Source organism: Typopeltis vanoorti, chromosome 20 (assembly GCF_054136105.1).
Source record: "Typopeltis vanoorti isolate ZY-2024b chromosome 20, IOZ_Tvanoo_1.0, whole genome shotgun sequence".
In the NCBI taxonomy this organism is placed as follows: Eukaryota; Metazoa; Arthropoda; class Arachnida; order Uropygi; family Thelyphonidae; genus Typopeltis; species Typopeltis vanoorti.
The window spans coordinates 41,985,901-42,274,258 of NC_143568.1; the positions used below are offsets into that span (position 1 = coordinate 41,985,901).

Below are 288,358 nucleotides of genomic sequence, written 5' to 3' on the forward strand. Positions count from 1 at the left end.
GGAACCAAATGCTATTGCCCTTGATTTCCCCTAAAGGGGTTTCACAAGATACTGAATGACAAGATGGTTGAACTGTGTCTGGCAAAGAGTGTGAAATTTGTGAATGCATGGAGTGAATATGAAGCGAATTAGAAATGATTTAATGTTAATGTAAAGCATCAGGAGGAGTTTGGTGTTGGATATTTTAAAGAGAGAACACTCAGACTAGATAAAATTAGAACAATCAAGGCTCAAAGTTAGAAAGATAGGTAATTATTATTATTATTATTAGGCGGACATCTTATGGAATAAGACGATTCATCTTGTCTTCGGACTCATCACTGGAGATCGAATCTATCCACACAGTCTATCATACCTCTCCTTGAACCCAGAAACAGACAAAACACTTACAACGGACTCTATCAACCCATTCCACTCATAGACAACTCTCCAAGCAAAATTTCAGTCCTAACTCCCCTAATAACCACATATTTATTCGCCTTCCAGCGAGGAATCCTTGTTATGATCCCACCAGCCAAGTGCTGAAACATTTTTCCTGCATCTATCCTATCATTTAAGCCACTTAAATGTTTCAATCATATTCCTCTTTTTCATATATATTTTAATTCTCTTCCAGATATATATTTTTGGGAAATACTGTTTAGTATCTCGTTCTTTATCCAGGGATTTGGGACTCTTTCTTTTCATTTCTTTTCTGTCCTCCCGGACAGAAAAGAAATGAAAAGTGGCTATGTGCCTCGTGAAGGAGTGTCCTAGGATCGATTCCCGTCAGCGACGCGAGGAGCTTAAATATCTTCCTCAGCCATAGCCACGTTAGCCAGTCTTGGTCGTGGACAGCAGGGTTTTTTCCACCAGTTTATCTGGGGATTTTCATCTCGCAAGCAGGCAAACCGGTCTCCTGAACACACACTGATTACAGTGAGGAATTCTGACCCACCCATAGATCTGATTCGTCAGCTATGCCGGTTCCGGAGCCCGGATAATATTTGGATGGACTTAGATGGTGCCGTCCCTACCCGCAAATGGGATTCACGCATGCGCATCATCTCACGGAAAGGAAAGGAATTTCTTTTCTTTTCTATCCTTTTTTTTTTAAAAAAAAAAAAAACATTTTGTTTACTTTGTGTATATTTCTTTCAAAACGAAAGGTGATCCAATCTAAGTAAATTGTTACAATCTCTGTTTTTTTTTATTTTTATGGTGATTGTCTATGATATTTTTACTAATAGGTACTCAAGTTTGTTTTGCTATGTTTCTTTGCCTGTGTTTGTGGAACAATTGGCACATGTGCTTTTGAAAGTGATAGCTATGTAACGATCCTCTATTTTCATTTTAATTCAAAATAGATGCACATAATCAATATGTGCATGTGGTTGTTTGCTTTTATGTTGATGCCATCGATATATAGACTTCTCATCAATATATAGACAACTGACTTCTCACACTAGTGTTTTGGCGTGTTCAAACTTATTTGATATTTCGGCAATATTGCAACCCTAACGAAGGCCATAATGACGCATCCCCTTCTGTGTTTTATACACTATTTTTTACCGCTGCACCAGGTGTAGCGGAGAAAATTAGTAATATCGTTTGCATGCATGCGGCTTTGTATCGTTTAAAGAAATTTCTGTTATTTCTTTAAACGATAAGTATTCAGGCTGTTAATCAATGATATGATGATGAACCAACGTTACTTGATACTGTTTATCTTGTCATGTAAACAGTGGCGGTTCGTAGCTTGAAATCGTGGGAATGCTGCAACTTTCGAAATATACATACATGTAAGTACAGAATATAGTGTTTGGATAAAATATCAAAATTATGGTAAAAATTAAAACAAAAAATCAAACAAGAAAAAATATTGTTTATTATGGATAAAATTACGCAGTTTGGTATAATTCAAAATTACTTAAAAATAAAATCTATTATCATAACCCCAATAATGTTCTAAGAAAAAAAACTATAACGAATACGGACATTACAATTATGCCTTTAATTATAATATCCAAATATTTAAAGAGACGAAGTAAACACGATAAGCACTACGAACACTGGCTCAAACTGCATATAAACACCAGTGGAACTGTGCGACGGACAGTCGCATTACGCTAATAGCTCGCATCTCACTATGACGTGCATATGTTGCGCGTGTAGCAATATGACACTGTGGTAAACACAGTGCTGGTAGCGTCTTTCGCCCTCCTAAGTGCTACAAGATGGATTTTTATTATTTTTTATACAAAATAAGAAGAGCATTGTATAGGATTGTTGATGATAAAATTAAATATTACAAGCAAATATAAATAAATTAATAAATATATTTATATATCGAGAAAAATTAGGGGTGCTGCAGTGCCTATGCACCAGTCGTCCCTGCTTGTGAATTAGTGGTTTAAAATAGTGATAACAAGTTAATTTAATAAGACACACTACGTGTTAGAAGAGACCAAGATAATTTCTTTGGCCTGCATGGTTGGCCGAGTGGTTAGCGTATCCGATCTCCAGCCAAAAGGTTGCGGGTTCGAATCCTGCCGTGGGCATGGGTGTTTTTGATTGTCTACGCACTAGTGGTGGTAGGTGGCGATAGATGGTGGAGTAGTGAGACGAGGAGTTGTAGAGTAGCTGCCCTCCCTAGATGAGTCTTTGGACTTTCTGAAGTTATGATGTAATAATAATAATAATGATAATAATTTCAGGGCTTCGTTGTAGATTGTGTTTCCCAGTTCAGTATTTCATAAACATTGGTTTAACAATTTCAGATAAAACCTGCTGACCTGGGTTCGTATTGGCCATAACTGTACGTGGGGTACATTACATTAATTTACCTTATTATAAATCTTATCAGCCTGCCAAATTATCCTAGTAGGCTGATTAGATCAAAAGCAGATGAAGTTAAATTCAAGCAACTCCATTCTTCTTTTCGCATAAATATCTGCATCTATATTCCAGAGAATTTGCAGTTTTTTCCCCTGCTTTCTTTTCCTGGCTTGGATCATTAGGCTTTTATAGTAAGGTGTCCAATGTTCTATTATATATAGGCGACTAGAGGAAATTTTTCTAAGCCTTTTTTCGACCGGTTCCCGAGTTAGTCGATCTCTGCTCTGGCACGGGCAAGCGGGTTTTTCCTCCCGGAAACTCGGGTTTTTCGTCCCGTAAACTCAAGAAAATCGACCCTAGAACCCACATTACTTCAGACATTAAACATATTGTGTTAGGGTTAGGGACCACGAGATGGCGGCACATTTGAGCCGTCTCACTTCACTGCGTACCGCTTAATTAGTGATAGCCTTGGGCCATCTATCTCTGATTGGTACCAGTGGAGATTGAACTGCCCACTCAGTCTCCAAAAGTTAGATAGGGCTAAATGGCCTCGCCTACTCCCCGTATACTGGAATAAAAAGGCGTGAGATGATTTTTTTTTGATATATGTATATATATATATATATATATCGATGATAGAAGTTACTGCTAGTTTAGCATTGCTGTTAATGACTTAAGTTTTTTGCATGCTGTAAGAATGCAATCCCTGAGATTTTTGCTACTTGCCGATGTGATTATTGGTACTAGATTATCTTTGTTACGTTGAAGTCCTCAGCTGACTCATGTTATGCCTGTTTCTGTTACTGGAATTCCTACATCAGCAGCTAACTGGAGTGTAAATGATGAATAAAACAGATCATGTTTTATTCATCAGAATCAGGGTCCCCTGGACCATATACACGATTTTCAATGTGCTGACCTTTCTTGTGTACAACAAATTGAATCCGGTTTGCGACATGCTCTACAGGCTGAGCGTAAGGAGTCGGATTGGATGTTCATAACAGCCCGTTTTATGTTCTTTTTCCAGACTGGCAAGTTGAGAAAGCCACCAACATACACAACGGATTTCAAATACCCCCCATAGCCAAAGGTCACATGGAGTGATGTTTGGGGATCGAGAAGGCCATGCCGTCGGAAAGAACTGACTGATAACCTGACCGTCATTCGAATAGGTGCTTGAAATTTCCAAATCCCTTTTTAAGTGGAATTGGTGGCGCTGATCTCATGTAAGCACAGTAAAATTTGTATAATCCTTACCTGCGTTTACTGCAAATATTTGATTGCTTTCGGCTCCGCCAGCGCCAAAATTGCCCCTATCGACGACTTTTAGTACTAAACATTTTTTTAGCGGAATCATTTCCGCAATATATATATATATATATATATATATATATATATATATATATATATATATATATATAATTTTTTTTTTTTTGAAATCTGATGCTAGGCATCAGATTAAAAGATAAGAAGCGAAAAACCTGGATAAGAAGCCAAACTTGCATCGCTGACATCATTCTTCACCCACAAGCGACTAAAATAGAAATGTGCTGGACATCTATCCAGAAGAGAAGATTAGCGGTGGACCACCATACTAACGAACTGGATTCCTAAAGAAGGGAAATGAGGCTGAGGACGTTCTAAAAGAATGTGGACTGATGAATTGTCAAATTTTTTTTGGGAAAATTGGTCAACCATCGCCAAGAAGAGAGAACGGTGGAAAGAACTGGAGGAGGCCTTCGTTCAGCATTGGACAGAAAATGGCTCAAAAGAAGAAGAAGAAATATATACACATGCTAGTTGGGCGCCGTGGGATATACCTACTACGGCGCCCAACCCTTCGAGTTCCGGGTCGGTAAGCCGGTAAGCTTGTCAGACAAAAAAAACGTGACATAAAAACGTTTCAAATTTCGGTTTATCTTTATATATATATATATATATATATATATATATATATACTGTATATTGTTGAAATTAGGATTTACTCGGGATGTATACATTTATAAAAATAAATTTAACTGACTAGAACCCGAGAAAACTTTAATACATCACAACTAGTTTCATCGGTGCTCCGACTTCTTCAGGTGAGAAATAAAAACATAAGATATAAAATAACACGGTAAAAAATGAACTTTACAGGTTAATAAAAAGCAGAATAGTAACAGTCATATTTGAATAGGTGACCGCGTTTAGAGGAACTGCAAAACTTCATAAACCATTTAAATAACCAACATCAAAACATTAAATTCACATCTGAACTAGAGATTAAAGGCGTTCTCCCCTAATACGTATTCTATGCTAGAAAGTGATCCCACAAGAGAACTTCATAACCGTACAAACAATCTTCTGAAATCAACTTCTGAACTTCCTAGACATACAAGACTATCTCTCCGCTCTCTCTATCCCCTCATTCCTCGGTTGTATGGCTTGCTTAAGATCCATAAGGTTGACACCCCTTTAAGACCTATTGTGGAAGGGATTGACTCGCCTATGTACAATCTGTCTAAATATCTTGCAGCTTCTTTAAAACATTTAGTTGGCAATTCTTCTTCCTTCATCAAAAACTCTGAAGATTTCATCTCAAAAATAAAAAATTTGAATCTTTTAGACTCGGACAGAATGGTGAGTTTTGACATCGTATCTCTGTTTACGAATGTTCCTACAGATGAAGTTCTGAGTCTTCTTAAGGACAAGGTTTCTAAAAAAGTGTTCGCTCTTCTAACTCACTGCATCAATTCCGGCTATTTCTGCTACGAAGATAAAATATACAAACAAACTAGCGGTTTAGCTATGGGCATCCCTCTATCTCCAGTCTTAGCTAACTTTTTTCTAGAAGATTTTGAAGAGAAAGCTATTTCCTCAGCTAGTTTGAAACATAAACTGTGGTTACGTTACATTGATGACGTCTTCCTTATTTGGGGACATAGTTTAGAGGAACTGCAAAACTTCCTAAACCATTTAAATAACCAACATCAGAACATTAAATTCACATCTGAACTAGAGATTAACGGCGTTCTCCCCTTCTTGGATCTAAAGATCAGTAGATTTCCTGACTGTCTTAAATTTTCAATTTTTCAAAAAACGACCCACACTGATAAATATTTACATGGTTCTTCTCATCACTTCCCACCTCAGAAACTGGACATCATCTCCACCCTCGCCCATCGAGCAAGATGTCTCATTTCCACAGAAGAAGACCTTCAAACAGAGCTTAACTTCCTGAAAAACACCTTCTTAAATAATGGATATTCGTCTCGTAACATCACTAAACGTTTGAGACCAGGCCAACATCCTCGACAAGAAGATGACTCCAACCCTTTCACTCATATACAGTTACCTTTTATCAGCACTCTTACCCCAAAACTAGCTAAGATTCTGAAAAAATTCAACATAAAGACCGACTATACTACGCTGCCAAAACTTTGTTCTTTTCTGAGTCGACCAAAACCAAAACACAACCATCTGCATTTTCCTGGTGTTTATAAAGTTGTGTGCAACTGTGGTCGACCTTATTTTGGCCAGACAGACAAATCTGTTTCACTTCGTCTTGAGGAACATAGACGTGACATCTCCTACAGTAGAGCACGAGCGAGCGCCCTTTCCACTCATGTCCTTTTCTCGGCAAACTCTAACCTTGAAGAACAGCCACATCAAGTTGATTGGGAACGCATTACTAATTTATATATTTGCAAGGATGAATTCGAAAGAAGAATTATCGAATCAAAAGAAATAGTTCTGGACCCTTCACATTTAAACAATAATCTTAGCTACAATTTGCCTGATTCCCATAGCGCAGTAATCCTGCACTGGCGCTCAAAATTTAACTGGCGCACACATTCTACTCATGCCAACGGTAGCACGCGGTCACCTATTCAAATATGACTGTTACTATTCTGCTTTTTATTAAGCTCTAAAGTTCATTTTTTACCGTGTTATTTTATATCTTATGTTTTTATTTCTCACCTGAAGAATTCGGAGCACCGATGAAACTAGTTGTGATGTATTAAAGGTTTTTGTTATACTTTCTCGGGTTCTAGTCAGTTAAATTTATTTATATATATATATATATATATATATATGTTAAAGATACCAAGAAATTTTATATACTTGGTTTTAATCCTTTTATCCAAGTAAGCAAAACAAAGTTTTGCACGTGAAATATATTCACTTCTGAGCTGCTAGCTTTATTTAGAGGCTAATGGCTTCATTACACTTGCCTTAGTATGTATCTTATATCCCATAATGCAAGCCACACCCGCTTTTCAGGCGTGTATGATGCAATGCATAATGGGAAGGTCCACTATTCAGACAGGTGTCGACCTTTACTTCAGTGAGAGGCAGACCCGGGAGAGATAGCAAGCTTGAAGTAATGCAGAAGTCATATGCCACTCTTATACTTCTTTATCTCATCCAGAGAATTTTATTAAGAAGGTATAGCACCTTTTGTCTACTTGCATAGGAGTTATATATGACTTCTGCAAACCTTCAAACTGCGTAACTCTCCCGGGTCTGGCTCCCACTGAAGAGACATCAATAAAGGTCGAAACCGGTCTGGGTAGTGGCCCTTCCCATTCTGCATTGCATCATACACACCTGAAAAGCGGGTGTGGCTTGCATTATGGGATATGTGATACATATTAAGGCAGGTGATATGAAGTCATTAGGCCCTATATACAAGTAGCTCAGACATGAATATATTAATAAAAAGGATAAGCCGAAATTTGAAACGTTTTTATGACTTTTTGTCTTACCGGCTTACCAGCCCCGAACTCGGGGGCGGAGCCCCTAGTGTGTGTATATATATATATATATATATATATATATATATATACACTTGTTTGCTGATGATGCAAAATTGGGAAGGGCGATAATCAATTCAAATGATGTGGATATTTTACAGGATGACTTAAATAGGCTGACGCTATGGACTGAGGTAAATGGCTGTCAGTTCAACGTGGCTAAGTGTAAGATGATGCACTTCGGGAGGATGACATCGCATGCTGTTTACTATATTAACGGAACTGAACTGCAGGAAGTTGATGAGACAAGAGACTTGGGAGTTATTGTGGACAGAGAACTTAAGTTTAAAGGGCATATTGCTAAGATTGCCAAAACATCACATCAAATTACATGGTTGTTGAGGAACACACTAACAAGCAAGGATAGGGAAGTTATTATTCCACTCTATAAGGCATTAATAAGGCCGCATTTGGACTATTGTGCACAGATCTGGTCGTCAGGATTTCTTGGTGATGCGGAAGTGGTAGAGAGGATTCAGAGGCGGGTTACAAAGATTGTTGCAGGTCTGTGGGATGTTCCCTATGAGGATAGATTGATGATCTGTGGGCTCCAAAAAACTAGCTGATACACGTAGGAGAGGAGATATGATAGAGATATAAAAAAAAAAAAAATCAGCTAACGCCTTTTTATTCCCGTATATACGGGAGTAGGTGAGGCCATTTAGCCCTATCTAACTTTTGGAGACGGAGTGGGCAGTTCAATCTCCACTGGTACCCAATCAGAGACAGATGGCCCAAGGCTATCACTAATTAAGCGGTACGCAGTGAAGAGAGACGGCTCAAATGTGCCGCCATCTCGTGGTCTCTAACCCTAACACAATATATTTAATGTCTGAAATAATGTGGGTTCTACGGTCGATTTTTCTTGAGTTTACAGGACGAAAAACCCGAGTTTCCGGGAGGAAAAACCTGCTTGCCCGTGCCAGAGATCGACTAACTCGGGAACCGGTCGAAAAAAGGCTTAGAAAAATTTCCTCTAGTCGCCGACTAGACTCGAAACCAAGACTTCCTTCGTGCGGCCTAGCGCGGTGGTGTGCAAACGCCACATCCACTGAGCTACACAGGCTCTTTTTAAAAAATCAGCTAACGCCTTTTTATTCCCGTATATACGGGAGTATTTAAATTGTTAAAGGGATTTTACAGGATTGATACTGATGATATTCTTAAGACCAATGCAGGATGTGAGAGAATGAGGGGCCATCCCTGGAGATTGTGTAAGAGTGTGGTTAACAAGGGTGTTAGGACTAGATTTTTTGCTTGGAGGGTTGTGAATGGGTGGAATGCTTTGCCAGAACTGGTTGTGAATGCTTCAACTGTGAATGAATTTAAGGAGAGATATGACAGTTATTGTGTAAATAATGGTTAGTGTGTCAATGTCGGGTCTCCCGCGATGAGTCTTTTGACTCCATGGAGACACCGTTAAAATAATAATAATAATAATAATAATATATATATATATATATATATATATATATATATACTGTATATATATATAAAGTTCGCGCATCGTGTGCGTGTGTATATACACTCCCAGAAGAGTTCAGCCATGCTCTTCTTCAAAAAGAAGGTCCAGACCAAGGAGGACACACAACTGCTACGAGTCAAGATTCCATGGCAGACTGTGGTAAAATATCTCGGCGTGAAGCTTGACAAATAACTCCAATTCGTCAGTCATATAAAACACATAATCTCGAAGACATCCAAAGTAATCCCGCAACTCTACTCCATGATCAACAGAAGAAGCAAACTGGATACTGGGAACAAATTACTCATATACAGGATGATAATACGCCCAGTCATCACTTACGCACCTTGGATACAAATATTCAGAAGCTGCAGAGGATACAGAATCTAAACCTGAGAATGATTCTTCATGCTACATGGTTCATTCGAAACTCCCAGATTCACCGAGAAGTCAACACTCCCTATATCATACCCTTCCTGCATGATCTAGCAGAAAAGTTCTTCACCGCGACTAGCAATCTTCCAAACCCGCTGGTCAGGCAAGCTTCAGATTACAATGAAGCAGAATTCTACAAATACAAACGACCAGAGTCAATTCTATGCTCAGCTGAATACAGCTAATCTCACTGCGCTTCCAGGGTGACCTTAAAGCTCAACAACTCTCCACTGATCAAAGCACTTCCCTCCCAGACAAAGAGGAGTATGAAAAGCATTTATTCTTCACCCATCAAACCAGTAACGTTCTGCGTGAGTGTGTATATACGTTATGCATAGATGCGCAGAGACGTTAAATTTTGGGCGGGGTATGGGCTATCCATTCTGCACCGTTTTACGTTGTACTTGGTTTGTTAACTGATGGCTGTAGAGTGTTTGTGTAATGAAAGTTGAATCAGTTATTCATTGATGGTTTTCGAGGAACCAAATTATTTATTTTATATGTAACATTAAATTGGGTGGCTTCTGTGGCTGTCGTGAGTATGTGACTTTGTAGTGCGAGTTATTATTATTTTTCTTTTTATTTAGCTTTTGTTATGACTAGAATAGAATGAATATTATAGAAGTTATCGAATGTTTAAGCAATATTGTCTGCTAGTAGCTATTTTCTCTTAATTAATGTACAGTATATTTAAATGTCCAGCGCCCCCCCCCCCCGCGATAGAATTATCAAAACAAATGTTAGCTTACATGGAAATAATTGAGTTTTGAATTATAATGACTTTATTTAAATCGTGACATGGCGTATCTTTTCATATTATTGACAAGAGGTGCATATATATAGCAGTGAAAACCAACGTACCGCTCTGTACGTTGATATTAAGTACTTGAAAAACGAGTGTACTTACTTGCATTGTCTGAAGTTAGTCGACATATTTGATACTAGTGTAATTGATATTTATGCAAACTGCATTGTTGATAGCTCACATAAAAATTCTTTCTTACGACCTTACGTGAAAAATTTTGTATTATCATCAATTTTTTGGCCATATTCCATAGGCACTTATGAAACGAATCGAATAGAATTACACGCATGAATAATAAAGGAATTCGACAGTGCGAATCGGAAGTTTTAACATTAAAAAAAAAAAAAAAAAAAAAAACGTCCACTCATTGCATAGTCGGAACGTAATATCGAAGTGCTCTGTTTCCCATTAGGAGATAAAACATAGGCCATGGGACTAGTTCGCAAGTTTCCTTCCAGGTGAACCTGTGGTTATGTAAGGTGACAATTCATTCCTGAACTAACTACTGGTCCCAATTTTTTATTTGTCACCTTCTGGGTTGTATAGTACGCCCACAGATTTAAGATCCTTCGACACTTCTGCGCATGTCAACAGGAAAATCCATTCCGATAATAGGGTAATCAATCCGTATTGTGGGATGAGTTGTTTATTATTACACGTAGGAAAATTAACTTCTCTTTTATGATCATTGTAGATTTTAAAGTGTTAACTATGTTGCTTGTATAACAGTTGGAAAATTTTACTTATACGTGATTTCGCGTGTTGGTGACCAATTCGTACGTCCTTCATTTCTTTCTCCCCTTCAGCATGAATCGACTATTCTTGGCAAGTCTCCAAGCGAAGCTCTCTAAGTGTGGGGTACTATATTGCTTATTACAAGCTCTTATAGCAGTTAAAACAAATACTTATTTTCTTACGAAGATTACCTTAAACAAATTTGCTTAAGTGTCTCTATACCATATTTGGAAGAACAACGAGACTTCGATTGTAGTCGTGGAAAGAGGAACCTTTATGTGGACTTTTTTAGTTGAAGGTGAGTTAGCCGATTTCATACAAAGTTATCATGGTTTTCCTTATCAGAAACTACATTTTTTTTTTTTAATATATATCCTGCATACAGACAAAATTAACAAGAGAACACATGCAATCTAAACACAAAAAACAGTAGTAATGGTGGATAGTAGATGGTGTTGTGTAGTAGTTGATAAATTAAGTGCTGAAGGTGGAGACTTGTACAGCATCCTTCTTCAGTGAATTCTTGGAGATGTCATGTAATAATTAAGATGAATTCCTTGGAAAAATTTTTCTGCTGATGTTAATGCATTTGGTAAGTTTGGGAAATTTGCATTTATGTGCAAATAAAATATTTTAAAAATTGTATAATTTAAAAATGATGACCCCATCTTGATATCGCCAAGAGGAGAAGAATCACTTTATTATGTTCAGCAAGGTGAAACAGATTATGCTCTTGATGCTTAATGTATACTTTTATATGCAAGATTTGCAGATGCCTAAAAAATAAAGCTGAATTTAGACACTAAAATTGATATTTATTCTTAATGACTTTTTTGCAATGGAAGAATGTAAATCCTTAACATCTCTTGTGCATGTGTGAGTGAAGATCTAGAAGAGTGTTGACAATTATTTTTTTATAATTCGCTAAACATGAATATATCAGTATTCTCTTTTTGGTCATTTGAACAATTAGCAGTGCCTAAGTAGGTGGGGAAGCATTAATAAATCAGTATTATTATTATTATATAGGCACCTCCATGAAGTCCGAAGGCTCATCGCGGGAGACCCAATCTATCATATCTTTCATACGTGCGTTTCAAACTTCCCAAAATTTGGGAAACTTTAATTATCAGAGATCCCTCTTTACATCTCAGGCCACCTGCAAATGCCCATAGGGGACGCACCACCTAGATAGGACTTTAGTTTCACTTTGTATTGTATTTGTGTGTGTGTTGTTACAAAAAGTTTTGTAATCCCCGAAGATGTCTCTGTGATGGAGACGAAATATTGGAAGTATTAAAATTAGTGTTTTAATCCTTTCTCAGTGCTGTTAATATTCCATTAAACCTCTAACATGAATGAATCATATCTTTCCTTGAACTCATTAACACACAAAGCATTCACAACTGACTCTGGCAACCCATTCCACTCATTCACAACTCTCTAAGCAAAAAAATCTAGTCCTCACACCTTTACTAACTGCACCTTTATACAACTTCCAAGGATAACCCCCTCCCCCTTATTCTGGTCCCTCTAGCCAAGTGCTGAAACAGCTCCCCTGTGTCTATCCTATAAAACCCTTTAAGAAACTTAAATGTTTCTATCATATTCCCTTTTTTCTCCCATCAACCAATTTGTGGAATCCACACACCTCTGATCTATCCTCACAGGGAACATTCCACAGGCCACTCACCATCTTGGTCACTCGCCTCTGAATTCTCTCCACCGCTTCATCCCGAAGAAACCCAGGGGACCACACTTGAGCACAGTAATCCAGATGTGGGCGTATCAAGGCCTTATAAAGAGGAATTACAACTTCTTATCTCTACTCGTTAATGTGTTATTCACTAGCCAAGTATTGTTATGGGCTACCTTAGCAATATGTCCTTTAAACTTTAACTTTCTGTCTACGACCACCCTTAAATCTCTAGCTTCATCTATTTCCTAGAGTACGGTGCCATCAGTGTGATACACAGCTTATAATCTATTTATCCCAAAATGCATAAATTTACATTTCTCAACATTAAACTGACACCTTTTGTCCATGCTGTGACAGCCTATTTACATTGTCTTGCAAGCTCTCTTGCCTCGATTAACTATTACTCTATCTAATTTTGCATCATCAGCAAACAACTGAATATTTCATTTAAAGTTATTTCCCATATCATTTATGTGCAAATTAAACAGCAATGGTCTAGCACTGAACCTTGTGCACACCATTAGTCACTTGTTTTTGCCTTGATTCTGCCCCACCATATACCACTTTTTGATATTTGTCCAGCAGCCATCCTATTATCCACTTAACTAGTGTCATATCCATTCCTATTTTTTCTAATTTGCATAACAGTGTTCCATGTGGTATTCTGTCAAATCCTTTGCAAAATCCAGCAAAATCATCGTGTAGCCATTTCCTTTAATCAGTCGGCTGTTACTCTATTATCAAAAGTTAGTAAATTACTAAGGCATAACTGACCCTTCACAAATCCGTGTTGTCCCTCATAGTATCATATTTTTATCTACCTGACTATTAAATTATTTATGGAATTTACAACGTATACTGGAATATTAATTAAAAGAAACTTTAATAAATACCTCCTACATTTCTTCAATGTCACATTGCGATCTTCATGGGAACATACAACCATGACATATGCATGCAGGCACTACAAAAAGCAAATGAAGCAGAAGAGAGAAAACTACTGTTGTTCCTAGAGTCCTAAAGGTGCTCCCCTAGCGGGCTATATTGGGTTGTCTTGGCTGTTGGGTTGAAGTTCTCGAAATGCAAGCTTCCCAAATTTGGGGCAGTCTCATGCACCCAAATTTGTTGAGTTTTGGAAAGTTTTTTAGAGCTGAGGCCGATTCCATTAACAGTCTGTCCTAACGTGGCTTTCTTTTTTAGGATTTTTGTAATTTTTTCCAAGGTGCCTCGGATATAAGGAACGGTGCGGATTTAGTGTAATCTTTGTTATGAAGGGGGGGGGTTGTGGTTAACTGGTTTTAATATTTTTTGGGTTTTTTTGTAGCCATTGGCTAAGAAAATGTTAAGGATGTGGTTTAGTTCAGTGGTTAGGTCATTATCGTCTTAACAGATTAATTTTGCCCTGGTATATAGTGATTTTATAACCCCATATTGTTGTGTGTGTGTGGGGGGGGGATTGCTGGTGAATGTATCGGCCTGTATGGTTGTGTGTTTTCTGTAAACAGAGAAAATCAAGGATCCATCAGGCTGATGAGTAAGTAGGGTGTCTAGGAAAGGGAGACTGTTGTTTTCCTCATTTTCCAAGGTGAACTGGATTCTGGGGTGTTGATTGTTTAATTGTGTTAAGGAGTGGAGTGTATCTGAGCCATATGGCAAATTGCAAACACATCATCAATGTAGTGAAGCCAAACAGTGGGTTTTTGTGGGGCTGTGTTTAAGGCTTTCTCTTCAAAAGTCTCCATAACGAAGTTGGCCTGGAGTGGGGAGAGTGGTGAACCCATGGTTGTCTCCTTTATCTGTTTGTAGAATTTTCCTTGCCAAACAAAATAGCCTGAGTTCATTGTGAACTGAAATAGGGCTGAGATATCAGGAGGAAATTTGGCTTGGATGAGCTCTAAGGTTTCCTTGAGCGGAACATTTGTGAATAGGAAGGCGATGTCAAAACTGACCATCATGTCAGTATGTTGGAGTGAGAGGTTTTCTATACTGACTTTGAAGTGTGCCAAGTTTTTTATGTGTGATGGTGTATTGCAGTATAATGTGTGAGCACTTTGGCTAATTTGTATGTGGGGGGAATCAATGCCATCTACTATGGGATGTAATGGTACATTTTGTTTATGTATTTATGGAAGTCCATATATTCGGGGGGGGGGGGTCTAGAGTTAAAAGATTTTAGTTTGTAAGTAACTTCCACAGGCCAAGAAGTGACCTTCTTAAGTAGCCTTTTTAGTGTTTTAATTTGGGAGCTGGTGCAATTATACTCAATAGGGAGGTAGGTAGTCCGATCTAACAATAAAGCATTAAGATTACCTGTGTAGTCGGTTTGGTTGAGAACCACAGTGGCATTTCTCTTATCTGCTTTGGTGATTACTATTTCTTTGTATTCTCACCAAAGCAAGACCACCAAAAACCAACCTATCCAAAGGAGAATATAAATCTCTAATAAAAATGAAGAAAAAACAAAGAAATAGTAATCACCAAAGTGGATAAAAGAAATGCCAATGTGGTTCTCAACCAAACCGACTACACAGGTAATCTTATTGCTTTATTGTTAGATCGGGCTACCTACCTCCCTATTCAGTTTAATCCCACCAACTCTCAAATTAGAACACTCCAAAGGCTCCTTAAGAAGGCCTGTGGAAGTTACCAACAAACTAAAACCTTTTAACTCTAAACCTCCCCTCGAATATATGGACTTCCAAAAATACATAAACAAAATGTGCTATTACGTCCCATAGTGGATGGCATTGATTTCTCCCACATACAAATTACCCAGAGCACTCGCACACTATACTGGCAACACACCATCACACACATAAAAAAAAAAAACGCAGCTTACTTGAAAGCCAGTATAGAAAACTTCTTGGCCTATGGAAATCACTAACAAAACCATATAACTCCATACCCCCCCCCCCATGTATTTATGGACTCCCAAAAATTCACAAGAAAAATGTGCCGTTACGTCCCATAGTGGATGGCATTGATTCCCCCACATACAAACTAGCTAAACATTTGGCCAAAGCTCTCTCACACTATACTGGCAACACACCTTCAATACATAAAAAAAACTCAGCCCACTTCAAAGCCAGCATAGAAAACCTTACACTCAAACACACTGACATAATGGTCAGTTTTGACGTCTCCTCCCTATTCACAAATGTTCCACTCAAGGAAACCTGCTCATCCAAGCCAAATTTCCTCCCTTTATCTCAGCCCTATTTCAATTCAGAAAGAACTCACGCTATTTCGTTTGGCAAAGAAAATTCTACAGAGGGGACAGCCATGGGTTCACCACTCTCCCCACCCCTGGCCAACTTCTTTACAGAGACTTTTGAAGAGAAAGCCTTAAACTCAAAACCACAAAAAAACTCACTGTTTGGCTTTGCTACTTTGATGATGTGTTCGATATCTGGCCACATGGCTCAGATACACTCCAACAACCGACATCCCAGAATCCAGTTCTCCTTGGATAAAGAGGAAAACAATAGTCTCTCTTTCCTAGACACTCTAATCCAGTGGTTCTCAAAGGGTATGCTGGTGCGCCCTAGAAGATTTCCGGGTGCGCCCTGTGGTATTCCAGAGAAATATGTGTCCAGATATAAAAATAAATATAGTTCTTTATATTATACCTTTTCATTATGGATATACTGCTCTTTTTGTCAACACATCATTATTATGTTAATTAACAGTGGTTTTTCTTGCAAAGAGAATAAGAATGTTTTATTCTTGTTGTGTATATTACTTATTTTAAAAGTTTTGGAAACAGATGTTATGTGCATATGACTTATTTTCAGATAAATACACCCAAATAGAATGGATACATTTCTCAAAAAAAAGCGTGATATTGAAGAATCAGATTCTGGAAGTGAGCAAAAGTTAAGTGCAAGTAAGAAAGCAAAATCGCGGCCTACTCACAAATATAATGAAAGTTATTTAAGCTTTGGTTTCACTTGGACCGGAAGTGAAGATCATCCTTTGCCGCTACGTTTAGTATGTGGATGTAAAATGGCAAATGAATCATTGCTTCCTAGTAAATTGAGTAAACATTTTAACTATACACTCTAATTTACAAGATAAATCTGTAAGCTTTTTCAAGAGATTATCTGAACAGCAAACAAAAGCGGCAAATTCTTTTATAAGTATCACTGTTTCTGATAAAGCTCAAATCGCTTATCAAGTCTCAGAACTGATAGTAAAAAATATGAAAGATCATATTTTAGGTGCGTCACTTTTTTTGCCTGCATGCAAAAAAATGGTCATGACAATGCTAGGAAATGAAGCAACAATGAAAATAAGCAAGATTCCTCTGTCCAACGATACAGTTCACAGGCGTATTATAGAAATGTCTTCTGATATCGAGAAAAATGTATGCAGTAATAAACTTCAGTATTCAAATTTTGCATTGCAAGTTGATGAGTCAACAGACATTACCAACAATGCGCAACTCTTAGCATTCGTCTGTTTTATTAATGAAGATCAAATAGTAAATCAGTTTCTTTTTTGCAAAGAATTGTGTCTACAAAAGGCGAGGACGTTTTTAAGATTTTGAATAGCTATCTTGATAAATGGCAGTTAACATGGAAGTCGTGTGTAGGCATTTGTACAGATGGAGCCCCTTCCATGGTAGGCAGTGTTGCCTTACATCTTTTGTAAAAAAGCAAAATGAGAATGTTATCGTAACTCGCTGCTTTCTTCATAGAGAGGCCTTGATCGCAAAAACATTGGGAGAAAAATTAAGAGAAGTTTTAGATCAAGTTGTTCAGATGGTAAAAACTTTATTAAAACAAGACCTGTCAAATCGCGTTTATTCGAAAAGCTTTGTATCGATATGGATTCACAACACAGATGGCTGCTTTTACACACCAAGGTGGCTGTCAAGGGGGAAAGTACTTACCCGTGTACACGAGCTACGACAAGAACTTGTGTTTTTTGAAGAGATGAAACAATTACATTTTTGTAACCTCCTTCGGTGCGAATTTTGGATTGCCAGGTTACAGTATTTGGCCGATATATTTCAGCAGCTCAATATTTTGAATACTAGTATGCAAGGTAAAGAAGAAAATATTCTCACATCCACTGACATAATGAAAGCGTTTCAGAGAAAACTACAGATTTGGAAAAGAAAAGCTGTTGAAAGTAATTTGGAAATGTTTCCATTGGTAAGTAACACTTGCATAAATGAAACACTTCCAATAATAGTTAAACATTTAAAAGTTTAGAAGAAAAATCGAGTTCTTATTTTCCATCACTTAACACTGAACAATACGATTGGATTAGAAACCCATTTATGGAAACTTCAAGAGTGATTTTGGTTTAACATTAACAGAAGAAGAAGAACTGACAGCTATTATATCCACTGATCGTGGATTGATGATTAAACATAAAGAATTGTCTCTTGAAGCCTTTTGGATTTCTATAAAAGAAGAATATGTGTCAATATCTAAAAAAAAAAGCTTTGAACATTTTACTACAATTTTCAACATCATATTTATGTGAATTAGGATTTTCTACCCTCACCACAATTAAGTGTAAAAAGAGACAAACTCTTCAATGTATTGATGAGGAAATGAGAGTTTGCCTTTCAAATATATGCCCAAACATTGAAGCAATTGCTAGGACACATCAGGCTCATGTTTCTCATAAACACAAGAATGAATAAACTTAAAGTATGTTTCATTTTATTTTTTTTTTTATCGCATTATTTTTTTCTGTAATATTTGACTTAATTATTATAACATATTTCTCAGAAATTTGTATATAGTGCGCCTACAATTATTTGTAGGATTTTAAATTTGCCCCGACTTCAAAAAGTTTGAGAGCCACTGCTCTAATCACTCGCCAGCCTGATGGATCCTTGGTTTTCTCTGTTTACAAACCCACCCATATAGACAGATACATTCACCAGCAATTCCCCCCCCCCCCCCCACCACCAATATGGGGTTATAAAAACACTATATAACAGGGCAAAATTAATCTGTTCAGATGACAATGCCCTAACCACTGAATTAAACCACATCCTTAACATTTTCTTAGCCAATGGCTACAACTCCCAAAAAATATTAAAACCAGTTAACCACAACCCCCCCCCCTTCACTAAATCCATCATCATTCACTATATCTGGGACACCTGAAAAGTTAACCAAAATCTTCAAAAAAAAATGACCTGACTTCTTGTTACAAACCATATAAAAAATTGGCATCCCTTATCTGTTCCACCAAAGACCACTTGCCCTAGACCTACCTGGGGTATACCATGTCTCTTGCAGCTGTAAACTGTCCTCCTTTGGTCAAACAGGCAGGACAGGAAATTTCAGGATTTCTGAACACAAAGACTAAATCTGGTTTCACCAGTACAGCCACTCTGGGCTTGCAGACCATGCTCTGGACAACTGCCACAGAATATGTTGGAAGAAAGACACGTTCATACATCTCAGCAAATTTAAATATGAAAGATTGTTCATGGAAGCAGTCTTAGCTCTAAATAACTTTCCAAAACTCAACAAATTTGGGTGCATGAGAATGCCCCAAATTTGGGAAGCTTGCATCTCGAGAACTTCAACCCAACAGCCAAGACAACCCAATATAGCCTGCTAGGGGGCACCTTTAGGACTCTAGGAACAACAGTAGTTGTCTCTCTTCTGTTTCATTTGCTTTTTGTAGTGCCTATGTGCATGTGTCATGGTTGTATGTTCCCATGAAGATGGCAATGTGACATTACTGAAATATCATCATTATCAAATCCCTGCCATGTACCCTAAAGAGGTGTATAGGATATGATAGTACTACATGAAAATTTTACATCATTACTAACTTTCTATCTACAATTTTCCTCCAAATCAGCCTGTTACTTGTCAAGACTGCAAAATTATCAGATCTTATATTTCTATCATCTAAGACACTTTGTACCTTATCAATCCACCTATATCTTGGTCTACCTTTGGGTCATTTTCCTGCCAGCTTGGCAGAGAAAACTTGTTTCGCTAATCTTTCCTCGTCCATTCTGCTAATGCATTCCTGGATGCTGACAATGTCAAGTTCTTTCCTAATATCCTCATTTTTAATATGATATTGCCATTGATGCCATCTGTTCACGCCTCTAATCTTTCTCAAGACACTCATATCTGGGTCTCTAGTCTTTGGTCAAGTGTTTTACTTCTGACCCAGCTCTCAGATCCATAAGTTAAAACTGGCTTGAACACTGTCTTGTATACAGCTAATTTAGTGTTCCGATTAATTTCTCTCTTATTCCATATGACTTTATTCAATTGACTTCCTACCATACCAGCTTTGTTGATTCTGTGGTCTTGTCTATTTCCATATTTCCATATTTCCAGTTGGTGAAAGCGATCATGTGGTATTGACTTGGGAGGTTGCAAAATCTGTGGATTTTTCTATTAAGAAGGGGTATGTATGAAACTACAGGTTAGGCAATTATAACAAGCTTCGGAGTGAGCTTGCAGCCATCCCATGGCAGAACATATTGCAAGGGAAAGATGTTAGCAGTGCTTGGGATAAAATCAGCGGGTATCTGAGGAAAGCAATATCAGATTGTGTCCCCATGGTCAGGAGGTCAAACAAGGCAGGCATTAGATGGATGAGCAGTAGTATCAAGCTTGAACTACAAAAAAAGAAAATGTTATGGAGAATTTACAAGGAGAAGGGTGATCAGGACACCCATGAGCAGTACAAGGCTCAAGCTAGGAAGGTTACCAGCATAGTAAGAAAAGCTAAATCAGATTATGAGAAGACCTTAGCCAAAGAGATCAAGGGTAATCCCAAAGAGTTCTTCCGCTATGTGGCAAGTAAGAGGAAGAATGACTTCGGAAGGATAACCTTAGTGGGTGCTGATGGTATTGAGGTGACAAAATCAGATGTAATAGTCGAGTTACTGAGTGATCACTTCTCAAAAGTCTATCACCCAAGTGAGGATATCTCTATACCTATAGCAATACCTAATGTGAGAATTGAAGCTAAAGAATCAGAGGTATTAAATATATTGCGAAACTTAAATGCAAACACTGCGGTAGGCTTAGATGGAATATCAGCTCGGGTGTTGCGTGAATGTGCAAATGAATTGTCAACCCCTCTTACCTGGATATTTAATTTAAGTTTGAACTCGGGTATGGTCCCTAGGGAGTGGAAGTTAGGCAAAGTGGTTCCTTTGCATAAGGGTGGCTCTAAAACTGCAGTATTGAATTACAGACCAATCACCATCTCAGGAGTAGTGGTAAAAGTATTGGAAAAGTTGGTTAAAGACAAAATTCAAGAATGGGTGGATCAGGATATGATACTCTATAGAGGCCAACATTGTTTTGTTAAAGGTAGATCCTGCCTTAGCAATCTATTAACTATCCATAATAGAATAACATCAGAGTTGGACAAAGGAACTGGCTACACAGTGGTACTTCTGGATTTTGCTAAGGCTTTTGACAGGATACCCCATAGAACACTGTTACGCAAATTGGAGCAGATGGGAATGGATATTAAATTGGTGATATGGATAGGAGAATGGCTCAGGGAGAGATACCATAAGGTGGTGTATGGAGGAGCCGAGTCCAGAATAAGGCAGGTGACCAGTGGTGTGCCTCAGGGCTCTGTGCTTGGGCCAATGTTGTTTAATTTGTATATAAATGATATAGGAAACGGCTTAAAGGGAGATATTCAGTTGTTTGCTGATGATGCAAAGTTGTGTAGTGCAATAAAAAATCAAGCTGATGTTGAAAGTTTGCAGGAGGATTTAAATAAGCTGGTAAAATGGGCAAAAGAAAATGGATGTCAGTTCAATGTGGAAAAGTGTAAAGTCTTGCATTTTGGGATTAAAAGATTACCAGCTGTGTACTACATCGATGGAAAGGTACTCCAAGAGATTGATGAGGCTAGGGACTTAGGGGTATTGGTAGATAAGGAGATGAAGTTCAGAGGACACATTGCTAAGGTGTCCAAGATTGCACATAGGATTACTTGGTTGTTGAGGAACACACTGACATCCAGAGATAAAGAGGTTATTATTCCCCTTTATAAAGCATTGATACTTCCACATTTGGATTACTGTGCTCAGGTCTGGTCACCTGGATTCCTTGGAGATGAGGAGGCTGTGGAGAGGGTTCAGAGAAGAGTGACCAAGTTGGTGAGTGATATAAAAAATGCTCCCTACATTGATAGATTGAGAGCTTGTGGATTGCAGAGATTGGTTGATAGGCGAAGAAGAGGGGATATGATAGAAACATTCAAATTACTAAAAGGTTTTTATAGGATTGATGCAGGGGAAATGTTTCAGCTGTGTGATAGTGATGGAAGAACAAGAGGTCATCTCTGGAAATTAAAGAAGAGTGTGGTTAACAAAGGTGTCAGAACAAGGTTTTTTGCCTGGAGGGTGGTGAATGAGTGGAATTCATTGCCTGACTTTGTTGTGAGCTCTTCATCTGTAAATGAATTCAAGAAGAGATATGACAGATATTGTTTTGCTAGCTTGGGTCTCCCGCGATGAGTCTACTGACTCCATGGAGATACCCGTAATAATAATAATAATAATATTTAACTTACCATCTTCACTAAAAATCATGCCTAAGTAGATGAAATGTTTTACTTGTTCTATAAGTTTTCCATTTTCAACGATTCTGCCTATTATCATTGTCTTTTTATTGCTGAACTTCATACCATATCTATTACAACGGTTATTCAATTTAGTCAGGGAATCTTGCAGAATTGTAGCGCATTTATTTAGACGTATAACATCATCCACATAAAGCAAGAAGCTGACATTAACATCTCTGAATTTGATATCAGGTTTAATACCACTTTCCTTCATAATGTGATCCATATAGATAATGAATAACAGGGGGGAGGGATAATGTACATCCTTGTCTGACACCAGATTTAGCATTAAACCATCTTCCTATACTTCTTTCAATTCTAACTGCTGACTTACTACTCAAATAAAGACAGAGTATTGCTTGATGTAATGCCTCATTGACACCATATAACTCTAGCATATTGAATAGCTTCTCTCTTGGCACTTTGTCATATGCCTTTTCCATATCTACAAAACTTAAATGCAGAGCTTTGTTATATTCCTATGATTTTTCAACTATTTGTCATAAAGTGAAGATCTGATCCTGACTTGCATAAATCTTACCAGGCACACTCAGTAGGGAAATACCTCTCTAATTCTCACATTCAGTTTTATTTCCCTTTTTATATGGTACTACTAGAGCTCTACTCCAATCATCGGGAATTCGTTCCTCTATCCCGGACTTCTGAAGTATGCAGTGCAGCCACCGTAAGACTTATACCACCATACTTCAGCATTTCTGGTCGAATATCATCTACTCCTGCTGCCTTTCCACATTTCAAGCCTTTGATGGCTTTTTCCACTTCAAGTATGGATATGTATTCCTGACTGTATGCCTGTTCAGTGTTTTTTAGCACTATGCTATCACTTCTTGTTTTATTTAGCAATTTTTCGAAGTAATTACTCCATACTTCAAGGATATCTTTTTCTTCCATTTTCATGTCACCTTTGTCATCTCTAAGTCCTTTTACAGCACTCTCTCCTTCATTTCTAAGCTTCTTCAACAACCTTCAGAATATCTTCCCACCTTGATATTTATTTTTTATGTTCTTGCCAAAGTCCTCCCATGACTTTTGTTTAGCTACTTTTACACAGTGTTTAGCTTTCTTACTTTTTTTATTTGTGTCTGTATTCTCTAGCACAAGCAGAGTTATTTGCCAGGAACTTTTGATATGCTTTCTTCTTTTCTCTCACTGGCTCTTTAACTTCCTGTGTTCACCATGGAGTTCTGATTTATCTATCCTTGCAGACAACCTCACCACATGCCTTTCTAGCTGAATCTGTCAGGGTTTTCTTCAAGACTTGCACTGAATCTCAGAGGTTTGGTTCCTGTTCTCAAACTCTTTCATTTTTTCTTCAATAATCTTTGTGTATTTTAGTCTACAGTTCACATCTGAGAGCTGCTGAACTTTTATTAGCTTTAAAACTTTCTTATATGTTATTCTCTTCAATATGAAATTCACTTTTATCCTGCTCAAGACTAAATAGTGATCACTTCCAATTTCAAATCCTCTGTACACTCTGGTGTCCTGCACCAGGAAGAAACCATCACTATCAACAATAACATAGTCATTGAGACTTTTTTTTTTATTCTTTGCCTCTTCTCTCCATGTGAATTTGTGCACATTTTTATGTTGAACATAGTGTTTAGTAATAACCAGTCCATGTCCTGAGCAGAAATCCAACAGATATTTGCCATTATTTTTAACTCTGCTCTTTTCTCCAAATTTTTCCCAAATATTTTTGTATGTCTCACAATAATTTCCTACTCTGCTATTTAGATCCTTAACAAGGACCAACTTTTCCTTTTTCATTGTGTTAGTTGCTTTTTCTAAAGCCTCAAAAAATTCCTCCACTTCTACCTTTGTAGAACCTTCTGTGGGACCATAGGCACAAATAAGTCTTATTGTCTAGTTCCCCATTGTGATATTTGCCCACATCACTCTACTTAAGACTGCCTGCTATTCAAGAAGATTAGCCTCATATTTAGTGTTGAATACTATGGCTACTCCTTTTTCTTGATTGTCATTGCCTGAATATAACATTTTGTATTTATTGCTCAGTAAGATCTCACCAGTTTTGTCTTTTTTGTTTCAGTCACCGCTATTATGTCGATCTGGTACTTATCTAATTCCTCAGCTAGCTCCATTTCTTTGCCATTCAGGCTTCTTATGTTGATAGTACCGATCTTTAAATCTGGTGATGTTGAGTTGGCGTGTGTTTTCAGATTTGTTCCAGTAGCTGACTTTTCGCTGTTTGCCCTGGTTCCCTGGCAAAAACAATGGGGGTCTTGTTTAACTGGCAACGCCCCAGTTGGCATGAAATTTTGTCATGTTGTACCATCATTTTGTATTTTGGTTTAAGCCAATAAGAATGCAATTTGGCCAGTCAGCTCATCCTTGTCTGTTCAGTATCCAGGTAGGTACCCAACAGAGTGCATTGCAAGAAGGTGAGGATTGGACATTCGGTCAGCATCCCTGGTCGGTTGTCCGCATTCCTTTAATGGCTATGTGGAGGTCTCCTCTCAGTTATACACAGTGGTGAGCTCTGGAAATTTTAACAAAGGGCTTGCATCATCAAAGAAACAAACAATAAAAAAACTACACCAATGCCATCTACTGCTGACCGCCACCACAAATATTTCCACAGACAATCACAACCATCCAGGCCCACGCCAGAACGTTTGTGAACGTGAATGGATGTTTGCAGGGTGTTTATAAACAAAATAAATTTGTTTTGTTCATGATAGAAGTTTTTATGACAAACAATCTATTAAAAATACATAAATATTATCTAAAACACAATATGTTGAAATATTTTATATTTCTCTTGTTTTTATACTTCAAGTGATAATTGTTATTATTATGGGCAACTCCAAGGAGTCCTTAGACTCATCGAGTGAGGCCCCAAATCATAATCATTACAACTATTCGACATTCGTACGGTATCTATCATACCTCGCCTTAAACTCATTCACTCTCACAGCATCCACCACATACTCTGGCAGCCCATTTCACTCATTCACCACTCTAAAAGTAAAGAACCAAGCTCTAACACTCTTACTAACCACACTTTTGCCCAGTTTCCATGGATGTCCCCCAGTCCTCTCACAACCAGCCCTGTTCTCAAAAATATCTTCTGAATTAATTTTATAGAAACCCTTTAGTAATTTGAATGTCTCAATCATATCTCCCCTCCTCTGCCTATTAACCAATTTTTGCAACCCACAAATCCTCAATCTGTTCTCATAAGGTTCATTCCACAGACCTGCTATCATCTTGGTCACTCGCCTCTGGATTCTCTCAACCTCCTCCCCATCAAGAAGAAACCTAGGTGACCAAATCTGGGCACAGTAGTCAAGATGGGGTCTTATCAAGGCTCGATACAGAGGAACAATAACCTGCTTTTCTCTGCTTGTCAACGTATTCTTCAGCAACCAAGTGATTTGATGAGCTGATTTGGCCACTTTTGCAAATTGCCCCCTAAACTTCAACTCCTTATCCACCAACACTCCTAAATCTCGTGCCTCATCAATTTCCTGGAGTACAGTTCCACCAATCTAATAAACTGCTGCTAATCTTTTCACCCCAAAATGTATAACCTTACATTTTGCCACATTAAATTGACATCCATTCTCCTTAGCCCAGACCTCCAATCTATCCAAATCATCTTGCAAAATTTTGACATCATGTGTATTCACTATTGCACTACCCAAGTTTGCATCATCAGCAAATAAATGAACAGTTCCTCTCAGATCCTTTCGTATATCGTTAATGAACAAATTAAATATCACTTAAGTATAATTTCTGGGAAATTCCCATGCTACTCCTCTAAAACACTATTAATATAATTAACGGCTATTTTAGCCTGTTTTTGTTTAGGAGTGTCCCTTATATTTAATACATTGGCTAACATAACTCAAAAGGGGTATATATATATAATTTAGGACATTACGGGCGAGTGTAGAAGGCAATTATGGCAGAATAAAAAATGTTGAAAAATTATGTACATACCTTGATTTTGGTTAAAAGATGCCTTCTAAATCCAAGCTCTTGTGGAAGGGGGGGGGGAGGAAAGAGAGGGAAAGAACATGGGGATGTACTTGGGACACGGGAAATAAGTTTGGGAACCCGGGTTACTATTAATAATATATATATAAATATATATATATATTATTTTGTTGTGGGGAGAGGGGAGGGAAGGAAGGGGAAGGGTATCCTTATGTGGAAACTGGGGCAAGGGTTTATGGGGTGTGGACCGTTTCGGTCATCGTCTGACCATCATCGGAACTTTGCAGTCATTCGTGGGAATGACGTCAGCAGTCATTCCCACAAAGTTCCGACGATGGTCAGACGATGACCGAAATGTACATATCCGCACAGACCACACCCCGTACATATCCAAGTGTACATATGTGCTCTCTATTGGACAGCACATATGTACACTTGGCCAACCAGGTCAGTTGTTATTAGACATTGTTGTCTAATAATGACTGGCCCAAATGCAGTGACTTACCCAGTCAAACACAAAGTTGACAGCACTCTGAACTCGTCTCATCTTTATATTATTCAAAATGACATGCATTGTCAAAGAACAGTGATTTTTCATTAAGGGAAGAGGTCTACTGCAAAATAGGCAAAACTAATCTTATAGTGGTTTGTGGGATTTCTTTAAAATCTAAAACTTAAAGATGCCATGAAGTTATATTCTTGGTTTAATCTTTTATCCAAATGTAAGCTAACAAAGTTTCTAAGTTAAGTATCTTCATAACTGGGCTACTTTTATGTAGAGGCTAATGACTTCATATCAGTTGCCTTAGCATCTTAATGCAAAACACACCCCCTTTCAGATATGTACAAGGGTTGTTTGAAAAGTTTGGTAAATTTCCAATAGATGGCAACACAATTCGTTCATTCATGCCAGTGTCGGCACGTATCATCTTTTTCATCACCCCTGGAAAAAATTTAGCCACATGCTACATGTAGTTCTCCTTTGGCAAACATTTAAAATGGCCGTGTTTGCATTTTTCATAAAAATGGAGAAAAATGAGTTTTTTGCAGTGATATTTGAGGACGTGGATGGCCGCACAGACCAAAGCCAAGTTAGATGCAGTTCATGGGGACTCTGACCATTAAAGACTTTATTTTTGGATAAATGAGTTTAAACATGATCGTAGGTCCATTGAAGATGAAGAGAACCCCCCCGGACGCTTGACTGAACTCACTACGAAGAAAGTGATTGACAAAATACATGATATTGTTGTGGAAGACTGCCAAGTGAAAGTGCATGAGATTGCTGAGATTGTAGTTTGAGATCCCAACTGAATGGGTGTATATTATCCTGCACAAAAAATTGCACATGAAATATCCTGCATGAAAAATTGCACATGGGAAAACTGTGTGCGCGCGATGGATGTCACAATTGTTGACTTTTGATCAAAAACTCATTCGAAAAGACATTTCGAGTGTTTGGCGATGTTTAATCGCAATTTGCAGTAATTTTTGTGTCATTTCCTGACTGTAGACGAAACTTGGATCCACCACTACCTGAGTCCAAGCAGCAGTCAAAACAGTGGACAGTACCCAGCGAAAGAGCACCGGAAAAAAAAGACGAAGATCGTTTCGTCAGCTGGGAAGTTGATGGCCACTGTTTTTTGGGATTCCCAAGGAATTATCATGATAGACCATTTGGAAAAGGGTAAGATAGTAACAGGAGTCTATTATGCATCATTGTTGGATCATTTAAAAGAACTGAAGAAAAAAAAAACAGCCAAGATTAGCTCACAAAAAAAGTGCTCTTTCATCAAGACAATGCACCATCCGACACATCAGCCTTCACAATGGCAAAATTGCACGAATTGAGGTTCGAATTGGTTCCACATCTACCGTATTCTCCAGACTTTTCCCATGTGACTTCTTGTTCCCAAACTTAAAAGTTTGGATTGGCGGAAAAGAATTTTCTTTGAACGAGGATGTCATCAAGACTATCAGTGACTAAGTCATTAGCCTCTATATATACAAGTAGCCCAGTTGTGAAGGTGCTTTACGCACAAACTTTGTTTGCTTACACTTGGATAGACGATTAAACCAAGAATATAATTTCTTGGCATCTTTAAATTAAAGATGTCAAGAAATTATATTATTGGTTTAATCCTTTATCCAAGTGTAAGCAAACAAAGTTTGCATGTGGAGTAACTTCACGATTAGGTAACTCATATAGAGGCTAATGACTTCACACCACTTGCCTTAGTATCCCATAATACCAAGTACATATCCTTATGGACAATTGGTTACACTTGGATAAAGGATTAAACCAAGAATATACTTTCTTGGTGTCTTTAATTTATGGTATGAACAAGTAGAAAGACTTTCAACATCTATCTCTAATCCAGAGTATTTTATTAATAGGGGTGACACCTTTTGGCTACTTGTATATGGAAATATGACTTCTGCATTACTTCAACCTTTGTATCACTTCTGGATCTGCCTCCCACTGATGAAACCTGAATAAAGGTTAAAACCGGTCTTGGTAGTGACCTTCTCCATAATGCATAGCATGATACATGTCTGTAGTGATATGTGCTTCGCATTATGAGATACTAAGGCAAGTGATGTGAAGTCATTAGCCTCTATATACAAGTTGTTCAGTTGTGAAGTTACTTCACGTGCAAACTTTGTTTGCTCTCACTTGGATAATGGAATAAACCAAGTGAAAAAATTTTCAACTTCTTTAAGATCTTTTACGTGTATTGGAAAAAAGGTTGTGTACATATCAAGTTGAAATCCTGGAAGCATTTCCTTGTCATTATGGATAATGAGAAATGTTTATTAAAAAAAAATAAAGAACTTTTTGGTGCTTCCTTGTGTATTCAGCATTTTTCTTTAGTCACTGTTCATGGACTTAAGTTTAGAATATTAAGTGGTTCTATGGAATATTACTAATAAATACATGTACTTGAGAAAACCTTGTGCTTATTAATGGAGTCGGCAGAAGTGCTTTGGTTGCAGCATATTGGTATGCAGTTTCTCCACTCATAGTCATCAGCATATTTTCTTTCACCTTTGCTGATTTCTGGATACAGGGGTGGGGGGGGGCATTACCACAGTCTCATATTCTTAACCCTAAATTGGGATTACTTTCTGAAATTTGAAATGTAAGATTTTTGAATTGCAGAGTTAGAACTTTAATGGGAGGAAACCTGGGTTGCCAGCTAGATTGACTAACTTGAACTGACTGAAGAAAGGCCTAGAATAAATTCCAGTGACTAAAAATTACCCATTATTGTCTTTCTTCAGCATATCTAGCATTATGGAAGCTACCACAAAACTATTTGACTGTCTCATGACTAATAAAACCACATTAAAAAAAAGTAAAGAACTCTGAATTTATTATTTTCATTTCAAGTAGATGTTTATTTAGGTGATTGTCTCATTGTGAAGAGCATATAACCTATTTTTGTTTTAGAGGACAAGTTGAAATTGAAGATACTCTACTTTGGTATTTCATGCTGGAGTTTTAATATCTTCTGTTGTAGTTTAAACTCTGGAAGAGTAAAGTTGTGTATGCAGTGCAGTAGTGATTACTCTAGATTATCTGAGCTAATGGAGAGGATGCATGAATAATTGAATTACACAAATAATTTGATGTTATATTTAAAAACAAATGAAATTGTTGTGGCCATGTTTGTACGCATTATTTAATCAGATAATCTAATCTTTGCATGTGTTAAACATTATCCAAGGAATGTAAATTTTGAAAAATTCATGTAACAAGACATTGTTACTAAATTATCATACTAAGAAAACACCATCTGCTTCTTTAGCTAGACAAAAATGGAGAAGTGTCTTCTTACAGACTTTCCATTCTGTGTGCATACCCAACACCTATCATGAGTTGTCACAAAGGGTTTTATCGACTTTTATGAACCAAATCTGTGCATATACAGTGTGCCCATTAAGTAATAAGACAACAATTATTATATCAAAACAAAGAACTATATTTGGAATTGTCAAGTACAGATTCAGAATAATCTCCTTCCAACTCCACACAATGTTTACATCTGTTATACATGTTTTCGAAGGCACATTGGAAGTCCTGAACAGGAACCTCCTTCAGTGTCTCACTACATTGGATGCCCTCAATGTTGCTGAAGCACTCCCCTTTCAAGGTGGACTTCATCTTTGGGAAGAGGAAAAAGTTTGCAAGAACTCATTCTATCAATTGCAGGGGGGGGGATGTTTGATCACACATATCGATTTTGAAGCCAGAAACTACTTCAGAGGCAGCGCACAGTTTGAGGGCACATTCTCGTACAACAAAAACCACAATATGTTGTGGAACAGTTATTTCCTGACACTCGCATGTGGATGTACAGGCATTTCATTACTCCTAAATAATACTAACCATTCACTGTGATGCCTTCTGAAACAAATTCACAGTGGATAATTCCAGCGGTTCTGGAAAAAAAAACAGTTACCATTGTTTTGACACATTATTTTTGCAACCTGACTTTCTTCTGCCAGAGAGAATACTTTCCATGCTCTGGCATTTCATTTCTGGATCAAACTGAAAACACCAACTTTCATCACTGGTGACAATACTTTGCAACACATTGCAATCTTGGTTAATTGCATGGGTGAAATTTTGACAACATGCAATCTGGTGCTCCCTCTCTCTGTTCGTGTGTCACAGACCTCGAACAAATCTTCATTTCATGCAAATGGTTTTCTAAGATTAATCTGGCCGTTTCCTTACTGACACTAAGCTGTACCATGAGTAGCCTTTATTCACCTGTCATGGGCAACAATTCCCTAGTTTTCACCACATTTCATTTGCCTGTGCAGAAACTGGCTATACATAGAGTTGTTCATTCTCCAGGGACTCCATCCCCCTCTTTAAACCAGTGGAACATCTGTGCACAACTCAGTCATTGCTGTCAACTTTTTTTAGGTCTTGGTACACTTCTGTAGCAGATTTTCCTAATTTACAGTGAAATTTCATTACAGATCTTTGTTCCACTATTCAACTTATGACACTCCAATCACACACACTCACTTCAATCAAAACTATGAACATGTTTGTTGCTTTTATTCAAACAGCTGTCCTGTAAAAAATTAATCTCATTACTTAATGGGCACTGTGTGTGTTATTTAGTATTTAATGATGACTAGAACACCGAGAATTAAAAAATAAAAGCAGATTTTATTCACACGATTAGTTTCATCTTTCATAGACTTCTTCAGGTGCAAAAGACATAGAAATAACCAGCAAGATAACTGTATAGGAACTGGCTCTGAACCGTACAAAAAAGCGTTAGCAAATAACTGTTGAGGTTCAAGCCTTGATGAGTTTAAAAAAGAACTCTAACTGTATTATTAGGCATACGTGTGCATTTAAGATCTCGAGCACATCATTATTGGATAGCAGAACAGTGACAATCTGACGAGTTGTAACTAAGGTTACTGTTGCTATGTACAGCTTTAAGGATTATTTCTTTTGATTCTATTATTTTCCTTTCTATTTCATCGTAATAACGAGGAATGTATATATTTGCCCAGAATTTACATCTTTCCATCCGTTCTCTCCATCCAGTGATCCCTTGTCTATATGGATTATCTCAAATCCATAAGGAGAATATCCCATTACATCCTATAGTCGAAGGTATTGATTCTCCGAAGAAAAACCTTTCTAAATATCTTGCCACTTCTCTAAAATGTTTCTCCGGCAAATCATCATGCTTTATCATAAACTCGAAGGATTTTGTCTCCAACCTTAAGGATATTGCAATCAAAGACACAGAAATCATGTCCAGTTTCGACATAATTTCCTTATTTACAAATGTTCCTACAGAGGAAGTTCTCTCACTATTAAAAGACAAAGTATTTAAGAAGAACTTAGTCTTATTGACACACTATGTTAATTCCGGATACTTCAAATTTGAGAACACAATCTACAAACAAAATTTGGGGCTAGCTATGGGGAAACCCTTTATCTCCAGTACTCTCTAACATCTACCTGGAAGATTTTGAAGAAAAGACTATCTCATCCTTCCCTTTAAAATCAGAGGTTTGGAAATGTTACATTGACAACATCTTTTTAATTTGGGAACATGGCTTTGAATCCCTCCGGAACTTCCAAGACCACCTGAATAATATACATCCTAACATAAAGTTTACAGCTGAGTTGGAAGCCAACGGTTCTCCGTCTTTTCTGGATGTCAAACTGACCCGTTCAGCAGGCAGGTAAATTCAAGATTTCTCTTTGCAGAAAACCTGCCCATACAGACAGATATCTTCATGTTCACTCCCACCACTATCCTCCACAAAAATTCAGGATTATTTCTACACTCGGACATTGGGCTTGCTTGCTTCTTTCTGACGAAGAACTTAACTAGGAACTCAATCTCCTAACTACATTTCAACTAAATGGCTACTCAATGAAGACTCTCAACAAGCTCCTGTTCAGTCCTCTCTCTCTCTGCAGTGAAGATACTACAATATTTAAGGGGAACATTTCTATTCCTTACATCAGCTCTGTCACAAAATTGGCGAAGATTCAAAGAAAATATAACATACGGACTTTCTTCAAGACACTACCAAAGCTACGTTCCCTTTTAAGTTGGCCGAAGACTAGACATAACAACCTCAAATATCACGCTGTCTACCAGATTTTCTGCAGTTGTGGTAAACCATACTTTGGCCAGATGAAAAAATCAATTGAACTTCGCATCGAGGAGCATCAAAGAGACATAAATTACTAGAGGACACCAGCCAGTGCTTTATCTAGATATGTTTTGTTTTCCCCAAATTCCAACGAAGAAGGGTTCCCACATCCAGTTCTATGGGAAAAGTCGAGTAATATTCATTGTTGTTACGACAAAATAGAAAAGAAAATAATAGAATCAAAAGAAATAATCTTTAGCCCTGTACATATCAATGGTAACCTTAGTTACAACTTGTCAGATTGTCACTGTTCTGCTATCCAATATTGGTGTGCTCGAGATCTTAAATGCACTTGCATGCCTAATAATACAGTTAGTTCTTTTTTTAAACTCTAGGCTTGAACGTTAACAGTTATTTGCTAACATTTTTTGTACTGTTCAGAGCCAGTTTCTGTAACGGTTATCTTGCTGGTTATTTCTACATTTTTTTTGCACCTGAAGAAGTCTGTGAAAGATGAAACTAGTTGTGCGAATAAAATCTGTTTTTATTTTTTAATTATCAGTTTTCTAGTTATTAAATACTAAATAACATTTACTTAAACTGAGTAAATCAACTTATAAACGTGTGTGTGCGTGTATATTTATAGTGCATAATTATATCAATCATGTACTTGATAAATTAAAAAAGAAACATCAGGGGGGATAATCAAAAGCTGATGAAAAGCTGGAAAGTACAGTGAATTTCATAATTTTTTTAATAATTCTCGATTCATTTTTAATTCAAGTTACTATTTATAAATCTAAATTGTAATTTTGTCCCTAACCTCCTGACATTTGGGAGAAAATGCTTAACAGTTTAATTTATGAAATTTGGTTTATTACATTATCACAAATGATTTGTTTTGTGATCAGTGTTCATCATTCTATGTGAATAGCATGGTGCCATAATCATACTGAGTTTTCAAACTTTGAGGTCAACCTACTGTTCTTGACCTCTTTTGGGAGGAGAATAATGTATTAACCAAGTTGTAAAGATGGTTTAAGGACTAATGTGCACACATAGGGTTCACATCTGATTCAGAGTTTAAAAAGAAATGTCCAAACATGGAATCTTTAGTATACTAACTTGTAAATTTGAACATATTTCTAAACTTTTGCAAGATGTGGTTGTGTATTATAAGATGTTCTTTAATATACTAGGCATTTTAACTTCAAGAAGTTCAGGAAAAAGTCATATGATAAGGCATTTTAAATTTTAAGCCTGATAATTGTTTAGGGTTAAGCATTTGTTGTGTATGGCAAATTATCATCACAAGCAAAAATGAAAAGCGAGAAGCTGATGATCATAAGTCCTGCCGTGCTGTGATTGAGGGGAATAGTGTTAATAGCAAATGAATCAATCTGCAGGTCATGCAGAAGGAATGATGTAGGTTTTGTGAACCTATGGTCTGAGTTTGAGAGAAAGATTTATATAATGCTGATGGACTGCACCTAAAGGGTTCGGGTGTTAGGTGTCTAGAAAGAGAGCTTTGTTCACTGAGCTTGAAGTGCAAATTCAGGACAACTTAAGCAATACAGTGGATGCAGGTGAATGAGTGTGAAGGCACCCATTAGGCAAGTGTGTGAGATTGACAAAGAAGTGCAGAATCTAGTCTCATAAAGCTGGTTGGAGGCCTAAAGGGATGCTGCAGTTTGCCACTGAGATTATTATTATTACGGGCGACTCCAAGGAGTCCTTAGACTCATCGAGGGAGGCCCTAAACATAATGTCCATCACAACTATTCGATATTCACACAGTATCTATCATACTTTGCCTTGAACTCATTCACTGTCATAGCACCCACAACATACTCAGGCAGTTTATTCCACTCATTCACCACTCTAAAAGTTAAAAACCCAGCTTTAACACCCTTACTAACCACACTCTTGCCAAGCTTCCATGGATGTCCCTCTAGTCCTCCTACCACCAGTCCTGATCTCAAAAATATCCTCTGAATTAATCCCTTCAGCAATTTGAATGTCCCAATCATATCTCCCCTTTTCTGCCTATCAACCAATTTCTTCAACCCACAAATCTTCGGCCTGTTTTTATAAGGTTCATTCCATAAACATGCTATCATCTTGGTCACTCGCCTCTGGATTCTCTCAACCTCCTTCCCATCAAGAAGAAACCTAGGTGACTAGATCTAGGCACAGTAATCAAGATGGGGTCTTATCAACGTGCGATACACAGGAACAATAACTTGCTTATCTCTGCTCGTCAAAGTATTCTTCAGCATCCAAGTGATTTGATGAGCTGATTTAGCCACTTTTGCAATATGCCCCCTAAACTTCAACTCCCTATCCACCAACACTCCCAAGTCCCTGGCCTCATCAATCTCCTGGAGTACAATTCCACCAATGTGGTATACTGCTGCTAATCTTTTCACCCCAAAATGCATAACCTTACACTTTGCCACATTAAATTGACATCCATTCTCCTTAGCCCAGACCCCCAATCTCTCCAAATCATCCTGCAAAATTTTGACATCTTTTGCATTCACTATTGCCCTACCTAACTTAGCATCATCAGCGAACAAATGAACTGTTCCTCTCAGATCTTTCCTTATATCATTAATGAGCAAATTAAACAGCAATGGTCCAAGAACAGAACCCTGCGGCACACCAATAGTCACAGGTTGTCTTTTGGACTCTACTCCTGAGTAAACTACTCTGGTATCTCTCCATCAACCACCCTCCTATCCATCTCACCAACCCTATATCCATTCCCATATATTGCAGTTTATATATTAGACTTCCATGTGGTATCCTGGCAAAGCCCTTAGCCAGGTCCAGCAGTATAACTGTAAACCCATTACCCTTATCCACTTCAGCCTTCACTGTGTTATAAAACCTGAGCAAGTTACTGAGGCATGATCTACCCTTCACAAAACCATGCTATCTGTCCCCCATACAGTATCTCATTTTCATCAATCTATTCCTGTATTTTTCCCTTGACTACTTTCTCCTAGACCTTGACAATGACTCCTGATATGGTGATTGGTCGGTAATTTGCAACAGTAGTCTTGGATCCTCATTTATGCAGTGAAACTATTTTCCCCTCTTTCCACCCCTTCGGGACTAAACCAGACCCGAGACTCAGATTAAACAATAAGGTCAAGGGCATTGACAATTCTTTAGCTGTGTCATGTAAGACCCGTGCTGATATACCATCCAATCCCACAGATGTATTCACATTAAGGGTCTGTAATAGACTATTCACCTGCACTTCATTCACCACAATTCCCATATAAACTAATGGTTCCTTCATTCCTTCAACGTTATACGGTAAACAATTGACGTACATGCCTTCTAAAGGATATTTCCCCTAATATAAATTAGCTTCTTATAACAACATGAGCGATATCCGCAGATGCAAATTTAACAAAAATAAAAATTTGATTTTTAATTCGCGGGGAGAAAAAATATGAAAAGATAAAGGGTTACTACATTTGTAGTAACACTTTTTTATTATAACACCGCGTTGAACAAGGGTTACTACAATTTGTAGACTGCATTATATTGAAACTGGGTTGTACGAGGGTTACCTGTAGTTGAGATATTTAATGAGTGGTTCATAAAGGTTCATCTTTGTGAATGTAACATCATGGAGTGTTTGAGAGCAGTGGATGATGAGGAGAGACTGTGAGTGAGGAAGAGACATATGGTGAATTAAGTATTAGATGTGGGGGTATGATACACAGTAGTATAGTAGCAAACAGATTAATCCAAACAAGCTGAATTTTTGTGAAGGGTTTTGGTTTGGCTTTTGTTTCAGTTCATAATAGTTTTAATTTCAGTTTACTATTTTCAGTTTTGGTTTTAATTCAGTAGTTTGGTTGAGTGTATGACACTGTTTCTATGATGTTTATTAATAGTATTGCGAATTTTTAATAGTGTAAACAAGTGACATTCGTACTGTTTTTATTCCTTTAGTGTAGCTATATAAAATGGATACATCTCTAAGAAAGAGTTCAAAAATGTACTCTTTCTCAGCTCGCACACCCACGACTCAGAGTAATTGCCAGTAATTGTGGTATTGGTTTTGGTACTTTTAATGTGATTTTAACGAAGTTTAAGGAGACGGGTACCTTTTTTCTCCTGACAAAAAAGGAAAACTACACTCACTCAAGATCATTTCTAGTTAAGAAAAGCAAAATGAATAATCCAAGATTGTCTGCTATAGACTTAAAACAGAGACTTGGCAGCTAGTGGGATTAATGTTTCTGACATGTCAGTCTGTCAAACACTGGTGGAAACAGGAAGGAGTGCCTACAGACCAAAAAAGAAACAACTGTTGATGAAGGCTATGCAGAAAAAGAGGCTCCAGGGGCAGAAGTGTACAATGATCAGATTGGTGAGAAGTGGAAGAAGGTCATATTCTCAGATTTGAGAGCCTTTTCTTTGCCCAAGGAGATTGAGTACCCTATGGTCACAAATCAGTGACGGAGAAGACTTCTCCCGCCCACCTTCAACAAGCTTCCAAACACCCAGCTAAAAAGATGTTCAGGGGTTGTTTTACACATGACAGTCCAGGATCAGTTGTGCCTGCTGACAGTATGGTGAAAAGTGACCAATTCATAAAAATATTGGAGAAAAGAGTGGTCCCATAGATCCAGAAAGACAAAGAACTCATCTTCCAATAGGATCTCGCTCCATGCCACACTTCAAAAAAAGTGAGAGTTCCTCAAAAATCACAATATATCCATTTGCTTCAGTGGCTGTGTGACTCTCCTGACATTTATGCAGGAGAGTCACACAGCCAAGTCGCATAGCACACAAAGAGAAAATTTGTGTGCCATGGTGAAAAAGAGACTTGGAAAATTAGATAGTGATACAAAGGATAACTTAATACAATCCATTGTAAAAGTATGGTTTCGAGATGCAGAAATAAGAAAAATCTGTTCTGCATTGGTAGAGCCCATGCCAAAGTGAATTAATGAACTTATTAGAAACAGAGGTGCACATATAAATTATTAGATAAAGGTGGAGTTTAATTTTTGTACTTATTTTCTTATAAAATTAAATTTTTCTTTAAAATGCGAGTGTTTGTATTAATTTTTCACTACTGTATAGACTTTGCGAAGGCTTTTGATAGATTACTGCATGATGAGTTGATAAATTAGAGTGGATGGGTTGGATGTTAGACTAGTGCATTGGATTGGAGATGGGCTGTCTGATAGGTATCAACAAGTTGTATATGGAGGAGCAATAACCCATAAGAGGAAAGGTGTGCTTTAGGGCCATTGCTATTTAATCTTGTATGTTAATGATAGTGGGAGAAGATATTGAATGGGGATTATGCAGTTGTTTGCAGATTATGTAAATTTGGGACAAACTATAAGAAGTAGAGTAGATCTTCTGACCTTCCAAGAAGACTTCAATAGATAGAGTATGTGGGCATGGGAGTGGAGATGCCAGTTCATTGTCACAAAATGTAAAGTTTTAATATTTGGAAAAGAAAGATGGGATGTAGCAGAATAGGTTAAGGAAATTTTGAGCCTCAGAATATTAGAAAGAGATGGTTCTATGTTTGGTATTATCTAGCTTGGGATGTGCACAAATAAGTGCCATTCTTGAAGTGGAAGGAATTGTGGTGTGTAATTTAGACCACTGTTTATATATGCCAGCCTTGTTGGCTGAGTGGTTAGCATATTCGCTCTCCAGCCAAATGGCTGCAGGTCTGCCATTGTCACGGATGTTTGTGATTGTCTGTGAAAATACTAGTGGTGATGGTTGGCAGTAGATGATGAAAGTAGTTGCGGTTGGTGGAGTGGTGGAGAAGGAAAGTTGTAGAGTAGCGCCCTCCCTCGATAAGTCTTTGGACTCCCTGGAGGTGTTATGTAATAATAATAATAAAATGAGACGTATGGTGTGTCAAAATTCAGTTAAGAATAGGAGGTTAAGTTTGGATTTCAGTGCTTTCTGCTCATTTTTTGTGAATATTTGGTGAATTTTGGTAATGGTGAATCCAAGTCTCCTCCATAGTAATAAATCAATGCACAAAATCAGTTTTATTCTTGTTAAAATGCTTCAAGCACTATTCAGAGATTTTCATGTGAGTGGGTTTTTGATCTGCTGTGAGCAAGCGTGGCCCATCTTGTGCAAAGCTTTTTCATTTGCAATTCTTCATGCATACACGTTCTTTTGAAATGCCTATAGTCTCAGCAATTTCACACACTTTGACTCGCCGGTCATCCAATACCATATAGTGCACTTGATCAATGATTTCTGGTGGTGTTACACTTTTTGGACGTCCTTCACCTTGATCATCTTCAAGGCTGGTATGGCCACGTTTAAACGTGCAGCCCATTTCTTAATTGTCGAAAACGAAGGAGAAGAGCGCCCATGAACTTTTATGAACTTCAGATGAATTTCTTTTGGCCTTAAACCTTCTTTTACAAAGAATTTTATTAACCGCACGATACTCAATTTTATCTATTTCAAGGGATGCAGACAACGCTTTTGTTTTTGACAACTGTATAAAACAAACTACTTGATAGAATGACTTGCAATTTCACATGAATGCTTATGACAGATGTACAAACTTAGAAAAAAAAAATCATGCCGATAGTGTTGCCATCTATGGTCGAAGCCAAGAACTTTTTATACCACCCTCATATATTGTCCTCTTGAATCATTTGTTTTTTTCAGCTTATTCTTTTGTACTTTTCCATTTGTATTCATGAAGCATATAATCTCATTTTGTATATGCTTTATCTTGTTTCTCAACTTAATCATCGCGTTCTTCAACTCATGCATTCCATCAGTCATGCTTGCTTTAATATTAGCAATTGTCCTCACTTCTGCTCTGTTAGTCAGGTTTTCTGACATTTCGCACCCATGCTCGCTTTTTCAGTCACTTCCATATTCACAATCACCTTTTTTGCATTGTATTCTCTTGCTCACCCTTCTGGCTGATACCATTTTGGCTGATCTGATATTCATTTCTCATTTCCAACTTTCATCTAATCACTGTAGTCCATTAAAATGTTTCACTTTCTGCTGATCCTCATCTTCTCGCTTCCTTTGTTCAATTTCGCAAACACATCTTCCATGCATACATATTATACTCCTGGCAATGAACCATCTTAGAAAAAAATCCTTACTGCTCACCACATTGTCTTGGCACTGTACATCAAAATTTTCAAGTTCTTCCATTTTGCCTTCATTAACTAAAACTGTATTTTAAAACTAAATAAATTTTTGGTTAAATGCATACAATTTTTCAAAAGTATGGAAATAAATGAAACTTAACTTTACTGGAGCAATTCTACCATCAATTCTGAATGTTATTTCTGTGTTTGCAACAGAAAGGTGTTATAACAATGAAAAAATCTGGTTACATTTTGATGAATTAATATGTGATATGTCTTAGTAGTATTATGATAACTTTACAAAATGCAGAAACATAATACATTAAGTAATACAGCATAGGATAATATTTCAGATATTAAATTCTGAAAGCAAGATAAGTAATTGATATTAAGGTTAATTTTTTAAATTTGGCTCTGTACTTACATATTTTAAAGAGGATAGTTACACTTTACATTAGTTGAAGTAATAAATTCATTTTATATAGTGTCTATCGACAGCTTAATAAAGAAAAATGGCAGAGGTCCAAGAAAGATATTTAACATGACAAGCTGGAAGTGGATTATGGAATACTGAAAAATTACTACATATTTAATAACCTAGGTAGGTTTTTTAAAAATTCTGAATTTTGGTATGCTGTTTTCACCTACATATTTTTTTATGTATTTCATCCAATTTTCACTCATAACATAGGTTGGCTATGAAAGATTTTGTTGTATATGTGATTTGCAATAAAAAAAAAAAACTAGACATACAGGATAGCACATGATTTTTCTAGAAATACGATGATTTTATGTTTTAGGCTAATGTGCATTAAAATACATCATGTAATTATATAAAAAAATAATTCTATGCTTGAATTATTTTTCTCAAAGCTTTTTGCTGATAAAAGAAAATTTGATTCATTTACTGATTTAGAGTTTCAAAATGCATACCAAACATTCTAATTCTTTGAAAAAGAAAAATTTGTGAATTTGGTGTCAATATTTACCTGCTGATTTACCTGTCACCCATTTTTTTGTTTCAATGTTTATAATTCAGTAACTTGAATTCAGTTAATATATTACCTTTTGTTCACAGAGGTATTTCCATGTCAAAAGGATATGACACACACACACTGCAGAAAGGCAACACACTGATTTCAAAATGGCATTCACAGAACATCTGTGGTGTAGATTTATCCTTCAGCTATTCTGGAGTTGCAGACCATTGCATTGATGCCACTTTCTGCAACTCTTAATATAAGAAATATTTTTACCTCACTTTACCAAAAATCTGAGAGACTGTCTTCTTGAGAATGTCATTATTGTAAAGATCACCTCAGATTGTGTGTGTGTGTGTGTGTGTGTGTGTGTGTGTGTGTCAGTTAGGACTATAGAGTTACATCTTTCTGCAGTTTATAAGCAGAAAAATGCATATTGCATTCTTATGTCTATGAAAATGCCTTAGTGACACTGCAGAACATCAGCAAATAATTTAATAAAGGTGAATTATTATTTCTAGACATCTATTTCTGGGGATGCTTAAGGGTCAAAGCTGTATAACCGGGAGGAGACCTTCACATAGCCTGTTAAGGAATGCGGAGAACTGACTGGGGCTCCTGACTTGATGTCCAATCATTGGTGCACCTTGTTAGGTATCTACCTGGATACTGGACAAACAAGGATGGGCTGGTGATTTTGGATTTAGCCAATCAAATTGTATTCTTATTGGCTTAAACCCGTAAGAGGATGCTACAACATGACAGAATTTCATGCCAGGTGATGTGTCGCTCGGTTAAACAAGACCCCTGTTGTTTTCATCAGGGAATCAGGACAAACAGCAAAAAAAAAGCCAGCTACTGGAAAAAATCAAAGAACATATCTCAACTCAGCATCAGCAGAATTCAAGATTGGTATGCTATAAACATAAAAAGCATCATCAATGGAAAAGAAATGTAACTAGTAGAAAATTAGATAAGTACCATCGTGACTGAAACAAAGAAGACAGAAACAGACAAGATCTTTCTAAGCAACAAATACAAAATGTTATATTCAGGCAAAAGAGGATGTAACTATAGTATTCAACATTAAAAATGAGGATAATCTTCTTGAATGGCAGGCAGTATCAAGTAGAATGATGTGAGCAAATATCAGAATGGGGAACTGGACAATGAGACTTATTTGTGCTTGTGGTCCCACAGAAGGTTCAACTAGGTGCTCAATTTCATTGAGCAGCTGGCTCAATGAAAAAGGAAAAATTGGCCCTTGTTGGAGATCTAAACAGCAGAGTAGGCAGTGATTACCAGACATACAGAAATGTTTTGTTAAATTTGGAGAAAAGCACAGAGCTAATAATAATGGCAAATACCTGTTGGATTTCTACTCAGGACATGGACTGGTTATTACTAACAGCAATTTGCATAAATTCACATGGAGAGAAGATGCAAGAAATAAGAAAAGTCTCATTGACTATATTATAGCTGATAGCAGTGTTTCCCCTACTGGTTCACAACAAATCCACGTAAACAGTGGATTTGAAATAGGTAATGATCACTATTAAGTGTGGAGCAGGATAAAAATTGCTTTTCATATTGATAAGAAGAGTGTCTAAAGAAGTTTTAAAAGGAATTGAGGTTGAGCATCTTTTAGAGTTAAAATGAAAGAATTTTAAAACAAAAACCAAATCTTGGAGATTCAGTGGCACATTTTTAAGAAAACATTGATTCAGCCAGAGAAACGTGGTGAGGTTGTCAGTAAGGATAGAAAAATCAGAATTCCGTGATGGACTCAAGAATGTAGAGGCAGTGAAGGCAAAGAAGAAAGCATATCAAAAGTTCCTGGCAAGTAAGTCAGCTCATACTCTTAGAGAATACAGAGAGAAATGTAAGAAAGCGAAGAGAAATGTAACTAGCTGAACAAAAATTATGGAAAGACTTTGATAACAACTGAAAATAAATGTCAGGAAGGTGGAAAAATATTCTGCAGGCTATGAAGAAGTTTAAAAATGGAGGAAAAAGTATTGCAAAAGAAATCAGAGAATTAAAGGTGACATGAAAACTGAAGATAAAGATATACTAGATGTCTGGAGTAATTCTTTGAAAGACTGCTAAATGAAGCAGTATCAGCATGATGGTATAAAATTCCCAACAGTAATTCAGTAGCCTTGGGCCAGCTATTTCTGATTGGCTACTAGTGGAGATTGAACTGCCCAATCAGTCTCCAAAAGATAGGACTAAAACGACCTTGCCTACTCCCTATATGGGAACAAAAAGGCATTAGCTGATTTTTTATTTTTTGAATACAGTCAGGAATACATATCCATACTTGAAGTAGAGAAAGTCATCAAACACCTGAAATGTGGAAATGCAGCTGGAGTAGATGAAATTTGGCCAGAAATGCTTACATATGGAGATATAAAAGTTTTACAGTCGCTACACTGCTAATTCAAAAGGCCTGGTCAGAGGGTTGAATTCCAGATGATTGGAGCAGAGCACTCATAGTATCCATCTATTAAAAAAAAAAAAAAAAAAAGGAAATAAAACAATGTGAGAAATACAGAGGTATTTCCCTACTGAGTGTTCCTGTAAGATTTATGCAAGTATACTTGAGAAACGGTTGAGAAGGATTGTGGAAGGGACTGTTGGTGAAGAACAAGCTGGATTCATTCCAAATGGAGGTTGTCAGGATCAGATTTTCACTTTGAGATAAATAGTTGAGAAATCTTGGGAATATAACAAGGATTTATATTTAAGTTTTGTTGATCTGGAAAAGGCATATGACAAGGTGCCAAGAGGGAGAGCTCTTCAAAGTGCTACAGATATATGGTGTAAATGGGACATTATATAGAGCAATACATCATCTCTATTTAAGCTGTAAGTCAACAGTTAGAATTAGAGGAGGAACAGGAAGTTGGTTTGAGGTAAAAACAGGTGTGCGAGAAGGGTGCACATTATCTCCACTGTCATTCATTATTTATGTGGATCACATTAAGAAGGAAGATAGTATTAAATCTGATATCAAAAGTGGTGATGTTAATCTTAGCTCTTAACTTTATGCAGATAATATTATGCTCCTAAATAAATCCAGATAAGTGTGCAGGATTCCCTGACCAGATTGAATAACTGAAGTAATAAATTTGATATGAAAAGCAGCATTAAAATGAAGATAATGAAAATAGGCCAATGCATTGAAAACATCAAGTACATTCTGAATGGAGAACCTTATAGAATAAGTAAAACATTTCTGCTATTTAGGCACAATTTTTAGTGAAGATAGTAAATTAAATATGGAAATAAACCATAGAATTAGTAAACCCGGTATAGTAGGAAGTTATCTGAATAAATTTTCATGGGATGAGAAAAAAAATTCGTCAAAACGCTAAGACAACGTTAAAACCTATTTTAACTTATGGATCCGAGAGCTGGGTTAAAACACTTGATCTGAGACTAGAGACCACAGATATGAGATCCCTGAGAAAACTTAGTGATGTGAACAGATGGCAGTATCACATTAAAAATGAGGATATTAGGAAAAACTTGCGATTGTTAGCATTCAGGAATGTGCTAGTAGAGCTAATCTATGGTGGTATGGCCACTTAAACAGAATGGGAGAAGAAAGATTTGCAAAACAAGAGTTCTTTGCCAGGATAACAGGAAAAAGCCCCAAATGAAGACCAAGTTGTAGATGGATTGATACAGTAAAAAGTGCCTTAAAAGACAGAAATATAAGATCTGATAATATTGGAATCTTGACAGATAACAGATTAATTTGGAGGAAAATTGTTGATCAGAAGTTATTAATGGTTTGACTTTCTCATACAATAATATCATAATTATCCTGTATATCCCCTGAGAGTAAATATCAGGAATTTTATGATGATATGTTTCTTTCTTGAAACAAACAAATAAAAACAAACAAAAAAAAAATGAATTCATAAATGTGTCCTCCATCCTCATATTAAGTATATTAGCGTGTTATGGCTATGTAAATATTTTTTTTTCACAGACCAAATTTTTGTAGAATGTACTGGTGAATTCTTCTGCATAGTGTTTGTTAATTGTTAATTTATTAAGTGTATGATTTGTTTTGATCACTGAAGAGTCGGAACTAATTAACTACGATTAGACTTTCACGTGCCTTTAAGGAATATGGAGAACTGAAAAGTCATCACTAACACCATGCTTCAACATAAAGCACAAATTCAGATAGAGAGAAGATATAAGAAAAAAAAGAAAAGTTAGTTATTGGCTGTAGTATTGTGGACATTGATATTTTCACAGTGATTGAGGATAAAAGTTGTGTGCTGGGAATTTGAAATTGGAAGAGATCATCACTTTGTTATACGCAGGTTAAAATTAACATCATATTGAAAACAAAAATAGTGTTAAAATTTAGCACCTTTTACTGGTGAACTGTAGACTTAACTATACAATTATATAAATATTAATTTTTGAAAAAAAAAGAAAGAATTAGAAAATAAGAATCAAACCTTGGACTCTCAATGTTGATTTGGCTAGGGAGGCATGTAGTGAAGCTCTATGCAAACATAGGAAAATCAGTACTCAAAACCTCCTAATAAGAAAGTTGGTAGAATACTTATAATAAGAAAGTCATTAGAATACTAAGGATAGATGATAAACATCAGTGGTAGCCAAATGATCTTGAGACACTCAAAAAAGCTGGCGAAAGAGTATAGTACAAGGAATCAGATGATAAAGGTGATATGAAAAGTTACTAAAGATATTCTGGATATCTGGAGTGATTACTTTGAAGTCTAAATAAAACAAGCAGAGACAAACAGTAAAAAGTATTCGAGAGGAATGCACTCAAGAGTACATATCAATACATGAAGTAGAAAAGCTATCAAAACCCAGAAATATGGAATATCAGCTGGAGTTGATGATATTCCACCAGAAATGCTCCAATATAAAAGTTTTAAAGTGGCTGGCTATGCTTTGGAAGAGAAACTCGAAGAACAAGTTTGTTTCATACTGAATAAAAAATTTTCATTTTAAAACTGATAGTTGATAAATCATGGGAATATAACCAAGATCTATATTTATATTTTATAGATCTGGAAAGAAAGCATATAATGAGATTCCAAAGGAAGAGCTGTTTGGAATGATCGTTGTAATGGGATTAACTCAACATTATATGGAGCAGCATATAATCTATATTTATATTGTAATCATCAGTTAGAATTGAATAGAGTAGTGAAAGGTGGTTAGATATAAAATCAGGTGTGATATAGAGTGCACTATTTCCACTTTTATTCATCATCTGTATGGATCACATTATGAAAGAAAGTGGCATTAAATCTGATATCAGAATCAGAGATATTAAACTTTGCTCTTTGCTTTATTCAGATAATGATGTATTTAAACAAATCCAGTGAAAATCTCCAGGATTCTTTAAATAAATTGAATAATAATTGTAACAAATTTAGCATGGATTTTAGCAATAAAAAGACCAAAATTATGAAAATAGGCAAGAACCTGGAAAACTTCAGCTGCATTCTCAGTGGAGAACTTACAGAACGTGTAAAATATTTCAGCTATTTAAGCAAAATTTTTAGTGAAAATGATAAATTAAATATAGAAATAGATAATAGAAATAATCAAAATTGTTATGCTAGGAAGTAAGCTGAATAAGTTTGTGGAATAAGCGAAATTAGCCAAAAAGTAAGCTGAATAAGTTTGTCTAATAAGCGAAATTAGCCAAAACACTAAACCAGCAATATGCTGGTTTAGTGTTTTGTTCAAACACATTTGAACTTGGGGATTTGAGTTAAAATTGTTAAAATGGGTTAAAATTGTTATCAAAGACATATGAATGCTGAAAAAAAATTAGTGGAGTGGATAGATGCCATCAATGGTAGAATCTTATTAAAAAGGAAGATATTAGGAAGAAACCTGACATTGTTTGCATTCAAGAATGTGTGAGCAGAGCTAATCGAACAGAACGATGGATCTAGGTGCATTGATGTAGTCATAAGTGCCCTAGAAGTCATAAATATAAGGTCTGACAAGTGATAGATTAATTTGGAGGAGAATTGCTTGAAAGGACAGTAGTAATGATCTGAACATAATTGTATAGTACTATTATTATATCCTATTGAGGGTATGTATGTCATTGAATGTTTTCCATTTATCTGCTAGGTAGATACGAAGTATAACAAGATTTGTTTTGCATTTGTGATTGGCATAAATATGGTAAGTAAATTTTACAATTTACTTATCTAAATTTTATCTAAAAATAGTTCAAATTAATTGAATTAATTACTAAACTAATGATGTTGTTTGCATAATGAATAGAAGAATGAAAAGTAAGGTGCAAATTCTTAAATGAAAGATATTTTTTCCTATAACATTAATGCTAAAAATTGTAGACTATGTTAAGTGAATTTCTTTTTATGAAGTGTTTATCAATTTTTCAAATTGGCAAATTGAATGAATATAATCTGATATTTTTTAAAATTTTAATAATAGAAAAGACATGTACACACCGAATGTTAACCACGTTACCGGCCAAGATGCGAAGTGCATATTGAAATTGTAATACCATTGATATTACATTGAATTATATGTTGGATACGAAGTGTATGAGGATGCATATTTGATCCTTAATAGCCAGTAAGGTGGTTAAATGTATCCCTTGATGTTAACATAATAATATATGCATTAAATAAAATATTTATTTACTATAATGTATACTTGCCAATAATGCTACACACACCATGTTGATTATTTGTTTGACTGTTTTAAAACATCAGTTTTCAGTACTTTTAAAGTCTTCTGAGATTATTTTTCTTTGAGAAGTGCTGCTTTCAGTATTGCTGGACTGCACAATTATGTGTGTAGTTTCAGCACTGTATTTACTGTGGAAAGCAAAACAATTGGATTTACCAACATGCAGTGAATTGCATGATAGAGATAGTTTCAGACAGCAGACACAGAAGTAATTTCTGAACCTTGCACTTTGTTGTATAAAATGGGAATAATTGTTTCATATTGAAAATACTGATTACCTAAAGTGTATGACGTTGCTTGCTAGGCAAAGTGATAAATCTGCCTTGGATGGAAGCACAGCCATTTAAATAACTATTATAATAAATATATAAGTAAGATGCAAAAATTATTATTTATGCTTACATCAAGTTTTGACTTATAGAATTTTATCCAGAATTTTATAATGCAGGTATGTGAGAAAAGTATAGGATTTAAACATGTTTTCTCAAATGAATAACTAAAAACAATGGGGGAAGGGTGGATATAACATAAAAATAAATACTACATCTCTGTTGATTTTATCTATTATACTAAATACTTTGCTTAGATTCTATTGCTTACATGGTATTATCTAGATTTTTTTTTAATTTTTTGTGATTAGTGACATTATAATTTCAATGATTGAATAACATTTTCTTTCTTAAAATATTTTAATGAAGTAATGAAATACACATTTCATTAGAGATGCTGAGATTTGCACTCACTGTAGCATATCCATAGGAACCAAAGGAATGTGTTTGTTGCACAAAGTTCACTACAGTGAACTTTAAACAACAAACACATTCCTATGCCCAAATTCTTGGGAATAAATGTCAGAGGAAAGTAGCATTTAGTAGTATCATTTTGTACATTAAGCTTTCGTTGGAACTTGTAAATCTCATCTAAAATTGCAGTAGTTTCACATATTGTAGTTGTAAAAAATAAATTAATTAAAAGTATATTATTAGATGAGAAACAGTCAAATTCGTTTCGGATAATTTGAAGGTGATTGTTTAGTGAAGATGAAGCCCAGAATGATGAAAGATATATAATTAGATTTCCAGACATAATTTAAGATGTACCTCTCGTTTCAGTTGAGAAAGCCAAGCAAGTGAATGACCAAACTGAATTCCTGGATTAGATGCAATTCTTTTATTTTCTTTCGCATCAAAGAGCAATGTCATTCTGCCCTGCCAGAATCCTAACATTGAGTATGGTTACTTGGAATCCCATCTATTGCATAAGAAATGTTTCCATGAGAATCATGGTCCCTATGAAGTTAAAATGTCTAAGTAGCTTATAAGCCCATCTAAACTGTCTGTAGTCTGTTTAGATATTCAAAAGGCAGCAACCCCTTCTACAAACATCAGGGTATTTATAGAATTCTATGTTCTTGTAGTCTGCCTTACATAGTTCAGACAAGCAGAAGTTTTGAATTAAGAAAAAAAGGAACATCTCAGCAGTGTAGAATACAGAAGAGAGGAGAAATCTGGGCTTGCACATCATTCATTTACATCAAATCATACAATCAACTGGGATATAGCTGCCATGCCATCTTGTGGACAACTTCTTCCTTTCATATCTAAGCAGAGGAATCCACTGCAGTCAATCATTCATGTGGCTTCCTCAACAAAAACCAGGGCTGTATTGTAAATAACATCTGGAAATTTCTGATCAAATCTCTTAACATACTAGACTTCTCCAGCAGTTGCCTCTAAGCTCTCTAAAGAGATGACCGCCACATGCCACACATAATTATTGCCTCAATTTTGATTGTTTCTCTTGTAATGGTTTATCTGTGTTATTGAATATAGGTGAAATAAAAGCAGTGGAAGATGTTGTTTTGATAACTTGAAAGTCGAACTGGATATAGATATTATCTATTATAAATTAGCTGCCACTTACATTTTTACATGCTGAGGAAAGTAAGAATCTAATGTTGGCCAGTTCAGTGGTGCATAACCAATGAAAATATCAGTACAAAGATCATAGACCAGGAATGGAAGTTCTTTGAAAAAGGAATTTGAGTGAGTCTGTGAGAGTCAATTAAGTAGACTTTCCTTCTGTGGATAACATCAAGCATTTTTGGGGAGATTTTGAATGCACCTCACAAATATGGTAACAGTATTCTAAAGTTTGGCAAATCTGTAATTTATATAATGTTCAAAGTTGTGCAGGTGAGTAATAACTCAAGCAAAAAAGGAAACTTTTTAGAGCTTCAGGTTCTTAAGCATTGAAAGTTTGTGTCAGGAGATGATAGAGATGTATATCAGCCCGAGAAAAATCTAATCCTGTTTGGAGATCTGGGTATTATTAAGAGTAAGGGAATGTGGAGTTAGATCATTCTTACAAGAGATTACAGGACTATGTGTTTTTGTAGTGCTGACATAAGGTTATCATCATCCCATTGAATTATAGCTAGGGGATCAAAGTTTAAGTAATTATTTATGTAAGATCTTGACTGTTCTAATTATAATGCACTACAAGATTTTTCAAATGACTGAGGAATGGAGTGTATTGTTATGAGCTTAGCAATGAATAGGATTTTAGGTCAAAGAGAGAAGGCTTCAGAATGGACTCAGAAAGTTAGAGGCAGTCAAGGAAAAGAAGAAAGCATATTGAAAGTTCCTGGCAAGTAAGTCAGCTTGTGTTCTTAGAGAATACAGAAAAAAAATGTAAGGTAGCAAAGCATTGTTTAAATTTAGCTAAACAAAAGTCATGGGAAGACTTTAATAAGAACAGAATATAAATATTAGGAAGGTGGTAAATTCTGGAGGCTATTGAAAAAGTTTAGAAATGGAAAAGAGAGCACTGTAAAAGGAATTAGAGATGATAAAGGGGACATGAATACTGAAGATCAAGATATTCTGGATGTATGGAGTAATTACTTTGGAAGATTGCTAAATGAAACAAGCAGTAACAGCATTATGATAGAAAACACTCAACAAGAATGTCATGTGGAACATATATCTGTACTTGAAGAAAAAGCTATCACAAACCTGAAATATTAAAAGGCAGCTGGAGTAGATAATATTCAATCAGAAATGCTAAAATATGGAGTTATAAAAGTTTTACAGTGTCTACACTGCATAATTCAGAAGGCTTGATCAGAGGGTTGAATTCCATATGATTGGAGTAGAGTGCTCAGAGTATCCATCTGTAAAAAAAGGAAATGAAGCTGAATGTGAGTATTACAGAGGAATTTCTCTACTGAGTGTTTTTGGAGATTTATGCAAGTATCTTGATAAACAGTTAAGAAAAATAGTTGAGAAATCATGTGAATATAACAAGGATCTGTATTTAAGTTTGGTAGATCTGGAAAAGGCATATTACAAGATACCAAGAGGAAAGCTCTTCAAAATACTACAGTTATATGATGTAAATGGGACATTATATCAAGCAGTGCATAGTCTCTATTTGAGTTTAAATCACCAGTTAGAATTGAAGGGTGAAACAGAAAGATGGTTGATGTTAAGTCAGGTGTGCGACAGGGGTGTATATTATCTCCATTATTCATCATCTATATGGATCACATTATGAAGGAAAGAGATATTAAACCTGATATCAAAATTGGAGATGTTAATCTTTGCTCTTTACTTTATGCAGGTGATGTTATACTTCTAAATAAATCCTGGACATGCCTGCAGGATTAACTGACCAAACTGAATAACTGCAGTAATAAATTTGATATGAAAATCAGCATTAAAAAGTCAGGCGATGAAACTAGGCAGAAATGTTGAAAACATCAACTGCATCCTGAATGGAGAACCTTTAGTACAAGTAAAACATTTGTTATTTTTGCTCAATTTTTAGTGAATGTTTGTGGCAAATTAAATTTGTAAATAGACAGCAGAATTAACAATGTTGGTATGTTAGGAAGTTAACTGAATAAATTTATATCTAATAAGAAAGAGAGAGATTAGTCAAAATACTAAACCAGCTGTATACAAGATGGTGTTCAAACCAATTTTAACTTATAGATCTGAGAACTGGGTTAGAAATAAAACTCTTGATCAAAGGCTTGAGACCACAGATATGAGAGTCCTGAATGGGTATCAAATTAAAAACGAGGATATTAGGAAAGAACTTGACATTGTTAGCATCATCCAGAAATATGTTAGCAGAATTAATCTCAGGTGGTATGGCCACTTAAACAGAATGGGAGAGGAAAAATAAGCTAAACAAGTATTCTTTTTCTAGGATGGCAGGAGAAAAGACCCAAAGGAAGATCAAGATGTGGTTGGATTGATACAGAAAAAAGTGACTTCGAAGACAAATATAAGATCTGATAATATTGGAATGTTGACAGATAACAGGCTAATCTGGAAGAAAATTGTTGATAGGTTAGTAATGATGTAACTTTTTAAATTCCTGTACACCTACACCTCCCTTGAGGGTATATGTCAGGAATTTGATGATGAGAGAAGGTTATATATATATATATAACCTTTTAGTGTTGGTGTATAAATCTGAAAAGAATAAGCCATCAGATGGTGAATACCCAGAAAGCAAGTTGGTAATTCAGTTACAGAAGGTAGGAGACCATCAGATGGTTATTTGGTGTTGACCAGACCTGTGTACAATACCTGATAAATTGCACTGCCAATGTTGGAAACAACTACATGGATTTCTCTAAACCTTTTTATGGATTGTATTCAAAAGTGGTTGATGTTTAGATGAGCTATGTAGCAAGAGTTGCAAAATCGATTTGGTTGACTAATTAGATGAGCTGCAAAGTAAAGAAGTTGGCTGTTGCCGACTATCTTCATTGTTTTTGACAGAATCGAGATAAAGGCAGCAGGATGATAGTTTTTTTTTTTTTTTTTGGTTGGGGGGTGGTGAACTGAATATGAACTTTTATGCTAGCTTATACACAAGACATAGGATGGGTGTTAATTCCAGAGTGTAGACTGAGCACAGTTGAAGGAAGAATACCATTTTACCAGAGACTAGTTGTATTCAAACTGTTAAAAATTCTTCTCATGTGCCTCTAATGAAAGATGGGAGGAGAAATGCAGTGAGCTCTTCTTGTATAATGAAAGATTTGTTTTTTGTACCTATTCATGTTGAATTATAGAGATTGGCTGGATCCATCTTACAGCTTACCTTTTAATTAAAGATGCCAAGAAATTATATTTTTGTTTAATCCTTTATTCAAGTTTTTTTTTTGCTTGCACTTGGATAAAGGATTAAACAAGAATATGATTTCTTTGCATCTTTTAATTCAATTTATAACCAAGAGCAAATAAAGAAAAAAAATTCAACAGCTTACCTTTGAGTGATGTTATTTGAGTTTTTGAATCATACTCAAGAATGTAAATCTGAAGTACATTAGTGCGAGCCCAGGATTAAGGAGACCAAATGTGAAACTTCCAAGCTTCTTCAACCTCCAGTAAGACATGTAGACAGTGGAATATGATCCCACAACCTGAGGTTAGAGAGAGGTTGTATCCTATTAACTTGACCTGCTGGTCATTGTAATTCTTTACAAGTTACTAAGAGAACTGACAGCTGTAATATATTTAAATGGAGAGCTAGTTAAGAAAATGTCTAGGGTGTTCAAAGAATGAAGATTAGTTGATATTTTGGTAGGTAGCAACAACTGCAGGTGGCGCCAGTGAATAATCGTTAAAAATGTGCTCCCGCATTTTATCGTAACTGCAAGTGTTTTTTGTACAAAATAAGTGGCAAACGGAAAAGTAACAGAAGGTACTAAGCAGCTGACTACTACAGTACAACTCGTAAGTACCCATAGTCCATTAAATCTGCTATATTTTACAACTATAAAACAGCCATGTGAAAGCGTTATGCCTACCATCCGAAATAAAGATGGCGGCAACAAAAGCCAACAACGGAAGACTACCTCGAGTCCCGTCAGCGTAGCGTCGCCGATCAACAACAAACCGAATGACATTAAGAAGTGCCGCAGCTGTGAAACAGAAGTCAAAGAAGGGAAAAAAGGTATATTGTGCGATTTCTGCTGCAACTGGATACATATTTCTTGCGCTAAAATAAATGAATCGGTGCACAAGTTTTTCACTGATCTAAACCAGCCCTACTTCTGTACGATGTGCCTCCGTTCCGTAAAACAGATACTAAACCTAGGCAAAAGAGTCACAAACCTCAAGCAGCAGCAGCTTAATATTGTGATCGATACCTTCTCCTCCAAAATCGGAAAGTGGAAACTAAGCTCGAGACACTCAACGATCAGCACCCGACTGCAAGTGCGCCCGTGCCTGCTAACGAACTTTGTGAACTAATCACATCATCGGTGCATGAGTCGCTCGAGGCCAAAAATAGGAAACTCAACGCTGTTATCCTGAACTTTTCGACAGAAAACGGTAAATCCCTAAAAGAAGACATCGGCAAACTTGCAGGAGAATGCAATTTCGATCCCAGAAACATTGTCAAATGCCATCGTATTGGACCCATAAACAAAAGAAAGGACGGAACAAACTATCCACATCTCGTGAAAGTGACCTGCAACTCCCCAATAAACGCGACCAAATTTATAACATCGATAAACAACAAGCTAAAGGACACTTGCCCCCAGTCACTCATACGTGTTCGACCTGATTTAACCTTTGCCCAGAGAGAACAAAGATGGCAATTCCAAAAACAACTAGAAGAAAAATGCCAAAATGGAGACAACAGTTGGGTAATAGACTTCAAACAATCCAAACTAGTACAAAAACCAAATGACGCCAGTAGCCACCAAGAACACCAGCATGCAGGCACTGTATAGGAAACGTGCAGGACCCTTGGGGTCAAATCCATGCATTACAGAATCTTGCATATCCACTTCACCAACATCCGTGGCTTCAACTCTAATCTCAACAGCATCCACTACCACCTGCAGTCTCCTAAACCCTACCGAAATTCAAATCTCACCTCCCCCAGCACTATTCATCTCAACCTTCCTGTCTGTGCATATATCCACTCTGACATACCCTGCCAGAGAACAACTAGCTTGGAATTGCCCGACTTCGACCTTCTTTGACTGAAGATATCCCTCTCCCACTCAGTCAAATTCATCTGCTGTCTCTATCGCTCTCTTAACACCACCAATCACTCTGAGCTCTTTCATTTCCTCTCCTTAAAAGTTGATTTTCTCCAGTCCCACTCCCCAAACAGCGAAATCATCCTCCTGGGTGATTTCAACGTCCATAACACCAGTTGGCTTTCCTCTTCCAGTCATCATACAGATCCTGAAAGTTTATTTTTTCACTTGGTTAGAGTATAATAAAATTAGTTTAATCCTTTATCCAAGTGTGAGCAAACAAAGTTTGCGCCTGAAGTATCTTCAGGACTAGGGTAAAGTGATACAACACCAGGGCAACTCGTTGCAAAGGTGGAGAAAGCTACCAACACTCCTAACTCAGTATCTCCTATAATGCATAATGCAAAACACATCTCCTTGCGGATATGTCTAATGTTATGCATTAAAGGAAGGGCCACTACCCAGACTAGTTTCGACCTTTATTGAGGTCTCTTCAGTGGGAGCCAGGCAGTTTGCTCACACTTGGATAAAGGATTAAACTAATTTTAACATACAGATCCTGCAGGCAGAGATGCTGAAACATTTGCAGTCTCTAATGACTTCATGCAAATTGTTCAAAAACCGACCAGAATACCAGATACCCAAACCACTCCCCAAATACCCTTGATCTCTTCCTTACTAATGACCCCTCCAATTATGTAGTGAATGTAGTAAATCCCCTGGGAAATTCTGACCACAACTTAGTGCTTATCTCCTCCCCCCATGCAACAATGCCTACACAGTTACTCCCACACAAGAGTAGTTTGGCATTATAATAGTGCCAAATGGGACAGTCTCTCAGAGACTACTATGCTTCATTCCCATGGTTATGAAACACGGAAACATGACTATTGTTTCCGGTCTTCCAGTCCAGACATATGCACCGAACGCATCACTAAAGTGATCCTCGCTGGCATGAAAGCATATATTCCCCACGCTACTCAGACCTGCCGTCCCCTAACTAAACCCTGGTTCTCCAAAAAATGTGCCAAGGCAGTACAAATGAAAAACCAGGCATACCACAACTGGCTCAAATCAAGAACCCCATCCTCATTCAATACCTACACTGAAGCCCGAAACAAATGCAAGAAAACTATCAATATTTCCAAAACAGATTTTGAAGGCAAAAAGCAGGAAGCTTGCAGCCTGTCCAAACAGAAGCAGTGTCTTTTGGTCCCTTGCCAAGGTAATTGGCCGTAACTTTTGCCCTACACTATTCACACCTCTTTCATACTCCGATGGCTCATTTGCAACATGACCCATAGAAAAAGCTAACCTCCTGGCATCAAACTTTGCCTCCAGTGCACATGTACACACTCTTTTACTCCACTGGTATATATTCCAAAACCTGGAAACTGGTCTATATTCAACCCATTCCTAAAAAGGGTGACAAATCACTGCCATCTAACTACCATCCTATATCACTCACTTCAGTCCTATCTAAAGTAATGGAGAAAATCAACTCTCAAATCCTAATCTTCCTTGATGGTACCGGCTATTAAGTGACCACCAGTACGGATTCTGCCAAAGCCGTTCAACAGGAGATTTACTCTCATACATCACCTATCACTGGACAAGCGCTATGGAGAAAATCGTCGAATCCCAAGTAGTTGCACTTGATATCTCCAAAGCCTTTGACCAAGTCTGGCACAAAGGCTTACTAAGCAAACTCCCATCATTTGGACTGCCTCAGGACTTCTGTAGATGGATTGCCAGCTTTCTGTCTGGACGCACACTATGTGTGATGGTAGGCGGCTCCCTATCCTCTCACCATCCAGTTAATGCTGGGGTCCCTCAAGGCTCAGTTCTCTCAGCGACCCTCTTCCTTCTATATATCAGTGACCTACTTCAGTTGACCTCTAACCCAATACACAGTTTTGCAGATGACAGCACACTACATTCCTCCCTTTCATTTGACAAACCCTACCCTACACAACTCACTTCAACCCACAGAACATCAACCACCACTGCCCTTAATTCTGACCTCCAAGCCATCCTCTGATGGGGCTCAGACAACCTTGTCAACTTCAATGCTAATAAAACCCAGTTCTGTCTTATTTCTCACAAAAAAGAACCATTTTCCCCCAACATTGTTTTCGATAACACTCAAATTCACAGACGAGATGAAATTTCTCTTCTCGGAATTACCTTGACATCAAGCCTCTCCTGGCATAAACACATCACATGACCTACTTCAGTTGACCTTTAACCCAGTACACAGTTTTGCAGATGACAGCACACTACATTCCTCCCTTTCATTTGACAAACCCTACCCTACACAACTCACTTCAACCCACAGAACATCAACCACCACTGCCCTTAATTCCAACCTCCAATGCCATCCTCCGATGGGGCTCAGACAACCTTGTCAACTTCAACGCTAGTAAAACCCAGTTCTGTCTTATTTCTCACAAAAAAGAACCGTTTTTCCCCAACATTGTTTTCGATAACACTCAAATTCATAGACAAGACGAAATTTCTCTTCTCGGAATTACCTTGACATCAAGCCTCTCCTAGCATAAACACATCACAACCATTGCATCCTCAGCTTCCAAAAAACTAGGTTTTCTCTTTCGCTCAAGACACTACTTCACCTCTAAACAGCTGTTAACACTATACAAGTCACAAATCTGCCCAGCTCTTGAATACTGCTCTCACATCTGGAGTGCAGCTCCAAAAAGCTCCCTCAAAATGCTTGACTCAATACAGGGGAGAGCAGTTAGACTAATAAATGACCCATCCCTCACCAACTCGCTCCCCCCACTTTCACATAGATGCTTGGTCTCTGCAATCTGTATATTCTATAAATACTTTCACAGGAAAGGTTCATCTGAAACAGCATCAATAATTCCCCCACCCTGTACCAAGCCCATTGGAACACATACAGCTGCTGCCCAACATCCTTTTACAGTACACCTGGAAACCCACAGAACAAGTTTCTTCTCCTCCTCGTTCATCCCTGCTACTGCAGTACTGTTGAACAGTCTTCCCCCTGACATATTTCCCAAGGAATACAATATACAGGCGTTCAAATCAAATGTAAACAAATTTCTCCTTTCACAACCCATCACCCGTATACGGTACTAACGTACTATAGGTTGACCAGCTAACCTCCTGTATATGGGCCCAACATTAAAAAAAAAAAGGTAGATGAATAATTTTGTCAAATTATTACCAACAGTAAAGTATACTTGTTCATTTCTTCCAACTTGATCAGTGGAGTTGGAGAAGAAAAATCAGTTGCAAATGTTAACGTCACAAGGAAGATAGCTTCAATGTTTGGATAAGCAGACTTCTGCCATTCATTCATTTATTCATACTTCTTTTCAGGAACATAACAGAATTAAATGACAAGCATTTCCCTGAGGCATATTTATAGGAAATATAAACAAAACTTATAGAAATAAACAGGTACAATTTTTAGTGAACATGGCAAATTAAATATGGAAATAGATGATAGAATAAGTGAATCTGTATTGTGGGTAAGCAATAGATTAAATTTGTATGGAAATTTATCAAAAGATTGTCCATATGAGTGTTGAAATGAATTTTAACTTATGGGTCCTTAGAGTCTGAATTAGAAATAAAACAGCTGATAAACAACTAGACTTTCTTGAAATTTTGAGGAGGATTAGGGGAGTGAACACATGGCTTCAGGAAGAATCATATTAAAAAGGAAGATCTTAGGAACTTGACATTATTATTATTCAGGAATGTGTGAATAGAGGCTAATCTAAGGTGGTATGGTCTCTCTCAAACAGAATAAGAGAGGAAAGTTAGCATAACAGTTGTTTCAAGGCAGAAAAATGATCCAGAGGAAGATCTTGAAACAGTTCAAATACCTTCGAAGACTAAAAAATATAAGATCTGACAAATAGATTAATTTTTGGGGAAAATTGTTGCTAGATAGTTATTAATGGTATAAACTTATCAAGTGATAATGTCATAGTATCTTATACATCCCTTGAGGATATGTATAAGGAATTTGAAGTGGATGATCACTGACCACCAGAATCCCTCTTGTTTTCATATTCTTACAGTATCCCCCTGTGAATGTGGTATCCGATATTTTGGACAGAAGACAGAGTAACTAATTCAGGAGTCGGGAAAAAACATATATACATCATGATAATTAAAAAGCAAATTAACACAAAATGTCTTAGTAAAAGATCACTTACCAAGGAAGAAGAAAACAGTTATTGCACAAATTTCACTTCAAATAATTATTTGAAGTGGTTTTGAAGAATTCTGTTAATTTACAACAGAATGGGAAAAATAATGGGGATGATAATTAAGGGTAAAATCTGTAAAACTAGGAGACTTCAACGTAGCCTTTTAAGGAATGCAGAGAACTGACCATGTTTTGAACCTGATGTCCAATTCTCTCTCTTGTGGTGCACCCCATTAGTAGGTGTCTGCCTGGATGCTAAACGAGGATGGGCTGGTACTTTGTGATTTAGCTGACCAAATTTTATTCTTATTTGCTTAAAACCAGTATAACATGACAGAATTTCATTCTGGCTGGGTTGTCATCTAGTTAAATAAGGCCCCTGTTTACATCAGCTACTTGAACAAATCACATCTCTATGTCAGCAGAGTTCAAGATTGGCATCATCATAAGAATCATCTGTGGAAAAAAATTGGAAGTAGAACTACATAAGTACCAGATTGACATAATAAATGTTACCAAAAGAAAAAGGCAAAAGCAACTCAGCTTTTTAAAGTAAGAAATACAAAATGTTATATTCAGGCGATAATGATCAGCTATAGTAGTCAATGCTAAATACAAGGATCTTGTATGGCAATCAGTATCAACTGTGCTCCTTTCAAAAGAACTCAATGGGCAAGCTGAATTACACAGAATAAAACTGAATTACCCATATCGATTAACAAACTGGATTTTATTTATAATATTGATGAAAGAGGCTTAAGATTCATCCCAACTACTACAGCAGATAAAATACGTTTAGAAACTGCTAATATTTTAAATGTAAATTATAAGAAAACAATAATGAGCAACTTAACGAAACACGAATTAACATCGATGAAATCGCTAAAATCAAATCTGGACATCGTAATTACTTGAGATTGAAAAGCAGAACACACTTCCGTTTCTGGATACACTTGTCACACGTCTTCCTTCTGCCAGTCTTTCCTTCACTGTTTACTGTAAACTGACACATACTGGCCAATATATACACATGAACTCCTACCACCACCCAAAACAAAAAATAGGTGTCATTGATACTCTAAAAAACAGTGCTTTGAAGATTTGCTCCAATGAATAAGTGCTTAAAGATATTTAAAGTTATCAGCAATACTTTCCTAAAAAATGGTTACAACCAAAATACTATCAACAAAATTCTCTACATGACATCACTTAAAAACAAAGATAAAGTATACTACAATAAAATTGTAACCATTCCTTACATTGAAGGGACATTAGATAAAATAAACAGAATTCTACAGAAATACAGTCTTGAAGCCACCTTTAAACCTCCTGCAGAATTAAAGAGCTTACTCAACTCATCCAAAGACCCACTCCCACCGCTGGCCCACCTGGAGTATACCATATTTATTTCACCTGTAATCTACCATATATAGGGGAAACAGGATACACAATTCCTATCAGACAAAAGGAACATAACCGACACATTAAATATAATAACTATGATGAAGCTGGCCGTTCTATCATGCCCTGAACACTTTACATAGAATCGAATGGAAAACGCCTGTTGTTTACACCACACCAAAACATGGTATGAATGTAAATTTAAGGAAGTCTGTGAGATTCTTATCAACCACTCTAATCTTAACAATAATGATGGTCTAAAAATCCCAAGAATATGGAAGGCATATATTCTGCCCACTTACTCTTTCTCCCTAAGAGTTAACTATAAATAGGACCATAAGTAATCCAGAATCTTAAATCTAATATAACAGTTGTCATGTTAAATCAGGACATCATTGTTACTGTAAGAAAACTATTTATATGAAAGAATGGTTCTCTGATGTTATCTTAAATAGAATATAGCTTTGATATAGTTTTTTTTTTTATTATTTTTTTATTTTATTTTATTCTATTTTTACTAGAGGTCTTGCCAGTAGAATAATCGTTGATCAAATAATTGTCTCTTTAGCATACTGTGTGAAATGCAGTTCATCTCGTCTCTGTATATATGTGCATACTCCAGACGATGAATTTTATGTGAAGGTCGAAACGTTGGGAAATTAACATAGTTATTTATAACATGTTTGTAGAGTCCATGATTTGTCTAAAATGAATACTGTGTGAAATGTAGTTCAGTTTGTCTCTGTATATATGTGTATACTCCAGATAATGACCTTAATATGAAGGTCGAAACATCGGGAAATTAAAATAGTTATTTATAACATGGTTGTAGAGTCCAGAATTTGTCTAAAACGAATGCTGATCACCATGTAACACCAAAGGAAAGGTCAACGGACACTGTGGGCAAGGTGCATCTTGCCATGTAACAAGCTTTATGTATTTGTAGCCAGTATAAATTGGAGGAATATGATGCTTCTAAGTCAGTTCCACTGTTTCTGGGTGAAATACTGCAAGAAATGAAAGAAGCATTGGGATAGGATGCTATGTTGCAGGCCTGTATATTCACCAAATTATTGACAAATCGGGTCATCCAAGGTCAACAGTCAGTGATACCATACTGAGATGGAAGCACAGGGAATCAGCTGTGGACGACCCACTACACTCACCAAACGTAACGTAGAGCGAGTTGAAGGATATGCAAAAAAAGTACCATTCGTCGGCCAACATGTTGAATGCAGAATTCCAGGCATCAACTGGAATAAGATTCTGCACAAAAACATTCAGAACAGAGGCTCACAACATGGGTTTCCATGGTAGGACTGCAGTATGCAAGCCTCACATCATGCAGCATTGTCTTCATTGGTGCAAAGGGTGTGTATATTGGCTCATGGAATCTTGGAAAGCTGTGTTATGGAGAGACAAATCATGCTACACCTTCTACTGAGCAGATGGACTGGTGTGACGGATGCCAACTGAATGTCTCTTACCAGAGTGAGTAACCCAACTAAAATTCAGAGGTGGCGGTGCGATGGTATGGTCCTGTTTTTTGTGGTTTGGCTCAGACCTCTGTTTTTGGTACCATGAATACTGAACTCCGAATGGTAAATGAATATTTTGGACAATGCAATGTTTCCTACTTTGTGGTGTTTCTATGGAACTTACTATTGTCTCTTTTTCCACTTATGACATGACATGGTGTATTATCATAAAACAATGCACCATGTCATAAGGCTGCTGTTGTAATTGCATGGTTTATGGACATGAATGTCATCCCAATTTATTGGCCTCCACAGATCCCTAATTTCAATCCTATTGAACATCTGCTGGATGAACTGGAGTGTTGGGTGAGGTCAAGGGAGGTCCACTCCAGACAATAGTTCAGGATCACATGCCTAGAGGAAGAATGGTCTAAAATTTCCATTGATTGCTATTGTACCCTCCTGCAAAGTGTGGCCCATAGGAGGATTGCTACAGTCATCCCAGTGAAATTATGTCCTACATCTTATTAATGTGGGTGCCATGGCTGTTTGTTCCTTATCTATGGTGTCCATTGACTTCTTTCCAAGGCAGTGTATAGTGGTGTGGCAGATATCAGAATGGGGAATTGGATAATTAGACTTATTTGTGTCTGTGAATTTATATAAGATTCTACTGAGGAAGAAGTGGAAGAATTTTTTGAGCTGTTAGAGAAGGCAGTTGACACAAACAAGGAAATGGAGAAAAGAGCAAAGCCAAGAATGGTAGTACATGTTGGATTTATGTTCAGGACATGGCCTCATTATTACTAATACCATGTTCCCACATAAAGATGTGCACAAATTCACATGGAGAGAAGACACAAGAAAAGTTTTAAGCAGGATAGAATTGAATATCATATTGAAACAAAAAGTGTATGAGAAAGTTTTAAAAAGAATCAAAGTTCAACAGCTTTTAGGAGGTGAACTGTGGACTCAAATACAAATGTTATTCAAGAAACAATGATGAGTTTGAAAATAAAAACCAAACCATGGAGATTTATTGGTAAAACCTAAAGAAACATTGATTCAACCAGAGAGATGTGTTGAGGTTGTCTATAAAAATAGAAAAATTAGAACTCCATGGTACCAGTCAGATAGTTAAAGGCAGTGAAGGAAAAGAAGAAAGCATATTGAAAGTTCCTGGCATGTAAGTCCACTTGTTCTCTTAGAAAATGCAGAGAAAAATGTAAGAAAACGAATCACTATATTACAACTGCCTAAACAACAGTCATTGAAAGAGATAGATAAGAACATAGAAAATAAATATCATGTAGGTGGTAAAATATTCTTGGTGGTTGCCATTGAAAATGCTTAGAAATGGAGGAAAGAGTATTGTAAAAGAAATCAGTGGTGATAAAGGTGATGCAAAAACTGAAGAAATTCTAGATGTCTAGAGTAATTACTTTGAAAAATTGCTAAATGAAACAAGCAGTAACTGTAACCTACATTGTAGGAATCATAGGCTACAGTTCCTACAGAGTTTAAAAAAAAAGTTATCCCAATCCATTATTATTTCTTCAGGAGGATTTTAGGAATACCAACACCATACACTACATCTGAATTACCTGCAAAAAAATAGCTAGTTCTTTAAAGAAATACTACCTCTGCACAGCTTTTAAGCCTCACGTAAAACTTGCTATCCTTATCCAGTCCGCTAAACAGCTCTCCTCTCTCTCATTTCCTGCAGTATATAAAGTTCCTTGTCCTTACAAGTTAGCATACTTGGGACAGACAGATTGGCTACCATCCATTTTGTGTTCATCTGCAATCATGACTCTGGTCAATCTAGTCTTGCGAACTATGCATTGGATACCACTTATAGGATCAACTGGAAAAAACAAGCCACCATTTGCCATCATAGTAAATTTAGAAAAGACCGAATAAACCCAATTTAAATAAACATTAATTCAGGAAACCTCCCCAAATTCAAGAAACATTAATCCTCAGATGTCTAAATTCAACACTTCACTCAATTACTTATATTTGTTGTATATATGAATTAGTTATACAGTAATCCCTCGATTAGTGCATCATTTTTTTTCAATACCCAAATTCGATTAGTGTGCTTATATACATCTTAAAAATAAATGTTACAGATTTTAAAAATTTTCTATCTATACATTTTTATGGCTCTATTTAAAAAAAAAATCACTCACCAGAATGAAACAATATAGTTACTGATTTAAAACATTTTATAAAGTTACTTTTAATGGCATACTACACTACTTCCATGTACACTATGTATACTATGTTCCAAATTTTTACCGCCAAAATTTATATCTGCTATAGTACGCCCACAGATTCGAGACCCTTCGACAGCACTCCTGCACATGTCACAAAAAGGAAAATCCATTCCGATAATAGGGTAATCAATCCGTCTTCTGGGATTAGTTTATTATTACACGTAGGAAAATTAACTTCTCTTTTATGATCATTGTAGTTTTTAAAACGGTAACCATTTTGCACGTATAACAGTTGGGAAATTTTATCTATAAAGCACATGATTTCGCGTGTTGGCGACCAATTGGTACGTCCTTCATTTCTTTCTCCCCTTCAATGATAACATCCAAGAATTAATTAAATCTCATTCTGAAGAATTGAGTGATTCTGACCTGCTAAATTTAGATGCATAGTGGGAAGATCCTGAAGAATATGAAGAAAATTTAACCACTGATAATCAGCCAAAAGAGATTTCACAGAAACAATTTGAAAATATTTTTCATACAATCAAAGTTTTTAAGCAGCAATGCTTAGAGGCTGACCCTGATGAAGAGAGAAGCAGTAAAATTTGTAGAAGAGTAGAAGAGGCAATAGGGCCATGCCATCGGTTGCATGAAAAAAAGAAACAAAATGCCTGCCAAACTACATTAGCTCAATTCTTTTGTTAAGAAGCAGAATGATAAATTTATATTCTGAATATGTTTTATTGTCTTTCAGCTTCGTGGTTTTCCTTTAACTAGGCTCTGAGACATACCTTAATTCTTTTATAAAGAAATTTAAGGAACGAATTATACTTTATCCCATAGGTTATTGTATTCAATTAGTGCATTTTCGATTAGTGCGCCTGTTTTAAAGAATGCATTAGGCGCACTAATCGAGGGATTGCTGTATATATAGTTATGTTACATAGGCTTTGTAAATGTTTTTTTTTACTCACTGAGAATAATTTTTTTTATTGTGGGGATCCCATGCATGAAGTTGAGCCTGTTGGGTTATTGTAGGCAGGTAGAAAGTTGAATAGAAAAAAAATCTTAATATTTCTGGCTCTGTAGGCTGTTCTCATTAAAAAATACATGTTATGAGATAGGAGATTGTTCAAAAAAGACAGTAGTAGAAGGAATGAAGCAAGAGAAAAATTTGTTCTATAAATCTGAAATTGAACTCTAGAGTGTTGATAACATTGTATTAAAGACAAGTGCTGGGGAGTTACTTTTGCCAATTATGATGAACAGTGACTATGGAAATATTTTTGGAAAATGCAAGTACAGAAACTGAGTGTCTGTGGGAAAGAAAGTGGAGCAAATTGGTGAGCGATGATATGATATTCACTATCAGAAAACAATATTCAGTAGTTGGATCAATTTGTGTAGAGTTAAAAGCTATTCTACAGTAAATTAATGCTTTGTACAAAAGAGGATCTAATTTTCTGGATGCTGTCCATTTGACATAATGTTTATGCCAGAAAATATTGGAGGATAGTTACACTAAGAAGAGTTTTGCAGATATTTATGTTATTAAAAATAAGACTGGAGGAAAAGTGATCCTTTTATTTTTGAATAAAGATTGTTTTAATTGCACTGAAATTAACAGGGCTATCAGAACCCTATTGAAGAGTGGTTTGGATATAAGAATTTCAGTTGTAGAAGTTGATATTCCAAGAAGTTAGTGATTTATGTACTCGAAGGTTTGACAAATGAGGAAGAGGAATGGAGTGTGCTTTCATTCAGCAAAACTGTCCTTGGTTTGTATTCAGCTGATTGCTTCTATGTACAATAGCCCCTCCCCTTATCTGGGTTCGCTTTCCATGGTTTCAGTTACCCATGGTTCGAAAATATTAAATGGAAAATTCCAGAAATAAACAAGTTTTAAATTGTGTGCTGTTCTGAGTAGCATGATGAAATGTCGCACTATCCTGCCTGGGACATGATCATCCCTTTGGCCAGCATATCTATGCTGTATTGTATATGCTACCCTTCCCATTAGTCACTTAGTAGCCATCTCAGTTATCAGATCGACTGTTATGGTATTGCATTGCTTGTGTTCTTTGGCATATTCAATTCGAATATGCCAAAGAGAAACCATAAAATTCTTCCTTTAAGTGAAAAGGTGAAAGCTCTTGATATCATAAGGAAAGAGGAAAAAAATTGCAATGCTGAGATTGCTAAGATTCCATTCACATAACTCTTATTATAGTACATTGTTATAATTGTTCTATTTTATTATTAGTTGTTGTTAATCTCCTACTGTGCCTAATTTTATAGATTAAATTTTATCATAGGTATGTATAGGAAAAAATATTGTGTGTGTACGTACGTATATATATATATATATATATATAGGGAGCCTCTGTAGCTTGGTCAGTATAGACGAGGCCATTTGGTCGGAAAGACCTGGACTCGATTCCCTTCAGTGATGTGAGGAACCTTTATCTGGTCTCTTTTAACTAAAGGTGAGTTGGCCGGTCTGATATGGAGGTAGGGATTTTTTTCACCCGGAAACTCGGATTTTTCTTCCCTCAGAACGAACAGGCAAACTCTCCCGTGAACACATGCATTTACAAACATAGGAGACACTGGGAAGCATAGGGCTTAACCACCTTATCCTCAAGATACGGTAACAGTTAAATGTAGAAAATCCTCAATACTGCAAGGTAAAAGAGGAGGGAAGGAATAAGGTATATAGAGTTCGGTACTATCTGCAGTTTCAGGTATTCACTGGAGGTCTTGGAATGTATCCCCCACAGATAAAGGTGGGGGGGGGGGGAACTTCCATATGTGCAGAACATTGTGGGAGATAAGTGTTTTAAGCCCTTTCAAAATCAGTTTTGGATGTTTAACTCGCAACTAGTTAAAGTTTCAATATAAACAGAGAAGGAAGATGAAGATTTTAATGAAAGCCAATTGCACTATGCCTTTTATGTTTTCTTTTACAGCTTTGGCATATTCTTAGTGAAACAAAACTCAGATTCCATTAAAATTTCTGCTTATTTTATGAATTAAGTGGAATGAGAAATAATTTCCATCCCAGTAATCTTGGTTTCAGTGATATCTTTCTTCATTACAAATCAGAAGACTGAAATCAATAATCAGATCCAATAAGGTATAGATTCAAATCACAGTTATTGTCCTGTGGGCATTCTGCGGTAGTTTCTTCATGGAAGAAGAAATTGACACTAGATTATGGTGTGAATAATTGCATCCATATAATGTATACTTGGAAGAATGCTTAGAGTTGATAGGGTTATCTGGTATTGTTGGCATACAGTCAGTTTGTGTGATATCATTGCAGATGTCTCAGCATCTCTTCCCCCCCCCTGGATTAGTGCATTTGGAAAAGGAAAACTAGAGTGGTAAACATGATAATCTTCATGGAAAATGACTTCACTTAAGAATATTGGACTAAAGAAAATGCATTTAAAAAAAGGAAATCAAGAGTTCAGGATGGTTGATGACATTAACAATAAAAAATGAATTTAATGAAATTAAGGAGATATTTTTATCCAAAGAAGAAAATTTAAATTCCAAGTTCTTAACTCAGATCAGAACCTCATACAAGTCTCTTTTGCCACAGAACAACTTTCACCTACCAGTTCTCATTCTCATGTCCTTTGGCACTACAAGGGTGCCAAATGGAATAACCTCCATGACTTCTATTCCTCCTTCCTACGGTCCAAATACTGCTTCAGTATTTCTGATCCAAACATCTGCATGCACAGACTGAATAACAGAAATCCTCACAGTAATGAAGGCCTTCATCCTTTATTTCACTCCAAACTCATAGCCACCATCCAAGTCTTAGTTCTCAGAAAAATGTGCCAATGCAGTAAAAGAAAAAAAATTCCCTCTGCATATCACAAACTGGCTCAAGACAAAAACTCCAGCTATAAAAGAATCATAACCAAATCAGACTTTCAAAGGGCCAAATGCTGCAAACTCACCACTTGCAAATGGCAGTTTCTTTTTCTAGTACCTTTCCAGCCTATTAGGTGAACTTTTGCCTATCAAGGTTTCCACCACTCTCACATCTCGATGGTACTGTAGTCACCTCACCTAAAGTCAAGGCTGACTTACTGGTATCACTCTTCTCTTCCAATTACTGCATTGATGACTTGGGCAAAGTTCTCTCCACTCTAACCAGAACTGCCCTCTCCCCATTTCACCCAAAAGAAATCTGTGGAATCCTTAATAACCTGAACACAAACAAGGCATCTGGTCATCCTGATGGTATCTCACCTATTGTGTTTAAAAACCAGTGCCTCAGAATTAACAAGTACCCTGCACTGCAACTGAATCGCCAACTTTGTCTTGTTCAATTGCCATCTAGCTGATCCAGCTCATCCCAAAGAAAGGTGATAAAAATACCAGTGAACTACCGTTCAGTTGCTCATCAACTACAGTTGATTTTTTCACCACCCATCTCTGGACTCATGCCATGGAAAAATTCAGAGAAACTCACATGGTGGCCCCAACATTTCAAAGGCATTTGATTGGGCTTGGCATGGGGGCCTACTTAGCAAACTGCCATCCTCTGGTCTGCCTTCCACACCCTGCAACTGAATCACCAACTTTCTCACTGGTTGCTCACTATATGTCATGGTGGATGGTTTCCTCTCCACAGATTTCCCCAAGAGTTCCATTCTCTCATCCACTCTCTTCTTCTTGCACGTAAATGACCTGTCCTCACAGACTTCTAATCCTATCTATATCTTTGCCAATGACAATACACTCCATTCCTTCTTTTCATTTGACAAACCTTCTAGTGCTGAGGTATGATAATCCTCAAGATCCACCACAAATTGTAATCTGAACTCTGATTTCTTAGCTATATCCCAACGGGGCAAGGACAACCTTGTGGACTTCAGTGCCCACCAAAACTCAGTCCTGTCTGATTGTTCACAAGAAAGAGTTCAGTCCTTTATCTTCACTAATACCCAGATATCTAAGCATGGTCAGATTTCTCTTCTTGAACTGACCTATACCTTCAACTTTTCCTGGCCAATCATATTTAAACAATAGCTTCTGCAGCTACCAACACTTGTTGTCCTTTTTTGCAGAAGACATTACTTCACACCTTCACAGCTGCTAAGTTTATACAAATTCCAAATCTGCCCTGCCATGGAATATTGCTCCCATATTTGAGGTGGTGTACCAAAATCCTCTGATTGCTTGTTCTATCTATATGATGATGATAATGATCACCTATCAACAACTTTCCTCCAAATTAGTCTGTTGTCAGTTCAGAAGAGGGCAGTCCTGTTAATTAATGATCCCTCTTTCACATATTCACTTCAGGCCCTCTCTCACAGACTTTAAGTTTCTGCTTTGTGCCTCTTTTACAGATACTTTCATGAACAGTGCTCTGCTAAATTTGCCAAAATTAGACCTCCACTTTCCTCCAAAATCATTAAATCACTCTGCCTTCCCTAGAGAATACAACCTCTAGTTGTTCAAACAAAATGCAAACAGATTCCTTATTTTGTTGCCCACACATGGCACTAATCTGCTTGTGACCTTCTGTGTGTAGGTCAGATTAAAAAAAAAAAAAAAAAAAAAAAAAAAAAAAAAAAAAAAAAAAAAGAGAGAGAGAGAGAATGATAATGGTATATCAGAGTAAACATATGAATACTTTCCACCTTTTGAGATGAAGAATCAAAAGTCTGCAACTGAAAAATGCAGTACTAGAAGCTAAATTTGGTTTCTGAAAGTTTGGAAAAAGTAAGTGTAGCTTTATAAAATAGATGTAAATGAATATAATTGAGACTTGAACAATGACCAATCTGAAAGGTTTGTAGGTTTGGCTTTGTTTAACTTTTCATTGTTGATTTCAATTGGGAGACCATTTACAAACCTATACACATGAAGAATTTTACCTAGCTCCTTTGTAATGACGGTTTTTCATAGGAAAGTTCATGACACCCCCACACACACACACCTAGGAGAATAGTGGCATTATGATTATTTGCTAGCTGATCTGGAAGCCTAAAGTGTTATTGGGTTCAGCTCAGTAGTATACTGTGCAGTGACCAATCTGCAGAGTAATTGTGATGAAAAACTGTTCAGTTGCTATATGATTTAACTCATTGTTACCATCAGTTTCCTGATATCTACCCTCAAGGGTAGATATCAGGAAACTTCAGGCTACTATGACAACACTACGTGATTAAGATGACATTATTAATAATAGTAATAATATTGGAGTCTTGACAGGTAATAGATTGATTTGGAGGAAAATTGTAGATAGGAAGTTAGTAATGATGTAAGTTTTTCATGTAGTACTATCATATCCTGTACATCCCTTGAGGGTACATGTCAGGAAATTGATGATGATAATCACCTATCAACTTTTCCTCTAAATTAGTCTGTTGTCAGCACTCTAATATTGTTGTTTTTAGCACTTTGTTCTTCTAAGTTCACTTATGACTAAATCAATCCACCTAGACATTGGTCTTCCTCTGGATTTTTTTCTTGCCATCTTGGCATCAAACACTTATTTTGCTAACCTTTCTTCATCCATTCTATTTTGATGACTACACCTATCAACCTTAGATTAACCCTGGTCACATATTCTTGAATGAACAGTGTCAAATTCCCTCTTAATGTTTTCATTGTTAATGTGATTCTGCCACAGATGCATCTGTTCAGGACCCTAATTTTTCTCAGAATTCTCATATGTGGTCTCTCGTCTCTGATCAAATGCTTATTTCCTAATCCAGCTATCAGATCCATAACCTAAAGCTGGAGTGAATGTTGGTAGTTTAGTGTGAAACACTAAACTAGCAGTATACATGTTTTGCATACTGCTAGTTGTTTAGTGTTTTGGCTAATTTCTCTTATTTAATATAACTAGTCACTAGTAAATTATTTAAGGAATTTAAAACGTATACTGGAATATTATTAAAAGAAACTTTAATGAATACTTCCTATATTTCAGCAATGGCACATTGCCATCTTCATGGGAACATAACTATGACACGTGCATTCAGGCGCTACAAAAAACAGATGAGGCAGAAGAGAGAAAACTAATGTTGTTCCTAGAGTCCTAAAGGTGCCCCCCCCCCCCCAGCAGGCTATATTGGGTTGTCTTGGCTGTTGGGCTGAAGTTCTCAAGATGCAAGCTTCCCAAATTTATTGAGGTTTGGAAAGTTTTTTTAGAGCTGAAGCTGATTCCACGAACAGTCTTTCATATTTAAGTTTGCTGGGGTGTATTAACATGGCTTTCTTTCAACGTATTCTGTGGCAGGTATCCTGAGCATGGTCTGCCAGACCAGAGTGGCTGTACTGGTGAAACCAGATGTAGTCTTTGCGTTCTGAAATCCTGACATTTGCTGTCCTGCCTGTTTGGCCAAAGTAGGATAGTTTACAACTGCAAGGGACCTGGTATATACCAGGTAGGTCTAGGAGAGGTGGTTGGTCTTTGGTGGAGCAGATAAGGGATGCTAATTTTTTATATAGTTTGTAACAGTAATTTGGGTCATATTTTTTAAGATTTTGGATAACTTTTCAGAGGTGCCCTGGATATAGAGAATGGTGATGGATTTAGTGTAATCTTTGTTATGAAGGGGAGTTGTGGTTAACTAGTTTTAATATATTTTGGGGGTTGTATCCATTGGATAAGAAAGTGTTAAGAATGTGGTTTATTTCAGTGGTTAGGGCATTGTCATCTGAACAGATTAATTTTGCCTTGTTATATAGTGTTTTTATAACCCCATATTGTTGTGAGGGGGGTGAGGTTGCTGGTGAATGTATCTGCTTGTATGGGTGGGTTTTCTGTAAACAAAGAAAACCAAATCCATCAGGCTGGCGAGTGATTAGTGTCTAAGAAAGGGAGACTGTTGTTTTCTTCTTTTTCCAAGGTGAACTGGATTCCGAAGTGTTGGTTGTTTAAGTGTGTTAAGGAGTGGAGTGTCTCTGAGCGATGTGGCCAAATAGCAAACACATCATCAACATAGTGAAACTAAATAGTGGGTTTTTGCGGGGCTGAGTTTAAAGCTTTCTCTTCAAAAGTCTCCATAAAGAAGTTGGCCATGGGGTGGGGAGAGTGGTGAACCCGAGCCTGTCCCCTATCTGTTTGTAGAATTTTCCTTTGCCAAATGAAATAGTCTGAGTTCATTGTGAACTGAAATAGGGCTGAGATATCAGGAGGAAATTTGGCTTGGATGAGCTCTAAGGTTTCCTTGAGTAGGACAGTTGTGAATAGGGAGGAGACGTCAAAACTGACCACTAAGTTAGTATGTTGGAGCGAGAGGTTTTCTAGACTGGCTTTGAAGTGGGCTAAGTTTTTTATGTGTGATGGTGTATTGCCAGTATAGTGTGTGAGCACTTTGGCTAAATGTTTGGCTAATTTGTATGTGGGGGACAATGCCATCCACTATGGGACGTAATGGCACATTTTGTTTATGTATTTTTGGAAGTCCATATATTCGGGGGAGGGGGGGTCTAGAGTTAAAAGTTTTAGTTTTATGTAGCTAGCTGGCTCCCCACCATACTGGCTTTGCTTATTCTGTTGTCATCTTCACTAAAAACTATGCCTAAATAGTTGACATATTTTACTTGTTCTATAGATGCTGTATTCAGAATGCAGTTGATGTGTTTAATGTTTCTGCCTATTTTCATAGTTTTGGTCTTTGTTGCTGATTTTCATGCTAAATTGATTACATCTATTATTCAGTTTAGTTAGAGAATCTTGTAGACTTGCACTGGATGTGTTTAGGAACCAAGCTCTTTGCATAAAACAAAGAGCTTGTTTCGATATCTCCAATTCTAATATCAGGTTCAGTGCCACTTTCTTTCATATTGTGATCCATATAGATGATGAATAAGAGTGGAGATAAGGTGCATTCTTATCGTACACCTGATTTTACATCAAACCATCTTCCTGTATTCTCTTCAATTCTAACCACTGACAACTTTTTCTACCTCATATGTACTCCTGTTTGCTGTACTTGAACTTTTTACTAATGTTCTGTCATTGCTTGTTTCATGCAAGTCTTTCAAAATAATTACTTCATACATCTTGGATATCCCTATCTTCAGTTTTCATATCACTTTTATCATCTGTAATTCCTTTTACAGTAATCTTTCATTTCTAAACTTTTTCAATAGGATCAAGAACATTTTGCCACCTTCCTTATATTTACCTTCTATATTCTTACTGAAGTCTTCCCACAATTTAGCTACTTTCACACAGCTTAGATTTTTGACATTTCTCTGTATTTTAGGGTATCTGCTGACTAATTTGCTCGGAACTTTTTATATGCTTTCTTTTTTTCTAGTACTGCTTCTGTAACTTCTTGTGTCCACCATGGCATTCTTATATTTCTATGTTTGCAGACAACTTCACCACATGCTTTCTTAGCTTAATCAATTTTCTTCAGAGTTTGTGACTTAGACTTCAAGGTTTGGTTCTTGTTTTTGAGCTGTTATTTCTTCAGTAATGTTTGCATAGTTGAATCTACAAGTATACCTGTAAAAGCTGCTCAACTTTGACTCTTATTAAAACATTGTTACATACTGTTCTTTTCAATGTGATATTCAGTTTTATCCTACTTTAAACTAAGTGATTATCACTTCCAATTTCAAATACTCTGTTCACTCTTGTATCTAAACCAGTATGAAAATATCACTATCAACAATAACATAATCAATGAAGTTTTCTTAGTTCATGTCTTCTCTCCATGTGAACTTGTGCACATCTTTATGTTGGAACATGGTGTTAGTAATAACTAGTCCATATCCTAAGCAGAAACCCAGCAGATACTTATTATTAGCCTTGCCCTTTTCTCCAAATTTTTCCCAAACACATCTATACGTCTGTTGGGATTCACTTCTTACTCTGCTGTTTTAGATCTCCTAGAAGTACCACTGTTTCCATTTTCTTTATTAGCTACCTGCTCTAGTGACTTCAGAAATTCCTCTCTTTCTTCCTTAGGAGAACATTCTGTGGGACCATTAGGCACAAATAAAATAAATTTCATTGTCCATTTTGAAGTTTGCCCACATAATTCAGCTTGAAACTGCTTTCCAATCAATAAGTTTATCTTTATATTTGGTGTTGAATGCTATCACTACTCCTTCCTTTCATTGATCATTATTCTCCAAATATCACATCCTATTATTATTATTATTTGACACCTCCAAGGAGAACTCATTGAAGGAGGGCACTGTACCACTCAGTAAGATCTCACTTGTTTTTTCCTTCTTTGTTTCAGTTGTTCCAATTATGTCCAATTATGTTCTGCTGGGTGCTTTTCCAGTTCTTCTGCCTTTCCATTAAAACTCCTTATATTGATGGTTGCAATCTTGCTATGATTTAACTCTGAAAGCATTTGATACATTATGGGAGAAAAAAGTTGGAAAAACAAAACATGGTTATTAACTATTTCAAGCTTCTAGTAAGTTAAGTAGTGTGATATGCCCAGTATAATATGCAAGTAAACTATGGCATTTGCAGTGAGGGGGAAAGGATGTCACACATTTACTCCTGCCTGCATTAATTCATCTAGAGATAGTTTCCTCCAGTATGCTGATTTAATGCCTGGCAGCTGCTGATAGACCAGCCAGTGTGAAGGTGTAACATAGATTTTGATGCTGCAGACCGAATGAATTTCAACAAAGTCTGGCATATTCCACATTGTTTTGGCCAGAACATCAGTCCCATGAGTGTCTGGTCTTCTAAGTTTTAATCTTGAAGATTGTGATCTTAGTTACCTGAGAAAACTGTCTTGTATTTACAGTTACATTAAGTCAAATTTTCTTTTCTGTAGTTGTATAAATATCCCTTGTCTAACTGTATATATGTATAATATAATTTATGAATGTGAGACTGTATTTAAATATCCATTAGTGTGCTATCATCAACAGTACTATAAATAGTATTCCAGGTTAAAGTTCTAATGAGCTTCCCACACGTTAATGTGTGAGGGGGGGAAAGCATAGGTAAGAGTCCTGGGTGGGGATACTCGGGATTGATTGGAAAATTTTGAGTGAATCATCTACCTACCATGACATAGCAAACAACCAAAGAATAAACTTTGAAACAAGATGAAGTGGCCAAAAGGCTTTAAATTAATATGTAGACCCAATTTTTACTTCATGTCCAAATGTGTGTAATATTGGCTAAGAGATTTACTGTGGAGTGAGTGACAAAATTCATATTGGTGATACTGATTAATTGGTGGATGAACCTCCAGGTAGTGAAATTTACTATTGATGACATTTTGTTTTCAAAATAATTGAGGTGACTGCATTTGGATGATAGTTTAATGGCTGACTAATCTGTTTTGTTTGATGGATTTGAATACTTAGAGACATTAATTCTGGATCACAACTGTGGGAAAGGGGGGGGGTGCCATTTTGACTGGGATCATAATGTTTTTAGGTTGATATTCATCATACTCCTGACATTAAAGGTTGTTTTAGAAATAGTATACTGAATAAGGAAAAAGTTTAAATTTTTGTACATTTTAGTATTTCTAAATAAGATATATTTATTATTATTATTTTTTTTTTTTAGTAAATGCTGCTGTTTTTCTAATTTCCATTTTCTGAACATCTATAATGAATCAGGAATATGAGAAAAGACTACTCCGTCAGCAAAATGGACAGAACTTTGTGTCAGGAAAAAATGTAAGTCATTTATTACATTGTCTTTGAAAGTTGTTTTAACTTGCAAAGTTTAGTTCAGTGAATAATATTTGAATGCAGTATTATCATATATGCAATAATTTTATTGCCTTATCTTTTTTGTTAATTTATAGTTGCCTTCATAGTCAGGGATCCCAAAGAATGCTCTTGAAGGTATAATTGTTTGGTATTTATCATACATCTCCTTGAAAACAGCCATTAAGATATTCAGTGTCCACCGGCAGCTTATCATTTACTCAAGACATGAATAGAACGTTAGACATCACATGCTTCCTGAGCACATACTTATTTAGCTTCCAGTCATGAGTTTCAAAAATTTTTCTTGTATCTATACTGTGAGATCTCTGTACAGTATAGAAATATTTCCCTGTTTTCATATAACATTGCAAAAGCCAGATTTTCAGTACTGTGCTGGATCTTTTTGACAGTTTCCTAATGGAAGCCACATGACCATATTTTAAGTATAGTTGTCAGAACACAAGCATCAATCGTTATAAGCTAGTGTTCTTTTCAACATTGCAGTTATCAGTCATGTAGTCTGAACTTTCTCACTCTCCACCATCACCCCTGGACTTCTAGCTTCTGCAACTTGCAAAAAATTCCCCTTAATATAGTTACCAGTTCACAATCTCATCATTCCAAAATATACTTAGCAAGGTTAAACTGTTACTCATTAACATTTGCCTGTAGAATCGGCCTGTTAAGTTCAGCATATCAAGATTTTATATCATAAGATTACAAGATTTTGTGTATCATAAATGTCCCTTATCACCCAAACTAACTTTACATCATCTGTATATAACAGTGCTTCCCTCCGGACCTAGTGTCATTAATATACAAGTTAAAACAGAAGTGGGCTAAGGACAAAACCCTGTGCTATTTTTCATTTTCTTAGTCAGCTCTTCAATACATAATTTTTTGATACCACTCAGACAGCCACTCTCTAGTCCTGCCGGAAGCCTATTTTTCATACCCATCCCTTGGAGTTTGTATAATAACCTCATATACGAAATTCTATCAAAATCTTGGTAAAATCTAAAAGAATCGAGGTATATTCCTTCCCTTATCCACCTCTTCTGCTACTCTGTCAAATGCGAGTAGAAAATTGGTAATAGAAGCCATATGTCGAAGACAGCCACATCCCACTTCTGAATACAATTTCTCACCAGACTCTGGAGTACTAGGTATCTGTTATATCTCTGGAGTACTTAGGGTATTATACCTAGATGACTACTCATCACATTTTTTGCATAGTATAGGTTACATTCAATTATCTTTTATGTAGCTTATACTTTAAAGTTTAAAGTCTCCCTGCAATTCTTATTCTGAGAATGTAGTTACTTAAAGCTTCCTTTGACCACTTCCAATACACTCCCCTGCCATATAGATATAGTTCTACATATGTCCCTCCTTAATCAGAGCTCTTACATTCGTTCACTTCTGAAGTCAGATTCATAATCACTCACTAATTGGAGACAAAACAATTAACTCATTTACAGTTATTCTTAGATGTTATTACCAGATGTAATATTCTTGCACCATATATGTCTTCTGTAATGTGATGCTTAAGGATGTTGTCCTCATTAACTATAAATTTTTGTTTTGTCTTCTTGAATGATTTCTCCTCTCTCTCTCTCCATTCTATTTTTTAGTTGTCTTTTCACTACCTTTGAAGTGGAATAATTTTACCTTCTTTCCACTCCTTTGAGACTTCTGCTATTGTAAGACGTTAAACAGGTATGCCAAGACTGATGCTAGCTCTTTGGAATGTTCATTTAAGACATGCAGTGATATTTCATCATATCCTGTTATCTTATTGATATCAAGCTTACTGGACTGCTCACATTCACCAATAAGCTGTCTTCTCCCTCTTCACTTGGGCTTCTCATGATTTTGCACTGATCAGGATGAATTGCCCAATGAGTACTGCAACTGTGTCCTCTGGAGTGGTTACCAGTCTCTGATTTTCATCCATTAACATCTTAACCATAATGATTATTCCTTCTGTTTATATATATTGAAAAATCACTCTAGAATTTTTCTTGGGCTGATTTGTTAATTTGTCCAAACTGCACTTTTGCTACCCTTACTGAGTCACCATCCTAGCCTGCTCTTTATACCCTTTTTGCAATTGAATCTTGTCATTATTCAACTTGTGCTACCTTGAGATATCATGCTTAACACATTCACGCTGGGGAAATCATTGCTCTCTCGTTGACAACTTAAACACTGGAGAAGTGAGAAAAATCACCAAGGCCCCAGCAATTTCATGCCATGTGTCATTGGATGTGAAACTTATTGTGCTGGTTTCTTTGACTGTAACTAAATCACTGTAGAGGGAATGTTGAAAGTATTTTACCTTGGGTATAATAAATGTTAAAGATACCAAGCTATTTTAAACCTGGTTTTACTCCATTTCCCAAGTAAGCAAACAGACAAGTTTGCACTTGCAATCAAGTTTGCAGGCACAAACTTGACTGTTTGTCTGTTTGCTTGCTTAGGAAATGGAGTAAAACCAGGTTTAAAATAGCTTGGTATCTTTAACATTCACTGTTAGAGGGGATGGGTAAAAAAAGGAATGTTCTTTTTCAGGATATATTAGAAAACAATAATTAAAAAGTATGATATATTTGATTATTAGTTACTATACTTGAATTACTAAAAGATGTAAAGAATGGCAAATATAAGGAAACAGGGGAGAATAGGTGTGAATAAAAATACATTTCATTACTGTAAAATGGATTATAAATTGCTGAGTGGAGTGAAGAACGTGTGATCCTATAAACTCTAGAATTGCATATTTGCATTTATGATGGTCATAATTTAAAAGAAAACAACTTATAAATAGATGGAAAAGAATTTGTTTGCAAAATATAAATCACTAACCAGTAATAAACAGCAGCTGTATACATTGGTAGATCAGCAAATATCTATAGGGAGGGGCTTATCCTATGATCTAATAATGCTGATAGGGTATTCATGTTGGTATGGCAAGAATATATATGGGTTGATTGAGCAGTAAATCATCTTGTACAATTTATTGTTTTATGCATATTTCTTTTATATATATTTCATTTTCTTTGTTTTCTGATAATTCTTTTATTTACTGATGATCTGTGTTCTTTACATAGTATAATATATATTTAAAATAATATATATTCTTTTCATCCATTTTATTTTAAAAACTTACAATATGTATTTTATTTATTAATACTACTACATCATTATTTTAAAAGTAGTATATTATTCATATGTGGGAGTCGTATTAAAGCACATTGAATAAACGGGATGCTGTCCATCACAATTTATACATTATCCAAGAAGGTGACAGTATATTGTCACCTTCTTGGATTTCTGATCTGCCAATTTTTTCCACTATTTTCTAAAAATTTTCAATAGCATTCTCTGCAGCACTTATTGACCTTGAGTGATGTAACTTCCATTTTGCTCAACTGATAAGTTTTTTGCTTTTTCATGGCATGAACATATTAATCTATTCATTCATCCATCCACTTGATACCTACCTTATTCAGCATTTTGACCTTTGGAAATCCATTCACATACTGATGCTTGTTATTTATCTCTTGATTAGTGCCCAAGCAGCATTCATCTCCTTCTTTCTTAACTCCTTATTTATCTCTTTATCTAATGCAGTGTTATAACTCCAGGCTGTCCTCAGTTTTTATTAATCAATGAACAGATACCTGAAAGCACCTGCTCATTACATCACACCAAAACATGGTATGAGCACACATTTCGAAAAGGCCTGTGAAATTCTTATCAACCCCTCCTAATCTTAAAAATAATGGTGGTTTAAAAATCCCAACAATATAGATACCACATATTCTACAGACATAACCATTTGTTCCAAGAGTTCATTATAAAGTAATGACTATAGTAATATAGGATCTTGGCCTTAATATAACAAATACTTATGATAAATTATTGATTAGGCCACCAATGTTGCTGTATTTAAAGTATTAATAGGAATTTGTTCTGTGACAATGTTATGAATATGATATAGCTTTGATCTAGTTTTTTCTAACTAGCAGTTAAGCCAGTAGAATAGTGGCTGATCAAATCATTGCCACTTTGGCATACTGTTTGAAATGTAATATAGCTCGTCTTTCTATATGTGTATACTCCAGATGATGACCTTAATATGAAAGTTGAAATGATACTGCCTAACTCCAGGCTGTCCTCAGTTTTTCTTAATGTTAATTTTTCTCTATGTTAATTTTACTAGATGACAAAATTAAAAAAAAAAATGTTAACTTTAAATTTATCTCTAAAATTATGTATTTATGTATCTATTTCTTCATCAGTTTCCATGAAACCTGATATTCAAGTTTTAATAAATTTGACATTCTAGTTTAAAACGCTAAAGAAAGGGTAGCTTGAGTGGTTACTTTTTAAACATGTCCATGCCAGACTCTCTCATACCACATGTCACACTAATACAGCATGCATGAATGCATTAAATACTTCCCAATCCTGTTTAGAATTGGGGTTTGAGAAGTTATCACTTTGTGCTGATAATTTTTCTCACAGCTACTACTCCTACTGGGTTTTACTCTATAGATATAGGCATCAAATACAGTTAACAATTGCTGTAGCAAACTGGTAGGTAACCAAGTATGTTTTATAGCGGGATATAGTTTGCTATTGTTAATTTTCTTGAAAAGTATTATGCTTATGGGACTTTGGTCAGGTCTTTCCAATAGTTTGAGTGATTTGTTCTAATGATGTTTACTGTAGTGAGTTGGTTGTATTCCACATGTACATGTATTCTCATTTAAAAAAAAAAAAAAATGCCCACTGGTGTCCATCTGCTGCCATTCACTCACTGCAGATGCAATTCCAAACAAATGATTCCTCATTCTGTTCCCTTTGGCTTCTTTCAGCCATTTTATCAATTTTATTGATAAAACTACTAACGTCTTAGTAGTAAGATTTTGCTTTATTTCCTATAATCATGTTGTCAGTGATAGTAGAGTAATAGGTAACAATATTTTGACTTTAGGATTATTCAATCAAATGTTGCCTACTCACTCAGTATTTTTCTCTTATCAAAAGACATTCAAAATTCATGCATCTATAGATCTCTGTTTATAATCCATGTGATGTAATGCTGACTAGATATTTTCATCTCTTTAGAGCTGTGTTTAAAAAGATTATTGATGGAGAAAAAAAAAGTTTTATACAGTCATACAGTGATATTGTGAATACATAATAGCAATTCATTATATGCCATTTCCTGCTGAATCAAGCATTTAAAATAAATTTTAATAGCAGTTCTGTTCATTTCTTGGTCAATAGTTCCAGTGTTCTCTGCATTCTTTTAGTGTTGTGGGGGGATTGTGGGGCAGATATTTTGCTAATGATATAATATTGACCCATAAATATATCTGTAATTGCCAGTATGGTTGACCATACAAATGGATCGTATTACCACTTTGAAGTTTGAATCCCTCAATGGCATTAAAATTCTTTATGCTAGTCTGACTTGCAAGAAGCTGAAACCTATAGCATATTTTAGTAATGTGGATAAAGTAATAATGGTTAAATAATCTGAACTCATTCACTGGCCATGCAATGAAACTCAATTCCTAAAACTCTATTACCTAGACTTTCTCCAACATCCGTCTATGTTTTGTTAACATGATAAACATGATAATAGAACTGGATGAATTGGAATTATTTACCACCCGAAGACTTTTACAAATGTACATAATTGTTTTTGAAAGTCTTCAGGTGGTAGACAATTCTGATCATCCAATTCCATCATATTACACTGGACTTTTGACCAATAAATGAATTGAGCTGATATTAAAATTTACTTTAATTGCTTGGTTCAGCAACAAATGGCATATAATTCAGTATCACTGTATGATTGTGTAAAACCTTCCTCTTTTTTTTTAAATCTGATATATTCTAATACAGATAAAAGTATAATTATTGTGGACTTCTTTTAGTATCAAATAAGAAATCACAGAAACAAATTTAGCATTTCATATAATGTAATTCTAAATTTTTCTAAGCAGGATTCCTACAGCAATAACTTAACTCCCACTAAGTCTCCTTCTAAACAATATTATGGAGATCGATTTATTCCTTGTCGAGCAGGAGCTAGCTGGCAAACAAATTTTTCCATGTTGCAGGTGAGTGGGAACTATAGAAAGTTAATATTTAATGAAATACTAGTTTGACCTTTGCAAAAAAGGATGATACAGTGGCGAACAAATTAATCCGAACAAGCCAAACTTTCGTCATTTTTTGGTGTTGGTTTGGTTTTTGTTTGAGTTCAAAATAATTTTGGTTTTAGTTCACTATTTTGGTTGAGTTCTGCGTGTTTTAACTGTTTACAATGTTTATTAATAGTGTTGTGCATTTTTAATAGTGTCATCAAGTTGACATTTGTAACCTTTTCATTTTGTGTAGCTATAAAATGGATACATTTCCAAGAATGAGTTCATAAATATGTACTCTTTCTCAACACATGTCCATGACTCAGCCAAATTGCCAGTGATTGTGGTGTTGGTTTCAGTACTGTTAATGTGATTTTAAAGAAGTCTACTGAGACAGGTATCTTTTCTCCTGACACAAAAGAAAAACTACACTTAAGATCGAAAAGCAAAATGAATCCGAGATTGTTTGCTATAGACTTAGAGACTTGGCAACTAGTGGGATTAATGTTTCTGACATGACAGTCCATCAAACATTGTTGGTTTGATGGACTGAAACAGGGAAGAGTGCCTACAGACCAAAAAAAGGAACAACTGTTGATGACGACTATGCAGAAAAAGAGGCTCCAGTGGGCAAAAGTGTACAGTGATTGGACTGGTGAGAAGTGGAAGAAGGTCATATTCTCAAATGAGAGCTAGTTCTTTGTCCAAGGAGATCGTGTACCCTGTGGTCGCAAATCAGTGATGGAGAAGACTTCTCCCGCCCATCTTCAACAAGCTTCCAAACACCCAGCTAAAAAAGATCTAATCTTTAGAGGTACCTGTGGCATAATTAAAATTAATAACTTAACACGTATAAAACCAACAGTAATAACTTTAATGAATTAAAGGTACAAATATTTCATACTGAAAGTAGAAGTACATCATCAGTATAGAAAAAAAACAGTTAAAGGAATGGAATATGAAGTACAGAACAGTTGGTGGATTATCAATTAAAATTGTTGCTGCATGCCAGAAAATTAATATTAATAAAATATTATTAAATAATTCCAAAAAACTATTTCTTTGATGGTTGCATAAGATAAGAATCTCCCAAACTTTTGGGGGAGAGACTCATTTCGATTCAAATTCGGCTGATGTAAAAGGGCTTCACAACTTTCTTTAAAAAGGCGTTCATATTTAAACTTGCATCTGTGGAGGAGACAAGCTTTATCCCACTGGATATTATGTTTAGTGTCAGTGCTATGTTGTGCTAGACTAGACTTGTGAGGTTTCATGTATTCGATATAATACTGAAGTTCCTTCATTCTTTTTTCCGCAGCAATGCCTGTTTCTCCCAAACTATGATAAATTACATTCACACGGTATCTGGTAAACACCAGCTAATGATAGAGGTGCCAGTTTGTCTTTTGTAGATGGCAACGAGTGAGAAATTTTGTTGATAGGAAAATATGTGGGAATAAGATGATACTTCAAAATTCTGCCAATATTATTATTATTACAAAACACCTCCAGGGAGTCCAAAGACTCATCGCGGGAGGGTACCTACTATACAACTCTCCTTCTCCACCAGCCACAACTACCTTCATCTACACCAACGCCATCTACCGCCGACCACTATCACTAGTATTTTCACATACAACATCCATGCCCACAGTGGGATTTGAACCCGCAGCCTTTTGGCTGGAGAGCGCATACGCTAACCACTCGGCCAACCAGGCCGGCAATAGGTTCTGAGATGCCTGAAATATAAGGGATTGGAACTCTACAGTCTGTTGAAGAATCCTGGGAACATAGGAGTCAATTATCTGCTGGATTTGATTAGGGTTGTAACCATTAGATTCTATTAATTTTTATAGTGAAAAGTTCTTGTTGTAAGCTTAAGGGGAAGGAACACACTTTGTGCTCTATTAATTAAAGATTTGATAACACTGATTTTTTGAGAGGTATGATGAGCAGACTTTTGATGAATGTATCTGCCAGTAAAGGTAGGTTTTCGATAGACACTTGTTGACAAAGTACCAGAGGATGTGCATGTAAGGAGGATGTCCAAGAATGGTAAACTACCAGCTTTTTCTTTTTCCATGGTGAACTGAATGCATGGGTGAAGGCTATTTATCTGTTGTAGGAATGTGGCAAGTTCCTCTTCAGCATGTGGCCAAATAGCAAAGACATCATTGACATAACAAAACCAAAGAGAGGGTTGGGGATGAACGAATGAGAACAAGGTGGCTTCCATGTGTTTCAAAAAATAGTTTGCCGAAGGTGGAGACAGAGGGCTACCATTGGCAGTACCTTCAACTTGTTTGTAGATCTTGTTTTTCCAGCTGAAATATCCTGAATGTATAACAAATTCAAAAATCTTTGGAATATCTGGAGGGTAATCATCATATAGTAAGTTGACAGTGTCAGCTAATGGAATATTGGTAAAAAGGGAAACAATAGCAAAACTGACTAACAAGTCAGACTCTTTGATTTGAACATCCTTGATTTGTTCAAGAAATGGTGTAGAATTTTTGATGAATGTTCAGTATGGGCAGTTAATGAACGTGACAAAAATTTAGCAATTCAATAAGTGGGAGAGTCGATGCAATTCATGATGGGTCTTACTGGATAACCTTCTTTATGGATTTTTGGGAAGCCATTTAAACAAGGAGTTCTTCCAAAATGAGTGCGCAGTTTATCAACGGTGTTTTGATCCCAACTGATAACTTTATCAAGCAACTTATTTAATTGTTTAATTTGTGAATTTGTAGGATTATGATTGATTTCTTGATAGGTGGAGGTATCTTGTAAAAGGCAGGTTACTTTTCTCTCATAGTCAGCTTTATCCATGACCACTACAGCTTTTCCTTTATCAGCTTTTGAAATAGATATTTCACTATGTTCTGGGGTTGTTTTACACATGACAGTCCAGGATCAGTTGTGCCTGTTGACGGTATGATGAAAAGTGACCAGTACATAAAAATATTGGAGAAAAGAGTGGCCCCACAGATCCAGAAAGACAAACAACTCTCTTCCAGCATTATCTTGCTCTATGCCATACATCAAAAAAAGTGAAAGTTCCTCAAAAACCACAACATCCAATTGCTTCAGTGACCAGATAACTCTCCTGACATTAACCCAATAGAAAATTTGTAGGTCATACTGAAAAAGAGACTTGGAAAATTAAATTGTGATATAAAGGTTAACTTAATACAATCCATTATAAAAGTATGGTTTCAAGATGCGGAAATGAGAAAAATGTGTTCTGCATTGGTAGAGTCCTGCCTAAACAAATTAATGAACTTATGGGGAAGAGAGGAGCACATATAACTTATTAGTTGGAGTTTAATTTTTGTGCTTATTTTCTTGCAGAATTAAAATTTTTCTTTAAAATGTGAATATTTGAATTAATCTGTTTGCTACTGTTGTGATGCAAGTTATTGTCACTTTTTTTTGTTAAATTTTAGTAGGTGTGTATTAGTATTAATTTCATTAATATAAAATGCATTGATCTGATTCTAAGATGCCATCAATTATAAAATGCAATATTTTCAGTATCACCAAAAAGGACAAAAAATCATTACATCAGAATACAATTCATTGACAATCTCTAAATATCAAACATTTACCCATAATATGTAGTAACACTCCATACGTATACACACTACATGCAATGCTGTACATGTATTTTATGTACTCCATGCACATACACTTCATTTGTATAGTATTATTATCAGTCCCAGTTTATCTTTGGAGTCTGATTCTTCTGACTTATCCTTTTGACTACGGTTTGTTGATGTCCACTTTTTCCCACAAAATATTGGTCTCTGTTCCATCTAATACATTGCTGTAGAGTAGTGTTTCTCAAAGTGTGGTAAGCATACCTCTGGGAGTATGTGAAAGGTCTGCAGGGGTACATGGCAATTTTCGGCTATGCATCATTAATGCACGGAATCATTATTAAGAAAAAAAAAGAATTAATTTAAATGTATATATTTCTTAATAAATTATATATATATATATACACACACACACACACACACACACACACACACACACACACACACACACACACACACATACAGGTAACCCTCGTATAACGCAGTACTTATACATGGTCTACAAATTGTAGTACCCTTGTTGAATGTGGTACTTATACAACGTGCGGTTTCGATATAAGACGGTCTACAAACTGTAGTAACCCTTTATCTTTTCATATATTTTTCAACGTATGACTTAAAAATCTAATTTTATCTTTGTTAATTTTGCGTCTGCCCGTATTGCACATGTAGTTATAAGTACCAAATTTATATTAGGGGAAATACCCTTTAGCACGCATACACCTCAATTGTTTATTGTATGAAGTGTTTATCATTGAAAATTGTCTTCATTTTCTCACAGGAAAGCGCATTAAAAATCATAAGAGTGTTAATCTCAAGCTGAGTGCTTTATTTTCTGGTGAGTTATATACAATATGTAAAGCTTTTTTTTTTATGTAAAAAAAAAAAAATGTTTTTATAGTAATGGCCACTTAGAGCACTTTTGTGATATTGTTGAAAACGAAATTAGTGAATTAACTGATGGGGAAATAGATTTAAATGAGGAGGAACTGGTACAATTAATAGATGAGATTGAACCAAATGGCAGGGAAAGTTCTGCCGAAGATTCTGATTGTGATGAATCCGTTAAAGAATTCAGTTTAAAGAAATTAGCAGAAGGATTGGACTTGGCAAGAAAGTTATTTTATGGATAATGATCTCGACGGAATGTACAGGAAAATTCATGAGACAGTTGGATATTTGTTTAGCTCCATTTTATGAACTTAATAAATATTTTCAGCATAATAGTAAGCAAGGTCTTATTACTGACTTCTTGATAACCAAACCAGCCGAAATATGCAATGAGAATTATACTAATGATGTCCAAGAGATTTCAAGTGATGACGATGTCCGTCCACTCGTAAATAAAGAACATCTACGAAATGTTAGTTTTGAAGAGAGTGATGACAATTAAAATATACACTTATTTTATTTTGCCTAAAACATTTTTGTATTATGTGCAATGAAGTTTACGTACAATTTATAATTTTTTTTATAATTTTATACTATGTATTTGTTTCATAGTTTATTTGGTTTCTTAACTTACCTGAATTAAATAAAAATATTTTTTTGTTGGATATATCATTGTGTATATAATCTTAAAGAAAAACGATTTCAGAACCTAACCCTACTTTTCTATGCGATCTGAGTCTTGCATAACGTGATTTATATAACTCGCCATTTTTGTTTAATCTAACATCTGCGTTATACGAGGGTTACCTGTATATATTGAGGAGGGGAAAAAAAATTAAATTAGGTATGAATTCTCCTACTCAAATTGCTAGTTACTATCGCCCCGATGTCAATGTTGGGGCGATAGTAACTCGCTTCCTGCAGTAAATAACATGCCCTCCACAACAGCTACTATACTGTAGACGCATGGAAAAAATTAATTATAATATTTACGGCTATTTTGCCTGTTTCTGTTGAAAAAAATTAGTTTTATTATGTCCCTGAATAAGGTACAGAGACATTTGCAGGCTGTGTAATATATTTCTCAACAAATTGCAATTAGAGGCAATTAGAGGCAACTGGGATAAAAACGGCACTAACTAACTAATGAATCGCATGTCCCATCCCACAGAAACTGCTGTATAGATTCAGCAAAACCATATGGTTTTGTTACACCATCCTGTCGTGAACATGTTAAAACTAAAAAATATATAGTGAATGTGTTTCGGGTATTATGGAATTCGGTTGAAGAGAGTTAGCATTTCAACTCAATTGTTGGCTTTCTTTTGTCTTTGGGTTGTGCAATCTTTTTTTAATACCACATCAATCACATGCACATCTTCATATCTGCACTATCTCTGCTGGCCTACAATTGCTGTCTGTTTAGTGCTCTGCTTTCACTTCTCATTAGTCATTTGTGAAGGATTGTTCATTACTTTCTCAAGTCTTGTAAATTACTGGTCATTTTTGCTTGAAATAATGAGAAAGATGATGAAGCTATTTAGGTAGATTACTTTGACTATGCACACAAGGAAACCTCTCTCGAGGCCGGAAGTAGTGATGGCGAATAGGAGCTCTTGGTAAGTCATGCTCATTCTCAGTTTTTTTCTGAAAACTTTAGTTTTCGAAAATCCCCACATATATCTTGCACCACTATTTTTTTGCTTTAATTTTGGGGGGAAAAAAGCAAATACGAGTTATATTGGAGTAAATATGGTAATTTTTTTAGCTTTCAAATACATAAGTTTGGATCATTGGTTAAAGATGATTTATAAAACGCATGAAAGAGAGCAATATAGCAGATACAAGTAGCTGTAAACAACAAGAAAATGTTGATATTGTATCCCTCTCATTGATGATGAATTATTTAAATTAAGTAAAAATTTATAGTATCTTTATAAATTTTGTTCTATTAAAAATAAATCATATTTTTTTGTTTGCATGTACATCTAAATTCAAATAAAATAGACATTCACAATGAAATACTTTTTATTTATTATTACTATTTTGATAAGGGGTACTTGGTAATAATGAAAATTTAAGAAGGGATACACAGATATCTGAATAAGAGCATTTCTTAAATTAATGTTTCACTAATGTTTCTGGTATTTTCTTCCATGCAGTTGACAAATTCTACAAGTTTTGATGGAAGCATCATTCTACAAGTTCTGATGCTGAGATTATCTGCTTCAAAACGTTATCAGATGTCAAAGGAAGGTTTACAGACAACTATTTTTTGAGGAAATTACAGCATAGATGTAACTAAAATGAATTTAATACTTCAAATATTTGGCAAAGTCAAATTGCCATCATCAGAGAACACATTATAATAAGTGCATGCAGGCACCACACTAAGTAATAAGACTGAAGCATGTGTTGTAGTAAGCCTAAATCCTGAATAATGTCCCCTAGTGGGCTAAAATGGTCTTCTGTGAGAGATTTTCAAATTTGAGTCCATTTCATCCAAATAAGTTGTTTTTTAGGTAGTTTGCAAAGGCAGAAGCAGATTCAAGAAAAAGTCAGCAAAATTTATATTTGCTGCGATGAAGTAGACAAGCATTCTTTCAGCATAACCTATGGCAGGTGTTCAAAGCATGGTCAGCAAGTCTTGAGTTGCCATATGATGGAAATGGATATAGTCCTTATGTTTATCAATTCTGATGTTGGCCGTATTGCCTGTTTGGCCATAGTAGCATAGTTTACAACTACAAGGTACCTGGTTAACACGTTAAAGGTTTAGGGACCGTGGCTGGTCTTTGGAGTGGATAAGGGGGGGATGCTAATTTTTTATATGGTCTGTAAGTGGTTAAAAGGTTGTATTTTTTTAGGGTTTTAGTTAGTTTTTCAGATGCGCTTTGGATATGTGGAATAGTGATAGCTTTGGTGTAGGCTCTGTGATGGAGAGTTGAAGAGGATGTGTGGTTTTGAGGTTTTAATATTTTTTGGATATGGTGGGAATTGTAGCCACTGTAGTGGCTAAGAAGGCTCTGTGAATGTTCAGTTGAGTGGAGAGGGTACTATTATCTGAACTAATTAATTTAGCCTAGTATATAGAGATTTAATAATACCCTGCTGTTGGGAATAGGGGGATTACTGTTTGTGAATGTATCCAGACACTGTATGTGTCTGGATTTTCTGTAAAGAGAGAATACCAGGTATCCATCAGACTAGCATATAATAAAAAATCTCTAGGAGGGGGAGCATGTTATTTTTTTTTTTCTTTTCTAAGGTGAACTGGATTTGGGATGTTGATTTTTAGATATGTTGTGGACTGCAGACACCAGCAAACAGGAGAAAGAGAGGTGATTGAGACTTACAAACTTCTGAATAGGTCATACAGGATTTCAGTTGATGGAATTCTTCAATTTATGGAGGTGGGGAAAGGACAAGAGGGCATCCTTGTAAGCTGAAAATGAATGTCACTAAGAAGTGGGTGAGGGCTAGATTTTTTTTCTCATAGTGGTGCATGATTGGATGGATTGCCATTGGATGTTGTGTGTGCAAGCAGTATGAATGAATTCAAGAACAAGTTGTAGTAATTGGCTTTATTTGAGCCCCTAACTCCCTCGAGGTCTCTCTTAATAATAATAATAATAATAATAATAATAATAATATTAAAAAATATGTTGAGAGCATCCAGACCACGTAACCAAATTGAGAATGTATCAGCAATGTGTAGCTAAACAGTGGGGCAGAGTTTAAAGCTTTTTCTTCAAAAGTTTCCTTCATGTAATTATCTGGGGGGGGGGGGAGTGGAGAGCTCATGGCTGGCCCCATGTATTTGTTTGTACAATTTGCCTTGTCAGACAAATTATCACGAGTTCATAGTAATATTTTGTTCTTATATAAGGCTCAAATATATCAGGTGGAATTTCAGCTCGAATAAGGTCAAGTGTCATTCAGTGAAACATTGGTGAACAGAGAGGAAATCAACATTTTCCATAATGTTAGTGTGTTTGGAGTGCGAGGTCAGGTGGAAATTCAGCTTGAATAAGGACCAAAGTGTCATTCATTGAGACATTGGCGAATGGAGAGGAAACAACGCTTGCCATAATGTTAGTGTGTTTGGAGTGTGAGGTTTCTATACTCTGTTTTAAAGTGGGCTAAGATTTATGTGTAAAGGGGTTACCAGTATATTAAGTAAGCACTTCAGCTAATTTGTATGTGGGTGAATCATTGGCATAACTACACACTTGCACATAAAAAAAAATTTTTACAGAAGAAATTATGCAGAGCAATATGAGTAGGAAGGCTGACTATCTGACTGGATGTTCCCAATACTGACACAAGCTACAACTGAATCAGTCTACTCAGATCTTGGTCTTCCTCCAGGTCTCTTTCCTGTCATCATGGCAACAAACACCTGTTTTGCTAACTTTTCCTCATCCATTCTATTTAATTGGCTATACACTACCTTAGATTTACTTTTATAATTTACTGGGGTCCAAAATCAGAAATGATGGTAAATGTGAAGATGAAATTAAAAAAAAAAAATATATAGTCATGGAGAAAAAAGCAATGTTAAAACTTAGAAAAATTGTGAAAGATAAATTGTGTAAGGCCACAAAAGCAATACTATTTACATTAGCGATGTATGGATGTGAAAGCTGGATGATTAAGAAGAAAGATAGAAAGCAAATTGATTCATTTGAATTATGGGTGTGGAGGAGACTGTTAAGAATCTCACTAACTGCAATAATGACCAATAAGAAGGTTTTAGAGAATATAAAGACAGAATGCTCCTTATAGGTGATTATTTCTGAACAGAAGTTGATGTATTTTGGTCATATTATGCAAGTTTATGAATCATTGGAAAATACAGTTATGTTGGGGAAGATTGTGGGAATGAGAAGAGGAAGACCACAAGAGTTGGATGGACAACATAAAAGAACTTACCAAGTTGAACTTAAAATTACTAAAATAAAGGGCAAGAGGCTGAGTGGGATGAAGAGCCTTTGTTTGCAGGTCATCAAGAGTCAAATATGAATTGAGAAAGAAGAAAGCTACTGACATTTTTTAAATTTTTTTTTAAGAGCTGTAAGTTGAAATGATGTGTTTTCCTAACACATCATGATGTGTTAGGAAAACACATCATGATGACAGAGGCAGATGGAATAAGAGGAAAAGAAGCAGATTCGATGAGGTTGCAGTTGTACTGAAAGGAGATGTTGGACAGCTGCTACTCATGTTTTAACAGGCCTAACAGCAAGTGGAGGAATGTTTTTGCTAATTCGATGGAGCAGTGACCATGGAAGTTCCTGTAGAAGAGACACAAGAGCTGAAACATTGTGTCTGTGAGATAGTTTGAAGTGAGCCCTGTGATGGAAGAGTCATATGAGCCAAACTGCTCTTCTCTGGACAGCACCAAGCATTTTAAAAGAAGTTTTTAAGTGCACCACCCCAAATGTGTGAACAACATTTTAAAGGTAGACAGATTTAGGATTTATATAAGGGTAGTAGTTGTGTGGGTAAAATAGATTCTTGGACAGAAAAGAATGGCTAGTTTTTTAGAAGCTGAGGAAGCTATTGATGTAATGTGTTTGTGCCAGGAGAGGCTTAAGGTAAATGTCAGTCCAATGAGAGATAGTTCATCCTGTCTTGTGGTGTGAGTGTATTACTGAAGATGAGGTAAGGTGAACTGAGATCCCTTTTGTGAGAGGAAAGGCAGGACTGCAGTTTGGTGGCATTGGAGGTGACTAGATTATCTTTATCCAACTTGAAGGATGGTATGGAGATCAGTGTTTTAGTCACTGGTTGCAGTGATCTTGATGCAAGGGATGTCTGGGAACTTCATGATTTGTTAAGAGTAGGATGAATAGAGTGCTATCATCAGCATAGCTGTGGATAGGATTTGTAATGATTTAGTGTAGGTCATTTATGTAGAAGAGAAAGGAAGTAGATGAGAGAACAGAGCCCCGAACACTCTTACATTGGTGGCAAAGCTCGAAGAGAGGGCAGCATCCATCATGACAGAGAAAGTTGGATATCCAGTTAGAGGATGGCAAGCAGACCAAAGGAAGGCAGTTTGCAAAGCAGTCCTCATTTCTCTGAACCTTTCCATGACACATGTCCAGTGGAGTGTGATGTAGGCTAAGAAAAGTAGGTTATCAGCAACTATCAGAGAAATGAGATTACTACTCATTCTGAATCATTCCTATAGTTGCGAGATTAGATGATCTGCATGGAATACACAGCAGTATATCATAGGCTTTTACAGCCTTGGCAAATTCATAACTAAGGCCTTTTAATAGTGTGACATTTTCAATACTTGGTGAAATCTTGCCACTGGTAGTCTTGGTAGCTGCCTTTTCTTAAACCACTGGGAATACAATTTAACAAAGTTTAAAAATTTGTGTGACAAATTATAGACCAAGATTTAAACATTATACTACAATATATTAGAATTTTTTTCCTTTTAATTCAGTGCAGTGGGACAACATCTTGATGTTTTGTATTAAACAACGAAGAAATTCTCCGATTTTTTTTTTCTAAACTAATTTGACTTAAAACTGACCTAATCAGGAATAAAATAATTATTTTCAAAAAAATGAAACTGCGATATGGATAAATGATTCGAATACATACATTCAACTTACATAACTGGAAGTATTTAATTAAACAAACTTTAAATTTGGACATGGCGGCATGTGTACTTCACTGCAGATCACTGTATAACAACACGGCTCCCGACATGGGAATAAACTTTTATCAATTCTTGGTGGTTTAAAAGCAAAGTGCAGTGCATGTTGTTTATTTCCTAAAAGATGGTAGTAGTTTAAAAATGAATTAAAAGCACAGGTGTTGACAAGATGCTAGGTTATTTATATGGGGAGAATCACGGGAGGTAATGATTGATGATGGAGAAAATCCAGTGTGCCAAACTAATCTCTTGCATAATATATCATTGGTCATTTGACTTGAAAGTGTTAGAGACATTCCAATATTAAGTTTTGTTTTTTTTTTTTGAAATATTACTGTTTGATGGAATGAGTTATGTTTTCTCCTAGAAAGCTGTATTGATATAAGTGAACTGGCACAGCTTGTAGGGGAAATTGCATCACTTTCCACCAATACATTTCTGAAGCTTTTTATTTTGCACTTAATCACTTTTGACAAAACTTGCAGTGCTTATGCTTTCATTTAAACAAATACAGTATAATGAGAAGTAAATCCAGGTAAGTTTCACAAAAGCAACCAGTTTTTGTGTAATCTTATATTGATTACCTTATATTAGCACCTAATCATCATTATTCAGAAGTAGGGAAAATCTAATTTTTAGAATTTATTTGCAAAGTCATGATTTTTCTTTCATTACGTTACACATCGTGTTATTTTAGTTTAGCTTACTTCTAAATAAAAAATGATTATCAGTATTGAAAAGGGGAAAAAGAATGGTAGTGAATAATTATTTGACTCCAGGAAGTATTTCTAGAATAATAAAGAACTGTCTGACATACCCTATATTGCATAGCTTATAGCACATATGTATAAGCTCACCTATACATATGTGCTTTGTGTATCAAACTTTTTTTTTTCAGCCAAACTCATGGGAAAATTTCAAAACTGCTTTGTACCTGTCATTAAAAAATTAACTTTTAAATACTAATTTAAGCACATATTTTCATATGCCGAAACAGCACAAACATTCACAAATATATAAATACTTAGCTAGAGCAGTTATTTCAAACATGTTATTTTTCTAGTTTCGAAAGACATTGTATTAATTGATTGCATTAACAGGTATGCATTGGATTGGCATTAATTTACAGTAAATTACCACTGAAAGAAACATTATTATTATACTGAAATATATTTCCGATGTTTTATTCTTTATTTCTTATATATTGCAATAATTTAACAATTTTATTGTAAAAAAATGGTGTCTATATTAACATTAATGCATAGAATATTCAGAATTAATGTTATAATTAATGAAATGAAAGTATTTGTCATAGCACTGTAAAGGATATCAAGTAGAAGGAAGATGCGTTTAAATCCTTTGATAATAATTATTATATAATAATAATATAATTATTTTACATATGTATAATTTTGATTTTTAGTGGAACCTGTGGCATAGTAATTAAACAATAAAGCAACAAGTAAAAACCACAGTGATTAAAACTTTAATTAGTAAAAGGACATATATCGCACTAAAATTAATAGTGCATCTTCAGTGTTTGTAACAGTAATAGGAATGGAATACAAGCAAAACGTTCGGTGGATCACCTATTAAAATACAAATATTACCGCATGCTAGGAAATAATAGAAATAACAATTTAATCTATTAAGATAAATGGTTTTTTGCATAGAATTCTGAAAAAGTATCAATTGATTCCAACATATATTCCTATTAACAAAATTTCTTCTTTATTATCTTCTACAAAGGGTAAACTGTCTTCTCTATCTTTGGCTGGCGTGTACCAAATACCTTGCGAATGCAATGTCTCTTATTTTGGACAAACTGCCGTTCTTTGGAAAAAAGAATAAAATGAACATCAATATTATATTGATTATAACAAATCTCTGAAGTCTGGTCTGGCGCAGCACAGTATTGACTCTACTCATAGTGGCCAGTGGGATAAAGCAGTTCTCCTCCATAGATGCTGATTCAGATATGAACACTTATTCAAAGAAAGTTGTGAAACTATCTTATAATGACCGAATTTAAATAGAAATAACTGTATGTCTCTCTCAAAGTTCTGGGAGACGTTTATCTTATGTAAAAAAAAATTTATCTTAATAGATTAAATTTATTATTTCTATTATTTCCTAGCACGCGGTAACAATTGTATTTTAATAGGTGATCCACCGAACGTTTTGCTTGTATTCCATTCCTATTACTGTTACAGAGACACTGAAGATGTACTATTAATTTTAGTACGAAATATCTGTCCTTCTACTAATTAAAGATATCACTGTGGTTTTTATGTGTTGCTTTATTATTTAATCTGTATAATTTGTATTGAAGCTACTGTGCAACTAATGTTTACTGTTTTTCAGAGCAAGAGAGAGGCTGACTGGCTGGCTGGCTGGGTGGGTGAGAGTGGGGGGAATTGAATAAGTGTCAACAGAATTAAGAGTTCATTCCTTATGTTTATTAGCAATAAACATTTCACTTTCCCTCATTTGTATACAATACTTAAACACCATTTATTATGCAAAATGTGTGAATTTTAACTTAGATGTTATTGTTGACAAGGGAGGTATGAGAACACTTCATTAGTTAAATTAGTTGATGGAAGACCACTGATACCTTTAGCATTTTTCTAAATATCCACAGTGATGTCTTGAATACTTTAAATAACAGTTTTATTTTTCTAAAAACAAACTAATTTCTTATTGTCAAAAAGGAAGTATATACTCAAAACCTACAGGGAGTAAAACATTATGTTGTAAATTTGTCATATTCGTAAAAATAAACTGCGCTTCTTGGCTGTGTATATTTCTTGTATATTTATACAGGTAAAATACACATTGCATTAATTTTTCATAAAACCCGATTTATATTATTCATCTTTTAAGTTGAATTATGTAAGTAAAATTACATAATTCTGCTATATATAAATTTTAAATTATACAGTCGCATGTTCAAATTATTAATAATGATGAAAATGATCTAATTCTTAAATGAAATAATTTTAATGTACAAATGTTTGTCATATTTTATAATAGTGTGCAGTGTATTATTATTAAATGCCTGATAACACTAAGTGGCGAGGAAATTAATTTAATTACTTAGAGTGACATAGGATTAACATCAGTTACTTACCAATGTCTACATTCTAGCAGAAATTCCAAAAAATTAATTGCTCTCTACCTGTTTGTTTCCAAGCATTTTAAATTATACAGCCTACAGATTTTCTTTAGAACAGTGAATAGGAATTAAAACTCTATGCTAAGGAACAGGATATATATACAATATTCATCCAAACTTTATTTGCTTCCTCAGCCTTAAGTAAAAGGCTGGTTATATTCCATTGATTCGAGCCCTTCCCCTAGAGCCTATGAGTTGTGGAAATACCTTCTGAATATGAATGCTGTGCCGAACAAAATGGCCATTTGCAGCTTCCCGGTTTTTAATTCATCTAATTCGAGTGCTTTTAGATGTTTTTTCAATGTTTTGGGGATGGTGCCTAAAGCACCTATTATTATGGGGACAACTTCGTTTTCTTTTGCCAAATTCATTCAACTTCAACTTGCAACTCACGATACTTTGTAATTTTTTCAGTTTCTTTTTCGTCAATATATCCTTGTTTTCACTTTTTTCAACCACTGTTATATCAGGTATATTACACTCCAGGCTTTTGTTAGTCTGGATTTTGAAATCCCAGAGTATTTTAGCTTTTTCATTCTCAATCACTTTTTGGTCAACTGTATGCTTCCAGTAGTCTTTAGATACTTTAAACCCATACATTTTTACATAAATGCCAGTGAATTATCTTGGCTACATTATCGTTCCCTTTGCGGTACTCAATTTGTGCAATTTTGCTGCACTCACTTATAATGCGGTCTACCATTTCTTCCTTCTCTTTGCACAATCTGCATTTGCAGTCTTCTTGAATTTTTTGGTATTTTTGCCTTCATGACGTTAGTTTTAATGGCCTATTCTTGTGCTGCAAAAATTAACGACTGTTTCTTTCTTTAGTGCTCCATTTCTCAACCATTGCCAGGTCAAGTTGCTGTCAGCGCTGTCCTCTATGCTGCGAACATATTTTCCATGCAGTGCCTTACTTTTCCATCTTTCAGTTTTCATTTTTACTTGGTTGGTCTTGTACTCTAATTTTGTCTCCACTGGTTTAAATAAAACCCTCTTTCCTTACCTCAATTAAAAATTTTTCCATTGTTTGCTGCAAATAATCATTCAGTTTTGTTTTTCTTTGACAACTTGCTTTACTGGTAATAATCCTCTGCCTCCTTTTTTTACATGATAGGTAGAGCCTATCAATGTCACTGCAAGTATTGAGAGTATGGTGCATTGTCATTAATTTTAGAGTTTTTCAGTCTAAATTCTCCATCTCTAGCTGGGTTCATTCAACAATGCCTGCTGAATATCTCAGAACAGGTATGGCCTAGGTGTTAATTGCTTTTATCAAATTTCCAGCATTAAGCATTGACTTAAGGAGTTTTCTTAGCTGCCTTATATGTTTTGCTCTAGTTTTTTCTTTGATCTTATTCTGCAGAATTTCTGATGCTTATAAAATTCCCAAATATTTGTAGCTATCTTCGAATTTTATTACCTTGATTTTTTTGCTATTGAGCAGCTCGATTTCGTTCAGGTCTTCAAAATTTCCTCTTGTTATTCCAACAATTGTGCATTTGTCTAAGCCCAAATACATTGATTTATCTTAACTGAATATGTGCACAGTATTAAGCAATGATCGAAGTTCATCCTCTGGTTTTGTGTACAGCTTCAGATCAACCATCTATAAAAGGTGAGATATCTTTGCACTTTTTTGCCCAGTTTGGTAACCATGAGCAGTTTTATTTAAAATTCTAGTTATTGTTTAACAATAACAAGTTAAACAATAAAGGAGATAATGGGTGTCATTGAAAAATACCCCTTTTTATTTTTACTTCCCAAATTTTTCTCTATTCAGAACCAACATTGTTTTCCAATTTTTCATTCTGGTTTGCATAAATTTTTGTACGTTTTCACTAATACCGAATAGTTCTGTGCATTTTAAAATCCAACTATTAGACACGGAGTTAAATGCTTTTTTATAATCTATCCAAGCCATATGAAGACTGGTTTTTCTACATTTTCAATTTTTCAGAATCATTTTGTCAATCAGTGATTGGTCTTTTATGCCTCTTGAATTTTTGCTACTACCTTTTATTCATTCGGAAAAAGAGAATTTGCTTTAAGATATCTGTATATTTTGCCAGCTAGTATGCCTGTGAACAGCTTAGAAGCTGTTGGCAAGCAGGCTATTGGTCTGAAGTTTTCTGGCTTTGGACCATTTTCGTTATCCTTTATGATCAAAAAACATTTTGCCTGATGTGAGCCACTCTTCTTTGCTTTGGCCTTCTAAAACATCGTTAAACTGGTTAGCAAATCTTTCATGTAAGCCTGTCAGATATTTCAACTAGTAGCCATGTAATTCATCCTTCCCTGGTGTTGACCAATTTTTTATCCTTTTAGCTTGCTTTTGAACCATTTCAATTATTTTCAGTTGATCCATTTTTCGTTCTTGAGATTTGTTCATAATTTGTTCAATCCACTTTGCCTTATTATTGTGTCTCTTGGAGTTGTCCCATTGGTTTTGCCATTTTCTTTGTCTCTAATATTTATATTTTCTTTAAGATTATCATTCCTGGAGCAATAGATTTTCTTGTAAAATTGGTGCTGATTTGTGCGAAACATCGAATTTTGCTTGTATTGTTCAATGCGTGCATTGTATCTTCTTATTTTAGCTGCAACTGCAACTATTTTTTGCTTTAGTTGCTCTAATACTTCATCCGTAGGTCATGTTCCAGTATTATACCTCTTTATGGGTTTATTTTGGGTTTTCATGTTTTTCAGCTTCTTTTCCTTAAGGTTTTTCGAATTGCTCGTGTCTGCTCCAAGTTTAAGAATCTTATTAATCAGTTGATGCTTCCACTTTAGTTTCTGAGCCTTACTGCTTTTGGGTTCACTAATCTTATAGCCTTATTCAGATCTTACTACGTAGGCTATTGAGTAAATAAGTTGATTCGTTTGTCCAATAGTTCCAGTAGGAATAGCCCTCACAGTTTTATTGGCTTCTTGTAGAAATTCCTTCAGTTTTGTTGAGGTATTTGCCTCAATACTAGAAGCCTGACACGTTCCAGGTTGTTGTTCATTTGCTTGATAATTTTTGTGGCGAGTTCTTGTTCCTTCTCTGATAGATTCCTTTAAACTATTTGTATATTTTCAACAATTTCAGCATTCTGCACATTGGAATCTGGTTCTGCTTCATTCATGTTCTCAGTCAGTTCAGAGTCAGTACATTCTCTTTTTACAGCTTGAGCTTTCAGTGCTTCAAGCTCAAGTTCACTAAATATCTTGCATTTGATAATGAAGCTGCGCTGCTGCATCAGCCTTTTGAATGAAATTTCTGAATTTGGGTGTAGTTCAAGCCAAAGTTGGAACATTCATTTCTGAAATCCCCTAACTGAGGAGGGGTTTGAACAGTAGAAGCACTGTGTGACTTGTCGAATTTCAGCCATGCTCCACTTTTTCCTAGTAATTACTTTAGAGTTCTGTGGATCTTGCTCCCGTAGCCCACTTGTCACTGGATGTCCAGGAAGCCTAACATCCAGTGCAGTCCTTGGTAACCCGCACGATAACGAATGCAGTATGGAGTTCAGATTTGTCTTCACCATTTTTAACTGTGGGTGGGCAGCTACCTGAGGGAGAAAGCAGACTCACTGCATGAGGTGGAAAAATAGGAAAGAATCACCCCTAGTCATCGAATACTCTTAATAGCATTGGGGGAAGGAGCAAGATGAAAAGAAATAGCGAAGAAAATGAGAGTAGGGACCAGTCTACAGATAATATAACAGGTGTATATTACATGAAGGCATGGTCCAGCTTCAGATGTCTCAGGTTTGCTGTGCCTGTACTCACTAGAGTGAGCCCTAGAGGATTATATATAGTTCTGTAGTACACAAATGACAGAAATGTGACCTATGTATTGATGCCTCAGTTTTGCATTACTGAAATTAAGGAACTCAATTTAGAAAGGAATAGTAGCCAGATTTTTACATATAGCAAGCATCATATTATGCTCTATGAAATTTTTGCACTTAGCACAGTACACAAGTGGCAAAAATAGACCTTACATATAAATGCTTGTAATTTGTTTTTGCTAAATTTAGAAAGTCAGAATGCATATTTGATATTTTTTAGCTCTAAAAAAAAAACAGGAGAGTCTGCAATGTAAAATAGTAACTTGATGAAAAAAAGGAATAAACAAGAGGGCATATATATAAATCAGGATTACCTTCATTAGAATGACCTTCTAAAAAAAAAGTGATGAATTCATTAAAGGCACCATACTTTTTTTTTTTAACCGACAATGTTATGCTTTTTTTTCCCTTGCTATATTGCCTATTTAATGCTATATTTGCAGTTTTGCATACTTCTACATATGTATAAAGAGAGATATCTGGCATTAAGGAAGAAAACAAAAACTGAATTAAATTTAGCTGAGCATTAATGTATTGTATGGCTATCTCATTTAGATCTAAAATGTATCACACATTTTAGATCTAAATGAGATAGCCAAAGATTATGGTATGATAATATCAACAGAAAAATCAAAAACTATGGCTTTTAAAAGACAAGATCCAGCAAAAACTAAAATAATTATTATTATTACTATTATTTCTGACACCTCCAAGGAGTCCGAAGACTCATTGTGGGAGGACACCTACAACTGTCTCAACCACTACACCGAACCTCTACTACGAATGATCTCCATCAACGCCATCTACCGCCCACCTCCACTACAACTAGTATTCTATGTCTGTAAATTGCGTGTGTTCTGAAGGACTGATTTGTTTGTATGTGGGATGAAAAACCAGAGTTTCCGGGAGAAAAAAACCTGCTACCTCTGTATGAGATCAGCTAACTCACCTTAATAATAGATAACAAGATCTTAGAACAGGTGAATTCATTTAACTACCTAGGATGTATGACCACATATGAAAATAAAAGATATAAATGTAAAAATTTCAAAATATTTAAAAATAACAGGTGTAATTAACTCTATATTTAAACCAAACCTAGTTCAAAAACAAACCAGACTAAGAAGTATACAATACATTAACCCTACCAGTCCTAGTGTATGGAAGCGAAAACTCGACAATAAAACAAAAAGACAAAGATTAATAACAGCAGAAATGAAGTTTATGAAAAAAACTGCAAAGTATACTCTATTTGATCGCAAAAGAAACGAAGAAATTATGAAAGAATTAAACCAAGAACCAGTAATAGAAAAAATTTAAAAAATATAAACATAAATGGATGAAACACGTTCAAAGAATGAAAACAGAAAGATTATCAGAACAAGCCATTAGGAAAAAGAAAACCAGGACGTCCTCTTAAATGATTCAATGATGACTTCTAAGGCCGGAACAGTTCACAATAGGCCTAAATCCTTGATACGCATGATGATGACTAATGTATTGTGGAAAATTGCAATTTCAGAAGTCAGTTGACCTAAGATTCGAATCTCTGAAGGATTGCTGCTTTGAAGGTTGGTTAAACGGTAGATTACTGTACTTGATAATTAGAAATTCATTTGTTTTTCATGGATTTTTTAAACTATGCATTTGGTTTTATTTTGAAAACTATTTCATTAACATAAATTAAATAATTATGTTTTTATTTAAATTTTTTTAAGGAAAATGTTAGAAGTCCTGCTCATGCTAAGAAAACAAAAGATGCCAATGCTGACTGTAATAAGGATGGAATTGCTTATACTTGTTTGTTAAAGAATGAGGTTCTTGGGACCTCTTTCGAGGATATTAAAGTATGTATCAAAGTATGTATGTTTTATTATAGTCGTAAATGATAAGTATGCTCAGTTTTTATTTTGAGTGGTTTATTTCTATTAGAAAAATCTAGTTTTCTCTAACTTCAAAAAACAAGGCATTTTAAAAAACGTTTAATTTTCTTGACCAAAAAGTTCTGGAAAGACTTTAATGGGATTATATGGGATTATATGCCAATGCACTAGCAAAAGCTAAACTAATGCCAATGCACTAGCAAAAGCTAAACTAATTCCATTGAAATCAGTGATACAACATCAAATTCCCGAGATCAATGCTGACAGAAGGACCTCCACCACGATAGCAAGACTACGAACAGGACATTATAGAGGAATGAAGATCAATACAGATGATACGAGAACATATAGAAACTGCAACAACTGCCCCAATACTGAACTGACACCCACTCACATCTTTACCTGTCCAGCAATTACAGCAGCCTTGCAAGAAATAGATCCTAATCCTGAACAACAGCTCTATACAAACAAAATCACAGACATAGCCAAAGCAGTACAAAGAGCACACGGAAACATCTAAGACTCTTCAAAGGACAAGACAACAACAACATGGGATTATATTGATCAAGTGCATATAATAAACAACTAGTTGGCGAAACTAGTTGGTATAACTTAGTTGTTTATTATATGCACTTGATCAATATAATTGATCAAGTGCATATAATCATTAAAATTATAATGCCTTGTTTTAATTGATCATTAAAACAAGGCATTATTGTTTTCGAACTAACTAATTTAAATTTCATCATAATTGTGTATACATAAATGTATGTAGATGTACTAGAAATTTTACCAAGTTCACAAAGAACTTAGTGGCTTTATCAAAACTGTAGGTTTCTATTCATATCAGTAATGATAGCCATGTTTCATAATGTGAATTCCACCCATAAAATACTGTAAACCTATTGCACAATTTATACAGTGCTGGAGCTAAGGATTAGGTAATCCAGATCCCCATTCCCTATCCTAGAAACCAAACAAGATACTTTTCAAGCTAGTATTGGCTTCCATAAATGAAAACAGGAATTAACACTTGTAAGCGGGTACCATGAATTTTTTTCATTCAAAATGTTGATTATTTACAGTAATGACATATTCAGCAATAAGGGACAAAGGCAATAAATCAAGTACTTTTGGTTTTTGGGCATTGATAAGTGGCAATCTAAACTTTATGCTTTTAGTACTAATCTCTATTTACCCAGTAAAAACACCACTAGTAGAATTTTACTTAAACTTCATTATAGGACTGGAGATTCTTTTGCAATTAATAATTAATGGCCAAAGGAACTTGGCTCCCTTTGTGTTGCTAATCCAAGAGGAATATAATACAATACACAATAACACTATAGGAAACACCATTATAATGAAATTGATGCAGTACAATGAATTAAGGAGGAGACCTGACCTAAATCCCATAAACCAGTGCTATTTTAATCATCATCAAATGCCTGATAAGTACCATCAGGGGATGTACAGGATAATTATGATAGTACTACATGAAAAATTTACAGCATTACTAACTTCCAATCAATAATTTTCCTCCAAATCAATCTGTCATCTGTCAAGATTCCAATATTATCTTTGTCTTTTAAGGTGCTTTTTACTGTATCAACCCATCTACATCTTGGTCTCCTCTGGGTCTTTTTCCTGCCAACCTGGCAAAGAATACTTATTTTGCTAATCCTTCTTCTCCCATCTGAGATTAGCTCTACTAACGCATTCTTGAATGCTAACAGTGGCAAGTTCCTTCCTAGTATCCTAATTTTTAATGATATTGCCATTGATGCCATCTGTTCACTCCACTAATCTTTCTCAGAATTCTCATATCAGAGATCTCTACTCTTTCATTGAGTATTTTATTTCTAACCCAATTCTCAGATCCATAAGTTAAAATTGGTTTAAACACTGTTTTGTATATAGCCAATTTCTTTCTTATTTCATATTTCAGGATACAGTTGATGTTTTCAATGTTTCTGCCTATTTTCATTGTCTTTGTCAATGAAAATAGCATTTTCATTGACAAAGATCAGTTTAGTCGAGGGATCCTGCAGGCTTGTCCTGGATTTATTTAGGAGTGTAACATAATCTGCATAAAGTAAAGAACTAAGATTAACATCATCAATTTTGATATCAGATTTAATATTAGTTTCCTTCATAATGTGATCCATATAAATAATGAATAGCAGTAGAGATAATTTGTGCGCTTGTTGCACACCTGACTTTCCCTCAAACCATTTTCCTGTATCTCCTTGAAGTCTAACTGCTGATTTAGACTATGTATTGCTCGATATAATGTCTCATTTACCATGTAACTGTAGCGTTTTAAGAGCTTTTCTCTTGGCACATTGTCATATGCCTTTTCCAGATCAACAAAACTTAAATACAAATCTTGTTATTCCCAAGATTTCTCAACTCTTAAGTTGAGAAATCTTGGGAATAAAACAAGGGGTTGTCAGGATCAGATTTTCACTTTATCTGATCCTGACGACCTCTATTTTTAATGAATCCAGCCTGTTCTTCACCAATCTTCCCTTCCACAATTTTTCTTAGCCATTTCTTAAGTATACTTGTACAAATCTTACCAGGAACACTCAGTGGGAAGTGTTCCTGGCAAGACTCACACTGTTTTATATTCTTTTTTATAGATGGGTACTATGACAGCTCTGTTCCAATCATCTAGAATTCAACTGTCTGACCAGGCCTCTGAAATAATACTGTAGCCACTATATAACTTTGATACCTCCACGTGTGAGCATTTCTGGCCAAATTTCATCTACTTCTGCTGCCTTTCCACATTTCAGGTGTTTGACTTTTTCTATTTCAAGTATGGATGTATATTCCTGACAGTGTTTCTGTTGGGGATGGGAATTTTCTACCATCGCACTGACACTACTTGTTTCATTAAGCAGTCTTTCGAAGTAATTACTCCAGGCATTTAGTATATCTTTATCTTCAGTTGTCATGTCACCTTTATCATCTCTGATTCTTTTTACAGTACTTTTTCAATAGCTTCCAGAATAGTTTGTCACCTTCCTGATATTTATTTTCTGTTGTTACCAAAGTCTTTCCATGACATTTTTTTACACAAGTGCCTTGCTTTCTTACATTTTTCTCTGTATCTCTAAGAGCACAAGCTGACTTACTTGCCAGGAACTTTGATATGCTTTTTTTCTTTTCCTTCACTTCCTCTTTAACTTACTGGTTCTACCACAGAGTTCTGATTTTTCTTTCCTTACAGACAACCACACCACATGCCTCTCTGGCTTTATCAATCAATGTTTTCTTCAGGATTTGCCACTGAATCTCCTATGTTTGGTTCTTGTTTTCAAATTCTTTCATTTTTTATTCAATGATGTTTGTATATTTCACTCTACAGTTCACCTCTGAAAATTGCTCAACCTTAATTCGTTTTAATACTTTCTCACACTCTTCTTTTCAATATGAAATTCAATTTTAACCTGCTCAAAACTAAATTGTGAACACTTCCTATTTCAAATTCTCTGTTACTCTTGTGTCCTGAACCAGTGGGAAAACATCACTATCAACTATACCATAGTTAATTTGATTTTTCTTATTTCTTGCATCTTCTCTCTCCATGTGAATTTGTGCATATTTTTATGTTGGAACATGGTGTTAGTAATAATTAATCCATGTCCTGAATAGAAATCTAGGAGGTTTTTACCATTATTATTAGTTTTGTGCTGTTTTTTTTTCCAAATTTTTGCAAATTTTTCCAAAACATTTCTGTATATCTGGTAATGATTTTATAGTCTGCTGCTTCGATCTCCAACAAGCACAAACTTCCCCTTTTTCATTGAGCCAGCTGCCTTCTCTGATTTCTTTCTTGGTAGAACTTTCTGTGCTCCTATAAGCACAAATAAGTTTCATTGTCCAGATCCCGATTCCGATATTTGCCCTCATCACTCTACTTGATATTACTTGCCATTCAAGAAGATTAGCCTCATGTTTAGTGTTGAATACTGTGGCTACCCATTCTTTTCCTTGATTGTTATTGCCTGAATATAACATTTTGTAACTCTCACTTAGAAAGATGTCAACTGTTTTTGTCTTCTTTGTTTGCCACACCTATTATGTCAGTCTGGTAGTACTTATCCAATTATTGTAGTTCCATTTCCTTTCCATTAATTGTACCAATCTTGAACTCTGAGTTGGGATGTGTTCTGGAATTTTTTCCTGTAGCTGAATTTGTGCTGTTTGCGCTGGTTCTCTGATGAAAATAATGGGGGCCATTGTTTAATACTTGGATATTAAATGGGCAACATCTCAGCTATCATGAAATTGTCATGTTGCACCATCCTTTTACATTTTGGTTTAAGCCAATAAGAATACAATTTGGTTGGCTAAATCCCAAATTGCCAACTCATCCTCATTCGTTCAGTATTCAGGTAGATACCTAACAGGATGGATGTAACATGAGATAGTGAGGACTTTACATTAGATCAGAAACCCCAGTAAATTCTCCACATTCCTTAAAAGGTTAGGAGGAGATCTTCTGCCAGTTTTACAGCTTTGACCTTTAATAAAATCTTAATGGCAGTGAATTGGATTTTCTCAAAAATTACGTCATGACCATATCCCAAAATACAGGTGTTGGGAGTAATCCAGCGGATTACTCCCAACACCTGTATTGGCCCACATTTACTGTGTGTTCAAGAGAATTGGCAGTGCTGCTGACCAAGTTGTCTCAGCTTGACAAGATTCTTGGGGGATGGGGTAGAAAAAAGAACAAAAAAGTTATATTAACCAATCTACCAGTGAAAACGTCTATAGACATCAACGTTATCATGGATGCGAAGTGCATATTAAAATTGCAATGCCATTGGTATTACATTGAAATATATGATGGATACGAAGCATATGGGATGTGTATTTGATCCATAATGGCTGGTAAGGTGGTTAAGGAGGCTCCAAGACAGGTAGTAAATTACAAGTGGTGCTTAAGTAGCATCACTTGCTATTTACTACTTGTCTTGGAGCCTCCTTAATATAACTTAAGACCATCACTCCTTGGATAATCAGCCAAGGAGTGATGGTCTTAAGCACCACTTCACAACACCAGTACCTCATCATCATCAAATTCCTGCCATGTACCCTCAAGGGGTGTACAGGATATGATAGTACTACATGAAAAAATTACATCATTACTAACTTCCTATCTACAATTTTCCTCCAAATCAGTCTGTTACTTGTCAAGACTCCAACATTATCAGATCTTATATTTCTATCGTCTAAGGCACTTTGTACTGTATCAATCCACCTATATCTTGGTCTTCCTCGGGGTTGTTTTCCTGCCAACCTGGCAGAGAACATTTGTTTTGCTAATCTTTCCTCTCCCATTCTATTTAAATGACCATACCACCTGAGATTAGCTCTGCTAACACATTCCTGGATGCTGACAATGTCAAGTTCTTTCCTAATATCCTCATTTTTAATATGATATTGCCATTGATGCCATCTGTTCACGCCTCAAATCTTTCTCAGGACTCTCATATCTGCGGTCTCTAGTCTTTGGTCAAGTGTTTTACTTCTGAGTAAAACACTTGACCAAAGCTCTCAGATCCATAAGTTAAAACTGGTTTGAACACTGTCTTGTATACAGCTAATTTAGTGTTCTGACTAATTTCTCTCTTACTCCATATGAATTTATTCAATTGACTTCCCACCATACCAGCTTTGCTGATTCTGTTGTCTATTTCTATATTTAATTTACCATCTTCAGTAAAAATCGTGCCTAAGTAGCCGAAATGTTTTACTTGTTCCACAGGTTCTCCATTCACAACACAGTTGACATTTTCAATGATTCTGCCTATTTTCATTGTCTTTGTCTTTTTATTTCTGACCTTCATACCATATCTATTACAACAGCTATTCAATTTAGTCAGAGAATCTTGCAGACTTGTAGCGGATTTATTTAGAAGTATAACATCATCCGCATAAAGCAAAGAGCTGACATTAACATCTCCAATTTTGATATCAGGTTTAATACCACTTTCCTTCATAATGTGGTCCATATAGATAATGAATAACAGAGGGGATAATGTACATCCTTGTCTCACACCAGATTTAACCTTAAATCATCTTCCTGTACTTCAATTCTAACTGCTGACTTACAACTCAAATAAAGACTAAGTATTGCTTGATATAATGCCCCATTGACACCATATAACTGCAGCATATTGAATAGCTTCTCTCTTGGCACCTTGTCACATGCCTTTTCCAAATCGACAAAACTTAAATACAGATCTTTGTTATATTCCCATGCTTTCTCGACTATTTGTCATAAAGTGAAGATCTGATCCTGACAGCCTCTATTTGGCCTGAATCCAGCTTGTTCTTCACCAAGCTTTTCTTCCACAATTCTTCTCAACCGTTTCTCAAGTATACTTGCATAGATCTTGCCAGGAACATTTAGTAGTGAAATACCTCTGTAATTCTCACATTCAGTTTTATTTCCCTTTTTATATATGGGTACTAAGAGAGCTCTACTCCAATCATCTGGAATTTGTCCCTCTGTCCAGGCCTTCTGAACTATGCAGTGCAGCCACTGAAAGACTTTTATACCACCATACTTTGTTATTTCTGGTCGAATATCATCTACTCCTGCTGCCTTTCCACATTTCAAGCCTTTGATGGCTTTTTCTACTTCAAGTATGGATATGTATTCCTGATTGCATGCCTGGTCAGTGTTTTTTATCACTGTGCTGTCATCACTGCTTGTTTCATTTAGCAGTTTTTCAAAGTAATTACTCCATTCTTCAAGGATATCTTTTTCTCCCGTTTTCATGTCACCTTTATCATCTCTAACTCCATTTACAGCACTCTTTCCTCCATTCCTAAGCTTCTTCAACAACCTGCAGAATATTTTGTCACCTTCTTGATATTTATTTTCTATATTCTTGCCAAAATCCTCCCATGACTTTTGTTTAGCTAGTTTTACACACTGTTTAACTTTCTTACATTTGTCTCTGTATTCTGTAAGAGTAAAAGCTGACTTATTTGCCAGGAACTTTTGATATGCTTTCTTCTTTTCCTTCACTGCCTCTTTAACTTCCTGTGTCCACCAGGGAGTTCTGATTTTTTTTATCCTTGCACACAACCTCACCACATGCCTCTCTGGCTGAATCAATCAGGGTTTTCTTCAGAGTTTGCCAGTGAATCTCCAAGGTTTGATTCGTGTTCTCAAACTCTTTCATTTTCTTTTCAATAATCTTTCTGTATTTTAGTCTACAGTTCACATCTGAGATCTGCTCAACTTTTATTCGCTTTAAAACTTTCTTACATGTTATTCTTTTCAATATGAAATTCAATTTTATCCTGTCTCAAGACTAAATAGTGATCACTTCCAATTTCAAATCCTCTGTACACTCTGGTGTCCTGCACCAGGGAGAAAACATCACTATCAACAATAACATAGTCAATGAGACTTCTTATTCCTAGCCTCTTCTCTCCATGTGAATTTGTGCACATTTTTATGTTGGAACATGGTGTTAGTAATAACCAGTCCATGTCCTGAGCAGAAATCCAACAGATATTTGCCATTATTATTAGCTTTGCTCTTTTCACCAAATTTTCCCAAAATATTTTTGTATGTCTCACAATCATTTCCTACTCTGCTATTTAGATCCCCAACAAGGACCAACTTTTCCTTTTTCATTGTGTCAGTTACTTTTTCTAAAGCGTCAAAAAATTCCTCCACTTCTACCTTAGTAGAACTTTCTGTGGGACCATAGGCACAAATAAGTCTCATTGTCCAGTTCCCCATTCTCATATTTGCCCACATTACTCTACTTGAGACTGACTGCCATTCAAGAAGATTAGCCTCGTATTTTGTGTTGAATACTATGGCTACTCCTTCTTTTCCTTGATTGTCATTGCCTGAATATAACATTTTGTATTTATTGCTCAGAAAGATCTTACCAGTTTTGGTCTTTTTTGTTTCAGTCACCCCTATTATGTCGATCTGGTACTTATCTAATTCCTCAGCTAGCTCCATTTCTTTGCCATTCAGGCTTCTTATGTTGATAGTACCGATCTTTAACTCTGGTGATGTTGAGTTGAGGTTTGTTTTCAGATTTGTTCCAGTAGCTGACTTTTCGCTGTTCTCCCTGGTTACCTGGCGAAAACAACAGGGACCTTGTTTAACCGGGCAACGCCCCAGCCGGCATGAAATTTTGTCATGTTGTACCATCATTTTTTATTTTGGTTTAACCAATAAAAATACAATTTGGTCGGCTAAATCCCAAATTGCCAGCCCATCCTCGTTCATTCAGTATCAAAGTAGATACCCAACAGGGTGCACCACGAGAAGGTGAGGATCTGACATTAGGTCAGAAGCCATGGTCGGTTCTTCGCATTCCTTTAAAGGCTATGTGGAGGTCTCCTCTCAGTTATACAGATTTTACCCTTAAGCACTCCACACCAGTACCTTAGTATTGAAAATTTTGGTTTAAGAAAAAAATTGAGGAATGGATGGATAGGAATACAATACTCCATGAGGAGGCAACATAGTTCAATTATTTGTCATGAGGATAGGTTTTGCCTTAGTAATTTATTCACTTTTCAAGGTGGCATTTGAGTTAGATAAAGGAAATGGCTGTACTATGATACTGATGGATTGTCAAAAGCATTTGATCCAGCACATGTTCATTCATTGATGCATAGGAAATTTTATTCAGAAATAGACACATAGTAACAAAAGAAGTCAGCATGTTGTCTGATGGCCATTTGTGACATTTGAATAAAAAAAAAATTATAGAAATTAATCACATACACTTTGCTTCTTTTATGTATAATTATTCAATAAATGTATGCATAATGAACTGTTTTATATACTTAATTGTTATTCCAGAAACATGACTATGAAGTAACTATCAGTAAATAATTTCTTTTATATCCTTTTAATTGTCAGTTTTTCCTATTAGCAAAGAATGAGTACCAGCACTTATTCTTTTGAGGTGAGGGGTGGGGGGGTGGAGCACTCTCATCATGTTGTATATTCTCAAATGTTTTCATTTGAAACTTTAAAGTTTTCACAGGGGAGCCTGTGTAGCTCAGTGGATGTGGCATTTGCACACCATGGCGCTTTGTCACACGAAGGAAGACTTGGTTTCGAGTCTATTCGCCGACTAGAGGAAATTTTTCTAAGCCTTTTTTCGACCGGTTCCCGAGTTAGTCGATCTCTGGCACGGGCAAGCGGGTTTTTCCTCCCGGAAACTCGGGTTTTTCATCCCGTATACTCAAGAAAATCGACCGTAGAACCCACATTATTTAGACATTAAATATATTGTGTTAGGGACCATGAGATGGCAGCACATTTGAGCCGTCTCTCTTCACTGTGTACTGCTTAATTAGTGATAGCCTTGGGCCATCTATCTCTGATTGGTACCAGTGGAGATTGAACTGTCCACTCAGTCTCCAAAAGTTAGATAGGGCTAAATGGCCTCGCCTACTCCCCGTATATGGGAATAAAAAGGCGTTAGCTGGGTTTTTTTTGAAGTTTTCAAATTAAGATTTCATAGGAATCTACATACGATGATTTCAACACTAACAAATGTTGAAATCTTCCTATGTAGAGTAAGATCACTATTAAATATAATACACAATAATAGTACTTCCTCAAGTCAAAAGCTTGCATTCTTGTATTCTCAATCCCTTTTTAAAAGTTTCAAATGTAAATATTTTTGCATGTGTGGTGCAAAATATATGTATTCCTTTCTTTTAATAAATTTCATTGCCAAACTGGTTTACAAAGACTCTTCCAATTATGATTTACATTGATTACAAGTTTGCTTACTAAACAAAAGGCCCTTTGAAATTTGAAAAGTTCGGGCCTTTGAAATTCTTAATAAAATGCTCTAATAAAAGTTGGAAATGCATTCTGGTACACTCAGTAGAATTCATCTTAAGTAGTGCTATTCCTTAGTAACTCATGTCAAAGGGTTCTAGTTTTATAAATTCTTGATCACTTTCAAAGGCAATTTTTAAACGATTGAAGGATGTTTATTATCCCTTCTGGATTTTTTATATTTTGTAACAGTTTAATATATCTGTAGTTCATTATTTTAATTAATAATATAAAAATTGTTGTTGTGATAAGCATATGCATATTTAAGTTTGTCATTTTCTCTTTTTATATTAACTGTTTAATATGATTTTTTTTTTTAAGGGGTGAGGGCAATAAGAAATGTTTGGAATGAGAAAAATTTAATCAGAAATACTTTATTCAGTAAATAAATTATTTTTAATATGATAATTTCATACAGAAATTTTAAAGGGCTTTTGAGATTACTTCTTCTGTTACTACTTCTTCTTCTGTTTTCAAAGTAAGATTATCTAAAACAATTTTTTCTTACTCTTTTTCATAATTTTGTTTGCAGGAACAGACAGATGAAAGAAGAGCATTAATGAACGGTGAAACAAAAAATTATAGTCTTTTTAGTGTAAGGTCAAGTTTACTCTTTTTTTATTACTTAGAAATGTATGTTGGTATCCAACATTCATTTCTATACAAAGTGTCTAAAAATCTCTTTTATACAATATTTGCAATTTAAATATCTTGTGATTATCATATATAATTACTTTTAATAGATAACTGATTGAATAGTTTAGATAACATCATTGTCAAAAGAACTCGCCGAATAGTAAAATTCTAAGTTGTAATGGAAGAAGCAATATAATGTTAAAAAAAATCTTATGAATGTCATTCCATGTCTAGTATGCTTTGGTTTGTGTAATATACCATGATTGTTGATGTGGCAAACACCATTATAACAAGCTTGATTACTATACCAAACTACTGAAAAGTTAGCAACAAATCCCCACATCTAAGGAAATTAACTATAACAAACTGTTCATATGGCTCTGTTTGAATTTGCTCTAGTGAGAGTTAATTGTATTACAATAGGATTTAGATTTCATTTACTAGTTTGTTGTTAGCTTTTATTCAAGATTGGTCTGTATGTTATTCAAAAGTTACATTAACCACCACTTGATCTTAAACCCTCTGTCCGAAAAGAAACTGAACTTTTCAAAAATAGAAGAAACTAGTGGTGCCACCTGTCGTATCTTTTTGTTGTCAAAAGTGGCAACCTTTGTTAGTGTTGTGTCAACTGTTTATGACATTTGTTTCATTAGAAGCCGAGTTATAGTGCCAAGAATGACAGTGTGTTTTGAAGAGCGGTCGGAAAATGAGTTTCAGACAGAGAGCTGCGATTGATTTCTGTGTTAAACTTGGTAAAAGTTTTACCAAAACACACCAGATGCTTCAATAAGCATACGGTTATGAATGCTTATCCCGTACTCAAGTTTACGATTGGTTTAAGCGATTTCAAAAGTGGCAGTGAGACACTTGATGATGATGAAAAGCCGGGCCTTCCAAAAACTGGACTGAGCAAAGTTGACATTCAAAAAGTGCATGATTTCATCAGAGAAAACTTGAAATCATCCATTAGATTGATTGAAGATGAATTGGGATTCCAAAATCAACTGTGCACAACATATTTACCAAGAGTTTGTGCCTTCGTAAATTGAATTCTTGATTTGTTCCCCACAAGTTGACCGACGACCAAAAAATGTATCGAATTGAACAATGCAAGGACCTCATTAAAACCACTCATAAGGACTCAGACTTCTTTGAAATGATATCGTTACTGGTGATGAAACGTGGTGGTTTGAGTATGAGCCCAAAACAAAATGCTGAGTGGAGACCCCCCAGAAGAGGGGCATCTGAAAAAAAAGTCTCTTGGAGAAGTCAAAAGTAAAGACAATGCTGATTTGTTTCTACGATTCCAAGGGCATTATCCACAAAGAATTTGTTCCGCCTATCCAAATGGTCAATGGTGAGTTTTATCTCAAAGTTTTGAAGCAATTGATGGCGAGAATTCGTTGCGTACGGCATGAATATCATGATGCCGGCAGATGGTCACTTTTGCACGATGATGCACCATCTTATCGTTCGAACGTTGTGAGACAGTTTTTGAGCATAAACCAAGTTTGTGTGTTGGATCACTTTCCGTATTCACCTGATTTAGCACCCTGTGACTTCTTTCTCTTCTCCCGACTTCATTTGCCGATGAAAGGAAAGCAATACAACACCACTGAAAATGTTCAAGCGGCAGTAACCACAACCCTCAACAGTATCCCAAAAGCCGATATAAAAAAAAACTCATTTAACAAATTAATTGACTGTGCTAAATGCTGTATTGAAGCTGAGGGAGAGTATATTGATTGAAATAAATTATTTGAATAATTATATTGGCCTGTGTTTTATTTTCTATCAAAAGTTTGGTTTCTTTTTGGACAGAGGATGTATATCATCTCTATACTTCTTACTTGGCTGATATCTGCCTCATAGTAAAAGCAAGCTAATATTCAGCACATTGAAGCTGGGGGGAGGGGAGATAAGCTATTAAACTATCAACCTATTGCTCTTACCTCAGTCTTCTTCAGAGTAATACAACTGTGAAATTCGATGCAGTGAAATTTTATATAAAGATTTTCCAACATTGATTTTTACAGAGGTCATAAATCATGTGGAAAGAACAAAATCGTAAATTACTGTATTTTAAAGGAGAGGTGCTGATTGTAAACTTGTAAAGCTAACTAACAAAAAAAAAAAGAATGATATAGAAATTGTTCACAAATTATAAAAATATTGTAAAGGTTAATTGTGCATTATAATAAATTTAGTTTAATCCTCTATCCCAGTGAGAGCAAACAAAGTTTGCACCTGAAAATATCTTCAGGACTGAATATAGTGTTGTACTATCTTACTTGGGTAAGTAGTACAACACCAGGGCAACTCGTAGCAAAGGTGGAGCAAGCTACCAACACTCCTAACCCAGTATCTCCCATAATGCAAAACACATCTCCTTGTGGATATGTATACTGTTATGCATTAAGGGATTGGCCACTACCCAGACTAGTTTCGACCTTTATTGAGGTCTCTTCAGTGGGAGCCAGGCCCAGAGTTGGAGATACCAGGCAGAAGCAGTAGCATGGTCATCTTTACCTATAGGAGTTGCCAAAAGGTTTGCCACCTTTTTTTTATTAAATTACTCTGGATTTAGAGAAAGATGTTGAAAGTTTATTTTTCACTAGGTTAGACTATAATAAATTTAGTTTAATCCTTTATCCCAGTGAGAGCAAACAAAGTTTGCGCCTGAAAATATCTTCAGGACTGAATATAGTGTTGTACTATCTTACTTGGGTAAGTAGTACAACACCAGGGCAACTCGTAGCAAAGGTGGAGCAAGCTACCAACACTCCTAACCCAGTATCTCCCATAATGCAAAACACATCTCCTTGTGGATATGTATACTGTTATGCATTAAGGGATTGGCCACTACCCAGACTAGTTTCGACCTTTATTGAGGTCTCTTCAGTGGGAGCCAGGCCCAGAGTTGGAGATACCAGGCAGAAGCAGTAGCATGGTCATCTTTACCTATAGGAGTTGCCAAAAGGTTTGCCACCTTTTTTTTTTATTAAATTACTCTGGATTTAGAGAAAGATGTTGAAAGTTTATTTTTCACTAGGTTAGACTATAATAAATTTAGTTTAATCCTTTATCCCAGTGAGAGCAAACAAAGTTTGCGCCTGAAAATATCTTCAGGACTGAATATAGTGTTGTACTATCTTACTTGGGTAAGTAGTACAACATCAGGGCAACTCATAGCAAAGGTGGAGCAAGGAGTGTTGGTAGCTCCACCTTTGCTACGAGTTGCCCTGGTGTTGTACTACTTACCCAGGTAAGATAGTACAACACTATATTCAGTCCTGAAGATATTTTCAGGCGCAAACTTTGTTTGCTCTCACTGGGATAAAGGATTAAACTAAATTTATTATAGTCTAACCCAGTGAAAAATAAACTTTCAAATTGTGCATTATGTTGATTTGATATAACAGAACGTTAAAAGTAATTCTGCCTTAAGTTAAGGGGATTAGACAAGATTATGTTGGCAACTTGAAAGTAAACAAAGGTATTGAAGGTTATTCAGATGTGGAGATTGTTGCCACCAAATCTGAAGGTCAAGACAACAGTGACGGCAGTTATTTACAGAACATTCGGTGGTCTCTGACCCTAAAAACAAGAAGCTTCTGAATCATATAAAAGAAGTATTGAGAATCTAGAGAGAGAGAGTTGTTTTTTCGTCTTGCTGCAGTCTGTTGGTTGCTCGAACCTTAGTATTTCGTCTTAGGATCGTGACCCCCTAAGCACAGGGAAAACCCAGGAGAGGCAGATCATTCTACGGAGATGTATTTTCAGTAGCGGAACATACCACATGCGACCAGATATGCAGTGCCAACAATAGGTCCAAATCCAACGGTGTTGGTTTTCTTATGCTACAAATTCTGGCAGAGGACTACACCAGGAAGACCGCCAAAAGCCATTAAGCAAAGGCTAGGAAATAGGACCGAGGAAAGCGGTCAGCAGAACTGCCACAATTCAAAACTGGTAGGACTGTATATGTTTCTATGAATTTGTGCGTAGATTCTAATGTATTAACGCTGAGATAGTGATTGAGAATTGTATGTCCGCTGAACATTGTAGCTTTGTTAAAATAGTTGTATAAGTCGCTATAAGAAGTAATTGAGGCTGAAAATTAGCTAGTATATTTATTGAGAAGAATGTTAGCCAATGCTATTGATTGTAACAACCAGTAATTGCCTAGAGCTTTTAAAGCAAGTTATTCAAGCATTGTGAATTGCAGTTCTAAATTGTAAGGTTACGATTTAAGTTTAAAAATAGGCATTAGAGAAAAAAATTGTTTAATGTGTATCATATTGTATAGAGCTTAAGGTAAAATAGACATGTTTTGTTTGTTTAAACTTATTGCCTGATCTTTGACCAATGCACTGTCTCACAAAAAAAATAACCGAACCTGTGTGCTTAAATTAGAGAAATTGCCACAGCTAACTATTTAAGGTATTATTTTAGAAAATGATCTATTCTATAAGTGTTAGAGCTATTCTTCCTATGCTATAACATTAATTCAGGGTAGTGCAGTCAAAAAATAAATTAATTTTCCCTGAATTATATCGCACTGTTGTGAGTTGCCTATTCTAGAGACCTTTTCACTAACAGCGCTAATACTTGCTGGAAGTATAAGGGATCACAAGTGGGGACTGAATTAATAGGCTTAAGTTAGAAAAAGGTATTGAGTACTTAACTGAGAGTTAGAAGTTACAGTACACATAGGAAAGATAATGGAAAAAGAGTAGAATTAATACAAAGGCGAAACAGCTGAGATATAATATATTGAGGATGAAGAATTAATTATCATATTAAAAATTTTGCAGGCGACAGGATTCGATCCACACTAATTAAATTAATTATCGTAATATTACGCAACATATATAATGGTGAAAATAATTAATAGTCAAATTTGTTAGCAGTTGGAGATCCATCAGTAGATTTACAATAGATCTTCTAGCCTCCATGACCAGTTTCTGGCCAGTACCGTGGAAAGTTTGGGAAAAATTTTTGCAGTTGTTTGTAATAGTTAAAATGCTTCATTAGGTCTTATGCGGAGGCCTGCTTAACAACCTGTCATACTTCAATCTGCCTATGTAACTACGAGGGTGGTCTGAAATGTTCTCGGCAACACTATTGGCAAGATTTTTTTTTTAAGTTAGTACATCTGTTATAAGCATCCATGTTAAACCTATGTAAAAGAAGGTTTAACGCCAAAAGAAATTCATTCACAGTTCATAAAAGTTTATGGACACTCTTCTTCGTTTTTGACAATTAAGAAATGGGCTGCTGAGTTAAAACATTGCCGTACCAGCCTTCAAGATGATCCACATGAAGGACGTCCAGAAATCATTGATTAAGTGCACGATATGGTATTGGATGAACAGCGAGTGAAATTGCTGTGACTATAGGCATTTCAAAAGAACTTGTTGGATATATTTTGCATGAAAAATTGCAAATGAAAAAGCATTGCGCAAGATGGGTGCCATGCTTGCTGACAGAGAAGAGTGTGTTTCATCAGCAGGAAAGGTCATGGCATCGATGTTTTGGGTTGCTAAAGGTATTTTGTTGATTAATTATCTTTAAAGGGTAAAACAATAACCAGGGAATATTGTTCTGATCTTTTAACCATACTTGATGAAAAAATTCGTGAGAAAAGACCCGGTTTGCAGAAGGAAAAAATAATCTTTCATCAGGACAAATCACCTGCCCACAAAGATGTTTTAGCAATGGGAAAAGTAAGGGACCTGCACTATGAATTGTTGGAACATTCACCCTAGTCCCCAGATTTGGCTCCTGACTTCTATCTCTTTCCAAAATTAAAACTTTTCCTCGCTGGTCAGTTTTCTTCAAATCAAGAGGTGATTGCAGCTATAGAGGGGTATTTTGCAGATCTTACTGAGAACCACTACAGGAATGGGATAATGGTGCTGGAGCATTGCTGGAATAAATGTATTTTTCATTGTTAGGCCAAGAAATTTTCAGACCACCCTCGTAAATGTCACTTTCCTCTCTGGACATGAATTATGTGTCTGGTGGATGATCCTTCTGTCTTGAGATTTCCTTGCTTATGCAGGCGTGTTTTCCTGGCTCTTTCACCTGTTCTCGTTTCGCATATATAAAAGCAGCTCTTCTCCCACGTTAATTGAAATTATATCTGTACTTTTTGCTGATTATAGTACACAGAATTAAAGAAGTTTTTCATTATAGTTCAATTCATTGCTCTTATTCAGTTTGATGAACTGATATCCCAAATTTCAAGATCTACAACAAGTCTCTTAATCACTAATCATGTTATTCTTTAGTGGGATGTTTAAAACTTTGTTGACTTGATTTTTGCTATATCATACTCCTGTCTTGCCTGCTTTAAAGATTATAGTTCATTCACCCTTCATCTCTATCCAAACATTAATACCCACATCCATAGACAAGATAATATATCTTGGTTCTTTTGCTTATTTTACCTTTTGGATTTTTCTGACTAAAGCACATCGCATGCCTGAGCCTCCAAAAACTTGGCGTTATTTTCTAAACATGTTAAATTTCACCTGTCTTCTGATAATGTCACGCATATCAAGTTCTGTCCAGTCTTAGAATACTGTTCTTTCTTTGGGAGTGATATACTAAATCTTTCCTAAAAATTCGTTATCATCCAAAAATTGATAACTACACGACCTCTCCTCACACAGATTGACTGCACTTGCTATTCTCACAGGAGAGCTTCTTTTGTGGGTACCTTTCCACTGAACTGACATCCATCATTCTACCATTGTCCTCTTAGCTTATAAAAATACAAGTATCAGCAATTGCTTTACATTCATGCAGTCCAACTGAAAACTCACTAAACAGCCTTCCTTTCCTAGTGTTCCCAAGGAGCTACAAGCTTGACATTCATCAGTAGGTTCCTTTTTTTTTTTTTTTTTTTTTAATTCATGTCTGCTCACACTTATCCTATCTGCAATAGGCCCTGCAACATGTCTTGTGATATTGAAAAATAAATATATTAAAAAAAAAACTAATCTTATCAGCTCCTAATTATATCAGACCATTTATACAGTTGACTCTCAGTATAGCAAGTACTGCTGTAAATTGACTCACAAAGCAAACTACTGAAAATTCTCAACCAAATCCCATAGGTACAATGTCATTTTAAAACAAATTCACTGCAGCAAACTATCCACTATAACAAACCTATTCATGCAGTCCCTATGGGTTTGCTATAGTGAGACTTAATAATATCTAGGTTTTCTTTTTGGGGTGCTTTTTTTTTGGGGTGCTTAAGGGTCAAAGCTGTATAACTGAGAGGAGACCTCCACATAGCCTTTAAAGGAATGCGGAGAACCGACCAGGGCTTCTGACCTAATGTCCAATCCTCACCTTCTCGTGGTGCACCCTGTTGGGTATCTACTTTGATACTGAACGAACGAGGATGGGCTGGCAATTTCGGATTTAGCCGACCAAATTGTATTCTTATTGGTTAAACCAAAATAAAAAATGATGGTACAACATGACAAAATTTCATGCCAGCTGGGGCGTCGCCCGGTTAAACAAGGCCCCCGTTGTTTTCGCCAGGGAACCAGGGCGAACAGCGAAAAGTCAGCTACTGGAACAAATCTGAAAACAAACCCCAACTCAACATCACCAGAGTTAAAGATCGGTACTATCAACGTAAGAAGCCTGAATGGCAAAGAAATGGAGCTAGCTGAGGAATTAGATAAGTACCAGATCGACATAATAGGGGTGACTGAAACAAAAAAGACCAAAACTGGTGAGATCTTTCTGAGCAATAAATACAAAATGTTATATTCAGGCAATAACAATCAAGGAAAAGAAGGAGTAGCCATAGTATTCAACACAAAATACGAGGCTAATCTTCTTGAATGGCAGTCAGTCTCAAGTAGAGTAATGTGGGCAAATATGAGAATGGGGAACTGGACAATGAGACTTATTTGTGCCTATGGTCCCACAGAAGGTTCTACTAAGGTAGAAGTGGAGGAATTTTTTGAGGCTTTAGAAAAAGCAACTGACACAATGAAAAAGGAAAAGTTGGTCCTTGTTGGGGATCTAAATAGTAGAGTAGGAAATGATTGTGAGACATACAAAAATATTTTGGGAAAATTTGGAGAAAAGAGCAAAGCTAATAATAATGGCAAATATCTGTTGGATTTCTGCTCAGGACATGGACTTGTTATTACTAACACCATGTTCCAACATAAAAATGTGCACAAATTCACATGGAGAGAAGAGGCTAGGAATAAGAAAAGTCTCATTGACTATGTTATTGTTGATAGTGATGTTTTCTCCCTGGTGCAGGACACCAGAGTGTACAGAGGATTTGAAATTGGAAGTGATCACTATTTAGTCTTGAGCAGGATAAAATTGAATTTCATATTGAAAAGAATAACATGTAAGAAAGTTTTAAAGCGAATAAAAGTTGAGCAGCTCTCAGATGTGAACTGTAGACTAAAATACAGAAATATTATTGAAAAGAAAATGAAAGAGTTTGAGAACACGAATCAAACCTTGGAGATTCAGTGGCAAACTCTGAAGGAAACATTGATTGATTCTGCCAGAGAGGCATGTGGTGAGGTTGTGTGCAAAGATAAAAAAATCAGAACTCCCTGGTGGACACAGGAAGTTAAAGAGGCAGTGAAGGAAAAGAAGAAAGCATATCAAAAGTTCCTGGCAAATACAGAATACAGAGACAAATGTAAGAAAGCTAAACAGTGTGTAAAACTAGCTAAACAAAAGTCATGGGAGGACTTTGGCAAGAATATAGAAAATAAATATCAAGAAGGTGGCAAAATATTCTGGAGGTTGTTGAAGAAGCTTAGGAATGGAGGAAAGAGTGCTGTAAAAGGAATTAGAGATGATAAAGGTGAAATGAAAACAGGAGAAAAGGATATCCTTGAAGTATGGAGTAATTACTTTGAAAAACTGCTAAATGAAACAAGCAGTGATGACAGCACAGTGATAAAAAACACTGACCAGGCATGCAGTCAGGAATACATATCCATACTTGAAGTAGAAAAAGCCATCAAAGGCTTGAAATGTGGAAAGGCAGCAGGAGTAGATGATATTCGACCAGAAATGCTGAAGTATGGTGGTATAAGAGTCTTACAGTGGCTGCACTGCATAGTTCAGAAAGCCTGGACAGAGGGACGAATTCCCGATGATTGGAGCAGAGCTCTCATAGTACCCATATATAAAAAGGGAAATAAAACTGAATGTGAGAATTACAGAGGTATTTCCCTACTGAGTGTTCCTGGCAAGATCTATGCAAGTATACTTGAGAAACGGTTGAGAAGAATTGTGGAAGAAAAGCTTGGTGAAGAACAAGCTGGATTCAGGCCAAATAGAGGCTGTCAGGATCAGATCTTCACTTTACGACAAATAGTCGAGAAAGCATGGGAATATAACAAAGATCTGTATTTAAGTTTTGTCGATTTGGAAAAGGCATATGACAAGGTGCCAAGAGAGAAGCTATTCAATACGCTGCAGTTATATGGTGTCAATGGGGCATTATATCAAGCAATACTTAGTCTTTATTTGAGTTGTGAGTCAGCAGTTAGAATTGAAGGAAGTACAGGAAGATGGTTTAATGTTAAATCTGGTGTGAGACAAGGATGTACATTATCCCCTCTGTTATTCATTATCTATATGGATCACATTATGAAGGAATGTGGTATTAAACCTGATATCGAAATTGGAGATGTTAATGTCAGCTCTTTGCTTTATGCGGATGATGTTATACTTCTAAATAAATCCGCTACAAGTCTGCAAGATTCTCTGACTAAATTGAATAGCTGTTGTAATAGATATGGTATGAAGGTCAGCAATAAAAAGACAAAGACAATGAAAATAGGCAGAATCATTGAAAATGTCAACTGTGTTGTGAATGGAGAACCTGTGGAACAAGTAAAACATTTCAGCTACTTAGGCACAATTTTTACTGAAGATGGTAAACTAAATATAGAAATAGACAACAGAATCAGCAAAGCTGGTATCGTGGGAAGTCAATTGAATAAATTCATATGGAATAAGAAAGAAATTAGTCGGAACACTAAATTAGCTGTATACAAGACTGTGTTCAAACCAATTTTAACTTATGGATCTGAGAGCTGGGTCAGAAGTAAAACACTTGACCAAAGACTAGAGACCGCAGATATGAGAGTCCTGAGAAAGATTAGAGGCGTGAACAGATGGCATCAATGGCAATATCATATTAAAAATGAGGATATTAGGAAAGAACTTGACATTGTCAGCATCCAGGAATGCGTTAGCAGAGCTAATCTCAGATGGTATGGTCACTTAAATAGAATGGGAGAGGAAAGATTAGCAAAACAAGTGTTCTCTGCCAGGTTGGCAGGAAAACGACCCAGAGGAAGACCAAGATATAGGTGGATTGATACGGTACAAAGTGCCTTAGACGATAGAAATATAAGATCTGATAATGTTGGAGTCTTGACAAATAACAGACTGATTTGGAGGAAAATTGTAGATAGGAAGTTAGTAATGATGTAATTTTTTCATGTAGTACTGTCATATCCTGTACACCCCTTGAGGGTACATGGCAGGAATTTGATGATGATGATGATGATGAGGTTTTCTTTTGGGATTTTTCTTGCCACGTGTCGATTTTTTTTCCCTTCTGTGTCATCTTATTTTCTTTAAAAAAACAATGAAAATGACAAGAAGAAAATTTACCAAAGCATGATTACTTTATTTTGGTAATATTTTACATTGCATTACTTAATTTGTGATAATGAGCCCAGTTTACACATTCTCTGTATTTTAGTGCTTTATGAGCTAAGGAAAGAGTTCGTTATAACACAGTGCTTAGAGTATTATTGTCCCCCCCCCCCAACACACGCATTTGCACTTGAATTGTACTCATAACCCGATAGGGTGGGTGGAATTATCGTGACATGGCATGTTAGTTACCACAACTGTATCTGTACATATATTAGTATACATAAGCAAGGCCAGAATGTATTCATCCTCATCTTTTTATATATACTGCTGTTTCTTATAAATAAGTAAATTTTTAATCAACTTAGCAACAAATATAACATCATGATCAACTCCTGGTACAGAATACAAAGAGAATGTATAATGAAGGTTACATTATTAGTTCATTATCAACAATTCTTCATTGTTATCAGATCTTACATCACGATCTTCTAAAGCACTAGATCTTAGTTTCCCTTTGGGTCTTTTTCCCACCATCCTAGCATGAAACATCTTTTGCTAACCTTTTCTCTCCAGTGAATAATTTTCTCTCCTATAAATAATCATCCCATTTAAGCTCTGCTAACACATTTTATATTCTATATTTTAAGCTTATGTTGCTCTTACCTTGATTGAATGACATAAAATACAATAAAATCTGTTAATTGGGCCATTGGTTACTGAGCAGCTGTTTATTTGGGACAGGATACTTCAACACTGAATATTATCCCTCTGAGATAATCATTTGTAAATGGTCAATGATTTAAGGATATTGACACAAGGAGAGCAAAAGTTATATTATGCCAAAGCACAGATTATAAATAACTCATCAGCTTTCTTCCACATGCAAGGCCATACTTACTTTTCCCAAGGTGAGCCAGGCCAGAGGTGTTAGCGTTCCTGGGACCTTTAAATTCGTCCTACTTTTTGGGGGAGCCCCAGCTAAAGCCTCGTGTGCCTGTGCATAAGTATAGCCCTGTCCATGTGTTTTAATTGATGCATGTGAATGACTCTTTGTTCCTCTCACCGATAGGGTTATACAGATTACTTTCTAAGAGGAGGGGGGGAACAGTTTCTAACTAGCATGACTTGCTTGCACTTGTCATCTTTCATGTTGAGGCAATGCCTAATCAGAAAAGTGTAAAGATTTTTCTGTGTTCTGTTTTTGCATAATTTTGTTTTTTATTTTATAAAATTTTGAACCTCTACTAAGATGCCACTTAAAACATTTGCCATTAGAAAAAAAAAAAAACTGCCTTACTAGACCAAATCTAAGATCATTTGCCCAATACCATTCATTGTGGAGATAGTTGAGGTATCAAAAATCTATAACTGCATGCTTGATACATCAGCAAGGTAAACTGTAAGAATAATTAACACACTATGGGGGAAAACAGGACATTCCAAAAACCAAAGCATGAAGTTAAACATCCTGATGTTCAGGATGCCCTAAATCAATTCTCTGTTATAATTGGATGAGGAGTGTGCGTCAGTGGTCCATTGTACAAAAATAAAAAGTCAGAGGAGCTGGCTAGAAGCTGGGTAATGATGAATTTAAATAGGATTACATTGAAGGACTTCAAGGGCAACAGGTCATTGTCTCTGTTGATATTGACAATGAGTGAAATTTAAATATGTACATATTTCACTATTATAATTTGAATGAATGATTTGTTGCTCAATGAAATGTTAGTGTATACATTTTTTAACTGTTAACATGAAACTTTGCATAAGGACAGCTGCTTAATTGAGCCAAAATGTTCTAGTCCTCATATGTCCCAATTTACTGGAATTTACTCTGTGTGCGTGTGTGTGTTTGTATACAGTAAAACCCTTTTTTTTACACTTTTCAGGGGACTGATGGAAAAAAGTGCAAATAGTAGGAAAGTGTAAATAGCAGGAAATGTAAAAAAAAACATTACAAAAAGGCTAAAAGATGACTTACTGCTAGTATGTGAGTCTACATACTAGATTACAAAATTTAATAAATGAAAATAAATGAATTTACAATGTACTTACATTTATCTATTTAAAAAAATCTTTAATTGTTGATTGTTTTTTTTACTTAGTGCCAGATTGCTTTGCATTGAGTTCAGTGCTTGACCTGTTATTTTACTACCGTGTTCAAAGTGGACACGGAGAGTCCAAGATCTTATGCTAAATGCACACTTGTTCCAGCATGCCAATTTACACGTTGCAGAATTGCCATCTTTTCTTCTACCGAAATACATTTTCTGTCTTTTTTCTTCCATGTTACTAACACGGATAATCCACCACTGCAACTTGAAAGCAACTTTCACACGCTAAATTACGTTGCAGAAATTCTGCAATATCAATTTGTACTGTGATTGAAAAATCATGGTATCGCTCATCACTACAGTACTGCTGCATGCGTGCAAGTCACCGTGATGGCAAAAACGAAACTACAGCCAAAAGCAACGCCACCTGAGAACAGAAATGCACAGATTTCTGCTGAATCTATTCGAAAATCAGTATTACCACTGAGAAAAAAAACCCTCAAATAATGGGAAATAACTTCCACATCAAGTTGTTAATGGTGGGAAAACAATGCATCGTGAGAATAGGCCTTAAGACGGGACCAACAGAAAATGACGTAAATTGCGGGAACGTAAAAACGTGGTTTTACTGTATATATATTTTATATGAACAAGGCTGATTTTGTATTGATTTTGCATTTGGGAATGTGCAGAAATGTCATATATATATATATATATATATATATATATATATGTATGTAGAAAGTATTTTTACCTTGGGTATAAATATGTTAAGGATACCAAGCAATTTTAAACCTGGTTTTACTCCATTTCCCAAGTAAGCAAACAGACCAAAAGTCAAGTTTGCACCTGCAATTGATGCAAGTCTAACTGATCCCACAGGGTGCAAGACCAGGGCAACTCGTGGCAAAGGTGGAACAAGTTAGACTTGCATCGATTGCAGGCGCAAACTTGACTTTTGGTCTGTTTGCTTACTTGGGAAATGGAGTAAAACCAGGTTTAAAATTGCTTGGTATCCTTAACATATATATATATATATATATATTCATTTTTCTAAATTAACTGACTTAAACCCGAGAATTATAACACAATGACATTTATTTGAAAAAAAAAAAAAAACGCAACGTGTTTCGTCAAAAATGACTTCTTCAGGCGATAAGAACATAGAAAAGATAATAAAAGAACTTAAATTAACATTGACACACTCCAAAGCTATACAATTACAAAGTCATAATATTCGACTGTAAATTACAGTTATTATGAGCTTGAACTACAGTCTGAGTTAATGTTCTATTGTTGTGCACCTGTGCGTGTGTGGAATCACGCAATCTCCAGTATCTAATAATAGAGTTGAAAGAGTCAGCCAAATTATAGCTAAGATTATTATTCAAATGCAAAGGGTCTAAGGTGATTTCCCTTGACTCGACAATGCGGCGCTCTATTTCATCATGGCAGACGTGTAGGTTTGAAGTCAATGTCCAATTTATTTCATGTTGGTGGCCTTCGTTGTTCGTGTTTATTGAAAGCAGGACATGGCCCGACAGAGCAGTTGCTCTGGTTTTCTTATAAGCAATGTCTCTCTGATGCTCTTCGAGACGTAAGATAGATTTCTCTGTCTGCCCATAGTAAGGCTTTCCGCATTCACAAGTGACCTTGTATACACCTGGGAATTGTAGAAGGTTGTGAGGTTGTTTATAGTTCTTGAAGCGTGATATTATTTTTGGCAGAGTCGAGAAGCACGTTTTTATGTTAAACTTCTTTAGAATTCTGCTCAGCTTTTTGGATAGTGTGCTGATATATGGCAAGACGATATGACCTTTGGAGTCGTCCTGTATCTCTACGTTGTTACGTTGACGTCGGGATAATTGGTTGTTAATACTTTTTAGAGAGTAGCCATTGTTTTTAAAGGTCCATTTAAGATGTTGTAGTTCCTTTTTCAGTTCTTCTTCATCTGACAGTACAGATCTTGCACGATTCGCTAGAGTTGATATAATACCCAACTTTTGCGCTGGATGGTGATGGGAGGACGCATGCAAATATCTGTCTGTGTGTGTTGGCTTTCTAAAAATAGAGACTTTAATTGATTCAGGCGTCTTGGTGAGTTTAACATCTAGGAAGCAGATGGAACTATTTTCTTCAATCTCCATAGTCAATTTTATATCTTGATGGCGGTTGTTTAAGTGGTCAAGAAACTTGTGAAGATTCTCAGTACCATGCTCCCATATGAGGAATATATCGTCCACATATCGAAGCCAAATTTTTGGTTTTAAAGTAAAAGAGGAGATCGCCTTTTCTTCAAAGTCCTCGAAAAAAATGTTGGCTAACACAGGAGAGAGAGGGCTTCCCATAGCTAATCCTTTGACCTGTTTGTATAGTTTTCCTTCGAATTCAAAATAGCCAGAGTTTACACAGTGAGATAACAGAGAGAACATTTTATTTGAAATCTTGTTTTTTAAAATATGGAGAACGTCCTGTGTCGGAACATTCGTAAAGAGTGCTACCACGTCAAAGCTCACTTAAATGAACAGTATTAAATTAAATGATATCAGAAGATTTTAGTTTTAGGTCCTTTATTTTAGAGACAAAATCTGTTGAGTTTTTAATATAAGAAGAAGATTTTCCCGCATAAGCTTTTAATGATGACGCCAAATATTTGGATAACCTGTATGTGGGTGAGTCAATGCTGTCTACTATAGGTCTCAGTGGATAGTTTTCTTTGTGTACCTTCGGGAGGCCATATAACCTTGGAATGAGTGGGTGTAAAGAGCGGATGGAGAGCCGTGTGTTCCGTGGAATTTCTGTGGTCTTTTGTAGGAGATTATTTGTTCTATTGTGTATTTCTCTTGTTGGGTCTCTCTCAATTTCTAAATAATTATCTGAATTTAACAGTGCTAAGATTTTTTCTCGGTAGTCTATTTTATCTAGAACTACAGTTGCATTCCCCTTATCAGCCTTTAAGATGACAATGTCCTTGTTAATCCGTAGATTTTTAATTGCAAGTCTCTCACTAGGGGATATATTATCAGAAGGAGGTTTTGTGTCGTTGATTGCAAGAATTGTTTCGATTTGAAGTAAACTCGCGTCTGCGGTAGGAAGTAGCGAAGCCGCCTTCTCCATCTTAGTTAAAAGCAATTCTTTAGCGATGCATTTTGGTGCTAACACAAAGTTTAGTCCTTTTTCGAAAGGAAAGGACTAAAGAAAAGGCGATCTCCTCTTTTACTTTAAAACCAAAAATTTGGCTTCGATATGTGGACGATATATTCCTCATATGGGAGCATGGTACTGAGAATCTTCACAAGTTTCTCGACCACTTAAACAACCGCCATCAAGATATAAAATTGACTATGGAGATTGAAGAAAATAGTTCCATCTGCTTCCTAGATGTTAAACTCACCAAGACGTCTGAATCAATTAAAGTCTCTATTTTTAGAAAGCCAACACACACAGACAGATATTTGCATGCGTCCTCCCATCACCATCCAGTGCAAAAGTTGGGTATTATATCAACTCTAGCGAATCGTGCAAGATCTATACTGTCAGATGAAGAAGAACTGAAAAAGGAACTACAACATCTTAAATGGACCTTTAAAAACAATGGCTACTCTCTAAAAAGTATTAACAACCAATTATTCCGACGTCAACGTAACAACGTAGAGACACAGGACGACTCCAAAGGTCATATCATCTTGCCATATATCAGCACACTATCCAAAAAGCTGAGCAGAATTCTAAAGAAGTTTAACATAAAAACGTGCTTCTCGACTCTGCCAAAAATAATATCACGCTTCAAGAACTATAAACAACCTCACAACCTTCTACAATTCCCAGGTGTATACAAGGTCACTTGTGAATGCGGAAAGCCTTACTATGGGCAGACAGAGAAATCTATCTTACTACGTCTCGAAGAGCATCAGAGAGACATTGCTTATAAGAGAACCAGAGCAACTGCTCTGTCGGGCCATGTCCTGCTTTCAATAAACACGAACAACGAAGGCCACCAACATGAAATAAATTGGACATTGACTTCAAACCTACACGTCTGCCATGATGAAATAGAGCGCCGCATTGTCGAGTCAAGGGAAATCACCTTAGACCCTTTGCATTTGAATAATAATCTTAGCTATAATTTGGCTGACTCTTTCAACTCTATTATTAGATACTGGAGATCGCGTGATTCCACACACGCACAGGTGCACAACAATAGAACATTAACTCGGACTGTAGTTCAAGCTCATAATAACTGTAATTTACAGTCGAATATTATGACTTTGTAATTGTATAGCTTTGGAGTGTGTCAATGTTAATTTAAGTGTCTTTTATTATCTTTTCTATGTTCTTATCGCCTGAAGAAGTCATTTTTGACAATACATGTTGCGTTCTTTTTTTTTTTTTCCAAATAAATGTCATTGTGTTATAATTCTCGGGTTTAAGTCAGTTAATTTAGAAAAATGAACATATCCCAACCCCGAGTTAATAGTACGTTTCACATATATATATATATATATATATATATATATATATCATTAATTCAGTTTTATATCTAAAGATGGAAGAGGTCATGTTACAGCTACACTTGATAATGTAAATATCTTGATTTCAATGTTCATTACATGTTTGCTTTGTCACTGGGTTCACTCTCATGATGCTATTGTTACATAAGAGAAATTAGCTGAAATGTTGTAATGAATTTTGAGTTTTTTGTCCATTTTATGTTGATTAAAAGAATGTTACCTGTTAAGTTTTGGTGTATTTAAACAGTGAACATCTTAAAATACATTTCACTATGGAGTACTTTCTAACAGTTCCATTAGATTGATGAGACCTGGGGCTGAATGTTGCAAAGAGCCAAAATAGCTTTTCATCTCAAAATAAGATAGCTAGTCTCATACAAAGAGAACAGGGTTTCCCCTTCTCTCAAATGGAATTGCAGGTTTTTTCATCTTATAAACTGGCCAGAAGAATACACATAGTTAATGGACATAATACTTTGGCCTCACAGCCTTAGTTGCTCCACCCATAATACACATAAACTTAACTCAGCTTAGCACACTAATTATTGTATTCTTAGAACATTATCACTTGAGGCTAAAGCTGTTTTTCTAGTAGCAATCAGTCAACTCTCACATTGCAAATGACAAACTCACTAAAAAAAAATGCTGAAAAGGTCCCACAAAGCTCTATGAATACATTATTGTACTAATGGAAATTCAGTTGAACACCTTATCCACTATAACTGAAACAGGCAGGATCCATCTAAACACTGTTCTTTTAGTCTTGTAAGAGTAGTGGAAACTGGAAATTTTAATGATGTTAGAATTCCAGTATCATAGAAATTTCACATGTATAATGCCAAACTATTAAAAAAAAAAAAAAAAAAAGAAAAAGAAATTGATAAATTTGAGTTGGGAACATTTTCATAGTCTGTGCATGGATGGACGTAATGCATTACTCAAATTGGTAACTGTTTACTAAGGGTAAACCAGTAACCAGTTTGAATCTGGTGTAATATTAACACTTAATGAATTCAGCTTATGATTTTCTTATTATGGATGCATTTTTCAAAGTATTATTCAAATGTGATGTTTATGCTGTTTCAAATGCAGCTTATTCAGCTTATGTTTTTCTTATTATGGATGCATTTTTCAAAGTATTATTCAAATAACATTTGAATAATACTTTGAAAAATATTATTCTTATGTTATGAAAAATATTATTCTTATTCAGCGTATGTTTTTCTTATGGATGCATTTTTCAAAGTATTATTCAAATGTGATGTTTCATATGCTGTTTCAAATGGCACTCCCAAAGGGATAAAAGCTTTACTAATTGAACTTCAAGCTCTGCACTTTGTGCCATGTTGTGTGTTACTTACATTCGCTGCTGCATAATGGTCACAATAGTTGGGTTTGATTTTTGAGATGCAAGTAGCTGCTGATTTGTAGCTTCATTTCTACAACACGTGCACACACACACACACGCATGTATGTATGTGTGTAATATGAATTTTCACTTCTAATGTGGGCATAAAGAAACAAGCTTTTTTTTTTTTTTTGGTTAAAATATTAAACATCAATGAAAGTTAATGCTTAACCATCCATCTATCCAGATGAAATACATCATCTAATTTATGTGTTTTAATTTCAATGGTATCTGAATGTAATTTTAATTTCAATGGACATGTTTCAGTTATAAACATGTTGTGGCCAGTAGTGTGGTTAATTCATTTCAAAGGCTGTTCCTGTTCCATCTGGCAGTAGGCAAAGTTTTTTGAGAGAAAACTTGAACGTTTTATTTGTAGTAGATTTGAAGCTAGGGAGTACCTGTAATTTTTCCCCCTTCAAAATATAGGTAAAATTGCATTAAAATTTTATTTTTCACATGTCAGTTTTATACTGCTATTTCACTGGATTAAAGATTTAAGTGCAACAAGTTCTATTCATAAATGAGATTTAAAGTAACCTGAACACGGATTTATTTAGTCTATAATTTTTAATCATTGTTTGAGCAATTGGCGAATGCTGATTTTGTGTTATAACAAACTTTAAAGCACACCTCTTGCTAAACCCGACTTAATATTGCTGAATTTTTAATTGTATGTTGATCCAAATAAGAATTAACATAAAATATAAACTGAAGACTAGATTATTATAAGAAAATAGCATTCTTTTGTGTATAAAATATATTAATGTTATTATCATTGTATATTTTAATGTCATTAATAAATATTTGATAATATCATTACAGTATCATATCCAAGAGTCTTGTAGACTAAATGAACCATCATCTCCATATTCTCTATCACCTGTCAGTAGCAAAAGTCAGAAGTTACTTAGATCTCCTCGAAAGGTAACTGCTGAACCCAAAAAGTTATTTTGGATATACAGAGGTTCTATACAGTCTTCTAAATTCACTATTTTTATTTTTCTTTGTGAATGGATTAAAGGTATTAAAATAGCTACTATCTCATTATGAACTCCATAACTAACTTAATGCACAGTAATAGACTTCTTTAAATATTTTACTTGAAGCACACATATGCTTGAAATGCAGTTAAACTGTAGTGTTGAAGCATGTTAACCATAGTAAAAACTAGATACCAAGAAATTATATACTTGGCTTAATCCTTTATCCAAGTGTAAGCAAACAAAGTTTGTACCTGAAGTATTTTCAGCACTGAGGCAACTTGTATATAGAAGCTAATAACTTCACATCACTTGCCTTAGTATCCCATAATGCAAAGCACATATCCTTATGGGTATGTATAATGCTATGTATTAAGGGAAGGATCACTCCTCAGACCAGTTTCGACCTTTATTGAGGTCTCTTCAGTGGGAGCCAGACCAGAGGTGTTACTAAGCATAACATTACTGTCTGTAAGGGTGAAGCATAATGCTTTTATAATCCCTGCTATCTGATAAGGATACTGTGTAGGGGAGAATTTATGAGACAAATGCTCGGCCTGAGTGGGTGCAAGTTATAGATCGTTGTTTGATACTAAGATGGCGTTTGGTCTTTTGTATTTCATCGTAGTTTGCTGCTTGTTTAACTAATTCATTTGGGTGTGTGGACGATTTTGAGAAGAACTTTACTGCTGAGGATTGCAGGAAAGAGTAGATATAAAGGATATTTGTGTCCCGATGAAGTTGAACGTCTCTCATATACCATGGCATCTTTAGGATCATGCATAAGCATTTGTTTTGCTCCTGGAGCCACACCTCAAACTTTGCAGTTTGTGGTGTGGCTCCAGGCAGGCGATGCATAAGTAATTATGGGATGGATCATCAATTGGTAGAGAAGCAATTTGATTTTGGTATCTAATTTGCTGTTCCTGTTGATTAGAGGTTAGAGCTGTGCAATTACTTTGGATGTCTTTGCACACGAGGCTTTAATATGTGGGCTGAAAGTTAATTTTCTGCCCAGTAGTACACAGAGATATTTGGCTTCAGATTTTCAGGGAATTTTGATATTAAATAGAGATGTCTTCTTTAGGCGATATTAAATTTTTAGTGAAAAATATAGCAGTACTCTTTTGAGGGTTTACTTGCAATCTCCAATTGGAGAACCTGTGCTCTAATTTTAGAAAGTTTTCTTTAAGTTTCTTGGTGACAAGATATGGTTGAAGAGATCTGGTTAGTATTGCTTATCAGCATAGAGGGCTATGATGGATGACATTGGATTTTGCAGGATGTCCGCCATGTATATCGAGAACAGTATCGGTGCCAGGACGGACCCTTGAGGCACTCCTGCCAAGATCCGTCACTAGGTTGATAATGTGCCATTTAATTTGACTTGCATTTGCCTGCCACAAAGAAATGACTTTATAAGGTGGACCAGATCCAATGGAATGCCACCTAAAATCATTTTGTATAATAGTCAAAAGTGCCACAATTTGTCAAATGCCTTTGCAATATCAAGAAAAACTGCTCCAATGTATTGATGCCAGTTGTAGCTGGTGGTAATAAACTCAATCAGTCTATGGATCTGTTGAGTAGTGCTGTGAGACTGACAAAAGCCAAATTGTTCTTTTGGGAGGATATTTAACTTGTTTATAGAGGCTTGAATTTTGGAGAGGATAACTTTTTCTGCAATTTTGCCCAAATTAGAAATCAGACTGATTGGGCGATAATAACTTTGAGGCAGCTGTGGATCCTTGCCAGGCTTATGAAATAGTTACTACATCTGCTAGTTTTCACGTGGAGGGAAAGTATTCGAATCTGAACATAGCATTTATTATTGTGGCAAGATGAACGATGGCCTTTCGGGGCAGCAGTTTAATAACTTTATTAGGAATGCCATCAGGCCCAGGAGCTATTTTATTCTTTAAATTTTGTATAATATCATAAATTTCAGCTTTAGAAATGGGGATGAGTTAGCTGGTATAGGTAACAGACAGTTTTAGTGTGTATCTGACATGGTGGTGAATTTTATAAATGATTGAAGTTTAAGTTTTCATATGAAGGACTACACTACTTTTCTAAAAATTTTTTCTTAATTTTGCTATTGTTTCAGCTTTTTCAGCATATGTGTGAACAATGCCTAGATCAGATTTTAGAGGGGGAAGAGATTTATTTTTGTTTTTAATATTTCTCAACAGTTTCCAGATTGTTTGATCACTGGGTGATATGGAAGCTAACTTGTCTTCCCATAATTTCCTTCTGTGGTCTCTAACTGCCCTATTTAGTTTGTTGAGAAACATTTTGTCTTGGAATGCCCTTGTGTGATGATATAGTTTTCTTGCCTTATTTTTTTCCCTGATTAAGTTCATGATATCTTCTGGTAATCGGCTAGGCTTAGAAGCAGTTGTATATGAGGTGATAGATGATAAGGCAACATTGATTTGTTGAGTAAGTTTATTGACTGCGATTTCGTCTTCTTCCTTGGAGTTGATACGAGGGCCAATGCAGTCTGGGAGCATTTTGGATAATTTTTCCCAAAATATGAAGGTGTGAGGTGGAGAGGGCAGTCCCTTCTGATTTCCCAGTTGGAGCAGAATAGGATTGTGGTCAGAAGTCAATTTGTTTAGTGATTCCAAGCTGTACTGCAATTTAATATTCTGGAGGATAACTATATCTAAGATGTCGGAGGAGCCAATCGGACTGTGATGAGTTGGTTCTGTGGGGCCAGCCACAGCTGCACAATTGGAACTTGAGTGGTTAAACAGAATGCAACCATTCTTGGTACATTTATTGCTCCAGGCAGGATGTTTTGCATTCAAGTCTCTGGTGATAATGACCGGCTCTTTAACTCTGAGGATGGAATCCAGATCTGAAGTCTGCAATGTTTTTGATGGTGAGTTGTAGGTAGGCTGTGTAGATTTTTAGGTTTCCGGCTGAGTTTGTGATAGCTTCAATACCTGTAATTTCAAAGTTAGTGGTTGAAGGGTTGGCTACTGAATGGTGGTTAATGTAGTTTTTGATAAGGATGGCTGTACCACCACCTCTATAGTCAAGTTGGTCATTTCTGTAGAGCTGGTATCCTTTGATTTTTGGATTGTCGGTAGGGCTCAAGTGCATTTCATTAATTTATAAAATATCCAGGTTGTATCTATCATTGAATTCTTTTAGTTAAACAGGATGCGGCCATTCTTGGTAGATTTATTGCTCCTGGCAGGATGTTTTGCATTCAATTCTCTGCCGATAATGACTGGCTCTTTAACTCCGAGGATGTTTGTAGAATTCAAGTAATTTTTCTCCTCTGTTATTTCTCTCATCTGTTCCAAATTTGCCCACGTGAGTATTTCCTTATTTTGGAGTTGAAATCTCCCATCACTATTAAAATATCTTTTTTATTAGTTTTGTTTATGAGGTCTTGTAGTATGTGATAGAAGATGTCTGTTTCTTCATCATCATGTGAATTGTCTCGTTCATAGATCTGAATTATTTTTATGTATATCTCCCTCTTCCTTAGCTTTCATTCTAATCGAGATCATTCTAGGTCCATGTGGCTTAATGGCTGTGATAGATTTTATAAGGGTATTTTTTACTGACAAGCCAACTCCTCTGTGGACAGTATTGTCTCTTCCTGAGTAGAACAATCTTCTGATTTTTATAGTTCCTTCTCCTGGCCAGTGTGTTTCCACAATACCAGTTATGTTCCATTTGATTTTTTCCAGTTCCTTTTCCATTAATCCCAGCTTTCCTATCTTATAAAGCATTCTTATATTGAGAGTTAGGAGGTAAGAACACTTTTTGGCTGACCACATTGCATATTTCCCAACTGCTTCTTATGCTCGAGAGGCAGTACTGTTGGCTGACCCAGACACGGTAGCATTTTCTCTATTTGGATCCTCCAAGTTCATAGGGGTTTATGGCAAACTGTCTGCATCCAGCCTGCCATTCCTCTGCTCCATCCTTTGATCCACGGCTCCTTATTTCTTATTCAGACTAGTCTGTTGGGGTTTCTCTCGTCTGTCAACTGAGGGATGTCTGGTAGGAGTATGGTCTCCCCTGGGGAAGTTGAGGCTAACAGGATGAAATATATGGTGGGATGTTGCTACAGACCTGGTTGTTCATTTGCTGAGACAATGAAATACTGTGCAAATTACCTTCATGGGCACTAAATGTGTAATCATTGATTGGCTTAAATTATCCAAACATTTGATTGATTAGTAGAGAAACTCATGACAAGATGGTAGGAGAATTTATTAAGTTGTTGCAACAAATCTCAAGCAGCCAGTAAGACAGGAACTCAAGCTCAAAGAGTGTTGGATCTGACCATACATCAGAAGGGGTCTTAGGTTAGAAAGTGACTGTTTTGGTAAAAGTCATTATGTCATAATGACCTGAGAAGTAGCAAACTATATTGATATTCCAGTTAGGATGGTTACATGCTGAACTACTAAGTTAGAAATTATGACAGATTCAAGAAAATACTATGCTCAGATCCATAGTATTAGTTATTGAATAGGATACATATCAGCAATGCATGGGAAGTTTTGAAAGGGTAATTAAATTAGGCAGTATCCAAATGTGTCCCTAGAGTTCGAAGAACAAATATGATGCAAGTGAAATGGATACGTTGAGTCTGCATGTATGGACACGATCCATGGGAATTAGCTTTACTGTATGTATGCTGCTGCTGTATCAAGCAGTGCATTTTTACAAAGTTTATATGGCATGTGAGTTGCAACTTTTATGGTAGAATTTTATTTATAAAATTAACAGTTGTGAAATGTCTTAATGTTATCTTAAATCTCAGATGCAAATCAAACAGAATTCAATTTATATACATATACACACACACGCAATACATCTTTATTTGCTTCAGAAAATTTCATTAACTTTCTGATATGTTCCATCAAGGGATGTTCAGGTTTTCTGTGATAGCACTACACAATTAAGTTTGTTATTATTAATCTCCTATCAACAATTTTCCTCCAAATTAGTCCATTACTTGTCAGAACTTCACAATATTTTGTATCTAAAATTTCACACCTCTAAGGCACTTCTGACTGAATCAATCCACCTAGCCCTTGATCTTTCCTGCCATCTTGTCATCAAACACCTGTTTTGCTTTCTTCTTCTTCCCTTCTGTTTAAGTGGCCAAAACCACCTTAGAATGCAAACTTGAATGAATCCATTCTTAAATGCAAACAATGTCAAGTTCCTTTCTAATAGCTTCATTTTTGGTATGATTCTGCCATTGATGCCATCTGTTCAGGCCCCTAATTTTTTTTTACCTGATTTTTTTTTACAGCTCATGACTGCTGTAACGCCATCAGGCGTTAACAGCCCGTCATGAGCCTTAGCCTCCTGTACAACTTGTCTCCACAATGTTCTATCCTTGGCTAATCTTTCCCAGTCTTTCACTTTCATAATAGTCTAGTTTTGGGATTACATTATCAATCCATCTTAATTTCGATCTTCCTTTTCTCCTTGTTGCATGTATCTTCTCTCTCGGCATTCTTCTTGGTATATGGAAGTCATCCATTCTCTCTACATGACCTAACCATTGCAATCTCTGTGCTTTTATGAACCTAACAGTATCTTCTTCATTTAGTATCTGACTTCTTTCTTTGTTATACCATATTCTCCATACATGTTTTCTTCAGTAGGTCCATAAATTCTTCTTAAAATCTTTCATATTTCCTCAAACCTTCTTTGTCTTTTTCATTGAGTTCACTCTTCGCTTCTGTATGTAACCATGGGTCTAATGAGCATTTTATAAGTATTTTAGTATTTCTGCTTATTAGCTTACTTTTAATCATGCTCATATTTGCACAGTATGCTTTATTACCAGCTTGAACACGTTCTTTAATAGCTATGGTTGATCGTGTCTCATTCGCAACACTATCTCCTAGATACTTAAATCTGAACACCCCTACAAAAATTTTCTGTCCAACTTGTAGATTCTGTGGTTTTCTTTTTTTCTGAAGTTGACATCTCCATATACGAGGGTGGTCTGAAAGGTTCTTGGCCCAACAATAAAAAAACTAATTTATAATTTCAAAATTATTTTTATTTTTAAACATAATTTCCCTTAAGATTATAATGCGTTTATTCTAGCGATGCTCCAGCGCCATTATCCCTTCCCTGTAGTGGTTCTCAGTAAGATCTGCAAAATACCCCTCTACAGTGCAATCACCTCTTGATTCATAGAAAAACGCTGACCAGTGAGGAAGAGTTTTAGTTTTGGTAAGAGATAGAAGTCACAGGGAGCTAAATCTGGGGAATAGGGTGAATGTTCCAACAATTCATAGTACAGATCCCTTACTTTTCCCATTGCCAAAACATCTTTGTGGGCAGGTGATTTGTCCTGATGAAAGATGATTTTTTTTCTTCTGCAAACCGGGTCTTTCCTCACAAATTTTTTTTGTCTAGTCTGGTTAAAAGATTGGAATTCTTGCTAAATATAGTGAATATGTCTGTCGAGGAGGGAACATTTTTTATGTTATAGGAACATTTTCATTCCATTCTTCAGAATGAACAGAAATTAAGTAAACATTCATCTATTCCTTAATAAAAATAGTCTATTATAAGAAGTGGGCTGCATCTGTTAATCTCCAAAAATAGTAGAAGAAAGAAATTAGAGATTGATAAAAGAGAACTGCTGACAAAAAAAGGGGGGGAAAAAAGGTATGTAATGAATGTAGGATTTTCAAGAGGGCTTACAAGCACAAGTTGTTCAAGGTGATTCGCTGTTCCATCAACCCACGTCTAGATGAATCACCTTATCAGCATCATTAGTTTTATTGGATTAGCCCTTCACTATGGTTATTTCCTGAGCTACTAAATTTATACAACTGCTGTCTATTATTGGTTAGTTATTTATATTTCACAAACAAATCTCTTTCCTTCTGAATGGGTGTTATAGGATATTGTCTTGACAAAAATTTTTGTTATATGGAAGGTGGAGAGAGAGAGCTTAGGGCATCCATGGAACTTGAGTTTGTGCATGGTTAAGCAAGGGGTAAGAGCTAGATTTTTCTCTCACAGAGCAGTGAGTGGAACAGTTTTCATATCGAAGTGGTGGGTACATATAGTGCGAATGAGTTTAAGAGAAGCTATAACAGCTATATGGATGATGTATGACCTCCCTTGATGTGTTCTTTATCCTGTGGAGGTCTTATAATACTAATTTTTAATAATAATAATTATTATCACATTGAAAAAGGCATGCAGGAAATTTCTGAAAATAACCAAAGTCAAACATCTTGGATATGAATTGTAGATCTAAATATACAAATGCTGTTGAGGTAAAACTGAGAGTTGGAAAAGAATCAAACTTTAAAGATAATGAGAAGTTCAAGGAAACATTGTCTGTGAGAAACAGGTGATGTTGTCCACAAGATTCAAAAATTAAGAAAGGTGTATACAAAACATTAACAGAACAGTCCATGAAATGAAGAAATCATGTAGAAGGTTCCTGTTTGGCAGAATGGCATGTAAAAATTACCACATACACATTGAAAAGATTTCAAAGGAAAATAAATGTCATGAATGTGACATTACTTTGAAAAATGCTAGGAAAGCTTATAAATGGATGAAAGAGTAACACACATAAAACATGAATCCTGTAAATGATAAAACATGAAGATAGGGATATTCTGAATGTCTGAAATAAATATTTTGAAGATTATTAAATGGGTTATTGAACAACTGCAGTGTATGTGAAGGACATTGTTCCTGGGTGGCAGACCATGTCATGGAGATGGATCACCAGATCCAGTGGGAGAAAACCTCCCTCTTGTACAGAAATGGATTGAAATCAGAGAGACTCTCAGTGAGTGCAAATCACATATCCATAGAGGGTGCCTGTTAGGGCTGTATGATCTTGTCATTACAATCAGTCTGTATTTGCATGCCTAATAGTGTGACTGCATGCACAGGCACAATATATCTTTGTGCCTGTGAAGGCAAAATATTGCTGACTAATTAGCTAAATAAATTTAGTTAATTATTAGCTTTAGATATCTGCTTTATTTCATGAAATAACATGAATAACCAACAACCAAGCATCCATAGCAGATACACAAAAATTAATAGCACAATATTGGGTTCAGAAGTCCAGTCAGTTCTCATTTCTTAAAGGCTATGTAATCTCTTCTCACTTATCTCATTTTGACCCTTAAGCAACTCATTGAATCTTAAGGATGAAGTTTTATGCTAATATATGAGGATGGTCTGAAAAGTTATCTGCCTAACAATAAAAAAACGAATTTATAATTGCAAAATTATTTTTCAACATAATCTCTCTTAATACTAATATATTTATTCCAGCAATGCTCCAGCGCCATTCTCCCATCCCTGTAGTGGTTCTCAGTAAGCTCTGCAAAATCTCTCTCTATAGCTGCAATCATCTCTTGATTCGAAGAAAAACCAGCGAGGAAGGGTTTTGGGAAAAGATAGAAGTCAGAGGGAGCCAAATCTGGGGAATAGAATGGATGTTCCAACAATTCATAGTGCAGATCCCTTAATTTTCCCATTGCCAAAACACTTATGTGGCAGGTGAATTGTCCTGATGAAAGATGTTTTTTTTTCTTCTGCAAACCAGGTCTTTTCTCACGAATGTTTTCGTCTAGTCTGGTTAAAAGATCGGAATAATGTTTCCTGGTTATTGTTTTACCCTTTTCAAGATAAAATAAACAAAATACCATTAGCATCCCAAAACACTGATTCCATGACCTTTCCTGCTGACAGAACCGACTTTGTCTTTGGTGCTGAACAACCGGCTTCTGTCCACTGTTTTGACTGCTGTTTGGATTCTGGTATGTAATGGTGAATCCAAATGTCATCCATATAAATCGATATGCAAAATCAGTTTTCTTCTTGTTAAAATGCTCCAAGCACTGTCCAGAGATTTTCATGTGAGTGCGTTTTTGATCTGCTGTGAGCAAGTGCAGCACCCATCTTACGCAAAACGTTTTCATTTGCAATTGTTCGTGCAAAATATATCCTACACATTCTTTTGAAATGCCTATAGTCTCAGCAATTTCATGCACTTTGATTCGCCTGTCATCCAATACCATATCGTGCACTTGATCAATGATTTCTGGTGGTGTTACACTTTTTGGACGTCCTTCACATGGATCATCTTCAAGACTGGTACAGCTACATTTAAACTCGGCAGCCCATTTCTTAATTGTTGAAAATGAAGGAGAAGAGTGCCCATAAACTTTTATGAACTTCGAATGAATTTCTTTTGGCGTTAAACCTTCTTTTACAAAGAATTTTATAACCACACGATACTCAATTTTATCCATTTCAAGGGATACAGACAACACTTTTGCTTCAGACAGCTGTATAAAACAAAATACTTGATAGAATGACTTGCAATTTCACATGGATGTTTATGACAGATGTACCAACTTAGAAAAAAAAAACTATGCTGATAGTGTTGCCATCTATGGTTGAAGCCAAGAACTTTTCAGACCACCCTCATAATAATTCAGATACTGTTGTTAAGAGAGAAGGAGATAATTCTTAAATTAGAAAGGAAAAATAAAATGATTACATAATAATAAATAATAGTATAAAATACTAATTAGTTTTCATAAATTCTTACTTTCTACATTTATGTTCACTTATTGGCAAATGTGAGTGTAATTCTGTTCATCTTTTTCTTTTAGGCTGCAAGAAAAATATCACGAATTCCATTTAAAGTTTTAGATGCTCCTGAACTCCAAGATGACTTTTATTTAAATCTTGTTGACTGGTCATCAACAAATGTTTTAAGTGTTGGATTGGGAACCTGTGTGTATCTGTGGAGTGCCTGTACTTCCCAAGTCACTCGTCTTTGTGACTTAAGTGCTGATGGTGATACTGTGACATCAGTGTCATGGTCAGAAAGGGTTAGTAATTTTTAGTTAATATATATATATAGCTAACTTTTATAATAGTTAGCTCATAGGGTTTATAGGAATAATTTATTGTAAATTTGCTTCAGCATTCATTGTGCCTTTTATAACTTTAGTTTGGCAGTTGCAGTAATTTGTTATGCTGAATAAGTTATAAGTTTGCTGCATTTGAGAGTATATTACATTAATAATTGCATAATACTTATTTTAGATTTTTTTTTTCTTTGTGGAACTTGATTTAATCTATATTTAATTAGTTCTGAGATCATTTATTGTATTTTTAGAATGTCAGGAGAAAGCCATGAATTGTATCTTTTCATTGCATATTCAGAATTTAAAAATTTTTTCTACTGTTTTGACTTCAGAGAAGTTGAAATTCTTCTTATAACCATTTTGTCTCTGCATATATGCATGCAAGTGAAATTTTTTGATGGATTGCATATCGTGTTATTTAGTATTGGGCATCAAAAGAATTTTTGGTAGTATGTCAGCTTAATTTTTAGCTGCTGTCAGGTTTGTTTTTGTTCATCTGTCTGTACACACAGACAGATTTTTTTCTTGACGTTTAATGAAATTTAGCTTTTTGGATCTAATAAAGTGTTTCCCATTCTCATTCAAGTGTCATCTTCTATTTAGGAGGTTGACTACCGTGATGCGACTCATGGTTAACTATGGGCATTAAGACGTGGTGAGGAGCCTATCTCTTCCACAAATTGTAAGTGTTCATGGGGCCGGGCAAAAACCCGAGTGTCCAGGTGGAAAAAAAAAAAAAAAAACCTACCTCCATACGAGACTGGCTAACTCCTCTTTCATCGAAAGAGGCCAGATAAAGGTTCCTCATGTCATGGACGGGAACTGAATCCAGGTCTTTCCAACCAAAGGGCTTCATTTGTACAGACTGAGCTACGGAGGCTTAAGTCATCTCAATTTTGGTTTAAATTGAACCATTTTAGAAGCTAAATCAGATGAAATGATTTGTATTTAAACTGCTTGTGGTAAATCGAAACTAATGTTGATATTTATGATTTCACAAAATTTGAGTTTCTAGGTTTTTCATGTTGGACTATTTTATAAAATTATAAGTTAGCAATAACAGTGAAGTAAGTCACTTGGCTGTAATATGGCATTGTGCTTAACTTGACGAGGGAAATGGTATGGGATGAGAATAAAGTGAATCTCTTTGGTTGACACCCCTCCAAAAATGGCTTGGGACGGGGGTATGTCAATCAGTATCTTCAAATTTCTGATATATACCCTCAAGAGGTTAACATTTGTCCGTGGTAGGTACAAATCCCACTACGGATATACATTTTGTTAGTCTTTAGGTAGCAAATTAATTGCTTAGTGTGATAATACCTTATTGTATTGGAACTGAAATGGCTGCAAGTTGCATGTGTAGTCTATATTGCAGGTTTTCTCTATCCTCTAACCATTAACTCACCCACCTACAATTCCTTGTATGGGATGAGAATAAAGTGAATCTCTTTGGTTGACACCCCTCCAAAAATGGCTTGGGACGGGGGTATGTCAATCAGTATCTTCAAATTTCTGATATATACCCTCAAGAGGTTAACATTTGTCCGTGGTAGGTACAAATCCCACTACGGATATACATTTTGTTAGTCTTTAGGTAGCAAATTAATTGCTTAGTGTGATAATACCTTATTGTATTGGAACTGAAATGGCTGCAAGTTGCATGTGTAGTCTATATTGCAGGTTTTCTCTATCCTCTAACCATTAACTCACCCACCTACAATTCCTTGTAAGATTCACATGCATTCTGTGCTGTTTTTGTCATAGAAATTGGAATAAACAGTAAGCTATTGAAACAGAATTGAAGATATGCCCCATTTGTAGAAGCAGTAATGAAAAAGAGGTGGAGTTAAATGAAGAAAAAAATTGTGCTTATATAACTGATTTTACTAATACTAATAAGACTAACAGTTCAGGTCCATCTAAATAATAATGATCTATTCAGGTACTACAAGTGAGGGAAAGGAAGGAGTAGCTATAGTACTTAACACTAATCATAAAGTTAAACTTCTTCAATGGGAACCACTTTCAAGTAATAATGTTGACATATTTTAAAATAAGAAACTGGACATTGAAATTATTTGTGCCTGTGATCAAACAGAAGAGTCCCTTAAGGAAAAGCTATTGTTTCAAAGCTAAATAGAGTCATGCATCAATCTCAGACTTATAGAAATGTTTTGAGAAAATTTATAGAAAAAGGCAGGGTTAATGTCAAATACCTGCTAGATTTATTCTCAGGGAAATAGTAGTGAATACTAGGTTCATGTTCCAACATAATGATCTGCATAAATGCATTTGGAGGGAACACGTGCTAAAAAAACTTCACATGAATTGTTATTGTATAAGATAATATCTTTAAATTTGTCCAAGTTAAAAGAGTGTATAAGATTTGAAATAGATGATCACTGCATATTGTTTAGCAGCATGAAAATGAATATCTGATTGTAAAGAAAAATGTAAACTGTGAACTGCTAAAGTTTTTTTGGGGGTGGGTGGGACGAGGGGACATCCTTTCAAGTTGAAAGGGCTAAATTTTCTCTCATACTGATTGGAATGGATTGCCATTGGAGGTGGTGAGTGGGTAGCCTGAATGAATTCAAGAACAGGTATGACAGCTAGCATGTGTGTGTAATATGTGGTCTCTCTCAGTGAGACCCTGATATGGGCAGCACTACTGTTACATCACGTCCAAACATCTCATCCAGACTTGATATAGGCCTAGGCCTTTACAAGTGTTTTACCTTATGCCTGTTCTAGTTATCATTGTAGTCATTCTCTGGTGGCAATGCCATGCCACCAGTGTGCCCTGTAGGGCCCTCAAGAAAATAACTTTTATATCCTTCTGCATAAGCCCATGCTGTATTAAGTCATTATAGCTATCTGCGCTCCATGTGCCAGTGGTGCTGGTAAACCTCAGGATTGCCCCATGCTCCTCCCATATCTTACTAACTAGATCTTGGTTATTCTTATAATAGTTTACCTTATTATTATGGGTATAGGCTAGTGGGCACCCTGTTCCCACCACCTGGGTATCAACTACCCAAATGTCACCATCTCTTTTATTCACTAAGTCTGGCCTACACAAACCCTTCGAGGTCCTATAATGTGGTTCTACTGCGGTCTCCCAACCTTCGATCTTAAAGTGGTTGTTCAGAATGGGACCACGGTGTCATGCCTCTGCATTCGAACCCCATGGGTGTGGAAGCAATACTGGGCTATTCGAGACAATGTCTTACTACTATTGTGGCAGATAGCCCTACAGGTTCAGTCATCACTACCCCATCGAGCTGTGCTGGCTCGAGTGGGCAGGGCATTGATCCTCGTCCTGATAAGGTCAATATACCAGAATGGGACCATAGCGTCATGCCTCTGCATTCAGACCCCATGGGTGTGGAAGCAATACTGGACTATGTGAGACAATGTCTTACTGTTGTGGCAGATAGCCCTACAGTTTTAGTCATCACTACCCCATCGAGCTGTGCTGGCTCGAGTGGGCTGGGCATCGATCCTCATCCCGATAAGGTCAATATACTTGAACCCAGGGAGGAGTCTGGTGCCGTCCCCTACCCCAGTAGTTTTGAACATTTTTGTGTGCGCGTGCCAAAAATTTACAAATTGAGTTGCTGATGTGCCAGGCAGTTTTTAATAGGGAAAAAATTAATCTAACTTAATTTATTTATATTTTATAAATAATTATTTATAATATTTATTTATATATAAATTTATAATATTATTCAGTGTGAAATTGATTATTATATTATTAAATTGATTTTAATGAAGTTGGTTTGAAAAAAAAAAAACAGTAGTGAGAAAAATATTTATGCGTCGTAACTCGCCATCGAAGTTAGCTGAGCAGGGGAAGCAGCAGAAGGATGTCAAATTGTAGATGAAGTGCTTATCATATTCACTCAAAAATAACTTGCCCTCCCGTACAACTGGCACCTCTGATTTTACTTTACAAAAAAAGACATTGAAAAAATATTACATATGCCTCGCACACAAAAAATGTTTAAACATGTTCACTGTCATTATACTGCAGATGCAAGAAAAACAAGTGTATACTGTACTGTAGCTTTATTGTATCCCTGAATAAGGTACAGAGGCTTTTGCAGTCTGTGTAATATATTTCTCACAAATAGTGCAATTACAGACAGCTGGAATAAAAATGGTGCTAACTAATGAATCGCATGTCCCCTGTCACAAAACTATGCTGTATAGACTCAAGCAAAACCATATGTTGCACCGGAAACATGGTATCTAACTAAAAACTATGGTCTAATTTTTCCATTACATGAATTAAATCTAACAGATAAGCTTAGGCGTTGATGGTTATTCATGACTTATTTTTCACAGTATTAACAACACCACAAACACTTTTATCAACAAGGATGTTTTATTAACGCTAATATTTTGCTGATTTTCAACTCAGCATAATCAGAGCACAACACACATGTAAACGCGACAGTGAGTGAAACAATATAATTGCAAAAGACAAAAGATCTAAAGTCCTATTTTTGGCGCCCTCTAAGAACGAAAAAAAAAAAAAAAGCAGCAGTTATCCAGGAGTTTTTCTTAGGATAACCGTCTCCCAAATTTTTGGCAAATTAATGCAACCGTATTTGTTAAGGTTGGGAGAATTCTTCAAAGCCATTGCTGACTCAAAAAATAATCTTTCAGATCTATAACGACTCCTAAATAGCACATTCGTTTTCCTCCATCTAATCCTGTGTGAAGGAGTGTCCAATGCGTGGTTTGCCAGTCCCGACTTGCCATAGTAATAGTAGCGAATGTATCTTTCATGTTCTTCCAGGTGGATGTTCACTGATCTTCCTGTTTGCCCATAATAGGCCAAGTCACAGTCACATGGAACTTCATACACTCCTGGGTGTGCTAAAGGGTGAAGTTTATCCTTTGGCGAGCGGATCAGAGTTGCCAGCTTGACATGAGGCTTGAAGGTGGTGCGAAGGCCATGTTTCAACAATACTTTGGCTATCTTTTCCGATGTACCTCTGATATAGGGAATAGAAATGGTCATGTTGTATTCTTGTGTATTAGGGGGGGGGGCAGAGTAATGGGCCTATATAGTATTTTTTCTATTTTGTAGGGATTGTAGCCGTTGGCTAAGAACGTATGGCGCAGGTACTGGAGTTCAGTGGTCAGAGCTGTATCGTTAGAACAAATGGCTCTGGCTCTGTGTGTAAGTGTTTTTAAAATGCCGTAATGTTGGACTTGATGATGATGTGATTGTTTATGTAGATATCTTCCTGTGTGTGTAGGCTTCCTGTAAATAGAAAAAGATAGTGATCCATCTGAAAGGTGAGTGACTAATGTGTCAAGAAATGGTAAACAGTTATTTGATTCTTTTTCTATTGTGAAGTGAATTTTGGGGTGTTGGCTATTTAGGTAGGTGACAAAAGCATCCAAAGTGTATTGTCCATGGGGCCAGATGGCAAACACATCATCTACATAGCGCAACCACACTAGTGGCTTGTATGTAGCTGTGGTAAGTACTTTGTTTTCAAAGTGTTCCATGCAAAAATTTGCTAACGGGGGGGAGAGGGGGGGAACCCATAGCAGTACCATTAATCTGTTTGTAGAATTCCCCCCCCCCCCATGTAAAGTAACCTGCATTCATGGTAAATTGAAATAATTCAAAAATATCTGGGGGAAATTTAGACTTGATTAAATCAAGAGTGTCTATAAGTGGTACATTGGTAAATAGGGAGGTGACATCGAAACTAACCATTATGTCTGTTTTTAGGATTAGATTTTTAACCAGTGTTTTGAAATGGATTGAATTTTTTACAAAAGTAGAGGAGTTGCCAGTAAGAGGGGCAAGCGACTTAGCTAAATGCCGGGCCAGTTTATATGTGGGACTATCTATGCTATCAACTATGGGGCGTTGGGGAACATTAGTTTTGTGGATTTTTGGTAATCCATAAATACGGGGTGTTTTAACATGAATTGGTTTTATTTTCCTGATGATTTCTTTGGGCCATGATGTCACTTTTTTTAGTAATTTTCGGACTTTTTTCTTTTGCGACATTGTAGGGTCTCGATGTATAATTTGATACGTGGAACTGTCACATATGAGATCTTGCATTTTTTTTGTTATACTCTTCTTTATTCATGATAACTGTTGCATTTCCTTTATCGGCTTTTGTAATAATAATATTTTTATTATTATATAACTTTTTTAGGGCAGTTATTTGCTTATGTGGTATATTACTTTTTGGAGGCTTAGCTTTGTTTATAATACTTGCTATGTCTAGTCGCACGTTATTGGCCATTGCTGGTGGAAGATCGTGGATACCCCGTTCTACTTTCATCATAATTTCGAGTTTAGGAATTTGTTTGGGCGTGACGGCAAAGTTATGTCCTAAACTGAGAGCGTTCTTGGCTTCTTCAGTGAGTGTTTCCGACGATAGGTTTACGACCACGTGGTCTCGTCGAAGTTGCGGTCGGGACTTCGTATGTTGGCGCTGTTGTAGTAGTTCAAATTTCTTTAGGTGCTTGCTTTTAACTTTTGTGAATTCTTTTTTTGCTGCAACTTCGGAGATCTGCTGTAGGACAGTCCATATTAGCGAAATATTAGCGTTAATAAAACATCCTTGTTGATAAAAGTGTTTGTGGTGTTGTTAATACCGTGAAAAATAAGTCATACATGAAATAAATGCTTGTTTTATTGCATTTGAAATTCTCGATGTCATTATGACAGCTCACAAAGGCTAACTTCAAATAAAATTCTACCACGAATTGAAACATGTCATATAATGCATCTGTGAGTTCCCCTGCCATCTCAGACGCAAACAAGCAGCAATAAAATTCAACCAAGGGTTGAAACTTTGTGAGTTGAGCCTGCCGGTAATGAGACATTCTGTCAGAATGATAAACGACACCCCATTGTGAATGTGTTAAACCTAAGAAATATATAGTGAATGTTGTATGTATATATATATCTTTTCACTGTATATTTCTATGTATAGTGAAAAGATCGCATGACCCAAAGACAATTGTCGGTTGCCTTTGTCTTTGGGTCATGCAATCTTTTGTTAATACCACACCAATCATATGCGCATCTTCATAGCTGCTCTCTGGTGTAAAACAAAATTTAACTTGTATGTATTGTAACAATTAAAAAAAAATGGTTGAATAATTTAAGCATATAAAAGGATGTCACCTGTAAATCGTTGACGTGCCAGCAAAATTCTCGAATGTACCACCTCTGGCACGCGTGCTATAGGTTCACTATCTATGCCTTACCCAATCATGCTGGGGAGGCACCAAATATGACTCTTTTAAAGGTGCACCATCTACAGAACAGTGCAGCAGAGATGTCCATTTCTTGTGTTCTGCCGGTGCTGACTCAATTAAGGTATACCTTGTTAATAGGACCAGCCTTTAGCCTGCCTAAAGTCTTCTTGTATTAATGGGCTATAGAAAGCCTCCCTGCAGATAGGGGAAGAAGATAGTTCTAACTTCTTAATTCTGGACAGCCGCAGGCGTGTGGGATCAGCCATCTAAGAGCGATGGAACCCCGAGCCTGCCATCCTTCACTCTCGCATGGGAATATGCAGTAGGGGTGTCAGACGGAGCCATGATCTCACTACTGAACGGACGGATAGTCCTGTCCATTTGGGATAGTAACCGAGATATATGTCCTACCAAGCACCAACTTGTAAAAGCAAGGTAGGAGATAGTGGGAAAGGAGAAACCATTTTTGCTGGGGTTTGAGAACAAATTTCCTCAAAGAAGCGATCCCAGCTTCTAGGATAGGAGGGTCAGAAGACCTTCCCTTTGGGGTGAACATGATACTGAGGTATCTCCACTCTTCCAGGATGGTCAAAGAATGCAAAGGCCTCCCGTGCAGGGAAAACTCTATAGTCTTGACCTTACGCTTCTTATCACAACCAGAGGGGACAAGAGAGAGAGTGGGACTTCTCTACATTAATTGAAAGGCCTCGAATAGAGAAAAAGTCAACTGCCCGGTCAAGGAGTTCCTTCAAGCCTACTTTAGTAGAGACTACGAGAATAAGATCCTCAGCAAAGGCTATAGCATTAAAGGAAGAAGTGCCTAGAGAGTAGCCTATATGGCTAGGAAGAGAGTGAAGAAACTCATCTATAAAGCAGTTAAAGAAAAGGGGAGATAGAGGATCACCCTGGGGAACGCCCCACATTGTGGGAATAGAAGTCGCACAGGACCCTGTAGTGATAGTGATGGAGCTACCCAAGTATAGCTCCATAACATAGGAAAGAAAGGGTTCTGGACATTAATCAATAGACAGTGCTCGAAGGAGAGCAGGAAGGGAGATGCTATTAAATGCCTTTTGGAGGTCCAGCAATGCCATATATAAAGGCTTAAGGTGGGTGGTGTCAGGAATCAAAGAGAAGAAAGAAGATATATATTCTCGGCACAGCCGTCTGAAGGGACAAAAGTTCTGTCTAAAATCATGCTGTATATGTTGCTGAAGTCGTTTAACTAAGATTTTATGATAGAGTAATGCACGGCTTGAAGTTTCTTTCTTCAGAATGAAGATAGTTCTTGAAGGACGTAGGTGTGGTGGCATTGCTTTACTCGAAAAGAGAATGTCCACTAAGCCTTGAAGAATCTTCAATGGTACCGTCTGAAGCCTAGCTGCAGGAAAGTTATCAGGTTTGGAGGCAGAAAAATTAGATGGATGAGCTGATTTGATTTCCTGGATGGAGACCAGCTTGTGTATTTGAAGGGTAGGAATGCACCTCAATATCTTAGGTTGGTCATCATCAGGGAAGTGTGGAGGTACAGCAAAAAAGACTGTACTCCAGAATTTAACAAAATCATCATGTAAGTCTGCTAGAGGTGGAGGGGAAGCATCGTCAAGGATGGTCTTGGCACATTACCCTCTATTCTTTTTATAGAGGGCCTGCATAGCTGCATAGGCCCTCTTCCTCTGCTTCCTATTTGACAAAGTCATTGTAGAATGAGACGTAGGCTGATGTTGACGAGGCATCAAGTGTTCGCAGAATTCAGCATGGAGGGTCATTTAACTGATCTGTGATATCCATTTCCAGAAGGTGAGTCTGGATGAGAGATTTAAGAATTTGATGGTTATATTCTGGAAGAGGAGGATCATCTAAAGAATGATGTCAGTCTGAGAATCAGTCTCTTTTTCAACAGCAGAAAGTGGTGATGATGATGATTTATAATCCAAACCCATATTCTCCAATTTATACAACAGTCTGCCATGCTGTATTCTGTCAAAAGCCTTATCAAAATCCAAACGTATCATGGTGCATCCATTTACCTTGTCTAGTTCATTGATAACATTGTTATAGAATTGTAGCAAGTTTCTAAAACAAGACCTTTCCTTAGTAAACCCATGTTGCTCATTCCAAAGTATAGATTCACTGTCAACTCATTTCTGAATGCAAGCCCTAACCAATTTTTCCAAAATTTTCACCATCACTAATGAGATACTAACTGGTTGATAGTTGGATACATCAGTCTTTGCACTATCCTTATGCAATGGCGTTACCATACACTCTTTCCACTCCTGAAGACTCATATTAAACAGCCTGGTCAAAGGAATAGCCAGTTCAGCTGAACCCTCTTTTAGCACATTCTGATATCCCATCAGTCCCTATTTCTGAATTCTTATTCAGTTTGTGCAACAGCTCATACCTCTTCCTCTTACACCTGAGTTTCTTCACCCAGTGAAGAGGTAGCAGTGAGCTCAATGTTACGTACATCAGGTTGATAGCTTTAACAAAATGGGTGCTCATTAGTTGAACAACCCCTTCTGCATCTGCTACCCTTACATTTCTGCATTTAGAAGTTGTTCTTTTACTTGCAGCATATCAATAGAATTCTTGGGGATTGCCTTTAGGCATGCAGAGCCAGTTTCTTTTCATACTAAGATTTTGCTTTCTGTAAAACAGTTGACTATTCTTGCTGCTTATAATTTCATAACGAACATCATCCTTATGCATACGGTATTCCTTCCACTTCATCCTTTTCTTATGAATCTCTTGCTTAATAAGATTACACACCCATTTGACGCCTACTCTGTTCATTCTTTGAACTGTCAGGACACATTCTAATATCGCTTCATTTAAGTATTGTTTAAATGTTTCCCATCCAGCAACCGATTCCAATCCACTGAACTTAGTATTTTTCTCGGTTGGTCATAATTTCCTGCTTTGTAGTTCAGCATGTAACCTTTTCTGAATGGGACATTCATAAACTTACTCACTTCCCAAGTGAATACCGCATGATCACTGACACCAACTGCAGGCAGATAAGTTAAGTCTTTAACTGAAACGCCGTCTGACACTATAATCAAATTTAATACTCTTTGACATAGTTTCTTCTGTCACATGCTGCTTGAGGAAGTTGTTCCACAAGAGCTCAATGAATTCATTTTCATATTTCTCATGAGATTCTACTGCTATCCAATCATTATTTGGATAATTAAAGTCTCCCATTATGATTACTCTTTTTGCTCTCATGTTTTCTATTTGGTGATGCATTTCTTCACCATTAGCAACCAATCCACCAGGTCTGTAACAACACTCCACTATGTAATTGATTTGTTAGATCAATTACAGACTCATACCAGATGGCTTGAAACTCTCTGCCACATGAAATACTGTTAGTAGTAGTAGTACTACAATCATAATTCTTTCTTTTAAGGTTACATGGTGATCAGCATTCATGGTTAAGAATTTATGGAGACACAACATACGTGTTGAAATAATTACTTTACTTAATATTGGGAAAGTAACATTCGATGTTCTGACCTCTGTATTGAGGTCATCAGGAAAATGCATATGTATAAGAAACAAGCTACTGCACTTTACAAAGGTAAAATGAATCTAAGCTGCTTATTCTTTATCTAGCCTGACCTCTAGTGGAAAAAAATAATAAAATAAAGATTAAAAAAATGTATAAAAATAAATTAAAAACAGAACTACACCCTCTGTCCAAAAAGAAACTGAACTTTTAATAGAAAATAAAACACAGGCCAATTATAATTATTCAAATAATTTATTTCAATCAATATACTCTCCCTCAGCTTTTGGCACCGTCAATTAATTCATTAAATGCGTGGAGGCTTATGTGTTCATCAGACATGTTGTAATAGATTTCACAGTATGATATGAACACAGATGGATAAGAAAATAACTATTTATTAACTTAGAAGCTAATATTTCGCTGGTATTATATCCAGCATCTTCAGAGCACACAACACAAAGTTTGTTACAAAAGCAAGACAACCACAATCCGGTGTAACAGTGGGGCTAGTATAAGTAATTGCAGCATGCAACACAAGACTAAAGTCCTAATATGGCATCATCTAGGTAAAAAAAAAAAAAGTTCAAAGTTTTGAAATAGTAGTCCAAACGATAGTCTTAGAAAGTTTTAAAAAATAAAATAAAATAAAAGTAATAAATATTAATTTGGTCTTAGGATGACTGTCTCCCAAATCTTTGGTAGATTTATACAGCCATACTTAAGGTTTGGAGTATGTTTTAAGGCTTCTGTTGATTCCAGCAACAACCTCTCTGACTTGTAGAAGCTTCTGTGCATTACGTTTGTTTCTTTCCAATTGATTCTGTATGCAGGGGTATCCAAAGCATGGTCTGCGAGACCCGACTTTCCATAGTGAAAGTGTCGGATATATTTTTTGTGTTCACTGAAGCGGATGTCCACAGTTCTTCCTGTCTGTCCGTAGTAGGCTTGATGGCAAGAACGGGGCACTTCATAGACTCCTGGATGCGATAAAGGAGTGCATTTGTCCTTAGGCGAACGGATGAGAGTTGCTAATTTTACATTAGGTTTGAATACTGTGCGTAGTTGGTGTTTGTTAAGCACCCTAGATATCTTTTCAGGTGCCTTTAATGTATGGGATGGTGATAGTTTTGTCGTAGTCTTTTGTGGTAGATAGAGGTAGATTTTTTTTTTTTTTAAAAAAAAATGGTGGCACCATATTAGGACTTCAGTCTTGTGTTGTACGCTTCAATTACTTATACTAGCCCCACTGTTACACCGGATTGTGGTTGTCTTGCTTTTGTAACAAACTTTGTGTTGTGTGCTCTGAAGATGCTGGATATAATACCAGTGAAATATTAGCTTCTAAGTTAATAAATAGTTATTTTCTTATCCATCTGTGTTCTTATCATACCATGAAATCTATTACAACAATTAAATGAAATGAGTTTTTTATCTGTTTTTGGGATACTGTTGAGGGTCTTGGTTACTGCTGCTTGAACATTTTCAGTGGTGTCGTATCACTTTCCTTTCATTAGCAAATGAAGTTGGGAGAAGAGAAAGAAGTCACAGGGTGCTAAATCAGGTGAATACAATGAGTGATCCTACACACAAACTTGGTTTTTGCTCAAAAACTGTTTCACAATGTTCGAACGATGAGATGGTGCATTATCATGCAAAAGTGACCGGCTACCTGCATCGTGATATTCATGCCATATGTGACGAATTCTTGCTATCAATTGCTTCAAAACTTTGAGATAAAACGCACTATTGACCGTTTGGCCAGGTGGAACGAATTCTTTGTGGATAATGCCCTTGGAATTGTAGAAACAAATCAGCATTGTCTTTACTTTTGACTTCTCGAAGCGACTTTTTTTTCGGATGCCCCTCTTCTGGTAGTCTCCACTCAGCACTCTGACGCTTTTTTTCATGCTTATATTCAAAACACCACGTTTCATAACCAGTAACAATTGTTTCAAGGAAGTTTGAGTCCTTACGAGCAGTTTTAATGAGGTCCTTGTGAGAAACAAATCGCAAATTCGATTTAAGAAGGCCCAAACTCTCGTTCAAAATGTCGTGCACAGTTGATTTTGGAATCCCCAATTCATCTTCAATCAATCTCACGGAATATTTTGGGTTTTCTTTGATGAAATCACACTTTTTGGATGTTAACTTCGCTCAGTCCAATTTTTGGACGGGCAGGCTTTTCATCATTCTCAAGCATCTCATGACCACTTTGAAATTGCTTAAACAACTCGTAAATGTGAGTTACAGGCTAAGTATTCATCACCGTACGGTTTTTGAAGCATTTGATGCGTTGACACAAAAGTTAATCTCAGCTCTGTTTGAAACTCATTTTCTGACCGTTTGTCAAAACACACTGTCACTCTTGGCACTATAACTCAGCTTCTAATGAAACAAATGTCATAAACAGTTGACACAACACTAATTAAGGTTACCACTTTCAACAACAAAAAGATACAAGTTGCTTCACTATTTTTGAAAAGTTCAGTTTGTTTTTGGACAGAAGGTGTACGTTAAACATTTCTAAAGTCCTCTCGTATTGAGATTTCTTTCGGGGCTTGTTCCGGTTGCTATAAGGGTTGAAGATGGGTCTTCCACATCCAAAGAATGTGGAAGACCCATCCATTTGTTCCGCCATTTTTGTTCAGGCTTGGATTGTGTTTTAGCATTTCAGAGGCTTCTTTGAATTTTCTCTCAATCCAGGTTTTGGTTTGGTGTAGGGACTTGGTGCTTTTCCAATCAATTCTATGGTATGTTTGGAGTGGTGTGATAGGCCTGTTTTTCCATAATGGAGGTATTTAATGTGTCGTTTGTGTTCGTCTTTTCTGATTAGGATAGTGCGTCCTGTTTCTTTTGTATATGGTAGGTTTACATGTACATTGAATTTTGTAAATCGCTCAGTGTAGAAGAGGATCATTGGAAGAACTCAGTAAATTTCTTAATTTTGTCATTGATTCGAAGGTAGTCTTGATGTTGTATTTATGTAGTGTTCTGTTTTTTCTGAAATGCCGCTAACAGAGGGCATGGTATTGGCATTCTTATATGTTTTGTTTTAGTGGTATTTTTATTGAGGATCTTATGAACTTATTTTTTTTATTATAGCCATTTTTTAAAAATGTATGGTTGATGATATCGAATTCTTGTTTTAGAGATTGTTCATTCAAGCAAATAGTTAGTGCTCTGTGTTTGAGGGTGCTTATGACCCTTAGTTTTTGTGTTGGGTGGTGGTATGAATTTTTGTATATGTACTGGCCTGTGTGTGTAGGTTTGCAGTAGATCAAGAAGACTAGAGCCTGAGGGAAGATGTGTTGTGACGAGTGTGTCTAGAAAAGGAAGAGAGTTGTTTTCAATTTCAATGGGGAATTTGATATGTTTGTGTTTGTCCAGGTGCTAAAAAATGTATTTAATGTTTCATAGCCTTGGGGCCAAATGGCAAAAATATCATCGACATATCTGAGCCAGACTTTGAGCTTTAGGCTGACAAATCTAGAGTTCGTTGCTCAAAGTCTTCCATGTAAAAGTTAGATATTGGGGGGGGGGGGGATTTTTGTTCTGGTTTGGATTGTGTTTTAGCGTTTCACAGGCTTGAGAAAAAATTCCAAGTAGCCTGTGAAATGCTAAAACACAATCCAAACCCGAACAAAAATGACGGACTGATCATTCCAAGAATGTTGAGGCCCCATTATGGAGTCTTGTTCCTTAGAGCAACTGGAACAAGCCCGGGAGGAAATCTCAATACGAGAGGACTTTAGAAATGTTTAATGCAGTTCTGTTTTTAATTTATTTTTATATTTATTTATTTTTAAACTTTATTTTATTTTATTTTTTTTTTATTTTTTAATATTATTAATTTTTTTTTCCACTAGAGGCCAGGCTAGATAAAAGATTAATAAGCAGCTTAGATTCATTTTACCATTGTAAAGTGCAGTAGCATGTAGGTGTATATGTATTTTGCATCATCAGGAAAATACATATGTATAAGAAACAAATGTATTTTTCTGATGATGACCTCAATATAGAGGTCGAAACATCGAATGTTAATTTCCTAATATTAAGTAAAATGATTATTTTAATACGTATGTTGTCTCCATAAATTCTTAACCATAAGTACTACAATCATAGTTCTCAACTCTAATCGGATTCAAATCATCTGATATCATTATCAGCACACCCTCCTTACCTCTCTATCCTTCCTAAATAATTGCAATGCCAAAACAAACTTTGACATGTAAAGATAAGGTTGTTATTTTGGCTCTTTACAAGGCCTTGATAAAACCTCACTCGAGCTATTGTGTTGCAGGTCTATTCTCCTGGTTTCCGTTGTGATTCTGATATAGTGGAGAGAGAGAGAGTGCAAAGGAGAGTGTTAAAAAATTATATCAGGATTGTGGAATACTGATTATGAAGACAGATTGAGAATTTTTAGACTGCAGACATTAGCAAACAGTAGAAAGAGGGGTTATATGATTGACACTTCTCTGAAAGGATCATACAGGATTTTAGTTGAAGTTTTTTCATTTAATGGATGGTGGGAAAAGGACATGAAGGCATCCCTGGAAGCTGAGAATGAATGCTGCCAAGAAGAGAGTGAGATATATATTTTTCTCTCAGATTGGTGTATGATTGAAATGGATTGCTGTTTGATGTTGAGTATGAATGAATTCAAGAACAAGTATGACAGCTGGTTGATGTAGTATGTGGCCTCCCTCAATGAGTCTGACTCTGTGAAGGTCTCTCTTAATAATAATATTTGAGCATTTAATGTTGAATATCATCTGCTTCACTGCCTTTCTGTGGTTCAGCTTTTGGATACCTTTTTCTACCTTTATGCAATAAAAATTCTCTCATTTCTTGGTTCACTCAGCAATGTTTCAAATTAGTTACTCTAGGCATTTAAAATATCTTATCTTAAGTTTACATATCACCTTTATCTCTGATTCTCTTTATAGTACTAATTCCACCATTTCTAAAATTTTCCGATGTCTTCCAGGAAATTTGTCTGCCTTACTGATATTTGTCTTCTGTGTTCTTACCAAAATCTTCCCCCACTCCAAAATCCATAGCATCATTAATTTCCAGAAGTGAAATCTCATTATTATTATTATTACACAGGCACCTCCATGGATGGACAAACACCAATGTCCATCGCATCTCTGCCAGTCCTAGTATATCACATTGATGTCTTGTCATTTCATCGCGAAGTAATTCTAGTTTTCCTGACATTGAAAATCTCTGTAAATTCCATGTCCTTACTGATAATAGTTCTGTCGGTTTCAGTTTCTGTTTCCTTTCAGTATCCCACTTTTTGATCCAATCCTGATCGCTCGATTGGTATCGAGGACCTTGTTCATCCAGGCAATGTCTGATCCCACATGTTTTAACTGTTGATCATGTAGGCATAAGCATTAGATAACATCATGTATTTTTCTTTATGGGCAGTGCATCAACACTCATCTGACCAACCCTCTTCCTTTATCCAGGCTTGGGACTAGCATGAGACCCCTAAGGATCTCATGGCAGTTATTGGGTACATGCCAGATGAATATGACAACTTTTACAGGTGATGCAGGATGTTGGTTAATTCTGAAGTGCTAATTTTTTAACAGGAGATTTTATCTACATTATTGAGAAATTTTCTTATTTCTTTCTGGCAGAAGACAAGAGGATGCATTTGATGAGTTGTAACAAGGTGGAAGGTGATTTTTCCTTTGTCTAGACAAGAGTTGGTAGAGAAGCTGTAAAGGACAATAGTTGGGTGCAACTATTGTCCTTTTGAGCTTCAGGAGTTTGAATAGGAGACAAATTTCTTTGCATTCAGCAATTACAAGAGCTGCTTCGGATTTGTTGATGTTTGTTTATTTACAGATGCTGCCATACATATCTTTAAGGCCATCCAATTAGCAACATGGTGATACCAAAGGATACAAGGCCAAGATAGCCTGAAAGAAGATATATCTGTAGAGAAGGAAATGGGTACAATATTATGCTTGAAGTTACCAAGAGGAGAGCCAACACATGCTGTATGTTCTGAGGGAAAGCTAGTGTAAGAAAATATCCTGGTTGTTGAGAGAACAATGTAAATTATCTGGTATTCTGTTTGCAGATGAATAATTTGAGATTTTATTACTGATAGCATATAATTGAGCTTTTTTCACAGTTTGATCCATTATGTTAAACGAAAGCCAGTTTGAATTATGAACATTGAAATCTTTATTGAAGATGATCTCACTGATGGAGTTGCTCATTTTTTTTAGAGAGTATGTTTATTAGACTTAGGAAAGCAGTAATGGCAGCAGTATCTTTCATGGTTGGCAGTTTTGGTGAGACTTGTGGGCATGACTTCCACAGAGGGGTGTTCCCACACTGCTGTTCAAGCATGTCCTTGACAGTGTTCCCTGCATACTGCCCTATTTCAACTCTAGGCATATATGGCAGAGTAAATACCAGCAGGATTATTTGCTAGCTGATTGGAAACCATGAAGTCTCCTGATGCATTGCTATCGAATTCAGTACTACTGTGTATCTACTGGCTGGTCTATTAACTTTGAAAGGAGGTTGCTCCCTAGTTAATTACAGAATGTTCAGTATGCCCATCATAGCTATCTTCAAACTGCTTTGTGAAGATGGGGAGGCACAGACTAGAAAAACTCTCCTGGAGATGAAACATGATTTTATTCTATGCTTCCAGTAAGCAAGCTGATGAATTATCTATCACCTAGAAGTCTAAACGGCAAGCTTCCTCAAATATACTTGACCATAGAAAAAAGGAATCAATTATCTTGTCTGCCTTTCCATTAATCATGTCTTATAAATTATTGAAATTATTCATTATCAGTGGTATTGCATCTTTATAACCAGTCACATTGTTATGCAGTGCAGCTTTATATTATCTTTAAAATAGTAACATAACTTCTACCACAGAAATCAGTTCTGTGCTATACTGATTAAAAAGTAGTCAGTAGCTGAAAACTTTGTAAAATAGTGCATGCCTCCTCTCCATTTCTTATTCAGGCTACATTTTAAAGTTGGCCAAATCTTTACACCATTTCTAATCCATATGCCAAACTAGCATGTCTTATCTGTCACCCTAAGGAGAAAGTTATTCAATAACATATCCTGGATAGTATAAAAATGCAATTTGTCCTGATAAAGACAGGTGAGAATTATTGCATTTTTCTTAAACTTAAAATATATGCTCATTACAGCAAGTCAAGACTGGTACACATTCATTACATGGAAGCTATTACCTATCTGAGAAGCTATTTTAGGAGTCGGCATCATCACTGAAGCACTCTTCAGTTACCTTGTATTCTCTGACAAGTATTTTTTGTATTCTAAGTCTGAAATCCAGTATAAAAACTAGCAGCTTAAATACACTTCTATTTATTTTGTTTTGCGGTGTTAAGAGAGTCAGCAATGCAATACTAAAATTAATAGGAAATTCATGTTTATACAAACACTAATTTTTCCTGATGGGCAAACTAGTGTTTGTATAAAACACTAGTTCGAAGACTCATCTCGGGAAACCCAGTCTATCCACACAATCTGTCATACCTCTCCTTGAACTCATTAACAGAAAAAGCACTCACAACTGACTGGCAACCCATTCCATTCATTCACCACTCTCCAAGCAAAAAATCTAGGCCTCACATCCCTACTGATTACACCTTTATTCAACTTCCAGGGATGACCTATTCTTCTGGTCCCTCTAGCCAAATGCTGAAAAATTTCCCCTGCACATATTCTATAAAATCCTTTAAGCAACTTAAATGTTTCTATCATATCCCCTCTTTTTCTCCTATCAGCCAACTTCTGCAATCCACCACCTTCAACAATCTATCCTCATAAGGCACATTCCACAGGCCACTCGCCTCTGAATCCTCTCCACCTCATCCTAAAGAAACCCAGGAGATCAGACTTGAGCACAGTAATCCAGATGTGGGCATATCAAGGCCTTATAAAGAGGAATTATAACTTCCTTATCTCTACTTGTTAATGTGTTCTTCACTAGTCAAGTAATCTTATGTGCTACCTTAGCAATATGTCCTCTAAATTCTCTGGCTACCACCACTCCTAAATCTCTAGTTTCATTTATTTCCTGGAGTACAGTGCAGTCAATGTGATAAATGGCTTATAATCTATTTATCCCAAAGTGCATTTATCCCAGATGTAAATAACTTTACATTTCTCAACAGTAAACTGATACCCATACTGACAGCCTATTTAAATCATCTTGCAAGCTCTCCACATTGTCTTGATTAACTATTACTCTGTAAGTGGAGGTTTCTGTGGTTTAGAAGTTCATAAGGCATATTCCGGTAATTGGACCACATTTTTTTTTTTATTAAGCTAAAAGCACAATAAAGAAATAAAACCCGACAAGTTTTGTAAGTCGTTTGACTTGCATCTTCAGGGGTAAAAGGTAACTGAAAGTTAAAACAACAAAAAAGAGAAATTAATAGTTCATACTATACAGTTGTAGCCGTCTGACTGTTTATAAAAAATTAAAAAATCAGAATGCAGATTCAAAGCAGTGCTAAGTTTAAACAAAGCTGGATGATGCCCTGTTCTGTTGTTTATGATCATAATCTCCAAGGTCTGACTGAGCTATGTTTTTTTTATCAAAGCTGACCAAACTTGGTGTAGAATTAAGCCTTGGTTTTTATTGCATTGTGTTGGAATTCTAAGCATGTTTGCACTTCTTTAAATTTCCTTATGTAACAGTTTTTTTCTATATAAGATGTTTGTTTTCTGCCAGAGTACATTATGGCCGGTGGAAGTGATATGGAAAGCTAGACCTAATTTGTGTTCTCTTCTGTTTTGTACATCCTTTTGGTGTTAAACACCTGGTTTTTTTAAAGGATGATGTGGAGGTTTTGGGGGATTTGGAAATCTTGAAATTTTTTCCAGTGGCAGAAAGGCTACTTTGATGTTATGTTTGTTTAGTAATTTAGCCATCTTGTCTGTAACATTCTTGATATATGGACGCTTCCATATTTCACTTAGTCCCACCCTTATTTCCCTCTATCACATGCTGCCTTAAGTAATTGTCTCTCAGCAGGTGTATAAATTCTCTTTCCTTTCTGCCATGTGATCTTTCTTCCTTCCAGTCTATATCTCCATAGTTGAAGTCCTCCCCATAATAATCACTCTACCTGTACTCATTGTACTAATTTGGCAATGCATGTCTTCCAGATGATCTGTGGAACTACCTGACCTATAGCAACAACCAACTGTATATTTTGTCTTACTGGTCTTAATCTTGCACCAGATTGTTTCAAATGAACAGCCTTCTCCTGCCTGACTTCTGCTCTTTTTGGTTGCAATTCATCTGCTGTCATCAACAGCACTCCTCTCCTCATCGTGTCATCTCTATCTTCCATGTAAATACTAAACCCTTCACATTCAATCACTGTAACTACATCGTCTGCATTGAAAGAAAAACCATTATCCTTTGCCAACAGTGTATTGGCTTATTCAAGTCATCCTGAAGGATTTATCTCTTAATTACTAAACCTATTGCCTTCCCCATCTTAGCATTAACATCATCAAAATAAATATCACTCATTAGCCTACTTTCAACATTAAGCAACAGTGAACCAAGAACTGTGACACCACTGGTCTCTTACTTAATTTTGAATCTACTCCACCATACATAACGCTGATATCTGTCTGACAATCATCCTCTTTTCCATCCCACCAATCCCACATCTGTCCGCATTCACTTCAGTTTACTCATCAGATTATCATGTGGTATCCTATCATATGCATTAGGTAAGTCCAAGAATATCACTGTAAGCATTGCCACTGTAAGACAGCGCTGTCTCATTTTTGCGATGCGATACAGCCTGCTGTGGTGATTGTGTACACTTTGCTTTACATTGAATATGAAACCGATGATACTCTACTCTAACCAAGGCATTCTGTTAAAATTTCAGGATTTGTGAAATTGTAGGAAAAATTTGAGAAACGCTGCATTAGATGAAAACATTTCCAATATGATAATGACTAGGTAATATAAAAAATACAAGTATTTCTTTTGGAATTGATCAGAAAAATGTAAAAGTTAAAACCCAGTGCATAGCTTATTTTTTATTAAGCCCAGTCATCACAAAGTGATCTAATAACTAAAATTGATTATTTGATTTTCAAACATATAATCACTTTCCTTTTAGCATAATCTTCCTCCTCACAAAAAAGTCATCTGTTTTGATAGTGATATGTCAGTTTATTTTTATATTATATAAATTCCTCAGTCCGTGCGGTTAGCCTAGTGGCTATGCGCTTCGCAACCACATGCCTGGGGAAGGAGTGTCCTAAGTTCGATTCCCGTCGGTGACGTGAGGAGATTGAAGGATCTTCCTCAGCCATAGCCAAGTTAGCCAGTCTTGGGCGTGGACAGCAGGGTTTTTTCCCCAGTTTATTCTGGGGTTTTTCATCCCGCAAAGCAGGCAAACTGGCCTTGAGAACTCAACACTACAGGCCATAGGATACACCGGGGCATAAGGCTTGACCACCTTATCCTGTAAACGGAGTGAGGTCCGATGATCAATGGACCCTCGACACCGCAAGGTAAAAGAGGGTATAAGGAAGATGACATGACATGATGATGACATAAATTCCTCAATCTGCATGTTAATTCATCAAAATTTTATCAGTTGGCATAGTGCAAGTTCAGGCAATAAGACATTTTCGGACATCCTGGATAAATCTTTAGTTATTAGAATTTTTGTTAATTTGGACCTTATTTTAAGTCATAGGATTGTAATGTGCTGTTCACTTTATTTTATTAACTTTGTTTCAGGGACATTTAGTTGCTGTTGGAACTCACAAAGGATATGTACAAGTTTGGGATGTAACTGCAAATAAACGGATATCAGTTTTAGAGGGCCACTCCGCCCGTGTTGGAGCTCTAGCATGGAATGCAGATATTTTATCTTCAGGAAGCAGGGATCGATTAATACTTCAGAGGGATGTTCGTATTCCTCCTCTAGTTTCAGAACGGAGATTAGTAGGTCACAGACAAGAGGCAAGTATTTATCTTCACAGCCTCATCTAATTTATTACTTCTCCCTTCAATTTTTTTCCCCTTTCAAACAGCAGTTATAAATTTCATTTTCAGATTTTTTTTAAATGCATTCATACAGTGAAATTTTGTTTTCTCTGTTACAAATCAATTCTGTTTTCAGTTATGCAGATTAGAGAGTTAGAGCATTTGATTTTAATTCAGCAAAATTCCATTTCTCAGTATGTTTTTACTTAACATCTAAAACTATAGTGTGTCACAATTAAAATTGAACTGTCTAATTTATATGTATTTTGTGTGTGTGTATATTTATTTATTTTTATTATTATTTTTTTTTTTTTTCTCAAGAAAAATCGGCAATTTTTCTCGAGTCTTTTCTCAATCAGATGTAAGGAATGAAAACTCTTTATTACTTTAGTCTGTTTAGTACATGCCAGGATTATGCGGCAGAATGGGATTAGAGAAAAGCTATTTTTGGATGAGTGTTTTTGAGAGTCAGTTGGGATAGAATTTGTAGTTCTTCATTATTCTTCTTTTCTTAAAATGTAAATAGCACATTTTTTATGCATATAAATAATGACCATTTTTGTGAAGGGTGATGTAAAGGAGACAAATTGAGGTAACAAATATGGGTTGGCTTGCAGTATACATAAACTGTAAAATGGTATCTGCATTTGTTGTTATTAAAACATTTACAAATGGTAATCTTCATTCACTTTCTATTTCCAGAGTGAATTTTATTTTTTTGTGGAGTGAGTTGATTGAGATAAGAAAGTTGTCTAATTCAGCCACGCTATATCAAAATGAAGATATCATTGGTGTATCTCCACCATACGAGGGCAGTCTGAAAAGTTTTCAGCCTCGACCATAGATGGCAACACTATCAGCAAGATTTTTTTTTTCTAAGTTGGTACATCTGTCGTAAGCATCCATGTGAAATTTCAAATCATTTTATCAAGTAGTTTGTTTTATACAGCTGTATGAAGCAAAAATGCTGACCAGCAAGGAATGGTTTTAGTTTTGGGAAGAGAGAAGTCAGAGGAAGCCAAATCTGGGGGAATAGGGTGGATGTTCCAACAATTCATAGTGCAGATCCCTTAATTTTCATATTGTTGCCAAAACATCTTTGTTGGCAGATGCATTGTCCTGATGAAAGATGATTTTTTTTTCTTCAAACCGGGTCTTTCCTCACTCATTTTTTTTTGTCTAGTCTGGTTAAAATATCGGAATAATATTCCAAGTAATATACCTTGAGATGGATAAAATTGAGTATCATATGGTTATAAAATTCTTTGCAAAAGAAGGTTTAAGGCCAAAAGAAATTCATTTGAAGTTCATAAAAGTTTATGGGCACTCTTCTCTTAGTTTTCAACAATTAAGAAATGGGCTGCAAGTTTAAACGTGGCTTTTCCAGCCTTGAAGATGATCCATGTGAAGGATGTCCAAAAAGTGTAACAACATCAGAAATCATAGTTCGAGTGCACGATATTGGATGACTGCCGAGTCGAAGTGTGTGAAATTGCTGAGACTGTAAGCATTTCAAAGAACGGGTAGGATATATTTTGCATGAAGAATTGCAAATGAAAAGAATTTGCGCAAGATGGGTGCCGCGTTTGCTCACAGCAGATCAAAAACACACTTGCATGAAAATCTATGAACAGTGCTTGGATTTAAACAAGAATAAAACTGATTTTGTGCGTCAATTTATTACTATGGATGAGACTTGGATTCACCATTACACACCAGAATCCAAACAGCAATCAAAACAGTGGACAGAAGCTGGCTGTTCAGTGCCAAAAAGACGAAGTTAGTTCCATCAGCAGGAAAGGTCATGGCATCGGTGTTTTGGGATGCTAATGGTATTTTGTTTATTATTATATTGAAAAGGGTAAAACAATAATCAGGGAATAATATTCCAATCTTTTAACCAGACTAGATGAAAAATTCATCTAGTCTGATGAGAAAAGACTTGGTTTGCAGAAGAAAAAAATCATCTTTCTTCAGGAAAATGCAGCTGCCCACAAAGTTTTTGGCAATGGGAAAATTAAGGTATCTGCACTATGAATTGTTGGAACATCCACTCTATTCCTCAGATTTGGCTCCCTCTGACTTCTATCTCTTCCCAAAACTAAATCTTCCTTGCTGGTCAGCAGTTTTCTTCGAATTAAGAGATGATTGCAGCTTTAGAGAGGTAGTTTGCAGATCCTACTGAGAACCATTACAGGGATGGGATAATGGTGCTGGAGCATCGCTGGAATAAATTTATTAGTTGTTTCTGTATTATGCGATCTGTTATGTATTAAACAAATGTATTATTAGTTTTTTCATTGTTAGGCCGAGAACTTTTCAGACCAACCTCGTACTGAAGATTTCGGATTGGTTGACGTTTTTTTTTTTTTTTTTTTCAAAAACTTTCCATGTATAGGTTGACACTTAGCAAGACTGAAGAGCTGTTTGAAAAGTTGACTGTCCCATTTAAAGTAATTACAGGCGACGCAATCTTTGAATAGCTTAGTGACATCAGGAGGAAAGAGTGCATCAGTGAACTTTGTCTACCAGAATGCAGTGTAATGAAATGATAATAGACTGAGGACAACATATGATGTGAAAATGTCAATTTTTGAATAATATGTAAAGAGTTTTTTGATGGAGTCTGAATATTAGGTATGGTTCTTAAGTAGAGCAGAAAGGTCTCTAGATAACAACAGGTAGGTAAGCAAACTTATTCCATCCACTGTCAATTGCAAGCATGTACTAGCCTTCTGAATTTTCAGATGCCATATATATACAGGGTGTTCGGGATAAATTTGACAGTTTCGTAAGGAAAAAGAAAATCTTCTTTGTATCTATTAAATTTAATGAATTGACAAAAAAACATTACAGGCAGAGTTAATTACAATACTATCAACAAGATTTACTCAAAATAACCACCATTAGCATCGATCACAGCTTCAATTCTGCTTCGGAACCTCGAACAAGCTGATGCTACAGTCTCCCTGGGAAGGGCCGCAAAAACTGTTTTAATTTTATCCATTAACTGGGCTTTTGTATTACTGGAAGTGCGATTGGTGTCTTTTTCAACTGCGCCCCATACAAAATAATCCATGGGGTTAAGGTCTGGGGAGTTTGGAGGCCAAACATTTGGACTGGTGAAGTCGTAGAAATTTTCAGACAACCATTTTTGACTTTTCCCAGAGGTGTGGCAAGGGGCCGAATCCTGCTGCCATACATACGGCCTACCATTGGCTACCCTTGTTATCCAGGGCTTGACTACAGTTAGCAACTCCACGAACAAAGCCCGAATTCCAATGCCAGGGTTCTTCAACACCTGTTCCTGCAGATTTGCGAGGAATTCTGCTGTACGAACGCAATCAGATCGTCTGCTAGGGATCTTTCTTCTTGCTACATCCTCGTAGTCACCATTGCAAGTCTCTAGTTCATGCCTGATTGTTTTTACTGTATTCAGGGAGCATTGGGCAGCAGTCGTAATATCCTTATTTTGATGGTGGGCACGAATCATCATGATACAAGTTATTCTCTTCCATGATTCAGGTGGGTTCCAGCTATCCATCCATTCTGACATCTTGTATATGAATGAAGAAGGGTCCAAACTTTTAAATGAAGAGAAGTGTGTGTTAATACATGTAACTTACGGAAAAATATAATTAATTATAAATATGTCAAATTTATCCCGAACACCCTGTATAACCTTGGGGTTAAAGGACATTGATTTTAGCTTGCTCTTTAAAAATGTCTGACAGTACATTTTGCAAACATTCATTGATCTTTTCACAATTAGCTTAAGTAGGATTGTAGTCTGGGGGGGGGGGGTGAGTGGACAGTTCTGAAAGTAGTAGCTAAATCTTTGATTTGTAGTTGCCTTTGTCCACGATTGAAAGAACACGGAAATCATCATGCTCTTGGGCATGATGATCTTTCAGAATTTTGAAAGTGCTCTCCTTTCTGGAGTTGGGATATTGTTTTCTGGAGGGAGAGATGCAGAGAAGAGAACTGCAGAGTGGAATCTAATATCATTAGTAGTATTTTGTAGTAGAGAGGTGAGAGCCTTTTCAATGCTGCAAATAAAATACTTTTGGAATGTTTGGGAGTAATTGCGAAGTTAGAACCTTTTTTTTAAGAATACTGGTTTTACTTTTTGTTATGTGGTGGTTGGAAATGTTCTTTATAACCTTATACATAAAATTCTGGGAGTGGGGGACCTCTGCAGATGCCCTGAGCTTCTGGAACACATACCATACCTAATTACATATGACACTTCTTTTCCTTTCTGTATTTTTATGCATTGTGTCTATTTTTCTCAATATTAACTGTTAATTTTTAGGGAAAGACAATGTATGCTATTAGTTTAATTAAAAAACTTTAATACTTCCAATATTTCAGTAATGTTACATTACCATCTTCAGGGAACAAAAAATAATTATGTGCACGCAGGCCACTAACACACTTACCAAAATATTGGAAGTATTAATTATTTTTTTTTAATTAATATAATAGTATACATTGTCCTTCCCTAAAAATTAACAGTTATGTATCACTAACGTATAAGTTTATCTACAAGAATTTTCTCAGTATTGCATTCCCATCTCTTAATGGCATCTTGATATCTAATCTCTAATGTCCAAATTGGGCTTCACTCTGCTAAACTGATTGAGTAATATGGTCTGTGATAACTGTTTTATGGAATCTTTAGCTTAACGTTAGTGAATCATTTTTGTTATATCTATGTTGATATGTATAACCTGTTCATATCATTTATAGGGTATGTTTTTTTTTTAATATGTTGGGCCCATATACGAGAGATTGGCTGGTCAACCTATAGTACTTTAGTACCGTATATGGGTAGTGGGATGGGAAAGGAGGAACTTGTTAACATTCGATTTGAAAGCTTGTATATTGTATTCCTTGGGAAATACTTCAGGGGGAAGACTGTTTCACAGTACAGAAGTAGCAGGGATGAAGGAGGAGGAAATGAAACTTGTTCTGTGGGTTTCAAGGTGTACTGTGAAGGGATGTTGGGAAGTGGCTTTACGTGTTCCAATGGGTTTAGTACAGAGTGGGGGAATTATTGTTGTTGTTTCAGATGAGCATTTCCATGAAAATATTTGTAGACTATACAAATTGCAGAGACTAAACGTCTATGTGAAAGTGGGGGAGTGAGTCGGTAAGAGATGGATCATTTATCAGTCTAATTGTTCTCCTCTGTATTGAGTCAAGCATTTTGAGGGAGCTTTTAGGAGCCCCACTCCAAATGTGAGAACAGTATTCGATAGATGAGCGGATTTGCGATTTGTATAAGGTTAACAGCTGTTTTGAAGTGAAGTAATGTTTTGAGCGAAAGAGAGAGCCTAGTTTTTTGGAAGCTGAGGATGCAATGGTTGTGGTGTGTTTATGCTAGGAGAGGCCTGATGTCATGGTAATTCCGAGAAGAGAAATTTCATCTTGTCTGGGGATTGGAGTGTTATCAAAAATAATACTGGGGTAAAATGGTTCTTTTTTGTGGGAAATAAGACAGAACTGTGTTTTACTAGCGTTGAAGTTGACGAGGTTATCTGGGCCCCATCGGAGGATGTTGTGGAGATCTGTGTTAAGGGAAGTTGTGGTTGATGTTCTGTAGGTTGAAGTGAGTTGTGTAGGGTAAGGTTTGTCAAATGAAAGGGAGGAGTGCAATGTGCTGTCATCTGCAAAACTGTGTATTGGGTTGGAGGTCAGCTGAAGTAGGTCACTGATGTATAGAAGGAAGAGGGTCGCTGAAATAACTGAACCTTGTGGGACCCCAGCATTAGTTTGATAGTGGGAGGATAGGAGCCATCTACCATTACACACAGTGTGTGTTCAGACAGGAAGCTGGTAATCCATCTGCAAAAGTCCTGAAACAGTCCAAATGATGGAAGTTTGCAAGCAAGTTGATGTATGCAATCGTAGTTCAGACTAGGGTAACTGGGGTATAAAAACTTGAAGTAACTTAGTAAAAAAAAAAACCTTCAATATCTATCTCTGATCCAGAGTATTTTAATAATAAGGAGATACACCTTTTCACTACTTGTATATGGGGAAATATATGATTTTGCATTACTTCAACCATGGTATCCCTTCTGGGGTCTGGCTCTCACTGATGAGACCTCAACAAAGGTCAAAGCTGGTCTGAGTAGTGACCCTTCCCACAATGCATAGCACTATACACTTACACTTCCAAAAGGGGTGTGCTTAATGATGTGAGGTCATTAGCTTCTTTATACAAATAGCCAACTCGTGAAGAAACTTTAAGCCCAAACTTTGTTTGCTTAAATTGTTTGGTTAATATAATATTATACCAAGAATATAATTTTCTGGCATCTTTAATTTATAGTATTACCAAGGGAAAAACTTTCAGCATTTAAATAACTTAGCCATTAATGGAATGAAAATGGCACAAATAAATTAACAGACATTTAATCAATCCTATGTTTCATCTGTCAAGAGACATCATCAGGAAAGTAATATTAAAATTGTAAAAACACACAATTGCACAAAACAATAAGTGCAAAGGATGAGCCTGCGTGAAGTCCTGTGAGGGATGCCCTCTGTGGGTGCTGTTAGCTAGTCTTGGCTGTTGCATGGGAGGCCTAAGAATTAGTTTCCCAAATATTGGAAAGTTTAATACAACCATAATCATTATGATTAGGTTGATTTTTTTTAAAAAATCAGCTGAAGATAAGACCTCTACAGATAGTTATATTTCTTAATGTGTTTCTCCTTTATTTTTAGAAATTCTTTACAGCCAATTTATCTGCTATATTAGAGAGAACAGTTCAAAGTTCAAGATTAAGAACTGACAACAGTTCTGCATGGATGTTTTTTTTTTTTTTCTAGCTGCAGAGTCAGCTGTTTCACGTTGTAAACCTTTCATTTAAAAAGCTCAACAATACTACTGCCATTAGCATCCTTAGTCTCGGCCATAACTTTGCAGTAGTGCCATCAAGTTCCATCTTTAGACATTATGCTGCATATAGAACGTAATATTTACAACTTGCTTTCTACCATCACCAACAATATCAGGGTTGATGTAGTTAACATTCTCTCAAGCTTCACCACCTAGAAAAAATCTCTCATTGCCAACGCCTCTCTCTCTCTGTAAATTACACAAAGACGGTAGCATAGTAATCACTAGAGTCGATTAGGATAATTCTGCCTGTGGTCATTAATGCTAGTGAATATAAACAAAAAATGAATGTTTTGCTCACAGACTGCACTACATATAAACCACTTGATTATGATCCCACCAATTCTCAAATGAAAACGTTAAAGATCTTCTTAAAAATATCACTTCTTGGATTCCTGAAATAGTTTTAAAAAAAAAAAAAACTCAAACCATTTAGTTCTCACCCCCTTCCACCTATACATATACAAATTACCAAAATTCATAAATCCAATAACTGTCTCTTATTAGATGCTACTTTCCTCCTCTTATAAGTTAGTCAAGAATTTAGCTAAATCCTTAACATCACTTACAGGTCATTCTTCATTTTATATTAAAAATTCAATTTTTATTGTTTTTACGGCTATTTTGCCTGCTTTTGTTTAGGAGTGCCCCTTTTTAATGTCATTGGCTTTTTACTCAAGAATTCTTAGGGTATTGCAGATGTATTTTTGAGACAAATATATGTAGCATAATAGAAGAAAATTCGCACATACCTTTTCTTGGATGTTGTTGCCTGTCTTTTTTCTGCAGTGTGCATACTTCTGCTGTTATGGTGTGGAAAGGGGAGTTGGGTGGTGGTGGTGGCGGTGGGGGAGGCTTAGGCAATGTGGGAGAATTAATTTGAAAGAACCCAGGTTTTTTTTATATAATATATACATATATTATTTTTAAGGTTGGGCGGAGCGCTTTTTTTTGTAGGGTGGAAAAAGATGAAAAAGGGGGCTGAAAATAAACTTTTTTAGAGGAAGGGGTAAGGTTTATGGGAAAAAGCGGCCAGGGAGAGGGTTGACGGTGCAAGCCATTTTGACTGTGTGGGTCGTCATCTGAACTCATGGATGCTATGTTGTGTCAGCTTGGTGTTTCTGCCTTTGAAGTGTTTGTGTTATTGCCTATTGGTCGGAGTTGTGACCTAATTTTTATGTTGTGGAGCTTCCAACACTCAGAGATTATGTAGGGTCGGTGGACGTTGATCAAGTTCTCATCACATTTTATGGGCTATCATTTCCGATATTCTAAGCATTGTTTCATTGTCTTGTCTGTCTATTATGATGGCCTTGTTGATTTGCGGGTATGTTTCTGTTCAAGGGCATGAAAAAATAAAAGATGAGAGAAAAATGAATAAGGACAAGTCTAAAATAGATATATATTACATGAAGTAAGGCTTTGTGTTACATCAGGTATACTTCCACATTTACCACTTTCATGTCTATTAGAAATGAACTAAGGCAGATACGTTGAGTTCTTTACAAAATCTGTTGTTCCAGTTAGAAATCTTGACTGGAACTGAGAGAAATAGTAAAACTTGAGCAGGTGAACATCATAGTCATGTAGCTCATTAAACAAGAAAAGTATTATGCAGTAGCAGGTAATATCTGTAAATCATGAACTAGAATGGAGGTGTTAAGACATTTGGAATATACTTTTTACTGTCATATTCAAGAAATCTGTTGAAGCCATTTGCCCAGAAATCAACCAAACCCTTAGTGATAATCAAGGTGAATGATCCAATCTACAAAAGTTAGTGACTTTCCCTTCATTCATGTCAACTTAATATGAAATTCTCGGGGATCATAGATAATGTAAGAAATAACCAGATACTAGATTTGGTTGAAATTCATTTGAACAAGGCGACATGTTGAAATGTTTGCAGAAGCTCTTCCCTAATCCCATTCCCTTAATTTCAATCAGATTAGCTGAATTTCTCAAGAGACTAGCTCAGTAACTTAACGCTGGATTTCAATTTGGTCAAAACTCGATGAGTAGTGGAGCATGTGCAGAACAGAGGAAGAGATGAAAAATTTTTTGTTAATTAGACTTAATGGTTCAAATCAGCTATCATGACCTGTTGAATATCTATTACATAAAAAGGATTGCTTATATTTTGGCCTTAATTAGTCTTGTAATGAGAATAGTTGACTTCTGCATTTATTTTGCTTAATAAACACTGCCATGACTTCATTAACAGAATGAATTACAACCAACTCACTATACCCAACATTGCTATAAAGGAAACTAACTTGCATTAGTTTGGCTCATGAACATCAATGCAGTTTTAATGTTTTTGATTATAATATTATTGGGCATTTAGTATTAATTACATGAATGCTCTTTAGGTGTATTAACTAATAATTCAGTATATTTCAGGTTTGTGGATTAAAGTGGTCACCTGATAATCAACATCTGGCTTCAGGGGGCAATGATAATAAACTTTTTGTATGGAATTTGAGTAGTCTTAGTCCCATCCAAACATACACAGAACATCTAGCAGCAGTAAAAGCTATTGCTTGGTCTCCACATCATCATGGACTCTTAGCAAGCGGCGGAGGAACAGCTGATCGCTGTATTAGGTTTTGGAATACTCTAACAGGCCAACCGATGCAATGTGTTGATACTGGATCTCAAGTCTGCAATTTGGCTTGGTCAAAACATGCATCAGAGCTGGTAAGTAATATTTATCTGGCTATTTTCTCTCTCTCAAAGTTGGGGGAGAATACACATATGTAATACTTGTTGCTTATTTGACTTCCAGTTAACTTGGATTTTATAAAGCATCACACCATAGTGATTTTATAAAGCATCACACAGAACAATCAGCCATTTTTAGATTGGGGAGGGGGGGGGGGGAATAATAGAAATTCACTTTATTCTTCCAATGAATGTTTCAAGTTCTTAAGAGTCAACTTGAAACAGTTTTCTTGTATTTAGTTAATCTTAATTTAATGTACTTAATTTACAATATTTATTTACACGAATGTATTTAATTTACACTAAATGGAAGAAATGTTTGACCTTTTTGTGCAATTTTGACAGACAATAACAGTTATGATTGTGTCTATTATGGAAATTATTGCTCCATAACTTATCAAGTGTTTCTTATTGAAATAAGCAGAGAAACCAAGTTTTTGTGATATTAATTGCACCATGCAAGACCAAATTTTGTTTTTCTATTTCAGGCATCCAGGTAATGGGCATCTTGCATTGTTACCTGGATTTCATTACTAGGTAATGAAAATCATTCTTCATGACCACCACCACCTGTTTTCTCTGTTTTTCCTATCCAACCCCATCCTAAAGACCTTATTGAAAAGAGTTTTGTAGGACAGGATTCAGTGGCAAAGATGATTATGTCAAATGTATTCATATCATCTCTCTTGAGTCTTCTCTAAAAGTGCAGTATAGAAGATCGGTCTAATGTAATGATTATTTCTTAATATCTTTGTTGCAGGCTTCTCTTCCAAATTGGCTTATATACTGTGCTTAATTTGACAATCGCTTAATTTTCATTCTGCTAAAGGTGCACATGTTGTGATTTCTTTTGATTCAATATTTTCACACTGTATTTTCTGAAATAGATAGTATATGTAACATTGTACTTATTGTCATTTGAATGATATTTGAAGGAAAATTCGTTTCTGATGCTAGGGCTAATAAATGGGGGCGGGAGAGAATCCTTTTTGTTTTTTGTGTTGTCGATTGTTTTCCCTCTGTTGTACATGTGTGAATGCTTTTATAAAACAATTTAAGCTAGTGAAGACCTTTTCCTTCGTATCTCGTTAAATATTTCAGGCATAAGGAAATATTAATTTCTGATTAGAAGTCTTTTTACCAAGTTATGAAAATAAAGATTGCATTAGCAGTCCTCTGATTGATATGTTTCTTCTCCACTTTTATTTTACATTTTACAATTGTGTATGTTGCACTTGATGGACATGCACAAACCACTAATTAAATATGGAGCTAACATTTTCTCCATTTGAAAGTATGGAAGTAAAGGAGTTCTGCATGCACTAGGTAATACACTGAACCCAATCTGATAGCAACACATATTTCCTGACCAGCTAGCAAATAATCTTGCTGCTACCTACTTTGCCAGATCATGTCTGGGTGAAGTCAGAGTACAGTAGTATGCAGAGGTTATTAAGGCAATGTGAATAGGAGATGGAGCATGGCATGTGGTGAGTTAGTTCATAATTCTTTTACCCTTGCCATAGATCCACTCTGTAAATTTGTCATGTCATAAACCAAAAAAAAAAAAAGACTATCCATAATTAACACTACAATTGAAAATCAAAAAATATCAAACAAATAATAAAAAAAAATGCAATAATCAACAAAATTGCATTAAAAAAATATCAACCTCCTAGTTTGTTGATTATTAAAAAAAATATCAACAAACTGACTAGTGACCATATTATTCAACATCCACTTTAGCATTCATTTCCTCACCATAAACATTACATACATACATACATAGCTCAGGGCAAAAACATGATGTTAAAAAAGAGAATCATAATGTCATATATTAACAGAATTGAAGAATTTAAAATATTTTTAGTTAAAACTTTGAAGGAAAACACAAATCTAATCCAAGAAGTTGGAAAATTAAAATAACAGTTAAAAGTAAAAGTCTTAATATGTTATAATAAGGAAAAGAAACATATATCATTATAAATTCAGATCTAAGTTCGTAATCCAGGTCACAGCTTCAGGAGCCGCTTGTAGAAAGTCATTCTGATAAGCACGGAAGATGCATTCTGTTACAATATGTTGCATAGTCTGTCGTGGAGCACCACAGTCACATTCTGGAGATGTTTGTCTGTTCCATTTATAGAGAGCATCTCCACATAGGCCATGATTTGTCCGAATTCTATTTATACCCTCCATGTTTTGCGAGGTAGATCTGATCCTGTGATGATTTGATCTCCTTTAAAGATGTTATGCAAATGTTCTTTCGTATTTTCCTTCCATGTTTCTTCCCACTTTGATAAAGGATTAAAATTATTTAGCACTAGTTCTTCTGCTGCTCGTAGTGACGGATGGCGAGATTTCAATCTATTGACTTTAGGAGTTGGGAGATCCTGATGAATAGGTAGGTTCGGATTACCAGCAATTTTTTGGAATTCACGGACTAAAGAATTCAATCTACATAGTTCTGTAGGAATAATGCCTGCTAAAAGAGGTAACCAATATGTTGGGGTCGATCTAATAGAGCCTGTAATTAATCTTAAGGTATTGTTCAATTGAGAATTGACTCCTTGCGTGAGGGCTATTTAGCCGCACAGGAGCACAATATTCAGCACTTGAGAATACCAAAGCAATGGCTGTTGTCCAAAGAGTAGCGGCTCTAGAACCCCAGGTAGTGCCACAGAGTCTCTGTAGGATATTATTACGTGTCCTTAGTTTATTTGCCAAATTTGAAAGATGTTGCCGGAAAGTGAGAGAACAGTCAAGTGTGACTCCCAAGGCTTATAGTTATACTTAGGGAATGTATTATATGGAAGTATAGTGTTGTTCAATTCAATTTTTAGTTTCACATTTGCCAAGTTATTATTTAGATGAAAACAAGATATTACCGTTTTGTTCCTATTTAAACAGTCTCTCCATCTTTTTAAAATATTCATCCAGAATAGTTAAGTCAGCTTTTAGAATTTCTTCTGTGCGACTTATGCATTTATGCTGTGTAGTTATTGCTATATCGTCGGCATAACAAAATTTCCTTGACATAGTGACGGGAAGATCAGATATATACAGATTGAATAATAACGGAGATAAAACAGATCCCTGTGGCAGTCCATTTTTTAACTTCCTTTCGCTGCTAGTTTTATTACCTATAGTCACTATAAATCTTCTATCTCTTAGCATATTGTTAATAATATGGACTATTGTTTTACATGGGATAATTTTATATAATTTATATAGAAGGCCTTGTCTCCAAATGGTGTCGAAGGCTGTTGACAAATCAATAAATGCTGCCGATGTTTTTAAACCTTTTTGAAAACCATCTTCTATGTGAGTTACCAAAGAGAGAACCTGGTCACAACACCCACGATTTGGTCTGAAGCCAGGTTATTCTATTGAGACATTTTTTAAAATTGTGGAGCTTATTCTATTATAAATAAGTCTTTCAAAGAGTTTATAACAACTAAGGAGAGTTATAGGTCAGTAACTTTCCGGTTTATGATTAGGCTTACCAGGCTTTAAAATTGACAGTACTTTTGCTTTTTTAAAAATAGTGGGACGTTTACCAATTGTAAGAATGTCAGTATAGAACTTTGTTAACCATAATCTTGCATTTCTTCCCAGATTAATCAAAAATTCTGGATGAATGTTATCAAAACCAGGAGCCTTACCAGGCTTTAATTCCTCTAAGGCTGCTTCAACTTCTTGCTGCGTAAAAGGGGTGTGGAAAATTTGAAGTTATAGGGGAAGACTTGCTAAATTCTTTTAATTTTCTCTTTATATATCTTGTATGCTTTTTATTGTTTGGGATACGTGATATATTAACAATATGTATAGCTAGTTGATCTGGGGTGATACTTGGTTGTTCTTTAATCAAAGGAGCACTACCACCTAGTTTCCTGAGAAGGGCTCCAAGCTTTACGGCTGGAATGAATAAAGTCTATACTTTCAACTGTATTAACCCATTTTTTCCTTCGGGATATATCCAAGTTTTCTAGGAGTTCTTCTGCTGTTTTTGGGTCATTGTTTATCTGATATTCATTATAAAGTAATTCACATTCTTCGCTCCAACCATGTATATAGTTATGTCTAATACCTCTAGGAATACTTTTCTTGGCAGCAAGCAGGACTACACCTATAAATCGATGAAAATTACTACTTATTGGAGATATCCAGCGAATACATTTGTCGAGTTCATTTGCATATTTATTCCAGTCAGCCTTTTTAAAATTCCAGCGTGGGATAGGCTTTGATCTTACAAATGGAATGGAAATGCCAATGTCAATTAATACCGGTCTATGTTGACTATGAGGAAAGTCAGTTAAGACCCTTCTCAGATTTTGCATAGGGTGACCTGAATTATTTTTGCTCACAAGACATAAATCAGGGTTATAGTCTCTTTTCCAGGCTGCAGATCTAAAAGTGCGTTTGTCTTTGGCATCAAAGATTAAGTGAAGATTTAGTTTGATCCAATCAACAAGTTTTTTGCCACATTCGTTGTTTCGAGCATAATTCCACTGTTCATGGTGACTATTAAAGTCCTCAATATAGATTACGGGATGTTCAGCAATAGGAATAATTTTTTCCAGCCAAGGTGATCCAGGTGGCTTATAAATATTCGTAATTGTAATATCTTGAACTTTTATCACTACTGTATGTATGTTTTCTACAATATTTTGAGATAGAAGAAAAACTTCTTTAAGATGATTTTGCACATATGTTGCTATTCCATATACTTCATGATAAGTTGCAACAATAGCAGTGTAACCTGGAATGCGACCTCTTTTAAGGAGCTGTTCAGGATCAGCAGCAGCACGTGTTTCCTGGACATAATCACATCAACGTTGTTGGTTAACAATTTCGATAAATAATCGCATTTGGCTTTGATAATAGATTCAATATTTAATTGACAAATACGTAGTGTAGGGCCAATGTTTCTAAATTCTGGTTTCTGGAAGTCACTATATTCAATAAATTCAGTAGAAATCATGAAATTGGCCAGGAGATCCTTAGGATGGACTGGCTGCCTATCGCTGTTGCGCATTTAGCACCACCCAGGGGACACGTATAGCTTTAGGATCACTAAAGGGGGGATACCATAAACATTGATAATGTTCATCACCACTTAATTGCATTAAAACCTGATTCATTATTTTTCCAGCTTTAACTTCAGCTGTCATCCTCAACAACCTCTCTCAACTATTCAAACTGCATTCTGCATGATTCCTTCTAAGAAGGGCATCTTATCCATACTTATCAGATCTAGTCTGACATTAAATTCAGTAGATTATTAATCCTTGAGTCCACCTCTTTAATTTACTCATTCAAAATTTAATTGCCTTACTTGGTCGCTTTTTCAATATGTTTTTCAAAAAAATTGCCGTATTTTTCCATGTATAAGATGAACCCTACTTTTTTGAACCCAAAATTAAGAAATCAATATTTTAAACATAAAACAGAACACATTTGATATTTTTTTAAATATTCAAAATATATTTAATAATTAGGTAACATTTTTAAGATGCATTTTCTGGCTAACTTGGTTCGTGTTCTCATGGCCACCCCTTCTCTCTCTTCATGAAGTTGAAGAACCATTTTGCCTTTCCTATGAAATCAACAATGTTCATTTCTCTTGCAAACCTTTTTGCGTCATATTGAATAAGTTTGGTTGACATACATATCCCATTCTGGCGCTGCTCCATAATCCAAGTCTTAAACCTTCGCTCCATTTTTGTCCATTTTGCTGGTTTTCCTCTTAAGGCCCTCTCTTCTTTTCTGGCATCTTGAGTAGCTGTTCTTCCTGTTTTCTCCACTGTCTAATCATACACTCAGTGGGAGGAGGTCCAAACTGTCTCGCTGAAGCTTTATTTCCATGTTCTTTTGTGTAATTGATGACTTTTAACTCGAATTTTGAAGAATATGACAACGTTTTTTATTTTTGGACATTTTTATGGGCTAGTGCTTAAAATATTGTTAATGCATTAACTTACCCTGCCAACAAGTTGCAGACGTATGAATGCTTTCAGAGTTCTGATTGGTTTATTCAGAATCGGCCGTTAATGACGTCAGTCGACAGAGTTAACAAAGGCTAGTGATTAGCAGAAGCCTGTTCACGGAGACAAGGTACCGGCAGTTTGTCACAGCAACCGCGGGTCTCTCAACTGGTCCCCCCCCCGTGTATAAGACGACCCCCAGTTTTTGTTCTAAAAATTTTAGAAAAAGTATCGTCTTATATGTGGAAAGATACGGTAAATATAGAAACTTAAATTTAGGTGAAATAAATTGAATAGCTGTAAAAATTTTGCATAAGTATCATAGCCATCTTCAATACAATAACGATGGAAAACAAGATAAAATATGAAAGAATCAGTTTAAAAAAAATCACTAGAGCATAAGACAACAATAAATTGAAGTTTCCATCTTTAATTTTTTACTATCTTTGTCACTTTTATTTGTTACATTCCTAATTCTGATAACTACCCTGACCTCTTTGATTATTTATCTTTGGAGGTTGATTTGTACAGTTTTAATTACCCAAACAATGTGGTCATATTCTTTGGAAACCAAGTGTTCATAATTTAAACTGGCTTTGCTTCTTTAATCTCACTGATCAAGATGGAAGAGCTGTTGAAGCATTTACTATTAGTAATGTCATGTTAGATGCTTAATGGATTGTATACAGCACTCAGAAAGGATTAAAACAGAATTTAATACTTTCTATATTTCGTCTCAGTCACTGAGACATCTTCAGGGGTTACAAAAAAACTAATGTAACATCCACACAGTACTAAGCCCAACTGCATGGGTGACTCTAGTCCTATAATATATAATAGGACTTTTAGAGTCGCCCACGTGGTTGGGCTTAGTATTGTGTAGTATTTGTGTAAATGTTACATTAGTTTTTTTTGTAATCCTTGAAGATGTCTCAGTGAGTGAGACGAAATATAGGAAGTATTAAATTCTGTTATAATCCTTTGAGTGCTGTATACAATCCATTAAGCCTATACACACAGACTATTAGTATTGATCTAACACAAATTGCTATTTGCCATTCATAATACACGTGATTCTCCGAGCACCCTTGGCCTATTCTTAATCAGCATAATCCTTCCAAATATTGTGTAGATACCTAGTCCTCTTCCTAACTGTAACTATAACCTTGTCTAGATTTCAATCATAGGCTAGTAGCTACTCATGTTTTTACAAGTTTCAAGCCTATTCTCTGAAACATCCTTTACTTTTTTTTAATTTCTAGCCATTCAAGAAACATGTTATTATTTTTTTCATTGTTAGAATTTTACTGTGTAATTTTTATTATTAATATTAGAAGAATATGTGGTGTAAATATATAATATAGAGGCAAAAAAAAAAATATTATTCTTAATAATTTTAATTGAAATCCATTGTAGAAAATGAACAATATACACAAGACTTAGTGCTGAATTTTGTAAAATTATAAGTTGGAATGTCACTTGAGATGATTATTGTATATGTCTAAATATTTTAGAAATAAAAAAAAACAAAAAAACTATTATATGGACACTTCCATATAATAGTTTTATATGGAGGTGCCCATATAGTAATCTCAGGAGAACCAATCTATCGTACCTCTTCTTGAAACCACTCACAGACAAAGCACTCACAACCGACTCTGGCAACCCATTCCACTCATTCACAAGTCCTCGCATCCATACTAACCACACATTTATTCAACTTCCAGGGATGACTCCTTGTTGTCTTTCTCTAGCCAAGTGCTGAAATTTCCCCTGCATTTATCCTATAAAACCCTTTAAGAACTTAAATGTTTCTATCATATTCCCTCTTTTTCTCCTATCAACCAACCTGCAATCCACATACCTTCAATCTGTCCTCATATGGAACATTCTACAGGCCACTCACCATCTCCACAACTTATCCCCCAGAAACCCAGGGGACCAGATTTGAGTACAGTAATTCAGATGTGTACATATCAAGGCCTTATGAAGAGGAATGACTACTTGTTAATGTGTTCTTCGATAGCCAAGTAATCTCATGGGCAGCTACCTTAGCAACATGTCCTCTAAACTTTAACTCTGTCTATCACTACCCCTAAATCTCTAGCTTCATCTGTTTCCTGGAGTACAGTACCATCAATGTGATATATGGCTTGTAATCTATTTATTCCAAAATGCGTAACTTTACATTTCTCGACATTAAACTGATACCCATTAATTTTTGCCCATACTTAGCAATATTTACATTAACTGAACTTTTAACAATATTTACATTATATTAACTGACAGCCTATTTAAATCATCCCTCAAGCTCTCCACATTGCCTTGATTAACTGTTACTTTACCTAATTTCGCAACATCAACAACAACTGAAAATTTCCTTTCAGGTTATTTCCTATATCATTTATGTTCAAATTAAAAAGCAATGGTCCCAGCACTGAACCTTGCAGCACACCACTAGTCACCTGTTTTTACCTTGATTCTGAAAGATATCAAATTTATTCTTTCTTAATGACTTTCCTATGCATGACATCTTGTTGCAAGCTTTTTAAACTTAAGTGTGTACTTGATACCTAAAACAGTAATTAGTTTCAAGTGAACATGATATCCATGTTTAGTTTAGAAGTGATAAAAATATTCAGTCTTGAATTTTTAAATGAGAGATATCTTCTAATATATGAGAAATATATATGTTGTGCAGATTCCTATCACAGAAGTGAATCCACCGACATTGTTAATTAGTACCTTGATGCAACCTATAGACATAATATATATGTGATGTGTTTACTTTCATCGAGTTATCAGTTTGTTGCATGTGATTTGATACCAGTTTGTAAACACCTTGCATTTGAAAAATATATTAACAGTGCCAAGTTTTATATCTTCTTCTCTTCTAAGTCAGGTTGAGTCTTCTCTATTCCTTGCTGTTCGAAAAAGTTCCTTATGTTCTGCATCCCGAGATATTCTTTATTAATTTCAGCCAGGTAATTCTTGGTCTTCCGGGTCTTCTTTTTTTCAGTTGGAAAAGTATTGATTAGGACGTCAGGAAGTCTGTCTGCATCCATGCATACAGGGTGGCCAAACCATCTCAGTTGTTGTTTTCTAATTTTTTGTGATGTGATTCTATGTGATTTCATTCTATGTGATGAGCTGAGTTGAAATGGAGGTAACGTCCAGTATTTGTAGGTTTTCTGTATCATACAAAAGAACTAATGAATTACCTCAACCAAATCAATAGTTTCCACAATACCATCAAATTCACATTAGAAATGGAAAAAGATAAAAAACTGCCATTCCTTGACATTTTAATAAAGAAACAATCCAATAATAGTATCAACCTATCTGTATACAGAAAACCTACAAATACTGGACGTTACCTCCATTTCAACTCAGCTCATCACATAGCTCAGAAACTTAGCATTATCCATAGTCTCAAGAAAAGAGCTATACAGTATACGACAGACAAGGATGACCTACTAACGGAATTAACCACAATATTCAGAGAACTTTCTTTAAATGGTTACCCTAAAAGACTCTATAACAAGATTCTATTTACTGATATACCACATCGACAACGTGATGACGTCCAATACATCAGTACAATTACAATTCCTTTTGTCAACAACCTTTCCAAAAAATTAGCTAACCTTTTAAAACCATACAAGATCAGAGTGGCATTCAAACCAATCAATACTATTCGGAAATTTTTAAGATCACCGAAAGATCCTCACCCATTCTACAAATACTCTGGAGTATATAATATTCCTTGCTCATGTGGTATTAGTTACGTAGGTCAGACATCTAGAAGCTTCGAAACGAGAAAGAAAGAACACATAGGATATGTCAGAAATAACAGACAAGACATTTCAGGCCTTTCATGCCACTTTGGCTCTACTAACCATCACATTGAGTGGGATAAGAGCCTTATGCCATACATAGAAGATAACTACCATTCAAGAACCTTTAAAGAAGCAGCTACAGTCGTTAGTAAAACTGAAAACCTAAACAAGAATCAAGGTCTAATTTTACCAGAAATTTGGAAAACTTTTATCAGATCATTAAATATCAAAGAAATGAACTTTCATAACAATTACGTCATGAGTCATCATGAATAAATCACGTTAACGAGACACGCACATTGTCACGCACAATACCAATTTTTTGTATGATTTAGAACCATTGGTTATAACCTAGTCTGTAACCTTCATTTTGTGCTTACTGACTTGTATTCCCTGAGGATGCCAATAGAAACAGATTGGCGAAACATGTAGGAGGATAAAAATAAAGCTACTTGATAAAGATTTTATAAAAAAGTGTAATAGTCTTAGGAAGATGATATAGTTAGCGGGATAGAATGTGTAGGTTATAGTGTGTTTAGGAGGGACAGAGAGAATAAAATGGGGGGAGGGGTATTATTGATGATAGCTGATGAACTGCAGCCAAGGAGAATTGAAGTTGTATCGCAGGATAGTGAAAGGAGCTCATTTGAGGCTATTTGGTGTGAGATTGAGACTGGCAGAATAAAATATACAGTTGGGTGCTGCTATAGACCAGGTGATGGAATAGATGGTGGAGATAGTATGCATAGGGAAATTGATGAAATGAGTGGAAAATATGGGGGATTTCAACTATGGTAACATTGATTGGAAGGAGGAGAGGACACATGTGAGGAAGGAAAAGGATTTTATTCAATTATTAAGGGATAACTATCTGAGACAGCATGTAATTGAAAATACTAGGGGTGTGAGAGTGCTTGACCTGGTAATAGCATCTGAGAATTTGACTGTAATGAATATGACCATGTTGCCACCTATTGGTGAGAGTGATCATAAGGTCTTGACCTGGGAGGTGGCTAAAGGTGTGGAATTTTCGATTAAGACAGGGTATATGTGGAATTACCGTGCTGGCAAGTATGACAAGCTTAGGAGATTGCTTGGATCAGTGCCATGGCATGTACAACTGCAAGGGCTGGACGTCGATAGAGCATGGGAAGTGGTCAAGGAGCATTTACAGGAGGTTATGGCTGATTGTATACCTAGGGTCCGAATAGTAAAACAAGTAGGGGTTAAATGGATGAATAACACCATTAAGCTTGAGCTGCAAAAAAAGAAACAACTGTGGAGGGAATTTAAAGAAAGGGGTGACCTGCAGGCACATGAACGGTATAAAGTGCAGGCCAGAAAGGTAACGAGTGTGGTAAAAAAAAGCAAAAGCGGATTATGAAAGGAAACTAGCTATGCAAGCAAAAGAGAATCCCAAACAGTTCTTTCAATATGCTGCAAGTAAGAAAAAAACTGTACACGGCAAAATGATTTTAAGGAATAGTGGAGTTACTGAGCACGCACTTTGCAAAAGCATATCATCCAGGTGGTGACATTGAAAAAATGAAGGAACCATTAGTTTATACGGGAATAGTGATGAATGAAGTGGAGGTGACTAGTCTAGTACAGAACCTTAATGTGAACACATCTGTGGGATTGGATGGTATACCGGCACGGGTCTTGCGTGAAGCGGCTAAGGAATTATCAGTGCCCTTGACCATGTTGTTTAATCTGAGTCTCAGGTCTGGTTTAGTCCCGAAGGTGTGGAAAGAGGGGAAAATAGTTTCACTGCATGAAGGAGGATCCAAGACTACGGTTGCAAATTACCGACCGATCAGCATATCAGGAGTTGTTGTCAAGGTCTTGGAGAAAGTAGTCAAGGGAAAAATACAGGAATGGATTGATGAAAATGAGATACTGTACAGGGGACAGCATGGCTTTGTGAAGGGTAGATCATGCTTCAGTAACTTGCTCAAGTTTTATAACAAGGTGACGGCTGAACTGGATAAGGGAAATGGTTTACAGTGATACTGCTGGACCTGGCAAAGGCGTTTGACAGGATACCACATGGAATACTAATCCGTAAACTACAACATATGGGAATGGATATAGGGTTGGTGAGATGGATAGGTGGTTGGTTGATGGAGAGATATCAAAGAGTAGTTTATTCCAGGGTAGAGTCCAAAAGACGGCCTGTGACTAGTGGTGTGCCGCAGGGTTCTGTTCTTGGTCCACTGCTGTTTAATCTGTTCATTAACGATATAGGAAAGGATCTAAGTGGAACAATTCATTTGTTCGCTGATGATGCAAAGTTGGGTAGGGCAATAGTGAATGCAGAAGATGTCAAAGTCTTGCAGGATGACTTAGATAGATTGGAGTTCTGGGCTAAGGAGAATGGATGTCAATTTAATGTGACAAAATGTAGGGTATGCATTTTGGGGTGAAAAGATTAGCAGCAGTATACCACATTGGTGGAACTGTACTCCAAGAGATTGATGAGGCCAGGGACTTGGGAGTGTTGGTGGATAGGGAGATGAAGTTTAAGGGGCGCATTGCAAAAGTAGCTAAATCGGCTCATCAACTCACTTGGTTTTTGAAAAATACGAGCAGAGACAAGCAAGTTATTGTACCTCTGTACCGAGCCTTGATAAGACCTCATCTCGACTACTGTGCCCAGATTTGGTCACCTCGGTTCCTTCTTGATGGAGAGGAGGTGGAGAGGATCCAGAGGCGAGTGACTAAGATGATAACAGGTCTATGGAATGAACCATATGAGAACAGGTTGAAGATTTGTGGGTTGCAGAAACTAGTTGATAGGCGGAAAAGGGGAGATATGATTGAGACATTCAAATTGCTAAAGGGATTCTATAGGATTAATTCAGAGGATATTTTTGAGATCAGGACTGGTGGTGGGAGAACTAGGGGACACCTATGGAAGCTGGGCAAGAGTGTGGTTAGCAGGGGTGTTAGAGCTGGGTTCTTTACTTTTAGAGTGGTAAATGAGTGGAATAAGCTGCCAGAGTCTGTTGTGGGTGCTATGACGGTGAACGAGTTCAAGGCAAGGTATGATAGATACTGTGAGAATGTAATCGCATAGTTGTGTGGACATGATGTTTAGGGCCTCCCTCGATGAGTCTAACGACTCCCTGGAGTCGCCCGAAATAATAATAATAACTTAAAGTGTCCTGAAATCCGTGAGAAATGCAAATTCTCCATATGTTTCTCTTTTGCATGTCAATACAGACTACAGTTAGTCCTCAACTTATGACCATTTGTACTTACAATGGCTATCTCACTAACTTGTTTATCAAATATTATCTTACTCCTTCAACCCATGGACCAGGGTGCTGTTGCTGCTACTGAGAATGGAGAACCCTTGAGACTTTTGGAAGGATGAATATCTTGCATTGTACGAGGGCTGTTCAATAAGTAATAAGTCTAATTTTTTCTGTCGTGAAACCACTCATCACAATATTAATTTCTATGGAATAAAGAAATGTTGCTGTCTGTATTAACAAAAGAGGTTGATAGATGGTGTATATGGGCTGATGTGCCAGAGTGTCACGTGACTAAACGGAAGCTTGTTTTTGCGCGCCTACGAGCCGCGACCAGTCGTCGAAATAGAAGCGTCCTTGGAACAGCGTTATGCGATTAAATTTTGTGTGCGTTGGCATCGGACACTTTTAACATGATACGCGAAGCTTTCCATGATGAAGCAATGTCGAGGGCAAGTGTTTTTCGCTGGCATAAAACTTTTAAGGAAGGCAAAATGTGGAAGATCTTGAATGTGAGGGAAGACCTTCAACGTCCATCACAGAAACAATGATCAACACAGCAGCAATTATCATCAAGAAGGATCACAGAATTACAGTACGCCAGCTGCATGTTGGTGTACTGTAATTCCTGAATATTTCTGTGGGAAGTGTTCACTCATTCATGGCTGAAATTTGGGACTGAAACGTGTTTGCGGTCAATGGATTCCCAAACTCGACACCGGAGCAAATGTAGTATCGAGTGGATGTGTGCACAGAATGGAAAGAAAGACGGGAACAAGAAGGCGACAACTTCTTAAAACGCATCATTACAGCAGATGAAGCTTGGTTGTATCATTATGACCCTACAATGAAACAACAAAGCAGTGAATGGAAGCATCCGTCTTCGCCTATCCCCAAGAAAGCAAAAACTGTAAAATCGGCTGGTAAAGTTATGACCATAATGTTTTTTGACTATGAAGGCATTGTTTACCAACACGCCGTAGAACCCGGGAATACTGTAAACGGCTCATACTATGCGGATGTTTTACGGACAATGGTACAGCACATCAAAAGGAAGCGTCCATTGCTGAAGAATGGCTTCTTATTGCACCATGATAATGCAAGGCCACATATTGCTGGTTGTGTAGTGGACGTTTTGCAGAAGAACAACATAGATATCCTACCACACCCTCCATACAGTCCTGATCTCACACCGTGCGATTTCTGGCTGTTTCCTCAGCGCAAGAAACCATTAAGAGGCTGCCATTTCGAAAGCAACAAAGCATGTGTAAAAGCTGCGGAGGCAGTTTTGAAAGAACTCAAAAAACGGACTTTCACATGTGTTTAAGAAGTGGACGCAATGGGACAAATGCATCACATCAATTAAAGGTAATCTGTTTTCTGTATAAATATAGTCTTATAACTTATTGAACAGCCTCCGTATAAAGAATGCAGATGCAGTTATGGAGTGAGGTGACATCAACGAAATGTTTGAATGGTGTGTGGAAGAAGCTGCTGAAAATACATTGTCATACTTGTTGAAAGTTTTTTTCAGTTGGTTATACTATAAATCAAAGATGTCAAGAAATTATATCCTTGGTTTCATCCTTTATACAAATGTAAGCAAACAAAGTTTGCATGTGAAGTCACTTGACGACTGGGCTACTGGTATATAGAGGCTAATGACTTCACACAAATTGCCTTATTATCCAATACTGCACCACACATAAACCTTACGGACATGGCCTTTCCCATAATGCATAGCATTATGGGAGGGGCCACTACCCAGACCAGTTTTGACCTTCATTCAGGTCTAATTAGTGGGAGCCAGATCCAGAAGTGATACCAAGGTTGAGGTAATGCAGAAGTCATATTACCATATATTCATGTTCATAAGGATATGTTGCCACTGAGTTAGACAAGGGGAATGGATACCCCATGATACTTTTTAAGGCTTTTGACAGAATACAGCTTAGAAGACTGTTGCATAAATTGGAGAATATGGGATTGGATTATAAACTATTGGCATGGATAAGAAGATGGCATATCAAAAAGTCATGTATTGGGGGGAGAAGGTCAATCTGCAAGATTGAAGGTAACCTCTGGTGTGCCTAAAGGATCAGTCCTTGGTCCATTGTTATTCAGTCTGTATATTAATGACATTGGGAGGGATTTGACATGCGACATAGCTTTGCTGATGATGCCAAGATATATAGGGTAATCAAGGAGTGCTGCTGATATGCAGTACCTGCAGAATGATTTAAATAGGCTGGGATTGTGGACATGTGAAAATGGCTGTCCTTTCAATGTTAATAAATGTAAGCCTCATACACTTTGGTGTGAATAGATATCCAATGTCGTATTATATTGGTGGGATTATGCTAGAAGAAACTGAGCAAGTTGAAGTTCAGGAGCCAAGTAGCAAAAATTGCAAATGCAATTCAAAAGATAATTACAAGACTGAAATGAACTTTGACAAGTAAAGATAAGGATGTCATTTTGCATCTTTACAAGGGCTTGGTAATACCTCACTTGGACTCTTGTACATAGGTCTATTCTACTGGTTTTCTTCATGATTCTGAAGTGGAGAGAGAGCGCAAAGCAGAGTGTCAAAAATGATATCAGGATTGTGCAATACTTATTGTGATGACAGATTAAGAATTTGTAGGCTACATACATTAGAAACAGGAGAAAGAGGGGTGATATGATTGAGACTTACAAACTTCTGAAAGGGTTATACAGAATTTCAGTAAATGGAATTTTTCATTTTATGGATGGGGAAAGGATGCGAGGGCATCCATGGAAGTTGAGAATGAATGCTGTGAAGAAGGGGATTACTAGGGTGTGCTGAAAAGTTGTGATAATCACCATGAAGGAATTGAGGTAGAACCATGTAACTTCCACATTATTCTACATATTCCCCCACTAAGTGTTATATACACTTGTTACAACTTTGCTGCATTATTTTCAGTCCTCTGAGGAAAAAAAAAGTCTTTCTCCCATTGCACAAACCAGTCCTCAGCTGCAGATATGACTTCATCATCAGTGGTAAATTTTGTTCCTTTCAAATGTTTCTTTAAATTTAGAAGCAGGAAATAGTTAGATGGGGTCAGGTCTCCTTAATAGGGTGTGTGAGGCAGACATTGAAAGCCCAAGTTGTGTATTGTCTGTTGGGTTTCATGAGCAGTGTGAGCAGATGCATTTTACTGCAGAAACAACATGCCTCTGCTCAGTTTCCCATGGAATTTTTCATCAACAGTCACAATACGAACCAAAAAATTTACACCTGATTATTCTTTTGGTCAGAATACAAAAATTTGGGGATCCACTTTGCTGAGAGCTTCTGCATATCCAGATGTTTGTAGATAATGATCCCAACTCATTCCCTTGATCTCCCCAGATTCCTTGTAATATTTTTGGCTGATATTTGTCTATTATCAAGGATCGTGGTATGCACTGCATTGATGTTTTCAGGTGTGATCTCTGTGGAAGGTCTTCATGATCTGGGAGAGGAATTTGTTGTCTTAGGATGCCCAGTTTTGAATTTGCCATCCATCTGTCAACTGTTTGATATGCTAGGGCACAGTTCCCTAAAGTCTTTCACAAAGTTTGGTGAATATCCATTGTGGACTTTTCTTGCAGCACAAAAAACTTGATGACAGCCTGCACCTCAATGTTTCTTCAAAACATCTGATATGTCTTCTTATATATTCTAAAAAAAAATAACAAATTATTACAATTTGATGAAACTTAGGAGTTAAATGGTTTTAAGATATGTTCTTTCTTGTGGGTATATAAATTTGCTAATATCATTTTTGTTCTAGGTGTTTATTGCAACTTTTCAGCCCTCCCCGTAAGATTCAGATCATGTTGTAAGGTATCATGTTTATGTTTGAGTTAAGAATCTTAATCTTCAAATCACTTTTCCCTGCTCTCATGATGACTAGTGCAGACCACTGTTCACATCTATTCCCTTCCCCTTTTTAATTAGAGGTGACCAAGTTGATTGACTACTGAGTTTTTCTAATTATTTTTTCATTTTAATGGTACAAATTGCATATACATAGTTTGTTATGAAGATTTTGGATAAATGACATTAAGTTAATGTAACAGTTTTGTATTTAAACACGAATGGTAGAATTTCATTTTTATAATTTCATGCTCTTTTAGTTGTTTGCATTTGTACTTTTTCATGTCATTTTATGTGTTTAATGTATGTTTCCTACCAGTCCTTCATTTTTTATTGTCAATGCACGATTTTTTTTTTTCATTTCATGCAATTTCCTTTGTTCTATTTTCTGCAATTTCTTTTATTCTGGCAGTTTCCTTTTTTATTCACAATTTCTTTTTATTATTTTCTCTGATTTCTTTTGTTTAATGAGAATGGAATATAGGGACAGTATGTTTACCCTACATTCTCCAAACCTTGCACTATAGCAAACTGTCTCTGGTTCCTAGGAGTTTGCTATAGTGATCAATCATGTACTATATTTGAATTTTTTGATGTGTTTCAAGAAATGTTAAGAATTTAATTATACTCGACAAAGAAATTATGCATCTTTTCATCCTTTACCCATGCATGAGCAAACAAAAGTTTTTGTTAAATGTCTTCATGACTAGGCTACTTGTATAGCAAAGCTGTTGATTTCAATGACATTGCCTCGGCTATCCCATAATGTGCAATAAATCTTAAATAAAAATTTTGTACACTTATAATGCCTATGTCATGCATTATGGCAGGAGTAGCCTCCCATAATGCATGGCCTTATTAAGGGAGGCCATGGCTGCTACTCCTTAATAATGACCTCCCATAATGCCATGCATTGGGAGGCCATAATTCATCAACAGGAGAACCATGGAGATAATAAATCAATGCAGGAGCCATATATTCCACATACTACTTTGTTCTAATATACTAGTGTGTGTGTGTGTGTGTGTGTGTGTGTGTGTGTGTGTGTATATTAGGATGGTCAATGAAAAAGCTAATTTATAATTTCAAAATTATTTCTATTTTTCAACATAATCTCCCTTAAGACTAATACATTTATTCCAGCGATGCTCCAGCACCATTATCCCGTCCCTGTAATGGTTCTTAGTAAGATCTGCAAACTACCCCTCTACAGCTGCAATCACCTCTTGATTCGAAGAAACACACTGACCAGCAAGGAAGAGTTTTAGTTCTGGGAAGAGATAGAAGTTAGAGGGAATCAAATCTGGGGAATAGGGTGGATGTTCCAACAATTCATAGTGCATATCCCTCAATTTTCCCATTGCCAAAATACTTTTCTGGGCGCATTGTCCTGATGAAAGATTTTATTTTTTTCTTCTGCAAACCTGGTCTTTTCTCAAAAATTTTTTCATCTAGTCTGGTTAAAAGATCAGAATAATATTCCCCAGTTATTGTTTTACTCTTTTCAAGATAATAAAGAAAATGCCTTTAGCATCCCAAAACACAGATGCCATGACCTTTCCTGCTGATGGAACCACCTTTGTCTTCTTTGGCACTGAACAACCAGCTTCTGTCCACTGTTTTGACTGCTGTTTGGATTCTGGTGTGTAACGGTGAATCCAAGTCTCATCCATAGTAATAAATAGATGCATAAAATCAGTTTTATTCTTTTAAAATGCTACGAGCACTGTTCAGAGATTTTCATGGTAATGTGTTTTTGATCTCTTATGAGCAAGTGCGGCACCCATCTTATGCAAAGCTTTTTCATTTGCAATTCTTCATGCAAAATATATCCTACACATTCTTTTTAAATGCCTATAGTCTCAGCAATTTCATGCATTTTGACTCGCCGGTCATCCAATACCATATCGTTCACTTGATCAATGATTTCTGGTGGTGTTACACTTTTTGGACGTCCTTCACCTTGATCATCTTCATGGTTGGTATGGCCAAGTTTAAACGTGCAGCACATTTCTTAATTGTTGAAAATGAAGAGAAGAGTGCCCATTAACTTTTATGAACTTCAAATGAATTTCTTTTGGCATTAAACCTTCTTTTACAAAGAATTTTATCCATTTCAAGGGATACAGACAACACTTCTGATTCAGACGTGTATAATTTCACGTGGATGCTTATGACAGATGTACCATCTTAGTCAAAAAAAAAAAAAAAATCTTGCTGATAGTGTTGCCATCTATGGTCGAGGCAGAGAACTTTTCAGACCACCCTCATATTCCATATACTCATTCCATATACTTGTTTCTGACCAAGGTCTGTAAACAACTGGACTTCATATACCACATTGAGAGAGGTCTAAAGTTTCTCTCCTTCCAATATAGCTGATAAAATATGGATGGAAACATCTAATCTGCTAAATTCCAATAAATAGTTAAGTTGCAGTTTAGCCAAAGCAGAAAAATTAATCCTTATTAAATAACCAAGACATCATTATTACCAAAGTGGATAAAGGCAATGCTACCATCATCGTTGATTGGGCAGCATACCTTGAATAAATGAACCAATTGGTATCTGACTATATGTACCAACTGGTTAACTACAATCCTACAAACCACATCAAAAAGAAAAGAACCGAATTAATCAAGTCAGTGGTCACATGGCCAGAAACAAAAAGCTATTACTGCATTATGCCCTTGCCTCTAGAATTGAGGGCCTGTCTAAAATATACAAAATGCTATTCTGCTACAGAACATATTTCTGCCAAATATCATGTCCCTCTTTGCCTTACATACTTCACTCCGGGTATTTTGTGTGGCAAAATTAAAATCTACCTACAAAAAGAAGGTACAGTCATGGGCGCACCACTTTTAGGGATGCATACATTCTCCCCATAGCTGACTTTTACGTGGAAGATTTCGAGCAACAAGCTGTAGATTCAGTAAGCCTAAAGCCCAAAGTCTGGCTCAAATATGTGGATATTTTCGCCATTTGGCCTCCTGGCCACAAAACATTAAATACATTCCTAAACAATCTAAACAAAGAACACAAATGTATTCAATTTACCATCGAGATTGAAAACAATAACTCCCTTCCTTTTCTAGACACACTTGTCACACTTCTTCCCTCATGCTGTCTTTCCTCCATGATCTACTGCGAACCTACACAAACAGGACATTGCATATATAAAAATTCATACCACCATCCAACACAAACTAGGGGTCATAATCAAAAAAGATTAAAAGAATGGCTTAGCCATAGGGGCATATCAGAAAAAATAGAACACTATATAAATACAATATTAAGGCAACGTTCCAACCTCCTGCAAAATTAAGAAGTTTACGTGGCTCATCCAAAGATCCTCTTCCATACCTTGCCTACCCAGAGTGCACCATCCCAATAAGAAAAGACAAACATAATCAGCACATTAAACTGGTAAAACAGGCCTGTCAGACTATGCACTTCAAACATGTCACAGAATCAACTGGAAGGCCACCATGTCCCTGCACCCACCAGAACTTGGTTTGAAAGGAAGTTCAAAGAAGGTTTTTGTGAGATGCTAAAACATCATCCAAATCTAAACAAGAATGATGAATTAATTCCAAGAATCTAGAGGACCCATCTTCAACTCGTATAGCATCCAGAACAACTCCAAACAGGGAAAAATAAAAACCTTAATATGAGATTACTACAGAAATTGTTTAATGTAGTTCTGCTATAAAACTTTCTTCATCTGTATATTATACTGATATGTATAAAAAGTTTTTATTTTATGAATTAATTTTTATTTTTGTATATATTTTATATAGTAATATTTTTCTTGTATATTTATTTAATTTTTTTTTCCACTAGATTTTAGGCTAGGGTAAACAATTAACAAAGCATTTAGATTTATCTTATTTTTGTGTAGTGTAGTGTCACATTGCTTGTCCTGTACATATGTATAATTTCCTGATACTGACCTCAATACAGAGGTTGAAACGTCGAGTGTACTTATCTTAATCACCATCGTGTTGTCTCTGTCCAGGAGGTTGATTACAGGCATAAGGATAATATGCTGGGGACCCTGTCTCTTCCATATTGTTCTAAGTATTCATGGCTGTGGATCTATTTGTGTTCACAGGGTCAGTTTGCCCATTTTCCGGATGGAAAAAACTACCTCCGTATGAGACCAGATAAAGGTTCCTCAAGTCATGGGCAGGAATCGAACCTAGGCACTTTCTGACCAAAGTGCTTGGTCTATACCAACTGAGCTATGGAGATTTGTTTCTTAATTATAAGTAAAGTAATTATTCCAACGTGTGTTTTTGTCTCCATAAATTCTTTATTATGAATACTGACCACATTGTAACCTTAAAAGAAAGAATAAAGGAAATTATGCTTGGTAAGAAATTATTCCTGTTTCTGATGCTTTACCTAAGCATGCAGAAACAAAAGTTTGTCCAAAAAAATTGGTGATATTAAGCTGCTTGTATATAGAGACCATAGACTTTTTGTTGTTCATGCCTGGGTAAATGATAAAGGTTTTTAATGTAATTTCTTGTGACCAGAGGAAAACGCCATTATGTGTCTGCGCTTTTGAAAATATCAGTTATACATTATACAGTTATTCATTAGTGATTGTGTTAGGAGAAATATTTTGTTTACTAAGGTATCTGTAGTCATATTCTCTTTTTCAATCTTCAGAAAAATCAATTCATAAATTTAGTTAATAGCTTATTTATCAATGTTTAACTGAGACAGTTACTTGTTATAATTTAATTACTAAATCAGAGTTAATAGTGTGTACTGATAGAAGTTTCTCATTTAAATTGTAGGTCAGTACTCATGGATATTCACAAAATCAGATTCTTGTATGGAAATATCCTTCCCTTACACAGGTGGCTAAACTTACAGGTCATTCATATCGTGTTCTTTATCTGGTATGTATAATTTTGAATTATTATTATTTTAAAGAGAATTTAAGTTTTACATCAAGGAAAAGCATTTTGTAGTTTTCTTTGGTTGAGTACATTATGTTTTTTAGTTGAACTACAGTTAGTTCTTCATTAATACTTTCTGTGCCTAATGGTACATAAGGCTGCAAATCTGGTTTTCCATCTACCCCTGTCCCTCGCACACCCAAGCTTTGTCTATACTGAATGAGCTACAGAGACTATCATTCTTTTCCAAGTTTCCTGTCACTCGCAGCTGCCCTTGCTTCTACCCAGCTCGCCCATCTTGACTCATTCATTTCGGATTCCATCATTCTTTTTTTTTCTTTCTCTCCTCTTTTATCTTGCAGTGTCGAGGATTTTTCTACATTTAACCACTACCGTATCGAGGATAAGGTGGTTAGCCCCCCCCCCCCCCTGGTGATTTTATGTCTGTAGGTGTGGTTTTCATGGGCTGGTTTGCCTGTTCTACAGGACAAAAAAACCTGAGTTTCCAGGTGGGGGAAAAACCCTACCTCAGTATTGAGACCAGCTAACTCACATTTAGTCAAAAGAGACCAGATAAAGGTTCCTCACGTCACTGACGGGAATCGAATCCAGGACTTTCCGACCAAAGTGTTTCGCCTATACTGAGCTATGGAGACTCCATCATTCTTTTCCATGTTAATTTTGGATGATCTCTAGAGCTTCTCTATTCTGGTGACCAACTCAATGCTACTTGGGGAATTCTGTTTATCCCCATGTGTTGGACATGACTGGTCCATTTCTATCTTTTTAGGCAAATCTCTTCATCTGTTAACTTGGCGGAAGTTTTCTTTAAAAGTTCCTCCTTAGTAATTGTATTTGGTGAGATTTTTAAACATTTGTTTTGGAAAATATCCAAAACAAATATATGGCTCTGAAACTTAAAACTTACCAAGGCACAAAGTAATAAATTTCAGAGCCATATAGCAATACTGCTCACACAATAGCTTTATGGATATTAATGTTCACTCTAACTGTAATATTTGATGCTTTCCATAATTTATTTAATGACTTGAAACAGTTTTGTGCTTTAGCAGTTCTTTGTAAAACATCTTCGTCAGTGCTGCCTTGTTTATATATTATTGATCCGAGGTATATAAAAGTATCAACATCTTCAATTGTTTCATTTTTTTAACTTAATTTCTTTATTTGAATTTTCATTTATTTGCATGACTTTGGTTTTCTTCTTGTTTATATGAAGACTCACAGTTTTTGTACAATGAGAATAGTCATTAGTTTTTAATTTTGTAAGTCATTTAACTTGGAGGACAGGAGCAATCTGTTATCAACATAATCAAGGTCTTCCAGTATGGATGTAAAGTCGCAATATTCCTCTCTTTTGATGATTGAGTTTTTCATAATTCAATCAATTAAGATTATAAATAATAAACCAGATAGAACACTTCCCTGCCTAACTCCAGTTTCAATGATAAAGAAGTTTTCTAAGTTTCCAAGTTTTCCATCTATTTCCATGCAAGACTTGTTGCTATTATACATATTCTTAATAATGTTGAGAAATTTATGAGGTATTCCATATTCTTTTAATATTTTCCAAAGTTTCTCTCTGTTTACTGAGTCGAACACTTTACTAAAATCGATGAAGTTTAGATAGACTGAAGCTTGAAATTCTATACATTGTTCAATTATATTTCTAAGAGTGAATATTTGTGGATGGTTCCATAGCTGGTCCGGAAACCTGTCTATTCTTCTCTTAATAAGTTTTTGATTTCCTTTGTTAATCTATTAATGGGAAAATTAAGGGATCTGCACTATGAATTGTTGGAACATCCACCCTATTCCCCAGATTTGGCTCCTTCTGACTTCTGTCTCTTCCCAAAACTAAAACTCTTCCTCGCTGGTCAGCGTTTTCCTTCGAGTGAAGAGGTCATTGTAGCTGTAGAGGGGTATTTTGCAGATCTTACTGAGAACCACTACAGGGACGGGATAATGGTGCTGGAATAAATGTATTAGTCTTAAGGAAGATTATGTTGAAAAATAAAAATAATTTTTTGAAATTATAAATCCGTTTTTTCAATTTTAGACCGAGAACTTTTCAAACCACCCTCCTATTTGCAATTTAAAAATACATATATAAGGATAAAGAGTGGTTTTGGGTTACATAATAAAACTAGAGAATGAAAGGATAAGTCTGTTGATATGGAGAACAGACTACAGTTCTCAGTGACTTATCTCTCTCATCTATACAGGAAAGTTCATGCGATCTTCTAATCCAGAGAAGTGTTTCGATTCCATTCTGTATTGAATTGGGCTGTGTGGTGGTATTTGAGCAACAGCCAACTGTATAGATTCCTACATAAGTTTTGTTTCAGGTGTTGCTCATGTACAGTGATCAATGGTTGTTGGTTTTTTCTTGTGTTTAAATAAAAATTTTAGATAACAGCCTTGGAAGTAATGAAGAAAAGCATTGGCTGTGTGTATGGTTACAGGTGCTAGCAGTGGTGTCGATGGCATATTTGATTACCCATTTGTTTGCAGGACAGGTCACGTGTTCCAAGGTGGTTTGGGTGTTGAACAATAGAAAGATCACATTCTCTGAGTTGGAACTTGTAGAGCTTCATTGAAGTGGGTTAGATGTGCCATGTATCCAGTGGTGAGCTATAAGGGGCTAGCCCGAGCCCCTTGTTCTTCTTGTTTACTTTTTTATGTTTTAAAAAAAAAAAACTATTTTGAAATATATTAAGCGACAAACTCATACTGTACCTAACAAAGTGATTTTATTAAATAAAATATTATAGTAACTGTTACCACAATTTTACAAATAAGAATTCACTTTTGGTAATCACATATAAATAAATAGGACTATAAAATAATGCCCCTTGATTGGTACCATTGATTATCACTTGAAGTATAAAAACAAAGGAGAAATATAACGTACTTCAATAGATAATATTTATTTATTCTTTATAGATTGTTTGTCATAAAAAATGCAGACTATAGCATATGTGCGATTATAAAAGATTTTATTCTTATTATATTTTGATAGTTAAATAATGTTTTTCTTATGTAAGATAAATTAACATTGATTGCATGCAAATATTTCATGTTTAGATCATGAAATTTTTGTTTAAAAATGATAGCCATTACAGGTTGATTGTCCCCCTCATACTTTTTGATTGGCATTTGTATACAAGCTGTATTAATAAGAGTTCTGGGGTGAAATATGCTTTCTTTCTTTTTTTTTTTTTTGCTCGACAATGCGAGCAAAAAAATTTCCCTTTGTTAAAATTTCCACAGCTGACCACTGACTGTATCTCTACATCTGGTCTTAAACATCTTCTCTTGTAGAGGATTCCATTGAAAGTCGGATGGCCACAGTAGGTGTGCAAATGTGGATGTATATACCAAAGGGTAAAGTTGGATATGCTGATGTGAAGAAGTGGTATATTTTCTTGAAATTAGTCAACAGAAGTGGTAGGGAGAGTTCAACTGCTAACAGCTAAAATGTGTGTTGGTGTCAGTTTTCAGTATTAATTTGGTTTCCTTGAGGTGAGGTAATGTTTGGAAGGGCTTTATAATGACTGTTTGTATTGCGTTTTTGGGGTTGTCGTCAGTAAACTGTCAAATGTTTTCCACTTTAGATTATGGATTAGGAGGTCTTCTATGGTCTTCTTATTCCTGTCCATTTCTACAGGAAACAGAAAAAGTTTGCCATATTTTGGACTTACTATATTTCTATATAATTATTCCAGTTTTGTGACCACATGTTTATTAAAGAAAACTGTTTTTAAAACTAAACAAGTACTAAAAGCAGCACCCGACAAGTTTCGTTAGTCGTCAAACTAACGTCTTCAGGTAAAGAGAACTAAAAGTTTAAAGCACAAACTATTAGAAATTACGAAAATTAATTAATTTGTTGTTATTGTGAACATCAAAACAGTTCGTTAAAAAAAAGAATAACAGATCTATACACCCGTTAATGCATATTAGCTGGAGACAGTGCTGTTTGTCGTTTCATTCTGTGGTTCACGCTCACTCTGTCTGAGGTCTGAAATTGGTAAATTTTTAATAAACAATAACCAACCTTGATTTAAAATCAAACCTTGGTTTTTGTTGCATTGTTTAGGAATTTTAATCATATTTTCTGCCTCTTTGAATTTTCTTGCAAAACAATTCTTATCTATATAGGACATGTTTGTTCTATCCCAGAGTACATCATGACCAGTAGAGGTTGTGTGAAATGCCAATCCCGATTTATGTTCTTTCTTATTTTGTACGTCCTTTTGATGTTCGCTCATGCAGATTTCGTCCGATCTCCCTGTCTGTCCCACATAGCAGATGCCACAGGAACAGTGAAACCCCTGATTTTTTTAATTGGGTGATGTTGGAGGTTATGAAGGATGAATAGATCTTGATATTTTTTCAAGTGGCAGGAAAGTCACTTTTATGTTGTATTTGTAGAGAAGTTTGGCTAATTATCTGTTACATTCTTGATATAAGGAAGGGTGACTGCATTCTTGAAATCTTGTTTAGGTTTCTTGTAGGTTCTGTATTGAGAATTTTCTTAATTAACTTAATATTGAAACCATTCAGTTGTAGGATATGTGTTAAGTATTGTATTTCTTTCTGTTTTTCTTCTGTACTGAGGATGTTGTATGCTTTATCCCTTAAGGTTTTTTTAGGCCTATTTTTTGCTTGGGGTGGTGATGTGAAGTAGCATGCAGAAATCTTCCTGTTTTTGTTGGTTTTCTATAGATGGAGAATAATAATCTGTTTTTAATTTCATTTATTTCTATAAGGATGTCTAAGAAAGGAAGTTTTTTATTTTCTTCTAGTTCCAGAGTGAATTTTATGTTAGGATGTAAGTTATTAAGATAGTCTTGAAATGTAGTCAACATTTCAAGACTATCTTAATAAAGGAAGATAGTCTTGAAATGTTGACTACATTTCAAGACTATCTTGGTAAAGAACGTGTTTTTTATGCAATGTTTGTAGAGCTGTACAATGTCCAGTGGGAAGAGATTTTCTATGATGTTTACTGTTTCATTTCTTGGAATCTTTGTGAAAAGGCTGATTACATCTAAACTCACTAATATGTCTGAAGGATCTATGTGTATATCTTAACCACAGATTACCATATTTTTGTTTTAAAACAGAGGCTCTGTGAGCACAGCTATTTGAGATGATCCAGTCAATACATTATGATCTTCTGTATTCTTCCAGCATTGTAGGATGTCTGTAGAACGAAGATAGTTTGGAAGTTAATATAGCACTATGCATGTGGAGGACTGTGGATATTGTGAGTCCTGGATTTTTTCATATGTGCTGCAGTTGTTTTATAGGATTGATTGCCTAAGTCTTGAGGAGAACAGTAATGCTGAAAGATATGTGTTGTTTTCAAAGGAAACTAGTCCCTAGCCTCTCCTGTTGAGCGCCTTGCATAGTGCTGTTTAGGTTGTTCAGTTATTCCAGGAATTTTCATCTGGAATAGCTTTCATCTTGAAGGTGTGTTGGAGCATTTGGTTAATGACTTTCTACCCAGAATAAAGAAGGTGCTCATATGTTGTTCCATTTGCCTAGTATCTGTGTCCATTTGAGCATGTTATAGATTTTGATGTTACTGAGATGAATGCCTGGGTACTTCTGTCTTTCACTTGAACAGTTGCATTTGATAGGAGAGTCAGTTTGGGACTTCCAATTGCTTGCTCACTAGCCACTAGTTTTTCCTGAGTTCAATTTTGCACCAAGAGGCTTGTGCATATAGTCTGTGCCATCTGGATTATTTTCATTTCCTCTTATTCCATATAATGGTTGACATAATCAGCTTATGCTGATCAGCTAATCTTCAAATGCTAGACTTGTATGTTAGTTTATTTGGAGAGCAGAGTTATGTTTTTGAAGAATGGCTCGAAGGCTAACGTATATATACGCTGGAAGTTTTTTCTCTCCACTTGGTTAGACTATAAATTATATATTTAGTTTAATCCAAGTGTAAGCAAACAAAGTTTGGGCCTGAAATATCTTCAGGACTGGGGCAACTCGTGGCAAAGGTGGACTGAGTTCATGTCACTTTCTTCAGTATCTCATAATGCAAAGCACATCTCCCTGCAGACATGTATAATGCTATGCATTATGGGAAGGGTCACTACCTAGACAGGTTTCGACCTTTATTGAGATCTCTTCAGTGGTAGCCAGACCCAGAGGTGATACCAAGGTCGAAGCAATGCAGAAGTCATATTTCCATATGCTAGTTGCTAAAAGGTGTCGCACCTTATTATTAAATTACTCTGGATTAGAGAAAGATGTTGGAAGTTTTTTTCTTTCTTTTCTCAACTTAGACTATAAATTATATGTTTAGTTTAATCCTTTATCCAAGTGTAAGCAAACAAAGTTTGCACCTGAAATGTTTAAACTAAATATATAATTTTTGTCTAACCAAGTGGAGAAAAAACTTCCAACATCTTTTTCTAATCCAAAGTAATTTAATAATAAGGTATGACACCTTTTGGCAGCTGGCATATGGAAATAAGACTTCTGCATTGCTTCAACGTTGGTATTACCTCTGGGTCTGGCTCCTTCCCATAATGCATAGCATTATACATGCTGCAAGGAGATGTGCTTTGCATTATGAGATACTAAGGAAAGTGATGTGAACTCAGTCCACCTTTGAAATGAGTTGCTCCAGTCCTGAAGATACTTCAGGTGCAAACTTTGTTTGCTTACTTGGGTAAAGGAATAAATATATAATTTATAGCTAATGTATATGGTTATCTAGAGAGCAGGCATCCTTTCTTTTATCCCTTGGGAGTAAAGTAATGTGCAAGTGAGATGTTTTTATAAAGCAGAAACACCCTTCCCCATGTATTAGCTGAACTGTTTAGATAATGAGAATTTCATATCCAGGTGTCCTCGTGACTTTGAAAAGGTATTTATGCTCTATACCAGTGATCTTTTTACCCAGGTGTGTCAAACTTTTTTTTTTTTTTTTTAAATATTGACATTGTTGATGTGCCACTTGCATATACGCATTATAAATGTAACTACAAAATCATAGATGGTGACTTATACATATCATATTAGGCTATTTATTTAATAGGACACTGATATAAAATCTATGAATTCATATCAATTAATTAATTTAATAAACTGAAATTACAAACTTACATTACATTTAATGACTTTTCTGTTGCTGACTACTGGTAGAAAGTCTTTCAATGAACAAACCTACCTTTGCCTTAACCGAGAGCGATCTTAAGTGATTTATCGCAGTTGTTTCATCAGAATACCAATATTTTTCAACATCCAAGGTGTGTCACCTGAAACCCTCAAGTGTGGCAGTGCTGACACACGTCATAGGTTTGCCATCACTGCTCTATACTGTCAAAGGCTTTTTCTTGATCAAGGATGATAGTATTGAGTTTTCATTTCAAGTGTTTGCAATGTTGATGAGGTCTCTGATGGCCAGGTTTAATAGTGTTCAGTAACATCAGGCTGCATGAGCTCCAGTAGGTTTGCAATCATTTTCAAAATGATCTTACAATCTGTGCTAATTACCGAGATTGGATGCTACTTTTGAAGATCTGTGTGGGCTCCCATCTTAGGAATGAAGTAGGCTACTGAAGTTGTGACATTGTGGAAACCACTTTAAAGGAATCATCTTCTTGTAGCATTTTAAGGATGATTGGTCCAAGAAGACTTGGAAGAACTCCTAAGGCTGGGAATTTGTTCTTGGGTAGGGATTTTGCTCCATCCATTGGTCTTCACTCTTTCTCCATGCAGCTGAGGCCAATGGATGGAGCAAGTCAAAGAGGAAGACTGAGAAGAAGGTGGAAGGATGAACTAGAACGAGTTGCAGGAGTGAAGTGGATGATTCCATCTCACTCCTGAAGAGGCAGAAAACCGAGTGGTCTGGAAAACCATGGGGAGACCTTCGTCCAGTAGTGGACAGAACCAAACAGTTGAAGAAGAGGGATTTTGTGTGCTTTTCTAGTTCTGCAAGGTGTTAGGTTCTTCCAGGCTGTTTCATGCTATGGAAGAGATTGTTTGTTCTTCTGAGGATTTAGTGGATGGCTTCAGCAAAGGTCCCTATGGAAGTGTGTGTGCTGTCTTGTATTTCATTACTTCTGGGGTGATTTTGTTTAGATATTATGTAACACTGCCTTCTTATAGTCTAATAGCTGAGATGCAAGATTTTTAAAGCAGACAGTATGCAGGACTTTCTTCAAGAAAGTGCTGTAGCTGCTGTTGACATTTTTGATGCCTTTAAATTTGTGTGAATATTTGATGATCCAGTATACTTCCTGGTTATGTTTTGGAGGATAGCAAAAGCTCCACTTTAGTGATGGCATAGTCTGAGATGTAGGAAGGTATATAAGACACATTTTTGACCAAAGAAACAGTGCATTTGAAGATGTAATATCTATCCATATTGAGCTGTTCTAGCTCCAGGTGTTGGACTTCTTTTGTGTGTATTGGTGCAAAAAGATGTCAATCTTTTTGCACCAATACACACAAAAGAATTTCATTGTTGTTTATTTTCTGCAGTGTAATTAAGGAGGTGAGGTGATGTAGGAGGCAAGAGACTAAAGTTCCAGTAGTTTTATCCATAAAGGATAATAATTGTTCTGTTATGTAATTGGAAAGAAGTGGTACACAGTAAAGTGTTTTTCTTGTTGTAATCTGAAGAAAATACTGGTATTGGAATCATTAAGTTATGGCAGTTTTATGGGGGAGGGGTGAAAAGTTCTGATAAATACCAGAACAAAAATGATATTGAAGTAATTGATATAACCAGAAAAAATAACATATCTTAAAACCCTTTAACTCCCATGTTTCATCAAATTTTAATAATTTGTTCTTTTTCTTTTAGGATACATAAGAAGACATGTCAGAGGTTCGAAGAAATTTGATGACATGGAGGTGTGAGCCATCAAGTTTTACATGCTACAAGAAAAGTCAGCAACCGAGATTCAACAAACTTTGTGTGACACTTCAGGGGACTGTGTCCCAGCATATCCAACAGACAGATGGGTGGCCAAGTTTAAAACTGAGCATCCTGAGACAAAAAATTTCCCCAGGTCAGCAAGAGCTTCCACGAAGATCACACCTGAAAACATTGATGCAGTGCATGCCATGATCCTTGATGATGATGAATACCAGCCAAAAACATTGCAGAGACTCTGGGGAGATCTAGAGAATGAGTTGGGGATCATTATCTACCAACAGTTGGACATGCAGAAGCTCTCAGTGAAGTGGATCCCCCTAAATGTTTGAATTCCGACCAAAAGAGAAAACATGTGCTGTCATCTCAAGGGATTTGGTGGTCATTTTGAGTAATCAGGTGTAATTGTTTTGGCTTGTATTGTGGCTGTTGATGAAACATGGCTTCATCACTGTGATCCATTGATCAAACAAAGTCACTGGAACAAAGATTCTCCATGACCAAAGAGGTTCCAAATCCGAAAGTCAGCAGGGAACGTTCTTGCCATTGTCTTTTGGGATGTGGATGGTGTAATCCTTACCAAGTACCTCAAAAAAAGATTAAACTGTACAGCAGTAGTTTATTCAACAGCTCTGAAAGAATTGAGAGAAAAATATTGAAGGAAAAATGGCATGGGAAACTTCTGCAGGAAAATGCACCTGCTCGCTCTGCTCATGAAACCCAACAGACAATACACAACTTAGGCTTTCAGTATCTGCCTCACCCACCCTATTTGCAAGACCTGACCCCATCTGACTATTTCCTTTTTCTAAATTTAAAGAAACACTTGAAAGGAATAAAATTTATCCCAGATGGAGTCATATCTGCAGCTGAGGGCTGGTTTGTGCAACAAGGAAAAGCCTTTTTTCTCAGAGGATTGCAAATGATGCAGCAGCATTGTAACAAGTGTATAACACTTTGTGGGGGAATATGTAGAATAATGTCTAAGTTACATGGTGATTATCAGCTTTTCAGCATACTTGTATGTTGTATAAATTTGTGGGTTTTTTTTATGAATTAAAAATTTTATTTTGGTTATAATTTGTCTGAAAACTTATTCTATTAATGGGGTTAATGAATTCATTTAGAAGATAAGAATATATGAGATAAATTTCTGTGAGTTAGATTTGGAGTTTAAGTTTCAGTGTTTTCTTTTTGCTTCGAATTTAAGAGTTTAGACCACTTGGAATGGAAGGAGTATTTTACTAAGGGTGCAACTTGATAGCATTATGCACAAAAGAAAATAAGTAAATAGACACCTCCCCTCCTCCTTGCACACATTAAATGATACAGTCACTGACAGGATTAATACAAGAATGTTAAGTAATTGTTGAATAATGTTAAATTGTTAAATAATGTTACTGATCAATTTTGGAGAGATGGGCTTGTATGAATTCTAAGATTTCTAATGCCAGAGTATCCCGCTGTGCTAAGTAAATATCAAATACAAGAAGAGTATTGTGGTTTGTTATTTCAAGGTGGGCATGCTGTGCGTGTTCCGTGGTTAGATGGATGGATAGCTGTTGTGACGGCACAGTTTTCTGAAGATGAGTCCTGCCTTAGCCCTTTACTTACTTTCTACAGTTAAGTTGGACAAAGAGCTACTGCATTTTATTTCTGGACTTTCGTAAATTTGCAAATGCATTTCACAGGATGTGCTATGCATAGTATCCTAGGTAAACTGGAGTATACAAGGTATAAATATGAAGTTGGTGGTATGGCATGATGTGGTAAGAGATAGGAGAACAGTATATGGTGGAGTAGAAATTTGGAGAACAGAGTAATTCTAATAAGTATTAGGGATTCACCAAATATTCAGTGTTGCTTTGGTATTCTCCTGATTCATTGTGTTTTGCAAATATTTGGCTTCAGCCAAATCTTTAGACAGATTCGGTATATGCCCTGCCAGAGCAGAAAATTTCCTGTTACGAGCATTATAACAAATGCGACAAATCGGAGAAAACCTTCTCTTACCTTGCACCACACCATACCAAAACACATTATATTTGTTATTGGTGCTTTGATGTCTGTGTTTTTTTAGTTTATAGTATGAAGTCTTCATCAAATTCCTGACATTTCATTTTGAGTGAAATCAGAAATTTTCTCTCGGCACTAGCATAGACAACAAAAATCTTTTCCAGAAAGAGGTATTTGAGACACTACAAAAAATTGCTTTTCCTGCATTGCAGTGTATCATGACTTCCTTTTGATTGTTAAATCCATAATTATTGTCTTCTCTATATTCTATATTTTACAGTTATTCAAAAATCAAAGTCCCATTAGTGTTTTTATTTTGTTATTAAAGAAATTGTATTTTTTCCCCTTTTTTTAATAATAAAGGTTCCTTGTAAAATTACTGTTTTATTAAATTTACAGGAAATAAATTTTAATTTTCGCTTGGTATGTCATTACGTTAATAGGCAACATGTTATCACAAAACCTTTATAAACTTACTCCAATCTTTTACAAAATATCAGTTTTTAATGAGTGTTTTTTGTTCAGATTTTTGTAAAATTTAATTCAGTATACTTCAACTGAATATTCAGTACTTCAGCTAAATTCTTCTTCTCTTCTGTCTTCAAGACTAGTTGAGTCCTTCCACCCTTCTCTGTCAAAAGCCAGATCTTTCATGTGCCAGCAACTTTGAAAGTTCAATGCAGTTTTAAGGACTTTTTGTCATCAGTTTCGTTTTTCCTGGGTCTTGTCATGCCTAGACAGCAGGCAAGGAAGTCTTTCCGGTTCCATTCACACAATGTGCCCAAACAAACTTTTTAACCGTGTTATGTATTGATGAGTTAAGGATATTCAAAATCTTGCCACACTTGTGCATTGGTTTTATATTCTGTCCAATGAATTCTATTTATTTTCCTGCATTTAAAATAAATTCTATTTATTTTAAAAGTGAACATCTCTTCTCTGTTATTTTTATGATCCAGGTTTCTGCCCACAGAGGGCTATTATATCATCATCATCATCATCAAATTCCTGTCATGTACCCTCAAGGGGTGTACAGGATATGATAGTATTACATGAAAAAAATTACATCATTATTAATTTCCTATCTACAATTTTCCTCCAAATCAGTCTGTTACTTGTCAAGACTCCAACATTATCAGATCCTATATTTCTATCGTCTAAAGCACTTTGTACCGTATCAATCCACATATATCTTGGTCTTCCTCTGGGTTGTTTTGCTGCCAACCTGGCAGAGAACACTTGTTTTGTTAATCTTTCCATGCCCATTCTGTTTAAGTGATCATACCACCTGAGATGAGCTCTGTTAACGCATTCCTGGATGCTGACAATCTCAAGTTCTTTCCTAATATCCTCGTTTTTAATATGATATTGGCATTGATGCCATCTGTTCACGCCTATAATCTTTCTCAGGGATCTCATATCTGTGGTCTCTAGTCTTTGGTCAAGTGTTTTACTTCTGACCTAGCTCTCAGATCCATAGGTTAAAACTGGTTTGAACAGTGTATTGTATACAGCTAATTTAGTGTTTCGACTAATTTCTCTCTTATTCCATATGAATTTATTCAATTGACTTCCCACCATACCAGCTTTGCTGATTCTGTTGTCTATTTCTATATTTAATTTACCATCTTCAGTAAAAATCGTGCCTAAATAGCTGAAATGTTTTACTTGTTCCACAGGTTCTCCATTCACAACACAGTTGACATTTTCAATGATTCTGCCTATTTTCATTGTCTTTGTCTTTTTATTGCTGATCTTCATACCATATCTATTACAACAGCTATTCAATTTAGCCAGAGAATCTTGCAGACTTGTAGCGGATTTATTTCGAAGTATAACAGCATCCGCATAAAGCAAAGAGCTGACATTAACATCTCCAATTTTGATATCATGTTTAATACCACTTTCCTTCATAATGTGATCCATATAGACAATGAATAACAGAGGGGATAATGTACATCCTTGTCTCACACCAGATTTAACCTTAAACCATCTTCCTGTACTTCAATTCTAACTGCTGACTTACAACTCAAATAAAGACTAAGTATTGCTTGATATAATGCCCCATTGACACCATATAACTGCAGCGTATTGAATAGCTTCTCTCTTGGCACCTTGTCATATGCCTTTTCCAAATCGACAAAACTTAAATACAGATCTTTGTTATATTCCCAGGCTTTCTCGACTATTTGTCGTAAAGTGAAGATCTGATCCTGACAGCCTCTATTTGGCCTGAATCCAGCTTGTTCTTCACCAAGCTTTTCTTCCACAATTCTTCTCAACCGTTTCTCAAGTATACTTGCATAGATCTTGCCAGGAACACTCAGTAGGGAAATACCTCTGTAATTCTCACATTCAGTTTTATTTCCCTTTTTATATATGGGTACTATTAGAGATCTACTCCAATCATCTGGAATTCGTCCTTCTGTCCAGGCTTTCTGAACTATGCAGTGCAGCCACTGTATGACTCTTATACCACCATATTTCAGCATTTCTGGTCGAATATCATCTACTTCTGCTGCCTTTCCACATTTCAAGCCTTTGATGGCTTTTTCTACTTCAAGTATGGATATGTATTCCTGACTGCATGCCTGATCAGTGTTTTTTACCTCTGTGCTATCATCACTGCTTGTTTCATTTAGCAGTTTTTCAAAGTAATTACTCCATACTTCAAGGATATCTTTTTCTCCCGTTTTCATGTCACCTTTATCATCTCTAATTCCTTTTACAGCACTCTTTCCTCCATTCTTAAGCTTCTTCAACAACCTCCAGAATATTTTGCCACCTTCTTGATATTTATTTTCTATATTCTTGCCAAAGTCCTCCCATGACTTTTGTTTAGCTGGTTTTACACAGTGTTTAGCATTCTTGCATTTGTCTCTATATTCTCTAAGAGCACAAGCTGACTTATTTGACAGGAACATTTGATATGCTTTCTTCTTTTCCTTCACTGCCTCTTTAACTTCCTGTGTCCACCAGGGAGTTCTGATTTTTTTATACTTACAGACAACCTCACCACATGCCTCTCTGGCAGAATCAATCAATGTTTTCTTCAGAGTTTGCCACTGAATCTCCAAAGTTTGATTCCTGTTCTCAAACTCTTTCACTTTTTATTCAACAATCTTTGTGTATTTTAGTCTACAGTTCACATCTGAGAGCTGCTCAACTTTTATTCGCTTTAAAACTTTCTTACATGTTATTCTTTTCAATGTGAAATTCAATTTTATCCTGCTCAAGACTAAATAGTGATCACTTCCAGTTTCAAATCCTCTGTACACTCTGGTGTCCTGCACCAGGGAGAAAACATCACTATCAACAATAACATAGTTAATGAGATTTTTCTTATTCCTAGCCTCTTCTCTCCATGTGAATTTGTGCACATTTTTATGTTGGAACATGGTGTTAGTAATAACCCGTCCATGTCCTGAGCAGAAATCCAACAGATATTTGCCATTATTATTAGCTTTGCTCTTTTCTCCAAATTTTCCCAAAATATTTTTGTATGTCTCACAATCAATTCCTACTCTGCTATTTAGATCCCCAACAAGGACCGGTTTTTCATTGTGTCAGTTGCTTTTTCTAAAGCCTCAAAAAATTCTTCCACTTCTACCTTAGTAGAACCTTCTGTGGGACCATAATCACAAATAAGTCTCATTGTCCAGTTCCCCATTCTCATATTTGCCCAGATTACTCTACTTGAGACTGACTGCCATTCAAGAAGATTAGCCTTGTATTTTGTGTTGAATACTATGGCTACACCTTCTTTTCCTTGATTGTCATTGCCTGAATATAAAATTTTGTATTTATTGCTCAGAAAGATCTCTCCAGTTTTGGTCTTTTTTGTTTTAGTCACCCTTAGTATGTCGATCTGGTACTTATCTAATTCCTCAGCCAGCTCCATTTCTTTGCCATTCAGGCTTCTTACGTTGATAGTACCTATCTTTAACTCTGGTGATGTTGAGTTGCGGCTATTATATTGGTAGTATTATACTTTTCATATAATTGTATTTTCAGAGTTTTTCTCCAGTTTCGGCCAAATTGGAAACTGAATATTCAGTATATGTTTATTCAGCCAAATCATGCTTTGGAATATCCCTAGTAAGTATCTGCTGGAATTTTGTTCAGATCAATGGATTAATTATTATTAAATAAGCATTAAAACTGGGTGCCAAAGTACATAGTTTGTGCTTTGGTACATGGCAGTTAGTGTTCAAGATATCAGAATTTGAGATTCTGTTTACTTTATAAATTGTTCATAGTGATATCTTCAATCTGGTGCTGTTTGCAGGTAGGTATGAATATCATGTTGAAAAGAAAAATATGTATGAAAGTTTTAAAGAGAATCAGCAGTCAATCAGCTTTTGTAAATGGACTGCAGACTTAAATATACAATTGTCTCTTAAAAGCTTGAAAACAAGAACCAAATATTGAAGAATCACTTCAAAATTAAAGAAAATATTAATAATTTAAGCCGGAGGAGGTATGATGAACTTCTTTCAGAAATGAAAACATACTGAAAATTCCTATTAAAATAGGCTGTCCTGTGAGAAAATTAAGAAACCTAAAATGTATGAAGAAGCTAAACAGAAGTCAGATGAAGACTTTATAAGAATATGAAAGATAAATATCATGAAGATGGCAAAATGTTTTTAGCTGTTGAAAAAAGCCTGAGCATCTAGGAAAGTTTATAAAAGGTATCAGGTGATAATAGTTGCATAAAAACAAGATCAAACTATTCTGCATGCTGGGAGTAATTACATTGTTAAATAAGTAGTAACATAATCATGGTAGAAATTATTTAAGAGGAATACATTAATTGATACAGAGCAATACTTGAAGTAAAAAAAAAAAAGTCTTCAAAAATCTAAAATTTTTATAGCTAACTGGTATAGATTTCAACCAGACTGTCAACTATTTTGCTGCATATTTCAGAAGACCTGGTAATGTGGTCAAATTCTTATACCACCCATCTATTTAAAAAAAAAAAAAAAAAAAAAAACGTTAATTGCTAAGAAATTTCCATACTATGATGACCCAGTTAAGATTTTAAGCAAACACACTTGAGAAGAATCAAAGAAGTTCAAGATAAAGTTTGGAAAGAGCAATCAGTGTTCAAGCTAAATAGGGGTTTTCAGGTTAGACTGAGGGTCAAAAAATCATAAGATGATTAGTGATCATTTAGCATATGATTAATGTGCAAAGAGGAAGTTTTTAGTTAAAATGTTGTGGTATAAATAAGACAGAAAACAATATATGGCTTATATTAAGTAATAAACCATTAGAATTGGAGGATGTAAAGGAAAATAGTTTGCTATAAAATCATTTAGAAGACAAGGGTGCATATTGTTCTTTATTCATCATCATGGATCACAACACTATACAAGAAAGTGATTAAACCTGATATCAGAATTCGAGATTCTGCTTAGCTGTTTACTTGTGCATTTAATGGTATGTTCTTAAGTAAATCCAGTACAAGTACTCAACTTCCTTTAAATTGAATAATGGCTGTAATAAATGTGTATGAAAATAAATAATGAAAAAAAGCAAAAATATGAAAATAGCTAGGAACATGGAAATTTTTATTTGCATTCATAATACAGTTTAATGGACTAACTACAACACTATAGAAATAAACAGCAGGTTTAATCATTTCAATATTTCATCTCTTTCACTGATGCATCATCAGGAATATAAATGTTAAAATTATAATAACAGAAGAAGCAAGTGGAAGAAATGAAATTAGACTATATGAAGACTGAAGTCTTAGGAAGGGCACAATCTGCCTGTGTGGGTGGGTTTTCTGTTAAACTGTAAAAGAAAGAGTTCCATTGGGGTAAACATGTTAGATTATTAAAAAAAATAAAGGGCAAACTGAGTTTTTTTTTAATAGTGCACTGGATTCTGGGATGCTGACTGTTAAGGAGGAAAGTCTAATGTGTCTGAGCCATTTTGCCAAATAGAGAACACATCAGTATAGCTTTACTAAATAGGAAGGTACCAAGATCATGTTTTTCAAAAATGCATCATATGGAAATTGGCCAGAGGGAAGAACCCATGGAAGTTCTCTATCTGTTTAGATAGGATGCCCTTTCAAGAAAAGTAACCAGTATGTCAAAAGTGGGAATATTTATGAATAAGGAGGTGACATAAAAGCTCACCATGATATGATTATTGTTTGAAAGTAAAGTCTGGACTAAGGATTTGAAATGTGTGGAATTTTTTTTTATATAAGAAGTGTCCAGTAAGTGGAATTACAGATTTAGCTAAATGATTGGTTAATTTAAAGGAGGGGGAGTCAGTAACATCTACTATGGAATGGTTTAGGTAATTGGGTTTATGAATTTTTGGCAATCTCATATATGGGGAGATGTCAAATAAATTAAACGTTTTAGTTAACTGCAGGAGGCCAAATGTGATATTTTTAGAAGCATTTTTAATGCTTTTTTATTGGGATCATAATCATCATCAAATTCCTGACGTTTATCCTCAAGGGGGTGTAGAGAATATGATAGTACTACATAAATTTACACCATTACTAACTTCCTATCTACAATTTTCCTCCAAATCAGTCTATTACCTGTCAAGGCTCCAACATTGTCAGATCTTATATTTCTATCTTCTAAGGCATTTTTTACCATATCAATCCACCTATTTCTTGGTCTTCCTCTGGGTATTTTTTCCTGCCAACCTGGCAGAGAACACTTGCTTTGCTTATCTTTCCTCTCCCATTCTGTTCAGGTGACCATACGACCTGAGATTAGCTCTGCTAACACATTCCTGGATGCCAACAATGTACTGTCAAGTTCTTTCCTAATATCTTTGTTTTTAATATGATATTGCCATTGATGCCATCTGTTCACGCCCCTAATCTTTTTCATGACTCTCATATCTGCGGTCTTTAGTCTTTGAAGTGTTTTACTTCTGACCCAGTTCTCAGATCCATAAGTTAAAACTGGTTTGAACAATGTCTTGTATACAACTAATTTAGTGTTTTGACTAATTTCTTTTTTATTCCATATAAATTTATTCATCTGACTTCCTGATATACTACTTTACTAATTCTGTTGTTTATCTCAATATTTAATTTGCCATCTTCACTAAAAATTGTGCCCAAGTAGCTGAAATGTTTTACTTGTTCATGTACGTGCAAAGATAAAGGTTGCTAATTCATTGGGGAGGGTGTTGGTTCAGAGGGCACATAGAAAAAGTTGGCAAAATAGATCCAAGGATTGGATGTTAAAAAACGTAAGTAGGAGTGAACCTGATTTCTTGTGAATGAAGTAGGTTAAAGAATCCAGAGGTGAGTGAACAAGGAGATGACTGGTCTGTATAATATTCCTTATTATGATAGCTTGAAGATTTTTGGGTTAGAAAATATAATTACTAGGTAGAAAAAAGGGGGCGAGTGTGATAGAGATGTAAGTTACTAAAAGTGTTTTGTCTAGTAGATGCAAAAAAAATGTCCTGTATATATATAAAGAGATTGAATGATTTAGAACCGAGAGAAATGAAAACAAAGTTTATTAGTACTACAAAACTAGTTTCAGCTTGTATCAGCATTTGTCAGGTGCATATTAAAAAAGAAGAAATAACCAGTAAAAATCATGGAGGAAATAACTGTAAACAACACGGAAAATTAGTGTATGTATATTTCAACTCGTGTAGCATCTTGTGAATGCCAGTATTTGACCACAGCACAATGACAGTCTGAAAGATTGTAACTCAGGTTGTTGTTGAGATGTAGGGGAGGGTGTTGTTTATATATATCCTTGTTTTTAATATGATGTTGTCATTGATGCCATCTGTTCACGTCCCTAATCTTTCTCAGGACTCATATCTTCTTATATATATATATATATATATATATATATAAGAAGGGAGAGTACAGGATATTATCCCTGTAAATTGTGTCAGAATAATTAACAAGAGTGTGAAGACTAAATTTTTTCTAGAAGAATGGTGAATGAATATGGACTGGTCGTCATTTATTCATGAGTGCTTTGTTACTGAATGAGTTTATGGAGAGTTATGATAGTCATTGAGTGAATAATGGTTAGTAGGTGACTCCCATGATTGGTTTTCAGACTCCACGAAGAAGCAAGTAGTAGTAATAATACAATATTTTTCTGAAATATCATATAATTATAATAATACTTGTGTAGAGTATCTATTTAATTTAAAAACTCTAAACCCTGTTCTTATTTAGGTTTCAGAAAGGGAGAAACATCCAAGTTTATTGCAAAACAAAAATGTTCCATGATTGATATAAAACATTCCATGATTGATTCGTGTTTTTATATATATATATATATATATATATATATATATATATATATCAATGCACTATTTCTATATGCTGGAAACTCTTGCACATTAAGAAAAAAAAAAAAAAGATTGAATTTAATATCATTCAACCTCGATGTGATTGGAATTAAATGTAACAATTAAAATTCCTAATCCGAATAAGTTTTTTGAACATTGTTTTTCTTATAACTGATAAGTTCTCATGATCAGATTTTCACTTTAAGGCAAATAGTTGAGAAATGATGGGAATATAACAAGGATCTGTATTTAAGTTTTCTAGATTTGGAAAAGACATGTGCCAAGAGAAACTCTGTTCAAAGTGCTACAGGTATCTGTTCTAAATGAGACACTACATCAAGCAATATTATTATAATAATACTTGATGTAACATCCAATTTACAACAGTCTCTAGGGTGGTAGGCCATATACTATCCACACCAGCTGTCATACTTGTTCTTCAATTCATTCACACTACTTGTGTGCGTGCACACACACACACATCATCAAATGGCAATCCATTACAGTCATGCATCACTCTATGAAAGAAAAATTTAGCCCTCACCCTCTTGGCAGCATTCATTCTCAACTTCCAAGGATGCTCTTCCATCCTTTCCCCACCCTCCATAAAATGAAAAGTTAAATATGCTGAAATCCTGTCTCAATTATAATACTCTTCTTTCTCCTGTTAGCTAACATCTGCAGCCTACAAATTCTCAGTCTGTCTTCATAATCAGTATTCCACAATTCTGATATCATTTTTAGCACACTCCTTTTCATCACTCTCTCTCTCTCTCTCTCTCAGAATCACCATGGAAATGAGACCAGACCTGTGCACAATAGTCGAAGCGAGGTCTTATAAAGACACAATATGACTTCCTTATCTTTACATGTCAAGGTTTGTTTCAGCATTGCAGTTATCCTCTTATTAATATTTATAATCTTTGCTATGTGTCTCTTAAACTTCAACTTTCTATATACTAAACCTTGAAGATCCCTAGACTGATCAGTTTTTTTTGTCATAATTCCACCAATTTAATATGACATTGGATATCACATCACTACAAAGTGCATGACTTGACTGACATTGAACTGACAGCTATTTTCACACACCCACAATTCCAGCCTATTCAAATCATTCTGCAAGTATTGCATATCAGCTGTACTCCCAATTTTCCTGTCCTATGTTTGCATGGTCAGCAAATAGTTGTATGTAATATGTCACATATCAGATCCTTCCCAATGTCATTAATGTATAGAATTGAATAACAGTGAACCAAGGGCTGATCATTGTGGCACACCACTGCTTATCTTAAAATTTGAAGATTCACATCTCCCATATACCACTGTTCGATATCTGTCAGTCAGCCAGCCATCCATCCATCCTCTTATCCACACCAATATTTTATAATCCAATCCCACATTCTCCAATTTATGCAACAGCCCCTTTCACGTTATATTCTTGCCAAAAGCCTTAGCAAAATCTAAGTATCAGGATCTATCCATTCCCCTTGTCTAACTCACTGGTAATATTACAGAATGAGCAGATTGCTCGCACATGACTTTACCCTTATGCAAAGTATAGTTTCTCTGTCCATCCATTTTTGTATGTGAGCCCTGACCAACTTTTCCAAAATCTTCATGTGCCACTCTTGTGCAAATGAGATTACCATACATTCTTTCCATTCCTGTGGAACCTTCCCTGTTCTGAGACTCAGGTTATATAGCCTAGTCAAAAGAATAGCCACTTAAGCTGAACACTTTTTAGGATCTGTGCTGATATCCCATCAGTCCCTATTGTGTAATTCTTATTCGGTTTGTGCAACAGTCCCAGTACATCTTCCTCATATGCCTGAGTTTTTTCATCCACTGAAGAGGTAGCATTGAGCACAATGTTGGATGCACCAGTTTGATTAGCAAAATGGCAACTCATTTATTGAACAATCTTCTACATCTCTTACCTGAATTCAGTAAAGTGATTCTTTCATATTCATTCTTTTCTTTTACTTGCAGCATAACAATGGAATTCTTTTAGGTTGTCTTAACTCGCGGAGCCAGTTTCTTTTCATATTCAGACTTAACTTTCCATACAACAGTTGTGACTCCTCTGGCCTGCTGTTATAATTTTCATAACTGACATCTTCATGTAAACAGTATTCCTTCCATATCATCTTTTTCTAATGAATCTCTGGCTTACTTAGATTACACATCATTTCACTCCTACTCTATTTATTCTTCGAACTCTAGGAACACATTCTGATATTGCATCATTTAAGTATTTCTTATATGCTTCCCATACAATGTCAATATCCATCCCATTGAACAACTGATACCATGGCATAGAACCCAGTATACTCCTCATTTGGTTATAATTTCCTGCTTTGTAGTTCAGCATGTAGTCTTTTCTGAATGCAACATTCATAAACTTAGCCACTTCCTAAATGATTACCACATGATCATTGTCACCAATTGGAGATGGAATATTTACATCTTTAAGTGAAATCCCCCTCTAACACTATAATCAGATCTAACACAAAGTCCCCCACATTATGATAACTTATTTCTCACCCAATATCTTTATTTGATAATGCATTTCTTTGTCACTAGCATCAATCCACTAGGTCTGTAACAACATCCAACTATGTATTTGATCTTGTTAGATTCTCTATCAAACTAGATTGCTTCAAACTTTCTGTGTGAGAAACTATTATTAGTATTGCAGTCATAGGTCTCGACTCTACCTGGATTCAGATCATCCAGTATAATTAGCATCATATCTCCTCTTCTACTGTCCGGCTGATACTTTCAAAAAATACTTATCCTTTGCCCTCACACCAGTTAGTATGTCTGTCTCTGAGAACCAGGTCTCACTAATGCCTGTAATTTGACTTTCCAATGTTGACCAAGGCAACAAACTCTACCTCTTTGTTTTTTATACTCCTTATATAGTCTTTCCAAATCACTTAGGGAATTGAAACAACGTAGATCCGAATATAAATTAAATTATACTTTAATAGATATTTCCGATATTTCGGCAATGTCACATTGCCATTTTCTAAAGGAACTTACAATAAAGCAGGTGCACACAGGCACTAACAATACAGTAACTGAGAATGAAGATATGAAGCTATCATTCTCCTAGAAGTCCTGATGGTGCCCTCTGGCGGGCTAAGTAGGCCTTCTTGGCCGTTGGGCTGAAGGTCTGCTGATGTATGCCTCCCAAATTTGGGGCAGTCGCATACAACCAAATTTGTTGAGGTTTGGAGAGTTTCTTAGGGCAGAGGCTGATTCCATAAATAATCTTTCGAATTTATATTTGCTCCGGTGTATTATTGTTGCTTTTTTCCACCGTATTCTGTGGCGAGTATCCAGAGCATGGTCTGCAAGACCAGAATGGCTATACTTGTAAACTCGGATGTAGTCCTTGTGTTCAGAAATTCTGATATTCGCTGTCCTGCCTGTTTGGCCAAAGTACGACAGTTTACAACTGCAAGGGACCTGGTATACACCAGGTAGGTCTAGGGGAAGTGGTTGGTCTTTGGTAGAGCGGATAAGGGATGCCAATTTTCTGTAAGGCCTGTAACAGGAGGTGAGGTCATGTTTTTTTAGAATTTTGGTAATTTTTTCTGAGGTGCCTCGGATGTAGGGAATGGTGATGGATTTAGAGTAATCTTTTTTGTGGAGGGGGGAAGGAGGGGGGCTGTGGTTTGTAGGTTTTAATATTTTTTGGATTTTTTTGGGGGGGGGGGTAGCCATTGGCTGAGAAAGTGTTGAGGATGTGATTTAGTTCAGTGTTAAGGGCTATGTCGTTAGAACAGATTAGTTTAGCCCTGTTGTATAGTGTTTTTACCACTCCATATTGTTGTGAGGGTGGGGGTGGGATTGTTGGTGGATGTATCTGCCTGTATGGGTGGGTTTTCTGTAAACTGAGAAAACCAAAGTTCCATCAGACTGGCGGGTGACTAGTGTGTCTAGGAAAGGGAGGCAGTTGTTTTCCTCTTTTTCCAGGGTGAACTTGATTCTGGCGTGTTGGTTGTTTAAGTGTGTAAGGAAGGAGAGGAGTGTTTCAGAGCCATGTGGCCAAATAGCGAACACGTCATCAATGTAGCGAAGCCATATGGTTGGTTTTTGTGGGGCAGAGGTTAAGGCTTTTTCCTCAAAGGTCTCCATAAAGAAATTGGCTAAGGGTGGGGAGAGTGGTGAGCCCATGGCTGTCCCCTCTATTTGTTTGTAGAATTTTTCCTGCCAAACGAAATAGCCTGAGTTCATTGTGAACTGAAATAGGGCTGAGATATCGGGGGAAAATTTAGCTTGGATTAGCTCTAAAGTTTCCTTGAGTGGGACATTTGTGAATAAGGAGGATTTGTGAATAAGAATCCTCTCCACTACTTCCTCATCCTCAGTTTACATGATTCTTTGACTAAATTGAAGAACTGCTTTAATAAATTTGGTATTAAACTCCAATAACAAGACAGTGAAAAGACAGGCAGAAACATTGAAAACATGCACTTCATCCTGAATGGAGAACCTGTAAAATAAGTTATAATTTAGCTTTTCAAGTAGGTTTTTATTGAAGATCGCAAATTAAACATGGAAATAAAACAGAATTAGAAAAGCTGATATGGTAGAGTCAGCTGAATGAATTTATGTAGAATAAGAGAAATTAGTCAAAACACTAAACTTGCTGTATACAAGATAGTGTTCAAACCAGATTTATTTTATGGATCTTGGAACTTGATTAGAAATAACACATTTGATCAAAAACTGGAGACCACAGATAGCAGAGTTCTGAAGAAGATTAGTAGAGTGAAGATGTCATCAATGGTAGTATCATATTAAAAATGAGGATGTTAGTAGAGAACTTGACATGAATAGTCTTCAAGATTGTGTTAGCAGAGTAAACAGAATGGGAGAGGAAAGGTTAGCAAAACAAGTGTTTTTTGCCAGGCCACCATAAAACCAGATGAAGACCAAGATGTAGATGGATGGATACAATAAAAAGTGTGTTAGAAGACCAAAATATTGAGACAGTATTGGATTTTTGACAAATAACAGATCAATTTGGAGGAAAATTGTCAATGAAATGTTTCTTGTACACATGCTGACCACTGAATTAGAAACTTATTTAATACCATATTAGACCTTCTTTAGCCCGATTTACAAATATGTGGTTTTGCATAGATTCCACAAGGTGTTGGATTGCATTTATATCTACAACATACCAGACAGTCCTTTAATTGGCTCATATTTGATGGAAGAGAACTTTGCTCCCAGATCTGTTTTTCTAACATGTCCCATATGTTCTCAATGTGGGTTCAGGGAAGATGGTGAACAATTCTTGTGCAGTGGTCAGTTGCATTGCCATCCATGAAACAACCCCTCACCTAAAGTCAACATTGCAGGATGGCGTTGACTGGCAGCACTGTTCAGATATTCCTTGGAAGACACCATACCTATCAGTATCATGGGACCTGATCTGTACCAACAGAACGTGCCTCACATAATGACACCACCTACAGAACCTTGTGGTTACAAGGTGAGCTAAATTCATTTCTTCATGGGGCTCTTGCCCTCTGCCTACTGTCAGTACAGAACAAGATCTACTGTGACTTGTCAGACCACATGGCTTGTTTTCCAGTGTCCAGTCTCAGTGTTCTTGACATTGTTGTTTTTTTTTCAGAAATCAGTGATTTTTGTTTAGGCATACCAATGCCAATACTGATCCTCTTCAATTCCCTGCACATAGTTCAGTGAGATATGGGTCAGGAGCAGCCTTCATTAAATGCTTTGGTCAGTTGTTGCACACATGAAGTTCTGTTTGTCCATACAAGCCTTCTCAGATGATGGCAACCTTGTTTCTGACAGTGTCTTAGGATGACAGTTATGTGTGCCTTTGACAAGCAATGTAGGTTATTTTTCCACTGATTAAACACCAGGGATATCTCATCTTTTGAGAAACCAGTTAGCTCTGCTGTTTCAGAATCTTGGCTTCAGCCACATGGACACTCACAATGAGCCCTTTGTTGAACTCTGAAAGATCCTTTGTTTTTTGCTTTGTGATTAATACCATTGACAATTACTGACCAGAAGCAGTCTTATATAGTTACCTAGGATACATGATGCACATGAGCAAGTATTTTGCATATACGTTGCATAAGTGATGTTTATGAACATCTGCGTAAAAAAAAAAAAAAAATCAGCTAACGCCTTTTTATTCCCGTATATACGGGAGTAGGCGAGGCCATTTAGCCCTATCTAACTTTTGGAGACTGAGTGGGCAGTTCAATCTCCACTGGTACCCAATCAGAGACAGATGGCCCAAGGCTATCACTAATTAAGTGGTACGCAGTGAAGAGAGACGGCTCAAATGTGCCGCCATCTCGTGGTCTCTAACCCTAACACAATATATTTAATGTCTGAAATAATGTGGGTTCTACGGTCGATTTTCTTGAGTTTACAGGACGAAAAACCCGAGTTTCCGGGAGGAAAAACCTGCTTGCCCGTGCCAGAGATCGACTAACTCGGGAACTGGTCGAAAAAAGGCTTAGAAAAATTTCCTCTAGTCACCGACTAGACTCGAAACCAAGACTTCCTTCGTGCGGCCTAGCGCGGTGGTGTGCAAACGCCACATCCACTGAGCTACACAGGCTCTCGAACATCTGCGTATAGGTTTCTAATTCAGTGGCTGATGTGTAGTACTCTCATAATATCCTGTACATCCCCTCAAGCTGCATGTCAAGAATTTGATGATGAATTACATCTCATTTGGCATGGAAAAATTCACAGATTGTTTTGATATGCTTCCATTACAAATTAAAAAAATTAAATTTGAGTGTTGTCCGAAAAATAGTGATGTGCAGTAATATTGCATTGAAAACATTTAGTAGAGCTTTCATATAAATCCCACCCACAAGAGACTTATTATTAGCCTATAGTATGTTATCCATATTAGAACTGTGGCTAGGCAAAGAGTTGAATCATTTGCCTACCCAGTGTAATATTTACACTGGGCAATGAAATACACCTGCAACCTTCTGCAGGGGATTCTTATCTACAGCTTCTATGTTTTAGAGAAGATAACATATGACCAACAGGCTAACAAATTTTAATATATCACTATTTAACAAATTAATAAATAAAAATAGAACCTTCTTACATACTTGAGATAGCATTCATCACCTAAGTGATACAGTTGAATAAAAAAAAAAAAGGAATTCAGTTAATCCTTTCTCAAGTGCTGTTAGGAATATTTGACAATAAATTGTATGTAATGCTGCAGTTTACAACTTATATAGCTATTTTTATATATTATTTTTTCATTCAGGTGATTTCTTCTTAAAATATACACTACAAACATTCTTCAAACACTCTTGGCAGATAATTTTAAGGAAATTTGGTTAGCATCTTTACTAAAATTTGAAGATATTTAAATTTTTGTTTACATTGCAAAATTTAGGTTTTGCAAATATTAAGAATTACTGTTCTTTCCATTCATATATAATAGAATCACTTTGACTACTCAGATTTATTTTCAGAATTTGTTATATTGAACTTCAAAAATTTGTCAAGCACTTTCAACTTTGCAGTAGAAAAATTTAAATCAGTTGTTGTTTTTACTTTCCTTGAATCCTCCTTCCACAAGTTTCATAAAGCCATTAATCAGAGTGGGGAAATTAGTTTAAACTCATTGTTTCTTGCATGTTTTTTGTATAAACTAATGAAATGATAATGAATATTAATAAAATAATAGCACTTATTGGGTTAACTTTACTTGATAAATGCAGGCTATGTCTCCAGATGGTGAATCAATTGTTACTGGTGCTGGTGATGAAACACTACGTTTCTGGAATGTGTTTAGCAAAGCTCGTTCACAAAAGGTAATGCAAATTATTATTACAATTCTTATTCTTGTTGAGAGGCTTATACGCTGGTTATACATGATAACTAATAATTAAGGAATTGACAGCATACACTAGAAATATAAATTAAATAAACTACTACTTCGCCATTGCTCCTAAGAAATTACCAGCTGAGGAATTAATGATCCAAATTGAACCCGGGATTCGCCACCTTCCAAACCACATCGCCAACGATATCAGATTGGATGTAGCCTGTGTTCTCAAGAAAGCAAAGCCTCCAAAATCCAACTTATCCATTAGTGAATACAAGTCACTACAAGAATTGAAGAGAAACAAAGAAATAGTGATCACCAAAGCGGATAAGGGGAACGCCACTGTGGTACTCAATCGTAATGACTACACAGGTAAGCTCAAGGATTTACTATTAGATCGATCCACTTACCTCCCTATTGAATATAATCCCACCAACTCTCAAATTAGAAAACTCCATAGGCTCCTTAAGAAGGTCACTTCTTGGCCTGTGGAGATTACCAACAGACTGAAACCCTATAACTCTAGTCCCCCCCCCCCCATATATGGGCTCCCAAAAATACATAAAGAAAATGTGCCATTACATCCCATAGTGGATGGCATTGATTCCCCTACTTACAAACTAGCCAAGCATTTAGCCAAAGTGCTCTCACACTATACTGGCAACACACCATTACACATAAAAAAAACTCAGCCCACTTCAAAGCCAGTATAGAAAACCTTACACTCCAACATAATGACATAATGGTCAGTTTTGACGTCTTCTCCTTATTCACGAATGTCCCCCTCAAAGAATCTTTAGAGCTAATCCAAGCTAAATTTCCTCCTGATATCTCAGCCCTATTTCAGTTTACAATGAGCTCAGGCTATTTTGTTTTTGGCAGGAAAAATTCTACAAACAGATAGAGGGAACAGCCATGGGTTCACCACATTCGCCACCCTTGGCTAACTTCTTTATGGAGACTTTTGAAGAGAAAGCCTTAAACTCAGCCCCACAAAAACCTACCATATGGCTTCGCTACGTTGATGATGTGTTCGCTATTTGGCCACATGGCCTGGATTCACTCCTCTCCTTCCTAACACACTTAAACAACCAACACCCTTGAATCAAGTTCACCCTGGAAAAAGTGGAAAACAATAACCTCCCCTTCCTAGACACACTAGTCACCCGCCAACCTGATGGAACCTTGGTTTTCTCAGTTTATAGAAAACCCACCCATACAGGCAGATACATTCACCAACAATCCCATCACCCCCCCCCCACAACAATATGGAGTTATTAAGACACTATTCAACAGGGCAAAAAGAATCTGTTCAAATGATCAAGCCCTAACCACTGAACTAAATCACATCCATGACACTTTCTCAGCCAATGGCTACCCCCCCAAAAGAATCCAAAAAATACTTAACCTAGTTATCCACAACCCACCATCCCCCCCCCCCCTTCACAAAAAAGATTACTCTAAATCCATCACCATTCCCTTCATCCGAGGCACCTCGGAAAAAGTCAACAAAATTTAAAAAAAACATGACTTGACCACCTGTTACAGACCACATAGAAAATTGGCATCCCTTATCCGCTCCACTAAAGACCAACCACTTCCCCTAGACCTACCTGGTGGTATACCAGGTCCCTTGCAGCTGTAAACTGTCCTACTTTGGCCAAACAGGCAGGACAGCAAATATCAGAATCTCAGAACACAAGGATTACATCTGATTTCACAAGTACAGCCACTCTGGGCTTGCAGACCATGCTCTGGATACTCGCCACAGAATAAGATGGAAGAAAGCCACAGTAATACACTGCAGCAAGTTCAAATATGAAAGACTATTCATGGAATCTGCCTCAGCCCTTAGGAACATGCCAAACCTCAACAAATTTGGATGCACGAGACTGCCCCAAATTTGGGAAACAACTTAATTTCTATTAAGTTGCCAGAAAACTAGCCGTTTGGCTTTTCATTTTAATTACAAAATACAAGCACTCCTTTATGGCATTCATATAGTGAAGGTATGTAAGTTCTTTTCACTAAGCTTTGATATCTTCCAGGTCTACCTACTCACTGATGAGACCTCAAAAAAGGTTGAAACCGGTCTGGGGAGTGACCTCCCCTCATAATGTAATGACAGTATTACATCTCCTAGGAGCTGTGTTTTACGTTATGAGAGAATATCAAGAATAGTGAGGGAGCTTGCTCCACCTTTGCTTCGAATTGCCTTCGCCGATAGTTTTTTGGCATTGAAACTCATATAGATCATAGTTCTCGATCTTGAGTTTCACTTACTGACTATATAACAACATAGGATTTTTATCCGCTTAATTTCAATTAAAATTTGACTTTTTTTGGTCATTGTGATCTTTTAGGATGTCTGGTAAAATCTTTATATATAGTTTTTTTTTTTCCATAGAGCAGAGAAGTACTTGCCATTTGGGGAATTGGTGTGTTTTACTTCTTCAGTTTACTGGCAAAAGAAACTATTTGAAATCTCACTTTTTCTGCTTGTGACATTCTTCAGTGTTTCAGACAAGGAAAGATGTGAAGGGGGCATGAACTCATGGTATGCACGATTTGGAGTTATATTAGTGTGATGGAGGAAACTGACAGGGAATGAGAATCAATAAGAAACAAAAGTATCTTGAATACTTCAATTTGTAGATTGATTCCTACTAAACTACTCACTAATGGAATTCAGCTTGTGAAAGAGGTAGAAGTGTACATTCAAAATCTGCAGAAAGTATAATAAACTCTGTTATCCAACCACACTGAAGGAGCAGTTTGAGTTGAATAATTGATAGATTGAATTACAAAATATGACTACATGGTGCAGTACCAGAAGTTCATTGTCTCACTAATCCTTTCAGAGATCTGCTAATTGATAGATAATTGAGAGATCACTAAAACATTTCATGATGTAAAATTTGACAATTAAGTTGTATTATCTTTATTAAAAAAATACTGCTTTTATTTCATATTCAATCTTGCTTTTTAATTGACGCGGTTTTTTTTTACAAAAAAAGGAAATTTGATAATCATGTTGAGTGAACCCTAAACCAATATTTTCAAAACCTGGTGTATTTTAGGAAGGTGTCAGTTACCATTGATACTTTAAAGCAGCTTTTGCTGCTGCTCTTATTTATTTTGCAAATTTGTATTTACATTTGGTGTGTAACTTATGTGTAAGTTATTGACTCTCAATCCATTTGTAATTAAGCACATATAAACTGCTGCAATTGATAGAAATGATAGACATCTCTTACACTAAAACTTTCTAGAAAGTCATTTGCACATTTTTAAAAAAGAAAATATACAGTTCAAATTAAGTTTGGTAGCTATTCACTTAAACTTGAGATCTGTATCCACTGAGAGGTTATTAAATTTGTGCACAGTTTTTTTTTTTTTTTTTTTTTTTTTTAATTCCTTTGTAGTATCTATGCAACTGACAGTGCCTTCTACTGGAAATTTATCAGAAGCAACTAAATTTATTTGAATAATTTGAAATATTCCTAACACAGTATTGAAGATATAAAAATACTGAAACATTTTTATTTGCTTTACATTGTTACTTTATTTTTAATACTTTCTTTTTTGAGGCCTTGTTTATTACTAATGATTTTGAAAAATACAAAATTCTTCATGCTATTTTATATCACTGTCTTCAATATTTTTTTATCAAAATTATTTTGACCATTTAAATTGATATTGTTTTTAATTTTAGGAGGCTAAATCCGCTCTGAATTTATTTACAAGTATTCGTTGAAGAAGTAAAATATTAAAGTTGTAAAAGATTGGACCAACTTGCTTGGAAAAGCTGTTTTATTTTGAAATGTGTTTTGGTTGATATATTCATTGTAGGATTGTTCATAATTTTATATTGTTTTTTTTTTTTTTTATTCTTTTTATTTAAAGTACTTTAGTTATTGTTATCATTTGTTCCCAATGGATTCTTCCTCCCTTTCTAAAATCATTAAATCAGTTCCCAGATATCAGGAAAGGCAGCTTTGATAAATTAAAAGGATTGAAATTCCAGCATATTATTTATTTTGTATTATAATTTGCATTCAACCCTGCTGATTAGGTAGCATCATTTACAGTTTATATTTCACATGGATTCTTATTCATATAATGCAACAATGATGAGCATTGAGATTTGAATTCTTCTCTTAAACTATTTTATAATAAAATTAGATTCATTTAATTTGTTAGTTCTGCATTATATTTAGAATTGTATACATATTAACTAAATAATTATGCCATTCTCAAACTGCACATCTGTTCTGGAAATGTTTCTAAAATCCCAAGAAAATTATTTCCACTGTTAGCAATCAGAAAACATTGCTTTCTGTTATATGGTATTGTATAATTGAATCTGTTAACTTTTTTTTTTTTGTAATGTAATTTTGAACATTATGGGGGTGGGGGGGGGAAGAATCCTGAAGGTTTGGAAGTTTCCTATTGGAATTGAGCATGTATCAAGGCTGAAAAATAAATTGTTAATTATATGTTTCAGTGAAATATAATTTCAAGCCATTCACACTAGTTATTTTCACTACTGCTTTAAAAAAATGAATCATTACTCATGGATATCTGTACTTTATGGTACTTTACAGATAACAGTTCATATTCATTATGATTAAAAAAAAAAAAAAGCTTTATCTTGTTATTTAGGTTATTCTAATGATCATTAAAAAAAAACTTAGAATATTCATATTTTATTTTAATATCTTACTTTCAGATTTAAGAGTGTGAAATGGAAATTTTTTTTGCTGCTTATGCAGAATGGAATTTCATTCTCTTTTATCAAATTTAATTATCTCCTCTCTAGAATTGATCTTTTTGCTTTAATGAAAACTTTAAATCTTGCACTGTAATTTACAAAGCAGTAGCATTTATGAAATGCAGAGGTGCTGCTTTATTATATATTTCTTTTTTATAAACACCTGTATATCATAGTAGAATATTCCTTGTGACTGTTTCATTGCTTTTCAGAATTTTACTCCTTATTTTTCTGGTTTATTTATCTAGAATTGTGAAAGTGTTGTATATTCATGCACAGTTAACTGAAAATGCTGGTGCAAATGTAAAAAGACCAAAGGAAGTAATTGTTTTGAATGCCAATCGGTTTAGTTCAAAGTGCACAAGAATTGTAGCTGTCATCCATTTTATCATTGATCTCATTTTAGAGATTGCTAAAATTTCATTGTAACTCTTTACTGTGTTGTTATATTAAGTAGATTAGATTATTCGCTTATGTTTCCTGGAAATTGTCTTCATTTTATATGGAAGCAATTTGATGTCAGCAGAAAATAATTAAAATATCCCAAAATGCCAAGCATGATGTTTTAATTAATACCCAGAATTTTTTTTAATACCAGTGAAACCATTGAATGCTGTTTAATGAAGCGTGCCTGTCATATTTTTTTTAATCATGTGCATTTCTATATTTGGCGACTTTTTTGGGGAGAATTGTAAGCAAACGGCACTTAATTTTGTTCATACCTCTGCATGAAACAACTCAAATGGGTGACTTCTGATGAAACAGAATAGTGAACATTTTAGGGGGAAAAGTATCATGAAGTTTTAATTTTTGTTAAAGCACCTTTACTTAAATCATTCACATCCTGGGCTGCAGATACAGTTAAACTACTTCTGCCCTATGCTCGTCCCCAAGAATTTATGGTTTGCCCAAGATTCACAAGCAGAACATACCATTCTGGCTGATAGTTGAAGGTATTGCCGGCCTTAATTACCTAGCTAAGAAACTAGCATCAACACTCGAGTTGGTAGGTCATTCCCCTCCTGTATTAAAAACACACAACACTTTGTAAACAGAATTAAAGACATCACACTAGAAAGTGATTTATTAGTCAGTTTTGATGTCTTTGCCCTTTTTCACATATATCCCAGTCAATGACACAATTCTTTTACAGGACAAATTCTTGGACAAAAAGAAGATACAGCTATGGGCCTACTGTTATTCCCCCTCCACCCAATTGTTAACTTTTATATGGAACCTTTTGAGCAGCATGCTCTAGATTCCTTTACTTTAAAACCCAAAGTCTGGCTTAGGTATGTTGATGACGTTTTCGTTACATTACACTTTCCTCAGCCATGTAAACAAAACACAAACACATACAATTCATGATTGAAATTGAAAGTCAGAACTCGCTTCCCCTTTTAGATACACTTGTCACACATCTTCCTTCCGATAACCTTTTCTTCACTGTTTAATGTATGCCTACACATACTGGTCAATACATACACAAAAACTAGGTGTCATTAACACTAAAAAAAACAGGGCTTTGAAGATTTGCCAAGTGAACAAGCACTTAAACAGAATTAAATTTCAGGTAATACCTTTCTGAAAAATGGCTACAGCCAAAATACTCTCAACAGAATTTTTCATAAGACTCCACTTAAAAACAAAAATAAACTAGATTACACTAAAATTGTAGCCATTCCATACAGTTAAGGTATATCAGATAAAATAAACAGAATACTATAGAAAATCTTAATGCCACTTTTAAACCTCATGCAAAATTAAAGAAATTATTCACCTCATCCAAGGATCCACTTCCTCCACTGGCCCACCCTGGAGTATGCCTTATTCATAATTTGTCTTATATAGGTGAAACAGGATGCACAATTTCTAGCTGAACATAAATGGCAAATTAAATTTAATAACTATGGTAAATCTGGCCTTTCTGATCATGCCCTAAATACTCGATATAGAATTGACTGGTAAGATACCTGTTTACATTGCACCAAAACATATTTGAGTGTAAATTTAAGGAGGCCTGTGAAATTCTTATCCACCACTCTAATCTTAACAAAAATGGTGATCTAAATATTCTAAAGAATATGGATGGCACATATTCTACCCACTTAACCTTTTGGTCTAAGAGTTAATTATAATTAGTACTGTAAGCAATCTGGGATCCTAACTCTAATATAACACTTGTTAAATTATAGATTAGGCCACCACTTTTGCTGTATTAAAACTGTCTTTGTTCTCTGATGATGATATAAATAGAATATAGCTTAACTTTGAACTAACTATTGCAGTGGTTAGTTCAAAGCCATTATAATAAGTCTTCAGAATTTACTCATACTTCATCTTTGATCTGTTAATCATCTTCAGAATTAATATCATTGGGAAGTATCTTCAATTTAGAAAATAACTAGAGTGAGGTCTAGGCTGTAGGAAAGATGATCCACAATGTGAATGTACTTGTGTGCATCCTCAAATTGCAAAAGCAATGGCTATTCCATGGCACAAACAAGATTAATTCACTTTCTTCTTTCTTAGGGTTTTTGCATAGCTTTGTGAATTTGTTGTCCATTTTGCCATAGTCCTGGATTGCTCTTGCTGTCCCAAGTCAGCAAGAGCATTTCAGCAAAAATCCAGTTTTGAACTTTTTGGCTGTGGCAAGCTAGGACAAACAAATATTTTAGGCTGAATTTTCATTTTGAGATCATAATGATGGATTTATCTTTCATGCCCAGTCATGATTTTGTGAAGTAAAGCATTTGCTTTCCTTTGGTAACCTTGAAGCATTTGGTAACAAACTTCCAGTCTCACTTGTTTCATTTTGATAGTCAACTGTAGAAACCAATGTGTGCACACTTGTAACCCAATTCTGCAATGATTTGGTTGATAATCTATTGTATTTTATCCACACTCTGAGTGGATAAAACTTTTAAATTCAAAATAAAAAGAAAACATAAACTAAACTTTAAATTAACCTTGCATCATATCCCAGGATATCACATAAACATCTTATCATTTAAATTACCTATTTATAATCATTAAGAAATTGAGTCAACACATTTTAACCAAAATAAAAACCTTAATTTAAAAATAATACAAATATATACAACATCAAATCAACATAACTTATCTATGCAAGTGCCAACATATTCTTCGTATAGTAAAAAAAAAAACTTGCACATGCACAACTTATTTTAGTCACGTACACCAAAAGATATTATCCTGTAGGAAAAACCTTTTATTCCTTCATGAATTTATACTGGAGAAAAACTAACCACAAAAGTGCTCCCTATATGACTGTGTGAAAATGCATGTTTCATCTTAAAATCACAGAAAACATATTTTCTTCATCCAAGACATTTCTATAACTTCACTTCCTTTTGGAAGTAGCAAGCTCCAGAGATAAAAATATATGAATTCATATATTTTTTCTTAATTCCTTAGAATGAATTTATGAAAGTCTCAAAATTTTGCTTAAACCTTATCAACACTTTTGTCACTTCAGAACAGATTGAGAATCTTAACTAAAACAAACTTTACTGGGCCCAATCTATATGAACTGGCAAATAATAAACTCTCATTTCAGCTTTAACTGAAATAAATCCTGTATGAATTAAAGATACCAAGAAATTATATACTTGGTTTAATCCTTTATCCAAGTGCAAACTAAGTTTGCAGCTGAAGTATTTTCAAGACCGGGATAACTTGTATAAGGAAGCTGACTTCACATCACTTGCCTTAGTATCTCATAATGCAAAGTACATCTCCTTACAGACATGTATAATGCTATGCATTATTTGAAGGAGTCACTACCCAGACCAGTTTCGACCTTTTTTTGAGGTCTCTTCAGTGGGAGCTAGACCCAGAGATGATACTAAGGTTGAAGTAATGCAGACGTTATATACTAAGGCAAGTGATGTGAAGTCTTAGCTTTCTTATACGAGTTGCCACAGTCCTGAAAATACTTCAGGCTCAATCTTTGTTTGCTTACACTTGGATAAAAGATATCCAATATATAAAGGATAATCAAAGATACCAAGAAACTATATACTTGGATTAAACCAAGTATATAGTTTTTTGGTATTGTTGATTTATATTTATAGTATAACCAAGTGAAAAAACTTCCAACAACTTTCTCTAATCCAGAGTAATTTAATAATAAGGTGTGACACCTTTTTGGCAACTGGCATATGGAAATATAACCTCTCCATTACTTCAACCTTAGCATCACCTCTGGGTCTGGCTCCCGCTGAAGAGACCCCAATAAAGGTCGAAACCTGTCTGGGTAGTGACCCTTCCCATAATGCATAGCATTATACATGTGTGCAAGGAGATGTTTTGCATTATGGGATACTAAGGCAAGTGGTGTGAAGTCTTGGCTTCCTTATACGAGTTGCCCCAATCCTGAAAATACTTCAGGTGCAAACTTTGTTTGCTTACACTTGGATAAAGGATTAAACCAAGTATATAATTTCTTGTATCTTTAATTTATAGTATAACCAAGTGAAAAATCTTCCAACAAATCCTGTATGGATTAATGACCACAATAAACTTAACACTTCTCTTATATAAGGATATCCTCTGTCTTCTAATTTCTTCCCAATCTTCATATATTGAAGACAACCTTCCTTTTTTTTTTTTCCTCCTCCTCTGTTCCTTTTCTACCCTCCAAACTGCGGAATATTTAGCAATGTTTGATAACTCTTTTTACTTCTGCCCATGTTTGGAAAGATACAGTAGACCAAATTTTGCTCTAGTCCACTATTATGTACTGCCATCTGCCTTTACGCTGTACTTGTAATGACTAAGGTTTTTTCATAGTGCAGAAAACTTTATAATTTCAAAATTAAAACAGAAATTGTAACACTTCATTTGAGTTTTTTGCACTAAGTATGTGAATTTAATTATTCATGCAGCACGAATTACAGTGGTAACTTTGGCTTCTATCGTCATTGACCACATTTTGTAAACATTTATCTAGATACAAACATTACCAACATTTAAAAACTTTTGTTAGCTTATTGAAAATCACAAACTAATAATTAATTTGAATAAATTTATTTCACATCTATTTCATGAACCAGATATTAAAATAACATTTCAAATCATCTTACTCGTGAGATACAAAAATAAATGTGCAACTAATTACTTTTATAAAATACGTTATTACTAACTTTAAATTACTTTTGATGTATAGAATATCTATTTTAATATGGATATCTTGCACATGTGCACATCTACACAAAAGCACCTTTAGCTAGTATAAACTTCAAACTCTGTAGTAAAAATCTTTCCTAGTGTAATGAATTGAACTTTTTTTCAACATAAAAATTTATTAACTGTTCAAGTCGAGCATCACCAAATGTCAGAAAAGGCATAGAACTGTTACAAAAGAAGACAAATTTAATTCTTGATCATTAAAGTTCCTCTTCATGCATCTTTTACATGTTCAGCACCAAGTCTCTCTCTCATCCTGGAATAAGAAAAAAAATCTTTCTTCTGTATTTCAAAAGACAATATATTCATATGACTTATATCTCCTTCAAAATTCAGAATAATTGTCCTTATATCTGAGATCAAAAAATGTAAAAGCTTGATGTGCTCTCGACTAAATGCAGAACATAATTCAGATTTTTTTTTCTCACTTTTCATCAAAGGTAACTGTTCCATATTATTTTCCTTTAGTGAATGAACATTTGACAGAAGTAATATTCAGATTTGTTCCAAAAGCTCATAATAATAAAATGCTTTTGCTTTTTTGACTTAAGTGTTCATTCACTGATTTTTTTGAGAGAAGTACTTTATTTTCTTACTTGCATGAATGTCAACCTTATTTCTGGATATTCGACTTTCATATCCAGAAAAAGTTTCATAAGTAAACTATCTTGCCACACGGCAGTCTGTATTTTCCCCGGAGTTGCCTTTAGCTGCAGTGTTATTTTTTAGATATTCTGATTTTCGGCCAACATGGTATAATAAATATATTTATTTTATTTATTATTATTTTTATAGTAAATTCTTCAGTTATGTCTTTTGTTTATATATTTGTTCGTGTTCCTCACATGGAAATATACAATGTAAAGCAGTAAAATCATTTCATTTATGCAATGAAGCTACTGTGGTTCCATATTTGAGCATTTTCAGCATGTTGTCTACTCTAGTTGCCTTATCCACATTTCAAGTTTTTAATTACTTCAAATATCTAGAATATCTTTGTCAGTCTCCTTGTTACCTTTATCACTGCTGATTACTATTAATGGTACTATATCCTCCAAAACATGTTACCATCTTTCTCTGATATTTATTGTCTTCCCATCAGTTATGTTTAGCTTTTATTTACATGTTGCTTTGCTTGTGAATTCTCTATACTCTCTCAAGGTACATGCCTGATTGACTGGCTAAGAACTTTTGATATGCTTTCTTTTCCATGATTGCCTCGTTAACTAACTTGGTCCACCATTCTGCTCTGATTTTTCTATCTTCCCACATCACTTCACCACGTGCCTCTGTCTGAATCAATGTTTATTTTTTCAAAGAATGCAAACGAGTCCAAGGTTTGGGTGTTGTTTTCAGACTCGTTTTTTCTTGAATAATAATTGAATATTTAAGTGCAGTTTTCATGTTAAAACACCTGTTTTCTTTTTTTTTTTTCAATTTTTTCTTTTTAAAACTTCACGCACATTTCAATACGATATTAAATTTTATCATTTTAAAAACTAAATGGGCACTTTCTATTTCAGATTCCTTGTATGTTCCTGTGCCCTGAACCAGCATGAGGACATTATCAACCATAACATAAACATTTCTCGTGTCTTCTTTTCTATTTTAATTTAAAAATACCTTTATGTTTGAAACATGGTGTTATTAATAACTAATTCATGCTCTGAAAAGAAACACAGCAAGTACTTATTGTTAGATTTCTGTTTGGGATGTCGACTAGCAAATAAATTTCATGGCATGAATTCTGTGCATGGATTTTTATACTTACCATATGAGCTTTACGTATTCTATTATCTGTGTCCATGTTTTATTTATTCTGTATATTCTCCATGTTCTTATTTTCACACAATTTATTACACCAGTTATTCATTTTGTTAGTCATAAGTTGGCTTTATTTAGGAGTTTAGCATCTACATAAGTTAAGATAGTTTAATATCTCTGATTTTGATATGCGATGTAATTTCCTTTTCTTTCATATGATCTATAGATTGCATAATTAAGATAACAGAGAAAGTAGCTTGTACCCTTTGTATTTTGTATTGAAAAGTATTTTTCTTCTGTTTTTATATTTATTTTGATTATGCCAACTCATGGTATTCCATTAGTGAAACAAATAGACAAGTGTTCAAGATGAGAAAGGAATCTTGTACAACTGGAGGCTTTAGTCTTCTTTGGGTAAAATAGCATAGAAAAAGGCTGTTCTGAAGATCAGGTGAATTGAAAGAGAAGGTTTGATAAGTTTAAAGCTGAGCTGTCTATGAAGGTGCTGGCCTGGTTGGCCGAGTGGTTAGCGTATCTGCTCTCCAGCCAAAAGGCTGCCAGTTCGAATCATGCCTTGGCATAGATATTTGTGATTCTGTGACAGTGGTGGTGGTAGATGGCGTTGGTGTTATATGATGAAAATTGGAATAGTGAGACAAGAAGTCAAGTAGATGCCCTTCCTCGATGAGTCTTTGGACTCCCTGAGGTGTGATGTAATAATAGTAATAATAAAGGTGGACTAGCAGCTGTTCATCATTCACATGTTTGGAGGAATGATGACAATCAGTTCAGATGCAGTGTCTTAGGAAATACCTATTGAGAACACAATACAGAAGCAGGATGCCTGTGAGAAAGTGATGGTAGAGAATATGAGAAGGATGATCTGTTAAATGGATTGTCCTCTTCTGGATACCATCATTGTTAGGGAAATTTTGGGTGCACTAATTAGGAGAACAGTATTTTAATATTGGAATGATTTTGGATTTAAATAGTGTTTTAATTTGTACACAGAAGTAGTGTTTTGAACAAAAAGGACAAAGTTTATTGTCATCAGTAAAAGTGAATAGGATTTGAGAATCTTAAAGGACAATGGAGAAAACTATGGGTGAAAAAACAGTTTTGGCTCTGAGAGAGAGAGGAAACCATCCAGAGCAGTGAACAACCAGAATGGAATTGAGCATTCTAGTTGCAAAGGACAAGACAGACCATAAGATGGCTACTTGATAAGGAAACCACTTTATTTGATCTGATCAATTGCTGCAGAATATCAAAAGCAACAATCTGAGTTTATCCAGAATTTGTATTGGTGATAATTGGTGATTAAGCGCATTCAGTTGGAAGAATGATGGTACATTGTGCCCTTCGATTGGAAAAGAACCAAGTGCAATTCTCTTCTTGAGAGGAATCTTTATATGGTTTTTTTTTTTTTTTTTTTTCATTAGAAGGTGAGTTATCTGATCTCATATGGATGTAGCAGAGATTTTCCTCCTTGGAAACTTGGATGTTTCATCCTGCATGCAAATTGGCCATGAGAAGACACAATTCGCAGACAACATACACTAGTGGTTGTAGTGCAAAATAGATGGTGTTATGTGTTGAAGGTAGTAGTGTGGTGGTTGGAGGATTAAGTAAAGGACACGGTGAGTTGTAGTAGAGTAGTATGCCCTTCCACAAGAAGTCCTTGGACTCCTTAGAAGTGTCATGTAATAATAATAATTTGTGAATGTTTCAGTAAGAAAATACCGTGAGTAGACATATTACTTACAATTATGATAACAGAATTAACTCTCGTAAAATATTATTTATTAGTAAAATTTTCACCTGAGTATCACAGGCATCTTCAGTACATGTAATAAGGCTAATTAAACAATAACTGACAATTCCAAAGGGTGCCACCTAAGTAGTTCGTGTAAGATAACTAAAAAAAGGTCATCAAGTTTCATGTTGTTGTCTTGTCCTTTGAATAGTCTTAGATGTTTCCATGTGCTCCTTGAACTGCTTTGGCTATGTCGATTATTTTGTTTGTATAGAACTGTTGTTCAGGATTAGGATCTATTTCTTGCAAGGCTGCTGTAATTGCTGGACAGGTCAGGTAAAGATGTGAGTGGGTGTCAGTACGGTATTGGGGCAGTTTCTATGTTCTCGTATCATCTGTATTGATCTTCATTCCTCTATGATGTCCTGTTCGTAGTCTTGCTATCATGGTGGAGGTCTTTCTGTCAGCATTGACTTCGGGAATTTCATGTTGTATCACTGATTACAGTGGATAGCCTTAGCCTTTGCTAGTACGTTAGCATCAGCAAGAGTTATGCGAGTTTCTTGGTTGAGTTCTCTGGCCACTTATGGGTAATTTATCAGCTGTTTCATTGTAATCAATGCCTACACGAGCAGGAATCCTCGTGGAAAGGCTTAGACGTTGGTTATGCACTTTCACTATATAATTTAAGGAAATTACAACGTACTAGGATATGCATTATATTTCAATATTTCGACAACGTCACGTTGCCATTTTCAAGAACTTAAGTACAAGACACGTGCACGCAGGCACAACAAAACAGTAAGTGAGGAAGAAGTAGGAAGCTATTATTCTCCTAAAATCCTGATTGTGCCCTCTATCCGGCAATGTTGGTATTCTTGGGCGATGGTCTTCTGATGTAGGTTTCCCAAATTTGAGGAAGTCTCATGCAGCCAAATTTGTTGAGGTTTGGATCGTTTCTTAGGGCTGAAGCTGATTCCATGAAAAGCTTTTCGTATTCGTATTTATTACGGTGTATTATCCTGGCTTTCTTCCACCGTATTCTATGGCAGGTATCCAGCGCATGGTCAGCAAGACCAGAGTGGCTGTATTAGTGAAAATGGATGTAGTACTTGTGTTCTGAAATTCTGATATTTGCTGTCCTGCCTGTTTGGCCAAAGTAGGACAGCTTACAGCTGCAAGGGACCTGGTATACACCAGGTAGGTCTGGGGGGGGGGGGTTGGTCTTTAGTAGAGCAGATAAGGGATGCCAATTTTTTATATGGTCTGTAACAAGAAGTTAAGTTATGTGGTGATGGATTTAGAGTAATCCTTGTTGTGAGGGGGGGAGGGGTTTGTTGTTTACTGGTTTCAATATTTTTTGGATTTTTTTGGCAGGGTAGCCATTAGCTGAGAAAGTGTTGAGAATGTCGTTTAGTTCTGTGGTTAGGGCATTGTCATTCGAGCAGATAAATTTAGCCCTGTTGTGTGGTGTCTTAATGACTCCATATTGTTGTGATTGGGGGGGTTGTTGGTGAATGTATCTGCCTGTATGGGTGGATTTTCTATATACTGAGAAAACACTAAGGTTCCATCAGGCTTGCGGGTGACTAGTGTGTCTAAGAAAGGAATGCAGTTGTTTTTTTTCCTCTTCCAGGGTGAATTTGATTCTGGGGTGTTGATTGTTTAAGTGTGTTAAGAAGGAGAGGAGTGCATCAGAGCCATGTGGCCAAATAGCGAATACATCATCTACATAACGAAGCCAAACGGTTGGTTTTTGTGGGGAAGAGTTTAAGGCTTCCTCTTCAAAAGTCTCCATATAAAAGTTGGCCAAGGGTGGGGAGAGTGGAGAACCCATGGCTGTCCCCTCTATTTGATTGTAGAATTTTCCTTGCCAAACAAAATAGCCTGAGTTCATTGTGAACTGAAATAGGGCTGTGATATCGGGAGGAAATTTAGCTTGGATTAACTCTAAGGATTCTTTGAGTGGGACATTTGTGAATAAGGAGGAGACATCAAAACTGACCATTATGTCAGTGTGTTTGAGTGTAGGGTTTTCTATGCTGGCTTTGAAGTGGGCTGAGTTTTTTATGTATGAAGGTGTGTTGCCAGTATAGTGTGAGAGAGCTTTGACCAAATGTTTAGCTAGTTTGTATGTGGGGGAATCAATGCCATCCACTATGGGACGTAATGGCACATTTTCTTTATGTATTTTTGGGAGCCCATATATGTGGGGGGGGGGGGGGTGGGGTCTAGAGTTATATGGTTTCAGCCTGTTGGTAATCTCCACAGGCCAAGAAGTGACCTTCTTAAGGAGCCTATGGAGTTTTCTAATTTGTGAGTTAGTGGGATTATACTCGATAGGGAGGTAAGTAGCCCGATCTAACAATAGAGATTTGAGCTTACCTGTGTAATCTTACACAGGTAATTTGGCCAAACAGGCAGGACAGCAAATATCAGAATTTCAGAACACAAGGACTACATCCGTTTTCACTAATACAGCCACTCTGGTCTTGCTGACCATGCGCTGGATACCTGCCATAGAATACGGTGGAAGAAAGCCAGGATAATACACCGTAGCAAATACAGATATGAAAGGCTTTTCATGGAATCAGCTTCAGTCCTCAGAAACGATCCAAACCTCAACAAATTTGGCTGCATGAGACTTCCTCAAATTTGGGAAACCTTCAGCCCAATCGCCCAAGAATACCAACATTGCCTGCTAGAGGGTACAATCAGGACTTTAGGAGAAATAATAGCTTCCTACTTCTTCCTCACTTACTCTTTTGTTGTGCCTGCGTGCACGTGTCTTGTATTTAAGTTATTGAAAATGGCAATGTGACCTTGCCGAAATATTGAAATATATTAAAATTTATTTTAATGTATATCCTAGTATGTTGTAATTTCCTTAAATTATATAGTGAAAATGAGCAGGAATCCATTGTAAAATGCAACTTTTTCCTAAACACTTTAGTTGATTCAAGAGTTTATGGGTGTCTTGTGTGAACTTGGTATTGCCATTTTTGATTGCCTCCATAGCTGATCTTGAGTCACTGTAAATTATAATTCCTTCAGATTGTTGAGATGATAATTTTAAATAGGCTTCGAGTGCTTTATTTATTGCGTAAAGTTCGCTGGTAAAATTGGAAGCAATTCTCCCAAATCCAACTTTCATTGAAAGTTTTTCACCTTTCAGGAGTAGAAGGAGAACACCAGCACCTCCATTAATCATATTGGTGTCCGACGATCCATCGCTATAACAAATAACCTGTTTGGAGGATGAAAGAAGGTTGATAGTATTTAGGCCTTTCTCTTTGAGCATTTCTTTTGATTCTTTTTTTTTTTGTACAGAGTTTGGCAAGGTTTAGATTTATGGAGGTATTAAGTTTCATAACTTATTATTTATGATTAAGTATTTAAGTTTCATAACTTATTTTAAAAAAAAAAACATACAATACAATTAAAAAGTTAAGAAAGATTAGCTGATTTAAAGAGTACCTTTCATAAAGGGGATAGATGTAGACCATCAGATCAGTTTAAGTTGAAAGACTGAAGTAAAGTTTCACATGATTCTTTTTAAAGCCATTCCATGAGGAACCGACTTTTGTGAAGCGCTCTTGTCTTGTTCCATTGAATTCTATGTCTAGTGTTGATGGCATGCTCTGCAAGTCCAGACTGTTCAGGTTCAAGGTATTGAATATACGACTTGTGTTCCTCTATCCGAATAAAAGCAGATCTTCCTTTGTCTGAAATAAGATAACCCACAAAAGCAAGGAATTTGGTAGACACCTGGATGACTTAGATGTGGAAGCTTGTCCTTTGGAAAAGTTAGAAAGGTGACTATTTTTCTGATGGGTCAAAGAGCAACAAAAATATTTAGTGGTTTTAAAACTTTTGCCATGCATTCACTAATGTCCTTGCACAAGGCATTTTGTTTAACTCCCGTCTTGACTATATTGATTATCTCTTTCCTAGAGTGGCTTTTCTGCTGGCATATATACTTCCAGTATGTGTCACTTGCATCATCATTCACTTTCACGCCACAGTGACGTACAAGCAAAAAAAGGGTGGGGTGGGGATTCTAACACCTTTGTAGGGAGCAGGCAGAAGTGTTAGCAATAATGTTTTGGAAATAGGTAAATAGTCAGTCTCACAGTAAATAAGCATTGCAGGTAGGTGCCTACTGCTTGTTTATGAACCTAGTTGGTATTACTAGATAAACATTCAGTAATTTCATAGATTTTTCTCATTTGCAGGTATTAGAAATAAGAGTTTCTTATGGGAAGTAAAATATCCTGTCATCGATGATTTATTAACTCTGGAATAAGCTGGGGAAAAAAATTTTTAAATCTGTAGTTCGTGACGAAAAGCAAAATTGTAATCCATCTTCTAAACATTGTTGATGTTAGTAAGTCTGGGTATACCCAGGATTTACCCATAGTGTTTTATTTATATATGTGTGTGTGTGTATATATATATATATATATATGGGAATAAATTTTTAACTTGGGTATATTGTATATTAGGATAACCAAGCAATTTTATATGCTTGGTTATTTTAGCTCCTAATCCCAAGTGTGCAAACAATTAAGTTTGCGCCTGAAACAAAGTTCAAGTCTAAAGATGGTACAACACCAGGGCAGCTCATTGTAAAGGTGGTTAAAGCTTTGATCACTATTCTTAGTATTTTCCCATAATGTAAAGCACATCTCACTAGAAGATGTATACTGCAATGCATTATGGGTGGGGTCACTACCCAGGTTTTTAGGGTCTAGCTACTCACTGAGGAGACCTCAAAAAAGGTCGAAACCGGTCTGGGTAGTGACCCCACCCATAATGCATTGCAGTATACATCTTCTAGTGAGATGTGCTTTACATTATGGGAAAATACTAAGAATAGTGATCAAAGCTTTAACCACCTTTACAATGAGCTGCCCTGGTGTTGTACCATCTTTAGACTTGAACTTTGTTTCAGGCGCAAACTTAATTGTTTGCACACTTGGGATTAGGAGCTAAAATAACCAAGCATATAAAATTGCTTGGTTATCCTAATATATATATATATATATATATATATATATATATATATATATATTTTTTTTTTTTTTTTTTTTTTTTTTTTTTCCTCTCCCATGTTTCAAGGATTTTTAAATTAAAAAGAAAAAGATTGTATCATTTTTTCAATTTATCTATTTTATTTTAACGCTATTGTGTAACACTTTGGGTTGGCATGCAGAACATTACTGAAATAACCACTATTACATGAGTTTGGCTGTTGATCAGGGACATCGCTTGTATATCTTTAAATATTAACTTGCTATCATTTTGCTCTTTGAAATGGCTATAATGTTTTGTCTTGAACTTGCAGATAAATACTACAGATAAAATAAAAAATATACTCATACAAGATCTTCCAGTATTTGAATGACATCCTAATAAGTCAATAGGAGTTCCACAAAATTATCAATAGTGCTCTTACCATGGTTGGAGAAATATTTATTTTTGTAGTTGGTGACAAGAAGCAAACTTGTAATCCATCTTCTAAACATTTTTTTTATTAAATTAAAAATATTAGTTTTGTTTGTTCTGCTGTTACTTGCCAGCTAGCAAAGTCTACTCACATTATTTGAAATAAATCCACTCTCACCTTTTATTCACAAAGGAAGTAGATGGAGCTCTTTTAGCCCAAACTGCAATTTTGAAGATTGATTGAAAGTTTATTTCCACCTTCATCACTGATATCTGAGCTCAAAGTTATGAATCAATCAAAACTTGGAGAGAAGTGCCGCTATCTCATGGCTCTAACCCATAACAAGTATACATGTTATGTCTGAAGTAATTTGTTTCACAGTTTTTTGAACTGCACCATTAAAAATCCAAGCTGCTCGAAGGTAAAATGTACTTTCTGTCCAGGATTAACTAAGACGAGAACCAGCTGAAGAAAGCCAGTGACTAAAATTTAATGTCTAACTTCTTCCTTTGGATGATATATATATATAAAATTTAATGTCTAACTTCTTCCTTTGGATGATATATATATATGTATATGTAGAAAGTATTTTACCTTGGGTATAATAAAAGTTAAAGCCATGAGTTGCCTTGGTCTTGCACTACATGCAGGGTCAGCTAGACTTGCAACACTTGCAGGTGCAAACTTGACTTGTTTGTCTGTTTGCGTACTTGAGAAATGGAGTAAAACTAGTTTTAAAATAGCTTGGTATCTTTAATATATATATATAATGCATTTGCACAAGTGTCATTTCAACAATACACACCACTCAAAAAAAAAAATAAATAATTTGATTTGTTGGGAAAACCATAAGGAATGTGAATGAAGAGAGTGTAAATGATGAAATTAGTTTTTTTTTTTTTTTTTTTTTGCAAGTCTGAACTTTGGATGATGTGCTGAAACGAGGTATATGATAGATAGCAGTGTGATGTTTTGAATGAACCAGTTAGGATGATATTTGACTGCATAATTCCTCTGAACTGACAATCAGTCCCTTGAAACCTTGATTCATTGATAGCTTGAGCTCACTATTAGTGAGGACTAAAGGACGAATGCCAGTTGCCCATTGAAATTAGAAAAGTTAAGGCTAAAGGAGCACCACTTCCTCCCTTTGGAAATAAAAGGAATTACAAGTATAGCTGTAAATATAATTACTCTTGTAATAAATCGAGCAGTTAATGTTTTTGACATAGAGGGTGGCCATAATTAAACTTCCCTATTCAGAGCCTTATGTAGCTTGATCTAACAACCAGAATGTCAGCTGATATACTGTATGTCACTGGATTCTGCAAAAAAATAAAAATAATTTAGTTTGAAAAGTCACTGATACAGGGGATGTGCTGCTGTACAATGTAAAATAAATAAAATGGACAGACGAATGACTGAAATGAAAAATGACCTTTATGTATTGCACTTACGATAACAGCAAGAAAACATTTAATATCAATTAAGCACAGTAATTATGGTATTACAGTTTCTGGAACATATCAGAAACCTGTTGCACAACGCGAGCACATTGAGTTCACCTATGCGAAAGATGGACTGGTTCAATGTGGCCACCATTCTTGTGGACTAGAAATTGCATCCTGTACACAGAATTCTCAACAGCAGAATGTAACATATCTGAAGGAATGTTCGTCACAATTCAATGATACATTGTCCTTTAAAGCTGCCAATTTTGAGACCCTGTAGACATTGGCCTTTAGGTAACCCCCACAGCCAAAAAGTGCATGGAGTAATATCAGGGTAGCGAGGTGGCCACATAACTAGAAAGAAGCGACAGGTCACTGATTGTGTAAAAGCAGTTGTACTGGGCATGCGATGTGGGGAAGGACTCCATCTTGCATAAAAATGATCTCCATTCATCGTTGCTGAATGGAGAAACTGTTGAGCATATCAATATATATCTGTGTGGTAATGTAACAAGTTACTGGTCCTGTTGGAGTGATGTACTCAAAAAGGAATAAAAAAAAAAAAAAATCAGCTAACGCCTTTTTATTCCCCGTATACGGGGAGTAGGCGAGGCCATTTAGCCCTATCTAACTTTTGGAGACTGAGTGGGCAGTTCAATCTCCACTGGTACCAATCAGAGATAGATGGCCCAAGGCTATCACTAATTAAGCGGTACTCAGTGAAGAGAGACGGCTCAAATGTGCCGCCATCTCGTGGTCTCTAACCCTAACACAATAGGTTCTACGGTCGATTTTCTTGAGTTTACAGGACGAAAAACCCGAGTTTCCGGGAGGAAAAACCTGCTTGCCCGTGCCAGAGATCGACTAACTCGGGAACCGGTCGAAGAAAGGCTTAGAAAAATTTCCTCTAGTTGCCGACTAGACTCGAAACCAAGTCTTCCTTCGTGCGGCCAAGCGCGGTGGTTGGCAAACGCCACATCCACTGAGCTACACAGGCGCATCTCAAAAAGGAATGGCTATATAAAATCTCTGAAGCCATGCCTCAGAGATTTTATTCTCAGTGAATGTAAAGGGAGTTTCTGGAGCACATTGGGCTATTCAGAAGCCCAAACTCGACAATTTTGGGTGTTTATTTAGAGTTAATTCAGATAAAAATGTGCCTCATTCTCCATGGAATTTTTCAAGGCCAAGTGTCATCGATTTATTTGGCAAGAAAGGTCAGAGCAAATATCATTCACTTATAATCATTGTGTAGCAACTGCTGAGATCTTGCATGGATAAAAGATAAAATGCGATAATTTGGAATAAGCCATATCCAGTTGTCACACTGCTACCACCAGCAGAATTTTCGTATAATCTGTCGACGATCGCGGCGACAACTTCAGTTATACATGGTGACGCTGGTTTCCCTCCTTTGCCAGGTCGACCTTCCAAAGATCCTGTTTCTTCAAACTTCCAAATCATCGATCTAACTACGTTAACGGATAAGAGGACCTTTATGCAAGTTCTCTAAACTCACAAAGAGCGACTGAAGCATTGCACTCGTTCAGTTAAAGCAAGTAACTCGCGACAAGGTAAAGTGAGGTGCATGTTGAACACAACTATCAAGAGGAATGCGTTTGGGAATTTTTCCCTTTACTTTATAGTTCTTATTCAACTTCGTTTTAGGCAGATCTTTGGCTCCCTAAACTACAACAGGGCCATATTTCCGCTACTGCTGAATTTTTAAACTATTATTTTGGTGAGTCATTCTTCCCATATCTTGATTAGTCTCGCTATCAAGATATGGGTAATATGGTGGCGATAATTAAGCTTCTTTTCTCCTATTCATAAGGATTAATAGGAGAAAAGAAGCTTAATTATCGCCACCCTGTATATACATATTAATACCATACATTAGTACTTCCATCAAAGCATTGGTGACTTTGAGAATAATTACGAAGAAATTTATCAATCTTCCTTCTAAATGCCATGTTTAGTGGAGAAAACACATCCAAAGATACGAAGACTCCATGGAGGTTACCAAATAATAAACTACACTTATCTAATTAGATTACTAAGGCAATATTTTGTCCTGGTGACCAGGGTATCTTCATGGGCACAAAGAAATACACTATTGTGGACGTGGGCACACCAGAATGATGGCAGACTAATTGTAAAAAGCGGGCTCCTACTGTCCTAACTGGTAAAGTTCTCAGCCTCAGTCATAGATGGCAACAATCGGCACGATTTTTTTTTCTAAGTTTTTTTTTTCATTTTATGTAGGGTGGGGAAAAGAAAAGAGGGCATCCTTAGAAGCTGAGAATGAATACCACTAAGGAGTTGTGAACCAAATTTTTTTCTGTCATAGACCTCGATGAGTCCCTGACTCACCTGAGGTCTCTCTTAATAATAATAATTTTGGTTATGAGTGGTAGCTATAATTCAGTAGTTTTGAGTATCATTCCTTTTTCTTGTTTATGAATAGGTGTAATAATCTCAGGTTTATTGTAGCGGTGGTATGATATCAGTGTGGAATATCATGCCCTCAATTCTCAGAAGTATAGCACTTAGTTCTTCAAAGGCTGTTAGAAAATCTGCAAGCCACATTGAGAGAGCTCATCTTTCAGTTCCGGTTTGGTTATGGATGGAAAACAGTTGTTAACTTCGCACTGAAAATTTTATGTTGCTGATCACTGGAAAATTACCGTTCTTTCTATTTTAATCCCTCTCCATTTTCTCAAGTTAATAATTTGTAAGGAGTAGACCACGTTTCCTTCATACTGGCACGGTATTTCCGTGAATTTTTGTAATTAATAGTGTTTTGTCCTACAACTAACCTAAGAGTTTAATTAGTGCTTTCTACCTGAGTAGTGTTTGGCAAGTCTATTTTAAAAAATCTTTTCCACATACGGTATATTGTTTTTTGCTGCAATACTGTTAGGCTATTTGTCTGTCACCTCTTTTGTAAGGGCTTTGTTGTCTGTAAACTCGATGAATGTCATAACGCTGTCTTCTCGTTTGTTTGGTCTACAAAGGGTGTAGAGCTGGTGACTAATTTTGCATGCAGAATCTTCTGTGCACTTGTTGTAATTTCGTCATTTCAGTATATTATTATTATTATGTGGCACCTCCAGGGAGTCCAAAGACTCATTGAGGGAGAGTGTATCAACAACATCGAACGATTGATCATTGTTTTCAAACGATTATGTAGGGAATTTGGTGCTAAAAACGATTCCCTACTTTACTTTCATTAAATAATAAAAAGAAATTTTATTATTTAATGAAATAATAAAATTTTATTATTTCATTATTAATGAAATTTATATTTAAAATTTTTATTTTATTATTAATGAAATAATAAAATAAAATCTTCAAAAGGGACAACAACAAAATGGTCGTTGTTGTCCCTTTTGAGGATCAAGCCGTAATTGATTGTGAAATCAACAATGTTGCCCAATTTTTCTAAGTCGTATTGTATATCCATATGATAGTATAGATACACACTTTCTTATTTGAAGACATGCAGAGTAGTGCTTTTTTTTTTTTTTTTTTAACTAAATTTATTTTTGAATTCCATAGTCCATCTTTTGCATTTTTGGCTGTTTGTAGTAGTTGAATGCGCTTATAGTCGTTTTTGATTTTGACAAGCTTATTATGATTGTGGCAGTATATAAATTATGTACAATTCATCCCTGACTTTTCTTGTGCACTCGCTAAGATTGTGTTCCTTAGAGCAGAACGCACAAATACTTTTACCCCTAGCGTCTCGAGTATGATGGTGGAACTTATTGCAGTTAAAGCGTCTCAAAATACTTAATCTGCACAGTGGCAAATTCCCACTGAAATTTGACGTCCGTTTTCAGCAGTTTAATCCTCAACATTGGATCGAATTCAATAATTAGTTTCCTCCTGGGTTTTTTTTTTTTTTTCATTATTAAATTTTGTGTAATCTTTGTGTCGTCAACGTCGAGCGTCTATGCATTATTCGATTTCACTGTGAATATCATAGAGAATTGGTCTTGGAAGATATTTCTTACAGGAATTTACTAACATAAAAAAAATATCAGCTAACGCCTTTTTATTCCCGTATACGGGGAGTAGGCGAGGCCATTTAGCCCTATCTAACTTTGGAGACTGAGTGAGATCTCAGTCTCCAAAATCCTCAGTGGAGATTGAACTGAGGCAGTTCAATCTCCACTGGTACCAATCAGAGATAGATGGCCCAAGGCTATCACTAATTAAGCGGTACACAGTGAAGAGAGACGGCTCAAATGTGCCGCCATCTCGTGGTCCCTAACCCTAACACAATATATTTAATGTCTGAAATAATGTGGGTTCTAAGTCGATTTTCTTGAGTTTACGGGACGAAAAACCCGAGTGTCCGGGAGGAAAAACCCGCTTGCCCGTGCCAGAGATCGACTAACTCGGGAACCGGTCGAAAAAAGGCTTAGAAAAATTTCCTCTAGTCGCCGACTATACCCGAAACCAAATCTTCCTTCGTGCGGCCAAGCGCCGTGGTATGCAAACGCCACATCCCCTGAGCTACACAGGCTTTTACTAACATAAATAGCCAAAAGGCTTCATTCGGCGATGCAACATTATATAAATCAAGTGGATATTAAATCCAGCATTATTTGAAACCGAATGTAGAACTTTAAAATTCTTAAGAAATTTGACCAGAGAATTTACTGGCAGAAACTGCTGGCATTTACGAGTCACCCTTACAGAGGATATCATCGCTTGACGAAGCGTCCATATTTTCGACTTTTATTGGTCCATTTTGATAAGATTTCACTGGCCCGACAGCTGTTGAAACAAAACTTTCATAGTTTCTACATTTGCCTTTGAAATAATGCTGAATTTATTATCCACTTGATTTATATAATTTTGCATCGCCGAAATTAAACCATTTCGCTCTTTATTTTATTAAACACTTCATGCACTGACCGAGAGTTCGCTTACGAAAAATGCATCTCTCCGACACTTCGAGTTCCTTAGTACTGAACAAGAGTTTTTGCTCTCTGAAGGTTTCTGCATGGTCTCTGAGGAGGACCAACCAGTACGAATCAGCTCTCAGGCCACTGAAACCTTATCAAAATGGACCAATAAAAAGTGAATATATGGACATTTGGGCAATCGATCATATCTTCTATAAAGTCCTCACTAGGGCTACTCGCAAATGCCGGCGAATGTATTCCTCTAAGCTCTGTGGTCAAATTTCGTAAAAACTTTCATAGTTTCTACATTCGGCTTTGAAATACTGGATTTAATATCCACTTGATTAATATAATTTCTTACTGGAATTTGCAAATGTTTCTTTGCATTCCTAAAAGATTTCGTTATGTCGTCCCTCTATTTCCGTATGAGACCGGCTAACTCACATTCAATCGAAAGAAAGCAGATAAAGGTTCTTCACGTCATGTACGGGAATCGAACCCAGATATTTCCTACCTAAGGGCTTCGTCTATACGACTGATTTACGGAGGAACTTTGTTTTTAATACTTTTCATTTCTGTTACAGTTATTTTGATTATTCTTGGATCTATTTTATCTTTTATGATATGGTTAGTTTCTTTGTTGTTTAATTGAGTTACCAGTTTGACAATTTAAAGAAAGTTTGTTTTCCCGCTTCGCCTTAGCTTTTAGTGTATTCACAAGTTGTTTTTTAACAACTTGCGAATATATAGTGGAGTTGGTTGATGTAAATTAGGCTATATCTGACCTGTTATGGTGGATTGTTTCCGAGATTTTTATTTTATTTTATTTTTTAAATATTTTCGTTAGTTTGCTCACTGCAGTTACTATGGCTTTTTTTAAAATAATTTCGTAAATCCCTGAGTATTTTGGCAACGTTACTCAACAAATCGAAGGCTTTCTCGAAATAAATTTCGTGCCATGCTGCCATCCTATTGTTTCATTTTAGTGCAGATTATTATTATTATTATTATTATTATTATTATTCCGGGCAACTCCAAGGAATCTACAGACTCATTGAGGGAGGCCCTAACATCATGTCAAGAACGACTATTTGACATTCACACAGTATCTATCAAACCTCGCTTTGAACTCATTCACGGTCGTAGCATGCACAACAGATTCTGGCAGCATATTCCACTCATTCACCACTCTCTAAGTAAAAAACCTATCTTTAACATCCATGCTAATCACATTCCTGCCCAGCTTCCATGGATGGCCCCTAGTCCTCCCACCACCAGTCCTATTCTCAAAAATATCTTCTGGATTAATCTTATAGAAATCTTTCAGTAATTTGAATGTCTCAATCATATCACCCCTTTTCTGCCTATCAACCAATTTCTGCAACCCACAAATCTTCAACCTGTTCTCATAAGGTTCACTCCATTGACCAGCTATCATCTTGGTCACTCACTTCTGGATCCTCTCCACCTCCTCCCCATCAAGAAGAAACCCTGGCACCCATATCTGGGCACAGTAGTCTAGATGGGGTCTTATCAAGGCTCGATACAGGAACAATAACTTGATTGTCTCTGCTTGTTAAAGTATTTTTCAGAAGCCAAGTGATTTCATGAGCTGATTTAGCCACTTTTGCAATGTGTCCCCTAAACTTCAACTCCCAATCCACCAACACTCCCAAATTCCTGGCCTTGTCAATATACTGGAGTACAATTCCATCAATGTGGTATACTGCTGCTAATCTTTTCACCCCAAAATGCATAACCTTACACTTTGCCACATTAAATTGATATCCATTTTCCTTAGCCCAGTCTTCAAAAACAATCCAAATCATCCTGTAAAATTTTGACATCCTGTGCACTCACAATTGTTCTACCCAACTTTGCATCATCAGCAAACAAATGAACAGTTCCTCTCAGATCCTTTCCTATATCATTGATGAACAAGTCCTGCAAGTTGTCCTGCATCCCACCACTAGTCACAAGCCATCTTTTGGACTCAACTCCTGCAAAACCTCTCTCTGGTATCTCACCAGCAACCACCTTCCTATCCATTTCACCAAACCTATATCCATCCCCATCTGTTCCAGTTTACTGATTAGAGTTCCATGTGGTGTCCTGTCAAAGGCCTTTGCAAGGTCCAGTAGAATCACTGTAAACCCATTACCCTTATCCAGTTCAGCCATCACTGTGTTATAAAACGTGAGCAAGTTATTGAGGCATGATCTACCCTTGAAAAAACCATGTTGTCCCCCATACAATATCCCATTTTCATCTATCCAATCCTTTATTCTTTTCTTGATTAATTTCTCCAAGACCCTGACAACGATTCCTGATATGCTAATCGGTCGGTAATTTAAAACAGCAGTCTTGGAACCTCCTTTATGCAGTGGAACTATTTTCTCCTCTTTCCACCCCCTCGGGATTAACCCAGACCCGAGATTCAAATTAAACAAAATGGTCAAGGCTACTGACAATTCTTTAGCTGCTTTACGTACCACACGAGCTGGTATACAATCCAATCCCACAGATGTATTGACATTGAGGTTATGCAATAGACTACTCACATCCACTTCGTTCACCATAATTCCCGTATAATCTATTGGTTCATTCATTTGTGCAATGTCACCACCTGGATGATATATTCTTGAAAAGTGCTCACTGAATAACTCAATTTTATCAGCTGATTCAGTTATCTCCCTTCCATTGGCATTCTTTAAAATCATTCTGCCATGTACATTTTTTCATTTACTTGCAACATATCGAAAAATCTGTTTGAGATTCTCTTTACCCTGCATGTGCAATGTTCTTTCGTAATCCTTTTTTGCTTTTCTTACCACACTCGTTGCCCCTCTGGCTTGCGCTTTATACCGTTCATGTGCTTGCCTGTCACCCTTCTCCTTAAATTCCCAACATAGTTATTTCTTTTTTTGGAGCTCAAGCTTAATGGTGTTATTCATCCATTTAACCCCTACTTAATTTATTATTCGGACTCTAGGTATACTATTACTATTATTACTATTATTACGGGCAACCCCAGGGAGTCATTGGACTCATCGAGGGAGGCCCCAAATCATATTCATCACAACTATTTGACATTCATACAGTATCTATCATACCTCGCCTTAAACTCATTCACTGTCACAGCATCCACCACAGACTCAGTGAGCGCATTCCACTCATTCACTACTCTAAAAGTAAAAAACCCAGCTCTAACACCTTTACTAACCACACTTTTGCCCAGTTTCCATGGATGTCCCCTAGTCCTCCCAAAACCAGCCCTGTTCTCAAAAATATCTTCTGAATTAATTTTATAGAAACCCTTCAGTAATTTGAATGTCTCAATCATATCTACCCTCCTCCGCCTATCAACCAATTTTTTGCAACCCACAAATCCTCAACCTGTTCTCATACGGTTCATTCCACAGACCTGCTATCATCTTGGTCACTCGCCTCTGGATCCTCTCCACCTCCTCCCCATCAAGAAGAAACCTAGGTGACCAATGCTCAGCCATTGCTTCATGCAAAGACTTCTTAACTGCCTCCCATGCATTATCAACTTCTAGCCCTTGCAGTTGTACCTGCCATGGCACTGAACCAATCAAACTCCTAAGCTTGTTACTTACCAGCGCGAGAATTCCACATGTACCCTGTCTTAATTGTAAATTCCACACCTTTAGCCACCTCCCAAGTCAAGACCCTATGATCACTCTCACCAGGTGGTTGCAATGTGGTCATATTTGTTACAGCCAAATCCTGAGATGCAATTACTAGGTCAATCACTCTCTGACCCCTAGTATTTTTAATTACATGCTGTCGCAGATAGTTATCCCTTAATAACCGCATAAAAATCCAATTCCTTCCTCCCGTGTGTTCTCTCCTCATTCCAATCAATGCGACCATAGTTGAAATCTTGTATAATAATTACCCTCCTTCCACTCATTTCTTCTATTTGCTTGTGCATACTATCTCCACCATCTATTCTATCACCTGGTCTATAGCAGCACCCAATTGTATATTTTGTTCTGCTAGTCACAATCTCACACCAAATGGACTCAAATATGCTCTTTTCTCTATCCTGCAATTCAACTTCTATTCTCCTTGGCTGCAGCTCGTCAGCTATCATCAACAATACTCCCACCCCATTTTATTCTCCCTGTCATTCCTGAACATACTATACCCATCACATTCATTCCCACTAGCTATATCATCTACAGTCAGCCATGTTTCACTAATGCCAATAACCTGTGGTCTGGAAGTGCCAATCATGGTCAAATATTCTTCCTTCTTGTTCCTAATACTCCTAGCATTAATGTTCATGAATTTCAGACCCCGAAATAGCCCCATTCCTACCTTGATGCCTTATACTAACTGTCCCATTCTGATTTGTTGTCCTTATTCGCTCGGGCATATTATACTCATTCATACACTCAACTTCCTCCCTAAGGTATGCATATCTTCCCCCCCCCCCTTAATAAATCTAGTTTCCTTGATTCTGCACATCCACTTCATTCAACAACACTTTTTTTAAGTCTCCTTACATCGAATCTATTCAAATGCAAGCCATCCGTCTTATATAGATCCTTTCGCCCATCGAACTCACTCCACACGTCCACAAATTCCACACCCCTCGTTATACATAACCCACGCATAAAGTCATTTGCAATTATGGCCCTCTTTTTAAACACTTCACTGTCATACCGTGGAAAAAGACTAATCATCCTAATTCTCTCACTCTTTTCTTTTGCTACCTCAAACAATTCATTGAGGTCATCTATCATTTCGATTTTATCTCCTTTCAAATAATTCGTACCTGCCACAACAATCATTTCTTTCACCCTTCCTTTTGCTCTCTAATAGGCTCAGTTACGTCCTTGATGGTCGCTCCAGGTTGGTACGATTTTGTGAACTCCTTTACTAACACACCTCGTACTAACGAGTCTCCACACAGCACTCTCTCCTTCATTTTGTTTAAGTTCACACTCAATCATTTTTTTTCTATCATACTTTTTATTATTGGCTGGTACATTCAGTAGACTTTTGTTCATATGCTCTAGCTGCCGCTTTGCTCTTCGTATCGCTCCACTCAGTAACGTGATCTCACTCATAGTATCAATCTCATCTTTTTTATTTTCTGTTAAACCATTAATTTGTTCTGTATTAATACTATCAATCTTACTTTCTACATTCATGCCCTCACAGTTCTCTAGTACAACCTCGCCATTTCTCGTTATATCACTATTTTCTTCATTCTGAAGTTTGACAAAAATATCACACTCACGACCTGAAATACACTATAATTCCTCAGTTTCCTTACATTTTCTACACACATTCACTCCTTTATTATCAACTAACCATACACCAACCGCATTCCGGAAAGCGTACATTTCGCAGATAATACACTGAATAATCTCCTTTATATTATGGTTATTGAATAAAAATGGCGAACCATTATTACTAGCCGCCATTTTCCTTTTTACGGGAGCCATACTCACTTCTATCATACTTCATCAAATTAATAAATTTAAAGACCAAAAACCCACAAACAGACACACGAAGATACGCAAAGCAAACAAAACTACGTAATATTCAAGTAAATCTGGAGTATATCACGATCTCTCAACGAACACTACACACTACCACTCCTACAGTTCTCTAAAAATGTGCTTTCAGATTTGCTGTTTGTTCCCATAACTAATACTTACATTGAATTGAATTGACTTCAGGGAACTGCTGCTTGTGACCTTTATCCCTCCCAGATGCAACAGTGTGTGTGTGTGTGTGTGTGTGTGTGTGTGTGTGTGTGTGTGTGTGTGTGTGTGTGTGTGTGTGTGTGTGTGTGTGTGTGTGTGTGTGTGTGTGTGTGTGTGTGTGCCTTGAGGATGTGCTGGTCATTGCTATATCAGCTAATCCTATGGTGAGATGGACGTTCTTTAAGGGTAACAGGATAATGGATACACTCTCACTAGTTGTATTCAAACCAAAAGGTTAGAATAAAAAATTACTGATACGCCCCGTAGCATAATAATGAGTGCATTGCATACTTTGAGAAAGACCACTGTAATGTATCAGTCGGTGCTAGATTTATTCACTTTTCATGTTCGATAGTGCACAAAATCTGTGTTAAAATAGGATCGACCCGAGGTACGATTGTTCTCATCTGAGCACTCGAATTTGTAAAAAATAAAACTAAGAGCACGAACAAGCATTCGAACCCTGGAATGCCTTACTCGGCGTGTGTGTGTGTGTGTGTGTGTGTGTCGTCTAACGAACTCCTTTCTATTTGCTTAAATATAAACGCATTGCATTTGTTTACATACATTATTATTATTATTATTATTATTCCTGATATCTCCAAGGAGTCCGAAGACTCATCGTGGGAGGACATCTACAACTGTCTCTACACCTAACCGCTACTACGAATCATCTCCATCAACGCCATCTACCGCCCACCTCCAACACCACCACAACTAGTAATTTTTGTCTGTAAATTGCGTGTGTTCTGAAGGGCCGATTTTTATGTATGCGGAATTAAAAACCCGAGTTTCCGGGAGAAAAAACCCTGCTACCTCCGTATGAGATCGGCTAACTCACCTTCGAATTGAAATCGACCAGATAAAGATTCCTCCCGTCGCGACGAGAATCGAACTTAGGCCTATTCCAATCGAAGGGCGCAATGTACCGTCGTTCTTCCAATTGCGCTACGGAGACGCTTACATTACATACGTTTATTTTTATTTACAATTTACATTATATACATTCACATTCTTGATATTTTAGAATACAGTGACAGCTGTGTTGGTTAAAAGTAATGGGTTTACAATGATATTGCTGGACTTTGCAAAAGCATTTGACAGGATACCACGACATGGAATTCTAATCAGTAAACTACAGCACATACAGACATACATTAGTGATTGGAGTAGTATTTTGTAGTGTAGTGTGTGCATTCAAGCTACGAGTTCTGGAAAACTGCTTAGAGATATTATATGTGATGGATAAAGTACAGAATAGGAACTACAATGTTCTCATATTTCTTGCTCGTTGGTTACTTTCCGGTAAACCATGCTTTTCAAAAGTAAAAAAGACACATAAAATATCATTATTATTTGTAGTAGTAGTTCATTGGAAGTGGTGTTTTCATCCTCTGTGCTAGACTACAGGAAGAGGGATTTAACTTCAAACATAGTTTTCGACTAAAGGACCTCCCGCCCCCTAAGCTTTGCTTTGACCGATTCTTGAGTTAGTCTTTCTCTGTAATAAGTATGCAGTTATTTCTCCTGTTAACTTGGGTTTCTCATCCCTAAACCGAAGAAAATCGACGTAGAATCCATCCCATTTCAGGCTAACATATTCGGTTAGGATCCGGGTTAGGGACTACGAGTTGGCAGCACTTATTTACCAGTATCTGCATCGGATGCCGCTTATAATCAGGGATAGTCTTGGGCCAACTATCCCCGATTGGCTACCAGTGGAGATCGAACTGCTCACTCAGTCCCCAAAAGTTAGATATTGCTAAAATGGCCAGGCCTACTCCCTATAAGGGAATAAAAGGCATTAAAAATCGCCTTTGTTTTTACACGACGTCTCCGTGGAGTTTGGGGATCCATCGGTTGAAGCCATTCTACCACACAACACCACATGATCCACATCGATCTATGAAACATTGACACATAATATGGACAGCAGTTAATTAGATTAATCAACACCACACTATCCACATTCAGTGTCTTTGAAACGTTGTCACTCGATATATGTATAGCAGTTCAGTGGTTTAATTGACAATGTTTGCGCACAAACTTTGGCCTATCTGGTCGTTACCTCAAAAGGCTTCATTAGTGAAGAAGCCACCATGCGGAAAAGTGAATAACGCAGATGAAATATTATATCATGAACAGATGTTCAATTTAAATAATTATGAGTACTGTAGTTTGTCAGACTCGAGCTTTCTATGTTGTTGCTTTCTTTCTTAGTGTAAATTATCTTATTTTAGTTTCTTGAGAATATTCTTTCAGATTTCTTGATACCGAATTGTCGGTAATAAGATAATGTATTGTTCAGTTATATAATTAAAGAGGGCGCGGATATATACATATAATTTTTTCCCCATTTTAGTTTTATTTCATCGTATGAGCACGAGTTGTGGTGTTTGTTTAGTGTGGTTCCGATGGACGGAATAAATAAATTAATTCTTCATGACCTCTTCTGTTAAAGATAATTAATCTTCTTGAGTTATCATTTAGTATGGTAAGTAGGCAAGGTTTTCTTATTCAGTTAGATGCTGATCGCACGCGTGAAGTGTCAACCAACATTTTGTGTGTTTAGTTATGAAATCAGAATTATTTTCTTTTTTTCAGCTGTAATGTTAAATAAGCCAATATATATATATATATTCTTTTAGTTTAGCGTTGTTATCACTGACTGTCATTCGGGAAACATATCATTAGATTATTTCATTAGTGAAGTGCATCCATTCTGAGATAATGAGTCAAGTCTTCTGTCACTAATAGGATATTTATGTAATTTTGAGGTATCCGTAGACAATGTAAACTGATAACCCCTATCGAGAGTTATCAGTTTTGTTAATTTTTTTTTTTTTTAGATTGGTTTTGAAATGATGCAAATTGATTCTGTTTCAGTTAGACAATTTATTGAAATTCTGTAATAAGGTCTTGTCAGCGATTTTCTGTTTTAATTTAAATTGGGCATTTTTGCTTGAAATTAGGCTGTTCGAAATGATACAAGACGTATGCCATCTGTAACAGCCAAGCTATAATATCCCTAGGATGAACTGATGTGATAATGAGTGATGTGGTTATATACCTGAATGGTGTTGACAAACGTTATTTATTTTTCTGATAGTCTCAGATCCTTTCCAATTAAAAATAATTTTTTTTTTTTTGAGATCAAGGTACACAATATATTTACTTATCGTCTTCGTGCCTCATGACACATAAGGCCGGGATCTGTTTCTTCCAGAAAAAAAAAAAAATATTATTATTATTTGACACCTCCAGGGAGTCCAAAGACTCATCGAGGGAGAGTATGCCAACAGCATCGCGCGATTGAGCTCCTTCCAACTACTAACCGCGCTCAAACTTACTTAACTGAGCCATTAGTAGCAGATGCTACCATTTTTTCTTGTCCTAAGCCGTCATTCGACTTCTGAAGCTCTTCCAGACAGCCATTCCTCATTCCTTTTCTGTCATTCTCTGCCAAGTTAATTTAGGCTTTTCCATTTTCCTTCTGGGATCTGCGTAAAAGCACTGTATGAAACGCTCCTCTGTCTATTCTCAGTATGTGCCCATTCCATTTCCATCTCCATCTGCGTTTTTTTTTTTTTTTTTTTTTTTTTTTTTTTTTTTTTTTTTTTTTTAATTTGATTATGATTTTTTTTGCACAAGTCCGCTTATACAAGTCATTGTTTTTTATATACTGGGGCAAAATATTTTAAATATTTTATGCAGACATTTTGTCTGAAAACTTTAATTGAACTTCCTGTTTTTTGTTCAGCTTCAATTCTCTGACCCACATAATAATATGGCCTTAATATTACTATTGAAGATCTTTATTTTGGTATTATTATGGTATTTTGAGGATTTCCATATAGTATTTAATTTTCTGCAAGCAGTATTAGCTTTTGTCAGATTTTGCATTATATCCCTCAATTCCCACCTCAGTATCTACATTTGCTCCCAAGTATGCAAAATTCTTAACTTCTATAGAATGCCAATTGATTTTGAACCTTTTGTGGCATTTGCTGTTTAGTTTAAGCACTTTTGTTTTAGTCGTATATATTTTAAGACCAACCATTTCAACTATTTTATATACGTCATCTGATTTTGTTTGTATATCATTGTATTTTGATGATGTCAAAAATTTGTCATCAGTATAACCATGCCAACCTGGTTGTTCGAGTGGTTAGCGTATCTGCTCCCCAGCCAAAAGGCTGTGGGCATGGATGTTTATGATTGCAGAAATAGTAGTAGTGGTGGTGGGTGGTAGATGGCATTGGTGTAGTTGCAGTTCGTTGGTGGATTGAGTGGTGAAGACAGTTGTAGAATAGGTGCCCTCCCTCGATAAGTCTTTGGATTCCCTGGAGGTGTCATGTAATAATAATAATAACAATACTGTGACATAGGATTCCATTTAATTCTTCTTCTTGTACCTGTAACTTTTCTTATAATCCAATTGATGACTATATTAAACACAATAACCCAGACATTACGCAACCCTACCCTACACCATATATCTCAAACCATTTGGATGTTGTTTGCTATGAACTTTTATTTCCATTATACATTTCTTTGATTATTATTACATGACACCTCCAGAGAGTCCAAAGACTCTTGGAAGTTTTTCCCCACTTGGTTAGACTATAATAAGTTTAGTTTAATCCTTTATCCAAGTGTAAGCAAACAAAGTTTGCGCCAGAAGTATTTTCAGGACTGAGGCAACTCGTGGTAAAGGTGGGCCAAGCTCTCATCACTCATTGTCTTAGTATCTCTCATAATGCAAACCACATGTCCTTGCAGACATGTATAATGCTATGCATTAAGGGAAGGACCACTACCCACCGGTTTCGACCTTTATTGAGGTCTCGTCAATGTGGAGCCAGACCCAGTGGTGGTGATACTAAGGTGGAAGCAATGGAGAAGTCATATTTACCTATACAAGTTGCCAAAATGTGTCTCACCTTATTATTAAATTAATTTGGATTTAGAGAAAGACGTTGGAAGTTTTTTTCCCACTTGGTTAGACTATAATAAATTTAGTTTAATTCTTTACCACGAGTTGCCTCAGTCCTGAAGATACTTCAGGTGCAAACTTTGTTTGCTTACACTTGGATAAAGGATTAAACTAAATTTATTATAGTCCAAAGAGTCACCGAGAGAGGGCTTACTCTACAACTCTGTCTCCACCACACAGTCCACCATCTACAACGAACCGGAACTACACTAACGGAATCTACTGTCCACCACCACTAGTATTTTCACAGGCAATCACAAACATCCATGCCCATGGTGGGATTCGAACCCACAGCCTTTTGGCTGGAGAGTGGATACACTAACTGCTATGCCAGCATTATTCTCACATATTTGTCAGGAATTCCATAACTTTAATAATTAACCATGTTTCTCTGCCAATACTGTCAAATGCGTTAGCAAAATGTATAAAATTTAGGTAAAAATGTGTGCAGAGTACTACCACCTGTTCTAAAACCAGCATGTTCATGCTTTAATATCCATTGTACTTCATTTTTAATCCTATTTATCAGTATTCTACAGAAAATTTTTACAGGTACGGTGAGTAGGTTAATTCTCTTCCAATTCCCACATCTAGTGAAATGATCTCCTTTCTTAGGAATTATAATTATCATTTTTTCTTTCCACTGTTTATGTATCTTTTCAATCACTAGGACATTGTTAAAGAATATGAAGCATGAAAATCAAATGTAGTGAATAGATTTCTCACATAGATCAAATAGAATCAAATTGATTTCTCTAGGACTGTTCATTGTTATGAGTGCAGTATGTATTTATAGTGAACTCTGGAGGATAAGTGAGGGTATGGATCTGCATCAGATGTAATATTTTGATGAACTGTGTGGTATCAGTAAATTGGGGTACAGAATGAGAAATAAATTTATAATGAATGATTGTCAGTGAACAGTATAAGATTGTGTCAGTGTTATTATTATTATTACATGATGCCTTCAAGGAGTCCAGAGACTCATCGAGGAAGGGCACCTATTCTACAACTCTGTCTCCACCAAATGCAGCAAACTGCCACTACCAATATCTACACCAATGCCATCTACTGCCCACTGCCACCAGTATTTTTTGTCTGTCAATTGCATGTGTACTGAAGGCCGATTTGTCTGGTGCACAATGAAAAACCCGAGTTTCTGGGAGAAAAAAACCTTGCTACCTCCATATGAGATTGACTAATTCACCTTCCATTGAAAAAACCCATATTAAGATTCTTCTCATCATGACAAGAATCAAACTTGGGCCTTTTCCATTCGAGGCGCAACAACCGTCGTTCTTCCAATTGTGCTACTGAGACATTTCCTCTGTAAGACAAAGTGAGAAAATAGTAAGTACAATAGACATTGACAAAACAAAAGGCAGTGTGATTGCAAGAATGAAAGAGAGCATGCCTGGAAGAAAAGCAAGTGATTGTCAATACAAAGAAAAATGAGATTTGCTGTAATATGAGTGCCAGTGTGAATGAAAGAAATGTAGGATTTGAAGCATAAGTTGAACAAGACGGGAAGCAGGATGCATGTGCACAGTGAGATTAGGAGTTTGTTAGATACAGTTGAAAGAATAGAATGAAAGAAAGTAGAAAAAGAAGTGATGAATGACTCCAGTCAGTCATCACCTTTTTTTTTTTTTCCTTCTTTCTGTTATTAAAAAAAATGTTCCATTGTTAAAAATATGGTAATTGTGGAATGTGAGTGGTGGTGAGGGGGTGGGGTGGAGAACATGATATTGATGCTTTGGATATGAGGACTAAATGAGCAAGTGATGATTTGGTTAGACAGAGAATGTTACGATTGTATATCAGGAGGTTGTTGAGTAGAACGAAAGACAATGGTAGGAAAGGTGGTGTGTTGCTGAGGCACAGTGTAGTTTGTTAATGTGTAGGATGCATTCGAGGGATGGATGAAATCGTGTAAAAGTGGATTGCATATAATTGGACTTGGTTTGAGTTAACGAAGTGACCACTGCTATAAGGGAGTGTAATGAGTGATCTGAACAAGAGCTCAGAGGATGTAAAAGAGCATGAGAGTGGAACAACTGAAACTGAAGTGATTGTGAATGGAGAGATGAGTGGTGTGAGAGATGAGGATGGGAGAACAGGCAGTCATGGGAATAGTATGAGAGGAGTGGTTGTTGGAAGTATGTATGTATGGGATAGTCAGCATAGCAATGGATTGTAAGGTGAGAAGTGGTGTTATAAAGTTGAGCAAGCAGGGATAGATGTGAAGTTATAAGCCCAAGTAATTGCATGAATATAATCAGCTAACGCCTTTTTATTCCCGTATATACGGAGTAGGCGAGGCCATTTAGCCCTATCTAACTTTTTGGAGACTGAGTGGGCAGTTCAATCTCCACTGGTACCCAGTCAGAGACAGATGGCCCAAGGCTATCACTAATTAAGCAATACGCAGTGAAGAGAGACGGCTCAAATGTGCCGCCATCTCGTGGTTTCTAATCCTAACACAATATATTTAATGTCTGAAATAATGTGGGTTCTACGGTCGATTTTCTTGAGTTTACAGGACGAAAAACCCGAGTTTCCGGGAGGAAAAACCTGCTTGCCCGTGCCAGAGATCGACTAACTCGGGAACCGGTCGAAAAAAGGCTTAGATAAATTTCCTCTAGTCGCCGACTAGACTCGAAACCAAGACTTCCTTCGTGCGGCCTAGCACGGTGGTGTGCAAACGCCACATCCACTGAGCTACACAGGCTCCTTGCATGAATATATCTGGTTATTATTATTATTATTCGTGACACCTTCAAGGAGTCTGTAGACTCATTGCGGGAAGATATCTGCTGCACAGCTCTCAGTCTTCACCACTACACCGAACCTCTACTACCAGTCATCTACATCAACGCCATCTCCCACCACAACTAGTATTTTTTGTCTGTAAACTACGTGTGTTCTGAAGGGCCGATTTGTCTGTATGCGGGATGAAAAACCTGAGTTTCCGGGGGGGGGGAAAAAACCTGCCCTCCATATGAGATCGGCTAACTCACCTTTGATTGAAAAAATTCCATATAAAAATTCCTCCCGTCACGACGAGAATCAAACTTAAGCCTTTTCTAATCGAAGGGTGTAGTGTACCGTCATACTTCCAATCGCACTATGGAGGCGCTAACTATGGTTATAGACCTAAAAAAAAAATGCTGTTTATTACAAGTGTATCAGAATGTAACAAGGCATGCAGGCTTGAAGGCATTGTGGAGGCAGCGTAGAATGAGCAATAAAAATAATCATATACATCAGGAGTGCAGAGAACTTACCAGTAATGTAATCCATTAGGCCAGTAAAGGCCATTGCCTTTAATGCATAGCATCATACATCTCCTCAAGGAGATGTGCTTTGCATTAAGGGTAAATATTAAGAATAGTGATCAGAGCTTATTCCACCTCTTACCACGAGTTGCCTAGACTTGTACTACTTTACGGATCACCTAGACTTGCAATACATGCGCAAACTTGACTTAATGGTCTATTTGCTTACTTGGGAAATAGCTTGGCATCTTTAACATGTGGTTAAAGATGCCAAGTTTCTCATTTCTGTTTTAGGTCTGTTGGCCAACTGTCCATGTTGCATAAAAGGTTATTTGTTTCATTATGGTTCATCCATGTGGGGTCCAAATCTAATACACAGTAAGTGGATATGTCCAAGAGTAACTCCATGATCTTTGTCATGTAATCTCTTGTGTTTAAGATGACTGTTGAGTTTCCTTTGTCCACCTTTAGGATGATATTCTTTTGTTTTTCTTCAAATAGAGCTACTCGCATCATAACAAATTGATTGAAAAAATTCCATATAAAGATTCCTCCCGTCACGACGAGAATCAAACTTAAGCCTTTTCTAATCGAAGGGTGTAGTGTACCGTCATACTTCCAATCGCACTATGGAGGCGCTAACTATGGTTATAGACCTAAAAAAAAATGCTGTTTATTACAAGTGTATCAGAATGTAACAAGGCATGCAGGCTTGAAGGCATTGTGGAGGCAGCGTAGAATGAGCAATAAAAATAATCATATACATCAGGAGTGCAGAGAACTTACCAGTAATGTAATCCATTAGGCCAGTAAAGGCCATTGCCTTTAATGCATAGCATCATACATCTCCTCAAGGAGATGTGCTTTGCATTAAGGGTAAATATTAAGAATAGTGATCAGAGCTTATTCCACCTCTTACCACGAGTTGCCTAGACTTGTACTACTTTACGGATCACCTAGACTTGCAATACATGCGCAAACTTGACTTAATGGTCTGTTTGCTTACTTGGGAAATAGCTTGGCATCTTTAACATGTGGTTAAAGATGCCAAGTTTCTCATTTCTGTTTTAGGTCTGTTGGCCAACTGTCCATGTTGCATAAAAGGTTATTTGTTTCATTATGGTTCATCCATGTGGGGTCCAAATCTAATACACAGTAAGTGGATATGTCCAAGAGTAACTCCATGATCTTTGTCATGTAATCTCTTGTGTTTAAGATGACTGTTGAGTTTCCTTTGTCCACCTTTAGGATGATATTCTTTTGTTTTTCTTCAAATAGAGCTACTCGCATCATAACAAAAGAGAAAACTCTCGAGGATTAATTTAAATCACATATCAGAAACCCTGAAAGACAACGGTTATCCAAAAAAATTAATTCAAAAGATACTTTTTTCCAACTCCTCCCAACAGCAATCCAAAGAAACTCAATACAAATCTTCTATTGCCATTTCTTATGCTATGCTGGGACAGTCTCACAGAAGATTGCAACACTTCTCAAACCATATAAAATAAGAGTAACTTTCAAACCAATTAAGACAGTCCACAACTTGTTAAGATCACCAAAGGATAACAATGCTTTCTTCAAACATCCTGGTGTTTACAACACCCTTTGTTCATGTGGTTTAAATTACGTAGGACGAACTTCCTGAAGTTTGGAAATAACAAAAAAGAACACATCGGAGACGTTAATAATAACAGAAAAGATAATTCTGGGTTAGCCCTTCATTTCTCGAATACGATCACAACATTGAATGGGACAAAAGTTCTATGCCATATTTAGACGACTTACGTAACCAAAACCTCAAAGAAGCTACTATGGTAATCCATTCAAAAGGAAGCCTCAATAGGAATCAAGGGATAATCCTTACTGACATATGGAAGACCCTCATAAGATCACTTAGCACACCAGACTTGAACTTCGCTGCAAATGACATCACACATGATCCATGTATTTGATGTAACACGTCTTTTGAATTTGTATAACGTTTAGTGCTCGTTTATGTTTCTTTCTCGACCTGTTTTAAGTTGTTTTTTTATCACCTTATGTATGCCCAGACGAAGCCAACAGCCAAGTTGGTGAAATTTGTTAATAAAATCTTCAGGCAGTATATCCCAGTCTAATTTTATTATTGAATTAAAGTCGGTGGTAAAAAAAAAATAGAATTATAAAGTGTATAAATTTACAATATAAAGGAAACAAGAATTAATATATATATATATATATATATATAGATAGGTAGGTAGGTAGGTAGATAGACAGATAATAATTTCAATAATCATGTATCGTATAAGAATTGAATTCTCCGTCTACCTCTTGCAAACTTATTGATGACATTTTCAATAAATTTCTTCTTTACCTCTTCTAGTTTCTTCCTGTGTGCACTAATCATACATAAACCTGACAAGTGCATTTCTGAGATAGTAGACCTTAACAGTGTCTTTCAGCAAGTCTCAAGGTGCTGAAACTTCTTTCAATGGTACAGGTCGTAACAGATAATGTCATACCAATAGTTATTGCTGAATTAATAGAAGGGAAATAGTCAATGTTTCAAAACTTCTGGTAAAGTTTGGGGAATAACAGTCGAAGGAAAATTTGTCCATTTTTCATACCACATTGTTGCTTCTTTTTCTAAATATTGTAAATTGTATTTTTCGCTTACTCTTTTGACGTTGTTTTGGAACTTTATTTTATCTATTTTTAGAATATTCTTGGGATGAAACTGAAAATGCTATTTCGTTATCCAAGGAAAATCTTGATTTTAAGGATGAAATTAAAGAATCTAAGTATGGGATAAATATTGATTGTCTTCAGATGTAATTCCAGGATAATTGTATCTATATTTCTGTATGGAACATCGTCTAGGTATATTTTTATTGTTAATTTTTCAGCCATATCTAGTGAAAGTTTATGAATCTCTTAAAATTTTTCACTATGAAATGCAAATATTTTAAGTAAGTTCTCAATATGTTGGTGAGCGGCTAGTAAATTAACATCTATGGCTTGTAATGCTTGGGTTATTGGTTTGAGAATAGCAGAATATTTTGATATTATATTTAAACAAATAATAGACATTGAAGTACTGCGTGATGTTACTAAGCGATGTGTTGATCCTGTCCAGTTCATAGACATTTCTTCTAATTTATTGAAAATAAGTTGAAAATTCTTTGGAAAAAACCGATATACTTCGATATTTCAAAGTCCATCTGGTTTTTGAAAGTAAAGGAATCGTTGGCAACATGACTCTTCATTTTGGACTTTCTCTAAAAAATTGTACTATAGATTTTATAATTTCTATTGTCTGACAAACTTCTGGTACAATGTTTAAATCATTCACAACTAGGTTTAATCTGTGAGAAGCACAATGTACATAAGTGGCTTTTGAATATATATTTTTTTATCTGGGCTCGAACACCACTTCCTTTCTTTCATACTTACACAGCCATTGTATCCTTGTCCAATTAATTTGTTCATGTTCAAACCATATTCAGTACATTTATTTAAAATAGCAGAACTAATACTTTTCGCATCCATATCATAGTTTTGTAAATCTTAAGAATTCTTCTCTTATATTTTTATTTTCGTCAACAAACCTAATGCCAAGTGAAAGCTGTTCTATTCCAGCAATATCTGTGGTTCGTCAACTAAGATTGAAAATCCAATAGATTTATTTACAGAAGATACAGTGCTTTCTCGTATTTCCAATTCACAAAGTTCTGTTGGTTAATGTTCAGTTCTTACATCATGTAAATTTCCAGAATTGCTTCTTTTCCTCTGTAACAGCAAATCATGTGTGGCACAAAATACAACGAATGATAAAATAGAACCTAATTTAATACTATTGGACTATAGTATTTTGTACTGATTTATGAATTTGACAAATTATATCTTTTTCTGGATGTTTGTGGATTGTTAAAATTCTGTGCATCTTTTTTGTGCCATTGAGATGACGTGATTTCTGGCAGCTTGGTTAAAATCTTTATATTTCATAAATGCCAGCCTGGTTGGCCAAGTGGTTAGCGTACCCGCTCTCCAGCCAAAAGGCTGTAGGTTTGAATCCCGCTGTGAGCATGGATGTTTGTGATTGTCTGTGAAAATATTAGTGGTGGAGATGGAGAGTTGTGCAGTGGATGCCCTCCCCCCGATGAGTCTTGTGACTCCCTGGAAGTGTCACATAATAATAATAATAATAATAAATGGAGTTTTTATGAATGTGCCTTGACAGCCCCGATGTACTTTTGGTAGAAACAAAATGCACTTTTTTGTAATTTTGAATAACACAACCATAGTGAGTATTTCTCTAACCAAGCAAATCTAAACTGTCTCTTTCCAGAAGAATCTTTTTTGAAATCATAGTCCTTGTTGGAAACATAAGTATTAGAAAGGATCTCGAATTTTAAAGTTGATGTTATAGGAAACTATAACGTAAGAACCATTATCATATTCTAATAAATTATTTGATGAAATTGACTCGTCAAAAGCATTTTGAATCTGTGTTCCAGGAATTGGATCAACTTGTATATCTGAAGGCATACATTTTTCCTGCTCAGTTTCTGTTTTTTGTATTTTTGCATTTTTTTTTTCTAGGGAAGAAAAATAATTCCTTATATCCATTCTGAAAGAATAGAATTCATTCTGAAAGAGGGGAAACACAAATAAGAAAATATTGTTTTAGAATAAAACTATTAATACGTTATTTTCATTTTACATCGATCTTAATGATCTTTAATTCTTGGGAAAAAATATTTGGAATTAATACAGTTTTTAGCACAATTTCATAAATAAAAAAACTTGATCGGCATATTTTATTAAAAATCAATTGATTACCTTATTTTTCCATGTATGAGACTATACTTTTTTCTAAAATTTTAAGACAAAAAAATGGGGGAGGGGGGTAATTGGTCGAGAGACCCGTTGTTGTTGTGGCAAAACTGCTGGTACGTTGTCTCCACGAACAGGCCTCTGTCAATTGACGTCATAAACGGCTGATTCTGAATAAATCAATCAACTCTGAAAGCATTCATACGTCTGCAACTCGTTGGTGGGGTAAGTTAATGCATTGACAATATTTTGAGCACCAGCCCACAAAAATGTCCAAAAATAAAAAACGATTGTCATATTCTTCAAAATTCAAGTTAAAAGTCATCAATTACGCAAAAGAACATGAAAATAAAACTTCAGAGAGATAGTTTGGACCTCCTCCTAGTAAGTGTTAGACAGTGGAGAAAATAAGAACTACTACTACTCAAGATGCCAGAAAAGAAGAGGGCCTTAAGAGGAAAACCAGATTATGGAATGGGAATATGTGTGTCAATCAAGCTTATTCAATTTGAGGCAAAAAGATTTGCAAGAGAAATGAACATTCTTGATTTCACAGGAAAGGCAAAAATGGTGCTTCAACTTCATGAGAAGAGAAGGGGTGGCCATGAGAACATGGCCAAGTTAGCCCAGAAAATGCATCTTAGTATGTATCTTAAAAATGTTACCTAATTACTAAATATACTTTGAATATTTAAAAAAAAAACAAACGTGTTCTGTTTTATGTTTAAAATATTGATTTCTTATTTTGGGTTCGTCTTGTACACGGAAAAATATGGTAATTAATCCCAAAATCCTATATTAAATTATTTCTTGAAAGCAAAAAAAATCATAAAACTAACAAGTAAAATAATATTAAATTACATACTTACCTTTTAAAAATGTATTTTTCTTTTAAAATTTGTTTCACTATAAATTTACAATTCACACTTTACTCAGTGACTCACTAGACAGAGGGCAAACGAACTGGTTGCTGTTCACAACAGTAATGAACATTTTTTTCACAGATCAGAAAAAGATGAACCAAAAATAGGAACACTTGTTTTCTTGCTGCAGTAGATGAAACGTGTTCTATGGTTATCCCGCCATGGCCGAAACTGGCCAACCTGTAATAAAATTTTAAGACAGACAAAGCATCCCATAGTTGAGGGTGTAAGGTTACATATTTCAATCACGTTTACAGTTACCGTATTTACCCGAATATAACTCGCACTTTTTTCCCCAAAATTAAAGCTAAAAAATCGTGGTGCGAGATATATGCGGGGATTTTCGAAAACTAAAGTTTTCAGGACAAAAACTGAAAATGGGTATGACTTACTATGAATCTCCTATTCACTATCGCTACTTTCAACCTTGAGAGCGGTTTCTTTATGTGCATTGTCAAAGTCATTTACTCAAATAGCATCATCTTCTTTCTCATTATTTATAGCAAAAATAACCAGTAATTTACAAGACTTGATATATGCAATGAACAATCCTTTTCGAATGGCTAATGAGAAGTGAAAGCAGAGCTCTAAATGGACAGCAATGGTAGTCCAGTAGAGATAGAGCAGCTATGAAGATTGGTGCAGTATTAACAAAAGATCATGTGATCAAACGACAAAGCAAACTAGTAATTGTTGAGTTGAAGTGCTAATTATCTTCAATCAAATTCCATAATATCTGAAACTGCCATAACAATATTCATTATATATTTGTTAGTTTTAACACATTAAAGACAGGGTGGTGTTTTGCCCATTTATCATTCCATTGGAACTTCTCATTACCATTTGTGTACTGCTTCTGCATCGCACGGGCAGGCTCAACTCATACTAAGTTTCAACCTTTCGGTTGAATTTTTATTGCACACATTACATGGCATGTTTGAATTCACAGTAGAATTTTGTTTGACGTTAGTCTTTGTGATCTGTCTTAATGACATCAAAAATTTCAAAATGCAATCAAACAAACGCTTATTTCATGTAATTGAAAAATTGGACAATAGTTTTTAGTTGGATACTGTGTTTGCCAGTGCAACATATGGTTTTGCTTGAGTCTATACAGCATAATTTCTGTGGGAGGGAACATGTGATTCATTAGTTAGTTCCGTTTTTATCCCAGTTGTCTGTAATTGCACTATATGTTGAAAAATATATTATACAGATTGCAAATGTCTCTGTACCATATTCAATGATACAATAAAACTACTTGTTGTTCTTGTTGGGGAGTGAGTTACTGTCGCCCCGACGTGAACGCGTTTAAACTTTTTTTTGTGTGCGAGGTATATGCAAAACTTTTTATTTTCTTTTTTTTTCATAAAGTAAAATCAAGGATGCGAGGGCAAGTTATATTCGAGTAAATACAGTATAATTTGTGGGATATTTTTACTCAATCCTGGAGGGTGTGGAGGGGGGGACATAGCCAACTGCTCAGCACATTTCTTAAAAATATGTGGTGCTGCGTCATCCATTCCCACAGCTTTATTAACATCTAACCCTATTAATACCAGATATACTTCTGATTCTTTCACTTCGAATTCTTGCTTACACAAGCATGATATACACTGACAAAGTGTTCATTCAGTAATTGCAGTATATCCTTTGTAGTCGTCACTCTGTTACCACGACTAACCACCAGTATCAAACTGCCGTAATTATTCTTCCTCTTGCTTGCCATATAGCAGAATTCCCTTGAATTATCGTTTTTCCTGACTAGTCAGTCTTTTTTCATAATGCACCTTTTCTTTCCTTACTGTGCTCTCACTTTCCTATCTTGCATTTTATACTCATGGATCTGATCACCACCAACTGTCTTGTATCTCCTCTGTAACATTTTCTTTTCCAACACAGCTTACTTGGTTATTGTTCATCTGTTTCACTCCTACTTTATTCATATGCTTAACTCTTGGTATGCAGTTATACACTGCTTTTGTCAAATACTGCTTTATGAATTCCTATTCATTGTCAACATCTTTTCTACATGGCTTATTTACCCAACTGATTGATGCCAGTTAAATACAGAGCTTCCCAACTTTATAATTCCACATACTGTATATCATTTTTTGACAGTAACCTTTTCTTGTGTTACCACTTTCCAAACAAGTGGCTCATGATTACTCTCACCAACCAGTGGCAGTCTATGCAAGATTTTGGAATTCATTCTGTTCTAGTAGTTTGCTCTCTACAATACTGTTTAGTTTTACTTTTACTATTCCTGCATATATTTTGTACTCTGCATTTATCAGACTACTTCCCCTATAGTTATTGCAGTCATCCTTATTTCCTTTTTTATAACTGATCTTTTCCAAGAGTTTGGAGTTTTTCCAGAAGTCCAGACCATGTTAAAGACTTTCAGAAGTCTTTAATTAAATTTTTTCATCTGCATTTTTGTACATGTTTATTTTTCATCTTATTGTATTTTTTAGTTCTGAGATTAAAATATTTTCTATTAAATCATTCTTTGTTGTATAAAATTTTACTTCTTTATTATCATCAGTCCAGAGATTTTGGAAATAAGTTACCCATTTTTCTAAATCTTTTTTTTTTTTTTTTTGTTTGTGTGTGTGTGTGTGTGTGTGTGTGTTTGTATTTTATTTTATTTCTTTGTTCATGTATTTTATTATTTTATAGGTTTTTAGTTGTGGCTTAGACATATCCTTTTCTAGTTCAATTACAAAATTGTTCTCTCTCTCTTTTCCTTACTTCTCATTTTGCAATTCTATTGCTTCTTTTCTACTTTATTTTTTGCTTCTACTATCTTGAAATTTAGTCATTTCTGTAACTCTGGTTTTATCATCTTTTCTCTTTCTTTGTACCAGTTTCATAGTCCTTTTTTTTCTATTCTATGTATACTCTTTATTCCTAAGCTTTGTGTTTTAATTTGTTTCTGTTCTTATATCTGTGCATTTCTGATATTGTTGCCTAGTATAGGGATCTTGTAATGAAGAAATTTTATAACTTGGTTGATTGTTGTTATTATTACTATGTGACACCTCCTGGGAGTCCAAGGACACATCGTGGGAGGGCACCTACTCTACAACTCTGTCTCCACCACTCAATCCACCAACTACAACAAACCACAACTACATCAATGCCTCTACCACCCACCACCAGAATTTTCACAGACAATCACAAACATCCGTGCCCACAGTGGGATTCGAACTTGCAGCCTTTTAGCTGGAAAGCAGATATGCTAACCACTCGGCCAACCAGTCCAGCATTATTTACCACTTAGTTTATTTTTAGCCATTATTGTTTAAATCAAATTTTTGCCAATACCATATATTGATCACAGTTTAATTCAAAACCTCGATATACTCTTACATCTAGTATTAACTGAGCTAATTTAAAATTTGTGATAGACTTATATCCTGTGGCTGACCATGTATATTTATGTATTTCTTTATGTTCAACTACTGAATTCATTATTCTCATATTATTAATGACAAAATATCGCAATTTGTGTGTATCACTATTTGTTCTGTATTTCCTGTTCCCTATTCTAGCAGTTAAATCCCTTGGTAGTAGTAAATAGTCTTTTTTATTTGTTTTACTGTCTTCTTTCCCCTCTTCTGGTGCATATGCCCTGATTATTATGTCACCCTCTTAATATTTCGAGCGTAATTTCTGTTAGTCTTTCAGCCCAGTTATTATAATATAAAATAATCTTCATAGATTTATGTATCTTTTTATTATACTTGCCTTTGCTTTTTTTTTTTTTTTTTTACTCCACTACATATTGTATATAGCTATTTGTTTCTTTGGTACCATTTTGCTTTTTCCTTGTTTCTGCTACTGTACATTTCATTACATTGACTTGGTTTAGTTATTTATCAAATTCTTCACTTGTGTGCAATGTTCCTTATGTATTACAAGTTGTGCTTTTCATTATATATTCCTTCTTCCAGTTTTGTTTACCTTTTCCTGAATCACGGTCATTTTTGTGATAGTTCATTTGGCTTTTCTTTGGCTGAGACTTGAAAGTACAGGGTGTTTCAAAAAGAATGACCTGATTTCAAATAATTATTTGAATTTTCCTGAGACTTAAATTTCCCTAGGATAGGTCACTAGCTTTTCAATGAGTAAGTTCAGAGGCATTAGGTAGCAAATTTGGTTATTTGTACTTGTGGTTCATTTGTACTTTTATAACAGGTTAGACCACGAGAAGGTGAGCTTGGCATCTGAGTGGGAGAGAGGAGTATATATTGTGCTTCATCACACCTTCACATACCATGGACAAAATGTAACTTTTGTTAATCAGAAGCTTGCACTTAGTGAGACCTCACTGTCCCAAAATAGACTACTTACGCTGTTTAAAAGAAAAAAGTTTTGACCTAGTGAAATCCTCCTCATTATCTTTTGGTCTCAACTTTCATCATTGGAATGTATACTTCTGAGATATTTGAAGTTTTCACTATTCAAATCTAGCCCATTGAGTGTAACAGCGTTAATGTTTACATTTCCAGTATGATTTAAAACCATACGCTCATTCTTCCTACTATTAATATGTAATCCATAGTTCTGTGTCACACTATTCCATTTGTCCATTTTTTTTTTATTTTAAGTTCTTTTGAATGTGTCCAAACCATCACATCATCTGAACACAGCTGTTTTTCCCTGCACACTTCCTTGTCACAGTCCAGTTTTGAGTGTAAACCACTCTGAATTACCAAATTTAGTCTTCACACATCTTAGACTTAACATACATCAACTATTTCTTCTTCTGTGCCTCTCTCTTTTCCAAACTTTCCCTGATTTTTTTTTCCCATTACACCGAATTAATGGTTTTTTCCAGCTCAAGAAATGTCACAAACAGACTTTTTCCAAATTTTCAGTGTCTTTCTATCATTTCTCTTGCATCAGAAATCAGCAACAGTTGATCGCCCTTTTCCAAAAACCAAATTGCTCTTCTCTTAGACCTTCTATTATATCTCTTATTCTTTTTTTTGCCATTACTTTTCATAAATCTTTTCACACTGACACAATAATGTTATTCCTCTATAATTACTATACCCCCCATCCCCTTCCTTGAGCATCCTTCATATATTGGAATGATAATTTCCTTGGTCAAATCATCATGTTCATCTTCTTTCTCCAAATCAGTCTGGAGAAAGATCTGTCACATAACCATACTATCAGAAGTTCTGATTAGAAGCTCTGATCAGTTAACAGGCAAACCATCTATGTCAGGTGATTTTCCATTCTTCTTTTTTAACGCAAAATTCTTCAACCTCTGCTAGACTTATTTCGTTATTAACTCTCACCACTATATTCCAATTCATTTCACCATGAACTGTGAGTGAGCAAGAGGTATATGGGGAATTGAATAAACTTGATGTGAATAAGGCTGTCGGACTTGATGATGTATCACCATGTATTTTGAAATACATGTTGGGTTAAAGTGTTGGAGAGGCTAGCGAGAACCAGGATCCAGTATTGGATTGACAACAGTGGTATTATCTTTGATGGAAAGCATATATTTGCCAAAGGGAGGTCATGTTTTAGTAATCTTTAGTTACTTATTACAATAAGGTGACAGCTGCATTGGACGAGGCAGATGGATACACAATGGTGTACTTAAATTTTGCAAAGGCTTTTGATAATTACCACATAAATTGATAGTCAGACTAGAGCAGATGGAGTTGGATATTAGACTAGTGCATTGGATTGCGCAAAAATAGAGGAATCGGCACAAACTATTTATTAACCTCAACCAGCCCTTCTGTAAAGTAGCTTCTGAACTTAGGTAAATGAGTCAACCTCAAATGGTACCTTAACACTATGAACAAAACTTTCTCTTCCAAAATCCAAATGCTGGAAGCTAAGCTTGAACTACTCAACGATCAGCACCACAACGCAAGTGCATCCCTGCCTGTCAACAAACATTTTGGACCCACAAATAAAAGAAAAGATGAAATGAACTTTCCACACCTTGTGAAAGTGACTTGTGACACAGTGACAAGCACATCTAAACTAATAACAGTGATTAATAACAAGTTCAAGGACACTTACCCCCCCCAATCGCACATATGTGCTTGACCTGACTTAACTTTGCCCAGAGGGAGAACAAGGGTGTCAACTTCGAAAACAACCTGAAGAAAAATGCCAAAATGAAGACAACAGCTGGGTCATAGACTACAAACAAGGAGAATTAGTGCACAAATCAAGTGATGCCACTAGTTGCCACCATGGAAACCAGTATGCAGGCACTTCATAGGAAATGTGCAAGACCCTTGCAGTCAAATATATGTCCCACAGAGCCTTGTATATCCACTTTACAAACATCTGGCCTCAACTCCAACCTTAATGTCCACTTCCATCTTCAGTCTACCAAATCCCACCTTTTCCCAGCTATCTATTCATCTCAACTTTCCAAACTACACATTCTTTGACTCCTCTCATCCCAATTCTGCACATGTATCTGCTCTGACATACCTTGCCAGAGAGCACCTAACCTAGAATTGCTCAACTTTGACCTTCTTTGGTTGAAAATCTTCCTTCCCCACTCAGTCAGATTCATTTTCTGTCTCTATCACTTCCCCTAATGCCACCAACCACTCTGAGCTCTTTAATTTCCTCTCCTTAAAAACTGATTTTCTCCAGTCCCACTTCCCTAACTGCGAAATCATACTTCTAGGAGATTTTAATGTCCACATTACCAACTGGCTTTCCTCCTCCAGTTGTACAAATCTAGCAGGCAGAGATGCTGAAATGTTTGCCATCACCAATGACCTTCCCCAAATTGTTCACATGCCGACTGGAATACCAGATAACCTTAACCACTCCCCAAACACCCTAGAACTCTTCCTCACCAGTGACCCTTACAAATACACATGGAATGTAGTGGGGTACCCTAGGTAATTCTGATCACAATCTAGTGCTCAACTTTTCCCCATTCAACAACACTTACACAGCCACTCCCATACAAAAGTAGTTTGGTATTATAACAGTGCCAAGTGGGACAGCCTCCATGATTTCTATGTTCCATTTCCATGGCTGGATTAATGTTTATGCCCATCCAACCCAGACATGCACTGAACATATCATCAAAGTATTCCTTACTGGCATGGAAACATACATTCCCCACACTACTCTGAACTGCCATCTCTTAACCCGGTTCTCCAAAAGATGTGCCAAGACTGTGCAAAAAAAAAAAAAAAAAAAAAAAATATATATATATATATATATATTTGAAAGAAAGATAGTGGAATCCAAGGGAGATCGTCCTTAATCCTGAACATTTAAACAACAATTTAAGCTATAACATCCCTGATAGCCATACTGCTGTTATTCAGTACTGCTGGCGTCAATAATTCCCCCCACTCACTGCACAAGTCTGTTAGAACATGTGCAGCTGCTTGCCAACATCCATTCACAGTACACCTTAAAACTCGCAGATGGAGGAGTTTTCCTCCTCCATCCCTGCTACTGCATTATTGTGGAACAGTCTTCCCCTTATGTGTTTTCCAAGGTATACAATATGCAGGCTTTTAATCAAATATAAGCAAGTTTCCTCATTTCCCAACTCACTACTCATACACAGTACTAACATATTGTAGGTTGATTAATCAACCTCTCACGTATTGGCTCAACATAAAGTTGTAGTTGGGAACACTAAAGTCACTAAGGAAGACTTTACTGTTAGGGTAGTTGGATTATAAGAAATCAAGCTTTGTGGATAAGAATTGAAAGAATAAAGCCATAGAAGGTCAAAAAGAGGTTTAGGCCATCCTCTGGCAAGGAATATTGGTCACCCAAAAGCATCTCTTTGGCAGAAGGCATCATACAGTTTGGATAGTTAAGATGAGGCTATTGTTGCAGAAGTAATTTGGGGTTTGGTCAAAAACAGGAGGTAAGGTTTGAATGTCTGCAAGTGATAGTGCACATAATTTAAGTTGGTGTTTATACAATGAATGCTGAATTGAATGGGTGAAGAGATTTTTTTAAACTTTTTTTTTTTGGGAGGAGATTTCTTGAGAGAGAGAGATTAGTTTTTTAACTGCATTGACACTATATCTGTTTCGGTTTACCATCTTATTATAGTATCTCAGAAGTGAAGAGAAAGAGCTGGGGACATGCTGTGGGAGAAGATATTCTTAGAGATGTTGTCAGCACAGAGAGCATCCTACCTTCATCCCATAACATTTAGCCTTAATAGTGACCCACACATGCCATTACACTGATCTAAATGCATTTCATCAGATTTTGTTCCATATCAGCATCCAACTTCCAGAACTGCTTTAGCTGTACTATCAAAAATGGGATGTGTAGGTTCTGAATCTCCACAGTATGTGTGTGGTATGCCCTTAAAGGATATCACATGACATGTTTGGAAAATTGGGAGGACAAACTGGAACCCCTTCTCTGGGGAACAACTATAGAAATGGCCATTTCAGCTTCCCGGTAAGCAGGTTGGGGTGGAATGTATTGTTCTTTATACACTATTCCTTTTAACACTATATAATTATACCATTTTGAACAACTTTTCTCCTAACAACTTGCCATGTGCCTTTTTCATATATATGCAGATAGTTGTTATATACCCATGATTTCTCACTCAACTTCTTTTGTATATCTCCTCCCCAAAAAAGTGTGCAAGAAGTCTTGGGATGAAGTGCATTTATTTCAGATAGAAACTACTTTAGTTCAGAAGAAGAGCCATTCCATATCACCAAAACATTCACGTATCTATACCAACATGTAGGTCTTAGCGAAATATTGTTGAGGTGAGGAAAATAATAATGATAATTTCAGATACAGTAATCCCTCAATTAGTGCGTCATTTTTTTTCGATACCCAAATTCAATTAGTGCGCCTATACACATCTTAAAAATAAATTTTATAGATGATAAAAATTTTCTATCTGTACATTTTTATGGTGCTAACTATTTTAAAAAATCACTCACCAGAATGAAATAATTTAGTTACCATTTAAAACATTTTACAAAGTTATTTTTAATGGCATGCTACTTCCATGTACACTATGTATACTATGTTCCCAATTTTTGGCACCAAAATTTATGGCGTCTGCTATAGTACCCCCACAGATTCAAGATCCTTCGACACTTCTGCGTATCTCACAAAAAGGAGAATCCATTCGGATAATAGGGTAATTAATTCGTCTTCTGGGATGAGTTGTTTATTATTACACATCGGAAAATTAACTTCTGTTTGAGGTAGCAAAAGAAAAGAGTGAGAGAGTTAGAATGATTAGTCTTTTGCCACGGTATGACAGTGAAATGTTTAAAAGGAGGGCTATAATTGCAAATGACTTTATGCGTGGGTTATGTATGACGAGTGGTGTGGAATTTGTGGATGTGTGGAGTGAGTTTGATGGGCGAAAGGATCTATATAAGATGGATGGCTTGCATTTGAATGGTTACGGTGTAAGAAGACTTGAGAAAGTGTTGCTGAATGTAGTGGATGTGCAAATTCAGGGAAACTAGATTTGTTAGGGGGGGGGGAGTAGAGATACAGTCCTTATGGAGGCAGTTGAATGTAAGAATGAATATAATATGCCAGAGCAAATAAGGACAACAAATCTGAGTGGGATAGTTAATATAAGGCATCAAGGTAGGGTTGGGGCTAATGGGGGTCTTAAATTCATGTACACTAATACTAGGAGTATTAGGAACAAGAAGGAAGAGTTTTTGGCCATGGTTGGCACTTCCAGACCACAGGTTATAGGTATTAGTGAAACATGGCTGACTGTAGATGATATAACTAGTGGGATTGAATGCGATGGGTATAGTGTGTTCAGGAATGACAGAGAGAATAAAATTGGGGGAGGAGTATTGTTGATGATAGCTGATGAGCTCCAGCCAAGGAGAATAGAAGTTGAATTGCAGGATAGAGAAAAGAGCACATTTGAGGCCATTTGGTGTGAGATTGTGGCTAGCAGAACTAAATATACAATTGGGTGCTGCTATAGACCAGGTGATGGAAAAGATGGTGGTGACAGTATGCACGAGCAAATAGAAGAAATGGGTGGAAGGAGGGTGATTATTATGGGAGATTTCAACTATGGTCGCATTGATTGGAGTGAGGAGAGGACACACGGGAAGAAGGAACTGGATTTTATGCGGTTATTAAGGGATAACTATCTGCGACAGCATGTAATGGAAAATACTAGGGGTCAGAGAGTGCTTGACCTAGTAATTACATCTGAGGATTTGGCTGTAACAAATATGACCACATTGCCACCAATCGGTGAGAGTGATCATAGGGTCTTAACTTGAGAGGTGGCTAAAGGTGTAGAATTTTCAATTAAGACAGGGTAAATGTGGAATTATCGGGCTGGAAAGTATGACAAGCTTAGGAGTTTGATTGGTTCAGTGCCATGGCATGTACAACTGCAACGACTAGAAGTTGATAGTGCATGGGAGGTAGTTAAGAAGTGCTTGCATGAAGCAATGGCTGACTGTATACCTAGAGTCCAAATAATAAATCAAGTAGGGGTTAAATGGATGAATAACACCATTAAGCTTGAGTTGCAAAAAAAGAAACAACTATGGAGGGAATTTAAGGAGAAGGGTGACCGGCAGGCACATGAACGGTATAAAGTGCAGGCCAGAAGGGTGACGAGTGTAGTAAGAAAAGCAAAAAAGGATTACGAAAGAACATTGGCCATGCAGGCTAAAGAGAATCCTAAACAGTTTTTTAGATATGTAGCAAGTAAAAGGAAAAATGTACATGGCAGATTGATTTTAAAGAATGCCGATGGTAGGGAGGTAACTGAATCAGTTGAGATAGTTGAGTTACTGAGTGAGCACTTTGCAAAAGTATATCATCCAGGTGGTGACATTGCAGAAACGAATAACCCAGTAGATTATACGGGAATTGTGGTTAATGAAGTGGAGGTGAGTAGTCTATTGCATAACCTCAATGTCAATACATCTGTGGGATTGGATGGTATTCCAGCTCGTGTTGTACGAGAAGCAGCTAAAGAATTGTCAGTACCCTTGACCATTTTGTTTAATTTGAGTCTCGGCTCTGGGTTAGTCCCGAGCGGGTGGAAAGAGGGGAAAATAGTTCCACTGCATAAAGGTGGTTCCAAGACTGCTGTTGTAAATTATCGACCGATTAGCATATCAGGAATCATTGTCTTAGAGAAAATAGTCAAGAGGAAAATACAAGATTGGATAGAAGAAAATGGGATACTGTATCGGGGACAGCATGGTTTTGTGAAGGGTAGGTCATGCCTCAGTAACTTGCTCACGTATTATAACACAGTGACGGCTGAACTGGATAAGGGTAATGGGTTTACGGTGATTCTACTGGACCTTGCCAAGGCCTTTGACAGGATTCCACATGGAATTCTAATCAGTAAATTGCAGCATATGGGAATGGACATAGGGTTGGTGAGATGGATAGGAGGGTGGTTGATGGAGAGATATCAGAGAGTGGTTTACTCGGGAGTAGAGTCCACAAGACGGCCTGTGACTAGTGGTGTGCCACAAGGATCTGTTCTTGCACCACTGCTGTTTAATTTGTTCATAAATGATATAGGAAATGATCTGAGAGGAACAGTTCATTTGTTTGCGGATGATGCGAAGTTGGGTAGGGCAATAGTGAATGCAGATGACGTCAAAATTTTGCAGGATGATTTGGATAGATTGGAGGTCTGGGCTAAGGAGAATGGATGTCAGTTTAATGTGTCAAAATGTAAGGTTATGCATTTTGGGGTGAAAAGATTGGCGGCAGTTTACTGCATTGGTGGAACCCTGCTCCAGGAAATTGATGAGGCACGAGATTTAGGAGTGTTGGTAGATAAGGAATTGAAATTTAGGGGACACATTGCAAAAGTGACCAAAACAGCTCATCAAATCACTTGGTTGCTGAAGAATACGTTGACAAGCAGGTTATTGTTCCTCTCTATCGAGCCTTGATAAGACCCCATCTAGACTACTGTGCTCAGATTTGGTCACCTAGGTTTCTTCTTGATAGGGAGGAGGTGGAGAGGATCCAGAGGCGAGTGACCAAGATGATAGCAGGTCTGTGGAATGAACCGTATGAGAACAGGTTGAGGATTTGTGGGTTGCAAAAATTGGTTGATAGGCGGAGGAGGGGAGATATGATTTAGACATTCAAATTACTGAAGGGTTTCTATAAAATTAATTCAGAAGATATTTTTGAGAACAGGGCTGGTTGTGGGAGGACTAGGGGATATCCATGGAAACTGGGCAAAAGTGTGGTTAGTAAAGGTGTTAGAGCTGGGTTTTTTACTTTTAGAGTAGTGAATGAGTGGAATGCGCTCCCTGAGTCTGTGGTGGATGCTGTGACAGTGAATGAGTTTAAGGCGAGGTATGATAGATACTGTATGAATGTCAAATAGTTGTGATGAATATGATTTGGGGCCTCCCTCAATGAGTCTAATGACACCCTGGAGTTGCCCGTAGTAATAGTAATGATCATTGTAGTTTTTAAAGTGGTAACTATTTTGCTTGTATAACAGTTGCGAAATTTTATCAATAAAGCACGTGATTTCGCGTGTTGGTGACCAATTCGTACGTCCTTCATTTTTTCTCCCCTTCAGTGATAACGTCCAAGAGTTAATTAAATCTCATTCTGAAGAATTGAGTGATTCCGACCTGCTGAATTTAGATGCATGGCTGAAAGATTCCGAAGAATATGAAGAAAATTTAACCACTGATAGTCAGCCAAAAGAGATTTCACAGAAACAATTTGAAAATATTTTTTGTACAATCAAAGTTTTTAAGCAGCAATGCTTAGAGGCTGATCCTGAAGAAGAGAGAAGTAGTAAAATTTCCAGAAGAGTAGAAGAGGCAATAGGGCTATACCATCAGTTGTATAAAAAAAAAGAAACAAAACGCCTGCCAAACTAAGCTCAATTCTTTGTTAAGAAGCAGAATAATAAATTTATATTCTGAATATGTTTTGTTGTCTTTCAGCTTCATGGTTTCCCTTTAACTAGACCCTGAGACATACCCTAATTCTTTTATAAAAAAAAAATTAAGGGTCAAAAAAGAAATCTGAGAAACGAATGATACATTTTACCATAGGTTATTATATTCGATTGATGCGCCTGTTTTAAAGAGCGCACTAATCGAGGGATTACTGTATAAAGAACAGCAACAATAACAACAACAAAACTGTAAAAGTTGTACTAAATAGTTCAAAAACATTGAGCATACACTACTTAAATATTAAATTTGAAGAGGTGCTATTCTCACTGCCTTCAATTTCTGCAGTTATTAAGATTTTGATATGATTAATATTAACCTATATAGTAATATAATTCATTTATATTGAACCTAAATAAAATTAATGAACCTGATTAATGCATAAAATTATACTCATTGGCATATGTAGCTAAGTGCTGATTAAGCAAGAACCCCTTCAGATGATTTTGTGGTCGTATTGTGGTGAACAATTTTTCCTCCCTATTTATTTATTAAACTTAAAATTTGATGGAAATAAGCAGTTATTAAAAATAATAACTTAAATATTTTAACTTACTGTACATTTAGGCTGGGGAGGTGGGGGGACCTTCCTAACTGATAATCTATGGGAGTTGTCTTGTGTAACCATGCATTGGGTTACTAACATAAAACAATTGTTTTTATTTGTATGTGTGCTAGGTAGTGACCATGTACAGCTTCGAAGGGGAATTCAGACAGCGTCCGCAACAATCTTTAGGTGGAGCTACTACAAAAGTAAGTTGCTTTGCTTTTAAATATCAGTTGCAAAAATCGCTAAACTTGCAATACCAAACATTAAAATTTTCAATTTTAACGAGTTTGGTATTGCAAGTTTAGCAGTTACATAACCTAACCTTGTTAAACTTTTCAAATTTAGTTTCTAATAAAGCAGATGAGTGGTTGTGCTCTTTCATACTTTTTCCTGATGACAGATGGAAAACTGCTAATATGATTTTCACATTTAATTTGTGTAATGGAAATTCATCAACATTTTCATGTTAGGCTTTGAATTTGTTTGATCTCAACACCTTTACAAAATTTTTCTTGTACATTTTTGATTTCTCTCTCTCTCACAAAGCCAAAAAATTTAAATGATGTACACTTATTATTCAGATAGTTGGTTATCGAGATAACGTAGAATGTTAGTGTACCAGTGATCAGCATCAGATAGAACATTGTGAATGCTCACAACCTCTCTTGCTCATTATTGGTAAATGATTCCAGAGCAAATGTGAATCATGTATTAGAAAGCTACTAGCTACTGAGCAGGAACAAGCATTTGTATATATATATATATATGTATGTATGTATGTAGGGGTGCTTAAGGGTCAAAGCTATATAACTGAGAGGAGACCTCCACATAGCCTTTAAAGGAATGCGGAGAACCGACCAGGGCTTTTGACCTAATGTCCAAACCTCACCTTCTCGTGGTGCACCCTGTTGGGTATCTACCTGGATACTGAATGAACGAGGATGGGCTGGCAATTTGGGATTTAGCTGAACAAATTGTATTCTTATTGGCTTAAACCAAAATACAAAATGATGGTACAACGCGACAGAATTTCATGCTGGCTTGGGGCTATGCCTGGTTAAATAAGGCCCCACTGTTTTCACCAGAGAACCAGGGTGAACAGTGAAAAGTCAGCTACTGGAACAAATCTGAAAACACACACCAACTCAACATCACAAGAGTTAAAGTTCGGTACTATCAACATAAGAAGCCTGAATGGCAAAGAAATGGAGCTAGCTGAGGAATTAGATAAGTACCAGATCGACATAATAGGGATGACTGAAACAAAAAAGACAAAAACTGGTGAGATCTTTCTGAGCAATAAATACAAAATGTTATATTCAGGCAATGACAATCAAGGAAAAGAAGGAGTAACCTTCTAGAGTATGGTGGTATAAAAGTCTTACAGTGGTTGCACTGCATAGTTCAGAAAGCCTGGACAGAGAGACAAATTCCCGATGATTGGAGTAGAGGGAATTTCCCTTTTTAAAAAAAGGGAAATTCCCTGTACTCCAATCATCGGGAAATAAAACTGAACAGAGGTATTTCCCTACTGAGTGTTCCTGGCGAGATTTATGCAAGTATACTTAGAAACGGTTGAGAAGAATTGTGGAAGAAAAGCTTGGTGAAGAACAAGCTGGATCCAGGCCAAATAGAGGCTGTTAGGATCAGATCTTCACTTTATGACAAATAGTTGAGAAAGCATGGGAATATAATATTGAAAGAAATACAGGAAGATGGTTTAATATTAAATCTGGTGTGAGACAGGGATGTACATTATTATTGTTGTTGTCGTCTGTTATTCATTATCTATATGGATCACATTATGAAGGAAAGTGGTATTAAACATGATATCAAAATTGGAGATGTTAATGTCAGCTCTTTGCTCTATGTGGATGATGTTATACTTCTAAATAAATCCGCTAGAAGTCTGCAGGATTCCTTGACTAAATTGAACAACTGTTGTAATAGATATGGTATGAAGGTCAGCAATAAAAAGACAAAGACAATGAAAATAGGCATAATCGTTGAAAATGTCAACTGCGTTGTGAACGGAGAACCTGTGGAACAAGTAAAACATTTCAGCTACTTAGGCACAATTTTTAGTGAATATGGTAAATTAAATATGGAAATAGACAATAGAATCAACAAAGCTGGTATGGTAGGAAGTCAATCAAATAAATTCGTATGGAATAAGAGAGAAATTAGTTGGAACACTAAATTAGCTGTATACAAGACAACGTTCAAACCAGTTTTAACTTATGTATCGGAGAACTGGGTCAGAAGTAAAACCCTTGACCAAAGACTAGAGACCGCAGATATGAGAGTCACGAGAAAGATTAGAGGCATGAACAGATGGCATCAATGGCAATATGATATTAAAAATGATATTAGGAAAGAACTTGACATTGTCAGCATCCAGGAATGTTAGCAGGTGGTAGGGTCACTTAAATAGAATGGGCAAGGAAAGATTAGCAAAACAAGTGTTCTCTGCCAGGTTGGCAGGAAAACGACCCAGAGGAAGACCAAGATATAGCTCGATTGATACTGTACAAAGTTTTTTAGTAGATAGAAATATGATAATATTGGAGTCTTGATAAGTAACAGACTAATTTGGAGGAAAATTGTTGATAGGAAGTTAGTAATGATGTAAATTTTTCATGTAGTACTATCATATCCATTCCACCCCTTGAGGGTACATGGCAGGAATTTGATGATGTTGATATATATATATATATATACATACATACATACATAACTTGTTGAGCCACAAATACTGTGACATCTTGAATAATGCATAAACCTTTAATCTATCAGTAAATCATTTACAGCTTTCATCACATACAAACCATATGTATAACATGCATATAGCAGTACTCATTGTTTGAAATGCCCCCCCCCCCCTTTTGCCTTCACACCTACCCAAAGTCTGTGAGGCTACATATTGATGGTGGTATGCACAGCATTAAGTGGAAACACTGGCACTGCTTGCTCCAAATCCACCTTCCGGCTGGCGATGCTGTGGTGTTGTTTCTTGCAGGCTAGCTCTAACCACAATTTGGAGTCTAATGGATTCAAATTGGGACCTCGTGATGGGCAATCAGATGGTGATATGTGGTTGAGCACATTTGCCTCCAACCACTGTTGTTTGGTCCTTGTCTTGTGTGTAGGGGCTGAGTCCTGTCGGAAGGTCCACTGCCTACCGTGAAACAAGGTGTTGTTCAGAGGCCATACCATAGGTTCTAGCACGGTGTCTTGATACACTTCTGCAGAGTATCAAGTATTGAGTATCAATGACCTCTTGCAGAAACGCAACTTGGATCCCTCCTCCCCCAAATAGTTTGGCTGTTAAACAACTCTTCAATGGCAAAAATCCTCTCATCTATGAAGAGAATATCTTTGTGTTTTGTTCTCTTACCACCGGAGAAGTGCCTTTAATTTTATCACCCTCTGCTACATGAGTTATTGTGTTAGGAGATGTCCAGGAGAATGATGATATGTTCTGATCCCTAGTTCATCAGTTTCTCACAGTATTATGGTAGTGCCTTGCCTTCATAGTCCTCACAAGCTGTTGTGTCCTAACACAGCATGGTTGACCTGTTCTTTGGCAGTCAGATACAGTTTCTGTATAAAGTAATAACAGTTAATATCCCGATATACAAACAATTCTACTGATCCCAAATGTTTTTAGCATGTTAAAAATAGCAGGTGGCTTCATTCCAACCTCGTTAAGTACTATTATATCTACATGGTTTTCATAATCTTACCACTTCATGTTAACTTGTACAGCTAGACAATATCTCTCTACTGATAAACCCATGAATGTTGGCTGCTTACAAATACCAAAATGATATATATATATATATATATAAAATTAATAAACATTTTTTTAAAAATATCCTTAATCGCTTACAGTACGAATGTACCATAGGTTTAGAAGACATCTATCATGAGTGGGAGCCACAAAGGAATTTCAATTTTGTATTTGAATTGGCAGGCACTTAAAATTTTCATCTCATTCATTTTTTTTACACTTGTTTCAGGGGAAAAAAAAGTTGCAGCATTTCTTAAAAAATGCACAAGTGAATTTTTTTATGATAATCTTAAACACTGGTCTGGTTGGCTGAGTGGTTAATGTGCTCGCTAGTTAAAAGTTTCTTGTTTGGTCTCTAAAACAAGATTTTTGGATTATTAAAGTAAATACAAAAAAAATTCAACTTGCTTTTCGTACTGATGTACTGTAGGTTTAGAACCTCTTGTGGGTGGAAGACATGAAAAAAGTAGACCTTGTAGAATTCTATAATAGCGTGACTAGATGAATTATTATTCTTAAATAAAACTAAGAGAGAAAATACCATTATCTGATTTAAAAAAACAAAACAAAAAAAAACTGGGAATCGCTATTACTGAACATTTTGAACACAAATATGAAATTATACTCTTATAGTCTGTCAGTTTCTAAACAAATACGTTGGAAGAAATTCACCAATGATCATGAAATATTGAAAGTCTAGATTCATTTTAGATACCCAAAATGTGTTCTCGATACTTCAAATCTTCAATCTAGAATTTAGTTCTAAGTAGTACTGATGTCACGATTAGATTTAACGTCTCTTCTTTATTCACCAATATTTCCATTTCTGACATATTAGCATTACTTAAAAATGTTTCTTCTAGTGATTTTTTTTTAAAAACTAGCTTAGTTTTACCATCCATCCTAGTTACTTCACTTGGAAGGACAACATAAGCTGAGGCTACAGCCATGGGCTTTTCCCTCTCTCTTCCCTTAGCCAGTTTTTATATGGAACATTTTGAAAAATATGCTCTTGATACTGCCATTCTTATTCCTATCTTGCTAAGATTGATGATGTGTTTTTTATTTGGTCGTATGACTTTAGACACCCTTCCACTTCATCATCCAGTACCTTAGAATCCAGTTGCGTATAGGAAAATAAAATAGCAGTTTGTCTTTTCTAGGGAAACTGCTATTTTATTTCTTAGTATCTATTTTAATTACACATCTTCCTAATGTTGAACTTTCCAGTTTACAGAAATCACGAATTTCAGCAAAGTGTTTAAAAGTAGCATGGCGGAAACTTCTTCTGGCATTTATGCACGACTTTGAGGAATTAGAGAAAGAGGAGAATGTTACTGAAGATGTTACCAAGCTTGCGCGAGAAGTGGTATTGGACAATATTACAGCTGAAGAGAAGTCTTAGAGAGCCATGATAAATGCTTTCCAATGAAGACTTAAAAGAATTAGCTGAACAATTAAGTCAACATCCAAAGGAGGAGAAAGAAAATGAAGGTCCTCTGAGGGATATAAAAACGACCGATTTACATGTATCCTTGCAAGCATAGAGACATTGACTGATAAACTCTGCGAAATGGACCACGATTGGGAACAGTCTGAACGTGAAAAGGAATGTAATCGCATCTATTTGACCTTACACCGAACTCCTTAAAGAAAGAAAAAGAAAATCAAGGCAGTTAACACTGGATACGTTTTTCACAAAAAATGCAGGTGATCCGAAACCAGGAACTTCAACATAGAAATATGTAATATCTTTTCAAAGTTTAATTTTTTGTATATAATTTTGTTTTCGTTATTAATAATTTTATTTTAACAAATATACATGTATGTATTATCAAAGCTTCAAATATGATAATGTTATACTGCGCAGAACATAACTACATACCTCCCATTAAAATTGGGTTAGTTTTACGCCGATTCGGTTTATGCCCGTTTTTTCAGGAACGGAAGTGAGGCGTAAATCGAGGGCTGCCTGTGTGTGTGTGTGTGTGTGTGTGTATATATATATTTATTATTATTATTATTATTATTATTATTATTATTATTATTATTACGAGCACTCCAAGGCGTCCTTAGACTCATCGAGGGAAGCCCTAAACATCATGTCAAGAACAACTATTCAGCATCCACACAGTATCTATCATACTTTGCCTTGAACTCATTCACAGTCATGGCACCCACAACAGACTCTGGCAACTTATTCCACTCATTCACCACTCTCCAAGTAAAAAACCTAGTTTTAACACCCACACTCTTGCCCAGTTTCCATGGATGGCCCCTAATCCTCCCACCATCAGTCCTATTCTGAAAAATATCCTCTGAATTAATCTTACAGAAACCCTTCAGTGATTTGAATGTCTCAATCATATCACCCCTTTTCTGCTTATCAACCAATTTCTGCAACCCACATATCTTCAACCTGTTCTCATAAGGTTCATTCCATAGACCAGCTATCATCTTGGTCACTCGCCTCTGGATCCTCTCCACCTCTTCCCCATCAAGAAGAAACCCTGGCACCCAGATCTGGGCACAGTAGTCAAGATGTGGTCTTATCAAGGCTCGATACAGAGTAACAATAACTTGCTTGTCTCTGCTCATCAAAGTATTCTTCAGTAAGCAAGTGATTTCATGAGCTGATTTAGCCACTTTTGCAGTGTGTCCCCCTAAACTTCAACTCCCTATCCACAAACACTCCCAAATCCCTGGCCTTGTCAATCTCCTGGAGTACAATTCCACCAATGTGGTATACTGGTGCTAATCTTTTCACAACAAAATGCATAACCTTACACTTTGCCACATTAAATTGACATCCATTTTCCTTAGCCCAGTCCTCCAATCTATCCAAATCATCCTGCAAAATTTTGACATCATGTGCATTCACTATTGCTCTACCCAACTTTGCATCATCAGCAAACAAATGAACAGTTCCTCTCAGATCCTTTCCTATATCGTTAATGAACAAATTAAATAGTAGTGGTCCAAGAACAGAACCCTGCGACACACCACTAATCACAGGTTGTCTTTTGGACTCTACCCTGGAATAAACTACTCTCTGATATCTCTCCATCAACCACCCTCCTATCCATCTCACCAACCCTACATCCATCCCCATATGCTGCAGTTTACTGATTCGAATTCCATGTGGTATCCTGTCAAAGGCCTTAGCAAAGTCCAGCAGTATCACTGTATACCCATTACCCTTATCCAGTTCAGCCGTCACTGTGTTATAAAACGTAAGCAAGTTACTGAGGCATGATCTATCCTTCACAAAAC

The 288,358-nt window shown here is 36.0% G+C and overlaps 2 protein-coding genes across 12 annotated transcripts in view; both read left to right on the forward strand.

Annotated features, from left to right (window-relative positions):
• Positions 1-9,944: 9,944 nt before the first annotated feature.
• fzr (fizzy and cell division cycle 20 related) lies at positions 9,945-228,011 on the forward strand. 8 transcript variants are annotated; one of them, XM_090409799.1, is made up of 15 exons: positions 9,962-10,058; positions 11,131-11,357; positions 40,612-40,727; positions 47,263-47,316; positions 75,731-75,843; positions 81,906-82,022; positions 101,954-102,094; positions 112,516-112,578; positions 132,104-132,205; positions 141,927-142,148; positions 163,766-163,990; positions 173,331-173,627; positions 195,435-195,539; positions 222,576-222,668; positions 226,398-228,011. In XM_090409799.1, exons 5-15 carry the CDS (start codon positions 75,775-75,777, stop codon positions 226,437-226,439), a joined length of 1,476 nt encoding a protein of 491 aa, XP_090265925.1. In that variant the 5' UTR covers positions 9,962-10,058; positions 11,131-11,357; positions 40,612-40,727; positions 47,263-47,316; positions 75,731-75,774; the 3' UTR covers positions 226,440-228,011. The 8 variants fall into 8 exon arrangements, with proteins under 8 accessions (XP_090265924.1, XP_090265932.1, XP_090265931.1 ...); XM_090409802.1 differs by having other exon boundaries at positions 40,625-40,727; XM_090409800.1 differs by having other exon boundaries at positions 9,984-10,054.
• A 28,103-nt stretch (positions 228,012-256,114) lies between these two features.
• LOC150095396 (ubiquitin-protein ligase E3C) overlaps positions 256,115-288,358 on the forward strand; it is a 662,747-nt gene continuing 630,503 nt past the window's right edge. For 3 of the 4 annotated variants that reach the window (XM_090409807.1, XM_090409808.1, XM_090409810.1), the window contains exons 1-2: positions 256,115-256,247; positions 281,421-281,495. In XM_090409807.1, the coding sequence (XP_090265933.1) occupies positions 256,245-256,247; positions 281,421-281,495 (78 nt within the window). In that variant the 5' untranslated portion in view covers positions 256,115-256,244. Of the gene's footprint in view, positions 256,248-281,420; positions 281,496-288,358 lie in introns of those variants that run through there. The other variant, XM_090409809.1, reaches the window with a different exon arrangement.

Excerpts from the sequence above, each read along its gene's own strand:
- fzr (XM_090409798.1), top strand. The coding sequence starts at position 75,775 with ATGAATCAGGAATATGAGAAAAGACTACTCCGTCAGCAAAATGGACAG. Across the intron at positions 75,844-81,905 it reads ACTTTGTGTCAGGAAAAAAT|GATTCCTACAGCAATAACTT; the intron begins GTAAGTCATTTA and ends TTTTCTAAGCAG. Across the intron at positions 102,095-112,515 it reads ATATTAAAGTATGTATCAAA|GAACAGACAGATGAAAGAAG; the intron begins GTATGTATGTTT and ends TTTTGTTTGCAG.